Below are 203,602 nucleotides of genomic sequence, written 5' to 3'. Positions count from 1 at the left end.
CAGATGTTAGGTATAGGCGCACTTGGTAGGCATACCCGTATACGGTAGCGTATACGGCAGGTGGTTTGGCTTTGGTTCCAATGCTACAATCTTCGTTTCTTATTTTGTGATGCGCGCGAGGCGGCGTGCTTCATGCACAGAGTTAGCACGTGCGTTCGTAGTACAGACACACAATACCCACTCACTCACACCTTTGAGATGTATAGTTGATGCAGTGAAGAGGATGCGGATTGACGCGCATTGCATTGCAGACAAGTTGGGCATTGACTGAAGATCGTGGTTGACCACTAGTATGCAGGTGTGATGCTGCGCATACGGAGGCTTTGAGGTCCGTTGAAGTAGCAATTTGATGTTGGAAAAGGGACGAGATGGTCGTACTCAACGCGCATGTAACGGCAACTATTCGCAACCCTTGAAGACACTTTTCTTTGCTTCTTTGCCTCTGGTCGTGCATACCGGTCGAACGAACCAGCGATCTCATCTGTATATCGGGAAGATCCAGCTGCATAATCGACGGTAAGGATTTTTTTCAAGATTGAGTTTACGATCTGGCTGAAACCATCCCGTGGTGTTGGAATGCCTCTGATTGGTGTGAGAAGATAATGATGGTGGTCGTTACAAAACAATTACTGCTGTTCAATGGGTAGCTGGTCGCCTCTGCAGGAGAAAAATCGGCAACCAACAGGCGCACAAGCAAAACGGCTGAGGCGCTGCACCCGTGCCGACTAATCTTTTTACTCCAGGACTGTTCAAGACGGGTCGAGGCGCAACGCCACCGTATTAGACCGAAGAGATGCCGGTAGTCATCACACGAAACACGGTCATCTGGCATGTGTATACGCATCCCGCAAAAAAGCATATCTGAGGATGGTTGGACGAGAGCCACGGATAGCAGTGCCACGGACCTTTACATCGAGTATGAACGGTGTGTTCAAGGGTCCCGCAGTGAAAAGCAACACGACGTATGGACATTGGAAATTCCATAGTGACCCAATGCGATGTATATTTCTTTGCGAGCGGCGGCAGGGATATGTATGAGTGGCTTGGACCTAGAACCCCAAGATCTCCTACCGGCGAACGCTAGCGAAAATCGAAGCAAGTCGACGCAGACTCCACACCACCCTCCACAGCGTTGCAGTCACCCAGTCTGATCGGTGAACGATGAAGGGGAAGGGAGTGGAACCAGCGGAAAAAACCCAGGGTATACCCATAACAGCGGTAGGCGAGCGTCATGGAGAAAGAAACAATATAGGTGCAGTTGAGAAAACTCGTCCCCGCTATCCAAGCCTTGGACGCAACCGGGGATATGTTGATTCAGAGATACGCGAGAAGAGATCCGAGACCAGAAGGAAAGAGAGAGGGGAATAATGATTCCGAAATGCTTAGTTTCAGCGCTAGCCGCCCAATGACGATGATAAGTTAAAACTTCCGTTTCGTTGCGTGTGCGTGTGCCGCGTGCATTTGATAATGCAACTCTGTCTTCTACAATAGCTGTCCTGATCGATGGTGGGGGACAAGAGGCAAGAAAGAAACCAAAAAGCAAATATAAATGCCCAGAAAGAAACTGACATGCAGCAGCGCCAGGGTCTACTCATGCAAGTCATCATGCACGTTCAGATCGGTGTCGGGCCGGATCTGCCAGACGGTGGCGCATGTCGAATGGCGATTGGGATTGGATGGTCGCCATCGAGCAAGAGATAAATCGTCGGATGAGAGCGCAGCATGGGCCTCGTCATGCGAATGCGCTTTGCCGATATTAAGTATGTCGTCATGTTAATTGCTTCATTCGAGACCCTGCTGCCTCTGGACGTTTTTGAGGATCTCGAGATCCATACGCAGAATTGGCGAGTTTTGCGCTACGTCGCTGATGACAGCAATAGTACGTTTGAAAAGGGCGGCGAGATTAGCCTTGGTGAGCCAGGTGTCGCTTGGTAGGAGGGGGTATAATTTGGATTTGTACACCGAGGCTAGGACGAGCATGTTGCCGAATTGTCTACACTGAGTGTTAGCAGGCGGTGCCAAGTTTGACCATGGGTAGTATCGACTTACGCGTGAAGTGTACCAAAAATGTTAGTTACAATAAGCCTCTTCTTGCGCGTAGGCTGGAAGTATTGGTATTGGCTACCAGGCTCTTCGCCTACACGATCGAAGGCGATGGTACTCCGGATAGCGGCGTTGATACATTGGCAGGCGATCTTGATAATCTTGTGCTGGTCTTCGCTCAGGTCAACCATTTGGACGTTCCTGTTGGACGCCGCGTTTCCGTAGGGTGATGGCGAGTTGTGCTGCGTTGCGCCAGTTGTTCCAGGAGGCGGGGGTGGAAACTCCAGCGTATGGCTCGCAAGCTTGAGGTAGGGTCGCAACATCATGTATAGACCGCCATAGTATTTGGCGCGTACACGAGCAATGTTGAGATCTGTCGAGGGGTACTCGTCATCCGACCATGCCAGTTCCGGTGTGAGCAGCTTCCTCCAGCCCTCAAGAATCTCCTTGTGAGTGAGCGCGTGGTGAGCAACCTCCTTGAAGCTTGTAGGGTCGAAGCTCATACGACCACTGTGACCGTACAGAGCATTATGCGCAACGTTGAGGACAACTCGCAAGAAAGTCTGTGTGGAGTACAGTTTCATCATCAGGTCTTGTCTTGGCCCTGCACGTACTTCGACATCCTGTTGCACAAAGTTGCTGTCCTGATCCTGAGACCAGTTTTCGTTGACGCCTTCAGGGTACATAATCTCGCTTTGATGCGCAGAGATGCCAGAAGGCGGCAGAGTGCTCATCTCTGCGAGAATATCGGATTCCAGCTGCAGGGCTGTCCAGTAGACACACATGACGAGGTTGAGTCTGTAACGCTCCTTGGAACTCCAGGTGTGTCTTCTGTCGCTGTTCACACGGAGTAGCTTGGTGTAATCAGCTTTGATGAGGACCAGGGCAATTCGGCAGGCGTTGTTAATCCAGCTCCAACTTTCCAGTACTCGTGCATACTGACTGAGGAATAGCGCGGCCAGCAGCATAGCCTGCGCATGCGCAACAGTATTACCTCCCTGTTGGTTTCCAAGGATATCGGTGGCGTAGGCATAGTAAGCCATGCCAGGTAGTAGGTCGATGTTCTTCGGGCGGTGATCGTCCGAAGTCTCGCTGTGGACACTGTTGAAACTGCCGTTAGGATGAGGAGAATTCCGAATGTAGCCCCATTCGCTGTGAACATACGGATGTCGATCATTCTGTGGCGCAGGCAAGGGGTCGGTGTGCATGCAGACTTTACCCAAAGCAAGAACGAGCAGTACAATCGCATTGCGCAATGATCGTTCAATCTCACCCCGACCAGAAGGGAGTCCCTCAAGGTTGCTCTCTGACCGCTTTCGCTTTACTCCGTGAACAGGAGCAGGCGAGTGGGCGTTTAGCGGCTTCGCGTCGGGGCTGTATTGATCACTGAAGTCATTGAACATGCGTCTTAGCCTGTTCTCGTTCATGAAAGGATGAAAAATGTGCATGGTCTCCATGTACGACCGGAGTAACTCGAACATGACATGGCGTCGAAAGTCGGGCCGACCGTCTGCGCCAAGCCCATTCTCCTGCCGCGGCTTGGGCAGGAAGTATTCTCGAGGGGTGCTACCCGGTGTCGTCGTTCCGACGGGCACTTCGGAAAATGGATAACCCCATAGGCCTTCTTTGCCAGGTGCTGGTGAAGGGGCTTCTGAATCGTTGCTGCTCTCTGGGCTTCCAGGGCCTTGCGCTCCGTCGTTCAGGTCTTGGCCCTCACCAACACCCCAGACGCGCAGCAGTCCGCGGTCTTGCTCAAGCTGCATCGGGTAGTCTGAGACTTCACGGCCGTTGTCCTGTAGCCTTTTGAGATAGGGAATACCTGCATAAAAGATGCTCATTTGCTGCCACTCGTCCAGCAATTTGTGCGCTGGTGTTGTGTGATCACCCTGCAGGCCCGTTTGTTCTTTGGGACTAGTCTCAGTGGCATGGCTGCGATCGGTCCTCACACTCTCAGCCGGGGTGGCCGGCTGTTGAGGGGGCGCATACTGCGATTCTTGCTTGATGGAAGCCGATGCTTGCGCACCCAAAGGCGACATCATGTTCGAGTGAGGGGCAATAGGTGACTCCATTTTCAGGTTGCTGTTGACTCGACCCATGTGCCCTCTTCCCTGTATGGGAGTAGGCCATCTGGATGTGCCGTGCTCTCGCGGAGGTGCGGAGAAAGAGGCTTCAGGCGACGCGTGGTTCGACATCATCTCGTGGTTCCGTGATGGTGGAAGCCTGCTCTCAACACTCGACTTCCAGCCGTTGAACTGGTCCACAAACTGCGACAGAACGTCGGAGATGCTGTTGACACTTTCCTGAAGTTGCATCATACTTCTGTCTTGCCTGAAGGGGGGGAGGAGTCAGCGATGAACCAAAATGAGGGAACGGGCAACGCACTTGGGTGGCGGAACATCCTTGTACTGGCAGTCGAAGCTGTTCTCTCTGCAGAACTGGCACGGTCGAGCTTCGTCACACTTCTGCTTTCGCGAGCGGCAGTGGTTGCAGGCCTGGGTGGCGCGCACCTGCTTTCGTCGTATCTGCTGTGCAGTGCCATAGTCGTTCATGTACGGCGTCTGCGCGTAGGGAGTGACAGGAGGGGCGTACTGCTGGGCTGCTGGTGGCGGTGGCGGCTGCTGCTGGGGATGATATGGAGTTCCATTGGGGTGTGCGCCGGGACTGATGGCGTGGTTGTATCCATTCGGTATGCTGCCATTGGGGCGGTGCTCGTGGTTGATTGCCCACGGCTGGTGGTGGCCGCCATGCTCCATGGGAGTCTGAGTTGGAGGCTTCACGTCGACACTGATACTGGTGGGCCGGGAATGCTGTGGCTCTGCTGGTGCAGTGGTCGCCTGAGGTGTGAGTGGGGGACGGTAGCTGGAGATGCGGTCCTGGGAGATCGTCACAGGTGATGCTCCAGTAACGCCATTGGGATGCTGACGAGGTGAAGGTATGTTCCGTGGGTCCGCAAGGGCACGAATATCAGATGGTGGAAGGGACGGTGAAGGAAGCGGTCCGGGATAGCCTGGGACGTGAGGGGGATACTGGTTAGACGGAACCGGTAAGCCGTGGGCAGCGTAGGGCGGAGACGCCTGGACCAAAGAGGGATGAGACGGAGGTCGAGTGGGTTGGGTATGAGGCGGTGGAGGAGGGTGTGGAAATCCGTGGCCGTTATACTGCGGGTGATCAAGATTGCCGGAGCCCAAACGAGCTCTCTTAGCCTGGCCGGGCGCGTCAGGATCAGCCATCCTTAGATATGCCAGACGGAATCCGCTATGGCCATGCGGCTATGTATGACAGACGACTACTGGGCAAAACGGATGGTCCCAGGACCACCAAACGGCAAAAGCCAGGAAGGTCGCGGGGGGTGGGCAGGTTGGTGGAGAGAGGCGGCCTCGGCAGTCGCAGGGTCAGGAAAAGACCAATTCGCCAGAGTCAGCGAATGGCAGGTCAAAGATGATTAGCAGATGACAGCCCAACCCGCGTCATCGCCTGGAAGAGGGGAAGAGTTTGGAAAGCGTCGGAGGGCAAGTGCTCGGAGGCCAGAGTGGGATGCAGGACGGGAGCTTTCCTATGCCGCGTGCGCGAAGAAAGGACCTAGCCTTGGGCAAGACTCTCTTACCATGGAGCCGGAGACAACTATCCGAAGCAGGTAAGGCCCAGATGAATGAGTCGCGGACCGTCTATGCTGTCGACGTTTGCTGGCTTGGTCGGCGAAAAGTGGCGCTATTAAGACCGGGCCGTGCGAACGAAGGGGCCAGGGCGCAATCACAGAGGCGCGAAACTAAATCAGTCGCAAAAAGGAACAGCTCAGAGCGAGATGCGACGGGGGGGGGAACGACGGAAGACGGCACAGCGCTGGCTCAGGCACGCGGGCGGAGGTGGAGGTGGACGAGGAAGGTGGTAGTATGGGATTAGTAGGGGTAGGTAGTGGTGGTGAGGGCTACGGCTAGGCACTATGGTGTGCAATCATGGGCCATGTCGGGGGGGGGGGGGGAGAACATGATACCGATGCTTGGAGAGAGATGGACGAGGATTGCAGAAGCGGCGTATTAGCGCAAAAGTGAAGGATGTGCAGCACACAGGTCGCTTGTGCCATTGACCTAGCACCCAGCCTGCAAGACCAGGGTTTCGGCGGGGCCACCAGCCGCGCTGTGTGGCCATCGACAAGGACGACATGGCACCGTTGTATCAAACAGCGCGAGCTGCCAGTGCCCGCCATGTGCCATAGGATGATGCCGTTGCAGACAGCAAACGTTGCTCCCGCCCGACGCGACCGCGCATCCATTGCCTACGACTACTACTTGGGCGCCGTCTCCAGCCGACGGCATCACGTCTGCGTCTACACAGTACGTCCATCTCCAAGCACACATGGCTGCTGCAATTCCAGCGCCCGTCGTGTGTCAGTCACGGAGCTCGTTGTTTCGTGCCGCCGTGCGCGGTCCTCCGCTATGCAACAGTCATCGTCGACAACCCCCCGTGCATCTTGGAGCAGGCCCGCCCGTCAGCAGCAGCTATAGTCGGATAATTTCTGCCCAATTGCTGGCCCTGAAGATTCAGGAAGCTGATCCGAGCTCAGAGGCCGACTAGTCACGATCCCTAGTCGGCCAGCCTCCACTTTACAGCGGCACCGAGGTATTCGAGAAGGTTGATAGAAGTGATGCGCTGCTTGTGGCGTGCAGGCAATATCTTGCAACGCCGCGGCTGACCTCTGGTACTGTCTGCTTGCCTCGAGCACTCGGTCCCATCCTTTGTGCTGTGACGATTCATGCGCCGAGTCTTTGCGAGTAGGACCTGTCCCTCACAACTCTGCTGCCCAAAGATCAGCGTTGCGTTTCCGGGCTGCAGATCCTGGCGAGACTCCTATAGGCAGCTTGGTGGCACATGGCCAAGTAGTGTGTACTGCTGCACTACCCTTTTGTCCGCCTCGTTTGCTAGGGAAATCGCGGCTGCTGTTCACTGGCAGAGGCCGGAGAGGCGCCGGTCTTTTGCAAGTGACAATAATTGTATTATGTCTAAGGCCTGCCCTACAAACTAGCGCGCTGCACCGCGCGACCGCCGTCATGGCATTAGGAACATTGGTAAGCCCACTTGGAGTAGTAGGACCCCTCCGTCGTGTGCACTCGGAGTGAATTGGTACTGTGCACGCCGCAGTGCCCTGAACACCCTTGCAAACGCCGCCATACGTACGTAATCCGGTCGTGAAGGGCCTTCCGCAAATAAACGGTCAGCTGCCCGGCGACATCAATCCAAAACAGCAGTGCCTTTGATGCTAAGCTCTTCGCAGAGATGGCCATCGAGCCAAATTGTCAGATGACGAGCCGACTCTGCCCGGCCCTGTCCCTCACCGACGCTATGGCAAGTTGCGGTCTGCTTCAGACTAGATGACTGATGCGTGAGAGGACCTGTCCGATAGACGACTCCCCACAACCGAGATTGTCTAAGCAAAGCCGGCCTGCGAGCCTCGTGGGATTACCCTGGCTGTCCACATCCTGGCGGCTGTCGCTTTACCACGTGGATCGCATGAGGCGTCCAGTGGAAAAACGGGGAGTCCCTTGGATTACTCTCCACCCAAAGATGGCGCAGCGACGAGTCAAACTCGTGTCGTCAAGTTGCCGTCGAGTCGGTGTAGTCGCTTCATTTTGCGACACGGCATCTCAACGCTTGCCATCGATCGGAGCAGCAACATGTCTAGAAATTTTAAGCTCCAGACGGCAAGTGATGTAGTAGCCGCTTGCTGCATCTGGCATAAAACCATGCAGAAGGGGCTGGAGACTCGGCAAAGCGGCGCGACACGGTGAAGCGTGAGCCGCACATCCTTGGAACGCATTTGCCTTGTCGTCTGCACATCGAAAGTGTTCGTGCTGACGCACGTAGAAGTTAATAATGACGAAAGGTGTGCTGTGACGTCGCGAGTGACGATGTAGATGAACTTTTGTCTGGTCGCTGTCCACCAGGTGGTGCGCGCGGGTATTGCCTTGAATTTGATCCTCGGAGCCATGTCCTGCCGTGTCGTACCAAATGCAGAATTTTGCAACCGAGGAACACAGCTTTTAGCATGTCGCCGTTGCCAGGTGACACGGCCAGATCAGCTTCTTGTTTGAGTTTTGTAGATGCGTGTAAAGCGCAACTGTCACGCAACTGGTACATGCAAGGAAACATGTACCTAGGTAGACAGGCGCGATTCCGCCAAGCCTATCTCGGACCATGACTGCTTACCCACGTCCATCTTACATTGTACCGCCACACCAGAGAACGAGTTGGTAGGTAGAGCCATCAGCCTGTGACTTCGTTTGTGTAACGCGATCTATCACCAGATCTTGCATACTGCACCCGTACATAATACGCGAGATGCATCTGTTAGCGATCTTTCGTAGCCGAGGGGCTGAGACGCCAGTGAGACAAGTTCAATCACACATGTATACGTCACAACTTCATTCGCGTGCAGGAAGGCGAATGCACACCACCACCTCCAGACACGTCCAACATCCTCTCGACAGTGCCTTTGATAGCGCAAGATCGCGTGGATCACAGTCTCTTGTACCAGTAGACTCCACCCTTAGCCTGGAATCCTGCCAGGAGGAACACCATGATCGCTACCCTCATTTTTAGCGTCATTGCAAGCTTCGCCATCTATCAGATAACCTGGAGATATCGTAGCCTACAGCGAAATGTTGCACTAGCAAAAAGCTCGGGGTTGCCTGTAGTTGTAGTGCCATGGCACATGTTCAGCATCTTCTGGCTGTCAACATTCAAGTTATGGACGCCATTGCTGCAGAGGTTTGTGCCGACGCCGTTGAGAGGCATGTGGATGGAGTAAGTGTATCCGACCTGACCACAACTGAGATGTTAACTCGATCCTGTAGCCTTCTGCACCCGGAATGGGGTTACATGAGCGGTCATGAGCCTTTCCGAAAAATGGGAATGGACGTGTTCATTGTCGCTTCTCCCACCAGAAATACCGTCTACGTGGCCGACGCGGAGGCTGTGGGCCAGATTACCAACCGCCGCAATGATTTTCCCAAGCCTCTTGAGATGTACGGGTCATTGGATATTTACGGCAAGAATCTCGTGTCAACCGAAGGGTCGGATTGGCGTGGACACCGTAAACTTGTCGCACCCAGCTTCGGTGATAAGAACAATGAACTCGTGTTCAACGAAACTCTCCATCACGCAACGTCGATGCTCAGTCTGTGGGCTGGGCCTGATGGAAAAGGAAACTTGACCGTGGCTGACCCTTCTGTCGCGGCAATGAACTTTGCTCTCTATGTTATCAGTGGCGCAGGTTTCGACGTACGAGTAGTATGGCCACATGAAGAGGGTAAGAAACCAAAACCTAAGAAGGGCGGAGAAGATTCGATCTTCGTGGGATCCGAAGCACCTCCAGGTCACACCATGAACTACAGGGAAGCTCTCAGCGAACTACTCCACAATATCATGTGGACCCAGATTATACCTATCAAGTGGCTTCGTAAGTCACCTCCCTATCATCTCCTGACTGTGTTGAATTGAGACCATTTTCTAACGTCATCGGACAGCACGATCACCAGTCAAAGTCCATCGCAAAGTTGGCGAGGCTGTAGGCGAATGGGGAAAGTACATGAACGAGATTTATGAGAAGAAGAAGACCCAGGTCGAATCCGGCGATGACACAAAGGAGGGCATGGACCTTTTCGATGCTCTGATCCGAGGAAGCGGCATTACCAAGAAGGAGGGCTCGACAATCACTAAGAGCGATTTGCTGGGCAATGCTTTTGTAGTGATGCTGGCTGGTCACGAAACAACAGCCAACACACTGCATTTCTCCATGATATTCCTCGCCATGAACTGGGCGTCGCAGAAGCGGCTACAGGACGACATTGACAAGATATTTGGAGGAAAGCCGATGGACGAATGGAAGTTTGAAGAGCACTTCCAACCCCTTTTCGGTGGCATGGCGGCGGCTGTCATGAACGAGACATTACGGCTCCTACAACCCATTGTCAACATCCCCAAATCCACTGCGCCGGGTCGGCCCCAACCATTGAATGTTGGAGGTCAACAGTATACGATACCTGGGGATACACACATCTTCCTTAGTGCGGCTATCCATCGCAATCCTAAATACTGGCCAGCACCATCTGACGAATTGAACACGGGCGGGATACCGGACGTAGACCAGTTTCGACCTGAACGCTGGCTCAAAAACACAAAGTCTGACAATGACTTTGTCGACATTAATTACGATGACGAAGAGTTACGTGGGCCATCAGGAGAAGACACTTCAGCTCAACTCTTCAAGCCTGTCAAGGGTTCATACATCCCCTTCAGCGATGGCTTTCGATCATGCATTGGCCGACGTTTCGCTCAAGTTGAGATTCTTGCCGTGCTGGCTTCAATCTTCTCGCAGTATAGCGTTGAGCTTGCAGTAGATGACTTTGCTAGTGACGAAGAGGTGGAGAAAATGCCAAAAGGAGGTAAGGAGAGGAGGGAGCTATACCGAAAGGCTGAGGATAGAGCCAAGGACTTCATGAAGAACAAGGTGGCAAGCATTGTCACGCTGCAGTTGAGGGGCGTATCGATACCGATCAGGCTGATGAAGAGGGGAGAGGAAAGGTTCGCCTTCGATTAGATGGAAACTGTATATATTGCATTGAACTCTGCATGTACATAGGGGATGAATGTAGGGTTGCAGGTGTCTGTCGTGATAGCTACCCCGCATACGTCACTACGTACCCCAAAGCTACCCCCCCAACTAAGAGCCGCTACATCCGACATAACTCCGCTACGACTACCAACGCACTGCATTTGTAAGGACAATTCATACATTGATCCATGTTTTCGTCCTCACATATGCAAAAGTGAACCTGTATCACCAATTCGGCACACATCACAATGTCACCTCCAGTCTTCCCACCCGAAGAGCTACGACAAATCGTCCAAGAAGTAGCCACTCTACTCAAAGAGCGCAAAGAAACAGTCTCCGTAGCCGAAACAGTAAAGTCACTCTCTGCTCTACGAAACCTAGGTCTTCCTACTGATGCGTACTCACAAAGGCAGCAGGCGGTCTGATTTCCGCGGCACTCCTTTCCTTCCCTGGTGCATCGAGCTATTACCGCGGAGGCCTTACTCTCTACACGCTTGAATCCCGCATCGCCTATTGCGGCTGGACACAGGACACGATCAAGTCCTACAGCGGCCCAACCCCCACCATCGTCTCCGGCCTTGCCGAGCACACTCGTAAGACACTGGGTAGCACATATACTGTTAGCGAGAGCGGAACGGCTGGACCGACGGGCGGCACAACTAAGAACAGGACACCTGGTTATGTGGCGCTTGCTGTGGCACGGGAAGCAGGCGAGACAGTGACAAAGGAGGTGGAAACGGGGAGCAGTGAGCGCGAAGGCAATATGGTGGCTTTTGCTGTAGAAGGATTGAAGTTGCTACGCGATGTTCTCCGTGGGGGTAGTGAGGGCAAATTGTGAATCATGCGATGAGCTGTTGCATCGATGAATCGCTAGAGGGAGTAAGTCGTGCGAAGTTGCAGAGTACCGAGTATCTGGTTTCGAAGTGTTTCGTTGAACTTATATCAGTCTTGATAGGGAAGGAAGGAAGGTATACTTTCTTATTGGCCTCGTTCCGTACTCGATAACCGAACTTCCAGTCCAGATCGTGCACGTGCAGCTTTTTGGCCATGTATCCTTATAAGAAGATTTAGCGATTGACCGCGAATCCCTCCCTGGACACCGTGCACTTCGCTTTCAGCCAACAATGCATATCTTGTTCGGTTAACCGACAATTGTGAGGTATGCCGATACGGCATCTTGATCCTTCAAAGGACCCGGCAACTTGGTATCACATCGACCACGCCACATATCGCCGACGCCGAGTAAGGGATCTCACCCACCACACATCAAGATTCGCTTACCCTTCACTCCCATACTGCCATGTCTGCAGCTTACAATGTCCTATTGGTGAGATAGCCGCCCAGATCCTGCCCAGTCCTCTATGCGCGGGTGGGGCGTGAGTAGGATTCGCGACGTGGTAGACTTGCTAACCCACTTCGTGGACGTTGCCAAGTTTCGTATTCTCCTTACATGGCAAGCGAAGACCTCGTTATACCCGTGCCGTTACGATTCAGGCCGCAGGCAGAAGGAGAGTCACTTACCTGCTTCCATGCATGGCTGTAGAAGCAGGTTATGGAAGGTTGGCGTGGGACCAGGTATGCGACCGGGGATTTTGGCGCCACGTGTAACAGTATGCAGCCCTATCTGCATGCAAGAGCTACAGGTCGTAGGATGGAAGAGATGACTATGAAGAATAAAAATCTCTCGGATGTCAGTCCGGTGCAATGAGCTGGCTGCAGGGGTAGGCGACAGTGCGGCGTAAGGGTTGACGTGGCGCAGTTGTTCGTAAGCGTGACGTATGTATCGAGTGGTGGAGAGACATCAGGTGGTCTTTTGAACTGCAATTTGAGGTCTTTGCTAACGTTCAATCAAAACTTGCCAAAGGGCTTCCCTGACGCTGGCAGGCATGTATGCGGTTTTTCCTCTTGGTGAGAATGTGAAGTCTGAGAACTTGCACACTTCGAATTCACAGTTACCAGCTTCTGGTCCTATCTGTGACATGGAATCACGTACACACATACGTATTGCATCAAATTTTGGCCTAAGTATTGAAGCATATTGACTCTAATCACATTATCAGCATCTGGATATCTTCATATGATGCCTGTGTACGTAGAGGAGCTGCTTACACACAGTGCCATACCACGTTTCTCTTCTAGGAGCATCGTCCTTCATGTTTCCAGGATATCCACAAATGCAGATGTTCCTGCTTCAGCCTGTCGCATACCCACTTCCGCAAGTGCAAGTGCCTATTCAAGCAGGTTTAATCCCCGCACCACTACCACTTCTACTACCACCTCAGCAGAACTCTCCCCAGCAACAACTACTGCTTCCACAGCAACCTCTTCTGCAACCACAAGTTTTATTAGCCCAGAAAACCCTATACATAACCACTTACTCCTCTAAAGTCCTCAAATGCCAACCAGGCGCCGAAGCACAACTACTAGAACACGTACCACACGTACCAGCCCTTCTCACCATATACTGCCAGAACTGGCGTGCACCACCACGCAAAATGTGCGAGATGTACTCTGGAGTGAGCCCGCAAGTACAACAATTTATACTAAAGAGTCGGACAGCCGTAGGGGAAATGTGAGTACCCATATCTACACTCCAATGCCATTTGAAGAACTCAGGTAAAAAACAAGACATTGATTCATGATATATTAGTAACAAAGCAATAATGCTCATTGCCAACCATTTCAATGCTGGTCATCCGGTTGTCTCGATACAGACTACGTGTCATGCGGGTACACATCGAAGTGTCGGTGCAGCGGAGATTGTTGCCAAAGAGATGAGACGGAGGGGTGTGAACGTTGTGGTCAAGCATTTGCATCGGAGAAGGGGACCTGGTGATCTTTGGTAGGTTTGGGATGGGTAAGGGGATAGACAGATGCCTTCATGACAGAACACTTCGATAGTGGTATATGAAGTAAGCCATTGCAGTGTTGATATTATCCAAATACTCTTGGAGGGTTTCTCCATGTTGGGGTTTCGTGCTTGTTTTGGATCGTAAACTTGCCGTCTCTGATTTCATTGCATTTTCGGAGGCATATATTCAGAAGACGCTCAGACCATAGGTCCTGGCTGTGTAATTTTTTTTTTGGAAAAAGGTGAGGGCATTGCTGTAGTGGAACAAGAGTCATCGAGATATGCGAATTATATACCCAATGGTAAAGTACCACAGTTGTAAGTACTACGTTTGCACAGAAAGCCGAGATAGCCGAAAACCATGACATCGTAGTCGAATGTTCTGTGGATTTGTGAATGTATTGAAAGCCTTCGTGATTCCATCTCATGACCATTCCAGTATCGGTTTTGGATCCCAAGACGAACATGAGCTGTGTGGGCATAACTTTTCGCAAACTTCAAGAGCGGAGATGTAACAGTCAATCTCCAATCTCAGAGGAGTGTCTAGAAGAGAAAGACATTGGACACTATTGAACTTTTTGGAAAGTGGGAGGGACTCCATGGTAGAGTATCCCCATTCTTTTTTTTTGACAAAGAAGCAGAACAGACAAGCGGCTACATATCACATCATACTTGTGTTTTTGGATGTGATAGACGAAGAAAAGACAAGAGGCGCACTCAACAGCTATGATTTTCGTCCATTCGAGAAAGAAGAAGAAGAGAGCAACAATCGCAGATTGTCACCATCCATAGTATCAGTTCCGTACTGAAGACAACACAAACGCATCATGTTCAAAGATAGTAGAGGCCGAATCATCAAAACACGAGGCTGCTATTCCACGCACCCCTCGCCTTCGCCATCATGCTCGCACTCATACACACATTCACCGCACCCGCCAATCATCTGAAAGCAGAGTAACCACCCCCCACCGACCAACCAACCAACCAACCATCTCAAGGCCGTGAAAACAACAGAAATCAATCGTTCGACTACCCAGCCGTCCAAAAGCCCAAGCCCCATCCCCCAAACCCAGCATGATAATAATAAAGTGTACAGCTAACAGTTCCAATCCAAACGTAACCAAAAAAAGAGCCCCTAACCCAAGGTTAACCAGCAAAAACAACATAGTACGCATAGTGCGCAAAAGCCCGAATCTGCTCAGGAGCGAGCTCCTCGCCAAAAACGCCATGAAACCAAAAAAAACGAACCCTCCGCCTAATTGCGACCCGCTCAGAAGTTTCCTACATTGTGGGTAGTGATAAGATACGTGATGGTATCGAGGTCATGTGAGGTAAAGGTATAGGTGACATAGAGGTACGTAGTCTCCAGGGCATTTATGCCGCATGTATGCGCATGTGCTGTACAATACAGATCCATGTCCCATCCGCTCCCGAGCCAGTGTGAAATAAAACGCCGAGTCGATAATTTGTGGGGAGAAAAAGATGCGGGTGTTGCCATGCTTCCTCACCGAGGAAGAGACTAATGGATTAGGATCTGATAGGGTGTTGTGTAAAAGGCGAATTGGGAGCGAGACTTTGTGGTCATTGAACGTCGCCGCTTTCTACGGGCGACGCGTGATCGTGTTCGCATGTTGCAAGTTTGCGTAATTGCGGATATGTATGGTCGTTTCGTGTTAGACAGACGCGTTTCATGATGGCGCCATGCCTTCCATAGCTCCACGTTCAAACTCCTCTAGGCGCTTGAGCTTCGCCTCTAGTTCGGAGAAAATGTCGCCCATATGGCAAGCTTGGTCGAGCAGAGACCCAGAGCCGAATGGCCTTACCATGTGGCGCAGGGCAAGAGTGCTGGCACAAGTCTATCGTCTTGATTAGTATTCGCTCTCTTCGTATCTAAAAAGCTCAGGAATCATACCTCGATTCTGGAGATCTGATGCTCGACGAAGTTGATCAAGAATCGGTCCGTTATCTCCCCACCCCTACTCCTCATTCTCTCCAAGAGGGCCGTCTCCGGCGGCTTCAGCTCTGAGCATCCTGGATTCTCAAGTGAACTGCACAGCATCTCTAGACGTAGACTAATGTTCCAGAGATTCCATACGTCTTCGGTGTCGATAGTGAGCTGACTACCCGCCATCTTTTGACCCGCCGTAGGCTCTTTTTGCTGGTCCGCAGGCTTCGGTTCCGTCTGACGTTGAACAGCAAGACGACTAGCGAGCGAGTGGGGGTACATGAGGTATATGTATTCAGGATTCTCAAGACCCTTGAGGCGGCGTTCACCGAGGTCTTTGACCTCAAAACCTTGGGAGCTGAGGGACCGCAATTCACTACGAATCATCTGGCTGTTCATGTCGTCGCTGTAAGCTTCTTCAGATCCGGCAGAGTTCTTACGGTCGCCTTCAATGTGCGTCTCGAGTAGACGTTGAATCTCAGCGATGAAATCAGACGAGACAGTGATTTGACCTCCATCGGCAACGGAAGAGATACGCGAGGCACGATTGACCATGGGTCCAAAGTAGTCCATGCGCTTGGTGACTGGGTCGACTTCGCACACTGGTGTGCCCCAATGGATACCCATACGGACAGAGAGACCTCGGAAGATGACATTACCATCAGGATCGACCACCTCTTGTCCATTGACGCTGTTGAGAATCTCTTGCGGCCACTGCACTTCAAGTAACTGGCTCTGGATTGTGAAACACCACAGCAGAGCTGACGTTACAGTGCGGAAAGCGACCATGAAGGCATCACCTTCCGTCTTGACTTCGTAACCACCAATGATGCGCAGCTGTCGACGCATGAGCTCATTGTGCATCTTGATCGCGGAGCGCATGGCAATCGGGTATGTCTCCCAGAGTATCGTCGAGTTCTTGATATCTGTGAACACCAGACTGACCTCTCCGGTTGGTGCATCCACCTCGTTGTCGAGTCGAGCAAGCTTAGAATCGCCAACCAAGTTGCCCTTCTTTCCGCGTCTTCGTGTTGCCGCAAAATCAGGATCCGCGCCAGGAGCAGGTATGAGAGACATGCTCTGCGTGCGGTACCGAGCACGTTGTTTGCTCTTGAGATCGCTGACACCGAGCAACATGACCATGATCTTGTTAGTCGCGCCAAAAGCGATGGCCAAGTCGCGGAGCTTCTGAGCAGCAACCATCAGGTCGTCGCGCTCCGATCGTGCGACATCGACAGCAAAATCCGGGGTGAGATAGTCCCAAAGCTCTCGAGAAGCTATTAAGATCATCTCATCTCTGTCACCAAGGGTAAGATTGAGGATGTGCGGCGAAGCAATAACCGATGGAGACATTTGGACGTATCCAAATGCTCTCGAAACCTCCAGAACATCGTTGAGTTTACCCTGTCGCGAGACAAACCCTCCGGCTTCTCGTATCCTGGACCTCTCACCAGGCTCAGCGGGGTCGTGTTTCCTGGTAAGAATTTTGTGTCCTCCTTCTGAACGGATCAGAAGGGCTTGTGCGTCGCCAACGTTGGAGATGTAAAGTTCCATCTCTTTCAGAAACAGTACCGTTGCCACGCTTCCAGACGTCATGTCATCATCGCTGAGATCGGGCATGGAACTGCGTGTTTGTGTCGATGGTGCAGTGAGACCGTTCTTGTCCAGACCCTGACTTGCAGCGGTAGCTAGTTCCTTGTTGAGGCCAAGGTAAGTTCGTCGCAAAGCGTCCGATGGGGTTTCACTCGGTTGTAAACGCTCGAGCTCGTTGGCGAACCGGTTCTTGAAGTGATCATACAGGTACTTGGCGATTTTGGCTCCACCACCAGCGAGCGGTTGTGCGTCAAACAGACCGAGCAGCTGCTCATCGTCATGACTACGGAAGCGGGGCACAACCATATCCATGGTTGAGATGTGTTCGTTGCGACCCAGCGAATCAGCCATGCCGTACGCCATTGTCCCAACAGCCGAGCCAGCAGTGCGCACTCGCCGGTCTTCTGACTGCTCGGGTACTGAGGGAACCATCATTGTGACATCCATAAGCCCCAGCACTCGAAGATTAATCAAAGAGCTGAAGTCAGTGAGGTCGCGCCCTTCTCGCATGCTCATGCCACTACCGCTGTACGAGCCGCTGGGTTTGATCTCTAGACGCTTGTTGCCCGACAAATTCAGGTAGCGGAGTTTGTGGTTCCAGTTCCAATTCCAGTCATATGGCCAATTCGACACATTGTATTTCAGCGAGTTGCTAGCGACGTCGAGAACCGCCAACTGCGCAACCTTGCCAAGTTCCGCCGGCAGGACCTGGAACTTGTTGTTGTTGATGTGAAGGACCTTGAGCGAACCAACTTCCTCCAGGTCCTCTGCCGGGAGAGATGTCAAGTCGTTACCCGATAAGTAAAGCTCAGTGAGGTGTTGCCATCTTCGGATCGTGCGAGGTGGTACATCGTAGATAAGATTGTATGACAAATTCACGATTCGCAACTCGGGAAGTAGACACAGTTCGTCAAACACGTCGTCGTTTAGCCGGTTGTCAGCCAGGAATACGTGTCGAAGAGAACCCGCGAAAGTAGTCACCATACGGCTACTAAGGCTGGAGTCTTTGCGGGACACGGGAGTCAGTGTCCCTTCAGTGGGTGCACGCGACGCTACTGATGGCTTGCGTGCTGTGCTCGAAGTGTTGTATGATGCCTGGGATCCCTTCCGTTGCGAAGAAGCAGACGATGTACCAACACTAAGGCCTCCTGATGCCTCGCTAGGACGGCGATTCTGGAAATCTTCCAGCTTTCCCAGCTCTTCGTAACTGGGACTTGAGGCCAAGCCTGGTGTGACGACTGCAGACGCGCCGTCTACCTGAGACTGATCGCCGTTGGTTACCTGCGGAGGTGATGCGCCCGGTTTGGGGAATGCTTCGAGGACGTTGGAAGAAACATTCAGTGTCTCGAGTCGCCGAGCATACCACAGTTCCTGGGGAAGTTTATTCAGGTTGTTCTCGCGCACATCCAGATAGCGAAGCTCCACTAAACGACCGATCTCGGCAGGCAATACGTCCAACGAATTTCGGGCCACACTGAGATGTTCCAGCCTATAGAGCTTTCCGATGTTGTTCGATATGGAGGTGAAGTGGTTCTTGTCGAGGATAAGCTTTGTGAGACCGGTCAATTTCCCAAACAGATCCTCGGGCAATTGCGCCAATTTGGCTGATGCAAGATTGAGGACGGACAGTGATGGTGTTGCCTGAGTGAGACCAAAACGTGTGACTGGATTATGGTTCATGTGGAGCACACGGATCTTGGGAAAATAGCCTTCGAAAGCGGAAATAGAGTTATGTCCGATCATCAGGTACTCCAGTCGCGGTAGCTGGGACATGACATCCATACTATCAAGCGCGTTGAACCGTACATCAATTTCTCGAAGGTTGACCAGATTGCTCAGTGTTGAAGGGAAGCTACCAGTCAACTTATTGTTCGTTGCCCAGAGCCTCTCCAGACATGTCAGTTGGCCAATCTTGGGCAAGCTCGATATCGAGTTGAAGCTGATATCAAGATCTACCAGGGTCCGGACTTCGCACAGAAAGTCGGGAAACTCGCTCAAAGAATTTGAGCTTAGATTCAGACTGCGAAGCGCACGGTACTCCCCAAAGTATCTTGGTAGTCGGGTCAGCCCGTTGTTGGAAAGTCGAAGACCTTGAAGACTTTGCAGCTTGTACAATTCGGCGCGATCAAGAGATTGGAGACGGTTGTTTGAGATGTCCAACATGGTCAAACGGCTGGCAAGGCTTAGACTAGGAGGTAGTCGTCGGGCGTCATTACTGGTGTATTTGATCTCCCGCAAATTGGTGCATGCAAGAATGAAGTCTCTGGGAACGTCAAGTGACAGATTGCGTGACAGGTTGAGCGATATTATCTCGGTCGCTTTCTGGTAGAGTGTGATGGGTATGGTGATGAGGTTTCGACCTTGAAGATCAATGTGACTGAACTTTTGCATCTTGCTGAATCCGGGATCCCGTTCCAGACTGGAGTATCCGCTCATCTTGGCTGGGAGGAAGGTGAACCTGCAGAGGTAGCTGTTATCCTCACGCCCAACATCCTCCAGGCGATCCTGATCGGTGTACCCGGCAAGTTCTAGCAACCGCTTCTGGATTAACAGCGGGCGCTCGTTACTCTCCAGTTGCCGCGAGGTATCGTGTTTCCGCATCACAATGTGATAATTGTCCAGTTCGTCCTGTAGCACGGTTTTTTTACCTAGTATCTGTATGATCTCTTGTACGGTTGTGTTCAGGGTGGCTGATAGTGTTGCAAACGTCGAATCGACTCTGAAAATACGCAGGCAGTATGTCTTGTTGTCGCTCTCTTCCTTGCAAGGAGTCGTAGCCTCCTCAGCGTCGCCCAGCTTGTCCATCTCGTCTTTCATGCGCTTTACGGCCCAGGAGTCTGGCGCGTCCCAGGCTGCGGTACCGTCGTCATCGGGCCCCGGTACAGAGATGTCTTCGCCGAGGTTTGGTGGCTGTTTTGGCACCTCTCCGACAGGCGGCGTCATAGGCGGTTGTTGTGAAGTAGGGTTCACGATGCCTTCCATGTCGTCGAGATTCCTGTCTAGGAAGAAGACGGCATCGTTGCCTGCCATACTAGCGATGGTATCGTTGGGGTCTCGTCCGGTGTGCTCGCTCGCGGGTGGGCGCTTGTCTTTCCGGAAGGTAGGCAGACGGTGGTGAGGAGCTCTCACCCTCTGCTCTTTACCTTGGGCTTCGACACCGTTGTTGACAGCCTGCCGCTTTGCCATGGTGGCCTGCGGAGACGCCTCTGGTCTTGCGAGCCGTGCGCTATTGATGGAGGGACTCAGAGAGGTGGCCGAAGCGGTTCCAGCGGCAGTCAGGTTTTTGAGGTTGTCTGATGGCAGTATGCGATCCGACTTGTCCTTGTCTTTGCCTCGTAGTCGCGCGAAGAAGCCGTGTGACGTCTTGTTGGTGCTGGGCGATCGCTGCGCTATCCTCTCATCTCGTGTCATATCCGAGTATGAGCTTGGCGTCGGGCTCGAAGGTCGTCCCAGAAGGCTAGTCTTGGAGGCGAACGCGGAGCTGAGGGCGGAAGGCTGGTTCGGGCGAACGCTGTATGTGGAATCGTCGCGGCTGGTGGTGGGGCGCAGCGGGTAAGACTGGTTTATGTCTGCGCGTCCGTCCGGAGCCTTGTTTTCCTCCTTGCTGCCCTTGTGCCGATGGCCAGTGCCGGGCAGCCTTACGTGCAGCTTGTGATGCGACCGACCCGATTTGGCTGAATGTTGCTCGGACGAGCGACGTCCTCCATTCTCACCTGGAGTAGGTATGTCCTATGAGGGGTTAGTGATACAGGTCCGAGGTCGCGGTGCGTGGTAGCGGAGAAATAAGGAAGGGGCACGAGGAGTAGGAAGACAAAAGTGCCTTCCTCGGCGGAGGCCCAAAAACCAATTGAAGAGTTACCTTTGAGTCTTGGAATTCCCATGGCGTGACTTCCGAGGATGCTTGCGGTGTACGTGGCCGCGAACTGGTAGGCGAGGTCGGGCGGGACTGTTGCTTGCTGCCTATGGTGTTGCTGAGGGAGTTGCCACGGTTCCGCTGCTGCGTGTTCAAGCTCGTGTCCGAGTTTTGACGGTCGTCGGCAGGGAAGTCTTCTCCGAATACGTTCTGCAGGCGTTTGTGGAAGCCTCTGCCCATGCTCGACTTGGAGCCAGTGCTGCTGACCGTGGTGGCGCTGGCTACAGACGGCCGTCTGTCGTCCTTCAAGGGAAAGCCCATGCTGTCCTCCCTGGCACCAGCGGCGGGGCGAAATCCAGGCGACGATTGCGACACGTCCTCGTTTGAGTCATTGAAGAAGCTGCTCCAGACACCGTTGGCCATGCTGGTCCCGTTGGGCGCGGTCGACCAGGGCGCGATTTGGGAATTGGTGCTGGAAGCGGTGGGGGGGTTTCGCGATATCGACGGCACTCGTCCTCCCGACGTCTCCAAGACAGCCAGCTGTTTTCGGTGATGTCCAAAGGTGTTCGTCGCGGGGTTGTCCCAAGGGGCAGGCTTGCGCGGTTTGTGCGAGGGGTCCTTGGGCGGCGGAGCTGGGGGGACGGTGCCAGGCGAGATCTCGGACTCCCTCTCGACACTACATGACGGTGTTAGCAGCGCTTCGTGTGGTGCAGAGCGGCGATGCACGTCTGCTGGCAGCGAGACACTGCGAGGCGAGGCTGGCCATTGTGCTCGCCAGATGTCTCGCGCGCCATTTGGGGACGACGCGAGGGCCGCGGTCGAGGCGCACAGCGCGCGCAACCTCCCCACCACGGCGCCCAGCGCTCGCAGCACCAAGATGGAACAACATACCGCGAATTGAGATTCTTGTCCGTCTTGACAGTCACAGGGGTGCCCCTCAGCGAGCCCGCGCGTCCATACGGCCGTATCGTGTCGCCGGAGCGCGAACTCCACGAGCTCTCCACCGATCCATGGCGGCCGATGGTCTCATTCCGCGTCATGGTCGCGGGCGGCGGGGGGCGTGCAGTGGGTGAGTCGCGACAGTGGCCCGCGCGTCTGCAGCGTCGATGGCAGCGTCTAGGCGGCGGCGGGGGGTAGGGGTGATGGGAACTGCTTGCGCAGAAAGGGCTGGGACGGCTACTTCATCGAGGCGGGACAGCAGCTCGAGGTGTGCAACATGGGCGGCGGTCGGCACAAGAGCAGCGGCAGCAGCAGCGTGGGGGCGGGCGGAGAGACAGCAGCACGATGCGTCACGGGGCGGGCGATGCGTGGTGGTTGTGGTTGTAGTCGTAGTCGTGGTCGTGAAGAACGGCTGACTACTCTCGACGACGCTGGGCTGTCTTCCTCTCTGATGGTGCATGGGCATGGGGGGCTCCACTTTGGTATGGAGAGCAGCATCAAGCCTGTATGCATCGAGCAACAATGCGCCACCTGCACCCACACCACAGCCCACACAAGACGGCTAACCCTCCCAGCTGCCTACACACTACGGGGTCCTACCGAGCAGCCGTCCTAGCAATCCCCTCCCCGGCCTAGAACATGGGCCTGAGCCTGAGCCTGCACCCGGAGCTACCTGGGACCGCATGCAGTAATGTCAACAACGACAAACGTTGCACTACCGGCTTTTGATAGTTGCATCTCACCCCTTCTGTTTGCAGCATATGCCTATTGCAGTGCCTCTGACTTGTGTCTAGTCGTCGCACCTCCTTCCCCCCCACCCCGCTTTTCATAGCCACGTTTGCTACAACACCACCACCATCGTCATCCATTTCATCCATGCTACTGTGCACAACCGCATCCCGCATCGGTGTCTCCTTGATGGCAGAACTAATTATCGATAGCTTGGGCCGAAAGCGAATCCGACTTTGTGGCGTGGCTGGACACCATTTCTTATCCTTTGGCCCAAACCACACCGTTTCATTGACCTCCGACGTCTAGGGTGTCTGTGGGCTGCGGGCTAGCCAAGCTGTTGCCCATTTGCCGTATTGTCCAAGGCACTCTTTCGTGCTGCCGAGCCTCTACGAGGCATGCATCTTTGTGTGTGTTTACTTTGCTGCGCTCAACGCTGACGTGATGGGAAATATTACTTCGACGGGGGCCAATAGGGCTCGCGTCAAACCTCCATATTGCCACACTGCGGACATGTGTATTGTGAATGATTATCAAGGTGCCGGCCTGGGCATCATCATATTACGTCCTTCAAACTCATCCCAACTGCTTCTTCTCGGCTACCGGCTCGGATCATTTCACAACAGGCCACTCATCGCAACTTATCTAATAAAGCAATCATTAAAGCTTGTACGTCGCCCTGTCTACCTCAGATGCCTCTTTTTGTAGTGACGCACTACATCTGCATTTCCGCATCTAGAGTGAGACCTGTATCCAGTACCAGAGGCATGCTTCGTCAAGTTGCCATGGCGTGCCATCAGAACAGCTTCCACGTACCATGCCTCATACTGAAACAGAATAATCTTACAAAACACACTTCCGATTTGATCAACTGTCCTCGAGCCTACTGAGGTGCGCCACCGCCTTGAAGAGCTCGCAGAATATCTTGCAGAGACTGCGCTCCAGCTTGAGCATTGCCCTGTTGCGGAGGATTTGCAGGAGCTGCTGGCTGCGCATATTGCTGGTTAGGGTAAGAATACTGCGTGTGTGGCTGAAGTGGGGGCGGCGCAGGTGCTTGTGCTGGCATCTGTGGTTGTTGTGCTTGCTGCTGTCCACTCATGGCTCCCACGACCTGGAACCACTGCGCCCACGCTGCCAGGTTGGCCGCCTGGTTCTGCTGTTGGGGTGGCTGTACTGCAGCGACTGATTGAGGTTGAGGGGTATACGACTGCTGGTAGTTGTACGCTGCTGGTGGCGGAGGCACAGGTGCGGCAGCATATGGCACCGCTGGCTGTGATGGCCCGGAGAAGGGCACTGGCCAACCTGCATTACTGTTGTTTGCATAAGCGTTAGCATTTGACGGTCCAGAAGGTGCTGGAGAAGCATGTTGCTGTTTCGGAGGCTGTTGCGGCTGCTGTTGCTGCTGCTGCTGCTGCTGTTGCTGTTGCTGTTGTTGCTGACGTTCCCGTTCCCTCTTTTCACGCTGTCGCTGCTTGCGGTTCTTGTTCTTGCCGCCGCCGCCGCCTCCTGATGGAGACTGTTGAGATTGGGCTTGCTGAGGCTGGTTGCGGTCCTGCTGAGAGTGAGACTGGCTACGATCTTGTTGCTGGCGGGCTGGCGATGCCGAATATTGGTTTCTCTGCTGGTTGTTCTGCTGGCGATCGTTGAACTGGTCCTGTTGCCTGCCACGGTCAGATTGGTTCTTGCCGCCACGCCCGCCCTTGTCACCACCGCCTCTGTTATTTTGGTTGTTGGCGTTGTTGTTGTTGTTGTTGTTGTTGCCGCCTCCCCGATTGCTTTGCTGTCCTCCACCGCGGCCTCCCCCAAAATCGCCTCGTCCGCCGCCATAGCCTCCTCTGTCGCCGCGGCCGCCACCAAAGTCACCGCGACCGCCGCCTCCTCCTCGTCCACGGAAGCCGCGACCTCGATCACCCCAAGGTCCTCTGCCGCGACCCATGCCCCTTCGAACGTGACTACGGTCTTCGAGCGGCGCACCTTGGCCAACGATTTGCTCAAAGTGATCTGGTCGGGCAAGCGGCTTGTACATGCCCAGGTCTTCATCTTCATCGTCGCTGTATTTCAGACCACCACCCTGGTACTCCATGGGCCTGTAGATGGGAGGTGCCGGTGCGTCTACATGTAGTCTTGGCCCCGTAGGGATGTTGACAGCCGGCTGCTCGTCGTTGGTGTCTGCCCTCGCGCGCTTCTTAGCCTTCTGTTCGCGCTTATATTCGGCCTCCTTCTCGTCGTCTGAGAACTCGACATCGTTGGTCTCTTCGTCGTGGAGGTTCGATGCATCGGTATGCTTCTGCTGGCGGATGGGTTCTGTTTCGGTGAAGGTCGAGTGCTCATCCACATAGTAGATGGGCGTATCCTTTTGAATACCTAGATTCTCAAGTTCAGCGGCGTCGTTGAAGCCGAAAGAGTAGCGAGGCTCCTCCACACGGCCAATCTGCTCGGAGACCTTGCCGCAAACGGTACGATTTCCTAGACACAGCGCAGAGCCAGACTCGAGCACTTGTTCGTCGCCAGACATGTTGGCTTTGACGACGACGAGGTTTCCGACAATAGATTCCACCTTGCCGAGTTCTGTGATCTTTGTGCTTTCGGTGACTGTAATGTCTGGCATCTCGTATTTCTCGTCCTGTTCGTTGAGCGTCTTGACCTTGACTGGGCCCGAAGCGCCTGGCTCATCGGCAGCTTCGGCCATGAGGAGGCGGACCTGCTCTTCGGGATCGAGCAGCTCGCCCTCGTCTGATCCCTCATCTGAGCTATCGTCAGAGCTGGAGGAATCCGAGGACGAGTCTGAATCAGACGCGTCCGAGTCTAGCTGCCATTCGGCGTTCTGGTCATGCCTGTTGGCTTCGGCCGCGCGCAGGAATTCGGCCTTGCTATCGAAAGCTGCGCCATCGGGTGCAGAGGCATCTTTGGCGGTGGCTTCAGTCTCGTTCTGGAGGTCTATGGCGGCAGTAAGAGCCGCGTCAAGCTCACCATCCGTGTCAACGGCTGGCGTATCGGCAGCAGCAGTCGCAGCGTCTTGGACAGAAGAGAGATGCGGCTCAGAGTGCTGTGGAGCCTCATCCTGCGCCTGGCCCTGATTGGCTACGGGCGGCGCGACTGGGATGTCGGCCTGCGGGCTGGCATCATGGTAAAAGGCCTCCTCATCTGAGAGCTCGCCGTCTTCAGGGGCGTCGTCTTGGACGACCGCGCCGCTCTGTGGTTGCGACTGCGCGACCGGGGGCTCGCTCACAGAGCCGAGTCCAGGGAGGTGAAAGGCTGGCGCGGGTGCCGCCGTAGCAAACAACGACGTCGTCCCGTCTACCGCCGTAGGCAGCGCAGAGGGCTTGACGGGCGTAGTGTCGTAAAAGTCGTCGTCCATGTCATCGACAGGCGAGCCAGGCGCGTCGAGCGCAGATGCAGATGTAGATGTGCCATAAAAGGGTGCGTCCGCTTCCAACCGCGCCCTTTTGGCCGGTGGTTCCAGAGAGTCGGACATTTTCGTGTCTCTCTCTGCAGTCTTCTCTGAATCACGCGTGATCGCTGCGATATATCAACTGCGGTGTTTGCACCAGTTTGCTTAAGTGCGTGCGATGATAGTTCTGGTTGAGGAGACCACGTCCTGGGAGAATGTCGCCTTTTTGGATGCGCGCTAATGGCCTTGGCGGGCAGGCGCGAGCTCAGCCCTACCACGGCGCGAATGCATTACGCATCCGCGCTGTGCCCGTGAAAGCACTTCCCGTGTGCTTTCCATGGAGACTCGCCAGCGCCTTGCATTCGCCCTTTGCATGTCTTCTTGCTGAAATGTCCACTTCTCGCCCCAAGACGGCGCACCACACGGCTGAGTTGGTCCATTTCCGTCCTCCTCGCAACTAGCTAAGGCTAACGTATGCATCATGTGTGTAGTGCACCGCCTCAGCTTTCTACCTCTGCAATCTTCTGCGTCTTCTCCCTCGCCAATATCGTCGCTGCCGCCTTCTCGCCGATCCAGGACTGCGACGAAGTCTTCAATTACTGGGAACCGAGCCACTACCTCAACCATGGCTATGGTCTCCAGACGTGGGAGTACTCTCCAGACTACGCCATCCGAAGTTGGGCCTACACTGCCATACACTCGCTTGTGATAGGGCTCGCGATGCTGCCTATGCAGACACTAGGCTTGCAAAGATCCAAGGTCTTTGAGTTCTACTTCCTGCGGGCCGTTTTGGCGGTAGTCTGCGCAGCATGCCAGACTCGCATGTACACTGCTATTAGAAAGACATTCGAGGTGCGGGTCGCATCCTTCTTTGCCATGATCATGGTCATGAGTCCGGGCATGTACCATGCTGCCCCTGCATACCTCCCGTCGAGTTTCGCCATGAATTGTGCAATGCTTGGGTTTGCGTCTTTCATGGACTGGTCTGGACGTACCATGAGGACTGCCCAGGGCATCACATGGTTCGCCGTAGGCAGTGCCCTAGGTTGGCCTTTTGCAGGCGCTCTCGCTCTGCCCTTCATTGCGGAAGACGTCATTGCAGGCCTATTCACTGGCACAATTCTAGAGAGCTTGCGACGAGTGCTGCTCCATGGCGCAAGTAGAGCATTTGTCGTTGTACTCTTGCAGACCGTCATCGACTCGCTCTTCTACAGGAAGCTCGTGTGCGTGCCGCTGAACATCGTACTTTACAACGTTTTTAGCGGTGGTAGCAGAGGCCCCGATATCTACGGTGTAGAGCCATGGCACTTCTATGTCCGCAACCTGACCCTGAACTTCAACATTTGGTTCTTTCTCGCGTTGGCTGCTCTACCGTTATTACTCATCCAGTATCTTGTCTTTGACCGGGCTGTTTATCGCAACACGCTCACCAGGTCTATCACTTTTGTCAGTCCATTTTACTTGTGGCTGGCAATGTTCACCATCCAGCCTCACAAAGAAGAGCGATTTATGTATCCTGCATATCCAGCGCTAGCCTGGAACGCAGCCCTCTCCTTACACATTCTGCTGGCCAACTTTGGCTCAATGGACCCACGACGTTTAGTAAGCAAGATACCTCCTATGGTGAAGCTTGTCATTGTCTGTGTACCTGTGCTTCTGTCTTTGAACCTAGGCATCCTCAGGATCAATGGTATGTTATGAGCACCTTTCTCACCAACTACCGCAGCATAAGGATATATCAAACAGTTTGAGACATAGTATTGACCAATCTTTAGGCCACATGTCCGCATACTCGGCGCCACTGAAAGTTTACAAGCCACTGTTCGACCCGGCAGTCGCTCGTCCAGGAGACACGGTGTGCTTAGGCAAGGAGTGGTATCGCTTTCCGTCTTCGTTCAACTTACCTCAGGGAGTTCGTGCCAAATTTATCAAGAGCGAATTCTCCGGCCTTCTACCAGGCGAGTTCAGCGAGGCTGACGCCGCTCTCGGACTATTCCCTGGCACATGGCTGGTGCCGTCTGGTATGAATGACGAAAATCTGGAAGATCCCAGCAAATATGTAGGTCGAACCGGCATGCAAACATCATTTTCACTAACTCTGATAAAACAGACCGACATTGAGCAGTGCGACTTTATCGTTGACTCGCGCTCTGCTGGAGCTCCTCCGACGGCTCTTGAGCCTGATTATGTCTCCAATACAAAAGACTGGAAGGCCCTGAAGTGTCTTCCTTTTCTGGACGCAAGCAAGACACATACTATTAGTCGCATGCTCTGGGTTCCAGATCTAGCCGTGATCCCTGCCAAGTTCCGCCGCCAATGGGGTGATTACTGCCTGTTGCAACGCAGGAGTCAAAAGGGCGCATAACGCAGATGTGGTACTGTGGGTCATCTTCGGCAATGCGTAGTCAAATAGGTACTGTGACACAGAAGAGAAAGAGGGACACCAAGGCAACTGTTCTTCCTGAGCGTCGACGCACCTTGAATTGACCAGACGCATCTGACAGCCGTTGCATTTCATGATCACCTTACCCGCAGAGCACTAGGAAGCTCAGTCTTGTTATCAAGGGTAACGGCCAGCTATGTTCGGTGCTACGCGTCGATAGACACCAGGTCTAACCAAGTGGGGTATTGCTTTCCCCGCCCAGACTAGGAGATAACCATCACTGACGACACATGCACGACAACCCCACATTGTCATGGGTCATTATCGCAGGAATTGATCGGCTTGTATATACTTTGGAACAATAAAAGGAAGCTATTTTACACACCTCGCATGATGTCCGCGGCTACGGGATACGATACTGTGCTGCTTTGGTTTCGCATCAATCCGCATGCTTAACTGTCAACTATATAGTCAACACCCTGTCTTCTCTTTCTACCGGTAGATGAGAATGTTTTGGTAGTATCGTTGCCTAGTATCTGCCATGTTGAACCTGGTCACTCGACTCGAAGAGCACACCGCACGTCTCGCACGTCTCGCACGTGACGCACAACACCACTGCACCTCCATCCAAACCCAACTCAACACTGCACTCAAGGATGCCAACACCCAGCCAAAAGCAGCTCTCTACGCAGTTCTTTTCTTTGTCACATTCACATGGCTTGCCCTAACCCTCACCCGCCTACTTCTTACCCGTCGCCATCCCACCTCCCGACCCACCACCCCGAACCTCGAGAAACGCTCCCCATTCAAAGCCCCAGATAGGCCACCCGGAGGTACGTTTTTAATCCGACCAAGTCCTGTTCCCAGCCCTCCTGCCCCTTGCTTTCTTACCCAAAAACCTAACACCACTCCCCGATCTCTAGTGTGGCACCCATCCCCATTCACCCGCCCCCCAGCATCCCCCTACCCAAACTGGTCCCTCACAACCACAAAACCTCTCCCTTACCGCCCCTTCCGCCACGGCCCCAAATACAACATCACAATGGGTCTACGCAACATGTCCTGGGACGAATGGATCGAACTCGACAACGAATATCTATCGTACCACGCCCTCAAAGCCGCGCGGATCGCTGAGCGAGGCACAAAATGCATAAAGACGGCTCCCGAAGCAATGGACGCAGCGAAGGAATTGTTGGCAGAGTTGGTGAGGTACTTGCCCCAGCGGTATCCGAGTTTGTTCCAGGAGGTGGAGATGGGCAAGGGGAAAGGGATGAAGAATCTAGCGACGGGTGAGGTGTTTGATGGGCAGGGGTGTACGAGGAATGGGGAGAGTGAGGATCCGATGGAGATGTGTGCTCGGATGATTCAGGATGATCTTGCTATTATGATTGAGAAGGGGGATGGGCAGTACTACTTGCTTGCTGGTGCTATCCTGCTAGCAGGATTCTGGAGATTGGAGGATAAGTTTGGGATGCCGCTTTCTGTTATTCATACCAGTGGGGATGTACCGGGGTGAGTCTTTCTCAGTCCCCTTTTTTTTTTACCACTGCTTTTTCTTGGTGGAAGACATTGCTTGCTAACGAATCTCGCAGGTTCAAAGACAAGCTGGAAAAACCAATGACCAATTTCTTTCGCAGAATACAGCCACAGTCCCCTGTTCTGCGGAACAACTACTTCATCCAAGTCGACGATAAACTAGCCTGGAGCGAGAGTATAGGGAGTGAAGACGCGAAAGAAGATGGAGGCATAGGATGGTTCACAGCAGAGAAGAACAAGGCGGTTGAACACCACTGGTTCAGGAGCGAGAGGCAGAGTTTATGGAGGTATGTTACTGACGCCCTACTCCTACCCTACCTGTTGCAGCTCCCATGGATCAAAGCTTCTGACGCTGCTTGCCTAGATTGCCCAAGTCTGGTGGCGTGGTATTTACAATTCGGACTTACTTCCATCCCATCACGGATATTGCGCAGGAACCCTATGTGCCTGGCCGATTAGCCAGCGCAATTCGTTCCTGGGGTGAGGACGTGAGTCGCTACAAGGGCAAGGAGATGTATGGGGACGTATTGTTGGAGTATCTAGACCAGAAGCACGCGGAGCAGGTGAAAGAAGGGCTGGATGTTGAAGGGGAGGAAGCCGTTGCAAGGGGATATCCATTTTGATCAAGGTGTAGATAGGGATGGAGTTATTCAGCAGAGGTATGTTGAAGAACATTCTCGTTCAACCAAGAAATGCCACTGCCTTGGTGCGTGGACTGCATATCGCTCATTTATCGTCCACATCATTTCCAAATCTATATGTATCCTCACAGGTTCACTTAGTGCAGGCCCGTCCCTTTCCAGACGCTAATCGGGCCGGATGTGTGAGGCGAAGTCGGAGTCTGCAAATCGTGCCGAAGATAGAAGCTGTGCTGTGCATCAGGCAGTTCTTCGGTCGGCGGCGCAGTCGGCCATCTCCGTACTTGTCGTTTGAGCACTCTGGCTGGTTTGCCCGGGATGGGTCGGCACGAGCTAGGTGTACCGGCGCGGGTTTTTATGTAGGTGGAATTAGTGTGTAGGCATGTCTGGAATCTTACAGGTGTCAGGCAGAGGTGGCCAGATGCAGGACGATGGGGTGCTACCATGGTTGATGTCGTGCAGTAGCTCGCGGTTTGATGGGCATCCGGGGTGTTGCGCTTGTGGAATTGCTGCCTGACGCAAAGAGCCGTGATGATGTACGCGATTATGCTGGTCGAGTCAGCCTGGAGCGTTGAATGCTCGAAGCAGCGGTCATTAAATTGCAGCAGCCGTTTGTAGAAGGGCAGGCCTGTTTCACAATAGGGCTGTCATGACGTTGCGCAGGGTGGGAAATGAGCCGAGGTGGTGTTTGCGGGATGCCAAAGGGATTGCGATGGAGGGAGACGCTTCTTTAGCGAGATGATGAGGGCGGCCAATGGCTGCTTTGGATCGCGAGGGAGCAAAAGTACCGATGCAGTGGCAGATCACGGCACTGAATGTATGTGTGTTCATCTGGAAACGGCGATATCCTTGTACAGGATGCGAGATGGACGTGTGGTTATTGATTATTGATTGTTGCATGCGTTGTTGTTGTTTAGTTTAGTTTTTTTGCAATCTTGTGCTGTCGCGGCCCTCGGGTATTAGATGGCCGTTGCGCATGCGGCCAGGGTCAAGTGGGAGGAACCATGATCTCGCGCAAGAGTTAGTCGTCGCGGATGAACCTTGGACCTCCCCTCACGTGGGCTGGGGGCTTGTTGCCCGGGTCGCGACGTAATAGTGCAGTAGTGCTGGCTAGATGTTGGGGGTGCAGCGGGTGAATGGCCAACAGAAGCGAGTGGCTGTGAGGCGAAGGCGGACAGTTCGCATGACGGCGAGTGGAAAAAGCAGTTCGCATGTGGGCAGCTGGGCGGGTTCCTGTGCGTGCCAGTGCATGTCAGCATGTGTAGACGACGTGTAAACGGCGATGCAATTCCCTGTTGAGCAGCGCAGGCGGAGCAGCGGAGTGAAGCGAGGACAGATTAGCCCGGCCAGGCCTGGGTCAATGCATAGCGGCGTTCAGCCCGAGCGACACGGGCGCTGACTGGCGAAAGTGCGTCGTCGTCTGGCGCGCCGCTGGGCGATGTGACAGGGCTGCACATGAATCAACTCTAGTCGATTCGCTCTGGTCCTGTCCTGTCTTGTAATTAAGACGTCTGCACAGTCGAGTCGCTGCTGGCCATGCTCCGTCGACGCACTCGCTGACGCCGGCAAACCTCGTCGAATTGCTGCGCGCTGGACTATGGGGGAGGATGATGGCCCTATCGGCAATGCAACAGAATGTCTTGCCTGCGCCGGGCTCCCCTGCCGAAGGGAAACGCGATATTTTGCCCAGTGCGGGTGGTGCAGGTGCAGTTACGGCAAAACGGCGCGCGGACGACACGCGCCGCCTGCGAAGGGTGAAGGACTCGAGGGAGCAACTCAAGAGCAGGACGAGGGCACGCGGCACCAGCAACGCCACCATTGACACGACGACGAGCAACTCGACCTCGGCCGGCCGCAGCTACACCGTGGCGAATGTCCACAACGGCGTCATCTACCTGAGGTACGCACCCGCCTGATATCTCGAGAACGGCCATGGTGTTGCGCCGTGGGACGAGCCTGTCCCAGCAAACACCATGGACGTATGGGGAAGGAGCGATACATGAGCGACACCACACGCAAGGCGCACGCCATGTCTCGCCTCCTCCCTCACCCCTCGTGCCTGATATCCCCCACCACTCGCGTAATTGAAATCCCCCGTGTGCAGAATCTAACACTCGCAGACCTGTGGCCCGTCCTGGCAACCAGCGCGGCCGTCACCCAGATCCCTTCGTCTTTCCGCCCCAGACGCCGCCCGACAGCGCAACCCTCGACAAGCTCCGCCCGACCAGCAATGAATGGGAGCAGAGTCTGTACGGCTCGCGAACACCGCACTCTGAACCTACGCCACCGCTGCCAGAGCTGAACGAGGGCAATGCCTTCCAGCTGCAACCCCAGCCCGATCCCACCACTGGACGACTCGCACACGGGCGCTCGCATTCCTTCTCGACCGTCGACGACCACGCCGCCACGACGCTGAGCCACGAGCCGGGCACCTTCAAAGTCGTGATTGAAAGGCCCTCGCATATGCGCCCCAAGACCGCAGACACGTCGTCATTCCCGCTGTTGCAGGTCCCCATCCCGCATTACCGCTTGGGCACTCCGCGTTTCAGCACACGGGGGACCGTAGACCTGCGCAGTTCAGTCTACACCCGGACCTCAGGCGCCGACGACTTTGCCAATTCGCTCCTGACCCCACAGCGAGGGGCGCGGCAGTCGTTTCTGTCGTCGCGCCCACGTTCAGACGCCTATTCGCCTGTCCCCCACCGCTTTCGCGCCACCATGGACCGCCCGCCTGTGCCCCCCTCTGGTCCCTCTTCAGCTCGTGTCTCGCACATGCCCATCGGCCCCAGACTCTACGATGCCCTTACACTGAACCCCGACGACCGCGCTGTGGTGCGCTTCAACGCCGAGGGTGAGATTCTCGCAGCCACTCCTTCACGACTTGTAGCCCACATCACTTCTCCAAGCTTCCTGGATTACGAACTCCTATCCGACTTCTTTCTGACTTTCCGCGCCTTTCTGTGCACCCGAGACCTCGCCGCATACCTCATCTCTCGACTACGATGGGCCGTTGACCGCCAAGACGACTTCGGCCGTATCGTTCGCGTGCGCACTTTCGTAGCCCTTCGACATTGGATTCTGAACTACTTCGTCGACGATTTCATGCCCTATTACTCTCTACGCACCAACTTCTGCGACCTTGTCAACAGCCTGTACCGCGATCTCCGGGCCCGAGAAGATGGAGGTGGGGGTGACATCAAGATTGTTGGTGAATTGAAAAAGTGCTGGAGGCGGACGTGTGCGCTATACTGGGAGACCGAAGATGTTATCGGCCAAAACTTTGCCGACGACGAGCTGCTTCCAGGCGGATACGATGGCTCACAAGCGGCATATGAGGAGCCCCCTCCGGTTGTCCCAGTACCAAGCACTCCTCCACGAACCAACGTCCGGGACACAAAGGAAACCATTGGTTCCAATCCAAGCGATCATTTCGCCAGTCGGCACATGGACTGGGCGCAAAGAGCACGCCATACGCCTCAAAACTCGATGAGCTCACCCTACATACCATCACAAGAATTCGAAGCCGCGCCCACGCAGGTACCCCTATCGCCCGCTAGCGAGCAGAGCATGCACGTCCTGTCCTGCTCTATACCCATGCGAGGTCTGAACAAACACGACCAGGCGGTCGAGCTTCCCTTATACCCACATCCAGTACCGGTCATCAACCCAGCTCCCACTGGCACTGTTCGCTTGACAGCCAGTCCACAACAGCCAGCATCCATCAAGAACGCTCACCGCCCATCGCATCATCACAAGCGCAGTGGGAGCTTTTCAGATGCTCTGAGGGATAGCAGAGCTCCGCTTTCCATCCCCAAGAATGCACCCGCGGACTATGCCATGTCTGCCGTCATGAATATGCCTGGCACTCTAGTACGCGGTGGACTCTTCCAACCCAGCTCCCCATATTTCGAAGTCAGAGCTATACGTCCTTCGCGCTCTCAGTACCTACAAGAGGTTGAGGATTCCGAAGCCACTGAATTCCAAAGACCAGGACATGCCACTTCGCCAGGGATGAAAAAGATCTTCGGCAGCGTACGTCGCGCGCTAAGTACACGGCAGCAATTGAGCCCAAGCCCCCAAATAGGTAGCGTTAGCCAACAACGCCAGCCGTCGTACATGCGAGCCTCCAACCCAGGCGCATTGTCAACCGTCTCAGTTTCAGGCGGTGTACACAAACGACGTCCTGCTCGACCGACACCGCAGGTGCGCATTGATGTGCTAGCTGCTACGGTAGCGGAGAGTTTTCGAGCTGCAGTCCAGGAGCAGCTCGAAAGCGAAAACCATCAATACCATGGTATCGATCCCCCTGATCTTGGTGGGTTCGAGTTTGAATTCGATAGGCGTGGCACGCCAAACCCGAATGAGCACCACATAGCACCAGATCCTCGCGTACACAGCGCCATTACCAGTGGCAGCAAGTCAATTGTGATTATCGACGATACTGGACCACCGCCGTTACCTGTCATGTCGGATACCCTACCACCCGATCTCGAAAAGGAGGCCACAAAGCTGGACAGCCATCAGCAAGGGGAATCGGTTGACGAACAGTTAGCTGGTGAAGTCGCTCCATCAGTACACAATTCTGATCTCTACGACGACCCGGAGCCTCACTCAGCACCGCCAGAGTATCGCACCTCGCGTATGTCGACTCGACGGCCTCCGACAAGACAAAGAAGATCCATCTCTGCAGGCCCAGAAAGGATGCACTCTTTCCGGCGCCGGGGCTCTGCTAAGACCTCCATGTCTCTCCGTCGACATGCATCCTACAACAGCGTGCTTAGCAGGCGTCAAGGACCTGCCAGTATTGCGACGTTCCAAACCATGTCATCAGAAAACGATCCCTTTTTCCTCGAACGTCAGGCAGCACCTGAAGCTAGCGGGCCTGCCCGCCAGCTGCGTAGACGACCAGGTGGCGACCTCCGCGCTGCTGACAACGTTCATGATCTTGAGACCTTGCAGCGGCCACATTCCACCGGCTCCGTTTCCAACCGCACACACTCAGTGACAAACTCGGTCATCCTGCGGTCTGATCGCTTCATTGAGTCAGAGGCAGACATCAATCGTGCTGTGGAAGGGCCAGCTGAAGCTGAAGTTCCTAAGAAGCCGATTTCATTAGTAGACACACACTCCTCACAGCCAAACCTGAGACCTTCTTTCGAAGCTGAAGTAGCAAAGCTTGCTGCTCTCCCTGACGACACGGATGATGAAGGTGGCGTCGAATCTGCTCTAATGAAACTGGAAGGGCGTTACGAGAAGAAGTCGCCTAGCATCCCCTCCCAACGAACCACTGTTGATTTGGATTATTATCACCCAACTGGAGCTTTTGGGCAAGACACCCGACCTGATACTTACGAGCAGGATATTGAGCAACACGAGCGTCCCGGAACTGACGACGTTTTCCACCGTCCACTGGCTCTTCCAGAAACAGATGGGCAAGGCATATATCGCTTGTCTGCCGAGAACTTCAATCGCCGCGTACCCGCGGTTCAGTCCGTTGGCGAGTCAACCGACTCTTATTCCTCGATACCACTTCTCGATCGGGGCTTGAGCGATATCGTTACCCCCCAGCGAGCGCAAACGCTCGAAACCATGAGATCTTCCGCCAAGCCATCGCCTCTGCACTTTGCCAGCAACTCACCCGAGCCGACTCGCGCCCCAGGGACATCGTCCTCGATGGATTCATCTGTTGATTACGTTGTCGAGACGGACAGCATGAAGCAGATACCGCCTGGTGGAACGTTACCGATGACTTCTTACCCGCGCGAGTCGTTTTTACTTGATGAGGATGAGGATCTGAGCGACACGGGCTCTAAAGATGGTGCAAAGTCGGGTCATACTAGCCATGGGGTAAGAAGCTTCTTCGACGATGAGCCGACAACACCTGAGGCAGACCCTGATAATCTGCCAACGCATCTCTTGCGCCACCCTCCAACACCGCCCCTGACCGGAAACCGCCTGAATGATGCTCTGCCCAGCTCAACAAGCTTTGATAGAGGTCTGCCTACGCCAGGCCTCACCCCGACCGTCTCTCGAGCGAATCCACAGTCGGCCGCACAACCTGGCCATCTTGCTGACTCTCCCGCTGATCTCGAAGGTCCTCAGCAGGACTCATCCTCAACCCAAACCGCGCATTTGCCCTTCATTCTGGCTTACGACTCTGAACTCCTCGCTCAGCAACTTACCATAGTCGAGAAGGACGCACTGGACGAGATCGACTGGAAAGAACTCATCGAGTTACGGTGGAAGCAATCTTCTCCCCAGATCCGCGACTGGGTACAATATCTCAGAACGGAAGAGGCCAGGGGTGTAGACGTTGTCATTGCGCGATTCAATCTTGTCGTTAAATGGGTCGTTTCCGAGGTCCTGCTCACTGAGGACATCCATGAACGTGCGCGATGCATTACCAAGTTTATTCACATTGCAACACATGCGCGACGATACCGCAACTACGCCACTATGTATCAGATCGCGATAGCGCTGATATCGAACGATGTATCAAGTCTCAAGAAGACATGGGCTCTAGTTCCCGCAGCCGAAGTGCTGGTCATGACCGAGCTGGAGGCCCTTGTTCAGCCACTGAAGAACTTCCACAACCTGCGGCTCGAAATGGAGACAGCAACTGTCGACGACGGCTGTATTCCATTTATCGGTGAGCGACATGCTGATATTTATTAATGCAGAAGCTAACAAGTACTAGGCGTTTACACACGCGATCTCATCTACAATGCTCAAAAGCCCGCCTTCGTCGACGCGCCACCAGTCGACGGCGAACGACTGGTAAACTTCGACCGATACCACACGGCCGCCACCATTGTCAAGAACCTACTCCGACTACTCGAAGCCAGCTCCAAATACACCTTCAGCGTCGAGCCACACGTCCTCAGCAAATGTCTCTGGCTAGCTGCGCTTAGTGACGAGGACATCACGCGGCGCAGTCGCCAATGTGAATGATTAGATACCCCGGTACCCCTGCTTTCTCCCTCTACGGCGTTTGAGCGAGCGAGCGAAACCTTCGTTTTGGGCTTTTCTTTGTCTCCTTGCTAATACCCATCATGGCGCACTGGTTCTGTCAGCGCTGCATCAACCCGACACGATATCACGACCCATACCATATCATCCACTTGTTGTTTTGCATATATCAAATCTCTCTGCGACTTCTATATACAACTCTCGTAGCTACTGTCTAAATCCTAGATCTAATCAGCCGGTGTCGATGCGAGGCCATTGCATGGTCTGGATCGTCTGGTACTATAGTAAGATATAAGAATCTGTACGGCAAGGCGTTTAACTTTTACGAAGCTGTTGTATGGATCTCGAGTACACCAAATCGTTAGAAACCATAGCGTAATAGATGTAAATACTGTTCACGTGGTCTTGTTGTACGTTGACCTTGTGATCCCACCTTGAACATGGGCCGTGACAACCGCTAATCTTCTGCCAAATGTGATTACGGCTGTCATTTACTGGTAGGGACTGCCGTCGCGGTAGTGCAAAAGAAGTACCAGCAAAGTGTCTATGCTGAACAAGTCTGCGAGAAGCAGAAGGACATGGGGCGCCTCGCAAATATCTAGCGTCCCGCCTCCCGTGTTGGCAAGGCTGATTCCGCCGTTTAGCCTAGTCCTAGCGACTTGTTCACGCGACGCGAACCCCAGACCCGCATGCGGCTCAGCCTCATGATCGAATGAATCAGCCACAACAACTCCACTCACGCATTACTTTCCTCTCGGCATCCACCATCCCGGTCAGGCCCCATGGCTATTGTATACTACCATGCCCGCCCGCCCTGACCTCGTGTTCGCAATCGCACTCATGTGCTCCTCTTTTTAGTATCACAAGCTGGCTGGACTGTTTGCTGGTCGTACCCCGGTTGTCGTACTCTCAAATTCTCGTTGGTCGTCGTCCTTGACGGATGGTGATCCCTTGAATGCCCTCACTTTTAGCTTACGACATAGCTCCGGAAAGCTTCGAATCCTTGGGCGGATACCTGGTATAGCATGGCTAGTATGAGGATGAGCAACTCGGGTTCCCCGCCGCCGATTACAGTTGAAGATACGGCGACGGGCGCGGGACCGCTGCCGAGTCCTGATATGGACGGTATGGATGGTGAGTAGCCCCCGAGAGGAGGGAAGAAGAAGACAGAGGACATTCGGAAAGAAGAGCAGACTGGCGTGGATCATAAACATTGCCAGGCTGGACGTTGCGCTGGCAAATGCCATGAATGGCTGGTTAGAGGATTCCTAGCTAACGTCTAGAACAGCCCCACGAACATTTTCCACGTCGACACGTCCGTCCCTCGAACGCGAACAAACACAGCCTCGACCGCAGGAACACCACAAGGGTCCCTTTGGCCACCGTCGCAAGCACAGTCCAAGTCTCGAATGGCGCCAACCTTGGACGAAGGACAGCTGGTCGCAAGGGCGCGTGCTGCTCATTGACTATGTCGCGAAGGAACACTCAGCCAAGGGCAGGCGGAAGATCGTGGCACAGGAGTTCTGCGACATTGACAGTTTGCGCCGTTTCTACCGGAAAGAAGAACTCTCGGCGCAAGCAGCATTGCGCGTGATCCACGTGCAGAACGCGAGCTGGGCAACGCGCTACCTCCTCCGCAAGTTCAACATTGACGCCACAGATGACCTGATAGGCACAAGCTTCGGCCGCTGGGCCACCCACGACAAACCTCAACAACGCGGCGGTAAACCTGTTCTCAATGGCCGTACGTTCCGCGCTCAACGCGATCCCTGGCGCGGCATCTCGCGCGCAGCCTTTGGCGTCGACTACCTCAAATCGTACGAAAGAGGCACCTATATCCCGCGCCCAAATAGCAGCAAGTCAATCATGGAGCTCAACCACTACGACGAGTCGGATCAGCCACGGTACGGACACGACGTCTATGTACAACGATTGAACGTATATGTGCAGCTCAGCGACGGCACACCAGGCCAAGCCGTCGACCCCGACATACCAAATCCGTACGATGAGGAAGCTTGGGAAGAGTATATGCGGTTGAAGAAGAGTTACGGCAACGTCGATGCGAATGAACACCAGGAACGCTACATCCCTAAGCTTCGCTCCCTTGACAATGGAAACACGATCATCTTGTTTGAAAACTCGGTGACTGGCTCCGTCAAAGATACCCTTGTAGGTGCCAGACAAGAACTCGAGTCCCGTTGGAGACGTCTCTCCTTTTACCTGCCCAAGGAGGAGAGCGACGAAACGTTGACGGCCGAGTGTATGGATTTCATCCTCCAGGATGTTTTCAAGGCGTTGAGCTATAATTGGCAGAAGTTCCTGGCCGTTTGCGAGACACATGTTGGCATCCTTGAAGACAAGAGTGAGTAGTAGTCTGTCTCCGACCGTCCAAGTAACTTCTTTCCAACTAACTCCCAACTACAGTCTACGAAAATCCCGCCGACGAATCCCGCGCCCCCGAGCTCTGGAAGAACAGTGCACAGTGGCTCAAGATCGAGCGCCTCATTTACATCCACCTCGACGTCATCAAAGAAATGGTCACGCATCTTCATGACCTTGCTGGCGCCGACCCGAAGGAGTCTTCAGACCAACCCTGGTTAGGCTCCGTGCCAGACGAGCTAGAGAAACTCACTGGGCAGTGGGAAAGAGATGTTATTCTGCCTACGACCGCTCTGTCAGACCTCATGTACAAGAGCGTAGGTATCAGGGATGCCCGACACTCTTTGCAACTAGGTCTGAGCATGTGGCGGCTGAGTTGGATCACGTTCATGTACGCAGCCCCTAACCGATCATCCCATCAGCTCCCAAAACTGACAAGATTAGTTTCCTGCCCTTGACCTTCACCGTCGGTTTCTTCGGCATGAACGTATCGACGTTTTCTGAAAACCCACCGCTGAAATGGTGGTTCATTGTTTCCATTCCCGTCCTCGCCGTCGTCCTCATCCTCTGGTATGCCGTCAAACACAATCTCGCTAGCCAACGCCAGAATCCCATGCGCAGAGGTGTCTATGAATCGCTGTACTATGAACTTGCTACTGCGCAACCATCGCTATGGAGCAGAAGCGGTCCGCGCGACGACGTCGTGCCAATCGGGTGGTGGGCCGGCGTCAAATGGCGACTGATCAACCGCTGGTTCGGCGAGGATAAAGTCAAGCTAGGCAAGACTGTAGACGGAGGTGAGGACTTTGGCGTCATTGGCAGAGTCCGAAGGGCGTTGGTCAGGAGGTGGCTGGGTGAGTTGGCGGTTATGCCGCTCCCCCAGCGACCGTTGCCATTGTCGCCGGCTACGAAATCGGAAGATGGGGAACGCTCGAGTAGCAGGACTTCGGTTCGCAGCGAAGTGCAGTCTTGCTCTATTCAGCCGTTTGAGCCAAAGGATGGGGGTGCTGTCGCGGAGCTGGCGAGGATTGCGACGCCGATTGCGCTGGCGGATGCGGATCCGACGGCTGCTAGTCGGCTGCAGAGGGGGAGGATGGGAGAGAGGATGGGTAGCTTGAGTCCGCAGGGGAGGAGGGGGAGTGCGGCGAGTAGTGATGGGGCTGGGGTGATGGTTGAAGAGAAGGGTGACAGTGCGGATGAGCGCGAGCCTAGGATGCGTGAGAGACGAGTTGGGAGAGAGAGGTCATTAGATGTACCGAGATGAGATGGGGACTTGGATAGACAAGCTGTCTTGTTAGTGTTAGAAATTGAGGAGATTGTGGTTCATGAATTACATGGCGAGACTGTCGCATCGTTTTGGTAGATGGCATGCGCCCGAACCTCAAAGATTTGATCATGCAAAGACATACTACGCAACTGACTTATAGTCAAAGCTAGGACAGGCTCGACATATAAATATTCCTCCTCGTTACGCTCTTTCTCTTTCTTCCTTTACTTGCAAAATCCATTACAAAATCAAAATGAACTTGAGGCAAACGCATGGACTTGCGTCTTCTTTCTCAAAAAGAAATCACAAAACTTCATGTGCTGCGTCCTGTATTCCTCCGAAATTGTACACCGCAACACGAAATGGCCGTTTCTCTCTGCTGTCTCTGAGTTTGAAAACAGGGACAACACAGGCGATGAGCCAACCCGAGTTGCTCTTTTCGGTTTCAAAAAACAGAAGGATAATGGGGCATGGGTGGTTCTGGTCTGGAAAAAAGATACCTCTACATTCATGAAAGAGAACGCGAATGTCCCAGTTTGGAAAGATCTACATACCATCTTCACTTCACTTGTATCGACTCTAGCTCAGCGCCTGCCGAGTATATAAAATGTGCTGGCTGCGCCTGGTGTCTTTTCTTCTATACACCCACGTCGTTCGGTATGACTCCAAAAATCTGACTGGCTTGCTCCATGGCTGCGCCGTCTCCTCGTTCCTCTAAAAAAAAACGAAGTCCACAAAGCATGTGCAGCCTTGTCTTCTTTTCAAAAAAATTTCTGCTACGATGGATGTCGTGCGTCCTCTGTCTTTGGAAGCGAATATATCTGGAACATGGCTATTCTTCCGCTGCCTTCGGAACTAGACGTCCATGAATCGAATGTATGAGTCAAATACGATGGTAATCGCCTCCTCAAAAAACCGATAATGACACCTATGATTTGTCTCGGGCTTCCCTTGCTGGTTACGATCAGAGAAAGGAGTGCTGCACTAGGACACGGGCTAAAGAACTAAATGAGTGTGTTGTACTCTCCCTGTCTCCAGGAAAAGAACTGATACAATCAGACCTATGTCCTGTGCTCTGGTTCCTTCCTCTGAAAGGTGCAACGGAGTAGTGGTGGCTAGTTTCAAAAAATGTGTCGAAACAACAATCGTGTTAGCAACCTACGACGTTGTGTTTTGATGGAAACGAGATGATAAAGCTTGGAAGTTTCCACCTTAGGCAAATCCGATCCAAGTGAGAAATGCCCAGGAGTGATGTTACTTCCGACAGGTGGCGACGGTAACAGCAGGGACAAACTAAGCTGCTGCTTGGTCTGGAAATGACGTTCACCTGCATGGTCACCAACTAGAGGAAATACGAGTCCCTTAGCGTCTTGACTGCAGACAACCAGGCAAGTGGGTGGCCAAATGAGTGGCGGTGAAATTTCCTACACAGCAAGTTCATGGACACACTGCTTGTGTGTAAGACAGGCTCAATGCGCTCTGAAAATGGTGAGACTACCCGCTGTTCGCATCGTGGGAGAGGCGTAGACGTTATATCCAAATATAGCGACATGTGGGCCGTGAAGCTTGAATTGCAGTTAGTGTCCGGGACAACCTAGTCTTCACATTAGGTTGCTTACCGCAAAGGGCTATCTCGGTTGGTGATCTCGGCCGGTTGATGACGTGCAAGTGCCCGAACTAGTAAACCTTCACGCACCCTACGGCTATTACCGTATGACGATTTGATTAATCGGCACGACTATACACTGTTTGAGTGAGTAATCTCGTATTGGCACAATTGTTCATTATATATAAGGTTTCTTCGTCTTTGCAATCCATTTCCTGTATCTTCACACGCCCAATCTACACGTTTTGCTACACCTACTCCTACATATCAAAGTTTCAATACTACCATCCACCAAAGCTTCAACCTCAAAATGGTCTCCATCACCGCTCTCGCTCTCCTGGCAACTTCCGCCATTGCCGGTCCTGTCGCTCGCCACACCGCAATCCCCGAGAACTGGAACTGGCAGGTTGAGAACTGGGAGGCTGGCTGCAGTCGGTCCGGCTGTTATTACGGCTTCAACGTCACCATCCCGACCATCGAAGGAAAGATCGCAGGCGTAAAGGCGTCCTGCGTCGGCTACGAGCATGGATACGACAACAGCTTCACCATCCCTTCAACATACGAGGCATGTGAATTGCTCGAGGGCGTCAACAACGGTGTTGCGGCTAGGTTCTCTTTGAGGGTAAAGGACGGCCAAGGACTGGGACCCAGGGAGATCGATATCAGCTTCTTATGGGCTGGATTTGAGGACCGGTAAGCTACTGTGACTCTTGGCGAGGGTGATCCAAGAACGTACGCTAACTTGACTTGACAGCCCTGCCTACAACTTCTCTGGCACTCATGAGGCCAGGTACAACCAGTTTGTAGCACCCCATCTCAACTTCACCGTAACTCCTACAAAGGTGTTTGGTGTCGCATAAGCGGCGGTCAAATTTTCTTCGATACATAATGATGGCGAAGTCATAAAGGCATCATTCTCCTTTCGCCACATCCGGCCGAATAGATACCACAAAGAATAATTTTAATGATCAAAACGATCACTGTTATACAATGCTTCATTTAAAAAGATAGTGCTGTGCTGTGTTGACCATAATCGATTATCCCTAGCTCTTTTCCAGAACGGATCGACCGTGCTCCTCGGAGCTCGATCAGCGACTGGTGAAGGTCTATCAGATGTGGCGGAAGCAGCTCAACGCTACTCAAGTGAAATTATAGGGATAACAGTATGCTGCTACAGAGGTAGTAGGAGAGTAGTGTCGTCATGGAGAGAAAGAAGCTACAAAGAGGGGTGCTCAAGGAAGATTATCATGAGGTAGAATCGTTAGTCGTTCAACTTGCCTTGTGGACATCTGATAGAGTCTGATGTCAGCAGGTCTCACTATACCTGAGCAGAATAACACAGACTTTTTACATTTGCGGACTTACCTTCTATGTGGTTTAATAGCTTTATCTCACTGATCTCTTGCACTTTACAAATAGTGCATCACTCCCCTGCCTCGGCCGAAGCCACGGATTCATCTTGGCACAAAGCCACACGTCTCGGTTATCGTACGATACAACTATACGAGCTGTCAGTCAATGCGACGTTAGATTACCGGGTCTTGCTTGCTAGGTTGATATTGGTATGCGTACTGTTATTCATGGGGGTATATTGTACGCTACGCTCCTACACTACAAGAAATCTGTAGATATGTTACAAAAGGGGGTGACTAGCTCGCTGAGTGTGTTTACAAAGTTGGGGAAAAGAGATGTGATGGATCCCACGGAATACTTCCTGCCATCAAGAGAAAAGATCGTGGGACAACGCCCATGTTTTGTTCATTAAGTCTTTTCGCGTCATGTGTGCTCTAGAGCAGCAACCTACGTGAAAAAAAATCCTTCGTGCTGACATTATCTGTCGTCGTCGTCATCTCCTACCGTTCGGTCCCCATGGTGGCTGTTTTGTACTGTCCCTCGGGAACAAGCCATAGTTGTTCACGTCTGTCGCGGTATTGCCCCAGTTGCCAACGCTGCTCGTTCGTTTACTTCGTGTGGGTTGCCGAGTAATATTTCCGTTTACATCTTTCCTGTTGAAAATGCTTCCAAAGCCAAGAACCTCTGGTCGGTCAAGGTCGAAGGGATCCGACTGCCGGACTGTTCGACCAGTTGGTGCTGGAGTGAAGAAGTTGGTACCAGGTCTGCTCGGTCCTGGTTCCCCAAAAAAGATATCAGAGTCACGCGAAGCAAAGGTTGACGTCGCATCTACGGTCGATAGCGCATTGAAGCCCGGTAATGCCGTCGACGAACGACGGGTGTGGCTCGGCAAGACAGCTTGGGTGGGAACAGGCGGTACATAAGGTGGGTCTCGGAAAGGGTTGTCTGCTGTGTAGAACGACGAAGGAGGGTGTGAGCTTAACGCGGATAGCGAACTCATCGTACGCTGATGATGGTGAGCAGGTGCGTGAGCCCATGCTGGCGCAGCTCCAGGTGGATCCAGAGCAGACGCAAATGGATCTCGTGGCGCGGCGTCTGCAGTCGCTGCAGGAACTTGGGGTGTGATAGGTGCGCTTCGAGGGTCAGGGTTGAGGAGCAACAGCCTGTTTTGCGGCTCGGGATCAGAAAATGGATTTGGCGAACCCGTGTGTTCGATGATGCCTGGGAACCGGTAATTGGACGATATGCTGCTTGGCTTTTTGCGAAGCAGATTCCTCTCACTCTTCTTACTTGATCTGCTGCTGTTGGAGCCTGCACGCTTAACTCCAAAGAAACCTTGCGGCTCGCTGATCGATCGGCCTCTGCCATGAGAGTCTCTCGAGTACACTGAACCAGCACTGGCCTGCGCAGCATGGCGTTGGTAGGGGTTGCTTATCGGACCAGCCTCGCTTCCTTTTATCCTCGCAACGAATGCTCCCACCCCGCTGGGTATCGTCTTCAGCCTAGTTAGGAAGCTTGGACCCGGTTCTTTCTTCTCGTTCCATCGTACTGGTTGCGACTTCCGTTTCCGTAGACAGAAGAAGAGCAGTATGCTGATGATAGCCAGTGCAGCGATGCCACCAAAGACTCCTCCAATAATGCCTCCTATATTTCCACTATTCGCAAAGGTCAGGGGACCATCGTCGCCGCCAGTGGACCCCTCCGGAGCAATTATACCAGCCGACCCTCCAGTCGGGGTGGAGTCTACTAATGAAGTAGTCGGTTGTGGCCGTGCTTGGGCAGGCGAATCTGTCACGATGGATGGTTCTGCTCTTGTATCGGTCTCGATCGGCAGTTGAGGACTCGTGTCCAGAGTAGGACCGTTGGATACAGCCGGGGCTGTGAAGCGGGCCGGCACGCGCGAAGAGACGACGAGTGACGTTGGAACAGCTAATTGTTCTGTGTCAGAGTTTGTTGATACGGAGGTCAGAGGCAGAGCTGAAGGCACCGCGGCAACTGGCGAGGGCAGAGACAGAGTGACCACAGCGACTGGAGAAGACACTTCCAACGGCACTTGAGTCTCTGGTGGCCGCTGGGCAGCTGCCGTTGCGCGTTCTGACGACGAGAGGGCCAGCGGTGTTACCCGCTCGGAAGATGTAGGGGCCGTGCTGCTCGTACCTATCGCGGACGTTGCTGCTACTTCTGTTGTAGATGTTGTGGGCACTACAGACGGCTGCTGTGCTGGCTGGTCGACTGGCGTAGTTGTCGAGGCCGGTGCCGTCGAAGAGGGAGACGGTGGGGGTGGTGGTGGTGGCGGCGGCGGCGGCGGAGGAAGCGGAGGAAGCGGAGAAGATGCTAGGGCGGTGCTGGTCTGTATTTGCGATGTCTCCTCAGCGGCCGTAGACGTAGTGACATTGGGAGGGTTGACGGCAGATGTCTCTGTTGTTTGGGAGGTTGTGAGGGCCGTTCGGGCTCGTGAACGAGTACATCGTCTCCCGCTTACGGTCGTAATCGACTGTTGAGGAGTGGCCATGCGAGCAATAGCTCATGGAAAGAAACGCCGACAAGGGCTCAGGAAGAGAGACGAAGAGAAAGGGTACAAAGCGCCGCGGACGCTTTGTGCATATTAACTTGGGAAATTGGGGTTTACCGCTACGTGATGCTGAATGAGTGATTAACGACGAGAGATGTTAGTAGGCGTTCGAAGAACGGCCGGGTCATAGTCAACCGTTGGCACAGTAGGTTGCGCTTGTATCCGTCTGAAACGCGGGCGGCTTCACATCGCGCTTCGGACAATGCACATGAAGCGCGCTGAGCCTCGCACAGTTGAGCGGCAACGGTATGGCCGTCTCAGCCGACTGCCGTGCCGCCCGACAAAGCACTCTGGTAGCCATTCTTGCGGACGCGATGACATATGTGACGATGCGCGAAGGGATGCAAAAGAAGTGTCATGTTGGAGGCTTCTGGTGTTGCGACAGCTGGCGGACGGGACGTCTATGAGCACGTGACCCAACACCAAAAGCAACTCGAAGATGGAAAATACTTCTATTCGACCTCTTACCTGGATAGTCTCTTTGGAAGCATCTTCCTGGTCATCTTGCGATTCATTCAGTCTGAGTGACAACAATTGACAGCCGTATGCGCCATAACGCATGAACGAGCTCCTGGGGTCTCGGCAGCCACGCTGGGCGTGACTTGTGGCGGGATGCTATCACCATCTTCATTTTGGCTCTTCTAGAGTTGGATGTCATGCATCTACGTTGTGTGCGTGCGGAGGGTTTGGAGGAAGAGCTTGTGTTGGGTGGGTGTGGAGACGTTGTGCCGGGTGCGGTGCGCACGTCCAGTGTTTGAGGATCCGCTGGCCTCGCTCGACATTGACATCCCATCGCCGATGCCAACACGTCCCTAAGAATCACTGCCCTCGTATCACGATCCTGTGATCATGTTCAGCTTCAGTGGTAAGTAACTTGCTCGTTGATTCCTCACTTGGTTCATCAAGGCGATGTGGCCGTCGCATACAGGGGCCGTACCTGCCCGCTCTTAGTGGACCTCACGACAACAACAGTATCATTGACGGGCGCCATTCATCATGGCAATTGGGGTGGTTTCCACTTTCGTATATTTCTTTACCCTGTTGGGCTGCTCGTTGCGGACGCTACTTGGGATGCTTCTGTCTGTCAAGCGGATGTATATCCCACACATGTTTCGTCTGAGGCGTGCGCCGCACGTGCAATATTGTTGCTGATATAGGACATCTTGTTCATAGGCAACCTACTTGCGGGGCAACATGATACACAGAAACAGAGGTCGCCGCCTTCGAAACCGACTCCCGTCAAGTTTCCTTCCCTTGAGCCGCCCGAGCCGTCGATAAACGCGCCGCCAGCTGCCTGGACCCAACCGGGAGCCAAGATCTCACAACACCTCCTGCGACTGAAGAAGCCGTCCGATGTCAGCGAAGACACCTTGGCATTGCTCAACGTCACGTTTCAACCCCAATGTAGCCTAGAAACATTACTATCATCCTCGTCAAACAACGCAGGGACGTTCTTACCCCCAAGCTCTTGGGTGAATTCGCCTGGAGAACAAGAGACCGCACCAGATCCAGGATCCACGGCCAAACTTTTGAGCAATGGTAGAAGGTTGCCTGATCAGAGAGAGTTTCATGTACGCGCGAGAGAACTTCTCTTCAACAACGCCGACGCTTTCTCGACGCTCACGCGTAAGAGTAATGGAAACCAAACGCCACTTCGATTGGCTCATTTTCGAAAGTTCTGGGAAGGTCTCGACAATCTAGCTTATTACTGGGATACGTCTCTGGACGAGTATCTTCCACCAGTACAAGAAGCTAGCGATAGTAGTGGAGAGACACCAGTCTCAGATTCCCTGCAACAATCCACAAATGCCGAGGGCCGGGAAACCAAACGCGAAACAGACTCGGATCGGGCGTCCACAACGAGGCTCGGGCCTTGCACACCTGGAGACGAGGAGCCTCGCAAGAAGGCCAAGGTAGAAAACACTGAAAGCGAAACACGACCAGCCCAGGCCCAGAGCACTAATGGCTCCAGCAAAGCATCAGGGAGTGCACCAGTGTCTTCAGCGTCTCCCAACCGTGTACTCCCAGCTCGGGCTGCACCACCCAAGACCCCGTGGGCGGCGAACATGGAGTCTCAGAGCAAGACGGTTGACCTCTCGAACGGCTCTTACCGAGGATACCGTATTGGGAATGGTGTCGAGATGCCTGATCAGTACCGCATTGACTGCGTGCGTAGTTTCTTGGAACCTATTGCATGGACGTTTGGTGTGACACTCTCACCCCACCGCCGTCCTCCTGTCCTTACAATCGAGCACATTCGTTTTCCGGTTCGTATGAGTTCTGTAGCTTGGCAGGCACCCCAGGATAGGGCCAAGGCCAGGCATGGATATATGGAAGGTCCAGTATTGGGTGTACAGTGCAGGGCAGACACTGGCTTTGGTTTGACAGGCAACCTACAAAAGCAGTCAACTCTTGACGCTGTGCGTGAGTTAGGCGGATTGCTGTTACTGGCACAGGAGAGGGCCAGAGAGGGAAGATCTGAGCGCAGAGGTGGCGATGGCAAATGGTGGACAACAAAAGAACGCTGGGGTGGAGGACCTGGTGGCGAAGTTGGCGAGACAATCGGTGCCACCGAACTGCTGTCCAAAGACGCAGTTTCTAAGCCTGAAGAAAAGCCCACTGAACGGAATCGTGACGGGTCCAAAGCTCGTCGCAAGCCATCACCAGCAGAGATCTGGAAAATGCTGCGACCTGGAAACCCGTTGTGGGATCCGAAAGTGACCTACAAGGCCATTGGTAAAGACAAAAGCGTTGAGTGGGACGATGTAGGGCTCTGTACAACAGCTCTAGGAAGCTGCATCCGCTGATCCGCCGTTTTAGGTTTTTATGGTTTCGTCGTTGAATCACCACATCAGCATCTTGAAACTACGCATACATCCGGCTTATCTCGAGTACATCACCGAAGGTAAACTCCCCGACGAGGCGCCATCAGACTCCGACTGGTGCTCGCCAAAGCTGCAGAGAACGAGATGGTTTGACCTATTCAATGCCGATGATCGCACCGAAGCGATGAGAGGTATCTGGGGCGTCATGTCCTATCTTATGCGTGCAGACACGAACGATCACGATGGTACTGCTACAAACCAGTGATCACTGGCCGTCGTTGGCCTGCCTCTTCTTACACGAATAGAATGGCTAATGAGGGACGGTCTGGATTCGTGAATATGGAACCCAAAAGTGAATACCGAAGATTCGTCATTTTGAAAGACCGGAGACGCTCGGGGCGCCAAAGATGTTGTACAAATTCTCAATCTGTTGGCAGTCTCGGTCGTTTCCAAAAAGCACCCGTATCCGGTTTCCGGTTCTTCAAGTCATCTACATGAGACACTGAGCTAGATCTGCGAAGGCCAAATTCTTCCGTGTCACGATCAATCCACAGATGAATCTTCGTTGCGCTTGCTTCGCGATCGATACTAATCTGGAGAAGGCAGCTTTGCCTGTGATCGTGCAGAAAAGTTCTCATCAGGGTAAGTTGTTGCTTTAATGTACCCAAAGCCGCATAGCAAGACGCACAAAAATACTGCGCGACGATGTAGGCATTGTTTTCTCAAGGTTGCGTTTAGCCAATCAATTCAAGAATCCTAAAGCACAGCCGGCCGAAACGGCAAAGCTAATGCAACAGGGCCACAACGTGACTGGCGCATTGCGCTTCGTCCACAACTACACGCACACCTGTATCGTCGTTGCTCAACGCTTGTTGTTTGGACGACCGATGGCGCAATATTCTACCGGTAGTGCGACTGTGTCACTAAGAATATCGACATTCTTCCGCCAACACCCTTGACTAAGCTCCGCCTCGTTCGGTAGAACTGTGGCGCTTTTAGCCAGTCTGTACCCAAGGGGCGCCTGACGCAACGACGTAAGGCGCCTGTCAGACTATTGATACATTTTGACGCTTCATGGTAGCTGGAACACTGGTCGGCAGCACAAGGTCAACGACCATCAATCGATGTATAGTCACTACCCTGGACCCACTCATTCCTGAAAGCACCTCTATGGTCCCCAATAAGCGCTCACAGGCTTAAGCTGTTCCACCAAATCGGCGTCTCTTTCTAGATAGAGCGCGTACCAGCGACGAGCAGGTGATGAAGCTTCCTCAATCACACGCTTACGACCACTTATCGTTACTAGTAGGTTTGCACAAACACTGAAAGTCACCAGTGATAACTGAACATCTCAACATATCAATCTATCACATCTGCTTCCAGTCAAGTTGGACCGCGCGCTATGTTGACCCCGGTTCCTGGTTCAACGCGGCCGCACACATGGTGCGAATCTCAGGTGTTGATCCGCAAACCGGGTTTGCAGGCAATTCAAAAGTACCTATGTACCTAAGTACCCTACAGGAGCAGCAAACCTCCAGGGTCGGGTCGCTTCTCACATAATCTTCACGATGCATAATATGGCTGAATCACCAGCTCAAGCCGTCGGAAGCAACAGCGCAATCAGCAAACATATGGCGTTGAAGAGGATATTGAGACGAGTGGTCACGATACGAGCTGGGTGGGAATGGCGCTCCGTAGTCAGGAACGCTCCAATGATCGATCAACCCTCCTAGGGACGCCTCCGCCTGGCAAGAGTAACAGTGGCTTGAAAGCCTACGACGATGAGCGAGACAGAGCGGTCAGCAGTTCACCTCGCCTGAGCACGCCCTTGCCCTTCTCCTTCTGCACTGCATCGATGCCCGGCCTTGTATGCGCCCCCAAATCTATATAAGCCCGCTTGCATGACTTGGATAGACGGCATCGAAATCGATAAACTTCACTTGCTTACTACTGTTTACCTATCTCAACTCAGCCCCAAAGTCAGCACGCCTTGTTGCATCTCTCTACCCCTGCAGAAAGGATCGGTCTCCGTCCTGTCCATCTTGCTCCACCTGCCGACATCGCCTCCTGGTGTTCAGTTGATGGTATATAAGAGCATATGCCCATCGTCTAAACATCTCGACATCTCAACATCCCAATCATCCATCTCTCCAACACACTACACTTCCTACCCTCTCCCGTGATCACACACATTTCCACCGTCGCCATCATGTTCACCACCGCCATCCTCCTCCTCACTTCCCTCCTCCCCATCCTCATCACTGCCACCGATATGCCCAAGTCCCGCACCGTCAACCCCGAGCTCAACGCCGCCCTCCGCATGGCAGCCACCAACTTTGACCGACAAGTCCTCCTCCCTGCAGACACAGACTGGTACTACGACTTCGACTCGAACCCAAACTACGACTCACCCAACGGCGCCGTCATCAACGCCGACGCCGCCAGTTTCCCTGCTCTTACTGGCATGGGATCTAGCATTGCCCTGCTCAAGCTAGCTCCCTGTGGCATGCTGCCACCGCATCTGCACCCCAGAGCTACCAACTTGGTCACTGCGATCACGGGCAACACAACGAGTTGGATGATTGGCGAAAACGGTGTCAAGACCAGGAAGGTTGACTTGATCCCCATGCGTGTCACCATCTTCCCCCAAGGAAGTCTGCACACGATGCAGAACAATGGTACGTTTGATCCCTTTTTCTCTTTTTCCCCAACTTATCTATCACCCAATCCGGAATGCGGCCCTCAGCCTCCAAGATATACCCGTCTTTTTACCCGGTTCCTGATCACACACACACAACACACACACACACACACACACACACACACACACACACACACACACACACACACACACACACACACACACACAACACACACACACCCTCGTATACCACACTCTAACTAACCACACTTACAGATTGCGAGCCCGCTCTCCTCATCAGCGCACTCAACAGTGACGATAGCGGTACCCTCAACATCCTCCCTAGCCTCTGGACCGTCCCGCAAGATGTCATCAGCGCCGGTTTCGGCGATGCGTCTCTCAATACCGAAAACCTGGGCCAGACAATTCCCGCTGTGGGTACCGGAGCTATTATTGGGAGTGCAGAGTGCAAGATGAGGTGTGGTATCCAGACCTAGGGCAGTCGGTCGAGTTGGTGGAGTCTAGGGCTGTGCAGCTACTATCGCCTGCTGCAGTAGCGCGCGTGGCGCAGACGTTTACAACGGGTTTCTTGCTTTTTTCTTTTCCTTGTCTTCTGTTCTTGGTTCTGTTGCTGTACTTCTGATAATAGTTTCGCATTGGCTTCGCCCTTTGTGTTTGCATGCTGTGGTTTTTGCAGAATCGGTATCCTGGTTTTTACTGCTTTCTTGATTTGAACATCAAACACGATGTTATGATACATGCATACATAGATATGGCAAAAAAGAATAACAATAAAAGCTGATTGATTTTGCTTCCCAGCGAACTTCGTCTATCTTTTGTTTGCTGAATCTCGCATCGATCGTGCATCCAATGTGTAAAACCAAGGTGCGGGCCGTCGCCCCGCCCTGTACGGTAGTGGGGGCCAAGATGCCTCGGCAGCATGTGGGTTGGTATGGTAAGCAAGGGGGCTTGGATTCGGTGCGTTGGACTCCCTTGGTAGTAAGATATGAATTTTTCCGATGGAAGCTAGTAGATGAAGGTCTTGCAGGATAGCCGCCGTGGCTTGCCTGCACCGCTAGACCGGTGCAATGCGGAGCAAAGGGTCAGCGTCTGGACCACAACGTGATAGCCATGTGGTTCCTTGCCTCCACAGGAGGCGTAGGGCTGATGACGGATGTCTGGTAGCCGCATGCAAGTAAGATGCAAGTGAGACATACCGCTGCTGTGTGCCGAGGTGTGCAATTTCTGACCGGCTGCGGCCGTGCAACGCAACTCGATTTTTTCGAGCTGCACATGGATCGGTGGAAAGACATTGAGAGCCTAGGTGCATGACGGCTTGATAGCACTACCACTCATCGTGCGTTTTCCGAGACCCTGACGTTTGAGAACGCGACATCAGGTCCTTCTCCGGCAAGCTTAGCGGACATGCTGGTAATGACCTCGTCCGACCAACGAAACGAATCGACCTGGTGGTAGTCCAGAAGAGAGTTGAGAGCCTTGAGTATCCACGCCTGGATGTCTGGTGCGCAATATTCGTACGCAACAACAAAGCTCAAGCCTGTGTGGAATGCACCAATCGGTCTGCCAGCCCAAGCATCCTCCCATGTCTTGCAAATTTCAATCGCAACTGACCGACACTCGGCTTCCAATTCATAGCGCGATTGATCAAAGGGTGGTAGAAGTCGCATTAGGACTTTATTCGTTAGAATGACGACAGACCAAAAGCAGTTGTAGGCAGTCATGTCGCGCCAGTTGTTGAAGCGATAGGCTGTTTGCATAGGACTGTTCTTTTCTCTAGCTGGTGTCTCGGAGATAGCGATACCGTTGGTGAGTTTGGCGTTCATGTGGTCGCCTAGACTGCGGACAGCGTCTTTGAGGTTGTATACCTTGTACAAGAGCGTCGTCCGTGCAGGTTCGTGAGGGTATGTGTGAAGGCTCGCGTTGGTCGGGTAGGAGGTTTTGACAGGTCGCAGGTCCTCGAGGAACTCAGTATCTTCGAAAGAGTCGGTAGAAAAATCAAGGGATGGCGGTGTGTCAGAAAGTGGTTTGTATAATTCATCGTTTGAGCTGAAGTCGAAGCTCGTAGCTTGTGATGATTGAGAAGTATAGCGCTCGTCTAGTTCTTTCAGAGCATGAAAGATACCTGGCAACTCGGCCATATATTGCATGAGGTCGGTATTCAGGCAGTCGTCGAAGCTAAGGCCAGTCTTGTCGAAAGCGATTTCTCGCCACCCGGGAGATGCAAGAAAGCATGGTTTGCGCTCGTATATGCATGTGATAATCTGGTGATATATCAGTCTCTAGCCAGAATACTGCAAACCTCCGAGCCAAACGACTCGACTACTTTGATGTGGCTCTGTTCACTTACTATTCCACCTCGGTTGAAGCGTAATATCTCTTTCGTAAATGTGTCTCTGTACCTGGAGGGACCTTGTAGTTCCATTAATCGCCCTGCACCGCCTACGTGCGTTAGATATCGATTGCCTATTCTTGGACCTGCAAAGGCCTAGTCGTATGAGTATGATCACAAAAAAACAACCGGACAGAACTTACCTCAACCAGACCAAGAAGTACCGATGCGCAGAGTGTGTTCGGAGACATGCCTAGTTGTGGGCTTTCGAGGCATGACTGTAGCGTTTTGATTGCTCGGATATACAGTTCTGGGGATACAATCTCGTCTGCAGCTTTTTTGTAAACCAGCGAGGTATGGACGTTCACTAGCACGGCTACAGCCGAATCGAGGGCTGCGTTGTGTCCAATTCTAGCTGGAACTTCTTGGATGAACGGACCAAAGACAGACATCCGATGCCCTGTACTGCCGGTTGTAGTGGCTGCAATCAGGGCGCGGGCGAGTTGCTCATGCTGCGATGGCGACGGATGTCTTAGAAAGGGCGATTTAGATGGACTCAAGCTGATTGAACTCGATCGTGAAGCTTTTCTCCGGGTTGCTGAGCTCTTGTTTGAAATTCTGAATTTGTGAGTAACCGAGCCATTTTCAGCAAACTTCTCGTTCAGTTGTGTCAATTGTCTGTTTCGTTGATCTGTGACCGGATCAGTGGAACGCTCATCTCCATTCCAGCTTAACCTACCTGGCGGGGTGGTTTTCTCCTCTACCGCAAAGCTCGTGGCGCCGCCATTCAGCCTAGGACCAAGGTCTCTGAATGTGTGTCGCGCAGGCGGTCCAGGACATGATTTTCCATTTTTCTGGCAGTTCAAGCAGGCTGGCCACGTCTCGTCTTAGTCGTCACTAGTCAGAACGTTTGAGTCGCGCCGGTTTGTGGATCTAGCCTTACCGCACTCTATCCTTAGTCAGGAGACATCCGCAAGGAAGAGGGGTATGGTATCCTTACTAATCTTCCTCTTGCGGCAGATGAGGCACCCAGTGCTTTTCGGAACACCGACCATGCTTTCACCAAATGCACTTGTTAGGGACTGGAAAGCGGAGTGAATGACGTGAAATTTCAGGCGCAGAAATTGATAGGACTAGGAGGAGCTGAAGCTGGAGCGCTCGCTGTCAATGCACGTCGGTGGCCATATGGCTGTTGAACGATGCTGTGTATGATGTATGCAGGCCGCTTGCCTCTATTAGGCTTCTCGGAGAAGTTCCATACCGTGGCTGCAGGCAAGGCTTGGGCCCACAGGGCTGGCGTTGACACCCTGGACTGGCGGTGGAGGTTTGGCAGGTGAAGAAGCTCGCCAACTCACGTGTTCGCGGCATAGAGCTTGATCGGGCTAGATCGGACGGGGGGGATAGATGATTGGGTGAGCTTTATATGAGCCCAGGATATGCAGATAGGAGCTAGCTGGCAGATATCTTGTAAGTGGTCACAAAACTGCTCGCCGGGTGTGTTGCCCATGTCGTCAGACCGCGTTTGTAGCATGTGTAGGGAAAAGTGCAAGAGGCAGACCGTAGGAACGACAGGGACCGCCAAGCCACTAGAACACAGCTACATCATTCTACGCAGGGAGCGTGGAAGCATCCGCATCCGGCAAGCATTAGCATCCCTTCTTGTCTGTCCAGTGGGCTGATACTGTGGCTTCCAGTCTGCTTACCATCCCTACTTCACGATACTCCACTATGTGCTACACGGAGTACAAGCAACCTTTGAAGTGCTGTCACACCTTGGAAGATTGTCACTTTATTTAATCTGTAATGACATGGCGAGTCTCTCCTGTGATGGACCAGATAAGCGTCTCAGCAATGTTCAAAACAATAGCGCTGCTGTTCATTGAACAGGCACTGCTTCATCTGCCACCGCTTAAACGACGTGAAGTTTGAAGCTTCTATGTGTTGACCACAACTCCTAGGGCTGGTTAGATCGTAAGAGACTACCGCCAACAACGGTGAAGAATTCCTCGTAATTCTGATAGTGTGGCAGACTTCAGCTGAGTGAAAATCGGCTTTCAGTAAGGCAGATCGCTCCTGCATGCACACAACTGACAAGACATCGGCTGCACCTACCCGGCGTCAGTCTCACTCCCAGTCAAGCCGGGCGTAGAACTCGCTCCGAAACCTATAGTTACTGCAACGGGACGCACACTTGCTAGCCCGTTATGAGTATCGGACCAATGATCATATGGCAGTAGATGCGAGGTAAGCTTTCCTAGTCCAATACGACTCACATGGCAGATCGGCACACATTTTCGGCACGCACCATCGGCATGTCCAGAATCTCATGAGACTTGAATGTCAAATCAGGATGAATGGTGTGTGATCCGAAGTCAAGTGATCTCTAGGCAGTCGAACGTGCATAATATAAGTTGTAAATCCCCACTGCACATGTCCAGATATGCGCCTAAGAAAATGCCTTTGGCATAATGAAACAGGGTGTCGCATGAGAAGGCCCAAGCTAAGATCCAGTCAGTTAGCACGTTTTCGAATCACTTTTGTCGGTCTAATCCATCCGCTTCCAACTTCCACCGAACAACCAAAGAGATAGGCCTGAGCCGTCGCCGGAGCCGTCGCCTGGGGCAGAGCAGTCTGGTTTACACCACCCGTCCCGTCGGTAGCGCCAATCCCAAGCTCAAGTACGTGTTTACTATTCCTCCATGTCCTCTTCCTCCTCACTCTCAGCCTTCTTCTTAGCAGCCCGCTTCTTCTTCGGCTTCGCATCCTTGATCGTCTTCCTCTGTACTTGATCGCCAACGCGGACGCGCTCAGATGCACCCTCGTCTTGTAGACGCGCACTAAGGGCTTTGAAGTCGTCTGATTTGTTGTCCATGCCAACAAGACTCTCGAGCAATTTGATCTCACGAGCATCAATGCCCTTGTCGTCAACCTTCTTGCCATTCTCGTCGGTAGTGTCGATGGGGGTCTCAAGAACCATAGGGAGGCCATAGAACCGCTCATCATTCATCAGGTTATGGAACGCCTGAAGACCCAAGTAGCCGGTTCCGATACGGGCGTGCATATCACGGTAGCTTGCCAATGGAGCCTTACTATCGTTGACGTGGAATGCTTTCAGGTACTCTAGCCCAATCTCCTTATCAAACTTCTCAAAGGTCTCGGCGTAAGCTTCGGGTGAGCGTAGGTCATAGCCAGCAGCGAAGACATGACAGGTGTCGAGACAAACACCGACACGGCTCTTGTCATTGACGAGATTGATGATGGCAGCGAGATCGGCGAACGTGCCGCCGATGGTGTTACCAAGAGATGCCATCGTCTCAAGTACGGTGACGACTTTGCCAGTTGCTGGATCCGCATGCGCGCGGTTGAGGTTCTCGGCTATGATTTGAATGCCCTCCTCGCGAGTAGTCGCATTTGCGTTACCAGGGTGGAAGTTGTAGAGCCTGATGCCAAGCGCATGGCAACGAGTCAAGTCATCCAAGAAGGAGTCGTAGGCCTGCTTCTTGCGGACAGGGTCGGGATGAGCAAGGTTGACCAGGTAAGAACCGTGGGGCAGGCAACACTCGGCAGCGTTGATGCTATGGTCTTTGCACCCCTGAATGAACAACTTGGCATGTTCCGGATCCATGGGCGCAGACTCCCATTTACGCTGGTTCTTCATGAACAGGGCGAACGCGTTGGCCCTGTGAATGTTAGCAATAACTCGACATGTTGTAAGTGGAGATGCAAGACTTACCCAATGTATACCATATTGACGATGGAATTGTGCACACCTAAACGACGATTGTCGGGTCCACATTAGCTAAAAAACTTTGCAGAGTGAAAAAAAGAAGACTGGAATAGCGACCAACCTCCGGCGATGCTGACATGGGCGCCAATCCGATGCTTGATATCTTTGGTACGCTCTGCGCGGGGTGGCTCGATCTTTGCGGTCTTGGTCTTAGTTTTGGCTTTGGTCTTTGGCTTGTCTTCGCTGTCTTTGGCTTCATCCCTGGGCTTCACCTTCTTGCCTCTTGCGGTCCCCTTGACAAGGGTCTTGGCCGTGACATTGCCATCGTCGTCCGCGTCAATCTCAACCTTGGCATCGACCTCATCTTTCACCACATCGTCTTTTGCTATGGTCTTCTTTGTGGTCACAGCCTTCTTGTTGCGTCTCACCTCCGCTTTCTTCATCGTACCCTCACCTTCACCATTCCCCTGAGCCACGACTTCGTCTCCCATCTCTTCTGTGATCTTCGTCCTCTTCGTTGCGCGTCGCTTGGGTTGAGATGACTCGCGGGCACCCTCAACAATATCTTCAGCGTCGACATGCTGTGCTGTAGTCGTCCTTGTGCGCGGAGGCGCCTCGGCCTTTCTCTTCTTGCCATTAACTGATGGCTGAGCTACGGCAGCGGTCTCGTTGGGAGACGCGATGTTTTCAGGGAGAGACGAGAGTGAGGAGTCTGAGGGAGCAGTTGATATCTTCTTTGCCATAATTTGCGTTGGCAGAGGCTTGTAAGCGGTCGTGCTCGAGATAGCTGAGTTGATTGAGGCCGGAGAAGTGAGGAGTGGAGTAAAGGAGTGGCGGAGATTGTAGGACGAAAGTCTTCTTATGTAACCGACAGGAGCACCGGGACGTACGTAACAACGGTGAGGGTGAGAGCAGCGAGCACGTGGTAGGTGAGAGAAAGGGCCCAAGGTGCTACTCCTGATGGCATTTCTTGACAAGCGTCGATTGGGCAATTGTAGAGACGGAAGAGGCGATTGAAGGTTTGGGTATCCGTCGATATGTGCTACTGGACAAGAGTAGTTGCAATGCTGGCAAGTGCTGCAAATATTGAAGAAGGTGGCAACAGCGCGCGTTGGCGACGATGGGTATTTCAGGAGGGAGTGGCTGGTGGCAACAGGTTGTAAAGAACGACGGTGCGACAAGTGAAGACAACTAGAGAAAAGATTCAAGAAACGCGATCCCATACAAAGACAGTAGAGAATGCAGAATTGCTGTGGAGATGCAACGAAAGTCGCATTAACGTCATGAGAAGCAGACGCGCAACGCTAAGTCGCGCGCTCACATGGCTTAAGCCCGCGATAAGTCCGTCTGCAACACCAAAAAATATCGTCTCCAGAAGATCCAACCGCCCACGCCCACCGATCGCAAGCTCGGCCGATACCCCGCCGCCACCAAGCCTACACGCCCAACCACGTCGCATCGATTCCTACACCCATCGCCATCTTGCACGTCTCTCCAAAAACATAATCGCCTGCGCCGAACCCTTTACCACCTCGACCGCCCAAGATGCCGAAAGCAAAGCAAAAGCGCACAAAAGCCGCCGACAACAATGCCTCTCCCTATGCCCGCCCAACGTCCGCAAAAGCCTCGGCTGCGCACTCCATCTTCAAGATGGACAAGGATCTTGGTCAACATATCCTCAAGAACCCCGGTGTCGCGACCGCCATTGTCCAAAAAGCACACTTGAAGCAAAGCGACCATGTCCTCGAGGTCGGTCCCGGAACAGGCAACCTAACAGTCCTCATCCTCAAAGCCGCCAAACAAGTCACAGCCGTGGAAATGGACCCCCGAATGGCCGCCGAGCTGACCAAGCGTGTACAAGGCAGCCCCGAAGAAAAGCGTCTCACAATCCGCCTGGGCGATGTAATAAAAGCCGAGCTACCACGCTTCGACGTCTGCATAAGCAACACGCCCTACCAAATCTCCTCGCCCTTGGTCTTCAAGCTACTGGCCCTGCAACACCCACCCCGCTGCTGCGTACTCATGTTCCAGCGCGAATTCGCAATGCGCCTCTTTGCGCGGCCCGGCGAAAAACTCTACTCTAGACTCTCTGTAAACGTCCAAATGTGGAGCAAAGTCAGCCACGTCATGAAAGTCGGACGCAACAACTTCAACCCTCCACCACAGGTAGAAAGCAACGTCGTGCGCATCGAGCCCAAGAACCCACGGCCACAAATTGCATACGAAGAGTGGGATGGTCTGCTGCGCATCTGCTTCGTACGCAAGAACAGGACGCTCAGGGCGAGTTTTCTGGGCACGGCTGCGGTACTGGACTTGCTGAGTAGTAACTACCGTCTCTGGTGTGCGCAGAACGATATTGAAATTGATGATACGCCTGTGGATCCTTCCGAGGTTGTCGAGGACAACGAGGAGACAATGGATGTTGACGATGAGTTCAAGGGCTTCTCTGATCCGGATGAGCCCGACGACGAACTGCCAGACTTTTTCAAACAACTCCAGGCGGAGAGCAAGAAGAAGCAGAATGGTGTGAACAGGAAGAGGAAAGGAAGGTTGAGTGAGTTGGTCAGGGAGAAGGTGAGGAAGGTGCTTGAGGATGAGACGCAGTTGGCGGATAAGCGTGCGAGGTTGTGCGATGAGGGCGACTTTTTGAAGCTGTTGTATGCGTTCAACCAGGAAGGCATACATTTCAGCTAAAAGGTTGAACGATGAGAAGGACAAGAAGGGTTGGGCGGTGCATTTCATGGCGTTTCTTGCTGCATGTTGGGCGTTGGGGTATACCAAAAAGCGTGGCATAAGTGGGTAAAGGCGTTCTCATATACGACAGTTTACACGAAGATGGGCAGAAGGATACGCACTAGCAAGCAAAGGCTAGTTACTCTGGGTATCTAAAACTAAACCATATATCCAATCATCGCCTGTTGTTCTCGTCTTCCGTCTCCTTGACGGAAGGCCTGCTAACCCTCAGCAAAAGGATTAGGAGGAAGGACATCAGGATCAAAACCATTCTTCTCCTCTTCCTGGATCCCATTCACGTCCTCCTCAGGCCCCTCGCCATTTGTTTTTTGCTCCTCATCGTTCATCTTCACACCGTTGACCCCCTTGCCCTCCTTCGGTCGCCAGAGCCTGATTGTCCGATCCAAGCCGGCACTAACAATCAGTTTCTCACTCGGATGCGTATGCACGGAGAGCACAGCATCAGTGTGTCCTTCCAGCCTCTGCAGCACGTTCTTACTACTAACGTCCCACAAAACGACTTGGCCTTCCTCGTCCCCCGACGCAACAAACGCATGTTCCTGCCCTCCATCCTCCTTGTCGCCATATGTCCCAAACGCTCCTGAAAGCGAGTATTGTTTATTGACATGTCCCTGGTACGTCTTGACGCATTTCCCCTTTCCTTCAATATAGTTCCAGAGGCGGATGCATGAGTCTAGCGTCCAGGCCAAGATGTATTTCCCGTTTGGAGAGAAGATGACAGAGGAGACGGGGGCGTTGTCTTCGTGGACGAGGGTGCGCAGGCATTGGCCTGTTGCTGTGTCCCAGACGCGGATGAGGCCGTCGTGGGAACAGGAGACGATCAGAGTGCCGTCACGGACGAAATCTACGCCGCCGACGGGGTCAGAGTGTGCGGGGAGGGAGCGCATTACGCGGGCGGCGCGCACGTCCCAGAGGTAGACTGCCTCGTCGTAGGAGCCGGAGACGAGCATGTTGCCCTTGGGGCTGAAGGCTATGCTGTAGACGTAGTTGTGGTGGCCGATGAAGGGGGTCGGATGCGCCAGTCCCGTGGTTGTATCCCATAGCCGTATGCTCTTGTCGTCTGAGCCGCTGGCTAGGATCTTGGAATCCAGAGACCAGCATATTGTGCTGATACCGGCGAGGTGGCCCTCGAGAGTGTGCTCGAGGGCTCCTGTTCTGGCGTCCCAGATCTTGATGGTACAGTCGGCGGATGCAGAGGCAATGTAGCGGCCGTCTGGGGAGAATTTGACACAGGATATGGCCTTTTTGTGGCCGCGCAGGATGAGCGTGGGCGCATAGTGTAGAGAGGTCGGTTTCGAGGGTGGGGAAGTGCGGTGCCGGCGCGACGAGGACGATGAGCTTGAGCGTCGTGACCGCGATGGCGACGGGGAATACAAAGGCCGGCGGTCTCTGTATTCCCGCTGTTCGTCTTCGCTGTCTCCTCTGCTGTACCGGCGCGCGGGTCTTTCCGCTATGCTGTAGCTTGGCGAGGCATTGGGCGGTTCGTGGGAAGCGGAGCGTTTGCGCGGCCGTTCATCGTCGTATGCGTCTTCGTCTTCGCGCCGTCGTTTTGGCGGGGTTGATCGTGTCGAGTCCATATCCAGTCCAGAAAGTGGTTCGTCTGGTGGTCCGCAGAGGAATGGGAGAACGCGACTGATCGGCAATGGGAAGCTAGCGTGCAAACATCCCTGCATCTCAGGTACATTTCCCCCAGGTTGCATCATAGTCCGTCAACTCAACTCAGCTCAACTCACGCCGACTCTCACAATGGATTCACAGGGCGCCGCGCCACCTTCGAGCATACGCATTTTGTCGCTCAATTGCTGGGGACTCAAATTCATCTCCAAGCTCCGCAACGAGCGCCTTACGGAAATTGGAGTCCAGATCGCCGCCGCCAGCCCGCAACCAGACATTGTAGGTCTCCAGGAGTGCTGGACGCAGCAAGACTACCATGCTATTCGCGACAAGACGCGCCATATCCTGCCCTATGGCAAGTTCTACTACAGCGGAATCTTCGGCGGCGGCTTGGTCATTCTGTCGCGATGGCCCATTGTCGAGAGCAACATGGTGCGCTATCCATTGAATGGACGGCCTGCTGCCTTTTATCGCGGAGATTGGTTCGTTGGCAAGGGCGTTGCATGTGCGAGGATACAGATGGGCCCTTCCAAGAGAGACATTGCAGAGGTGTTTTGTACACATGTATGTCGCTCTCTCTCTCTCACAACGTACATGTACTGATTCCAATAGCTCCACGCCCCCTACGAACGCGAGCCCCATGATTCCTACATCTGCCATCGAACAGCCCAAGCTTGGGAAATCACAAAACTCATGCGCGCGGCCGCCGAGCGCGGCCACCTCGTCATCGGCATGGGCGACTTCAACATGATTCCCTTGTCCCTTGCACACCGCATCATAGAGACACATTCGCCTGTCCAGGACGTGTGGCGCATACTGCATCCTGATTCATCCATTGGCGCAGCCAGAGACAAGGTGGAGCAGCTGCGCGGCGTGCCAATGCCGTCGGCCGAGTACAATATGACTGTCAATGGTGCAACATGCGACAGTGAGTTGAACTCTTGGAGGTGGAACAAAGCGGAGCAAAGGCGTCTCACCAAAGGCGAGAACGTCCAGATAGATCCCGCCGTCCCGGATCCCAACGCGAAACGACTCGACTATGTCTTCTTTAGCAGCGGCCGATACCACAATCCAGAGACACAGGAGGAGACCGCTGAGTGGACGCTCAAGGAAGCAAACGTGGGCATGGCCATGCGTCATCCAACGCTGCACTGCTCCCTCAGCGACCACTTCTCCGTCGAAGCGACATTGACAAGGACTTCCACTGCACCATCAGCCATACCGCTATCCCCTTGGGCGCTGCCTGAACGCTTTCTGCCCATCGAGACCTACGATGAGATCATGGCAACCATACTCAAGTACCAGGTCCGAGAGAGGATACAGCGCAAGCTGCGCATAGGCCACTTCTTCTACCAGCTCTCCTTCTCCATCGGCTGTCTGATAGGTGTCTGGTGGTCACCCGAGAACTACGTTTCCTTCATACTCATGTTGTTGAGCACACTGGGGCTCAGCGTGGGTGTAATCGATGGACTAATGGGGCTGTTGTTTGTTGGTAGCGAGATGAGGGCACTGAAGGAATTCGAGTGGGAGGTCCGTAATACTAGGGAGCGGGCGCTCGCAAAGACGACCGAGACTGCGCAGACAGGTCCTGAGAGTATTGACATACCTTTTGCATCGAAGCGATAGGTCTAGCCATACATTGAACATAATCGGAACATGTTGCAAGAATTGCTCGTGTGCTGTAGAGTTGCAGAGGTTGTGTTGTGACAAGACGCGTGCACGTGCGGTCGTATAAACGCGCGACACGGGAATGGTCGAGTGCTTGGCTTCCAAGGTTCCATTGACCATCACTCCAAACCTCGTCACTCCCAACATCTTACTTCACACACCAAACCTCCATCTCCACCCACACATAATCTAATCACAGCAACTACGCGACACACAAGCCACGCTTTTCCGTGCCAAAGCTCGTATACGACGCAACAGCCCTCCAACGTGCGGCCTGGAAGTCTGCTGCCCTCGGTATGAGCGACTCCCAGCCACAACAGGCCAGCGGCGGCCAGCAAGGCCAACAAGGCCAACAGCTGCTACGCCCCGATGACATCCTCAAGCTGCAATGTCTCCCCGAAGACGAGAAGCAGAAGTACCGCCTGATCATGCAGAACTTCTGGACCATCTTCAACAACAACCCGCAAGGCAGCCAGGAGAATACCAACGCGCGTCAGAAGCTGACAGAATGGTCGCAAAAGTTCATCGGACGCGAACGCCAATACCGCGCCAAGATGAAGCAACAGCAGCAGCAGGGAAATCAAAACCAAGGACAAGCTGGACAGTCTAATGCAGCTGGCCAGCAGAACGCCAACGCTGTCAAGCAAGAAGGAGCGCAATCTCAACCCCAAGGCTCCGGGGCACCAGCCAACCAGCAATCCCAGGGACAACCGCAGCCCGGCCAGGGACAGAACCAAGCACGCGGCCAAGTCGACCCTGCCATCGTCAAGCATGTTCACGACTTCCCCATGCAGGGGCCAACAAATGGACCTACGCCAGGCACACCCGAGTACGAGAACAAACTGAAGGAGTATCGAACCGGTTATCTCAACATGCTTGCCAAGCAAGCGAGTTTGAGTGAGCAACGACGGAGGATTATCCAAGAGTTGACTGACCGGCAGAACAATGGGCAGGATCTACCTCAGGAGCGGCTTATAATCAAGAACAACATCGAGAAGGAGGCTACTAAGATCAAGGCTCAGATTGACAAGTTCAGGGCTATGCAAAAACAGTGGAAGGACGAGCGCGAGCAAAATTCCCAAGGCCAGGCACAAGCGCAAGGCCAGAACCCAGCGCAATCGCCTCCACAGCAGCAGCAGCAGCAACCGCCGCAACAACAGCTACAACAGCCCCAGCGTCAGCCTTCACAGCCCAACATCCCTGCGCAGCCTCAAGTGAAAGAGGAGCCCCAGATCAAGATCGAGGGCGGGCAGGCACCACAACCACAACCGCAAACTCAGTCCCAACCTCAACCACAATTCAACATGCAGGCAAATCAAGGGAACCACCAGCAAGGACCACCACAGCAGCAACAAATGCAACACAACCAGCAGCTTTCGCAACAGCAACAGCAACAAATGCAGCAGCAACAGCAGCAGCAAGCTCGACCTCCGCCAGCGCCTCACTCGCAGACGATGCCACCAAACCAGATGCCGCAGTTTTCGCAACAAGGACAGCAGCAACAGAATTTCCACCAACAGCAGCAGCAACAGCAGCGACCTCAGATTAACCCAATGCAAGCGAACACACACCCGCAGAGTAACTCGCCGCACCCACAGTCCGCCGCGTCGAACGCGCCGGGCCCGCCAGTCCCTCTCTCACACCAAGCCGCAGTCAGCGCCGCGAATCGATCCTACACCGACCCTCAACGCACAAACACTCCGATGCAGCAGGGCGGACAGGGCGGCAACTTTGGAAGTCGCGAGCGCGAGCAGCTCAACAACCCAAAGATGCCTATCCCCCGCCATCTTAATGTGACTTCACCTCAAGCCGTCCACATGGGCCAAGCTCGTCCTACAATGAGCGGTCCCACAAATGGCGCGCCGGGCCCAATGGGTCAGCCTGTTATCCCACGACCACCCCCATTCCAGCTCGAAGGCGAGGGCGACCGCGTGCTCAGCAAGCGAAAGCTGGACGAGCTCGTCCGACAGGTGACAGGCGGATCCGAGGAGGCGTTGACGCCAGAGGTAGAAGAGGTAAGCTATTTTCACACCCTCATCTCTTATGCGCAAACATGACTAACCACCTGCTCTCGTACAGGCTGTTCTCCAACTTGCGGATGACTTCGTCGACAACGTCATCAGCAACGCCTGCAAACTGTCTAAGCTCCGCGATTCACCTCAACTCGACATCCGTGACATCCAGGTTATACTCGAGCGCAATTACAACATTCGCATTCCTGGCTACGCATCTGACGAAGTCAGAACTGTGCGCAAGATCGTGCCTGCACAAGGCTGGGCAAGCAAGATGAACGCTGTCAACGCGGCAAAGGTCATGGGTGGGAAAGCGGACTTCTAGCCTGGGTCCAAGTCTCTGGAACGAACAATCCTGCCCTAGAAGGAGGAGCGTGTTATATTCCAGATCTTCACGCTGGAAATTGACGGATCTTTCGAGGAAGACGAGGAGTTCAATGCGAGACTCAGAGCAGCACTGTTTCAAGAATTACCATCCAGTTCCACTACTATTTCGACTCCTGCTCCTTCGTCGCTAGAACAACAGTATCAGCCGCTGCAGCGGCAAGATAGCCCCTCAAGACAAGAAGCTACCAACAACCTGCTAACCAATCAACTCGCTGGTAACGCTATATTTATGCCTCCGATTACCCAGTACTATGCCTCAAGGCTCAGGTCGCCCATACAAAGAGTCTCTCCGCCCAACACACAACTCGATATACCTCTTCTGAGCCTCCATCCGCCTACCGTGGCACTTGAACCGCCTACACCAACATCCGCGTTGCCTCCAGCGCGACATGACTCGCCTCTGACATTTCCCGACCCCCCATTGCCCGATCCGCCATTGCCCCATCTGCCATTGTCCGAAGCGCCATTATCAGAATTCTTCCCAAACGATCCCATCTCCATTGACACGCCTCTTCTCCCGCCGGGGAGGCGGTGTCTCTGGTGCAAAACCAGGGGCAACACGGCTTGCGATGGCAAGACCAAGGACAGAGATATCTGTACACCCTGTGCCACGATTAGAGACAAGGGCAAATGTGTTGACAATTTTACGTGGAGCAAGGGGCTGTTGGAGCGGTGTGCTTTTTGTTATCGTCGACGGATAAAGTGTGATTTGGGGAGACCGTGTGCGCAGTGTGTGCGCTTTGCTGAAAGCTGGAAAAAGAGGGGTGGATGTTATATTCATTATGAGGATTAGTGAAAGGGGTGGTGAAGTGGGAATATCATAAAGTTTAGTAATTCTATGGATTATTGAACAAAACGTACGTCTATGGGCTTGTGTTGTGCTACAAGTGTTGAGACCCAAGCGTGCTAGACCACGATGCAAGTAAATGCATACAGCGAGTCGAAATCACCCAAGATACACAAGCATAGACAAGTGGCGGATGCAATTGGTGTATTCCATCTACGCGGTATCACTAAAATGCTCATAATCCAACCCGTCTACTTCTTCTCTTCTAGCGTCAGACCCTCAATCGCCTTGTCTCCGCCCTCTGTTCCCACATCAACCTTGGCCTTGTCCTCGCCCTCAACATGTCCATCTGGCTTAGCCTCTACGTTGCGCTTGGGGTGGAAAGTACCCTTGTTCTTGACCTTCTTCTCCTTCTTCACCACCGGCGGTGGTGGGTAAGCCTTTTGCTCAATATCCTTCCATGCCTGGTTAGCCTGGAACTCCTTCTGTACCGGCTCGAGAAGCGCGTTGAGTGCTTCTGTGACAGCGGGCTTGAGATCCTGGGGTGTAAGGATGTCGTTTGAGTAGTCTTCTTGCATCTTTTTAATGTCAGTGTAGGTGAGGGGCTCGGCGTCGCGGCGCTTGACAACGAACTTGGGCTCGCCGTAGATGAGGTGGCCGGCGGGGAGGAGCACGTATTCGACGAAGCTGAGGACGCCGTTGTCTTCGACGACCTTGGGTGCGGCGTGGGCTTTCTTGAGCTTGCGCTTCACGACATCGGCGTCGTCTAGTACGTCGATCTTGGAGTCGGGGTCCGAGGAGCTCATCTTTCCGCCTTGTAGACCGGGAACCATGGGGTTCATCAAGTGCGCGCGCTCCTTGTAGCCGATCTTGGGAAGGACGTCCTTTGCGAGCGCGAAGATCTTGCGCTGGTCTACACCTCCGAATTGCACGTCTACATCGAGGTACTGCTCGTCAAGGGCCTGCATGAGTGGGTAGATGAGTCCACTCAGAGGCGCATTCTCGGTTTGCTTGACAACCTCTGCGCCTGCCTTCTTCGCCGCCGCCTCGCTTGTTATACTTGCTAGTCTCAGAAGATCCATGGTGTAGTCTGAGTTCAACTCGTAGCTCGATCCTAGCACAAACTCGAGCTTGTCGATTGGCACCTTGACGGCCTTGAGCAGCGCGGTGATGGTGTAGCGGTAGTACTCTGCGCGGAACTTGACGAGCTCGATTGGCGCTTTCAGGTTGTCGAGGAAGCCGTGGATATCGGCGAGGAGGATCTTGACGTGGCAGCCTGCCGCCAGGAATTGCGCGAGCTTGAGAATGGGTACGAACTAGGAACGTGTATTGTCAGCTGTGCACGCGACCGTGTCTCGCAATGTGTACATACGTAACCGCAATGAGGTCTTCCTGTTGTCGCAGTACCCCAGTAAACCTTCAAATGCCCCTGCTTCTTCAGCGCCTCGTCCATGATCTCTGGATTCAGCACCTCGGCCAAGTTGACCTTGATGAGCGCCATCTTCTCTTCGTCGGACATGTCCGCGCCAGGGCTGACGAACGAAGCCGCTTGAGCTTGTTGTAATCTTGACTTTGCATCCTTGAGCTGTGCCTGTGCCTCTTCGATTCTCTTCTCAATATCGGCAATCTCCTGCTGGATCGCCGCGGGGTCTGCCATGGTGTTGGCTGTGGTGGGGGTCCGAGGGGCAGCTGTTGTGCCAATTGACTTGAGATGGAGAGGGAAAACAAAGTGCAAATGTCACGGGAAGATGGCAGAGCAGCAGCGGCGATTTAAGGCTGTTGTGCTAAGCCCAGCTGAAGTGTACAAGTTGGTGGTGAGTCCTGCGCCCAGCTGAATGAGTCGTGGCGGGGCTGGAAACAGTCACCAAAATAACATTTCCAGGGTCCAGCACCTCCTTGTCGTGCCACAGCCATGTGGCGGCGGTACCTTCCTCAAAGTAAGCTCGGATGAACTCTCCGTGACACTTCGTCGCAACAATGCTTTCGGCTACAATTCTTGCTTACGCCAAGTCTTTCAAAGCGCTATTTCCTCAGCTCCTTGTTTAATATGCGCCCACCGCGTATCCTGCCGGCATTGGACATGTTGAGCATACCCAGACCTATTGTGCGGGCTAGCTCAAGACTAACTATCCACCATCTCGTGGCTGCACACGTATTGGGTCCGTCCATATCCTACTTACAGCCGACCGCTGTTCACCTTGGCTCTATCTGATGAGCTGGATGCGCGGGGTGACGCGACGTCGAGAACCGAGATGCTCGTTGCTGGACGGCTGCTACAGAAAAGCAGAGAACGCGAGCTGGTCGACTACGCATGGGCAACGGAATGCTGCGTCCAATGTGGTACTGGCCATTGGCGACTAGAAGACAGCAACGACTTTCTGAATGTTTCCACAAGAGTGTAAAGTCGACTTCGAGCTCCTGGTGGAGGCCTACTGTATCGCGATAACCATTGGATCGAGGCACATTCGCGCAATCCCACTTATGGACCTTTTCTCGCTTTTGTGAGACACCTGGAAGAGGGTTGTCACTTGTTCGAGACTCAACTTATCTGGATTTGACAGACCCCACAACACAGTGTGTGAGAAAGTCGTTGCCCTTTTCTTCTCAGCCTTATGTGGCGGAAGGCTGGCCCCATGGTGCACACATCCAAGCTTGACAGGCGGTCGCACTTTGGTTCTGATTGCTCGCATTCACTATCTCGCTGCAGTATGATCTAAGTTAAGGCAAAAGTGTGCGATAGGGGCTTCACGACACCAACAAGAGGCCTGTTCGCCATGCAATCCAACACATCGTGTGTAACCATGAGCAGCCTACTTTACCTTATCAATCATGTCTAACACCAAGTCGATGCCGCTGGTAGAGATAAAAAGGACTCAGCCTGCTCCTCCAGAGTCTACCGTCTCTTTTGCACACAAAGATTCCAAGATCTCTCAATTCATAACTGCAACTGATTCTGGACGCATGATACAATCAGATCGACCACCCACTGGCCCTGAAGATGAGCCAAACAGTCGCGCAAACCGTTGTCGAACACAACGTTTTCCTTGGGGTCTGGACAAACCGATCGTACAGTCCCACTAAAGGGGCAACCCTCACCCTCACTAGAAACAATGGTGCTCTCCTAACGGCCGCTCTTGCTGTCTTCGCCACCTATGTGGGAGCGAGATTCTGGAGAATCTTTTGCTTTGGCTTGCACCGCTGGTGTTCTTCTAAGATACCGCAAGACGCTCTCTACCATCAGCGCCAGGCGATGCTACGCAACTCGGAATCTGCCACGAGCATCACAATCGATACGTTTTGGATGATCTGGACCTGGTGGGGGAGGATGAAGCTCTCCAACACCCTCAAAAGACTCCTGCCACTCTTGCTTCTGGCACTTACGCTAGCACTAGCATTTGGTACAGCTGGGATTCTCTCCTCACGCATCTCGAGTTCCATGGGCGACGAAGTAATGCTATCTAGCGCTGGCTGTGGTTACCTTTGGTGGGATAGTGGTTTCGCCACAGAAGATGTGGATGTCCTCATCAATTACGCCAACCGCCTGACTGTGGAGGCGGCTGAATACTCGAGAAATTGCTATCGCTCAGATGCTTTGGATACAGACTGTCCAACATACACCCGCAAAAGCCTTCCGATGAGTGTCGTCAGCAACGCCACATGCCCCTTCGACCCCAAAATCTGCTTACTGGAAGGAGACAACGTGGTCATTGACACAGGGCGCATTAATAGCCACTCAGATCTAGGACTCAACGCAGAGCCAAAGGACCGCTTTGAATACAGGCGCGTGACCTCGTGCGCGCCGTTGCGCACCGAGGGATACTCGGAAGATGTGAACAAAACTATCGGAGGATACCAAGTACCATTCACCAATTATTTGTACGGGAAGAATCTTCATAATGATGCAAACTACACTTACGATTACTCTACCTTTCGGACTTCGCTTGACGCAAAGTACGCAGCTGACTACACCCTTATGTGCGTATGTTCCTTTGACATTACCATTAGCATATCTACGATTCTTGTCGCTGACTTGAAGCAGGCCCATCAGATTCTACGCGCAGTTGTGGGGCGACTTTGATCCTATTCCAGAGCTTAATCAAACAAACGACGAAGCGGACCTAACGCTGCTAGCACTTTCCACCAATGACGTTATCTTTGAGCAACCTGTCACTGATCCCTGGTACTCAGCTACCACCGAAGTTGAAACGGAGGAAGTCGGGCAAACACCACGATACTTTTCCAGTCAACCAGCGTCCTTTGTCGGCTGCAAAGTTCAACATCAATGGTGCGAACCTAATAGCAATACGTGCACACAGCTAGCAGCTTTCAACAAAGTGGCTTCGGAAGCTCAGACGCTCTCTTACAGCCCAGTTCAAAATGCGTCCGTGTATGCCATGACATGGGCCATGAATATGGCGCCTAGTATCGAAGCGATCGTTGATCGCCTGGGCGTAAGTGCTCTGACTTCTAGATACACTTTGAATCACGGCTTCCAAGGACCATTGTCACCAAGACAGTGGCAGAATGAGATCCAACACCTTCATTCTACGTCTTTGGCAGTGCTGTAGCGCATGACGATTGAGCAAGCATCTGGTCCCAACGACAGGAGTGTGAAGCGCTTCTTTATTCCTCCCGATAACGATATGGAGCGTAAAGCTAGGTGTCAGCAGGTACGTGCTTCCTCAGTTGTAACCAGAACACGCATGAGTCAAAGGTCTACTCAGGCTGCCCACTCTATGAGATTTTCTTCGTAGCAAACCCTGTTTGTGAGAGAAACACGTGAGATTCATGTCCAGCTCTCACCATGATTCTGATTTACGAGCTGACACTAATGACCGGTGATATAGAAAGTGCGTTCCAAAAGTTACACTTCCTTCTCAGTCCTAGGCCTTGGGCTCCTTGTTGGTCTCGGCACCGTGATAGCCATCACCTCTTATACTATCGAGACACTAGCAGAATGTGTTCAGAAGAAGCGCAAACTCGATCCCTACCACCAGCTCGAGTGGACACTGAATGGCACTCTGCAATTACAACGTCTTGCTCACGAGGATCTGGGCTATGGCACGTGGGAAAAGGGAGATGCGGCTGTGCCTGTAACCGGAGGACATGAACGACTTGCAATGGTGGACTGTGGGAATGTCAAACATCCTTGTTTGCAGATTTTGCAGATGGAGGAGTGTCAGAAGTCTTCGACGACTGCCAAAGAGACGGAGAAAAGCAACAATGACGGGCAAAGCAATAATGATGAGCATAGTAACAACGATGAGCAAAGCGACAGCGACGAGGATAGCGACATCTCCGAAGCACAGTGAACGAAGAAAGAATTTGCGTATACTTGGCTAGGGAGCAGGTGTAGTAGGGATAATTTAGGCTGTGGTGTTTTAGTTAGCTGATCCAGCAAACCGTAGATGGCGAAATTAGAAAGCGATGGGAGCGGGTAGGACACCCTGCCGTCAATCATAGAGAGAGCTTCTCACCCAGTGTGATATCTGAATCGGATGACATGTGTTTTGACGCGTTGAATACGACCTGCATTAGAGTTACCCCAGCACCATTCATTAATCCCACTACTCAACCTTAATACGATACTCCTGGAAGGTAACGCTAGCATGTAATCGCAGAGAGGAGGTTGGACAGGCGCAGCAGAAGTGCAATAACGCAGGCACAGACCTTCTATCAAAACAAATTGCAAGCCCAGGCGCAAGAGGCAATCAGATGCTCCAAAATAGCAAGAGGCAACATTTTCAGTAAACAAATGTTTTCTATTCGCAAGTATAAAGGAGTGTATAGACAAGAAGCAGACAAATCTAAGGTAAATCCACAAAGAAGTAAAACCAATAACCAAATGCCACCAATCGCTCAAACAATCTAAATCGCGCCGTCGCTATGTATGCCGAATCAATGATGCCGTGTACTCATATTATCGTGTCCCTAGTTTCGCTCCACTGTGTTGTGTATCCCCTGGCCAGTCTAGTAGCCGCACTTGGCCAAGCAGACCTTGACGTCCTGGACGAGGTTTGCCGGAAGGTTCTTGGCGAACTTTTCGACGTCCTTGCCGTTGATTTGCTGTGGCGCGTGTTAGCTTTAGCAGAAACCTGCAGGACATGTAGAGCTTACTGTGACGTTCAAAGTAGCATCAAGCACCTGGGGGTTAAGAGCAAAGAAGTTCTGCGCAACCTGGCTGGTACCAGGGTCCTCTGAGTTGAGAGTCGCGACGAAAGTTGCGTCTTTGCAGTTGTTGTTGAACTGGTAGTGGATGGAGCCCTGGGGGAAGACAGTGCCTTCGAACTTGTTGAGGTACCCGGCGATTTCAGGGTTCTTCATGGGCCCAACGACCTGGTTCTCTAGAACGTAGCCAAACTCGAGGTTCTCGCCTTCGACCAGGGTGAGGAACTCGGTGGCTCGCGGGTGCACGTGAGGAGAGTTGATGCCGCAGGGCTCGAGGAAGGCTACAGTGGTGCTGATACCAAGGCCAGTAAGGATGGGAAAGGTACCGATGTTCTGGAAGAAGAGTCAATAAAGTTTATATCATTTGTGTGAGCGAGTAGACTCACGGCTGCAATCGCCGTGCCACCTGGTGTGCTACTGTTGGCAGGCTTGACAAAGGGAAAGACGGTCGCCTTGCGGAGAGCATCTCCAGTGAGGAGATCTGCATCGTTCGACGGTCCGGTCGTCAGAAGCCTCTGGAAACGCTTGATAGCCGTAGGAGCTGTCAGAAGGTCGTCGAAGATGTCAGGAGTTGAAGCAGGCGCTGCTGGAGCAGCAGAGCTAGCACGTGCGACCACATCCTGCCTTGCCCCAAGACGCTGAGGGAGAGCCTGGACGGCACCGAGCGCGAGCGAAGCGACGAAAATCTTGGTGATGGCGAACATGATTACTGATTAAGAAGCGAAGGCTTGAGTAGACAGTAAAGAAATAAGGAGATAATGGAAAGAAAAAGAGGAAAAGATGAGACGGTAGTATGGTTTCTTGGTTGTGAGTAAGGAGATGATTCTTTCACTGGTGGTCTACGATGCCTTACTTATACCTACATGATTCTCGTCTGTCTTACTGACAGAATCAGCTTTCCTCAACGGAAGCATCAGATCCGTCGACCGCAGGATGGCTGTACAGCACGGTGGTGTTGCTTGCCGACTAACAGTGTGCTTAATCGGGAGAGGGAGCTGGTATGCTTAGACATTGCGGGGTCAAGAATATCCATTGGCTGAGATCCAAAACTAATCCCACTACGTTTTCTGGCCTGTCAGCCTGACAGCGGGAGCGCTGACGGGGCGTAGGCCTTCTAGAGGCGGTGTATTCGGAGTCTTGGGCGTGCGAAAAGACAGCACAAGACGGGGAAATTACTTCTCAGTTCTTGCATACGCTGATGGAACTGAAACGCTTGGAGGTGAGGCTGAGCGTGCAAAGCAGTGATGATGCTTGTTGAATCTGCGCGTTAATCCCAAATTAATGAGGCTGATGGCCTCGCGCAGTATGAGCGACACTCTACTACTGAAAAAGTGCATACCTGAGCGTAAGAGACGGGATTGTGAGCATCCGCGTCCTCTGAAGGGGCGTGTCGCCTGGCAGTAGGCGGTGCGTAAAGTTGGTCGCGTGCGAGTGGCCGTCAGCTTCCGCTGGATGCCTGGTGGGCCTTCAGTTTACTTGAGGCTGTCTAAAATTAGCCCTGGACTGACTCGCAGTGCCAAACCGCCTCCAAGAACAAACAAACGAGAACAAACGCTAGTCAAGAGAGCCATCAAATTTCGCAATGCATGTAGATTTGTCATAAGTTGTGTTGGATGCTGAGCAATGTTCGAGTAAAAACAGATACATTCAAGAAACCATACGCTACGCTAAATCCAACAGTTGACACCGAGCTTGTCGCTCACAAACGCCCTCAACCAAGGAAACAAACAACGCAAGGTCATCAGAACGGGTTCTAGTTTCGTAGATCGTGATGCTAACACTTATTCAGATTCAAACTCGACATCAATCATGTTCTGCTCCTTCCAGAACGGGAGCTCATCAAGCGTAAAGGCGTCATCACTGGGGATGGACGGCGGTCCTCTCCAGTGTGGCACCGTTATTCCCTCGTCGGGTTCTTCAACTTCCGCGATATTATTGGTATTTGAAACACCCCTGTCCTCGAAGATGAGTGAGCCCCTTCTAGGCCCACGAACACGGCGTCGCAGGCGGCGAGCATTCTGGTCCAAGTCGTCGAGGGGGTCGTTGTCGGAGTAGCTGCTATCTCCTTCGACGCTCTGGCTGTGGCTGCGCTTGAAGATGCCTGCACTCCATCGTTTCTTCTTTTTGAGGTATATACGCTCCCTTTCTTCGTCGTCTGACGTGTCTTCTTCGAGTTGCAACTCGTTCATTCTGGCAAATATTTCTGCTTTTGTGCCGCTCCGATCGCTCTTTGCGTCTTCGCAATGGTCTGGTCGCACAACCTCTACGTCACAGTCGTAGCCTGGATCGTCGTCCAGTTCTTCGAGTACGAACTGTGCACTCTCTGTCCGGCGCATCGGCCTTTCGTCTTCTTGTTCACATTCCTCATCCGCCTCGTTCTCCTCGTCAAATTCGCTATCAGTGTCGGATCCTTCCAGAGTCGTCGCCGGGTAAGCACGGTCGGACTCGGACGATAGACGAGAAGATGGCTCGCACGACTGTGGCCGGGTGAAGCTGAAGTGATAGTCGTGTCCGGTCGGTTCGATGTACTCCAACGGGGGTGTCTGCACGAAGTTGCTGGTGCGCCTGTGGACTGGGGAGGTTTTGTATGTTGGGGGTGGGAAGCGACCATGTGTATCAGGAGTGGGCGTCATGGGCGGTGACTGTAGATGGCCGTTGAGCGCGGCGGCTGGTAGTTCGTGAGGCATTGCCATTGTCAGGAGGGCGTCGTGGTGGTTTGATGGCAAATGTTGCGTCAGGCTTGCTTGCAGCCAATTGCGATCGCGTACGTATCGATGATCTCGTCTAGGTGATTTATGCTGATTTCTTTAAGGAATCAAAGTCCGACAGACGTGTCTAATCTTTGAAATACGGAAGAGGAGTTGCGTCGACTGTCTCATTCTGGAGGTGGTCCGGGAGTGTTTTACTGGGATATCTGAGCGGCGAGCTCGAGCGGAGAGGTGGAGAGTTTTGAGAAGGCGAACCCTGCAACGCCTTGGCTTATCGTGCAGGTGGAATTGGAGTACTATAGGCCGCAATGCAGGAAATGTAGCTCGCAGATCGGTCAAAGCCACAGAGTGCAGGTCAGTTGGAGTGCGACGCGTCAGTGGTAATGGAATGGGAGCACAAAGCAAGAAGAAGGGTACTGGAGGAGGTATGAATTCCCTGCAGAGTGAGAAATGTGTGCGGGCTGTCGCCAATTATCACCTGCGTTTCAGCAATGAGCTGGCCGGCCACGGAGCGGGTCTGCAGCATTGCTGCCCTTTCCATGCGCAGCATCGCTTTCCATCCATGCCTCCGATGCTCGTGGTCGCGAACGATTAGTCGCAACAAAGACTCGGGCAATCTACCTTGCGTCAGGCTGGATGGATGCCCAATGAGGTCAGCGAGCAAAATTGTCCTGCACAGGGCGGGTAGGTAGTGTTGGCACTACGATGCCAGCTGGCACACGGAGTCGCATTGGTGAGTTCTGCGGGGCATCGTTGCAGGGCGCCAGACCAGGGGAGCCGAGCCACGCAGCAGAGGCGAAATTGGGATGAAGCAACGTGAGAGAGTGAGGCTCTGCTTGCGGCAGCTAGTGTGGAAACTCGACGTTCGCTTGAAATTGAAACATGGACCCGACGCCCTCAGACGGAGTTGGAGCGATGTCTGGCAGATCTCACGTGACTGTGGTGGGGAAAGGGCGCTAGCGACAAAGACAGCTAGACTGTTGATCGGAATGTTGCGTGTCATATCGAACATTAGCAACAGCAGCTCAAGGAGACAGCCGTACCGAACATAATAGTCAACACCGTGTTTCTTTCTCCTTGCCGTATACCCGTATCCCCCCGCGTTTGCTGTCTCTTGCATTGAGGTCGCCACAGACGACAGTGAAGCTGCGGCTTCGTCTCCAATTCCGCCATGTCTTCCTCTCCTTCGATGTTGACCAAGGCACGCAGCTCCCGACCCATGCGACTGTATAGCTGGCTAATTGACTGCAGTTTGAGTCAAAGTCCTCGCGTGCCAAGGGCATTGCCTTCCACCCCAAGAGGTACCTTCACCTGCTCCACGTTGCTCCCTTCCCCGCTGACGACTGCTTCCAGGCCATGGATCCTCGTGTCGCTACACTCGTCGACCATCCAGCTATGGGACTACCGCATGGGCACGCTCATAGACCGCTTCGAAGAACACGATGGGCCGGTCCGCGGCGTTGACTTCCACAAGACACAGCCATTGTGAGCATTCCTCGGGCAAATGAGGAGGACCAGCAATATACTAAGACTGGCGCAGATTCGTGTCTGGCGGTGACGACTACAAGATCAAGGTCTGGTCGTACCAGACTCGGCGGTGTCTCTTCACATTGAATGGCCACTTGGACTATGTCCGGACCGTCTTCTTCCACCACGAGCTCCCGTGGATAGTGAGCAGCTCCGACGACCGTAAGCGCATGCAGTGGGTCAGCAGGACAATGGCTGACGCAGAACAGAGACCATTCGTATATGGAATTGGCAGAACCGTAAGTACCACCCTCGGCTACCCACTCGGAACGAAGCTAACATTGACAGGCTCACTGAGTAAGTCACATCGCAAAATCTCGCAGAAACACACCTAACCCTCCGAAGTATGTACCATGACTGGTCACAACCACTACACCATGTGCGCGCAATTCCACCCAAAGGAAGACCTCATCGTTTCCGCCTCGCTCGATCAGTCGGTTCGTGTCTGGGATATCTCTGGGCTCCGGAAGAAGCACTCTGCACCACAGGCCATGTCCTTTGAGGATCAGATGGCACGCGCGAATCAGAACCAGGCGGATATGTTTGGAAACACAGACGCGGTTGTCAAGTTTGTTCTTGAAGGCCACGACCGAGGTGTGAACTGGGTCGCATTCCACCCTACACTACCACTGATCGTTTCCGCGGGTGACGATCGCCTCGTGAAGCTGTGGAGGATGTCAGAGACAAAAGCATGGGAAGTTGATACCTGCCGAGGGCACTTCCAGAACGCGTCTGCGTGTCTGTTCCACCCCCACCAAGATCTGATCTTGTCTGTCGGAGAGGACAAGACGATCCGTGTATGGGATCTCAATCGACGAACCTCGGTCCAGTCTTTCAAGCGGGAAAACGACCGTTTCTGGGTCATCGCGGCGCATCCCGAGATCAATCTCTTCGCTGCCGGTCACGACAATGGTGTAATGGTATTCAAGCTGGAACGGGAGCGACCCGCATCCGCTGTCTACCAGAACAACCTTTTCTACATCACCAAGGAGAAGCATGTCCGGTCTTATGACTTCCAGAAGAACATCGAATCCCCATCGATGCTGTCTCTCAAGAAGCTTGGAAGCGCTTGGGTACCTCCGCGAACGCTGTCCTACAACCCTGCTGAACGCTCGATCTTGGTCACTTCTCCAGCCGATAGCGGAACATACGAGCTGATCAGCCTTCCGCGAGACGCATCAGGAGCAGTAGAACCGACAGACACGAAGCGGGGCTCCGGTAACTCCGCTGTCTTTGTGGCTAGGAACCGATTTGCCGTCTTCAACCAGTCTAACCAACAGATCGACATCAAGGATCTTAGCAACTCAACCACCAAGACCATCAAGCCGCCGCACGGAACCACCGATATCTACTTCGGCGGCACTGGCAATCTGCTTTTGATCACCCCTACTTCGGTTGTTCTCTACGACATCCAGGCCAAGAAGAACCTTGCTGAGCTCTCTGTCAATGGCGTCAAGTACGTCGTGTGGTCGTCAGACGGACTGCACGTCGCATTGTTGAGCAAACATAACGTTACCATTGCGACAAAGAACCTGGAGCAAGTCAGCACTCTCCACGAGACAATCCGGATCAAGAGCGCAATTTTTGACGACACCGGTGTTCTTCTCTACTCTACGCTGAATCACATCAAGTACAGTCTAATGAACGGCGACAATGGAATTGTACGCACGCTTGAGCAAACAGTGTATCTGGTGAGGGTTAAGGGCCGCAACGTGTACTGTCTCGACCGTGCTGCGAAGCCGAAGATTCTCCAAATCGACCCAACCGAGTATCGGTTCAAGCTCGCCCTGGTCAAGCGCAACTATGATGAGATGCTCAACATCATCAAGACCTCCAGTTTGGTTGGACAGAGCATCATCTCTTATCTTCAGAAGAAGGGCTATCCCGAGATCGCACTTCAGTTTGTGCAAGATCCCCAGACGAGGTTCGAGCTCGCTATCGAATGCGGCAATCTGGAGGTGGCAGTTGAGATGGCAAAGCAGCTTGACCGACCAAAGCTCTGGCAACGATTGAGTACCGAAGCTCTCGCGCATGGTAATCACCAAACCGTGGAGATGACTTACCAAAAACTGCGCAATTTTGACAAGCTTTCCTTCCTGTACCTTACCACTGGAGACCAGGACAAGTTGAAGCGTATGGCTAAAATTGCAGAGCACCGTGGTGACATGACGGCACGATTCCAGAATGCTCTCTACCTCGGAGACGTTCAGAATCGGATAGAAATGTTCCAGGAGCTTGACCTGTACCCCCTTGCGTACGCCACCGCCAAGGCACAAGGTCTTGACGAGCAAGCACAGTCGATACTGGAAGCTGCCGGAGTTTCAGAAGAGCAGATCAACCTTCCTTCAATAGGTGCACCTCTTGCGCCTCCCAAGCCTATTGTACCCACGCACAAGACAAACTGGCCGACGCGCGCCGCGTCTTCGACTGTGTTCGAGAAGGCTCTTCAAGGCGAGGTTGAGGGCATTGGATCCGACGAGCCAACGGCGAACGGCTTCGGTGACGAAGATCTTCTGGGCGATGCTGAGCCCACCAGTGCTGCGGCTGACCTTGCAGGTGATGAAGATGACGACGTTGGTGGGTGGGACATGGGCGACGACGGGGACGTCGAGGCAGAGGACGATTTCGTTGAAGTTGAGGGTGCTGAAGCCGGCGCCGGAAGTAGTGAAGCAGACTTCTGGGCACGCAACTCACCTTTGGCGGCCGATCACATTGCTGCAGGTTCGTTCGATACTGCTATGCAGTTGCTGAACCGACAAGTCGGTGCTGTCAACTTCGAGCCTCTCCAGGAGCGCTTCCAGGAGATCTACCAAGCGACACGAACATACCTGCCAGCTACGCCAAACATGCCCTCGCTGGTCAACTACGTACGGAGAACAGTAGACGAGACAGACTCGCGCAAGATCTTGCCCATTATCCCACGCGACCTGGAGTCAATACTGTCAACCGACCTCACCGCTGGCAAGCAGGCTCTGAAAGAGAACAAATTGGAGGCTGGCATTGCCGCTTTCAGGAAGCTGCTACAGCTCATCATGATCAACGTCGTCTCATCGCAGGCGGAGTTATCTGACGTAAGTTCTGCTATTGTGCATTTAGTCGATGCATGCTGACATTATCTAGGCTAAGAAGGCAATCAACACGGCCACGCAATATATACTTGCCATGTCTATCGAGCTGGAGCGGCGCAAGCTCCTCAACGGTGCTACCGATGTCTCCGCCCTATCTGACGCTGACAAGAAACGCGCTCTCGAATTGTCTGCTTACTTTACCATCCCCGAGCTTGAGGGTCCTCACAAGTCAATCCCGCTTTCTGCAGCCATGAACTTCGCGCACAAGAACAAGCAGCTGAACACAGCACTGAACTTCGCCAACGCGTTGCTTGACCGCACTGGAAACGCAAAGATGAAGGAGGCAGCTAAGCGTGTCAAGACGATTGCCGAGAGGAATCCCAGCGACGTAATCGAGATTGACTTTGACCAATTCGCCGACTTTGACATTTGCGCCGCCAGCTTTACGCCCATCTACAGCGGTATGCCGTCAGTTACCAGCCCGTACAGCGGCGCGAAGTACCACGCAAGGTACAAGGGTACTGTGTGCAGGATCGACGGCATCACCCAGATTGGTGCACCAGCTAGTGGACTGAGGTTGGTAGGTTAGAGCTTGGAGGAAGAGACGTTTGGGTGCCCGAGGGCAGCATTGCAGGATTGTTTGAAGGTGTATGCTTAGCGTGTTATGCTCTTTTACGACATCTGGTGTTGCCAGTTGAACGGACTACTGAAAATGGGGGGTGGCCGGTTACGTGAATCAATCGAATACATGCAGCTTTAGAGTTTGACGACAAAGAGATTAAAATGGCATGACGAAGTGTAACGCACAATACCCATCCTCTGCTTGGTGCAAGATATGCATTGAGCAGGATACATTCACAAGTAGAAAGTTTCATATGTATTCATGTTCTGCAAGTTCTGGCATGATCTTGTATTTTTACATTACCATTTGACCAAGGTATGTAGGAGAAAAGCATTAAAACATAAGAGGTATCGAGCGTGTGCCATTCCGTATAACCGACCGAATTCCAAATTCCAAACGCCCATCGAGCCACCTCATTTGACGTCGTCACAGGATGTCATCACATTATCATCGTCCATGTTCTACCATCCCTTGACGCCTCCCATACGATGCCATCAAGCTTTGTGCGGTGGCGGACCAGGCGGCGGCGCGTACCCTCCGCTATATGCGGGCTGAGGACTCTGAAGCTCAACACCGCTTTGCTGGCCGTAATAGGCGTTGTTCGCGCCTCCGCCACCGTAGTACCCGTTGTTATCGCCTGGGGCTGCAGAGTATGGCGGTGCAGGCTGGTGTTGGTTGCTGTAGTAAGGTGCGGCGGTTTGCTGGTTGTTGTTGTAAGCGCTTGGGCGCGCGGCCCAGCCTGTGCCGTAGAAGGGTTGGCGACCAGCTTTGCGGCGGCGACGGGCTGTTATGCAACTAGGAGTGTGTTAGGCCATGTTGGAATGAAGCGGGTTGTGTGTGTGTGGATGCGTGGAGAGGGAAGACTTACGAGCATAGGACGAAGAGGAGTAAGAAGCCCACGACGACGACTACGAGGACAACCCAGCGTACCCAGTTATTCCATGCTGAGTTCCCGCAGCGGTAGTAGCCATAGCCTTGACGATAGCATGTCCTAGCCATTGCGTGTTAGAATCGGAATGTTCGTGTTTTCGTGTCGCAAGTATCGAATGACTATGATGTGCAAGGATGGAGCGCAAGATATAATGTTGAAGCTGTTGGAAATGAAACCACGGCGGGGGAAAGAAGTAGAAGACGTATTGTTGTATGGGCCCTGCGTGTAAAAGATGCCGTGATATGCGGCGACAGGCTGGGCGCAGTGACATTGTGACGTCGTCTGTCGCAAACACACCAGCCAGGACCCAACCGATCCTTTGATCCACCAAGCTTGCTTTCCCCAGCATAATAGTGCTACTGCGCCGCTTATGACACGCCAACTACGCTGTCGGCACCGCCACTAGCAACAAACGAGGGCAGGAAGGATGAAAAATGATGAATTGCGCAACACTTACTCGTCGTCGTCGTCATCGAAGAATTGTCTGCTTTGTAGATGCATGATTGCAGCTATCGTTCTATCACGTGGAAGGATATATGACGTTTGTTGCGAATCAGAGAGGAAAGTGAGAAATGGAATTAAAAGGTGACGATGCAGAGCTGAGACGAGAGTAAACGAAGAGCAAGGTTTCCGGACTGCTCTTATGACGATATAGGCTCGAGAGGGGAATTGATGTGACCAGGGCTCAGCCACAGCCAAGAGGGCCCTAGGACCGTCGGTAATCCGCGCGCCGGCGCGCCCACTCCAAACGGGTGAAGCGGAGCTTGGTGACGATTACTTTGCTTACTACGACATCATTGGGCGATGGAAAGAGCTTTTTGAACTGGTGATTGTTGTTGCGGAGGCGCAGTTACGATGGACGAGGACCTGAGTTAGGTCGGCGCGGTTTCTAGCCTATTCTCGAAGACTGGAAGGCGGACTATGCGGCAAGGGGTGGTGTGCTGCTTGGACAGCCGTGATTAGCATGACTAGAAGGGAATTTGCTCGGTGGCTCTCGGAAACCGCTTGGGTTGCTGCGCCTGTTGCTTTCGTAATGTTGTATCGAGTCCAGGCAGGGCCAAGAGTACGTACCTCCGCCTTCTAATCGCGAGACATGCGTGGCCGATCATGTCAGCAGTGCGCATGAGGTTCCATGTTGCGTGTTCACCTAGCTGCTGATGTCGTGAGATGGTCGCACAACACGTGGTGCATGATACTTTCTCGGATGCTCTCGACGGTGTTCTTCGTAAGACCAGAGCTGGCTGGTTGGAAAGGTCGCAAGTCACAAGGCCAGTGGGGATGTAGCCGTCGTGCGAGTCCTTGAGATGCAACGGAACACCAACGACCCCAGATATCTCCTGAGGTGGTTCAGCTTGTAATTCCTCATATTGCACTACTCGAACGACGGAGTCTCATTACTGCTTCATGTATATGTACATATGAACCCGACCACAGCAACCCTACCTACCCCACACCTTCACAGCGCCACACCCACTCGAACCTACGCCACAAACCCTCTACCCGTCTGTCCCCATTCCCATCGCGAGTCGCTGCCCACTTCCCCGTCCACCCCTTCCAGCTCGTCGGCTGTCCATCCAAGCATGTCATTCCTCCCAAGGGGGATACAGGGGTTCGCATTACTCAAACACCCTCCAACCAATCACATGCCCTCTGCTCAAGATTTCCTGGGAGGCGCTAATGCAGGATGAGTTGTTCAATTGTTCATGGCATGGATTCTGCCTGGTCCCACCCCGATTTTCTGCCAGCGGGTGAGTTGTGCGAAATAATAGTTGTTTGCTTTCCTCTTTATGCATTAATCCTCTCCTCTCTTTCCCCTCCGGCCTGGTGGAGTTGTTCGTTTTTTTGTTGCAATGTTTGGCGCCGGTTGCTGCTTCCGCGCCGCTACAAAATACCGGACGCATTGAGCCATGTCCAGCAAGGGAATTTGGACAGCAGAACGTGAGGAGGCCTGCTTGAGAAAGGAGCCGCGAAGAGCGCCTGCGCGCGCAATTGCACAGTGTTCCTCGACGAACACCCATCCGGACAGCTTGTCGTTACGAGGTCGAATGTCGCGCATCTGCACGCAAGGCATACCAATGTCACGAGGGTCAGGACACGACTAGCACATGGCCGACACACAACAGAGACGAGGATACCATTCATATCGCTGCAAACTCGGGCCGCTCCTCATGGAGCCGAAAAAGAGACGAAGCATGCACAGCCGTACATGTCATTCATACATGGACCAAACTCTTCCCGTATTTTCTTAGCCGCTACAAGTTTGCTGGAATATGGAACAAGGAGGATGATACATGATGAGCAAGGAACAGTCGCCGTCATAATGATATGAAAAGAAGTAAATGTACCGAGCTGGGGAACTGGAATGGCCATCGCTAGCCTGCAGAGCGATCTGCCCGTCTTTTCTTCCATCAAGTCGTAAGAATCATTAAAGATGTCATGTAAAGCTGACGACCGTAATTCGTGAGAACGTAGGCACGTCACCATCGTGAAGTTGCGAAAACACCAAACCCAATCGAATGCGTCGTGAACGGCACCTGACCGACGCGGTCACGTTACCCCGATCGAATACGAACAACACAATACCTCACTTGCTAGCTCGGGCAATCAACCACTGGAGAACGGCATCGAGGTTGGTCTCCTCCTTTGCGCTGATGCCGTAGCAGCTCACCTCTCGGTGCGACACTGACTTGAGGTCGAGCGCTTCGATTAGCTCATCCACCGAGAGCTTGTTGGGCAAGTCGGACTTGTTGCCCAAGACCAGAAGAGGAATGCCTTCGAGGGCTGGTTTCTCCAACAGGAGCTTTAGCTCTTCGCCAGCAACCGGCAAAGCCTCCTTGTCAGCAGAGTCGACAATGAACCTGTTGCAATGAGCGACAGAAGGCCATCACATGCACAAGCGACTTACACAATGGCATTCACACCGCGGCAGTACCGCTCCCACATGGAACGGAACCTAGGCTGGCCTCCGAGATCCCAACTGTTGCCGCTGGTCAGCAGATGCGCCTCCGGACTAGTAGATTGTTCTGCACCCCGCAAGGCTGGGCTTGGCGCTGCAAGAGCCGGACATGCGTGACCAAGGAGAAGATGGGAAGCACTCACCACTTCAAGGTTACATGACCTTTCTGGACCCGCTTCATATTGAAGCCAACAGTCGGGATGGAGCTAGGACCAGTCAGCGCTTGGCCCAGCCACGATGGCGGTCATGGTTGCGCAAAGCAGTAGCTTCGGGAGACGGATGAAACAACGTCGCCGCCGGCTCGCGCAACCCGGGACGGATGTAGACCTACTCGACGGTAAACTCTCCTCCCTATACACGGATGGGTCAGCTTGCACTCATCGGAACTGATGATGTCGATACAGGAGGGTGTTTCCGCATCAGGAAGAGACTCACCGCCAGAACCCTCAACAGCGAGGTCTTGCCAGCGTTTTGCAACCCGATCATGGTGATGTCCATCTCAGTCGCCCTGGATGGTGTCAGTGGTCATCAGGCAGCTCATGTTGTCGCTGCCGGCGATATTGCCTTTTCACGGGCGCAAGCTGAGTAGTTGGCAGAGTATCAAATAGCGCATCAGGCATCAAAGCGATGGCATTTGACATGGTAGAAAAGGACAGGTAGGCATACCAGAACAGGCGGAGCAGCCAGTCATAGATGCGACGGAAGAGATTCGCCATGGCTGTTGTCAGGGCGGGTTGTTCTGACTCGGTGCTGTCGTGATCTGGTCGGAAGGAGTGGTGATGTACGGGCGATGGAGGGAAGTCTGGGAACCTTGATCCTTGCTGCGGGGCATGTAATAGGCGTGATCGCCGTAGTCTTAGCAGCAGCAACGGGCTGATGAATAGAGTTTCCAGCGTCAATAGCGGGTGCGAAGAGGGCAGGCAATGCTGTGAGGAAGTAGAGAAGCAGAGCTGTGCCGCCCTAACGAAAGCCCGGAGTGGTTCACGCTGCAGCACAGTGATGGAGCCGCCGCGGCGTGTGACTTTGGCCAGCGCGCTAAGCAGGGGGTGGCCTATCGGACTAGTCTAGTAAAAAAGTTCGAGATTGGCGTCGCAACTTCTCAATCGCGCCGCAGCTCTGCCAGACCGCGACAGCCCCAACTGCTCTGGGACAATACTGCGCATGCTGCTGCGAGTTGCGCTCCTTTCTTCCCCGTTTACAGTGAATTAAAAAGGCCACGTGCACAAATAATCATGGTGCCTGCCGCAAGGGCCGACAGCCCGCAGGAATGGTCGACCAAGGCAAGCGACTACTTTTTTCTCAACCTTGGACCACGACATCTAATAGGTAATGCAGTTTGACACGCTCAGGCGGCACGACCTGTTTCGCAACCCCCCGAAAGACAAGACGGCATACCCCACGCTCGCCGCCGCCGTAGACCCCCACATCAACTCGTTCAACACCATCTTCACTCCCGGCGGCCAGCTAGCCCAGGGCATACGCGACATTGGCACCAAGATCTTCCTCGACGGCGACCCATACGCCGCCCCCGAAGACGTCGGCCAGAGAAACCGCCTCTCGCTGCGCATCTCAGATGTCTTCCTCGACAAGCCAGTCCTGCCGCCGACCAACAAGGTCGCGCTCAAGAACCGAAACATCTATCCCGCCGAGGCCAGAGAACGGCATGCTTCATACCGCGGCAAGATGCGCGCGCGTCTTGAGTGGCGGGTCAACAACGGAGACTGGCAGGAGGATGTCGTGGATCTCGGCGGCGTGCCCGTCATGCTAAGGTCCAACCGCTGCCAGCTTGAGGGCATGTCGCCAGCGGCACTAGTTAAGGCAAAAGAAGAGTCTGACGAGCTGGGCGGGTACTTCATCGTCAACGGCATTGAGAAAATTATCCGTCTCCTCCAGGTCAACCGCCGCAACTACCCCATGGCCATTAAGCGTGGCGCCTTTACCAACCGTGGTCCCGGCTACACCCAGTTCGGTATCCAGCTCAGATCGATGCGGCCCGACCAGACCTCGCAAACCAACGCCCTGCACTACCTCAGCGACGGCAATGTCAACTTCCGTTTTTCATGGCGCAAGTCCGAATACCTGGTCCCCATCGTCATGGTGATGAAGGCTTTGGTCGAAACCAACGACCGCGAGATTTTCGAGGGTCTGGTTGGCGCTGCTGGCTCAGAGGGTCTGGAAGAGAAGCAATTCGTTACCGATCGCGTAGAACTGCTACTCCGAACATACAAGGTCTACGGGCTGCACACAAAGGCGAAGACCCGCGCGTATCTTGGTGGAAAGTTCAAGGTCGTGCTTGGTCTGCCAGCCGATGTCACCGACGAGGAGGCTGGTGCCGAGTTCCTCCGCAAGATTGTCCTCCCTCATCTAGGCTGCGTAAACGTCACACCGAGCCAGGACGCGGACAAGTTCAGAATGCTACTGTTCATGGCCAGGAAGCTCTACGCATTGGTCGAGGGCGATTGCGCTGTCGACAATCCGGATGCCGTCCAGAACCAGGAGATTTTACTCGGTGGCCAACTCTACGGCATGATTCTGAAGGAGAAGTTGGAGGAGTGGCTCAACAGCTTCCAGCTGGTCCTAAGAGAGTGGGGGAGGAAGACCGAGTACAAGCCCTTTACGTCCCAAGAATTCACCAAGGACTGGAACTCGAGGATTCTCCGAAGGACACAATCGAACCTTGGTCAAGCCATGGAGTACTTCCTCAGTACAGGCAACTTGATCAGTCCGACCGGTCTCGACTTGCAGCAAACATCCGGATATGTTGTGGTTGCTGAGAAGTTGAACTTTCCGCGTTTCATCTCCCATTTCCGAATGGTGCATCGAGGTGCCTTCTTCGCTCAGCTCAAGACGACCACGGTTCGTAAATTGCTACCAGAGTCATGGGGCTTCATGTGTCCTGTCCATACCCCTGACGGTAGTCCTTGTGGACTTCTCAACCACTTTGCACACAAGTGCAAGATTGCAACTTCCAACCTCGATGTCTCAGCCATTCCCAATCTCGTTGCGCAACTGGGTGTATCCAGCAAATCATCTGCCTCCCTGGAAGCGAGTGTGGTGGTTCAATTGGACGGTCGTGTCTTGGGTTTCTGCTCGCCGAAGCAAGCCAAGGTCATCGCAGACACACTTCGTTACTGGAAGGTCGAAGGCTCACACAACGTACCCCTGGAGATGGAAATCGGCTACATTCCCGGATCCAACGGTGGCCAGTATCCAGGTGTTTACATGTTTTCGCAAAGCTCGCGGATGTACCGACCTGTGAAGTACTTGCCTCTCGGCAAGACCGACTACGTAGGACCATTTGAGCAACCATACATGTCGATTGCATGCACGGACGCCGAGATTGTATCCGGTGATTCAACACATGTGGAGATCGAGCCTACGAACATCTTCAGCATCATCGCCAACCAAACGCCCTTTTCAGATTTCAACCAGTCGCCACGTAACATGTACCAGGTAAGTTGTGGTTATTCAAAATGCATGTGAGAGACATACTGACTTCTCACCTCCTCTTTTCAGTGTCAAATGGGTAAACAATCAATGGGTACACCAGGAACCGCTATGGCCTACCGAACTGACAACAAGACCTACCGCTTACAGACTGGTCAAACCCCGATCGCTCGTCCTCCGTTACACAACGAGTATGGCATGGACAACTTCCCGAACGGCATGAACGCTGTTGTTGCTGTCATCTCGTATACCGGATACGACATGGACGACGCTATGATCTTGAACAAGTCATCACACGAGCGCGGTTTCGGCCACGGCACTGTCTACAAGACGAAGATTTGCGACCTCGAAGAAGGCAGCCGAAGGAATCGATCAGGCAGGACAGTTACTAAGCTGTTTGGCTTTGCTCCTGAAAGCTTAGTGAAAGCTGCGGCCAAGGAGACTCTCGATGACGACGGTCTTCCTCGCATTGGAACCATGCTGCGATCTGGCGACGTCATTGCTGCATGGCACACCGTCTCGTACGATCCAGCCACCGGTGATTACATCAACCGCGACGGCCAGACACAGTTTTTCAAATACAAGGACGATGAACTTGCTTTTGTCGAAGAAGTCCGTATTATCGGCGCCGAAGATGGAACGCAACCATGCCAGAAGCTCAGCATCAAGCTCCGTATTCCTCGTTCTCCAGTCGTTGGTGACAAGTTCTCTTCCAGACACGGACAGAAGGGTGTCGTCAGTCAGAAGTTCCCTACTCCAGACATGCCATTCTCCGAGAGCGGTATGCAGCCTGACGTTATCATCAACCCTCACGCTTTCCCCTCGCGAATGACAATCGGTATGTTTGTCGAGTCGCTAGCTGGAAAGTCTGGAGCACTCCACGGCATGGCCCAGGACTCAACGCCCTTCCGCTTTGACGAGCAAAATACAGCTGTCGACTATTTCGGTCACCAGCTAGCCAAGGCGGGTTACAATTACTACGGCAACGAGCCCATGTACTCGGGTATCACTGGACAAGAATTGCACGCAGATATCTACATTGGTGTCGTCTACTACCAGCGTCTACGACACAGTAAGTCATTCCTCTAATAACAATCTAGACCTCTACTTACAATTCCGCAGTGGTCAATGATAAGTTCCAAGCCAGAACTACTGGTCCCGTAGTGTCCACGACAGGGCAGCCCATCAAGGGAAGAAGCAAGGGAGGTGGTATCCGTGTGGGAGAAATGGAACGTGATTCTCTACTCGCGCACGGCACAGCCTTCCTTCTGCAGGACCGTTTGATGAACTGCTCCGATTACACCAAGGCAGCCATCTGCCGTACCTGCGGATCTTTCCTCAGTACAACACCAACTGTCAGCGAGTACGGGCGCAAGAAGGATAGAAGTGGCAAGGACATCACCATTCGTTGCAGAAGGTGCGCTGTGCTGGCCGACAGCACCAGCAGCAAAGCCGATCTGTGGATGGACGCACAAGGTATACGATACTCTGGCGGTGAAGACGTTGCCGTGGTTGCAGTCCCTGGTGTGCTCAAGTTCCTGGATATTGAGCTGGCCAGTATGGGTGTCAGGCTCAAGTTCAACGTCGGGCCGTAAAGAAGAAGGATTGAAAAGTGTAGATGAAGATGATGGAAACGTGTTTGCGCATTTTCATGGCGTATTCTGGTTTGTGGCACATGTCCAAAAGTCGGGTTAGCAGCATTAATGGGCGTCTGGCGCACGGACGAACGAATCAGCATAGACTGTAGTATGAATTGAAGCATACCCTTCAAAAATCTTGGTTTCTTGGTCCCAAAAGTAGCGACTTGTGGGCCACAAAACTACTAGTAGGGGCCTTTATATGTGTCTTTGTCTCTTGTTTCAAGAGTAAAGCTCTGCCTCGTCCACCCTCTTCATATCCGACATGCCACCCATCTCGCCATGCCCAGCATGTTCAGGTCTCTTGAGCGCAGTGCCCTCCTTCAAGTACAGTATCAACCGGAACGCCGCATTGCCATTCAGATAATACCTGTGCAACCGTTTACTCCGTATAAACCCCAGTCTCTCGTATAGTTTCAAGCTCGCCGTATTCGACACCTCGGTCTCTAGCACGATCTCGTCGGCGTCGCGCGCAGTCATGGCATCAATGGCTAGGCGGACGAGCTGCGTGGCTATGCCTCGGCCGCGGTATTCTTCTTGGGTTGCGAGCATGGCAATGTAGCCGCGGTAGGTGCCGCTGCGGTGCGGTTCGAGTTTGCATGTGATTACGCCGATTAGGGTGTTAGTGGGGGAGAGGGCCTGCGAGGTTGGGGAGGAGTCAGTTTGTGTGTAGTTTGAACAAGTTGAAGGGGGTTGAAGACAGGGGGAGTGAGTGGTACCATGTAGCACAGGTCGCCCCATTGGTACAGGAAGTACCGGTATACATAGATGCTATAAGGTTCGGACAAGTCTTTTGAGATTAGTTGGCGGATGGCGGGGAGGTATTGCTCTTCCTTCGAGGGCTCGTATTGGACGTATTGGAGGTCTGAGTCGCTCAGCTCTCGGGCGTCGGTGTCGTGTGCCGGCGCATCGCTTTTGACGTCGCCATCTTCATTGTCGGCCATGGCGCGTGGGAAATGAGAGCGATGCGCGGCAAGTGGAGGGGCTTCAATAGCGGGCGTCTCTCCGGCTTGGCGGCATCAGGAACGTGCTGCGCCTGCATCCTTGTGCCGATCACTCCGTCACATGTCGGAGGTCTCGGTCTGGGAAAGATAGACAAAATCCCTCGTGGCAGGCGCCCACGCTCCCTCGTGAAACTCCGCGTAGACATTACAAACCCGCATACATGTCTTTCCTTAGACGCCGCTTTGGCGGCGGCGGCGGCGGCGACGATAGTGAGCCTTCGACACCCGACCTGTCCCGCGAGCCTTCCCCGGGACCCAACGGTAAACGACCCGCGAATCTACGCCTCATCACTGCCGAGCAGCTCCAGACGCTGAAGAAGCAGGGCCAACATAAGAAGAGAAGAAACATATGGGTGTTTGGGCTTGGAGGCCTGTTTGGCCTGCTGCTGGCCGGCTTCTTTGCCAGCAACAATGACATGATTGATCTAAGTGGTCTCGAGGGTGTCAACCTCGAGAGCATCATGGAAGCGCTACCGGACAACTTCGTGAAGAGTGCGCAGCAGTTGCAGGTACGCGATATTTTCGCTTCTTACAAGAATCGACTGCACTACAGCAGTCCTGAATTGTTAAGAATCGACGCTGACTGCCTCAACCCAGTAGAAAACAGAACGAGACGCCGTAAACTACGATTCCTTCGCCGTCGGTCTTCACGCACAGAAACAAGGCATCAAGGCGAAACATCCCGTCATAATGATTCCTGGCGTCATCTCGACAGGTCTCGAATCATGGGGCACGGAAGAAACCTCAAGGCAATACTTTCGCAAGAGGCTATGGGGTTCGTGGACAATGATGCGCGCACTCGTCTTGGACAAGGCCCAGTGGAAACGGCATATTATGCTCGACAAAGACACGGGCCTCGATCCGCCGGGCGTGAAGCTACGAGCAGCCCAGGGCTTCGACGCAGCTGACTTCTTCATAACGGGGTATTGGATATGGAACAAGATCCTTGAAAACCTGGCTACAATAGGCTATGATCCCGGCAACGCTTTCACGGCGGCTTACGATTGGCGCATGTCGTACATGAACTACGAGATCCGTGATCAATACTTTACCCGTCTAAAGTCCCACATCGAAGTTGCAGTGCGCGTATCCGACAAGAAGGTCGTCCTCCTCTCGCACTCCATGGGCTCTCAAGTCCTCTACTACTTCCTGCACTGGGTGGAGGCAAAAGGATACGGAAATGGTGGAGCAGGCTGGGTGGACGAATACATCGATAGCTGGATCAACATCAGCGGATGTATGCTCGGCGCATTGAAAGACATGCCCGCCGTCCTCTCGGGCGAAATGAAAGACACTGCCCAACTAAACGCATTTGCAGTCTACGGCCTCGAACGCTTCCTCTCGCGCTACGAGCGCGCCGAGATCTTCCGCGCAATGCCCGGCTTATCTTCCATGCTGCCCCTCGGTGGAAACGCCGTCTGGGGCGACGAAACCGGTGCGCCCGACGACGCACCCGGCCAGAACGTCACTTTTGGCCCCTTTATCCGTTTCCGCAACGCCAATTCTACATTCACGCAGAAGAATATCACCGTCGACGACAGTCTGCCCTTTCTCTTTCGCAACACGGAACCCTGGTTCAAGAAGATGATTCAGACTTCCTACTCCCATGGCGTAGCGCACACCACGAAGCAGGTCGAGGACAACCAGTTCCTCCCCGCGAAATGGGTGAACCCTCTTGAGACGCGGTTGCCGCTTGCTCCTAACCTCAAAATCTATTGCTTCTATGGTATTGGCAAGGACACGGAGCGTGCGTACTATTACCGCAGTGATGATGATCCGTTGTCTGGGTTGAATGTTACGCTCGATACTATGTATACACAGGGTAACGTCGACCACGGCGTCGTCATGGGTGAGGGTGATGGAACAGTCAACCTCCTTAGTTCGGGTTACATGTGCACGAAAGGATGGAAGATGAAGAGATATAACCCAGCTGGCGTCAAGGTGACAACGTTTGAAATGAAACATGAACCTGATCGGTTTAGTCCTAGGGGCGGTCCGAATACCGGTATGTTATCTCCCCTCTCTCTCTCCCATGTTTTTTTTGGGGGTTGTGGATTGCTTTGCTGACGAGACTTGTGAAATTAGCGGATCATGTCGACATTCTGGGGAGGATGTCGTTGAACGATTTGATTCTGCAGGTTGCTGGTGGTAGAGGCGAGTTGATCCAAGAGACTATACATTCTAACATTAGGGAGTATGCTGAAAAGGTCAAGATATATGAAGAGGAATCATGAGGTTCTGGAGTAGTCCATGTGCTGGAGATCATGGGGGTTGCATATGGTTATTACGTGTGGTATGTGGGATCATGATGATGATGATGAACAAGATGACTAGCGTGGTTGCGACACTTGTGGGATGGTGGCGGGATTGATTGAATTTGGAATGATACCATAGACTAACACTTATTTTAAAGTCAGTCCTTAGCCTGGGGGTATATTATGAGCTCCAAGGTCTTAGAGTCCCCTGGCATCTCTTGCAGATGCCATTTGCGCCATCAGTTTTGAAGCGTTGCCGCAACTATGCAGGCAGCAGGCAGTAACTTCAAAGAACTTTGTATGCGGTAAACTGAGTGGTTTTCTCATATCCATCTTTACTTTCCAACAAAAGGCAGCACAACATGACTTGCCTGCTCCCCACCAACATGCACCAAATGCACACCTTTGTTCCTCTCCTCCAACTCCACCTTCTTCCTCGGCCCAAACTCTTGAACAAGCGGATACTCGCCACTAATCTGCACACTGATACCCTCTCCAGCCTCGAAATCTACACCCATGGCCCACAGCCCAATCTCCAGCTTGACCACCTCTCCCGGAGCAATCTTTTGCACTTGATCGTGAGTGTGGAAAGGATACTGCGGGTGAAGAGATCTTGAAGGATCAGTCTTGCGGTGGGAGGCACGGAGGACCCCTGTGGGCCCGTAATAGATCATTAGGTTGCTGTAGTCTGAGTCCGGGATGTCGGCGGCGCGGCTGTAAGGAGCGGCGGACCAAGGGATGTTGATGGCGATCATGGGCTTGCCTTGCGTGTCTAGTTTGCGGATCAAGACGTAGATAATCATGTCGTTGAAGTCTGGACACGACATGTATAGTACGGCTTTGGGGAGGCCCATCAGGCGCGTTGGCTTATCGAACTTTAGGGTGAATGCTGCGTGGGAGACGGGTGAGGTGTTGCTTTCCGAGTTATAGAAGAGCGTACTGGGGGTTTCTGGCGCGCTGTCTTGAAGGGTGTTTGTATCGTCGAGGTAGAAGGTACGGTAGTCCGTCCGCGGTATGGGGAAGTCTTCTTCAACAATGGGGTAGACGGCTTCTTTGTCGCCGTAGTTGAGCGATGCCATGCGTACGCGTGGTGTTTTCTCCCAATCGTTCTTCTCGCCTTTCAGATAGCGGTCGAAGAAGGAAGCAAGCTCGTCGATGGATTCCTGGACTGACCAGAGGTCATACCATTCTTGGTAAGGGTCCCAGCGTAGCCACTTGTCCTTGGTGTCTGCTTGCATCCAGCCGCGTATCGAGCCCATTGTGTGGACAAAACTTGAGTACGACGCGACGATGTATGTGGGGATCTTGATGCTTGCAATGTCTGCTCTCTTATCTGCCCAGTACGGGTTCATGGTTGATGACCGCCGGTACATCTCCTTGAAATCTTCGAGACCGTTCTTCCCGCGAATAACGTGGTCTGTGATGAAGTCGAACAGTCCGTTATCCCAAGCTCCTCCACGTACGAACTGTTCTCGGTAGAGATCACCACAAGCTTCCCAGGGCGCGATAGCTTTGAGCGATGGAGGTTGGGTCGCCGCAATGAACCATTGTACGATGCCGAGATGTGAGTTGCCAGCAAGTCCGATCGAGCCGTTACACCTGCCCATGGTTAGCTTTGTGTTGTCTTGGAGACTCATTCGATACTCACCAGTCCATCTTGGCCAGCTCTTCAATCACATCGTGCCCGTCCTCGCCTTCTTGCTTTCCCATGATGACGATGTCTCCGTCTGAGTCACCTGCACCTCTCGCGTCTACATTAACGACTGCATAACCACGAGGGCAGTATTCCGCTGGATCTGGGCCTTCGAATCGTTCAAGACCACTGAGACAGCCCTTTGGGACACCGCAACCCCATTTTACCTGGGTGGCGTTAGCTTGGGCTCTTTTTCAAGGCCACTTCCCATGTGAAGCACAAACCTTTGACATCATATCGATTCCAGTGTGTTTCTTGCCGAATGGGCTCCAGGCCACAATCACAGGCACCTTGCCGTCGCTCTTGTCACTACTGACTGGTCGATATATGTCGCAGTATAGAGTACAGCCATCTCTGACTTTGACAGCCACGTCGTGTTCGGCAATCATATCTTCGGAGAGCGCACGTGCCCCATCACGACTTTGGTGTCCTTTTGGAAGTATCTCCTTGCGCGGGTTGAATCCTTGGTATCCATTCTCACCCACCTTGGGTGGTTTTACTGCGAGATTGGCAACTTGAAAGGCGAGAGGCATGATTGAAGAATGATGAAGATAAGTGAGTAGGCTGTTGCGGGCGACGTGCAGCAATATCATGAAGAGGATTCATCTTGGTCTTGAGAGAGCGTGACTTCGGTCTGGGACCCAGTTGTCACCGCGTGAGTACCGCCCGACCGTTCTCGGCCGCGACATCTCTTGCCGAAATACCGTCTTGTTCTTTCTCGTAGCAGTCCTGGAGTTCATCGTCGGCATGTGGGGAGTTTCGACATGCAGATGCGCGCTAAATCTCGCCCGTTCTCGACCGTGATGGATGGAGCCGCAGGGTCCGCCCCACACCAAAGCTTGTCTTCCCCACAGCAAGCGGCCGTGGACGGGCGAGCCGGGATAATACTTCTGAGAAGGTGTATATTGATGCGAAGTAGTTCAATAAATGACTGATTATGACCACCAAGTCCACATTCACAAATCCACTGCAAACCCACTATCACATTGCGTTTCAACCATGGCACCTTATCTTGACGGGAACGAGAGTATGGACACTCAGCAAAAGTATGGTGACTGGCGAGATGAGTTTTACGAGAAGGGCTATGTAGTCCTCAAGGACGTAGTCCCCAAGGAGCGAGCTCTAAAGTACCGCAATAAGATGATGGACTGGCTCGGTTCCTTCCCCAACGACTTCGACATCAAGAACCCAGAAACATGGACCAAAGAGAACCTTCCCCAAAGCTTCAAGAACGGAATGTACCTGAACTACTGTGCTGCACATGAGAAGTATGTCTGGGAGGCTAGACAGTGAGTACTCTCGACCACCAAAGACACCTCAATGATGATAGCTTACACTTTTGCGGAAAGGGAACCTGGTGTTCTCGAAGCCTTTGAGAAAATCTGGAGTACCAACGAGCTCATTGTGTCATACGACACTATTAACCTGACATTGCCGAATGCATCGAAGATGGCTGGTTCCAAGCCATGGCCGCATGTGGATCAGGCACCCGAACGACAAGGTCTGTCTTGCGTACAGGGCATTATAAATCGTATGCCAAAGTTCTCCTCATGAATTTGCCTCGTTCATACTGCTAATATCATCTTCAGTCTCTGAAGCCGGACCCAATGACGGCGGGCTTGTTGTAATGGAGGGTAGCGCCAAGCTCTTCGACAAGTTCTTTAGGGAGCACCCACCCGACCGAACCAAGGGGCCCTTGGCTGCTCTCCACTACGACTTCTACCCGTTCCAAGATTCGGATGTGAAGTGGTACGAAGATCAAGGCTGCAGAACGGTCAAAGTCTGCGCCGAGCCTGGTGATCTCATCTTGTGGGACTCGCGCCAGATGCACTACGCTGTATATCCAGAGACCGACAACATCCGCACAATCATATATGCCTGTTACATCCCAGCGGCCATGGCATCCAAGGAAGATCTGAAGAAGAAGAAGGAGATCTTCGAGAAGTGGGAGGCGACGACACATTGGCCACACATCAACATCCACTCGCAAGGGAAAGCCAAGGTGGATGGGAAACTCGACCCGTGGGAGCGGACGGAGCCGTTGGAGAAGCCAGAGTTGACCGAAAAGCTACTCAAGTTGGCGGGCGTGAAGCCATATTGAGACTGGCGTATTGTAGTATGTGACTCTCATTGATAGAGACCGAATTAAACAGCCTCGTACAGCAAGCTCTTCACAGCTGTGCGAACACTTCGTCCCAATCGTCGAACGAGTATGTTTCCTGAAGCGTGTTGCCAATTCCATCGAACATGTCGATGTTCTCGTAGTTTCCGTGGTGAGCAAACCCGTCCATCGCAGGAGCCGAGTTTGACAAGTCATTGCTGGTACTGTGATCGGCCATAGATAGTTGCTGAAGTAATTCATGGATGGTGGATGGCACTCCAGGAAGCTCAGTGTCATGCCGCTCCAGGATAGGCAGAAGGCCTTCAAGTACAGCCGAGCCTTTTGCAGCATGAATGGCAACTGCTGAGTGCTTCCTCAGCTCCAGAAATGCCGTTCTTAGAAGGTTGATTATTCGAAGCTTAGCATCGCCTCGGTAATCATGAGAATTTGCAAGCATGTCTAACGAGACATAGATAGCAGACGCGACGGTTGAGGCAGACACAACCCATACTAATCTGTACACTCTCGGTACAGGCGCTGCGTAGTAGTTCAGGATCCGGTTGGCCGACTGAAGAGCAAGGTGCCTGGAGTTTGTTGGGTCGTCCTCTGTATCTTTCGGAATTAACACGCGCGCTATCGTCAACAGCATAAAATCAAAAACGTAGTGAATCAGATAGCGTTGAAAAGGTATCCAGTTGTGCTGCGATTCCCATATTCTGTCATCTTCGTTGGCCGGGAAGCTTGACGACAAGTGCAGAGGCAGATCTCGCCGGAGAGCCTGAACTTCTTCTATGGCTTTTATGAACTTCAGGTTCGTTTGGTGCGTATTCGCTTTGATGTACAGATAAACGATGTAGGAAATACGGCACATGATCGAATGATAATGGGCCGGAGAAGGGGGAGCCAGGGAGTTTGATTTGTAGGAGGTGAAATTATCGGTCACGGAGCTCCTGGGCAATATGTAGTCATCTTGTCTGCTGATGGTCGAGACATGACAGCAAAAGCTGGCGGGTGAGATTGACGGGGGTCGTGACCAACTCGCAAGCCTATAGGTTTTCAGTTACACTGAGACGTATGCGAGCTGCAAGGCAGGTACATACCAGTCCCGAATGACACAAGCCCACCATAGCCGACGCCCTAGCTCTCTTTGAGAAGGGGTCGACCACTCCGGTCTTCGGCAGAGATCCTTGGAGATGTTTGTTTCGTTGCCAAGCTTGTGCATGTCAAGACATCGTGCCATGTTGGTCGCAAACCCAGTAATGAGCCACTCTCGCTGATGTTCCCCGAAATTAGAATGACACAAGGTTAGTACTGAAAGAGCTTGAACCACGGGAAGCGACGGGGAACCTGCAAATCCATATCGTTCCAGCTCCTTTAGTGCAGCCTCATACCAGAGGCGTGAGGTGTGAACTGCGATAGAGACGGGATCGGCCAAGGGCATGCCAAGTTGGGGAAGCTGGGTGAAATCGGGGATTTCCTCGGGGTCGGAATAGAGTATACCCACAGCCAGGACGGCAAGATAGACGACCAACCATGGTCTTCGTTCGCGTTCGATGCCAGTCCCCAGTTGCGTACTCTGCCAAAACTCTTCATGCTCCCCGAAGAACACATCTGCGTCGATAGCGCAGTGCAGCCAGCCAAGTCTGTGTAGAGAGAGGGTGACAAGTTGTACGCTAGCGTCTTTACTAGGAAGTAACAGGTAGATCGGATCTGCAGCAGGCTCGTATAGGCTATCTATGAGATCTTTCTCTCCGCCTTCTCGCGAGGCACTGGTCGTGATACCGATGTCGAACTGCTCAAAAGCTGGGACCAAGTCTTCGAGAGCTGCCGACGGTGCCGAATAATCGGTAGATTCGCTGGTACGGCTGTGGGCACACGGCTTGGACAATGCAAGCGCCGTCTCAAGCTCAGCAATTTGTGCCCGCAAAGCGCCTCGTTCGCGCAGCAAGTCCTCGAGTTGGACGTCTTCTGCGCTTCCCGTATCCGAATCGGCGTAGACGGTAAGCTGGCCCCTGACGCGCACGATCGGCCGACGGCAGGAATTTCCGGCATTGCGGCGCATGCAGGGGTTGCAGGGGCTCTTCTTGTCGCAACGAATTTTCCGACGACTACACTCGACACACGAGCGCGACACGCGCTGCGACGTCTTGATGCCCGGTTCGCTCATGGTATGTGACGTACGTGGTGTTGTTGAATCACCGCGGAGCATGAGGCTCAAAATCCTCGGCATTGTAAGTACGTACCCCGCATATCTTCCCCCACACCCCTCTTCGGCCTAGCCCGCGTCCTCCACAATCCGTTCGCATTCATATTGGACTGGACGGCCCAGTGCGGGCGAGGTCTGGGGGAGCAGTGAGTTTGTGTCGCGACCCAGGTCACGAAGGGTATGCCATGGCCCATTCTGCTGCGCCCGCTTCGGACCTTGAGATGCTACAAATTGTTCGAGATGTCTCGCTTTCTTGCATGGACAGCTGCACACCATGGCGCCCTACGACACCAAGAAACAAGCGAGTGCTCACATCGAGATAGTTGGTGCACACAAAAAAGCTGCGAGGCCAGTGGTTGGCACCATCAGACTGTATGATGAAGATGGCATTGTGCTGATTCCGACTCCAAGCAGGGATCCCAATGGTATGTTACAAAGCCAGCAGAAGCAACCTAGCTAATTGGTGAAGATCCTCTGAACCTCCCGAAATGGCAGAAGTACATCATTCTGATCATTGTCGGCCTCTACGCGGCGACCGGAAATCTGATGGCTAGTGGCATCACTGCCATTCTTCCTATTGTAGAGGCCTCGTACGGTGGAGACCCAAGAACCAGCGACCTCGCAACCTGGCCAGCATTCTACATGGGTGTCGGCAATCTTCTTGCGATACCTGTAGCTCATGCCATTGGGCGTCGACCTGTTTATCTAATGTCAACCATCGTGCTGTCATTTGGATGCCTCTGGTGCGCCTACAGTGGAAGCTTGGAGTCGCACATCGCGGGCAGAGATGTCATGTCGATTGCCGCCGGACAGGCTGAGGCATTGTGCCCAATCATCGTACAGGAAATCTTCTACCTTCACGAAAGAGGACATGTCATTGCTTGGTTCTGCGCGCTACAGACACTTGGTACCGCGGCGTTGATTGTATCAAGTACTTACCTTGCCAATGATCTCGGCTGGAGGTGGTGGTACGGCGTCTTCGGATGCCTGAGCGGGGCCATAGCCGTGCTCAGCATCATTTTTGTCGCGGAGACCAAGTATGAGCGCACTCTGGAGGCCCTCAATGGACAAGGCATCGACGAAGATGGCACATTGATCCCAGTCACTACCAACACTAAGCGCCCACTCGACACCGTCAACTACGTACCCCGTAGCTTTGTCAAAGACATGCTCCCCTGGAAAGGCCATGCGCAATGGTCTGAGGCAATCGACTGTTGGAAGCAGATGTTCCAGATCATCTGGTTCCCCAACATTGTCTGGTTGATCCTGATCAACTCTGCCGCCTTGGGCATCTACGTGCTCATGTCAGCATTGTTCGCCGGCGTTCTAGTCCAACCGCCTTATCTCTGGAATTATGACATGCTTGGATACGTTTTCGCGGGACAGGTCGCCACCGCCGTTGCGGTACCCTTCTTCTGCGGCTACCTGAGCGACTTGGTCGTCAAGACGATGAGTAAGAGGAACAATGGCGTTAGTCAACCCGAGTACCGGCTCCTCGCTCTCATCATCCCGCTGGTATCCATCCTGACCTCGACAATCGTCTACGGCATGACTGCTCAAAACCCTGAAAATTGGAGCTGGGCTGGTATTGCTGTCACACTCAATGTCGAATACTTTGGCTTTGTCGGTATCGTAGTTTCAAGCTTCGTCTACTGCATGGACGCGTATCCCCAGCGCATCGATGCAGCTCTTGTTCTCATCTGCTCGTTAAGAGGTTTTATTGGCTTCGGGATTTCGTTCGGGTCGATTGCTTTTGTGGAGAAGGCTGGGTACGCGGGTGCTTTCAACATTTGTGCAGGCATCATTGCAGCATTGATGGTTTTGGGTATCTTTGTCTACTTCTTCGGCGAGAAGATTCGCAAAATGACTCAGAGTTGTGCTCAGGATGGGTAAATGACGAAGACGAGGCAGGATCACGAATGTGATGAGACACAGCCTGTCTTATGGGTACGGTATATTCTGCAGATGGATACTACTAAAAACGTTTGATATGAGACACAAGAATGAAACAGTAACGCGCATCACCAAACGCCCAGTCCCGCTTGACAGCCAGTGACAAACTTTTCGCGAACATAAGTATTTTTTCCCATACCATTGACAGTGTGGAAGGGTATCGCAATAACTCATTGAGCCGCCGCTCCATAAATGGCCAAGAACTCCTGTAGTATGCCAATACCGTCGTACGCCTCCCATGCTATTACTCGTACATCGTCATCGTATGGTCGTGATTGGTGACCTCAGTCCTCTGCAAAGTCTTCTTTCGTGTCCTCGTCCACTTCGCTTTCGTAAGCTTTCGTAATGAAGGGATGCTTGAGCGCTTCAGCTGCTGTGATACGCTTTACAGGATTGCATTCCAACAATTGGTATAGGAACTGAACGGCCTCCTTCTCATCTTCGTCCAGCTCCTTCTTCGGCTGTGTCTTGTCACCAGTGCGGCCTGTACACCATAAAATGATCTTCTCCAAACTGTGTCCACCCTCGCTGTAGCTGGGTACGTTCGTCTCGAATACCTGCCCGTGCAAAAGGGCCGTCTCCCGCATCTTTTTTCGTCCGAAAATGGTCGTGATCTCCAGTAGCGCATCGATGTCGTCGGCACTGTGGAAGAACGGGAAACGCTTCGAAAGCATGGTCAACAGGATGACACCAACACTCCAGACGTCGATGGAAACAGTCTGCTGGGTACACTTGAGCAGCACTTCAGGCGCACGGAAGCCTCGGGTGCCTGCACGATTGGCACGACGACTGTTTCGCGTGTCGTTCTTCGGGTAGGCAGAAGTGGTGTGGCCTGCCGACTGGGTCTGCGCATACACACTGTGCGTGATCTTATGCCGGCGCTCTTCCTCGGTCAAATGGCAGGGGCAGTGGTGCCAGTCCGTACCTTCGCGCTCGGCGAGACCAAAATCGACAAGAACTCCACGGGATTGAGACGTGTTGTAGAGGAAGTTGGTGGGTTTGACGTCGCGATGAATAATGCCCTTCTGATGTACCGCCGCTAGTGCTGTGAACAGACTCTTGAAGTAGCAGCGCATATGAGAGATGTCCATGTCGCGGTAATAATCGCGGAAGTCACGGTGCTGAAAGTAGGGCAGCACGGCAACGACCTGGTCCTGGTGGCGGAAGGCGGTAATGAGCGGGCATACTGAGTCTGAGTCCCTCAGATCGTACAGCAGTTCGAGTTCGTTGAAGATTCGTATTGGGCTACTCGTGACGTAGATCTTCTTGATGGCGACGTAGTGGGGCTTCCGGGCGGATTGCCTCTTGTGTGCCAGGGACATGGATTTGGTCCTCTCCCGCTCGTCAATGTCCCAGTTGTTGTTGTACTTTGTATACTCCAGGTCCTCGGCCTTGTACACGGTTGAGAACGTTCCTGTGAGAAAGTGTGAGTCCAGCCCAGTACCCTGCATGCCCCAAGCCAATGATATCAGACATACCCTCTCCGATGCGGTTAATCAGTCGGAACCGCTTGTTGATACCAGCGAATGACTCCTCGAAGCGCGCCATGTCTTCCTGGACGGAATCTTCGACTTCCTCGTCGCTGCTGTCAGCGGTGCGCCCGCTTTCTTCGAGCGGGTTCATGCTTTCGTCCTGCGTCACTTCGGCCTCATCTTCCCTCAAGTCGTCCTCGTGGACGTCGATGGTCTCCGCATGACGCAGTGATGTGCGTGCCTTTGCCATTGTGAAGATGGCCTGTGAAGTTGTGTCGGACGATGCGTGAATCTTCTTCGCGGTGAGGACGGCAGACGCGTTGGACCCTGTCTTGCTAAGCCGAAAGGGGCATACTGATGACAGAACGCACGGGCCGATAAACACCCACGCGCTTTCGCGGCAGGTGCGACGGTTGCGGCCGCATCTTCGCTTTCACCGCGCGAACAACCCCACCCCACCCTGGCGCTCTTTCGTCGCTTCTTATTTCTGATTCTTGATTCCCCCAAGCGACTCTGGACATCATGGACGACGTGGTGGATTTTGACATCAATGAGGCGGTCAAACTGTTCGACAGCGACCCATCAGCGATTCCCACCCCCGACGCCCCGCAAGCGCTGCAAGACTGCGAAGATGATCCAGAAACGCTGTCGTCGCCCGGATTGATCAACAGCGAACTGAATCCTGTGGTCGATGCTGTGGCGGAGAGTCCAGATGCGATCACTCGCAGCTCTGTATTCGATACGCTGCAGTTCCTCTTGAAGTGCGTCCCCGCGTATCCAAAAGATGCAAAAGCATATGAGAGGGAGCCCCGTAGTAACCTGTTCCGACTATCTAGGCACTCGTCGCAAATACCACCAGCCATCCTGAGCAAGATCCTCGACCTCATATCCTCGGCCCTGTCCACGCAAGCCGACCTCATCCACGCAGACCTCGAGTCTGAAGACCAAGATGCGATACCACACCACAAGAGCCTACTCGAAATGTACGGCTTCCTTCTCAGATGGACCATCTCCGCTGTCGAGACGAGGGCGCTCGAGAAATCAGCGTCTGCACCAGCAGCGAGGGGGCGGGGTAAGACTGCAAAGCCGAAATCTGGTGGCGGCAAAGACGTCGTTTGGGACGCCTCAGCACAGCTTGAGACGGCTCTTGACCGCATGAGCAAAGTACTAAGACTCAAGCTGGGCCGCATATTTGTCACTACATCAGAGCGGGACACCTTCATTGGCCTCTTTACCAAGCCAGTGTACCACATCCTCGAAAATGAGGCAAGAGTCAAGAACAATGCGATACGGAATCACTGCTTCAGGGTCCTGTGCTTTGCTGTCAAGCATCACGGACATGCTTACACCGCCCAGACATCCATCAACCAGAGCTTGACATACTTCGAGCACCTGTCGGAGCCCATGGCTGAGTTTCTTTTCACACTTGCCGATGCTTTCGACTACCCACAACTCACCGAGGATGTCTTGAAGGATATCAGCAGCAAAGAGTTCAGCTCTACCGATCTGAAGGGACCGAAATCCATCTCGACCTTTCTTACTAAGATCTCTGAGCTTACACCCCATCTCGTTATACGCCAAATGACGCTGCTCGCAAACCTGCTAAATAGCGAGTCGTACACCCTTCGCTGTGCCCTCATCGAAGTCTGCGGAAATCTGATCATCATGCTTAGCAAGATGAGCCAGGACGACCGCAGTGAAAACCATAAAGCACAGATCCGCATTTTCTTTGACGTACTTGAGGACCGATTCCTCGACATTAACCCCTACTGCCGGGCTCGAGTTATGCAGGTCTATATCAGGCTTTGCGATCTAGACCAGAAGTATACCAAGCGTAGACAGAAGGTCGCCGAACTTGCCGCACGGAGTCTGGAAGACAAGAGCAGCAACGTACGTCGGAACGCAGTCAAGCTGCTCGCAAAGCTTATATCAACTCACCCGTTCACGACCTTTGACGGTGGACTACTATCGAGCAAAGAGTGGAGACGGAAGCTGGACGATGTCGACGCTCAGATCAACGCCCTACAACCCCCAGAAGAGCTTCGGGAGCGTGCGCCTGGCGACCAGACCGTAGACGAGACTCTACTACAAGATGCAACACAGGCTGACAACGGAGATGTTGAAGGACCGAAGCATCCTTCAGAGATGTCCGAAGAAGAGAGAGCCGCTGCGATCGAAAAAGCTCAAAAGGACGCTGCAACTGCGCAAGAGCTTGAGAAGTTCCAGACAGTCCGCAAGTACCTAGTGGAAGCGCTAAAGTTCATCGAGGTCATTGATGATGCCGCTGAGGTGGTTACTCAACTGTTGTCGTCCAAGAACAAGAGCGAAGTCATTGAAGCCATGGATTTCTTTGTGACCATCGACGCATACAAAGTTGCGAATGCGAAGCTTGGTATACGGAGAATGCTACGCCTGATCTGGACAAAGGGCAACAGTGACGAAGGAAAGGGGGTTCAAACACACTTACTGGAATGTTACAAGGGCCTTTTCTTCGATGCCCCACCTGGACTCGACGACAATGCAGTCGCCAACTACATCTCGAAAAACATGATCAGTCTCACATTCGGCACAACTCCCGCCGAACTCACTTCCCTCGAGCAGCTTCTCAGTACCATGAAGAAGCAGGGACTAGTGAATGAACTGGTTATCCAGAAGCTTTGGCAGATATATGGGTACCAAAAGAGGGAAACCTCCAGGAACTCGCGTCGTGGAGCGATCATCGTACTTGGTATGTTGGCACTCTCATCTCCAGATATTATCCAACAAGAAATGGAAACATGCCTGCGGATCGGTCTTGGGGAGCTAGGTCGACGAGACTTAGGGCTGGCACGGTACACCTGTATAGCGTTGCGTCGCATGAGTCCTCCGCCTGGAAAGCAGGCCGCAAACGACGCACCGACACAGACTGTTAAGCTTCCAAACGACCACGCAGTTCTTGTCAAACTAGCCGCTATAACTGAGATGGCATCGGATAGTAAGGAATGGTATGGCGTAGCGGAACAAGCCATCAGTGCCATCTACGTTCTCTCCAAACACCCGGACGTTTTGTGCTCCGAGATCATCCGCAAGGTCACAAAGCGAGTGTTCGCTGGGCAGGTCAAACTTCAGTCACGACCCACGTCGAGTTCCAGTGCTGCTGAACCAATGGACATCGATGAGGAGATGCCCGACGCGCCTATTGTCGACGAACCACAGCCAAAGAAACAGAACTCTGCACTTGCATTATCGCAGCTGCTTTTTGTCGTCGGGCACATCGCCATCAAACAAATCGTTCACCTGGAGCTTTGTGAGCTTGAGTTCAAGCGTCGCAAGGCTGAGAAGGACAAGAAGATAGCACCCACACCTCGGAAATCCATGGCTTCGGCCCAACCTACGCCGCTCAAGAAGGGTCGGAAGAGGGGATCAACGAAAGAGCCGACACCGGCACCTGAAGAAGCAGATGAGCTGGACCTCATGGCGGGAACGACCGAAGATGACTTCACAGAGACCATTGCACTCGTGCGTGAACGCGAACTTCTGTATGGCCCACATTCTCTTCTTGCAAATTTTGGTCCGCTTGTGGCAGACATCTGCATCAACAACACATCTTACAACCACCCAACGCTGCAAGCCCAGGCTGCACTGTGCTTAGCCAAGCTCATGTGTGTAAGCTCGGAGTATTGTGAGACCCACTTGGGTTTGCTGCTCACCATCCTCGAACGAAGCCAAGACCCAGTTGTGCGTAGTAACTTGGTTGTGGCACTCGGTGACATGGCCGTTTGCTTCAACCATCTCATCGATGAAAACACCGACTTCCTGTATCGCCGTCTGAACGACGGTGACCCCAGTGTCAAGCGAACATGTCTGATGACTCTCACCTTCTTGATCCTAGCTGGACAGGTCAAGGTCAAGGGTCAGCTAGGCGAGATGGCCAAGTGTCTTGAAGACAGTGACAAGAAGATTGCTGACATGGCACGCATGTTCTTCACTGAGTTATCAACCAAGGATAACGCTGTATACAATCAGTTCATCGACATGTTCAGTGTACTCAGTGCGGACTCGGCGCTAAGTGAGGATGCTCTAAAGAGGATCATCAAATTCTTGGCTGGGTTTATTGAGAAGGTATACTCGCAATCCAACGTTGTGCTTATTACCCGCTTACTGACATCAACCAGGATAAGCACGCTAAGCAACTATCCGCGAAACTCGCGTCCAGGCTACCAAGAGCGGAAAACGAGAGGCAGTGGAACGATATCGCGTACGCATTGGGTCAACTTCAGCACAAGGACGAAGAGATACAGAAGATGGTCTCGGAAGGTTTCAAAGTGGTACAAGCAAACGCTTAAGCTGCGTCTTCATGTTTCATGTTGGATTCGTTACGACTGTATGAACACGATGATACCCTGGGTTCGGTTGGATCGGGGTGGATTAGCATTGGCGTTCAGGACTGCATGAAGCACATTGATGTATATACACATGACAGGGTGTCTCCGTTTCTCTAGCACAAGCGAAGGATATTGTTCAAGCCATGAAGCCTGCACCCACAGCACGGAAAACGAGAACGAAGAGGGTAAATGATGCGCTGCCATTACTCACTGTGTAGGCAGTTTTGGCCACGTCTGATGTGTACACAATATGTTCTACAAAGTCCACGTCAATATGAACCTCATGCGGTCTGCCTCCTTGCATCTTTAACTTTGTTCTCCGCATCAACTTCTGCCTTTGTCTTCTTGCCTTGCTCCACTCTTCTCGTCTTTGCCGTCTTTTGCTGACCAGCCTGCCCACCATGCGCCTCAGCCCGCGCCTTTTCTGCCTCAGTGTGTCTCCTCATACCCTCCATGGCCTCCTCAAGAGTCGGTATCCTTAGGCCCTGCTTCCGTGCCTGCGCCAATCTCTGGATGCTCGCCTGTCTTCCCCGCTCCGCTGACCTTACATCCTTGAGTAATCGGTCCTTGATGCGCTGTTCTTCTAATTGTGCTTGGGTGAGGACCGGTGGTCGGTTTTCTACGGGTTCGCCAAACGGCGCGACGATGGATGTTACGACGTGGTGGATGACTTTCGAGGTGCGGTGTCCAGATGTTATGCGCACAACGTCTCCTTCGACGACAGAGTTGTTAGGGTCGCGCGCTATGTATGTTTTGGGGGCTGGAAAGTGCTGTTTTTGTCGTCAGCAACTGGCATGGTTCTTGTGTGCGATTGATCGCCGAGCCAACGCACCTTTCTGAACTTCTTATTCCATTCTTGTTCTGCGACGCGCACTCGTACTGCCTTGGCCATTTTGCCCGCCGAGACTACGACGCCGACTTTTTGGCTCGTGAAGCATTGTGTGACGATGGGTTTGCCGGCTACCGCTTTGGTCGCTATCGACGCCATGGTGGGTGGGTGGGTGGATATGGAGTTGGGTCGGGGTGGTGTGGTGATTGCGGAGGTCCTGCGGAGGTTTCCCAGCGCGGGATGCGCACGCAAAAGTTTATTTCGAGGGACGTATAGCAAGACAGCAACTCAATGCGTCCTCGTATGATGTCTGATGGCGGGTCGGAGGCGTGAGCGGGGGTTGCAGCCTCAATTGACTGGTTGTCGGGCTGGAATTGCTACGCATGAAAAGTGAAGTCGGTAATGCCAAGGCTTAACTCCGATTGGCCGCATAATCAACGTTACTGCTATCGTGTCCCATTCGCAACTCGCCCATTTCAAGTCACTTTCCCTTCACAACCGTCCGTTTCCTTCTTTTTCGGCGTCGCTTGCTCTCGCCTCGTGTCTGCGAACTCATGTAGACGTTTGCTCTTGCAATTACATCGGATACTCATATTCCGTCCACTCACTATCGCAACTTCGACATCGCCGCTGGCGCGATTCATAGTACAAGATGCTCTTACGGATAGCGCTGTTCTTTGTGGTCGCCTGTTTAGCACTGATTGTTGTTGGCGCAGAAGATTACTACAAGGTATGCAGAGGCCACTTTTGTAATAGCCTTGGTCTCCACCTCACTTTCAAGTTGAAGTGTATTGGCTAACATGGGTGATGTAGCTACTGGGCCTCAAGAAAGATGCCTCAGATCGCGAGATCAAGAAGGCCTATCGAACCCTGAGCAAAAAATACCACCCAGACAAGAACCCGTACGGCCACACCTCCTAGACTCCTGCCCAGATTTCTAACCTTCCACAGTGGTGACGACGAGGCGGGCAAGAAGTTCGTCGAGGTCGCTGAAGCCTACGAAGTCCTTAGCGAGAAGGAGACACGGAAGATCTACGACCAATACGGCCACGATGGCATTCAACAGCACAAGCAAGGTGGCGGTCCACGTCAACACGATCCCTTCGACCTCTTCTCGCGCTTCTTCGGCGGCTCAGGGCACTTTGGACACCAGGGCGGGGAGCGCCGGGGGCCGAACATGGAAGTGCGTGTAGCATTGCCACTCCGCGACTTCTACAACGGCCGAAAGACAGAGTTCACAATCGAGAAACAAGCGATATGCTCGGCCTGCGAGGGCTCAGGCTCGGAAGACGGACACGTAGAGACATGTAGCACATGCGGTGGACGTGGTGTCAGGATACAACGACAGCAACTCGCACCCGGCCTGTTCCAGCAAGTACAGATGCACTGCGACCAATGCCACGGCAAAGGAAAGACGATCAAGCATCCATGCCCTGTCTGCAGCGGTAGTAGAGTTATCCGTGAAGCCGAATCTCACATTCTTGAAATCGAGAAGGGTATGCCCAAGGGTGTACGCATCACGTACGAGAACGAAGCGGACGAAAGCCCCGATTACGTTGCTGGCGACCTCATTGTACATCTCACTGAGGCGGAACCTGCGATGGGAGAACAGGAGCACGAGCGCACAGACGGAACCTTCTTCAGGAGACGAGGTAAAGACCTCTTCTGGCGCGAAGTTCTTTCTCTCCGCGAGGCATGGATGGGTGGCTGGACACGTAACATTACCCATCTGGACGGCCACATTGTCCAGCTTTCGCGCAAACGTGGCGAGGTGGTGCAACCCAATCTCGTTGAGATTGTCAAAGAAGAAGGTATGCCCATCTGGCACCAACAGCTCGAAAACAACGAAGGTCTGCAGTTTGGTGATTTGCACGTTGAATACGTCGTCGTGCTACCGGATCAAATGGAGAAGAGTATGGAGAAGGAATTCTGGAGCGTTTGGGAGAAGTACCGTGCGAAAAAGGGCGTTAGCATCGATGCCGAGTTGAACAGGCCACAGGAACCTATCAAGATGCCTGAACCAGATGCGCACGACGAGTTATAGGACATACTCTAGAAGTGGGTGCCTTCAGCTTACTCACAACGCGTAAGAGACACATGGAAGCGGATGCTGAGATGAGCGATGTGTTCAGTGCTTGTATGAATTCAGTGTGGTATACCCGGTGATGACGCGGAGTTGGGGAGTCGCTTGCGGTATCGATTTGGCATATAGACCGTGTTCTGATATATTAGAGCAATGCACACATATACATGCATGCTGATGCGTTGGGCTTTTGGTGATGACTTAGGAGACGTCGAAAGCTTTGCAACGCCGAGAAGGTCGTAAGTTGATACAAATTTGGGTCTGTGACTATGGAAATGGCTTTCGCGTTGACAAAAAGTAGAACACATAGATTGACAATTGAGTTAATCTTCGAAGCTCACCTATGACGCATCCAAGCATTCTAGTTATGAATCAAACTCCAAGTGGTATTTTTGGAAGTATTAGCGAAAGGCTCAAGGTTAGACCAAGCATTCGGGGTGACCCGCTGTTACTCGTCGCGCGTTCGGTGATTGGCTCAACGAAGATCTTAGCTGCAATGCCCCTCTCAGCATGCAGCTTCCCGTTACACAAACATCCCACACTGGCGCCAAACTTCAGCTGGCCATCCTACATAGGAGCCTACATGATGCAGACTCGATGCCTAGCGATGGCAGTTGATGATCGCTCGCCACCATTATGGCATGATCGTATTCTCTTCAGGTACCTGAATATGGTGATCTCAAGGATCCGAGGACTAGAGCCTGCTTTTAACCATGATCTCTGGCGAAAGCCTATAGGGTGCGGGATTTAAGGAACTGCGACATTTTCCCCAGGGCTTTACGGCACAGAAAAGCAAGCTCTACGAGTTGCATGCCCCGCGCGCCGACGGTCAAAGGAAAATGCCGCAGTGCTGCGCCTTCCTGCCTAAACATGACCCAGCTAACTGCACGTGGGCTCTTTGCCCTCACGATAAGCACAAGGCCAAGAGCCAACCAAAGCTTTGTGCCAGCATTAGGAGCTTGTTACCAGATGAGATTGGCAGACGGCCACAGCCGTAGCAAGATAACGGCATGGTATAAGTCTTGTGGGAGTGCTTTACTGTCTTCGCATACAACTCCCACGGCTGAATATGGATACCTCAGTACATTTTGCAGATGCAGAGGTGCATCCAGTCCGGGCGCAGTCTGTGGGCGGAGTATACCCTATGCGCTCACGCACAAAGTCGCATGCGAATAGGACTTCGGTAGATGCAAAGATCAGCGAACTGGAAGACGCGGAAGACGAGGATGCTGGTCTGCGCGATGAGCGCGATTTTAAACGCAGCCAGGTAAGCGGGGACGCGGCTGGTGCGAAGCCAGTCTACTGACAGGACGCAGGTCTTCAGTCTCACACAGATCCTCGTCCTCGCGTACCAGTCTACCGGTGTCATCTATGGCGACATTGGAACATCTCCCCTCTACGTTTACTCCTCGACCTTCACAGAAGCTCCCACTCGGATCAACCTACTTGGTGCTCTATCACTCATACTATGGTCTGTCACCTTGATGGTCACGGTCAAATACGTCTTGATTATCCTGCGCGCCGACAACGATGGAGAGGGTGGTACATTCAGCACATACTCTCTCCTTTCCAAATATGTATGCTGGTCGAAATCGCGCATCGTCTCTAATCACTAATGCATGCAGGCAAACATTGCCAACAGAGATCCTCGTGAAGCTACCCTGATACGTGAGTGTGCTCCCTGCACTAGTTCCTTGTATATACTGACTTTTTTCGGCAGGCATGCAGAGACACAATACGAACGATCTGGGCCGATCCACGAGGAACATTCGCTCAACGATCGAAAAGTCCATGTTCTTTCGCGGTTTACTACAGGTCATCGGCGTGCTTGCCGTATCCATGGTCATGGCTGATGGCGTGCTGACTCCCGCTCAATCAGTCTTGGGTGCCGTACAAGGCCTCAACGTCGTGAAGCCCGACATCGAAAAGTCTACCATTATCGGTGTTACATGCGCTATTCTTGTTCTTTTGTTCGTCGTACAACCACTTGGTATCACGAAACTTACGTTCATCTTCTCACCCATCGTCATTGTCTGGCTGGCCTTGAACGCTGGATTTGGTATATACAACTTGGCCAAGTAAGTATTCTTGTCGCATCCTAGGTACCACTGACTGATAGTTCCAGGTACGACTATGCCATCTTGAAGGCTTTCAACCCTTTCTATGCGTTCGACTACCTCATAAGAAACAAGTACGAAGGATGGAGGAGCCTTGGAGGTATACTCCTCGCCTTTACAGGTGTTGAAGCTCTGTTCGCCGATATTGGAGCTTTCAGTCGCCGTGCGGTTCAGATCAGTTGGCTTGGATACGCCTACCCTTGTCTTCTCCTCGCCTACAGCGGTCAAGCTGCGTACATCAGTGTACACCCAGAAGCCTACTCCAACCCTTTCTACAACTGTGCTCCGCCCGGATGGCTCATCTTCTCGCTCATTGTAGCTATCGCGGCTGCTATTGTCGCATCACAAGCCATGATCACCGCGACGTTCCAGCTTCTTACCCAGATCATGAAGCTCTCGTACTTTCCCCAGATCAAGGTCGTCCATACTTCGACAACGTACCATGGACAGTTGTACATTCCAAGCATCAACTGGCTCCTCATGATTGGAACTGTCCTCGTCGCTGCCATCTACAACAACACAACGTCCCTGGGTAATGCCTACGGTGTATGCGTCATGTTCGTCACATTCTTCGACACGTGCATGGTTACACTTGTTGCAATCTTAGTGTGGTGCATCAAGCCATACTTTGTGCTTCTTCCGTGGCTCGCTATCACCTGTCTGGACGGCGCGTACCTGTCCTCGGCGCTCATCAAAGTACCAGATGGAGCCTGGTTCACTATTCTCCTGGCCTGCCTTCTCGGGTCCATATTCATTCTCTGGCGCTTTGGCAAAGAGCAACAGTGGGGTGCGGAAGCTAGCGATCGCTTCCCCACGACACACTTTGTCAAGACATCACCAGACGGCCGCCTTGAATTGACTGAAATGTTTGGCGGAAAATCAGTCGGAACTATGGAGGGTTTCGGAATCTTCTTCGACAAAGCTGGCGAGACGACCCCGATTGTCTTTAGTCAGTTCATTCGAAAGCTGGTGACGATCCCTGAAGTCATCGTCTTCTTTCATCTCCGGCCGCTAGAGGTACCGTTCGTCGCCCCGGATAATCGGTATAGCGTTTCACGACTAGCTATTCCCAACTGCTACCGCCTCGTAGTACGCCATGGGTACATGGATGAAGTCATCACACCAGATTTGGCCTCTCTCATATATGAGAAAGTTCGCAACCACATCGTTGCACGGGCTCTGGAACGTGAGGGTGAGCTGCCTACCAAGGCCACAGGCGTCCAGACTGAAAAGAACGGTACCGTTGAGACTGTCGCTGGAAGTGGCATATCTACTCCAACACGCAACTCGACGACTTCTGCGCGCTTGGAAGCCCTCGAACGCGCATACAACCACGAGGTATTGTACATCATCGGCAAAGAAGCAATGAAGGTCAAGGTCGGCACAAACATCATCAGACGGTTCTTCCTGAAGGCTTTCTTGTTCATTCGGGAGAACTCGAGGGCGAAGATTGCGAGTTTGAGTGTGCCGATGGACAAGGTTATTGAGGTTGGTTTCGTCAAGGATGTCTAATTCGGACATTCGTGGCCTGGTGATGATGAGACCAGGTGATTTTGTTTTCTATCGCCGCATTTGCATACACGTCCATATAATAGATGTTGATGTTACCATATCTTGAGATTTTGGTTGTTATCTTCGCAATTGCAGGTACTGACGTGAAACGATGGTGTGCCTTCCTTTCTAAAATGAGAGAATTCGCAAGTAAAAGAATGCTCGCCTTCCTTCCTAACTATCATACGATCTTCTTCAGACTAACAGCGCTTCGCTAGACCACGCGACAGCAGCTGAATTACAAGTGTGTAGAGCTGCCTTTAGGTTTCCTAGCGGAGGTCTTATATGGCAGCGATCATTGGGTCAACAGCTGAATCATAGCTGAATCCCTTTACGCTCTGCCCCATGCTCGTTCAATCTCTCATAGCTCCTTTCGACCCCAATTGGCCTGTCCTCATGCGCCATTCGGCGAAAGCGGTATCGCCTGTGCGCATCAACATTGCCAAGGCGGAAGCGCCCTTCGCTACCCGCCTGTCACGTCACGGTCAAAGCTACCCACTACGCTCACTCCGCTCACTCCCGCCCTCTTCGGCGCCTTCTTCGCGTCCCCAAGAACGCGTACTGCCTGTGCCGTCGGGCTTTTATGACTCAAGATTATCGCTCAGGTTTCCAGAGATGGCGAAATGACAAGATATGTTCGCTTTTACAAGGTCCACATTGGACCAAGCGGTGCGCCGTGCCGTGCCGCGTATCCCCGTTGCGCCAAACAAATCAGCGCGTTCGGACGGGGAGTGATGACGTTTCATTGTTTTTTTCCTCTGCATGAACGCCTTCCTGCGCATCGTATGAGGTGGAAGGCTTGGTGCTCGTACCGGTCGGTTGTACCTGAAATGAGTCTGTCCGCCTCCGCCTTTGCGGGTCAATCGTCTACTCGACTCCTCCAACGCCGACTCCTATGTCTGTTGTCACAGCATGGTGACAGATATCTCGGGATGGGCGTGTGCTGTTGCCTACACTACGTTCTGTATCGGCCTACTGTCATCTTTTGCGCGTTTCTACTCGCGCGGGTTGATCCTAAAGTCATGGGGTTGGGATGATACAGCTTCGTGTGCTGTGCTGGTACATTGTGACCGACCTACAAAGTATCTGCCATTGCTCATTGTACCAGATTGTCAGTATCATTCATCAAGTTGTCTTGCAACTATTCCTAAACCTAGGATGTGGCAAGTAAGTCGGAGTATGTAATTTTGAGGCATGGCAAAGACTGCCTGTTCGACTGCAACAGGCCAGACAATCCCAATTGCGGCTTCCAGTCCCTCGATCTTCTTCGGGTAAGTTCTAAATCTTGCGTCATCTTAAAGGTGCCAGAACTGATTCAGCACAGATAGTGTTCATGGAAGAGGTTGTAATCTATGGCGCGCATTCCGTCATAAAGACTACCTTCCTTTTATTCTACCTACGCCTTCCTGTCGATGTGGTGTTTCGGCGCCTAGTTTATCTTGGGTTCGCGCTCACATTCTCCGTCTTTCTAGCTAGCCAGTAAGTCGGATTATCCCACCGTTCACAGCGTCGCGGACTAATAGTATCTAGGCTTATAACGTTCTTGCAATGCGTGCCTTTTGAGAAAATCCTCAATCCCATGTTACATCCCGAGGTTACTTGCATCGACATGCATGTCATCATGCTCACCCCGCCTATTCTTGTGCGTATTGCCTCTCTATACAGTAGCACCACAATTGGCTATCCTTACATACTACATACATACTGACGCATAGTTCTACAGAACATATTTATGGACTTCTACATCATCATCCTCCCGATACCCTTCGTTCTTGCGCTCCAGATGAATTTGCGTCGCAAAGTCACTGTCATCTCCGTTCTCGCCTTTGGTATAATCTCAGTCACGGTCGCAATCATCCGCCTACCAGTCCTGATCTCAGTATCCTCGATGAAGACGGACGTCTCGATAGACGTAGGGAAGATGATAATCGTTGCATCATTCGAGGTCCAATTTGCGATTGTCGCGTCGAATCTACCCGCGATGAAAGCACTTTGGAACAAGGTCAGAGGCAAATACAGCTCAGCTGGCAGTGAGGAGCCATCCTTGGAAATACAATACCCACTTTCGTTTCTACGCAGATGCAAGCGGAGCGACCGAAACAAGCACTCTTCTATGGGGTCCATAACAAGGCTGGAGAATGGTCTTACCACTACCGAGTCGCAAGAAGAGTTCGTTAATGGGAGAGTCAAACAACAAGGGTCAGCAACAGTCGACGTTCAGGAGTTGCATTCTACCAACCGAGAAAGCCTACAACAGCAGGCGATCGTCGTCACGAATGACGTGGATGTACAACGTTCACCTAACATGTCACTGCAGCAAACAAGTCGTCCCAAAGTTTTACGATAGACCGGGGTTGTGACTGAGAATGCTGTGGAATTACTATATTACTTCAACCTTGAAATCGTAGTCATTATCTGCTAACCCAGTGTTGTGGTCATGGCTCCTTGGGAAAGCTTGTAGCATCCCGTTCCAATCCGCGCTAACCGGGGCGTTATCTGTACCACTGGCAGTCACATATCGCTAAAGCATTGATTGGGTCAGAAGTGCATCCCACTATTCCGGATTGATTCAACTTTCGAGCTGAAGACTCCCATCCCGCTTCAATGTGCCGCAGCACGTCTTCCAGCTTGCGTAAAATCAACAGCGAAAGGTTTCATACAACTCAGAGTGGCTTCCGGCCATTCTTACCGCAGTAAGATGGATTGGCTATTGATCAATTCTCTTACAAGCGTCGGCCTTTTGACTCTACTCACATGGCGTCGTTACTTCTCAGCAATCAGCGATATACCTGGGCCATTCGCTGTTTCGTTTACTCGCCTTTGGCATGTGCACCGCATCCTTAAGGGCGACCAGAACCTCGAGCTCATACGGTTACACCAACAACATGGTAAGCTTACACAATGCGTGAGGCTGTCTATCGCTGGATCTCTGCTCACAGACCTTGAGGTCACTTTGTTCGCATATCATACGACGAAGTTAGCGTCAGTCACCCAGATGCTATCGCGAAAATCTTACTGGCCCCCCTTCACAAGGTACTATGCAGAGAAGATTCCTGGTCGAATGAGTATTTGACAATGATCACAAGGCAAACTGGTACAAAATTCATGCTCTGCCAGACTACCGTTTCCAATCGCCTATGAGTACCACAGACCCCAAGAAGAAGATTGAAAAATCAAAACATATCGCCGCGGCATATACCGTGTCCAACATACTCCGCTCGGAAGAGCACATCGACCGCACCTTTGAATCTTTCCTCGAATGGATGAACAAATACGCAAAAGACAAGGAGCCAATGAATCTCAACACCTTCATCTCATACGCAACCTTCGACGTCATCGGTGAAATCATCTTCTCAAAGCCTCTCGGCTTCCTTGACCAAGGCAAAGACATTGGTAACTCAATCGAGAACTCGCTTGCTCTAAACGCATACATTGCAGTAGCAGGCTACTTCCGCTGGATCAACATTGCGCTGCTAGCCAACCCAATCATGACCTGGCTCGCCATACTACCAATGGGCCATCTATTCGACACTGTGAAAAGCGTCTTGGCAGATCGGGAAAAGAATGACAACGTCCGGTATGATGCTGTTCAATATTGGTTCAAACAACACGAACGACATCCGGATAAGTTTACTATCCGGGAGATTAATACGCAGGCGCTTGCTGCCGTGGGAGCAGGGTCTGACACTGTGGCTTCGGGAATACAGTCATTCATCTATCACATGATTCGTCGTGCTGGGGCGTGGGAGCGCGCTCATGATGAGGCTGTTGAGGCAGTTCAGAAGGGATTATGTAGGGATCGGGTAGTGTCTTATGCTGACGCACAGCAACTTAGGCAAGAAGACAATCCTCAAACCCTGCACATGAAGCTGTTTCAGACTGACAAGAACTAGTTTTGTGCAGGCCTGTGTGAAAGAGACTCTTCGCATATTTGGTCCTGTACCTATGGGACTTCCACGTATAGCGCCCAAGGGAGGTCTGACTATTGGCGATCGTACGATACCCAAGGGGACCATTGTTTCAGTCAACCGTGAGTTAAGAAATCTCGAGGACTCATTTTGATATTTGCGCTAATTTTGTATGCTAAACCGCAGCATGGGTTATGCATTACTCAACTGAAATATGGGGTGCCGATGCGCATGTTTTCAGACCAGAGCGATGGTTGGAGGAAGAAAACAGTATGAGACAAAAGTTCTGGATACCTGTGAGTAGCCGCTTGTTCCTTGTTGATCTCGCGTATCAGACTATGCATATATGCTGACTGGTTTGCGTAGTTTGGAGCAGGGTACGGTGGTTGTCCCGGACAAAACATTGCCAAGATTGAACTGGCCAAGATTGCGGCGACGTTAGTCAGGGATTACAATATCAAACAGGTGGACTCGAAGCAAGACTGGCAGTGGAAAGCTTACTTTACGGTTCTTCCGCATTCATGGCCAGTGTATGTTGAGAAGAGGAGTTGACGGTAGAGGTAGGGATGTGTAAAGATGTTCATTAGTGTTCATGATGGGGCTATAGAAAAAACAAAAGCCAAACTCCGAACCCTCAAACCTAGCAGATGTACTCCAAGTCGCCCTCAAAGAAGAAAGCTACACCCTACATCCAGTGATCCATAGTCCCAAACGGCGGATACTTCAACCCACTCGGTCTTCTCCTCCTCATCCACCTCCCACCGCCACTTGCACTACTGCCCACGGTGCTACTTATGCAATCCCAATCCCACGGAGTTTGTTTACCCAAGACTTCGTAACCAGCCACTCTGCGTAAAGCACCTTGCGTTCGCTCTTGTTGGACACTGCGGAGGGCAGCGCGGGTGCTTTCTCTGACTGTTGTTGTACTCCTCGTCGGCTCAACGATTTGGGTATGATAGGTGGGTTGACGAGGGCGAGGGCGGGAAGCTGGCGGGCAGCGAGACGGCTCGCGGGTTGGTGGCGGAGGACAAGGGGACGAGATGGTGCGTTTTCTGCCTGGGCCTCGAAGGCGAACCTCTGTGATATCGGACACACTAAGATCGTGGTGGTGATGATGATGGCCGTGAATCGGATGCATGTGCAGTGGGTGCAGATGCGGATGTCTGTGGTGGTGATCCAGATGCGCATCAAAGTGCGCGTGATGGTGTCCGCCCTTTTCTTCCACCTCAAGGGTTACATTGGGCACTCTGACGCGAACGTCGCTGAAACGCGGCGATGCCGGGCTACGATGGACGCGAACGATTTCCTCCGCACATGAAGAATCTGTAGAATGGCGATGTTGCTTTCCCCCTTTGGCTGGTGTTAGGGTGAACCAGCACATGTCTGCTGCGTGCCGAGGATATCTCGACACCAGAATCGATGCGCGTGGGCAGGGGATGAAGTCCTGTCGGCGGGGCAAGACGATGATAACCAGTATGAGAGAAGGCTGGTACGTAGCTTGAAGGCGGTCTCGAGGGTTGATAGTACGAATAAGGTGTTGTGTCGTAACGGGGCATTCAGAGGACTTGAAAGAAGGCAAGACAATGGAAACAGGCGGTACTTTAACCTACGACTGACACACAATAGACATATGATCAAATCCTTTCTTACTTTTTCTCATGAGGCGTCCTTGTATGTATATAACACTGCCCTCAAAGATCATTCGCTACCATCAGGCACGCAGCGCCGGACTTGCACGCGGGCCGCACATCTGCAGGTAGTGAAGGGGACAAATGAGACAGAGTGGGTAAGAATGGTGCCTGCATGATTGTTGACGGTGCCTGCATATAGGCAATGCAAACATGTGTTCAAGTCCGCTGGGCGAGTGACGGAGGCTAATGAGGGTGGGAGATGAGCGCGTGGGCCGGCGCGATGTTGTGCCTGACCTCGAGTCTCAACGGGCAGCATGTGACGCTTGAGCCCCAACGCCCGTTCGTGCCCTGGTTGACGGGAGGACTTGCACCACTAGATGACGTATGTAAGAGTGCGACATGATCGCGCGCAAGTCCCTCCTACTGCGTCTCCCTTCTCTTCATATTGAGGAAAGTCAGTGCTATCGCGATGGATGACGACGTTGCGCGCCAAAGGCGTAGTGCTCATCACGGCTGCTCCTGTGTGAGTGGCGGTGTCTGCAAAGTCAATAGCAAGGAAATATGGGCGTGATAGAGGCCAGAGCACCTCATGGGGCTGTTTGGCTCTGCTGAGGTCTATGCACAAAGGTGGATGAAAAGCAGCAATGTGGTGTAGTTGACAGTGCTCGGGATGCGACCGCCTAGGTGGTGAAGGCAACAGCTAGGACGCGGCTACGTCTTGGCATTACCGACAACGCCGGAGCTTCGAGCTCACATCACCACGCCAAACAATCAAACCACCCCACTGCAACCACTCGGTCACGTCTCTGATACCCTCTGAATTCCGCCATCACACATCGCCGCAACCATGGATTCATTAGTGTCGCAGTATAGCCGGCCGGCGTATACAGAGGAAGGCCCGTCAGAGGAAGAGCAGCTGCAGCTCTACAGCGGCACCCCAGAGCTGTCCCTCAAGTTTGCCCTACCACCAGTCGCTCAGGTGCGCTCTATCGCCTCCGTACAATAGAGAGCGCGACATGCTAAAAACAAGACAGTCAGCATCATGGCTCCGCGCAATGACGGACGACTACTCCAACCCCAACTGCCCCATCAAGATTGCCCACGGTACCACAACCCTCGCCTTCCGCTTCAAGGGCGGCATCATCGTCGCCACCGACTCGCGTGCAACGGCTGGAAACTGGATAGCCAGTCAGACGGTCAAGAAGGTCATTGAGATCAACAACTGCTTGCTGGGAACCATGGCTGGTGGCGCTGCTGTACGTGCAATCACCACCACGACAAGGAGACAGAAGGAAGCCTGAATACTGATGCGCGGTAGGACTGCCAATACTGGCTCGCATACCTCGGCATGCAATGTCGCCTTCACGAACTCCGACACAAGCGCCGTATCTCCGTCGCTGCGGCCTCGAAGATCCTCGCCAATCTTGTCTACTCATACAAGGGCATGGGTCTAAGTATGGTACGTTTCTCCCATTTCACGTCAGCCCATCTATTTTACCAGCCTAACACTCGACGTCCAGGGAACCATGTGCGCTGGCGTAACCCCACAAGAAGGCCCCGCCCTCTACTACATCGACAGCGACGGCACCCGCCTAGCCGGCAACCTCTTCTGTGTCGGCTCCGGTCAGACATTCGCATACGGTGTACTTGACGCACAGTACAAGTACGACCTTGAGGACGACGAGGCGCTCGAGCTGGGCCGAAGGAGTATTCTCGCTGCTACCCACAGGGATGCGTACTCTGGTGGTTTCATCAACTTGTACCACGTCAAGGAGGATGGCTGGGTCAAGCATGGCTTCAACGACACGAATCCCATCTTCTGGGAGACGAAGCTCAAGAAGGGCGAGTTTTCAAACGTTACTAGTGCGTTGGAGTAGGCGATTCCAAAGTCACTGCAAGGTCTGAGAGTTACCCCATAGTAGCGCTGGGCGGATCAAGGCAGATGGCAGCTTATGACTGCTGCAGTGTAGCATTGAAATAACATCACGACTAGACATGTCCAATGAAATGACGGAACACAAGGAGACTATACCCGAAACGTGTACACTGTGACTTTTCTAGTAGAGTGGCAGCGCAGATTCACGCATCATCTCCAGGATACATTTTGACACATGAGTGTGCAGCTCACTAAAATTCAACTTCTTCGAGTCATGTTTCGTTCAGACATGTTTCCATTTCCATGATAGGTCGATTAGTTCCAATCATCTATGATACCATACATACATGCAATCCGCCTGCCGCTAACAATGAAAGAGCACAGTCCATGCTGGCTGACAAACGCCTCCTTCCCCCACCCCTCCCTGTGACTGGAAAAAAAAAGAAAAGAAATGGAAAAGATTGCAATATACACTATCCCCAGTGTCAAGTAGTTTGGGTATAAGCAAAGACGCCGCGCAAGTCCACTCCATCCCGTTGCAGAGATATGTTGTAAAACGCCTGTGCCCCGAACCAATGCAGAACAAGGAAATAGTTGACATTGTGAGAAATTCAAAGAACGGCAAGCAAAACCAAAAAAGAAAAGAAAGAAAGAGAGTAATCCCCAGTGATGGTGGCATGCAGGACAAAGAGATAAAAGGGCATCAACGACTCCGTCTTCTCAGCCCCAGATCCTCTTGTTGCAGTTGCTTGATAAGATCGAAACTCGCCTGATCGAGATTCGGGTCAATCATGTTGAGCATGTTGCCCATGTCCATGCCTCCATTCATGCCCACACCGATGCCCATGCCTGTCCCCATGCTTATACCATGTTCGAGCTTGATGCCGCCAGTGCCATTGTCTCGTCGCTTGCTAGGCGTTGATTTTGGCGTCTTGCTGTTGCGGCCAGCGCGCGACGGCGTGTGGCTAGGTTTGCGACTTGACGGGCGTTGTGTACGACCTTTGTACGAGCCATTGAGCGTGGGTGTGATGGGTGGGGGAGGGAAATCAGAGTTCGTGGTAAAGTTGTTGTAGTTGTTTGTAGCGGGGGAGGTTATGTAGGGGCTGTAGGCCTGGTGGTGGTTGCTGTTGTTGGCATTCATTGGAGGAGATGCTGCAGAGACGTGTCTGGGTGAGACGGGTGATGACGGGTGGCGGACGGCGTGATGTTCTGGTCCGGACTTCGAGGCGAAGCCGTTTGTATGCGCCTGCGAGGAGGTATCATCGTGGGGCGGCGGACCAGGTGTGAGCGGCTCTACGCTGGGGCCGTGTACTTCTCCATTTTGTCCTGTGAGCTCCATTCCGTCCATAAGCATTGGATCGATCGGTTGGTACTCGACTGATGACATTACAGTATCGCCGTTCGTGTGATAAGAGTTCGTCATGTCTACATGATTGTAGTCGCCGTTAGTATACGCTTGAAGGGCAGGGTCGACAGGCGCGAGATCATCATTTTCGGGGCTGTGGTCCAGCGCTTGCTGGGCGGAGTAGGCCATCTCCTGAAGAAAAGACGAACCACTGCTAAACTGATTTGGCAGTGAATGTCGCCCGTGTATGTCTCCATGCAGATATTCGTCATCGTACGAGGACTCGTGTCTCATCCGCTTCGTTCTTGATTCCGTGTCTTCGTCGCTGACCCTTCGTTTCTTGGACGCAGAGCCACGTGGAATGGGAATCTCGTTGGCCTTGACTGGATCAACGTTGCCATATTCATCATGTATACAGCGACGCTTGCTCTTCCTACAATCGGCACACGCCTTGACTCTGCCAGATTTGAGGGCATAAGGATCGCCATTCACGTCAGCCATGATTGGACCGCCGTTCACTGGTCCATTGGCGACATTCGATAGACTATCCGCCACGGAGTGATCGCTAAGCCGACGTTTGACAGATATGCCATACGAACCAGACAGGTCAATGGTGTGCATGCCTGGCTTCGATGTGTCGATCAGCTCGTCCTTGTGTTTGCATCGGATTCGGCGTTTTCTGCACGCATCGCAAGCAACTCGTTTCGGACCTAGTTGCGATGTTTTAGGTGTCGTGATGTGCGGGTTACTTGCCGACGGTCGCAGAAAACCAGTCAGTGGACCGGAGGTGACAGACACCATATCGAAGTGGTTGTAACTGTCCACCTCTACTGGAGGTGAAGGCTCGGGGATGACGTCAGAGGCTTTTATACGGGCCGAAGACCTCTCTGCTGTTGCCCGTAAGGCTTCATGAAGCGACTCGCGCTCCATCCTCTTCACCTGAGCAGCACTCAGCTTCTTTTCAGTAGTCTCCATTACTTCGGGCAGAACGGCATCTGAGAAAGCCCAAGATGGTATAGTTTCGTTCCCACGCTTCCATGCAATCCATATCGCAAGGCGTCGCGCTAACACGAGTGGCTCGCCATGGCCCTTTGGGATCGACTTGTTGACAGCACTTCGGGTCTTTTGGGGAACATCAATCTTTCCTTCGGTGATGAGGACTGTTCTCCAAATGTAGTTCAGCAAATCGGTCAGCCCTTCCAGTTCGTGCTTGGAGTAGTATCGTTTGTTGTAGTTCTGTGCGCCGAGGTGTGAGTTGTGACTGAACCTGTCCGGCTCGCAGTAGATTGGCGTCGACCGTTTGAACTGCTCGCCGCTCTGCAGGAGCTCTTGAACTGGACCAGGAACAGGATCCTCTTCCAGATACTTAATGGCAGTCAACCACATAATCTTCTGGAAAAAGGGATACCGGAACTGCGTAGCCACCTTGGTATTCTTCTCGATTTCCAAGATCTTGATCTGCATACCGTAGTGTATACGGGTGAGGAAGTTTCCTCCAATGACGAGGCTGTCCTCAGGAGTCCAGACGGCGTGGATCCAACCGGAAGGAATCAACATGGTATCTCCAGGATAAAGGTCCACTCGGTAACATTCCTTGACTTGTTTGCCAAGCCAGTCGTGCCCTTGGTTCGGGGAGAGACACCATTCTTCGTACTTTTTCAGGTTTTGCTTTGTTGGTGGAATGAAGAAGAAGACCTTCTTGCCCTTCACGATGTGGTAGTACACGGATGAGCCACCAAAGTCAATGTGGAAATCGGTAAAGCAGTCTGCGACAGACATCAGACAGTAGAACTGCACTGGTGGCGGCGCAAGCTTGTCGTCCTCTCGCCATACAGCGTCCTGCAGATCTATATCTCGAACAGCCTTGGGTCGTCTGATCAGCTTGCCGAGCTTACTTCGAGATACCTCCAGGCTGATGACGTTTCGCACAGGCTTTTCACCTTGCTGCTCATAGTAGTCTGCCCACTTTCCCATGGTCCACTTCTTGCCTTCGCCTTCTTGTGCTTTGACGTCGATCACAGGGACAGGCTCGTTTGGACCGTACAGTTCTGCTACACGGCGAACCGTCAGACCCTTGGGTATGACCATGTCCAGACCGTCCTGGCCGTCGTCGGCGACTGTCTCGTATTCAAATTGCAGTTTTGGCCCATCTGCCTGCCCATCTACGTCTTCCATGGCAACGTCCTCCTCTGTTGTCGCTGCCGGAGTGTTCATATCGCCAGGGATGACAATGGGCTCCTTGAATCCATTCATCTTCTCGAGAAAGTCGCCAGTGATGAGCTGCGCCGGCATGCGCGCAAACATCTCCGGGGTGAACTCAATGTCGCCATTCTTGAAAGCTGCGATGTAGTGATGTTCGGGATTGTCGTCGGATGTTTTGAGAACACCCTCGTTTAGACCGGCGTAGTCAACAGTTGTGTGGGCTCTGACGGATTTACGAACCTCTGGACCATGTTAGAACTATAAGCCCAATGTGCGTCGGTAGACCTACTCGTTGTTTCACCAAACTTGGGTCTACACGGTTCGCAGTAGAATTTGTTTACCTCCCGTACCTCCCGTTCGCTGTTGAAACCAGCGCAAGGGTAGTGATACCACTCTTTGCAGCCATCGCAGCCGATCCATTGCTCGCCGTCGCCGATTTTGATGTGTGATTCGGACGATTTGCAGTGGGCGCAGATGAGTTCTGGTTCGACCGGAGCGGGTGCGGGCTGAGCGACTGCACCGACAGGAGTAGGGGCGGCTGTCTGGGTACCGAGAGGTAGCGATTGCGCTCGCGAGTAGTTCGATAGAGGCTGGCCGTCTGGTAGCGGTGGCGCCGACGTCGAGAAGGAATGGCGACGGGCGTGTGAGGGCGAGGTTTGTGCTGGCTCAGCCTGCGATGCAGTAGGAACAGAGCCGTCCGCTGCGACAGTAGCAGACTGATCGGCAGGCAGACTCAGTGGCGACTGGAGTTGATCTGGGGCTCCAGAAGTACTTGTAGACGTCGGGTTCTTGGGCTTGGGTGTCGACTTCTTCCGTTTGCTACTCGCTGATGGTGTGCTACGAGACGCGCGCCCTTTCCCTTTTGGCAAGCCCTGGCCCTTTTTTGACTTTGGCTCTTCTGCAGGCACGGCATCCTGCATCTCAATATCAGGCTGTGTAACCATGATGGGAGCTTCCTCAGGCGGTGTGTGTGTTTGCGCAGCCGAGGTGGTCTGAGCCACATCAGAGGGTGCGTCTAAAGGGTGTTTCATGTCAACGGGTGCCTGCGCAGGCTGGCTGTAGTGGTCGGACGGAGGCGGCAGTGGCACTACGTAAGGATTTGTAGGCTCTGATTTGTGTTTTATTTGGTGTGGAGGTTGCTCAGCCGGCGCTGATTGTGAAACGGCCAACCGCTTTGCTGTCGAGGGCGGGGAATGCGCGGTTTGTGTGGAAACTTTGAAGAAATCCAGCAGCAGCTGAGCTTCAACAAGGCGGTCGTCTGGTACGCTATTGTTCTGGTGCATGCGGCTGCCGCCGTGTGTCATCTGCTCGACGTTGTAGGACCAGCCTGGGTTATGACTGGTAGCGGGTCTCGACTGAGACTGGCCATACTGCGGAGACCCGTAGACCTCGGAGCGCGCTCTCTTCGCAGGCCGCTCGTCAAAGGGATATGAAGCGTCTCGGGGCAGAGCGTGTGCTGGGGCGCGTTCGCCGGTCGGGTAAGGGACGGCCGTGGGCGACGCCGCCGAGTAGGAGGCATGGCGCGAATAGCCAAGGTATTGCGGGTGGGCATGCTGGCGTGTCACAGCGACGTCCGCGAGAGCCTCAATGGGCGATGCCTGCGCCAGAGAATACTGCGACGGAGGAGGTGCGGAGCGCGCCGAGTGCCCACACGTCACCGCCGGCGACGACTGCTCCCCAGACGCGCGCGCGCCTTCGCCGAGGGCAGATGCATTTTTCAGAGCGTCATTGATGTGCCTTGTGCCTGATAGCGACGCGGATGGGTTGTTCGCATTGCCGGCGGGGTGCGCTGTCGAGGGCTCGATGGGCGGCAGGACGGGCGACAGCGGCTCGTAGACGGGCGGCGGAGGAGTAGGGGCACGCGCCGAAGCTCGCCTGTACTGCTCCTTGAAGGATGAGATTCGCCTCATGGTGGTTGTGTGTGTGCGGAGGTGGGTGGGCTAGGGCCTCGGGGGTGCGAGGTACTCGTCGGTTTGGCGTCTCAGACCGATGCGCGGCTATGGAGCAGCGCCACTAGAAGCTGGGAGACGGGCAAAGGAGCAGTCGGGCATGGGCATGGGCATGTCCTGCTGAGAGGCGACAGTGGGCGCGATCGGGGGTGAGCGAGTGTAGGGGGGGAGCGTGTGGTTTGGCAATAGAACGATGGTGGTGGAGAAGTCGGCGGGGATTGTATTGGGAATGTTGCGACCGGACACCCAGACAATCGCTGAGCCAGACTCGGCCACGCCCGCGCCCACAACACTCTCGGGGTGCAATATCTAGAGCAAGATGCGGCGGTTCGACACGCAGCTCCAAGCGCATGTGTCTGCAGCATGCGAGTGGTTGGATGGCTGGGGGGAGCTCTACGAGGTCGACAGGCCGCTTCACTCATTCGCTGCAAGTCCGCGTCTCCGATTCGAGCGCTCAATAATTTGGTACCAGCTGCCACGGATGCGCAGCTGCGTTGCTTCAAGACAGCTGTGCATCGGCTGCATGTCCTCCCCCTACCACCATACGGCCCTTTCATGTGTAGTAGACGGCGTGTCCCCTGCTCTGCATACTCAGCACCATCTCGGCGTTGCATGGGTTGCTCCTTCTTCCCGATCATATGCGTTTGCCACGTGATGCGGCCTTGCCAACGCTCGGACGTGCACGCCATCCATGATCAATCCCGCATGTTCACCCAACTCAACTTCCCACTGCAACCTCCCCACCACCCGCCCTCGACTACCCACCCAGCAGCCCGTCCTTTACCGTCCATCTCAGTCGCCAAAGTATGAGTCGAGGAGGAAAATTGGCACCGGAAGTCAACCGGTATGTCCGCCTTCTCTGCATCGCGTGCCAATCGCAAGCCTGGTGCGACCAACTCACACGACATTCGCGCTAACATGTCATTCCTACAGAGCTCTCTTCGTAAAGAACCTGAGGTTAGTCGGAGCCGGAGCTACTGCTTCTGCCATGCGCTGACCCCCCTGCAGCTTCAACGTCACCCCAGAGGAACTCTTCGACCTCTTTGGCAAGTTCGGCCCTGTACGGTACGTCGTCTTCCCTGTGCGCTGGCGCATCTTGGCCCCTACAGTCGCCCCAGGTCACTAACTCCAGCACAGCCAGATCCGCCAGGGTATCGCCAACAACACCAAGGGCACAGCCTTCGTCGTCTATGAAGACGTAATGGATGCAAAGTCGGCTTGCGACAAGCTGAATGGCTTCAACTTCCAGAACAGATACCTTGTCGGTAAGCAGCAGCAGCATGCGCGTCCTTGAGACAGCAGTCACTGACAGGCGCAGTATTATATCACCAGCCAGATAAAATGCTCAAGGCCGCCAATGATCTCGCCGAGCGCCAAGAGAATTTAGAAAAGCTCAAAAAACAACATGGCATTGATTAGGGGTGCGAGAGGCCTCAGGAACAGGTGACATCGCGCGAGCGAAGTAAAGACAAGACTCCTGTGGGCCTCAAGACCGATAGCGTAATCTCTCGACGCTCTTCGAGCCGCGGCGGCGATACGCGCACCTCGACGACCAATTCGATTTTAGCGGAAAAGACCGGCGCTCCTTCCCCGACGACTGCACCTACCTCATGTCGCAGCTGCGACTGGCGTACTGTCAAGCAATCGCTGAAGGGTTTATTCAAGTCGGCACACGGCGTTAAGAGGTCATGACAAGTTCACGAACCATGACGGATTGCTGCATTTTCTTGGAGTGGGGTCTTTACTTAGGATAGCCGGTAAAGCATAGGGCTATATCAGACTGCAACAGGCCCGGCTCCTTCTACACCGGACAGTCGGTACGAGTCCGACTGGGAATCAAGGAATTCTTGTTCCAGCACATGCATTACATACAGTGATTCTGCTAACATGTTGAATATGTGAAGATGACACTGAAGTTCGTCGCACCTTCCGCTTTCGGCTGGCATTTACACAGCCACTGCTACGGAACTAATACTGCCATCTGGCCGAGCTCATGGTTTGCGCCAACCCAGTCGAATCCCTTTCCGAAATCCTCAAATTCGAACTCAGTCACGGCGTCGTGACCTCTGTCTTTTCCAAGTTTCAGTACTCCTGCTTCAGCCATCTTGATAATTTCCTTCACGTCCTGTCCCCAGTACATGGCATGGCCATGGACTGTAATACTCTTGAACGTCAGTTCCATCATCGGAATCTCAACATGCGTCATGGCGCCGCCACCAAAGCCCATGATGCATGCTCGTCCATACTGCTTGAGTGCACCGAAAGCTGCACGAACATGCGTGCATCCCTCGGCTCCCGTGGGCGTCATCTCGAGGAAAGCATCCACAGGGCCATACTGCTGCAGATTCTTGATATCAGTATCGACGTCGTTCGTCCGTGGAATCCTCGAGACGAACTGAGGATGCGCAGACACCAAGCGTTCAAGCGCACGCTCGTTTCGTCCTGTCGCCAGAACAGTAGCGCCCATCGCAACTGCCACTCCCACAGCCGCCCCCGAGAAGATACCCGTAGCAGGCGTGACAACGATTCTCTCCCCAGCCCTCAGCCCAATCCCCTTGAGTCCACTGTACGCAACAACATCCACGCACAACTGCACCAACTCGGGAATCGTATACCCCAACTCTTTGCAGAGCCGATTCTCATTCAGCGCCCAAGTAACTTCCAACGGCGCTTTTGCATACTCTGAAAACGTGGCATAGCGCCAGTTGTCAGCAAACAGCTTCTTTGACCCCTCACTTGTGCCTTGCATTGCGCCCCAGAAGATCCATGTATCTGGATCGTCGCGGGCGCGGATGAATGGCTCGAGCAAGACGAGTTGGCCGATGGGCAGCGATGTTGTGTCTGGTCCTGTAGTGACGACTCGGCCCACGGCTCGGCCACCGGGTGTCATGGGCACGGGGTAGGTGAAGCCGGCTTCTCCGGCCAGGATACCTGGAGTCTGGTGTTGGAGGAGGTTGGCGAGGATCTTGACGATGACGGAACCGGGTTCAGGGCGAGGGGTTGGGACCTCTTTGAGGACGAGGGGGCCGTTCTTTGTCTCTTGGAGGAGGGCCTTCATGGTCCGGGGAATGGGAGTCGAAGACATGCTGGGATATGGGTAATAGTGGAGCTTCTGATGTTTTGAGAGCTTTGGAGAACGTGGTTTGAGTGTGAGATCTTTTCTGCAGTTCCTCCATTCTTTCTGGTCGCGCGCAACTATACTTATACTCCTTCGTCACTACTCGTAGTCATTCTACGATGGCCATCCACCCCGTCCCGTTCCAGCCTACCGATCTCTTTCCTGCTGAGTGACACGCCAACTTCTCTCGGAGTTTACAAATCTCAGGTACTTCAGAGGCTTTAATGCAGGATATGGAGTTTACGATGCAACATGCAAATAGATACATAGGTATATCATCGTCGTTCTGACTCCCAGTACAGCCAATCAGAACGACGAGGACTACTGTTATACGAACGCAGGTTAGACCAAACCCTTAGCGCAGAATCTTGTGGGCCCTCCCCAAGTCGCTATACGCGCCACGCCCTCATCGCTTACGCCCTGCTGCCACCGGTGATGAAGAAAGCTAAACTCCGAGGCCCGTTGTATATAACATGCGAAGCGACACGGGCGCCATGACATCGCCTCTGCGAAACACGAATACGGGTTAGATTCGTTCACCTTACCCCTGCCCTGCAAGTGTTGCCAGTCCATTCCTAGCCGTTGACCATGCCAGCTATCGCATTCAGACGTGGGACCCTAGTAGAACGGAAGAGACGGACTCATGTAAAGTCAAGGAAAGGGTGTGAGAATTGCAAATTGAGACGAGTCAAGGTTAGTTTTGAGCTATGATGATTCTTTCGCGGTTGCCTTGACTGGATCAGATTGGGCTAATGAAATGTGGCATGGGAATAGTGCGATGAAACGAGACCACGGTGCGAAAAATGCAAGAGTTATGGTGTAGTTTGTGACTTTAGTGGCGAAAAGGGCGATTTGGATGTACGCATGATGGGAGTAGGAAAGGTTGATTTTGAAGAGATAGTTGTGGAGCCAAGGGCGATCAACAACATGCCGTCAAATGCGCTATCATATAGCCGGACGAGCAGCAATCTCGGTACGCCATGGTGTTCTGTATCGATCAACCATACCTTGGCTTCTATGATTGAGAACTCTCTACTATCCGGGTATTCGGCTTCAGACGTGTGTTCGGGTCCTAGTGCCACCCCACGGACTACCAGTTCGTTTTGGGGGTTCTCAGAGGCTCATCTTGAGATTCTTACAAGGTTTCAAAGCAGGACATCTCTGACTGTTGGAGGTACAAATCATACTCTGGTATCAAGTACTCTTCGGCTAACTGACCCTGCCCAGATGAGAGAATGGCTCCAGCATATAGGGACATAGTATGCCAACTCGCATTCAAAGTACCTCCCGCCTCCTTCAACACAGCCACCAAGCAATGCTAACCATCTCCAGCACCCGTTCCTGATGCACATGATTCTTGGCCTGACATTAATGCACGACTCCTCGCTTTCTCTTCCTCACTCCCCTTCCCAAGCCGCAACGCTCCAACACACATCTCTCTACCACTGGGACCAAGCAACCACCCTCTACCATCGCCTACTGGCCGGCCCCATACCTCCTTCCCACCGCGACGCTATCTGGGCCACTGGCGTGCACCTCGGCGCCGCATCCTTCTGGTACCTCGAGTCCGACGACCCCTACGCCGTCTGGCCCCTGAAGCCGTCCGAGCCTGGCGATCTTTCCTGGATGAAGATTGGAGAAGGGAAGCGACATCTCTGGCGCATCGCTGATCCTACGAGGGACGATAGTGTATTCAGACGCGTTCTAGCGCGGAAACAGGGACCGTGTGCTACGCCGCCGGACTGGATGCAGAGCAACGACGTCAGTCTTGTTCCGGAGAGGGTGAGGATTGTCTTTGAGATTACACCGGTGTCTAGCAAGGAGTGGAATGTGTATCGCCTTCCTGTTTTGATTCTCTCGCGGATCCGGCATTTGCGACTGACGCATGGTAATGTGCTGGATTTTTTGTATTTCACGGCGTTTAGCACGCCGGAGTTTTTGGAGTTGCTGGAGCAGAAGGATTCAAAGGCAGTGTTTTTGTTGGGTTGGTGGTATCAAATGTGTCAGGATGGCACGCTTTGGTGGATGACTAGGCGGGCAAGAGTGGAAGGCGAGGCTGTGAGAATTTGGTTGGGAATGGTTGATAGCAGGCTTGGTAAGTTGTTGGAAGAGTTGGGTAGAGAGAGAGAAGGGGGGATTGAGGTGAAAGAGGGAATGTGGACACAAATGAAGACGCGGAGCATTGACGAGTCTGGCTTGGAGGTCAACTGGGCGTTGGACTCGAGGGGGAGGATATTGACGGTGGCATAAAGACTACAAATAGGTTGGGCGGAGATGGCGATCGATAAGACAGACTTCCATTTGTTGCTGGGCAGAATCTATTGGTTTCCTACGTCTGGTGTAGTATGTAGCAGTCATCCTTGCTTACATCAAGACTGCCAGGGTATGCCAAGTGTATGACTTTGGTCAATTCTTCATCTCGAACCAGTTTCATTCCCTATCGAATATGTTGCTACAACGTGTAAATGAATTCTGGATTCTCCCGATCCGTAAGATCAAGCCACCTATGTGCATGATTAGCTTTACTGATCCGATCCGCAACATCTCACGTTTGAACTTACTCTTGGTTGTCGAGCTTCACGTATTCAGGTGCCGCGCGAATCTGTGCCTTCTTCTTATTCTGCCACACGCAGTAGAAGTGAATGAAAGTCAAGATGCCCAAACAAACACCCCAGCAGACGATGATGGTGATCTCGGCGGAGACGAAACGAGGCGCATCTTGGGGACGGAATGTCTGTGGACCTATACACGATGATCATATCAGTCTGTGCTCCCTCGGTCTCAAGGAAGTATATTTGTGGTACATACCAATGATATTTCCAACGCAGTAACCAATCAGGTACATAGCCGCCACGGTCGTCTTCTTTGTGTATCCTGCTACGTTACTCGAGATGAGACTGAGCAAAGCAACAAAAGCGGTAGGGCTAGCTTGCGTCAAGTAGTAGCCAGCGAGACGACCGGAGTTGTTGGACAGCGGAAGTGCAACGATGAGGATCATGCCAAGCATAGCGGTACACAGACCGATCATGGATATGAGGATACGGTAGCCGTATTTATCGCCGGCCCAGCCGCAGGCGATAAGAAAGACGACTTCGACTGCCCCACCCGGTGTTCCGTAGAGAAGAGACTCTTCGGCCGTGTATCCGAAGCCGACAATAAGCTGGGAAAAGAAGTTTGATAACCCACCTTGAAAATCTATTAGCGTTGATGCTCGCAAGGACGTGAGCACAGTATCTTACCGTTAGGTATATCAGCAATCAAAGCATAGAAGAAGAATGCCCAGCTCAACGGGTCAAGCAGCGCCTCTTTCAACTGGTACCACTTGAAGTGCTTGTTACCCACACCTTGCGCATTAATCCTAATCCGCTCGATCGCCAAAATTCGATCTTCCTTGCTCAACCACCTACAGTTCAGTTGGTTATCGGGTACGATCCACAGGAACGCGATGCCCAGACACATTGTGAGTAGTCCGGTGACTAGGAAGACAATCTTCCACGGCTCCAAGGTAGTACCCGACTTCCGACAGCCGACAGCAATGCCGTACGCAAGACACCCGCCGAATATCTGCGCAAAGCCATTGAAACTGAACCAGATACCCGTACGTGAACCCTGTTCCTTCTTGGTGTACCATTGCGACGTGAAGAGGGCGAAACCAGGCGTTACTGCTGATTCGAAGACGCCGAGGAAAAACCTAATGGCGATCGCCCCGGCGTAGTTTTCGACTGCGGCGAAGCAGGCTAGGACAAGGCCCCACATGATGATGTTGAATGCAGCTTTGATACCATGTTAGTCAAGTCCGACTTTCGACCTCACGAATATCAAGACAGAAGAGATGAAAGTGACATACAGTATTTTCCCAGCGGCAGAACTTGGAGTAAACGTGTAGTAGGATATTCCCAAGCGATATATCCAAAGTAGAACATGCTACCTAGCCACGAGTACTGGTCCCCAACTAGACCGATACCAGAAGCTAGCTTGTTGTCCGAAGGAGGGAGTTTCAGGCCCATGATACTTGCATAACTTAATGTCGTCTTGTCAAGGTAGTTCAAGCCATACACAATACACATAATCTGCAGAGTTCGGTAGTCAGCGTTGATGATTTACAAAGATACCACAGAAGAACAGGAAACTTACAGGCATCATGTGCATATCAATTTTGCTCAATAGCGCCTTGCTCTTCTCCTCTGTCAACTCCACAACCTGGCCCTCCATTCCCTCGTACGCCTTCATCGCCGCGTCGGCATCATGCGAATGTTTCAACAGTTTCTCATCGAGAACCTGTTTGATGACTGTGCTTTTGTTTTCAACAATTGCTTCTTTCTCAACATCTGTCGGCGCGGGATGCGGTGGCGACATTGTGTGTGAAGGTGGATGGTCTGCGGCAGACGCCATGGCGTATTGTCTCCGCGTCGTTGTTCGAATAGCAAAACAGGCTGGAAGTAAATCCAACCAAAGGGAACAGAGGCGCGAAGTTACACTCGGGAAATGTCTTCTTTCATAAGCTCATATACCGGCCGTCGCATAAAAGATGTCAACAGAGGCAAGCAGGCCGACAGAACGATAACTGATGGCTCAATGCGCCGTTGACGTCCATCCTTGTTGATAAGCTACCCCTGCCCAAGCGCGATACGCTCGCATCTGTGTATGCTATGGCCGTACCACTGCGGGGTATCAAGAGCGTTGATCCGCGGGCTATTTAAGATAGGCCAGCCATCAGCGAAAGCGCTACATGATAGACAAGTGACCTTCCACAACAGGAAGCTGCGTCGGGAGGCTACTCCGAAAGATCGGAGATATTGGGTAATTGGCGCGATGAAGCTCAGCAGAGGCGCAAGACAAGGTACTGCAAGAGTTGGGCTTGGTATGATAGTGAGCTTGGCTGCGTGCTGGTCGTGTGAAGGAGCGGGCGAGTAATGGTGGTGGTGTCAGTGCTGAAAGCTTATCGCTAGCCGCGATTAGACATGTTAAGCATAAAGCAACGTTGAACTACCAGAGCAGACGTCTGAGCACGAGGAAAGCACTAATTTGCGAAGAACATATAATGGTTGCTTAAAGCTTGAAGTTTGAATTTGCAGAGCAAGCACCTTGTAGCTACCGTTAAACCATAAACTTCGTGACAAACAAAGTTGTGACAGCAACACAGAACACCATATAACTCCAGGTCCGAATATCGGCCGATACTAAATATCGCGCATCCCATTTGTCCCCAGCCCCAGGCTTATCATGATTGTGCATGTAGCCGTGATACCCGAACGCCGCCCATATGCAATTCGTAAATGCTTTGGACAACCTCCCGTACTCGGAAAGAATAAAGAGTACAGGAAAGAAATGTCAGAAAGAAGAAGAAGAAGAAGAAGAAGTGAATGCCACTTTGCAGCAGGAGATGAAGAATAAGACATAGACCGCGACACGTTGCTATGATCGCACGAACACGCTGTTGAGTTTGTTCAGCGCGCTGCTATCTGCGGCAGTGCTGTTCTTGGCAAGTCTTTCTGGCGCCAAGTCTCGGGGAAACCTCGTTGCGGTGTTAGGGCTGCGACTGCCTGAACGGCTGTTGTTTTGGTTGTCCTTATCCTGGTTCTCGCCGTTGAGGAGCGATCCCAGAGTAGGAAGTGGTCTGGATGCTGCTGGGGCTGCGCTAGTTGACTCGGGTGCTCGTGATTCTGACTTGTCCGAAGGCTCTGGAGTTGGTGGCTTGTTCGCATTTGCGGCGGCGGCAGCGGCAGCGGCACCGTTGATGGCAGGAAGCTGGGGGCCTTGCTCGGGAATCACTGGTGCGGGCGCTGGAGGAGGCGCGGGTGCACTGGAGCGCTGAAGGTGTAGGTGTTGAGCCTGCTCAGATGTGGAGGGATGGCGGATCGGTGGTGTCGCCATGTATTGCTGAGCAGCGTGTGCGGCATGCGCGGCGTAGGCGGGGTGCTGCATGAGCATAGGATGGTGGCCTTGAGGAGCGTGAGGATGTGGCATTGGCGGGGGTGGACGATCGAAGACGTGTTGCGGGTGGTATTGGGGCTGGGCATAGATAACACCGGGGTAGAAGTAGGGATGCTGGGAATAGTATAGCGGAGGCGTGCCATTTGGCGGCGTGGGAGGATAGACCGGGACTGCGTACATGGGTGCGACAGGACCGCCGCGAGTGTACGGCGAGGAAGGTGCCATGCTATGCCCAGGTGCGCTGTATGGTGAGCCAGGCATGGGGCCGCGAGTGACAGCCGGCACAGTCTGGGTTTCGTTCACGGCCGATTCCGGGTACATGTTCTTTGGGGGGCGGATGTGTCGCAGTTGCGCGTCGTTGGTGGGCTGTGGGAGGTTGTTGGAGTTTGATCGCGAGTAGTAGCTGATGAGGTGGAGGTGCTGTCCGCTCTGGGTGGTTATGCTGAAGGACTGCTTCATCAGGCCATCGGGCTTGTACCGGTAGCCGTCGGGTCCCTCGCCCTCTGAGTCGCCAGAGCCGGAACCGTCTGGCGACTTTCCACTTGCTCTCTTAGCCACGGGGGCTGTGGGCACTGCGCTGCCTCCTCGCTTGCCCTCCATCTCGCGGTAGGTCAGGAAGCTGCCAGACACGCGACTCGCACTCCACGACTTTCCGTCGGTCCACCGTCTCATGCCAGCCTCGCGCTCGTCCCATACAAATACTGAGCCAGACTTGATCTGCTGGCGTTCCTTCTCGGATAGGCGGCGCTGCACTCGCGGTAGTATGCCGATGCGGCAGGCCTCAAACAATATGATGGCATCGTTTGGCGTGCGCACATGTCCGTGGTAGGTCTCCATTGTGGTGTGTTTGTAGAGGGAATGTGATGGTGATAGTGTCGAGGCGTCAAGACCTCATCGATGCTAATCGACTTGCGTTAGTCCAGAGTGCGCAGTGGGTTGCTTGAATTCAAGGCAATGCGACGGCTTTAGTGGCCTTGGGGTGCAGGGTGTCCGGCAAAGTCGGAAAATGTGGCAGTGGGCACGCATAAAAGTCGGAATGTAGCAAACCAAGAAACAGCGAAGCGAAGACGGGCGCAGACAGAGGCCCGCAGGCGGATACAAGAGAGACATAAATAGAGACTTACAGTAGGGCGTGTGTGACTGTGACGAGCAGTGTCTACAAAGCCGCGGCGCGCAGCGTCTATATGGGGCAGTGGGATGAGATGAAGCGTGTCGAGGCCCAGTGACGTGAAACGGGCCGGCAATGAAACAGAGTCAGCGTATGGACAGGCGTTGCGCGGCAGTGGTCCACTTGGTAGGGGAGGCGGCGTTGGGTGACGGAAGCTGGGGAAGATGGGTCGGAGGGCGAAACTTTTGGAAAGGCAGCAGCAGTCGTGGGCCCTCATGTACTCGCAGCAGCAGCGCGGCCTTGGGACCCAGCAATGCTCCTTTGGCGTCTCTGGCCCTTTCTGGGCGCTGAGGTCGTCTTCCTGATCGCCCGCCGAGACGTGGAGTGGCGTCTGATAGCGAAATAAGGCGCGCGACAAGCTTTATTTGGACCCTCGTTAGCTGCTCACTGGCCCTCCGTTCCAGCAGCGAGCGGAGCCAGCCCAGGAGCGTCGACCCAAGAGAAGAGCCCACCCGCGCACACAGCCCCCCAATATCGACCATGCTGCCCTGTGCCACCAAACAAGTCCGTCTCCGTCCACAGACACGCTCCGGCGTCTGCTGCGCGCTGCCATATGCTAGCGGCTCGCACATGCCCAAGCCACGGCGCGCCCAGTCCGACCCAGCGCCTGGCGGCGTTGGCCTCGATCAGCCAAGCTTTAGCACCTGGATAACTCTAAACGAATCTTTATTTTCGACAAGCCTTCGATCCCTTGGCGGATCCACAACCATCCCGGTGCTGACACCTCCCAAGACTTCGCGGTGTGGCCCATCAGTCCGTCAATCCGACTTGTCGTCCTTGGCCCCGCTAGCTGCAATACACCAAGCACAGCCAAGGCGTTCCAAACGTCCGTGTCGTCCCAAAACCAACTCACTTTTGCGTCGGCTTCAGATTGTGGCAGGCCATGGCATGCTTGGCTTCGGTCCTCTAAGAAATCCCCACCTGTCGTGCGCTCGGCGGCGCCCTTGGAAGCGGACACACTTCTGCGCCCCCAGGAGAAAGGAGCTTCCTTGGTGTAGCGAAGGATCACGTTCACGGCCCGGCTAACGTATAGCCATCTTGTGCCGCCTGCCCCTCCAAAGTGCACTATGTTTGTCTTTGGCACATGCAAGCAAACAACTGGCCGCAAAAACTTGCTGCGTCGCGTGGAGACTGCACCCGCCAACCAGGCCTCAGCTTCACAGGCTTCACTCCGCTCTTGGACCAGACATCCGCTCCGATCCACCATAACGTAATCCAGCGCTTGCTGCTTCTCAGCTCATTCGCTTAAGTGCTCGGCCACCACTTTGATTAAGCTTGGTGCCTGCGGTTTGAGCTTACAGTACTGCCGTCCCATGAGCATCCGACTTACCCACGCTGGCGGTATCACCGGCCCATCGCATATACGTATCCACAAGGAATACTTGTATAACCAAGCTGTCGAGATTCGTCACTTGGGTACAGTCACTGTGTGGCAGTGCTTTGTCAATGACGATATCTAACTTCCCGCGAGACTCCGCAACATGGTCTACCACGTTGGCAGCGGACCTTCTCCTCATCGTCAAGACTTGCCCAAGACGATAGAGTGTGAACCGAGTACTCGTGCGAGACGCCATGGAACCTAGCGTCTCAGCTGCCTGAGAAAGCTAAAGGCCCGAATCCGATCCATTGGCGCAGTCACGCTCAAGCCTGCCAAGTAGTGGTCAGGATTGTTGTTTCTATGAGTGGCCAAGGCCGCACTTCACCACGTTCACGACAACGCCCGCTGCTTGTCTTATCAGCACACTCATCCAAAAGCCGCGTCATCCGACTTGTCAAGCCCGCCCAGCGTTGGCTTCTCCACATGCCGGATGAAGTCATCTTGGAGTCGGAGTTGCTCATCCATCCTTCTCTTCAAGCCAACCGCAAGTTCGAAGAGAACCCGTCTGTTTCCTCGCGAGCAAGCTTTACTGCTCCAAATTGCCATGTGCGTGAATAGACGGTGATCTGCGCGCTCAGTAATCGCATGTTTCGCTTACATCTGCAAGGTAGCAGATAAGGTTGGCGCAGACTTAAGCATAATTTCCTTTCCGCTGCTATCCCTGGGGCTCGGCCCTCGCCAAAGGCACACCCCCTCCCAAGCATGAGTCGCACTGCCCCGTCAGCGATGATTTGCTCATATTATGAATCCGCTCAGATCAGCTTCACATGCGCAACGTGTCCACTCGCAATCTTTGCCCTTCGCTGCAACCATCTGGTCGCTTTCAGCCCGCCACCTGCCGAATGCGAAGCGATGAAGCGATAGCAGGCCCACGTGCTCTGAGCCGCAAGTCCAGAACTGCGCCATCGGAGCGTCGCACCATAAACTGGCAGCTGCCTAGCACGCGATTTGAGGGGTCGTCCGGAACCGGTCGAAAATTAAGGTAGGCCAAGCGTCCGATAGCGCCCGATCTTTCCCCAAAGTTCCCAAACCTTTCCTCGACGACCGGCGCTCTGACGGCTCGAATTCATCCGTCTAGGGCCGGCAAGCCTCTGAGCGCTTCATCAGCCCGCGTCCACTTCCCCTTGATAGATGGGAATCGGTGCGCGACCGCCAACCTGGTTTTGCGGCCAATACGAGAATCACTCAATCTATTGTTGGCTGTCGATTCGCTACATCTGTACCACTGTGCCATACCAAGCTTCCAGCGCGCCAAGGTGTATAGAGTGTATCGATATTCGCCCGCGGCGCAGGCTGGTGGTACTGCTTTTCTAGAAGCAATCTCTGGCTATTTCCGCACCCAAGGGACGCACGAGCGCTTTGCGCATCACTCCAGCCTTGTTGATCGTCGTGCAAAGGTTGTAAGCAATAGCGTCGCTTCCACACGGTACATTTTTGCACTATGACATCCTGCATACCTCATCTCACGCACATAAGGTTTGCGGTTCGATCAACAACAACCCTGCCTACCATAAGCCGCTACTTTGAAAAGTCATATTATATGACGCCGGTCATCACAGTACCACGCCATCTTTCCTTGGAGCTTACGCGCAGTATCGACACAGGCAGCTGTCTCTGGTGCCTAGGTAAAATTATCCTTAGGCGCAATTCGGAGGCCTTCGGTGTAAACATGTCCCGGATAATGGCTCTCCGCCATTGAATCTCCGCTCCAACAAGCACCCTGAAACCAAACGTGTTTGACTGGACGCAGCGTATTGAAGGAGATCATCCACGAACCACGTCTGATAGTCCCGAATTCTCTGCATTGGCATGAAGGATCGCAGCCTAAGGATCCGTGGCGTTGCACCCTGCGGGCTTGGCCAGGGGTTTAGTGGCGTGGAGTGAGACCCGGATGCTGATCAACATACGAGTACACGCCGGCGCGTCGGAGAAAGCAAGAGTCGAACAATCTATGCAGCCAGCCAAGGGAGGAATCGTTCGATTTTTCCCTTCCCTGATGCGCCGGCATCCACTGTCGAGTTATTAGATGAAGTTTGCGCGTCTTCGTAGCCCTCTCCATATCATATTGACTGTCATCTCCTATTCATCATTTTCGTCAGACATCGATGCTTCTCGATTCCTAGTAGCCGAGGCCCTAGGAAGTACCGGTCGAAATTTTCGCCGGCGCGGACTTACATGTCTATTGATGTGCGAGCGAGGAAAGCTGTTTTCAAATGTAGTAAAACAGCTGTGCTTTCATGTCAATGATCCCGGACAGCTCAAACGAATCCCTATTCTACGGAGGATTACGAAGAGTCTAGAATCAGGGGTTCGCTGTCAAAAGACAACGATTCTTATGTCACATATAATCTTAGTCAGACTTCCAATAGCCGCAAAACTGCTCACACGAATCGAACCGGAACAAAGCTGGATGCTGCAGATCCCAAGTCTGTGGAGCGCACTCGCAAACACACGCAGAATTGACATTTAGCTTTGATATACCTGAGAAAGTGGTGGTTGAAACGCTACTTCATAAAAAGTAGTACAGTTTTGGTATCAAAAGCACCGTTGGTTTCAGTAGTAGCGGCCAGACCGCGAACGTAGTACTTATAGCGAAACAAAAATCTTCAACGTCGGAGGGACTGTTGGGAACGTAACCATAGTGGAACTGTAGGCTGGACACGCTGCATTGTGTCCCCATACCAGTATAAGGTGAGACGGAAACAGTGTGCTTCTTTTTCAACTCTCTTGCACAGATGTCAACGGTTGGGGGTCGAAGAAGGGTTTCGCGCCCAGCCTTCTGACACGGCGAGCACGAAGAGAGCATTGAATCTGTTGAAAATACCTTGTCACTACGCTACTAAGGCGCCATTCGCTTTGCAATGTCGTGTAAAGCCCTTGGGAGTTGTGAATGGATCACCGCACATGCACTGACCACTGGGCTATCCGATGTGCTATTGAGCCAGAAGAAGAAAATATGCATATCGATTCAGTTGACATGGTGGAGTCACGAACGCGGTATCTGTATATCTGAATATGATGGCGTTACAACCCCAGAACCATGATTTCGATACTCGCAAATAATCGATAGTAATCCGGCATTTCTCAGGTCTTGTCGTAGCACAGTTCGTGGCAGGAAATCTTGTCTCGTACAATTTCTGTTCAGCCGCCAGAATGATGCAGCCCTGGAGGTGCGTGATGCTACTTCAAATGAGCATTCCTCTTTCTTGGTCATGTCGATGCAGTATGCTGGGTGTTTGTTCGACATTGGTGAACCTCAGTCCTTCTCTAGAATGTACCCCAATCTTAAAATGCGATTTATGGCCATCAAACGCGATGCGTGATTGTCAGCGAAGCTCTTTCAAGGCACATAAAAAACAACTCGGCACACTCAAAAACAGATGAATTAAGACGATTGGGTCCTAAGCTGCACAAATATCCCAAGCAATCGGCACTTCGATATATCATCACCTAGTTAAGTAGTTTTCAGGCGATATATTTCTTGCATCTAATGTTTTAAGGAGGAAGATATCTTGAAGGCTCTAGGCAGTATATGACTTCTATGAAATTCTTTTAGGATGTGCTGAACAAGGTTTGGGTGCTCTGAAAAAGTTTCACTTTATTGTTCTCAGTTGCCGAGAAGAGGTAGCATGAGGAGATGATAGTAAATTGTACACGTAGTCATGTCTCGTGTACATGCATATGTACCTGTATCAACAAAAACATTCACTGTGGAAGACAACTCCACTACAGACGTTATGTCACGAACCCACCACTACCCCCTCTACTTCTTTCGTCTCATATATGTGCCCCCGAATATACTTGTATCTCTCTTAAGTCTTACCACAGACAAGGCCCAACATGCAGCAAGCTATGCTTGGGGGCATTACTCCCTCTCGTTGAAATTTGAGCAACAGGCGTCCTTTCTTGGTCTGTAGATGTCACAATGGGACTCTGTGCAGCGACTTTTTCTGCTCCTTTGGAATCAATATACTCGCTCTCTATCACCCTGAATCCAGACATCGTTCAAATGGACGAGAGAACCTGAATTCGGTGTGGACATGTTGGCAAGACCAGCCACTATAAACGAGTATCTTGTGGCGTTGGTGGGAAATGAGAGTGGGTGACTTTGATGTATTCAGGGATGATGAAGGATCGTTCAAAGATCTACCAGATTAATGCCAAATTGCTGTACTACTGCAGTGTCATCGATGGTCCTTGTTGTAGTGTTTGGCTGTACGGCTCGAGAAAACATCTTCAATATTCCCGAGACTAGAGCCCACGGCGCCACGACAAAAGACTGATAGTGCAATGCGGTAGCTACTGGCATTGAAGACGAGCAGCTTCAATAGCGGCAGCGATAACTGTAACACTGAAAGAAGCTGCTTGGCTGGTTACGATGCCGATGAAGTGCAGTATAGTTGAACCTTTGGATCGTGCGTCTCGTCCTAACGATTGGAACGGTGAAATATATGTATTTGATACGGTTTTCGCAGTGGCAAAGATGTGCTTTCCTGCTCAAGGTACAGTCTCGCCCACAGGTACCTAGGCGATAGCGGTCGCAAGTACTTTGAATATCTGGCTGCATGTAATTGATCCGAGCGTTATTGGTTGTGTTGATTGCAACCAAGACAACTGCAGGAACAATATCAAATCCCTCTGGCATAAGTAACCGAAAAGAGTTGAAGGTTGAATGTTGAGTGTCTAGTGTCAGCTTTTCAAACTTCCAAATTTGGCTAGCTGCCCAGATGCTGAGATGTGTGAGACGAGTACTCAGGTCCATCTTGTTTGCGCCGCATCCGTATGTGCAGAAGCTTACTTCATCATCATGGTACTAACACGATGCCGCCTGTGGTATATTTCTCGCGCAATTGAGTTCGGCCTGGCTTTTGTCGTGCTGCGAGAGTCGCTATGATGTAATCGAAATCTGATTGCACACGGGGTCGTCGAATCTTTCACGTCGGATATTAGACGCCACCAACAACCCGTCGCGCTCTCCCGTCCGACATCATGCAGAGCGCCTGGAGCAGTTCGAGGTACGAGCGCAAACTCTGGTTGGTTTCAGCGTCTGCACGATGTGTTGAAACTATGACAGTCAGCTGACATGGTGATGTGCCGTACATGACGAGATTCTACAGCTAGCTAGTGAATCTCCAAGACACCAGCAGAGAAACAAAGGTCAGATTGCTTTTTCGTGCTACCAAGTGTGGTGGGTTTTGCAAGTGGCGTTGAGTGTGGTTTTGTTTTTCGAATCAAAATCGATTCATGATTCACGCTTGTGACAAGGGCGCTGAATCAGTCAGAATTAGGTCACGCGTTAAAAGTCGCCTGGGAATGCAGTCACCAAGTACGCTCGACTCCATCTAGGTAAGTACGACCCAGAATCCTGGATATCGCCCACAAACTCACTCATGTACCTTTCTGGTGTCCCCCAAAGCTCTCCTTCGTGCGCTCTGCGTGTTCCCGTGCTCAGCGGTACCAGGCGACGCGCCTATAGCGAGCGGCACATATAATCGATCACATGGCGAATGTGATGTACCGCTGGCAAACAGTACGCGATACCGAGGTGAAGATGAGAAACCTGTCGTAGAACGTGCTCCTTCCAGGCTCCCAGTGCGAAAACAATCTCGGTTACCGCATCGCAATGTGGGGACAACGCAGAATACCCAAAGAACAATACCGCTGCTTCGGAGCCATCTACCGCGCCTGCCAAATCCCAAATTCCTGGCTGCAGGTCTCGTACCATACCATCACAAATCAAACGGCAGCCCCGAACATGGTCCCCGCATTTGCGAACCCCCTCCGCACATTGCTGGTGGTGCATTTGGAATGTGCAAGGCTCCCCCAGGATCAATCATCTGATAAATCATGGTACGTTACTGCAGTTTGACTAGATCGCACGTGTCAAACATGGACGGCATCTCGCAGTGTGGTGCGAGGCGGCGGCGGCTCCGCGTCGGCGGACGTTTCCAAGACTTATAGTGACAAGCCACGGCTAGCTTGTAAAGGAAGAAACCAAGCTCAACTTTGCATTCCGCCCGCCTGCACCGGTACATTTCCGTTTTCGAGGCAAAATGAAGGCGTGCTGCTCGGGGTATCACTACCGCGAATGTTTCAATACCGGGGACCATACCTAGCTCCCCATGGGGCGGAAGGAAGGAAGTATCGGGATAGCAACGTCGGGATGCAAGAAGGAGCTGACGCCATAGACATGTTTATATTGAGTTTCTTGGTAGATGTGCGTAGCCGGTGGCAAGACGGCCGCCAATTCACGACAACGGAACGTGGAGAAGAGCCGTGTTATCAGACCCGCCTCCAGCGTGGAGAAGTCGGGTGGAGTGAGAAATCCGGAGTAGGGCACTCTGGGGCGCGTTAGTGATGACTCGGATAAATTACGGGTCTTCTCCAGTTAACATGCCTGAAGCGGTGCGGGGATATAGCGCGCGTATTTTAGCACCGGAACAAAGCTTTGCACACCGCAACCTGATAGGCCACAGCCTCTGCGATACGAAGTCTAGAGCGAACAAGAAACAGCCACCTGCAAGCCGGCCCAAAACGCCCCTTCACGCTACGGTCACTTCTGGTGAGCGTTCCGCTGCTAGGATGAGCCCTCGCCGTGTAGCAGCGCTCTGAAGACGAGGACGTGACAACCGAATCGCACGGCTTGGGCCCTTGCAAGGCCGCGCAAGGAACATGTTGATAGCTAGTTGCTGTGATTGATGGAATTTGCGTCACGACTTCGTTCCATGTGCACATAGCGCTGACAAGGGCCCACTGCCTGGGTGCGTGCTCGTTCTATCTTGGGGAAAACAGATGGCGGATGGGGTGCTTGAAGCGCGACTACACAGATCCCAACCTGCCTAAATGCCGTTCTACCTGGTCACATTTGAGCCCCGCGTCTATTTCACTCTGCTGTTTATAAGGTGGGGACCTTTCCTCGAGCTATAACTCTTGCTCTTCTTTTCTTTGCCCTGCCATCGTTCTCTCTCCTAATACCCCACACTTTTGCTACCCCGGTCCACATCTGCAAATATGGGTGACGCTGTCGGCCCCAACAAGGACTATGGCGGCGACGTCCACGTCGAGAAGGCCATCTCGCACGTCGATGACTCCGCTGCCCTCGACGAAAAGGCGCAGGCCGCTCTCTACAAGACACAGGCTATGGATGCCGAGACCGCGGAGCATGATATGGGTGTGCTGCAAGCTGTCAAGGCTTACCCCATGGCTGCTCTCTGGGCATTCATCATGTCTTGCACTATCGTAAGTCTCCGCGCTTTGGAAGCTCGCAACCAAAGAATTCTTGCTAACAACATCTACAGATTATGGAAGCCTACTGTGTTTTCCTGATGGGCAACTTCATCGCCCTTCCCGCCTTCGAAATGGAGTACGGTGTCGCACTCACTCACGAGGACCCGGCTCGTCCATGGGGCAAGGTCATCGCAGCTAGCTGGCAGTCAGCGCTTCAGATGGGAGGTCCTCTTGGTGCCATCATCGGTGTTTGCCTGGCTGGTCCCCTTACCAGCCGCATCGGATACCGCTGGGCGACCATCACCGGTCTCATGCTCCTGAACGCTTTCATCTTCGTCTTCTACTTCGCCAACTCGCTCCCCATCATGTTCGTCTCCCAATTGCTCGAGGGAATTCCATGGGGTATCTTCATTGCCAACGCACCCGCGTACTGCAGTGAAATTACGCCAATCCAGCTGCGAGCCCCTGCTACCCAGATGTTGCAAATGTTCTGGGCCATTGGCGCTATCATCGTCAACGGTGTTGCTTACTACTACAACCCCAAGATGGACTCGAGCGCGTACAGGTACGTAATCTCTTCCTGTGTCAACCGTGAATTTGCTAACAAAAAAACTAGGGTCCCTATTGCGCTCCAATGGATGTTCCCAACCCCTCTCGCGATCCTTATCTTTTTGGCTCCAGAGTCTCCCTGGTGGCTAGTACGCAAGGGACGTCTTGCAGAGGCTGAAAAGGCTGTCGGACGTCTTGGACGCAAGGGCCAGCTGAACCTTAGCGAGGCTGTTGCTATGATGCGCCGTACCATCGACCTTGAGAAGTCCGTCAAGGAGCCTAACCTTTTGGAACTCTGGAAGGGAACTGACCGATACCGAACTCTGATTGTTTGCGGTGTCTACGCGGCCCAGAACTTGACTGGTAACCTCATTGCCAACCAAGCCGTCTACTTCTTCCGTCAGGCCGGTATTTCAGTAAACACCGCCTTTGCCCTGGGTCTGATCACATCCGCTCTCCAGATGGTCTTCGTCATGCTGTCCTGGATTCTTACCACGTACCTCGGCCGACGAACCATCTACGTTTGGGGATCGCTCATCAACGTCGGATTCCTTGTCGCTCTCGGTATCGCAGCATCCGTAGGTGTTTCCACAGCGGCATCACTGGCTCAGGCTTCCCTGGGTCTGATTGTGTCTGTTCTGTTCACCTTGGGACCGGCGCCCGCTTCCTGGGTCATTATTGGAGAGACATCTTCGATTCGTCTCAGGCCTTTGACCACCGGTATTGGACGTGGTGCCTACTACGTTGTCAACATCCCTTGCATTTTCCTCTCCAGTTACATGCTCAACCCTGATGTAAGAAACCACCCCACTCCAAATATTACGATAAACTTTTTACTAACAACATGTAGGAGGCAAACCTCGGTGGCAAGTGCGGTTACGTCTGGGCTGGAACTGGTTTCTTCTGCTTCGTCGTTGCATTCTTCTACCTTCCTGAGATGAAGAACCGATCCTACCGTGAGATTGACATTCTGTTCAAGCGCAAGGTCCCAGCCCGCAAATGGACACAGACTGTCGTCGACATCGAGGACGACTCGTAGATGGAGGTGCGCCTATCACGGCGAGATTGGAACACACACGAGTGCAACGCATCAGCAAGCGCTCATTGTTTATTGTTCGGGATCGATGTAGTCGGTCGAGTAATACATTACTTGTATACCTATTGGTGAAAAGATGAGAAGACGAATAAATCATCTCAACACGATTGGTCAGACTTCCGTGAATGATTTGCAAAAAATACATGTGAGCGCTCTGTGTAAGACAAGAAAGCTCGGCACATATGACATCAAACACAACATTGGTGTTGGAATGTGAACGGGTACTCGGTGTTGTATCTACATCTATCGAGTAGTTTATCATGCTTCGGATGATCAATCTTCTCTAGTAGAGTTATCGATTTGGTGACCTATATGTTTGACTAATTCATCCGGCGGTTAAGTGTTTTTCTAACTTTGCAGTAGGACAAACACGTGCTATCTTTAGGCAACACGATGAATTCAGTTGCTTCTCAAATTAGATTTCTGGTAGCGTAGTCGTAACGCGTTCAAGTTAGGACGGTTTAGAATGTTCAGCTGGCTCGTATTGCGTCTTTATGCCGAAACTGCCCGAAAATCGGACCTACCTAGCACTAAATACATATCAATCCCTCTGTCAGGTCTCTACAGACCCCTTCTCATCAACTTACTTGGAATTCTCAACCACCCATCACCATGGAGTACTCATGCTTTCGCGTCGATCCCCAGCCTGAGTCTGTTGCAGCTCTAGCAGAAAACTACAAGGCCCTTCGTCTCTCAGCCCTAGTCCAATCGCCCAGCTCATTTTCTTCAACCTACGAGATCGAATCCGGTTTCACAGATGAATGGTGGCAGTCTCGTCTGCAGCTGCCTGGTCGCGAGACATTCATCTGCGCTGCCAAGGCGCCTTCCAGCCCGGCAGGCGACGAGGTAGGCGAGTGGGTTGGACAAGTTACTCTGCTCGGCCCTGTGGCTGCGCAAACATACCTTCTGCCCGAAGACGCACAACAGCCTCCTGTGCTTCCAGACGACGAGGAGGAAAAGTGGCAAATGCTAAGCTTGTTCACGCTACCAACGCATCGGGGCAAGGGCATTGCGAAATTGCTGTGTTCCGAGGTCTTTCGATGGTTAAGGGAGAACAAAGGAGCTGATGGTAAGCCGAGACCTAAACAAATACGAGTGCGGATCATGATTAAACCTGAGAATACTGTAACGGTCAAGCTTTACGAGGGATTGGGGTTCAAGCATGCTGGGAAATGTACGTTGGCCGAGGCGCTTGTGGCAAACGGAGATGAGGAGTTGGTGCCTGTAGACGGAGGAGGGCCAATATACCACACGAGGGTAGGCTTGATCATGGCAACCACATTTGAGAGGCAATGAATTCACCGGCTTCAGTACACGTGTGCTTTCTCACAAGACTATCTAAGCTACATGTTCGACATAACAGCTCCAAGAGGCAGGCAGTCACAACAAGCTGTCGATTGCAGGCCAAGATGAATAGGCCTCTGCCTTGCCTGGGCCCCTTAGTTCAATTTCAAAAACAAAAAACAAACGAAAGAATGTAACATTCTTGTAACATCATCACATCATAACCTTTGCTTCTGGGATCGGTACCACGTAGTACGTAACCTGAGGCTTTAGTATCCGTGATAGATTGGTCTCAGAATCTCATATCGGAATGGATGTTTGAGAATATAGTTATCGTCAACCAGAAGACATTGTAGCCATTGTATAAGCAGCAGCTTGACAGTGTGTGGTACAGGAGCAACGCGGGCTGATTTAGTCATCTGTAGTCCAATGAAAAGCAAGTTATTCTGACTTCAGACAATAGATCACAGGAAAGGATGTTGCGAAATTTGATAAAGACGTGAATATGTATATTGAATATGAGTAAGTCATTCAAACCTCCTCATCTTCACGATGAGCAGGTAGCCAACATGCTGGTCAGAGCACTCTTCTCAGCACTTGTAATGGTAAGCCTATATACGCTCTTGACCTTGATCCACATCTTGCTGTAAGTGCAGTAGTAGCTGGTTAGCGGTGGCTTCCACGCCTCAGGTCCCTGGTCACTCTTTGCTTGATTGACGTTGTCAGTCACTGCGATAAGCTGGGGGTTGGTGAGGTCATTGGCAAAGGCCTGACGTTGGGCAGTGGTCCAAGAAGCAGCGCCGGACTGTAGAATGATTAGTATAGAGACCTCGGAGAGTAAGAGTAGGGAAAACGGACCTTCCAGGCGTTGCTCAAGGGCACCATGTGGTCGATGTCGACATCGCTGGCTGCCGTCCAGGTAGCGCCGTCGAAAGGGCTGAACCAGGATCCAGAGGTTGATGCACAAGAAGAATCGGTAACGACATTGGTGCCGTCACGCTTGAGGACTTGCTCGCGTGTGTTGCAGGATCCGGTCTGGGTGATCCAGTGAGGGAACAGATCACGGGAGTAACCAGTCTGAGGACCTTGAGCGGCTACAGTAAGACCAGCGAGTTGTGTGGTCGCGGCCGCTTTGCTGGGAATGTTGGGAGGAGCACGAGCGTCAAGGACAGCTGGTGCTGGGGCTGCTGATACGAGAGCGGCTGAAGCCACAGCGACGAAGATGGAAGCCTTCATGGTGAAATATTGGAAGAGAAGCGACTGAGGTCGTAAGTGGGAGGAGGCTGCGTTATGAAGTAGAAAGGCTTTGTGTTGTCTGTGACCTGTCTTCTTGTTACAACACGACCTTGTAGGTGCTTATATACTCCCTCTCTTCAAAGCCGTGTTCGGCGGTTCCCACTACATCGTCAAATCCAATGATAAGCACCACGCGCTTCGTATACCCCTTTGCCCTTGCTTCTGTACCGCAAATCCGGTCTTCGCACCACCAAGGCTACTGGAAACATGCGCTACCACTCTTGCGACCCGGAAGAGGCAGGTGAACTTGAGAGCCAAGTCACCGGCACTATGTCTATCATCTACCCATTGGGGATGTGTACCTGATCGGCCGTGTTTACATGTCCGCTACACACCATGAGTGGTTTGCCTTCCTTTCGTGGGGCCCGGAGCCGACCTACTTGCATGCTTACATAGTAGCGCAGACATGAGTGGCAGGAGGAAGATTGCTATTGTAACAAACAAAGTTGCGGATGATCGCAGGTGCTCTTATCGCGACGTGTGATAGGGCGCGGGGTGCATGAGCTTGTGTGTAGATCGTCATCTTGATTGGCGCTCTAAATGAAAACTCCGAGACCGTACCGGCGCCTCCTGCGGTTCGGGACGCTATCCATTTGCGATATCAAGTAGAGCGAATGAAAGATAAGGGATAATGAATGTGAGAAAGAGGGACAGGAGTACTTAAAACGATCTAGGAGGTAAGCAGGTAGCTGGGATGCATTGATTGGTGGTTGTCCCCGCTTCATGCTACACGTGAGGCCAAGCGTCGGTCTTGGCTGGAAGAAGAAAGCTGTTAGCCCCAACAGGAAATGCCAAGCCATAATTGGTGAAGCGTTGTCCGGATGGCGCAGCGCCCTAATATACACAAGTTTTGAGTCTTGAGCTGATGCTGCAACGTAAAGACTTTTATTGCTTTGAAAACCGCGCGACAAGCGTCAATGAAGGTGAGATATCTCGGCAGCTCGGAAACAAGTCGGGCGAGACCGGGGCTTGGTATGCCAACCCTCTAGTGCTGTGTCGCACACTTTCTTGCGAGAACTGCCGTTTTCAGTATGTTGGCAGCGACCTCGGAGCTTAAAGACTTGGCTAATGAGTCGATCTCGAGTTGGAGGCAAGATTAGGACCATACTGCTGCCACACAACGCTCGTGAGACGCACAATGCAGAATACCCCCGAGTCTACGCCGACCATCATTGTGTGGCGTAGACTTGTGGGTGCAAATTGGCGATGACGGGTATCATGCAGCAAAGTCGAAGTTCTTGAACGCTTCTTTGAACTTTGCGACATCTTGCTCTTCCTGGGCCTGGGTTTGTCCGCAATTCTTCCAATCGACGCGGTTGTCGAGTCTCAAGAGCTTCGCCAATACTTCACGTCCGAATTGGTTGTGAAAACGAATCTTCTCGTCAAAACGCATAACGTAGCTTGTCTGCTTCTCAGGGTCGTCTTTCGGGTTCCACACCAAGATCCTGAAGAAGTCGCTCGTTTCCTCGAATCCATCTCCAACATCTTCTTTTTCAAACTTCGGCCAGTGCAGATTTTCAGCTAACGCCTTGAAAGCGGCTTCGACGAGTCCCTTGTTGATAAGATCCGCACTTACTGGGAGATACTGCCAATGCGTGTGCGGCAAGCTGGACTTGCTGGCTTCCCAAGTGACGGAGCCATATTCGGTGTCGGCAACGGATTTGAGCATGCTGTTCATCGCGCGTCTATACCGCTGCATCTCTGCGTAGGTCGCGTGACGTTCCTCCTCTTCCATGGACCCGAGCGTTGATTGGTGTGAGAAGGGGATGATGAGCATGTGGCTTGGGAAGCCAAGTTTGGGGTATGTCTGTGATGTCGGCAAGGGACCTTTTGCCGTGGTCAGGTAGGAGTTTTCGCCAATCGAAGCCACCAGATGTGTCGCAATGTTTTCGTTTGCTAGGCAGAAGAAACACTCTGATGCTGTAATCGGTCCGCGAGACTCGCCCTTGCGTCTTTTGTTGCCTCTCCGGCCACGGTTCCCGTCGTCGTAGACAAGGTGCTGTTCACGGTGCTCCGTTGCTCCTCGCTTCTTTTCCGAGAGGGTCACAGGGCAAGCAGTCGAGCCAGCTGGTGGTGAGACAGGATGGCTTGCTGAAGGCTCAAGAGAAAAGGCATATATCCATTTCTGCTTGTTGGGATTGCCAAAGGAAGCGAGACTGATGAATCGGGTGACTGGGTAGAGGTTATCAGTTTCGTCACTGGGTTGATGGAAGAATGGCTCCCGTTCGTAAAACGTGTTTCCTGACGTTGAGAAGTGATATCTGGGCTTCAGTACCACGTCCAGGTCTGCGATGCACTGTCGCATGGGTGGCTGTGCCTCGGGGTTGAAGTCGACCTTGGAGCGCTTTCGGATGCCTTCTGGCCACTCGTTGGTAATGAGAATGTCCGCTGTGGTTGCTCCTCGTAAGATCTTCGCATCCGTCTCGCTGTAGAATGGCGGGTACTTGTCTTTGGATTGACCGGCAACGATGTTCTGATCAAGTTGCCCGCCGAGGGCAACGATGCGGATTCCTTCAGACGTCTTCATAGTCGTCCGCTTGCCCAGGAAGAAGAGATTGTGGCATAGTTCGTCGCTTGATGATTCTAGTTTTTGGACTACAGTTGGCGGGAGCGGATGGCTGCCAAGAGCGAAATATGTGGGTAGTGGTATGTCGATGTTGCCATCGACGAGCGCCTGCACATCGGCTGCATCCGCGCCTTCAGCCTCGAGTGAGCCTGCAAACAGATCACCTGCAACAATGGCGAAAGCGAAGTTGTTCTTGGCGTGCAACGCGCCCAGCTTCTGGAAGACGGTCTTGAATTGGCCGTTGACGCCGCCAACGACGACACTGCACGCGTCAGAAAGATACAGTGTGGTGACAGTGCACTGCACTTACATTTTGGAGGCCATTCCGAATGACGTAGGCGGTCAATCAGCTGGCGTTTGATGTGGTGGCACACGCGATCAGAGGGATCGTGTCGCGACTCTTGAAGCCTGCTACGAAGGTATTGTCTTGGAGTGCTCCTGCAATCTGCTGGTATTGTTCCAACACACAGTGTGGCGGAGGCCGGACTGCAGACGCGTGGTGTTGAGAATGGGTGATTGGCGCGTCGGAGGCGTCGGTGGTGCCAGGGTCCAGCTTTTTTGTTAGCGCGAGGAAATTCTAGTGGAGCATCATCGAGTGAAGATACAGCCATGGCCGCGGCCTTCAACACCACACCACCACATTATGGCCGCCATGTCACGGGGCGCTACCACCACCAAGCCGGCTGCAAAGCCCAAATCCAAGATAACAAAGCCGACGCGCCCGCAGAAAAGAGTCAAGGGCGGCACCGAATCGACGCGCAACCATGTCTTCAAGGGCTTCAGCCAGCGCATTGCCCAGCTCAAGATCGAACCCATTCGCCGCGGTCGCAGCACCATTCTCGACGATGCCGAACTCGAATCCACCTTCTCCTACTTTCGCGACTCTTTCATGGAGTGGAGAGAGCTCAACATGTCCGAGGGCTTCACAGCCTTCGCCCGCAAAGTCGCGCCACTATGCGACAGCCTTCCGCAGGTCCTCCACCACAGCGACCGCATATTCGAGCTCCTCGTAGAATACATTGAAAAGGGCGAGAAATTCAGCCAGGAACCGCTGCTCAGTCTCACGGCGCATCTGGCACACGATCTGGGCGAAAGATTTGAGAAGCACTTTGAAAAGGCAGTCAAGACGGTGTCGCATCTGGCAGCTACACACGCCGACGTTGAGGTCATAGAGTGGGCTTTTGGCTGTCTCGCATGGCTGTTCAAATACCTCTCGCGACTCTTGGTGCCCAACCTACGCCCCGTGTTCGACCTCATGTCGCCTCTGCTAGGCAAGGAGCGCCAGAAGGCCTTCGTGTCTCGTTTCGCCGCCGAGTCGCTCAGCTTCCTTGTCCGCAAAGCCGGTGCTGGCTACCACAGAGACAAGATGCCGCTCAGAAACATCATAAAGCACATATCAGACCAGCTCAAGGATCAGCAGGAGTCGGGCAAGGACTACGCTTTTCAACAGGGTCTCATGTACCTCTTGACCGATGCGCTAAAAGGCGTACAGCGAGGATTCCACTCGAGCGCGACGGCAATATTGCAGGAGCTCCTGGCGGAGACATACAACCAAGAGCACGCCCATCTCCGAACACCGCCTCTCGAGCCTGTCCTAGTCGGCGTCGTTACCGCCGCGATCCACCACACGGATGCTGAAAACTTCGGGCCTCTGCTTGAGGTGATTCTCGCCCAAATCGATAAGAAATCTTCCGATACACGATTTCTGGGTCTTTCGTCTCGTCTGCTACTTGTCGCCTGTGGTGTACGACAAGGCGACCGCATTGACAATTGGCAGCCTGTCTTGGTCCTAGTCAGTCATTTGCTCGACTCAACAAAGCCATCCACGGCTCTGGATCCTGTTGATGCATGGGAGCTTTTGCCTGTTGTCTCCGTCGTGTTTCAATACTGTGCTTTGGATGCAGCGATTCCCCATGAAAAATTACTCGAAGAGCTCAGTCGTGGCCCGTGGGAGCCCTACTTCTTACCTTTCTGCAACCTATTTGCGGACCTAGGAGTGGAGAGATTTCGGACGTTGTTACTTCCATACTTCAAGAGATTCGTTGCGCAAAAAGCACATGAGCATGGGTCACAATTTTGCGCTATCCTTCCTCGACTCTATGACAATGGTGCGCTTGCAAATGGCAGTCTACAGCCGTCTGAGCGCTGGCAAACGAGCTTACATGAGCCGTTCGACAAGCTCGTGGCGTCTGCACGCGGTGGTTCTGACTCAGACTACGAGACTTACTACTGTAATGCTTTGTTGGGCGCCATAGAAACACTGCGCATAGGCGACGACAAGACACGTGGAATATGGACCGATCTTGCAGAACTGCTCAAGAACGCCATAAACATCGACAGTGCATCACCCCAACGAACTACGAACATCTTTGCTACTGGGAATGGTTTCCAGTTTCTTATCGGAAAAGGTGACAGTGACGGCCTGACAGCAAGTTTGTGGCCCGCGTTGTGCCAGGCATCCACTGTATATGGCCATTCTGTAGCCTTTTGGCGTGCGCTCCTAGGCTTGTTACAGCGAGAGAAGACTACACTTGACATTACTGGATCGCATATGGAGCCTCTCAAGCAAACGCTTATGCGTTGCTTGGGCTCTCCATCACATGATCTGAGACTCACAGCCATATACGTTCTGCAGATTATCGCAGGACAGAGCGAGGAGCACCAGAACATCCTGCACATCGCAATGCTAGTCGAGCAGACACCACTGAATCTTGAGACTCAGAGGTCCATTTCGATGCGGATAGGACAAATCGCAAAGTTGTACCCGAGTGTATGCTCCGACCATTGGGTAGGGGAGGCGATACCCGCGTTCTGTCTAGGACTGCTACATGTTCGATTAGCTTCGGTCTGGGACGACAGTTGCACGGCTCTAAAGGCAATGTGCGAGACAAAAGAGGGGGAGGGCTTCGTCACTCAAATGGTCTTCGACTGGTTGACTGCTGCCGACGCCAGCGACAGTGCTACTCAAGAACCCCAAACCGCCTCTTCACAACGACCCTATGCCACCGACTTCGAGTGTACCAACCTCATGCAACTACAGGACCATGTCTCCAACATACAGGCTCAGACCGACAGCACTGAAGAGCAGCTGGAGATTCTATTCAAGGATAACCATGTCGAAGTGCCTTTCCACAACCCATTCAGTAGGACACAGGCCCTTAGAGTCTTGACTTCTTTGCCACACATTGCGGAGAAGCGGTCGCGCCTTCTCGTACCTGTACTCTTGAACTGGGCGCTGAATCAAGCCACGCCGGAACTCGATGATGTCCCCGCTACGGAAGAAGACGTTGGTGCTGCCGCTCAGCATCGCTGGGCAAGAAAAGACCAAAAGGCAATGCTCTCAATCTTTGCAAAGTTCAAAAACCCCAGGGTTCTGTATCGGACTGATGAAGTCCGGGAAGCCCTGCTTACTTTGCTAGGCAACGGAGACATTGAGATTCAAAAGGCTGCACTGAAGGCGCTTCTCACCTGGAAAGACCCTGCTATCGTGGCATACCAAGAACAGCTACTCAACTTACTCGACGATGAGCGTTTTCGTGACGAGCTGCCAATATTCCTCAGCGAAGGAAAGCTTCAGGATAGCGACGTGGGTCAAGTGCTCCCAATCGTGTTACGACTATTGTATGGCAAGGTCATAGCTGGAAAACGAGGACTTGAGTCGAAAAGGAAAGCAGTTTTTGTCGGTCTCAAGAGTAGATTCGGAGATGACGCCATACATCAGTTCTTACAGATCGCTTTCGGGCCTCTTGGCCATATATCGATCTTGAAAGACTCCGCGGTTGATGAAGAGCTGCTGCAAAAAGATCTAGTCGATGCACGAAAGCAGGTCGGTATGCTGAACCTACTGGATGATTTGCTGAGTACTTTTGCAACCACATTCGCGCCATTCGCTGGAACCGTTGTGGATCCTATTCTGTACTCCGCCATCAAGGCATCACGAGAGCTATCGAAACCGAACGATAGTGAAGACGATGAAGGTCGTGCAACGAACACGTCCTTGCTGAAGACTATAAGGCAGCGCGCGTTGCAGATTCTGGGGAGGCTGTTCGAGAATTGCCCAGACTTTAAATGGAAGCCGTACACCGGTGCTCTCGTCAAAGAGATGGTCGAACCCAGGCTCGAACATTTGCCGATTGAAACGGCTCAATCCGTCTCTGGACTTCTGCGGTTGTTTGCAGCATGGTCAAAATCGAGCGCTACGGCTCCATTCCTAGTAGAGTTCAATCCTGCCATCTTGCACAAGGTTATCGACTGCCTCGAGGTACCCTCAGCCAAGGATGATGTCAAGTGCTTTGTTCTGAACGACATCATCCGAAACATCGTTTCCCTTGTCGCTGTTGAGGACGAAGTGCCGACGACAGACTCAAAGCTCCTACGGAACCGTATCCACACGGACATCATTCAGCCCTACTCAACTCCGATACTTTCCCGAGTTGGTCAACTACTTCGCCAAAGTCCTAGTAAAGAACTGCTCGAAGCGGGCGTACAAACAATTGCAGACATAGCCCCTCATGTGGTCGGTGCCACGGAGTCGCGTAGCATGATCGAGATCGCAACTTTCCTGCTTCGCCAGCCTTCAAAGCGCGTCAACCCGCGAACCAAGCTGGGATTACTCAAGATTCTTCATGAATTCATTCAGCGTTGTGACAGTCAGAGTCTGGCTGAGCTCTTCGACACGATCTACGATGCAGTCTGTCCTATGTTTAGTTTCGTTCAGGATCGCACAGCACGAACCTTGCTTTGCGATGTCCTCCAAGACCTTTCAGACACCAACAGCGATCTCGTGGTAATTGCAAAATTGTGCCATGATCTCAATTCTTTTGCCGCTGGACGCCTCGACGAGCCGGATTTCGAACGCCGTTCCCAAGCTTTTAGTGCCATCAACGAACAAAGCTATCGGTCTTACACGCTCGTACAGTGGAAGCCTCTGGTCTACAACATGCTGTACCTGATCAAGGACAACGACGAGCTCAGTATTCGGGTGAACGCGTCTTTGTCTCTGCGTCGCTTCAGCGAGGTATCGTCAAGCGAACCGTTCAGAGCTTTCGTGTCGGCAGCCGTCCTACCTGGCATCCATGCTGGTATGCGGGAAACCTCGGAGCTTGTGCGGGTTGAATTTCTTGCTGTCCTCGAGCATCTGGTCAAGACACATCCTGACTGGGCTCCTGTAGCGGATCTGCATGTGCTCCTTTCGGAGGATGATGATGCATCGTTCTTCGGCAACATTCTTCACATCCAGGGCCATCGACGGCTAAGAGCCTTGCGCCGCTTAGCCACAAGTGCGTCTCATTTGCGTGGTACGAACATCTATCACGTCCTCATCCCACTTCTTGAGCATTTCGTCTTCAATAAAGGAGATGATGAGGCTGCGGATGGTCTTCTAGGAGAGACAATCAAAACACTCACGGCGTTGACCGAAGGTCTAGAGTGGCCGCAATTCCGCTCTTTGCTCAAGCGTTATATCGGCTACCTGACGACCAAGGAAGACCTGCAAAAGTCTATCATCCGACTAATCGCTGGTTTGATGGATGGATTGAATCACGCAGCACGCGCCAAGGGATACATTGCGAAGGCCTCATCTGGGCAAGATGATCAGGTTGCTTCAGAGAACGAGGAAGCTCCGGACATGATGGATGTCGACAAGCCTCTATCAACCTTAGCCAAGACCCTCTCACAGCAGGACAAGCTGAGCATCGATCTCATCAACAACTTCTTGCCGGATCTCACAAACTTCCTGCATAAGAAGGACGAAGCCACTGTCAGTCTACGAGTGCCGATTGCAGTCGCAATTGCAAAGGTTCTTTTGGTGCTCCCGCCATATGAAATTGAGACACGCTTACCGGGAGTTCTTTTGGACATCTGCTATATTCTCAAGAGCCGGGCGCAAGAAGCTCGTGATATGTCGCGAAACACACTAAGCGATATCGCTACGCTAATGGGTCCGAGCTACCTAGGGTTCATCTTGAAAGCTTTGCGAACCGCGCTCCAGCGAGGATACCAGCTACATGTTCTATCGTTCACTTTGCACTCTATTCTGGTCAAGCTTGCCGATCAGACGAAGCCTGGTGATCTCGATTACTGTTTAGCGGAGCTGGTTGACGTAGTAAGTACCTCGACGGATCAAGTCGCACCTCAGGAAATAAACTGACACCGATTCTAGGTTATGGACGACACGTTTGGCGCTGCAGGTCAAGAGAAGGATGCGGAAGAGTACATCTCCAAGATGAAGGAGGTCAAGAGCAGCAAATCTTTCGATTCCATGGACATCATAGCACGATCAGCTACACCCGCGCACATCATCAAGCTTGTACTCCCAATTAGATCGCTACTGATCGAGAAGCTCAACGCCAGAATGGTACAAAAGATTGATGAACTTCTGCGACGCATCGGACTCGGTGTTCTACAGAACCCAACCGTCAACAACAGGGACATACTGGTCTTTTGCTATGAACTCATCCAGGAGGTTTATGCAGCGAACACGTCCACCGAGAAGAAGGCTAAGATCGATCCCAAGAACAAGCGGTATCTAGTCAACAACCGTGGAGCAGCCAAGTCCGGCGCGAGACTCAGCACATCCTCGTACCTGTACAAAATGATACGCTTCGGTATGGATATTCTCCGAACTGTCCTCCGCAAGCACGAAGACCTCCAAACACCCCAGAATCTGGCTGGCTTTCTTCCGATAATCGGCGACGCCATGGTACAAGGACAAGAAGAAGTGCAAGTTTCGGCTGTTCGTCTTCTCACGACCATAATCAAGGTACCCATGACAGAGCTGGATACGAATTGCCCCGTGTACATTGACGAAGCGATGCGCGCCATTAAGGGCGCACTGTCGTCCAACACGGAACTTGCGCAGGCTTCTCTCAAGCTAGTCTCAGCTGTCCTACGTGAGCGACCAAATGTGCAAATCAAAGAACGAGATATCGGACACCTACTCAAGCGTATGATTCCCGATTTGGATGAGCCAGATCGCTCGGGTGTCAGCTTTGGTTTCCTCAAGGCTGTCATGAACCGGCACATCGATGTTCCTGAGATGTATGAGGCTATGGACAAGGTGGCCGAGATGATGGTCACCAACCAGACGAAATCCGCACGCGATGTTGCCCGTTCACACTTCTTCCAATTCCTCACATCATACACGCAGAGTGAGAAGCGCTTCAAGAAGCAGATCGAATTTCTCCTCAAGAATCTCCGGTACGAGCATGTAGAAGGCAGGCAGTCAGTCATGGAGGCACTCGACCTTATGATTGGGAAGGCACTGCCTCGCTTCCCGGAAAAGGCACAGGACGAGTATCATGGTATCATGTTCCTGCCGCTGATCAACACTGTGGCCAATGATGACTCCAGCAAATGCCGTGAAATGGCCAGCTTGCTCATTAAGAGACTATTCCAACACGCCAGCGACAAGCGACTACAAAGTTTCACGGCTGACCTCAAGAGCTGGTTGGAACAGGATGACAATGTTGGCCTGAAACGTCTTGGTATACAATGTTTCGGGTTCTACTTCGAGGCGATGGAGGAGGATCAAGAGCCGAAAGAACTTACATACGTTCTTGACCGGCTCGACTCAACAATCGACGAGTGTTTGACACGACGCGACGAAGACGACTGGGAGTTACTATACTACTCTCTCACTCTGCTTTCCAAAATTTGCAAGAAGTACCCAGACACCATGTTTTCATCGAACAAAGACAGCCTCTGGACGGCGGTGCAGGCCAGCGCAACTTATCCGCACCTGTGGGTTAAGCTCAAGGCTGCAGAGCTCTTGGGTACATACTTCGCGCATCTGGGAGTGTCGAACAAGGATGTCGGTCTCGGAGCCCTGCCCCTTGAAGGATCAGGCGGTTTGCAGCTCGCAGAACAGAGCATGACGCAGCTCTGCAATGCCTTCCTAAGAAATCTGCTCAACCCGGAAGTCTCGGAACAGCTCTGTATGCAGAGCGTGAAAAACATTGCTTTCCTAGCTCGATGCCTCGCTGTCAACGGCGCCAAGTGGCATTGGCAGAAGACAGATGACGACGAAGAAGAAGGAAGAGAGACTGTGGCTCCAACGAACGGTGATACAGCGGACACAGACGATGAGGAAGATTTTGGTGGCTTCTCACCTCCACCCGAGACCGCAAAACTGAAGAAGACGGAAGACGCCACACCAGCAGCCATCCACCGTCTGATGATCCGACTCTCGGGTATTGTCCGCAAAGACAAGAGCACCATGAAGGTGAAGACGGCTATCATGAGCCTTTTCGACACTATCGCTGCCAAGTTCCCGCTCGAGCCTCTATCCACATCTCTCCCACACCTCCTTACTACTCTGTCCACGCTCACCGCCGCCACTGCAACTTTCCCCAAGTCCTCCGCTACCCTCGTCTCCAACAACGCGCCCAACGACCCGTACAAATCTCTCGCCGACAAAGCAAACGAGGTCATGAACTCATTACAGAAACGCCTTGGTACGCAGGAATATCTGAACGTCATGGCTGAAGTGCAAAGAGGCATCCGCGAGAGGCGCGAGGAGAGGAGGAGAAAGAGGAAGGTCGACGCTGTGCTGGATCCAGAGAAGGTTGGCAAGGAGAAGAGGCGGAGACATGATGTTAAGCGAGTGAAGCGGAAGGAGAGGAGTGCTGAGGAGAGGGGAAAGCGTAGGGGTTGGTAGGCTGGTTCTAATTGTCTGGAGATGACGGGTTATAGTGGGTGTTGTGTATGCATTTTCATAGCGTTTAGAACAGAGATGAGCAAAAGTTTAACATTCGAGTGAGAGATAGGAGCATAGTTAGTAAGGAAGTTAGATTGCGAATGATATGTGATACCCTTCATCACTGCTCTTGCGGTCGCAGAGTTAACACTGTGCTTTGTAGTAGAATGTAGCCTCTGATGTTATTTCAACATGGATGAAAAGGTAATATTCGTTGTATCCTACTCTCACGCCATTACACAATCCATAATTCCTGCTATTCGTATAAGCTAGTCGGTGGCACTAGAACCCCACACTTCACGGTCGCTGTACGGGCTTCACTTTGACCATCAACGCGCCCTTATCCCAGAGCGTGAAAACCTTCTGCTCACCCATCCAATCCCTCTCTTTCTCTACGAGCTCGAGGTCGAAAGCGAAGATCACTTTAGCGAGGATGAGGCGCATTTCCGCGTATGCCAGACTATTAGAACCATAATGTTAGTCTTGATTCTGTTACCAGACAGGAAGGAGAGGGGGAATAACACAAAGAAAGAATATACGTACTTCTTGCCCAAACAGTTCCTTGGTCCAAAGCTGAACGGATTCCACGTCGACCTATTATCATCCTTGTACCGTTCCTCGCCCAACCATCGTTCCGGAACAAAGAGCTCTGGGTCCTTGTAATTACGCTCAGAATGATACATTGCGTGCTGGGAACAGTATACCGAGGTGCCGCCAGGAATAAAGTGACCTGAGATAGTATCGCCACCCGTTGGCACAACGCGAGGAAAGCCTGTGGGAGCGGGTGGATAGTATCGTAGAGTCTCTTGGAATACGGCGATGAGGTATTCGAGTTTGTTGACTTCGGCCATGGTGATCTGATCAGCGGAAGAGAAGTGAGAGCGGATCTCGGCAGCGAGTTTAGAATAAGCAGACGGGTTGCGGAGGAGTAAATGGGTAGCGCCTGATAATGTTGTAGCAGTAGTTTCACTGCCTGCAAAGAGGAAGGTGACTGCATTGCTGTTCATCTCATCTCTGGTCAATTTTGCTGCCTCTTTCTCTTGGTTGTTCACAATGTGGGTGAAGAAGTCTGCTCTTTCCCCTTCTTTCTCGCTATCAATCTTCGCGAGTCGCTTGCTGACCTGGTCGTGGGCGCGCTGGGTGAATTCGAGCCGTGCACGCATAGCGCTTGAGTTGTCTTGGAAAAGTCCGCGCAGGGTGTTGGCGTATCTGAAGATAAAATGTTTGTTTCGAGCAGCGTGAAACCCGGTGGCTGTTATGGCTTTGAAGGTGATGGAAACCCAGCTGTGTTTGATGGAGTCGCGCAGGCAGTAGAGCGGTTCGCCAAAGGTGAGATCCGCTATGATATCGAAGGTTGCAAAGTCTATCACACATATGATCAGTCCAAGTGGAAAATGCATGTTGGCATATAGATTACTGACTGTACCACGACATAATGTCCATGTCTTTGCCTCCAGCGGCGTGTTCACTCATACGCTGGACGAGAAGATCGACGTAATACTGAATCAGGCTTTCCTGTTCTCGCAGGGCTTTTTCGCTAAAGGCATGTGAGAGGTTACGTCGCATTCGCGAATGTCCCGCTTCATCTGCTAAGACGATCGAAGCAGCGCGGTTGGCAGGTTGTAAGCTGTTCTCTGATCAGCATGTTTTACTTACGTCTTCAAGGAGACTTGACTCACTACCAAGTTTTGTCCTTGGCGTAATGTCCAGCGCTCTTGTTCTTGCCTACACGGAAGCCGTAGATGCCTTGCCAAGCAGTTTCTCCTGAGATGAAGCTGACTTCATTTGGCGTCAAACGAACTGCATCGCCGAATTTCTCGTGTGACTCTTTGACCCATCTGGCCATGCTGCCATCATACATATGCAGGGCATAAGGGATACCGCAAGCGCGTGCGAAGAAGGGTCCGGGGATATGCTTGAGAGGGTGGAAGAAGACATTGTATATGACCGAACACACAGCACAGATGGCGGCCTGACCAATGTCAGCTGATACCCATCATTTGGCACAACTAATGTTTTGCTTTGAGCACCAGTTGATCCGTCAACGCCGAAGCATCGAGGAGACTCAAAGGACAGACCGGAAGTGACAGCAGCATAAGAAACGTGGAGCATGTACTTACCAATGCCGAAAACGCTGCAAACCAAAAGACGGCACCTTTGAAACTGAAAATCCCCGAGTCTGTGGGAGATATAATCGTCAAGAACGTCATGGCTAGGTAGAAGAACGACCACAACTTGCGATGGATTGTGTCAGACTGGTGTGTTCATCATGAGTAGGGACGACATGAAGGCCTAATATAACAACAGAATCAGTCGACCCGCCAAACTGGAAATCGCCAAAACATCACCGCATCCGTTGAATATGGTTATGGTCGATGTAACGCAGACGTTGAATCAGTACGCGGTATGACGGAGCATCGGATGGTGCGCGCTAATGATCTCCATACGTTCCTTGTCCCAGGGACAGGCTAGCACGAATCGATGTTGGATCAGCAACTTTAGACTCCATCGGCCCCTCATACGTTGCGCAAGCATCGGCCGAGGAGGAGTCGACTCTCCACGTAGTTCCATCTCTTCGCTCTGTCGCTTTGTTCTCTCGATTGCCTCCAAAGCTCGTCCCTGTATCAATCGCATTTCTCTGCTCCATTCCTTCTATTGCTTTCAAACTTCGCTCACAGGCTCAACTCGAGCTCGGGTACTGAGTGAGTGTCCTTCACACAACACAGATGGTAACACCCACGGAGTACGTAAGTGGGGTTCAACGGACACGTCGTGATACACTACCGCCCTGCGAAGTTATATCATTCTGTTCGCTCGCAAGGTTTAAACCTTGTTCCTTTTGATTGTGTGTGACATCTCATGCAGAAGTGGAGTAGGAGGTGCGTTGGCGTCTAGCCATAGCAAAGGCTGTCATGCGATCAATTAGCAATACAACACATGCATACCGAATCATGGAATCCAATCAAGAATCGTCTCTTCATTCTCTTGCCTAGAGAGACGGCAGATGAGAACTGAGTGCAGTAAGCGTTGCCACGCGCACCAACTCTTGTAAATCAAATTGTGATATAAGTCGTCCCAACGCCTGCCAAAATGACCTGCTAATCACCCTCACGCCTACCGACACTTGATGCGAAACAAGCTGTAATTCGGGCTGGCGCATGTTCAAAGGAAAAAGGTATCGTCGAAAAGCAATGTCGGATTAAACTCGAGTCAAACATAGAGTTGTGACTATTTCGTAGGTTTGCGTGTAACTGGGGATCCCCTTTGACATTGTCAGCGGTGCACTTTGCGCATTTTATTCCATCAAGGACACCCCACCCGTCGTGCGCAGCGTTCCACGTCTTAACAAAAGCGCGTTGTGTCTTGTCTGCATACGTCTCGTTGCTGACTTCCTTGACTCCGACCTTTGCGCCGTCTTTAGTGAAGACGACGTTCTTCTTTTCCATCTTCTTGACGCCGCGTTCAGCGAGCTCGTTGGAGTACAGAAAGATCTGGGAGACACATCAGTTAGCGACACAATGCGCAAATTGTGGAGGGCATGGGTTACCTGGTAGCCGATCCATCCCAAGCCTCCAACGACTGCAAAGAGGATCACAAGCGGAATGAGGTTCAATGCGCCCATGGCTGTGATGGTGGTGACGTAATGAGGCTGGTGTTGTGCTGACGTTCGTAGTGGCGGGGTAAACCTTGCGGAGGCTGAGTGTATCTGTGAGTGAGGCAGAGGATGGCGCGATACAAGTAGACGTAGAAAAAAGAAATCTTTTACAAGCGTCGCAAATTGTTGAAGGGCTGAGGGCCCACAGTTGGCCGCCGTTCGAGATGCCGTGGCTGGACAGCTGAAACCCCGAACACGAATTGAAGGATCAGTCTTGGCACGGAAACGGGCCGCAGCTGATCGTCGCGGGCGATTTCTCGATCCATGATCGCGACACGTGAGAAACGATGCTGAATATCGCCATGTGAAAGGTGCTGATGATGCCTTGTAAGCAAGTTGTTACCACGAGGATCTTGCTTGGGATGCCTGACGCGTGACAAGACGGGGTTCTCCGCATTGATCATCCGCTTCGAACCGGTGGGTCGCAAGAGCACCCACTCCATGTGCATGATCCCCCCGAACGCCACATTTGCTTCGTACTGGATCTCATTGACATCACACTTCCTGCTACCGCCAAAGTTATATCTACATAATACACGTGCGGTTTTGCCTACCGCGAACTCGGAACATATTCTTCCTCCAATGTTATTATACATCAAGTCCCGCGGCTCGGTGCGCGTCAAGGAAACATGGGCCCGCATGTCAGAACATGTCTCCGTGCTAATACCAGCACCTGAGCACTACTGAGCCCAAACTTGGTACCAATGACTGACAGTCGACCTAACAGCCAGTCGCGCTGTTGTTGCGGTACAGTCTCGGCGTTTGCTGCAACATACAGCGGCCACACTAATGAGTACCCACCAAAAGCCTCCGCAGCTATACAACAGTTAGCACACATCCCAGCCTTCTGTTCAGATAACCATGGCTCACCGTTCTGCTCTTGGCCCATCTCCTTGGCCACTGGTTGTAGTTCGTAGCTCATGTGAAACGGCACACATGCACTAATCTCATCCACCATCAACTGGATGACAAACACGCTCTTCTTCCATGTCTCGTCACCGTCTGCAAAATTGCCACTAAAACTCAGCCACGTCACACATGCCATGATTACTCTCCGACAGAATATCCGGCATACACGGTAGTCGTTCATTATACTTGCCAATGGCACGTCATGATATACATGCTGTTCTCCTGGCCATCTTTCCGCCAGCGCGATATCCTCGGGTGCAAGTCTTTCGCTAACTACACCAATGATGCGATGTTTCCATTCGGGAGGTAGTGTGCGGTACCACTCTTCGAGGTTGCCGTCAACTAGTTGCGCGAATTCGAGAATTTGCTTCGCTTCAGATTCGTAGGCGGGATCGTATGGTGTCGTGGTGAGAGTGTTTGCGCGGGCACGGAGGTTTGGAAGGTCGATACAGATGAGCGTCAGGCGGTTGGCAGCATTTTCCTCGGATATATCACCATTACCAATCCAGCCTCCTGTGCCAGGGAACGAGTCGATGGGCTTCGAGCGTTGAACGCAGCTTGTGATCTGCACTTTATTAGCGTTTAAGATGCAGTAGGTAGCATAGTCATCATTACCATCATCGTCCGTACAGCGCGGAACATGGCATGAGAAATGGGGTCGTTGAACTGATCCACACCTCTTAGCTTCGTCAACGCGACAGCACCGTCAACATGATTTCCCCACGCGGTAATAGTATCGTCTGTACTCATTATTGTCTGGCGTTTGTTAGCTTCAAAAATATGTCGCACAACTGGTCGAAGACCTGCGAGAGGTGACTACTCCACTGACCTCATACAGTGAGAACATGAGAATGGCAAGCACAGTCTCGTCGCTCTTCGCCATCACAGGATCTTTCAGATCGTCGTTCAGTTTCTTGATCGCTTTGCCGTAGGTAGATACTGCTTTGCGGAGAAGTTCTTGCCGGCCAGGATACTGACCGCATGTTGCCATTGCAACAGCGGTAGTGGCTAGGTGAAGAACCGAAGATGGGCGAGCACGGTTATAGAGAGGTACTAGATACTCCAGGTAGCCTCTAGTGCTTTCGGCTTGTTGTGGTAGGGTGATGAAGTTCTTGAAGAAGAAGGGTACAGCTTCGGCTTCTGGCGCAAGCGAGATAGTTGGAGGTACTGCATTTTCGAGGTTCCACACGAAAGCTTCGAAGTCAAACGACTGATTGAGAGGTAGTGGTGGTGTTGTGTAGTTGGGCAAGGCCAGTAGTTGTTGTGATTGGCTCAGGTCTGATGGTGAATGTGATCGTGAGGTTATTATCTGAAAGGCCTTTTCTCCTGGTACTGCATCTTCTCCCGGCGATACATCAAACGTCGAGGAAGGTGACCTAGAACGTTAGTAGAGGTTTACAGGGCAAAGTGGATCTGCGGCGTGGGTCTATCACATGCAAATACCCACAGACCATATACCGCGAGGACTAGTGTACCCAACAGCTCGGCAAAGCTTGTTGGTATACATGGAAGGTGTGCAGCGTGGCAAGACAAGTAAAATAGCGTAGTACATACAGATGTGGAGAAGGGTTCGAGCTTGACGCCCCGGTACTGTTACTTGATGCTGTCGTTCCAGAAGATTTCCGTGCCTTCTTGGCCATAGCTTTGTTTTCATCTCGAAAGACCAAATCGAAGTCGTCGGGATAACCGGGACATACTCGAGCCGACTTCTTGCAATTGCCACATGTTGGTCGCTTCTCGTCGCACTATACATGGTCAGTAAGCGTATCCGTATATGCATGGAGGCGACATCGCCAGTCAAGAGAAAAGGGTAATTGTCGCGAGATCCGAATACATACCTTGATTCTGCGGCTTTTACACATGCCGCATCCCCTGCTCGGCTTTCCGGTATAAACCATTGTGATATAAATGCAATGCAAGGAACGAAGAAAGACGATAAGGTGATGTTTTGAAGCTCCAACTCCAAAGACAACACCTATCTTCAAACTCCAGCCCTTTAGCTTATAATGATAAAATCCTGCCAGTCAACAACGATGTTCCTAATCGGATCTCAGGCAACTCCGCCTCGGAAGCCTACGACTACCATCAAGCCTACGTTACCGCTTAATTCCAGCAACAAGCTTCAGCTCGCCAATGTCTGACAAGCCCTGTATATCGACGGAAACGTGAGCTGCCGCAAACCGAGGTACGCGATGGCAAGCACAAGAAAATTGACGTTGACGTAGGGCGGACAGCGCGTGCGGCCGATAGTGCAAACAACACTCGCTAAGGAAGGAATTCGCGATCGGACCACCCAACGTATACGTAGCGTATAGGAATCGACCTATAGGAAGAGCAGGAAGAGAATGACGGGGTTGTGAACTGCATTCTGAAACCGGACGGAGGATGGCATGGCAGTCCGAGTCGGTTGTCATAGCTCACCGAAATGCGCATTGCAGAAAAGGGTCACCGTAGTGGCTGACTTTTCTCGCAAGCAACACCAGATTGGGTTTAGGGCTGCGCCCACAGAAGTGGCGCAGCATGTTTTCGACCGTTCCTGATATTACCAGCTAAGCGACGAAACACGAGAAACACGTTCTGCGGCGTATTCAAACGTTGTTGCCTGGCGTCTTCTATGCAGGCACCTCAGGCACTGACGCAACTGCTTACGCATGTCGCATTTCGATCTCTTTCGGGATTGTGCAATTCTGATGGGAATCGCCGACTTCTCCGCGCTTGCGGTATCAGCGGCACGCCAGCGATTGCGCCCTCTTCACAACGTGTCTTCTTCTCTTAATCACGGTGGGTGATGTCATTTAATGATGCGATGATGTAAAGAGACTGGTGAGGGATGGAGGGCGTGGATGGCGCAGCGTACTTGGGCATGCACTGTGAGAAGAGCAGGGCCCGCCATTACAGCTGGCTACCGGAAAATAAACACTGAGAATCTACGCCATCTAATAATTACGAGGATCGAGAGCGCAAAATAACCTTGGAAGGCTCAGACGGAGACGCACGCGTTAGAATCGGTCGGACGCTGGAACACCTAGGTATCGAGACGCAACACCAACCGCAGTCACCCAGTCACCCAGCCACTCAAATCACGGTCTAACAATGATGTTCATGCAAGATTTATTTCCAACGCCATTGAGGGATCTACTTGCGGCGCAGCGAGGGTTCTCCGTCTTCAGAGGAAGATTCGTAAAGCGCCGTCCCTTTTTAGCCAGCCGAGCAGCACGTTGACTTCTCAAGTGAATACCATTGTCGCATATACCCGGCCAGGGACCAAGTTGGTGCATCAGCTCCTTATGCACCGCGGAAGATTCAGGTCCTTGAATCTTCATGGTGCTCGTAACGCATTCTGCTGAGGATTTACATCATCGTTCGAAGCCCCTGAGCAAGACTCGCGTTGCAAACTCGCGTTGCGAGCCCATCGATCTCCCTCACAAAAGCATGAACCGGAATCAAGAATGTTGGATGAGATTTGAGATGAGACCTTAGACGGAATCACGTAAGATCTGTGCTTCCTCTTCGGAGAGACAAGTTCATTGTACTGGCTCAAAATTGCCGGTAGGCGCCTTCCTGGTACCTAATAATAGGCCAGAGTGAAGGTACATTGGGGATGCTTCTATGATCAGCACTGTATTCAACGCAACTATACGGCGAACCTGTTTACACGTCTTCGACTGGTACCAACGCGAAAATGTACATGTTTCAGAATGTACTTCGACTTGACTTCTGCGCCATCTGCCGTGGCAGGCTTGCGATCATTTACTTGCAACCTTGGAAGACAAGCACGATCAACTCGACGTTTCCGCTGACAGTATCTTATCTTCTCAATAGACAGCTACATGTTGCCGCTGCTATTGCTTTTCTCATCCTCATTGTTCTCTGGATTTACCCCCAAATGAACATGTCAAGCATAATACGCAGCCTGTATCCTACATGGCCCACCGGATCGGGGAGTCAACGTCAGAAGATCGAGGATGCATTCGTCAGTAGTTGGGTATGTACTCGAAACACGCCTGTCTTTGACAAATCTCAGTCGAGACCCAGAAGAACGTGTGTCCACGTTGTAGATCATAATAAGTTTCCATCCATCTCTAAAAAAAGGCTTAATCATTTCGCTACGCTTAGGTCAGTTCACGACGAGAGAAAATCGTCTCGGCAGTCAAGGCAACTGAACCTACAAACCTCCGAGCCAATCTACCTCGAGATGAAGGAAGAGCCTCTAACAGGAATGCAGAAGTACCTGATGATCCCTACGAAGCACGCAAGGCTTCGCATAGCCGCCGAGCTATCTGGTGGAATCGGCAACCCTCTTTCACCGAAAATGTAATATCTTGTCTGTTTTCTATCAGGCTGCATTGCATTTGGAGCGATAAATGGGCTCATCGAAACTAAAGCCTATTGCTTACCCAAGCAGAACACATAGAAGCCGCGACAAATGCGACTACCAAGGAAGATCACAGTAAAATGCTGGAGCATGTACAGAGGAACAGGCACTGGAGTTGCACTGGAGGCTGTATGACTTCGTGCGAGCGACGAGGTGCTGTAGTCGTGAAGGAACATACCTTTGGCGCGTAGCTCAAACTCCAAGAAGGTATGGAAGAAAGTCTTCAAGATCAAACCCCTTGAATCACACAGTCTGGAACGGGTGGAGACGGTCGAGAGCCCATTCTTGGTATGGTTCTTTACAAAGAATCACATCTATGAACAATGTGAACGCCATCTCACCTCCCCGAAGGGATGGGCCCGAGAGCTTCTGGCAGGTACGTGAGGTTCGACATTTAGTGGTAGTGTGTATACCGATGGGCATCTCTGGGATTAAACACTCGCTTACCTATGCCCGTTGTTCTCGCCAGACGATGTACCTCTATTCACGGATGTTGTTCTCAATACTGGGGCACATGTGTTTCCTAGGATGGGCATGGACAAGTCCAAGACAAGCTGGGTACGTAAGCTTACGAAGACAGGCTGAGGGATTCAGGACTTGAAGTGTTTTGTGGTGTGCTTGATGGCCAAGCAACGTGAGCTCGAAGCACTGGTGCAATACGTTATACATGCGTTCTGGCCAGATAAAAGCAACCATAACAGTCTTTTACTTTCTGAACATTTGAAAATATGCCCACGGTGTTGATGAACTTCGAAAAGCGGAACAGCGTATCGACACACTGGACACTTTCGTTTGACAGAGTCGTTTGTTGGTCGTAGTAATCAAAGGATTTCCGGCGCATCGGTGCGTATGTGTCCCGCTGGTGGTAGATTACTGAACCTCGAAGAGAGAATCATCTGCTTTCGAACTCGAAGTACACTGACTCAATGCCTCTCAGCAACTACACTGACCTTTCGTAGCACATACTAGTGCACCTATACCTCCGAGGAAAGACTCTTGAGTATGCACGTCAACTAGTGAGAAGAAGACAAGAAGGGGAATAGCAGACTTGGAAATTTGATATTAACATATCGTTTTTAGACTTTCGAGAATGATTCTTCGTTGCGCTTCGTTCGCCATGCCCTGTCCACAGGTTCAACTCCCTATTTTGTCCTTGGTTTCCTTAGATATGCCGGCCATATGCCGAAAGCGTCCTCCTATTCGGAGCGTCTCATAAATGTTGAGCCTAATATACACTTTCAGGGCATTTCTTGGTAGTCAGCTTATCTCACCCATCGCCTTTATCTAGTTTAGAACATAGTAAAGGATAATTTGTCCTAAAAAGGCCTGTCATCTGGGCGGATTCTTATGCATTCCAAAAGAAAAAAGACGAATAAGTCCGATCGATCTCTTGCAGTAACAACGTCGTCTTCCATCTTGCCGTGATCCTCGCATACGCCAGCTGTTTCTGACGCAATCTCACAAGCATCACATCATCGCCTCGATGTACGCGAAGTAAAAGAAGAAATTTAAGTTTGAGCACACGACAGGAAGGAAGTCGTCGACCCAGTAATGTAGAAAATGGCCTTCAAGCTCTAGATGTCATTCAAGATGTGGTTCGGCTACTGCACGTACACCGCACCGCATGCAGGTTGCGCCTCCGGTCGCGCCGCACAAGAGCGGATCCTACGCTATCGGTCCTACCTCGTATCGAATTTCATTAGAAAATTCCTCTGGAGTTATGTCGGCGCGCGCCTATCCGCAGCATCCACAGCAGAACTCCCGATGCCCAGAATCTGCCGAGTTGGTTGCACTGCGGACCCCAGACACAAGAGAGTGAGAAAAAAACATGATTGTGGCGGCACGTTTTATGCAACCACAACGTTGTGTCTTGCGTGCAGATGCAGGCCTTGTTCCTGCGTCGATCATTGGAAAACTCTATTATTAGCTAGCCTTGCTCACAACTTGGCAGTGTGGTGGGGTAAAGCTGTTGGAAGGAACAACGCACGCGAGATTTTGTCTAGTTAGGAGCGGCCCGGGAATGAATCGATGATAAAGGTATTCTTTTTTGCTTAGTCCGGGATAGTATCACGCTGCGCTCATGATAGCCATCGCGGTTGGTGTGACTGGCGACTGGCGGCTCACAAGGCTCGGCCAGAAACCCAATCCAGTGCCGAATAACCGCGAACTATTGCACTGCTATTGCGCGAATTGTTAACTGACGATGTTTGTGCATTGGGCTTCATTGACTTGGGTGTCAGCAATAATGCACAACCTTGATGGTAAAGAAAAACGGCTATTCTTATCCTGTTTCTCGTTAGCCGGACAGTTATCTTGGGATGACGATATAAAGGCTTGGTGGTTTACCTGGGCGAGATGAAATAAGGTAAGGCTCGAGCGAATGCCCAGCTGTCCGCGAAGTCTTGTCGTCCGGGCTATCGCTACTCACAGGAATGATCATCGTAGCACAACACCAGTTGCGTGTTAGCGCTGCAGGGAAATTTGGGACGGCAGCGTGCGCGTGGCCGCAAGTTCTGTGGGTGTGCCTGTCAGGGACCAACCAGGGCCTGTCTGCTAGTGTCTGTCGAGGTGGACTCGGGGCGGCCGGTATGACGTTGGGCCTACATTCTTTTATTTGTTGATGGGTAGGCGTGGTAGACTTGGCCAAACTTGGAGAAACGGAAAGGTGTCCGCGATGAAAAATTCTCGTGATGCTCGAATCAAAGGCCGGTTCGTGTCTTGCCTGAAGGTTGAAAAAGCGTCCGGTCACAGCGCTTCGGTTGGAGCCTGCCGATTCGTCCCCCGGTGAATCACGCGACTTTGACCTCGTTTACTGGCTAGCGGTGAATATAGGCCCAAGGAATTTGGCTGGTCGCATGAGCAGAGATTCCGGCTTCGCGTCGGACCTGCCCAGAACTGCTAAACGCAGTGGTGTGGTTGTTGGCGGAGGCCAAATGTTTGAGTTGCGTGTGCCTGACAGCCAATAACCAATCCTTTGCGAGTTTCCATACGAGGGCCGTCCCCGGGCAAGATGTTGGGGATGAACACATGATCGCCCAACGGATAACGGATCCCAGTCAGTTGGTAAAGGCCCTATCGTATCGTGGCGCGCCGTCAGTAAAGCGCATGGTACCGGTTGACTAGTTCGGCATGGTAAGAACGAGCCTGATTAAACCCTGTCAGCATCAGCGATATGGGCTATCTGTACAGTCAGTATATAGACTCGGGGCTACTCCTCTGCCCCTCGGCAAGTAGTCCGTCGTATCCGCCCGTCACTCACTTTAACATTCGCTCGCTTGCGTTTGCCGTTCGTTACCAGTCTTGATAATCGTCGGTCGTTCAGTACTACACCGTGTAATACCTCTAATCACCGTTTGGTATCCATAATCTACTACCGCCATCGACACCCACACCATACCACACAATACTCTACTTCGAAATGTCTTTGAAGTTCTTGTCCCTCGCTCTTGCGGCTGTCGCAACTGCGTCGCCTTTTGAGTCCATGGCACAGGCCACGAACGACGACCCTTACGAGGCATGCCAACCACAAGGAGCGACCGGCGCATCCCCACCAGCAGTCGGCACAGAGCTCAGTTCGCTCTATACCGATATTCTCTCTTCTATCCAGGGTATCACTTTCGAAAAGCGATCTGTTCATGGCCGTGCGGATGGTTTCGGTTGCCGCCAAAGCCTGGACTGTGTCAATGTTCAGAACATCAACATCCCCATGTGCTACGACAAGTTCACGACAAACTTCCAGTTCCCAGACGGCTCTTACGGAAACGTTGCCGCTGGAACCTACAACTCCGGAGGTACTGAAGTCAACCTTGTCAGTGGAGACTACACCAGAGATGGCCAGAGTGCCAACATTTACGCCAACAACGAGGCCGAGAGGCCAAATACGTCGACCCTTTCAATACCCCCCGTATTCACCGGTACTGGTGTTGGAGGAGCGGTCCCAGTCACAGAACTCGGATCCATAATCGTCTTTACCACCACTATCCCAGCCGTAACGTATTCTGCACCCACCACCGTCGCGGAGACCGTCGAGGTAGCCACTGTGAGCGGAATAAGGATCTCTACCACCGTCCCCGCTACCACCATCACCCAAGCCACAACGATCGCCGCAGAGACCAATGTTGTGACTCAAACAAACACTGCCTCGGCTGCAGGCGCACCTCAAAGCACTGGAGCGGCTGGACAGATGTCTGTTGATACAACAAGGTCCTTCGGGATGTCGGTTGTCGGTGTCTTGCTATATGCGCTCTTGTAAGCAGCTGATATCTCGGAAGCTATGCTCGGCGCAATGCACTAGGTGGATGGATTGGCCTCGGGAATTGTCCCCGAGGCATTCTTGAATGGATGATACCCGCTGGAGCTTAGCATGTGCATGTTTACACGTACTGTGGCAGTTCAATACTGCAGTGCCACGATTAATGAATAATATCCTACCCTTCATATTGAACTCTTTGCTCTGTCTTGTGCCACTTTCGATAACGCTTTCTGCATCTTGCTTACCTCCTGGCCGTCCACATCTTCTCCAGGTGCTGTGATGGCTGCTGAGTGGAGCCATGTTATGCGGGTCCTCCTTTCGAGCTCCTCGATGTTTGTGCTTCTGACCCCACCGCCGGCGATAAGCGACAAGTCTGCTCCAAACCTCGACTGTAACTGACAGAGCTTATCGGCACCTTGGAGGGCGCTCGTTGCGCCACCGCTAGTTAACATGCTCTTGAACCCGCAGAGTACCACTGTTTCAACAGCTTCTTCCAACTCTTCCGCTTCGTCGATTGCACGATGGAATGTACATGGAAGTGGGGCTGCGACCTCAACTAATTCGCGATTGCGAGTGCCGTCTACACGACGACTGCCGTCTAGAATGCCAAAGACGAATCCGCTGGCTAGAGGCTTGAGTATCGCAATGTCTTTTTTCATGAGAGTAAACTCTTCATCAGAATAGTTGAAATTGCCAGGCCGCGGTCTTATCATAACATTAATCGGGATCGTGGTTTCTTTGTGTACGTGCTGTAGTGTGGAGAGAGAAGGTGTGACCCCGCCAGCGGAGTAGTTGGCACATAGTTCGATTCGATCAGCGCCTGCTTGAGCGGCGGCGGCAGCGGAACGGGCGTTGAAACAGGCTATCTCGAGCATAGTGTTTTTTGTTACCTGTGTGAGGTGGAAGCTGAAATGGCTCGGAAGATTGAGAGAAGAGCAGTAGGTGGACTGCGGGACTAAGCTTGAGGCTGGCTAGTGCTAAAAGTGGATTGGCTGACGACATGACTACGCTCCACGTCGGACACTGTCTTCCCATGTCCCTGGAGCGGGAAACTCATTGTGGGTAGTAGATATTGCAAGATTGGGTGACTATTGAGGCGGTCTACTTGTATCAGGGAAGATGATAGTGGGACTGCCGGCTGCTATTCTCCCAATGAGCCCAATCAAGACTGACAGGGGTGTAGGCCTATATGAAAATGACAATCGATGCTTCCATTTCTTACTGTGTGATGCACACTCTTCGAGATGATAATACGACACGATCTCGCCATAGAACAGACTATGTTTCTCCCTGATCCCTTCCAGGTAGTGCATGCAAGGTGAGGCTCACTATGGTGAGTATAGTGCTCAAGAGTAAATGCCGTCGCTTCACCACTCACCTTCCTGAGGAAACAGGGCCAGCTCACAAGCGACAACCCGACGTGAAGCTGAGTTCAAAGTCACCAGCCTGATCAGCAGCTCTGCCTGCCCTACTTCGCTCGACCATCTCTGTCGTTACACAATCTCAGGACTGTACTCCTGATATCAGCATCGTCGTCACCGTCATCAGCATACCCAGTCAGAATGTCAGACGAAGAACAGAAGAATCCTAGCAAGGCAGCATCAAGCGGCGGCGCCTGGTCTGAACAAGAAAAGGTGAGGTGTATGAAAGTGGGCTCACTTCCCGCCACTGACTGTAGTACAGATCGCGTACCTCATGGTTCTTTGCGAGCATGCAGCTGGCACGGACAAGTTTGAAGCCAAGACCAATGCAGGTGCTTTCTGCCCGACGATGGTTCACCACGCTTACATATATTGTCAGACCTGTCCTGTTCCCGCTGGCCGCACCCCGCTCTCTTGCCGCAAATTCATACTCCGTATGAAGGAGAAGCACAAAGAAGATATGGAAAGGATCAAGAACGGTGTACCTCTAGGCCCTGCTGCTGGTGAGGGAGTTGGCGCCACTCGGGAGAAACCCAAGACGACGCCCAAGAAGCGCAAGAGCAAGATTGTCGAGGGTGCGGATGCTGACGGCGAGGCCGAGGGTGCGGAGGGTTCGCCGAAGAAGAAAGCCACGCCTCGTTCACGGAAGAAGAAGAACGAGGCTGTCGAGGTCAAGAACGAGTGGATTGAGGATGAAGAGATGGTCTAAGGATCAGTCTCTTTGCCCTGCATTGGCTGCTTGTGCTGTCGCGTCGTGGTACATGTGGCGGATACTGGAATGGCTCGGAACTCCAACGTGACCATCGGCTGCTCAACTCCGTCTCTCCCGAGGTTTCTTTGCTTTGTTCGTGTGGTCGGGCATGGATACTGCCGTTGAGCAGCGGCCTGAGAACCACATGTACACAGACATGAAAATGACCCCATGTCCTCTTGCTCAGCTTCCCGTATTTGACGCGACATGAAAGTTGATCCTGTGAGGTTAGGAACAGCGCGCGCAGTGTGGCATGCTCGAGGTCCAACCGAAGCATGCATTCACTGCTGCCATGGAGTGGATGCGAGTGGAGACGAATGACGATGGTTCGCGAGATGCGGCGAAGCTTGACCGGGGGACCGTAGCGCATGCGGCTGCAGGGCTCTTCAGGCACTTTCCTCCTTGGCCGCGAAGCCATCGCCATCGCGTACTCATCGACGGGCGTCTTTGTCTTTCTTCTTTGTGCCTACTACTTTTAATCCACGGCAGCTGCATTTGCGCTGCTTCCTTCCTTTCCACACCACCACCCAGGGTTGGCATGCTGCTTGGCCGAGTGTCGCTCGCCGCCGCCTGCAAACGAAGTTTCCTTGCAACACCTTCACGCTCCCTGTCGTTGACCGTCTCTCGACCGCTCTCCCCCATTCACACGCGATACTCTACAAGACTTCATAGTAGTCTTAGCGCACTTGCCCTCGGCAAGCGCTCCCTACACACGTCCCCATCTATAAATAATCCGCCGCCAATGGAACAAAATGGCACAACGAAGCGCAAGCAACCACCAACTTCACCAGCCACAGACCGTCCGGTGAAGCAGATCAAGCCCGAAACAGACGCACGCAGCTCCAACGGAGTCATGTCGCACCTGCCCGACCATGACGACGCCATGGACGATGCGCGCAGCGATTACAGCTCCCACGAAGACGTCCCGTCGTCGGCCCACATCACCGCCGTCACGGGACAGGACACGGCAGAGTGGCAGCGGACCATCGAGAACGTGGTCAAGAGCGTCGTGTCGATACACTTCTGCCAGACGTGTTCGTTTGACACAGATGCGGCCGTTAGCTCCGAGGCGACTGGCTTTGTCGTGGATGCTGAGAAGGGCTACATCCTCACCAACAGGCATGTTGTCGGCGCGGGTCCTTTCATCGGCTACTGCATCTTCGACAACCACGAGGAATGCGACGTCCATCCCGTCTACCGCGACCCCGTCCACGACTTTGGTATCCTTCGCTTCGACCCCAGCAAGATCAAGTACATGCCCGTCACCGCCCTCAAGCTCCGCCCGGACAACGCCAAGGTCGGCGTCGAGATTCGCGTCGTAGGCAACGATGCTGGAGAGAAGCTCAGTATTTTGTCGGGTGTCATCAGCCGATTGGATCGCAATGCGCCCGAATACGGCGAGGGCTACTCCGACTTCAACACCAACTACATTCAGGCCGCAGCTGCAGCGAGTGGAGGATCCTCGGGCAGTCCCGTAGTAGACCGCGACGGCTATGCTGTTGCATTGCAGGCCGGTGGACGTGCTGATGGTGCCGCGACCGACTACTTCCTGCCTCTGGACCGACCGCTACGTGCTCTCGAGCTTGTCCGCCAAGGCCAGCATGTCTCCAGAGGCACCATCCAAACCCAGTGGATACTGAAGCCCTTCGACGAGTGCCGCAGATTGGGTCTCTCTCCTGCCTTGGAGAAGGAGATCCGCACGCAATTCCCCAAGGAGACAGGCATGCTGGTCGCCGAGGTGGTTTTACCCCAAGGGCCCGCGTCTGCCAAGGTCGAAGAAGGTGATCTTCTTTTGCGCGTCAACGGAGAGTTGCTTACACAGTTCGTCCGACTTGACGCCATCCTTGACGACAACGTTGGCAAGACCATCTCTATGACCATACAGCGTGCTGGGGAGAACATGGATTTTGAGCTAGACGTTGGCGATCTCCATGCCATCACCCCTGACAAGTTTGTTTCTGTCGCAGGCGCATCTTTCCACGACCTCTCGTACCAACAAGCTCGCCTCTATGCCATCTCGCTGAAAGGCGCAGGCGTGTACGTTTGCGAGGCAGCTGGTTCTTTCAGGTTCGCCGACGGCTACACATCAGGGTGGTTGGTTCAAGAAGTTGACAACCAACCGACACCTGACCTTGACACCTTTATCGAAGTCATGAAGAAGATCCCGGATCGTAAGCGAGTGGTTATATCGTACAAGCATCTGCGTGATTTGCATAGTACGAATACTAGTATCACTGCCGTGGACAGACATTGGCATGCAAAGATTCGGATAGCAACACGCAATGACACGACAGGCCTGTGGGACTTCAAACCACTCGCCGATGCCATTCCATCTGTGCCTCCTGTTCCTCGCCGTGCGAACTTTGTCAAGATGAGCTCAAGCTATCCTGAGGCTGTAGACATTGTTCGTAGCTTCGTACGAGTGCATGTCTCTATGCCTATCAAGCTAGATGGCTTCCCCAAGATGAACAAACAGGGCTATGGACTCGTCGTCGATGCCGAGCAGGGTCTTGTCCTCGTCTCGAGAGCGATTCTGCCATATGACCTTTGCGACATCTCGTTGATCATCGCTGATAGCATCTTTGTTGATGCCAGGGTTGTTTTCATGCACCCATTGCAGAACTACGCCATCGTCAAGTACGATGCCTCTCTCGTCAACGCTCCTGTAAAGACACCCAAGTTCGCCACCGACTTCATTAAGAAGGGAGCAGAGACCATCTTCTTCGGCATCAACCAAAACTTCCGACCTGTCGTAGCAAAGACTGTCGTCACTGATATCACCACAGTCGCGATTCCAGCTAGCGCGATCACACCTAGATACCGCGCGACCAACTTCGACGCCATCACCGTAGACACAAACCAAGCCTCGCACAGTGGTTCCGGCGTGCTGATTGCTGAGGATGGCACCGTTCAGGCTCTCTGGCTCTCGTACCTGGGCGAGCGGACATCACACAGTGGAAAGGACGTTGAATACCATCTTGGTCTTGCAACACCCAATCTTCTGCCAGTGCTCAACGAGATCCGAGGCGGAAAGACACCCAAGCTACGTATCCTGAACGTCGAGTTCCAAACCGTGCAGATGAGCCAAGCCCGCGTCATGGGTGTCTCGGAAGAATGGATCGAGAAGACTGAGACGGCTGATCCAGAACGCCACCAACTCTTCATGGTCCGTAAGGTCGATTCAGGTCACGGCGATGGTCTCAACGAAGGCGATATCCTCCTCACGCTCAACGGCAAGCTGGTCACACGTTCACCTGACCTCGACGTCATGTATAACAACGAGTTCCTGGATGCTGTTGTTGTGCGCAAGCGCGAGGAGAAGACTATCAAAGTATCGACTGTCGCAACAGAGGATCTTGAGACAGACCGCCTAGTCAGCTTCTGTGGCGCCACTTTCCATCGCCCTCACCAGGCTGTACGCCAGCAGATCAGCAAAATCCACTCGGATGTTTACATCTCGTCGCGGGCCCGTGGTTCACCGGCATACATGTACGGGGTAAGTGCTAAGTCTTTTGTCCTTCTTTTCCTTCTATGATGGGACCGTGGAATTTCAACAGTGAATGTCTTCAGGCCTTGCTTTTGGCAATCCGCTACCCATCAGTGATAGTAAGAATGTTTTACTAACCATGTCAACAGCTCGCACCCACCAACTTCGTCACGCACGTGAACAACGTCCCTACATCCGACTTATCGGCCTTCCTCACCGAGATTAAAAAGATCAAGGACAATGAATATTTCCGCATGAAGGTCATGACCTTCGACAACGTACCATGGGTGGCGACCATGAAGAAGAACGAGCACTACTTCCCAACCATCGAACATATCAAGGATGCCTCTGTGCCACTGGGTTGGAAAAAAATCATACATGAGTGTGATGCTAGTGGTGCGAGAGAAGAGATGGGGCCGGATGAGCTGGAGGCGGATGGTGCGGATGAGTAGAGTTCAGATAGTGCATACATGACTCAATACATGGCCAACCTTGGGGATCAAACATGCAAAAACAGTCTATTTTCATCCAAATATATTTGGAGGTACTCATGGAAATAGCAGGTACCAGAATACCTTGGAAACTGCTCGTCGCATGACAAATACCGTGGAACAAACACGCTGATGAGATATTTTAAACATAATGCATAGGTGTATTCGAAGTATTTTTCAGGCAGAGACACGTTTGTAACATTGTGTGAAGCCCTTTAGCCTCCGGTTTGTAGAGGTGAATCTACCTAGATAGTCCGGTAGAATTCAATGGATCGGTGGCTCGCAGGTTCCGACTTGATGGGGCCCGTGCACACGGGCCATAACTCATCGGCCAACGCCCTTCCTCCTCTGTCAGCTCTACACTCTCACCACACCACCACATTTGGAGCCACGCCACAAACCGCAACCATGACTTCGTCAATCTTCTACAAATTCAAGAACTCGAAAGATAGCGAGCGTATAGTATTCAACGGCACCGATTTGAGTGTTTTCGAGCTCAAGAAGGAGATAATCAGCGCAAGCGGCCTCGGCGACGGAACCGATTTCAACCTACATATATACCCCCAAGATGACCCCGCTTCCGAATACAAAGACGACACTACGTTGATACCGCGATCCTCCACTGTCATAGCGATTCGCCGTCCAGCGCCTCGCGGGCAAGGCCGGGCGGCCAGATATGTCACCGGCAAGCCCCCTGTTCGTGCCTTTACAACACAAAGCAAGCCTGTCGCGCCTGCACCCCCCACAAGCAATGCGACACCAGAAGATGCTGAAGCCGCGTTTTTGGCCGAATCCGCAATGGCCTGGGATGCGCAGAAGGAGGCACTTTCACATGCAAAGCCCGTCTATCGCAAGAACAACACCAAGAACGTCGTCGTCCCTTCACATCCTCCTCCGCCAGGCTACGTATGCCGCCGCTGCAACATCAAAGGCCACTGGATTCAAGCCTGCCCTACGAACGACGATCCCGACTTCAAACCCGTTTTCCAAGCGAAGCGCACGACCGGCATACCGCAGTCCTTCCTCAAGAAGGTCGAGAAGCCTGTCGACGAAGAGGCTGCAAAGGGCGTCATGCTCAACGCCGACGGCGAATACGTGCAAGTCATGACGGATCAGAAGACATGGGACAAATTTCAAGAGAAGACAAATGCATCACGAGCGCGCGCAGCAAGCGCTGACGCAGCAAGCAAAGAACTTCGCGAGCGCGGATTCGAATGCCCCATCGACAATCAAAGATTTGTCGACCCAGTCAAGACACCCTGTTGTGGTAAGACATACTGCCGCGAGTGCATCGACAATGCGCTGGCAGACGGTGATCTGATTTGTCCAAACTGCGCAAAGGAGGATGTTCTAATGGATGATCTCGTTACTGATGACGATATGGTCAAGTCACTCAAGGCATACGACGCAGAGAAGGCAGCAGAGAGGGAAAAGGCAGCAAAGGCAGCAGTTGCTTCAACAAATGAATCTGTTAATCAATCACTTGCTACTGACAACGCATCTTCTTCTGTCGCAAATGACGATACAAATGCCACCACTACTGCTACTCCGGCGGCGGCGGCGACTGCTGCGGCTGATGAAGTCTCCGATACTGACTCAACCTCTTCAAAGAAGCGGAAGCAGCCTCCTACAGACATCAAACCTCCCACCGCACCGAAAGCGATGCGTCAAGCGGCGGATCCCGCCTCAAAGATGGAGCAGGACTTTATACAACAGATGGAGATGCTCAAGAATACACCGATGGGGCCTATGGGAATGCCGATGGGTATGCCTATGCCAATACAGATGCCTCAGCAAATGGGCTTCCAGAACGGCTTTCAGATGAACTTCCAGCCGCAGCAACAGCAACAGATGCCACAACAACAGTGGTTTCCTCAGCAAAACTTTGGCTACGGGCAACAACAACAGTTTGGTCAGCAGTACAATCAGCAGCAGTACGGATGGGGTGGACAGGCACAAGGACAATGGGGCAACGGGCAAGGGCAGGCACAAGGACAGCAGGACCCTAACGATGCGTACGACAGGCAGCCAGTTAACCCTCGAGGTCGCAACCGCAGATCTCGCGCACCAGACTTCCGCTACCTTTGAACATCAAAGACATTTACACGATTCTCTCATCACATTTCCATGTCACCACATCTAAAATCACACCACGTATCGCAATCACGACTTCATCGGCCTTTTACAATGAGCATTGGAACTGGGCGCGTGATCAGGCGGCGTTTCTTTTACAATAATCATGTGGCATCTTGGGGTATACATCAAGGGCGGTCCGGAAATCACCAGCCCATCTTGGCAGTGGGGGAGTGAGGCAGCAATTGGCCTTTTTCACTTTTTGGGTGGCGTTTTGGTACAATCTCGAATTTTAACTTGCTCATTTCGCAGACTCCAGACGAGTTTATGTTTAATATGAAATGCAAATCAAATATTAAACCACTTCATTTGACATTCCTGTGCTTTATGATCATTTAGCGTGAGTGTTTGCCCAAACTGCGTTGTATCTGCGTAGGTGGTCACGGGAAACGTGGCATTATCCGCCATGGTGTCTAGACTTAATCTTGTTGACTGGAATACGAGACTAGGTATCTTATCCGTTCTAATGGAGGAGGAAACCTCGTCATGCAGATCAAAGACTCATAACATCCCTGGTATTGTGATATGCCCACAAGAGATTTCGGCTTAGAGACGTGGAACGCGTAACGAATGCGCCGTGGTAGCGAATGCGTGAATCTAACACTATACCTGATACAAACCCTTGGAACTATGCGCCTTCGCGTGCTGTTTAGGTTCACTCCACTCGACCTATGGCTCTTTCTTTTCATACTCTGCCCACGCGATTCTTCAAGAAAGAGCTCCCCCGCTAATCATCTCATTCCCAGTAGCGTACCATGAGGCAGGCGTTCCACGGTAACAATTCTTCCAATCCACTTGTTCAACTTTTTTTTTTACCATGGAACCGGCGACTTGAGCCATGTTTGTATGAGGAGGCTTCATCACTGGCACTCGCACCTCCAAAGAAAGTTCGTATAAAAACCATATCATGACCATTCAAAACTCAAACATCACATCATCGTCTTGAATATATTTCGTGCTCGGTCTACTTGAAAATCAGAATTCTTCCCTCGAGGCTTATCGAACACGCTCTTCTACAACACACATTTGACACCGATATTGTACAGCACACACTACATGCTATAGAATGTCTTCTTACAGCTTCGGGCGTATCCACAGCCTGCTTGAGAATGGAAAGCTACCTCATACGCAAATTATTTCCAACAGCATCTACAACGACTTATCTTCCGCTTCCGAAAACGACTTGGCTACTACAATAGCCAACACAACCGCGAACCAGTCCTTATATACACGAGATCCTTATAAGCGCACTTCTAGCGACGCATACGACAATATACGTAACGCCCCATTTCCTATTACCGCAAGCCGTCAATCTTCTACCCATCACAGATACGGCCTGGACAATAGTGCTTCTACGAACGTCTCCAAGAACATCATCATACCACGCTACGACGACCGGAGCCCCAGCAACCAAAGCTTCAGCAACCAAAGTCCCATCCACCCAAGCCACAACACCCTAACCCATCCCACCCAACTCATCTCAACCCCCTACCGCCCACCACCCCAAACTCTCTCCACACAACGAGGTATCCCCCCACCCCCAGGTCTCTCCATCCCACGCGCCCAGAACCCACCACCGACTCCTTGCGCTCCTCCATGTCACGCCTCGCCTCAAATCATCTACTTCTCTGCACGAGGTCGATACCCGCCTCCGGGCATCAACACTCAACGCGGTCAATATCCAGTACAGGTCCACGAAGCTTGGTACTACCGCGATAGCCAGCACGGGTGTCCTGGATGTGTGCATGAGATACTGTGGCCTCGGCAGCTCAGCAGATACCATTGGCCGGCGTGTCCTGTGTCTGCGACAAGGGAGATGGCTGCGTGGATGTGAGGAGGTGGCGGGGAAGAAAAAATGTAAGGGGGTCTGTTTGCTAGGGTGTTGTGGGGTGCTAGATGTATGGCTTTTAGAACAGGGGGGTATTTTTGGTTCAGTGCAGAGTTTGGCGAAAAGCGTAGTTGTGAATTGGGTCGAGAAGTCTAATGGCGTGGCGTATGGACTTGATTTGATGGATGTCCTGGTGACAAGACGCAGGCACAGCGCTGTTGAGTTATACTGTATTGTATCGCGGAAGAAGTGTATTTGTGGTATATGAGATATCAAGGACAAACCCAAGAAACATTTGTTTCTTAGTGAAAAGAACATGAGAGAGTATGAGTGGTGCCAAACGTACCAGAATACAAACCGTGACCCCACAACACCAAAGCTCCGCTCCTCAGTGCTCCTTGTTTGATGCCAACACCTTGTAAGACCCAATGTACGCTCATATAGACTCGCCCGTCTCAGCCCTCGGCCTCATTCCATCAGGCGTAAACGTCCAGCCCCTCCCTTCAGTGGGCGTCATAGCCCTCCTCCCTATAGGACTCCACTCCATCATACCGGGCGCCGGAAGTCCTGCAATAGCCGCATCATCCCTCGCCCTCTGTCTATTACTTTCAACAGAAGCCCTCCCCTCTGGCACGCCTGCATTCGCGCCTCCCAAACCCTCGGCATCAGTAACCAGCCTGACACCAGCAGTACGCTGCCGTTCCCTCTCCTTGACCGCGCGTTTCCCCTCGGCCTTCTTCTTCTCAAACTCGATGATGAGCGTCTTGAAATACGCCTCTGCCGCAGTCGTGGCCGAGTAGTGGACAGGCGTCCAGCTGTAGCTATTACTCGCCAGCGGATTCGCACCATACTGCAACAACATCCTCAGCGCCTTTAGTTCTCCCGCCGCAGAAGCATGATGCAGCGCCGTGTTGCCCTGCGCGTCGCTCGCAGAAAGTATGCTGGGTCCGTGGAGAATCAACGTGGGGATGAGATGCAGCGTCCCCGAACCAGATTTACACGCCAGCATCAACGCGTCGAGACCGGCTTTGTTCTTCCAGTCGATGGATTCGGGAAAGCGCTTGGCGAGGTAGACGCCGCACTCTTCTTTTCCAGCGCTCGCGGCCAGCATCAGAGGCGTTTCCCAGTCGTTGTTGCGGCTGATCATTCCGTCTTCGTGGCCCGCGTCGACGAGGTACTCGGCAATGGTGGTGAAGCCATGTTTCGCGGCGAGGTGCAGCGACGTGTTGGAGCGGTCTTCAAAGTCGGGGTTGCGCAGGTATGTGTGGTTGTTGCGGATGATGCGTTGGACGAGTGTGAGGTCGTTGAGGAGGATGGCGCGCCGCAGTCGCCGGGGTACGTCAATCCTGTTGATGGACATTAGGAAATGGATTCAGACGGGCAGTGTGCGGCGGGCCGAGTTACTCTGTGGGACACGACTTACATGGCTGCGGCAGTGAATCATGATTGAATGGTCAAACGGCACGGAGATGATGGCAATCGCAAAGTGACGTTCGGGAGAGGGAGAGAGCTGGTGTGGGGCAGGAGCGTCGGGCCTGGGACAAGCTGCGGGGACCCTTCACGGAATCTTGCTGCAACTGGCTAGTTCCTAGTTCTCGCGCCGATGCGCTGCATGGATGCATCTGTCAGATTAGCGACTCTTATACCGTCTATCACATGTCACACGTGTGCTCGAACATATGTGCTGACGTCTCGGATGTCTTCTATTCATGCATCATTAACATGACTGTCCCACGCTGTCTGGAACCTCTATCAATGCCAGCCCTTTTGCGGCTATATTACACGCTCACGGAATGAATCGTCCAAGCTGTACGACGCCTCTACAAGCCCTCAAAGTCTCCACCAGCGTCGTCCTCGTCAATATCACCATCTTGAATCTCCTTGGCCAGTTCGCGCTCGCGCTCCCGCGCCTCTTGAGCGTTCTTGAGCTCCAGACGATGTTGGTTCATGGGGTATCGCATTGCCTTGACACACTCGTCGTGAAGAGTCAAGCACGCCCGGATACGCTCGTGGAATGCCTCGCCAGGCTCACGGGTGGCGTAGATGTCGCCAGCAACCTTGGTCTGCATGAAGCCCTTCTCGTGATCAATCGACGCCTCTATGACGCCATCGCGAATAGCCTTGGCAACAATGTACTCGGCCGACTCCTCGCTCTCAAGGCCAAGACGAATGCAGATGTCGCGGAGCGAGATGCGCGAGTACGAAAGCGATAGCATACGGATGCCAGTCTTGATGACATTTTGTCGCAGACGGAGGATGAGCGTGTAGGTGCCATCGCGCTGGAAGACGGACGACGATGTCTGCACCACCTTGAGGAAACCCTGTAGATCGCCAACGCGGACTGCCTGGACGAGGCGGAAGTAGGGCTCCATGGCACGCTCCAGACGGGGCTGGCTGAAGACCTCGCGCTCGGGAATGTCACCCATCAGCAGCTCAACGACTACCAGGAGCTTCATCGAAGCCTGGTAGAAGCCCGTTGCACAGTGAGCCGAGGGCGACTTGCGCGTAGCGCTGACCAGGTGCTCGTGTGCCTCGGTGTAGGACAGCTGAATAGCCCGTATGCGGCCAAGGTAGTACAGGTATCTCGCAACCTGGTTGTTCGGGGCTTGTGGTGGGAATTGCGTCTGCGCAACAAGGAGATCGGCTTGTGTGATGTCGGCGGTCGAGAGGTAGTTTCGGAGCAGCAGTGTGGTGACAGCTGCCTGCGTATCGGGATCTTTCCTGAGCACTGCGCTTCGTAGCGCAGCGAGCAGCTTTCCGCGGATCTGGATGACGGGCGACTGCTTCGACGGGGGCTTGGGATCCATCTCTTCGTGGAACAGGGAGAAGTAGAAGTAGGCCTTGGCGGCTAACGAGTCCAATGTCCGCCTGTTCAGCTCCCGGATCTTGTCTACCAGCGTCTCGGCGAACTCGGCGCCCTCTTCAAACTCCTTCTGGTCGTAGAGATAGACCTGCGGGTGTTAGCGAATCCACCAGTCATGCCGTCTACAAACATACCTGTATCAGGATGGCTATGTAGATATCCACCTCGGGCAGGGGCTCCTTGGTGTTGTTCTTGTTAAGTTGAACCTCCTCCTTGTACTGGGACACGACGCTCTGTATCGCCTCGCCATCCATGCCAATGTATTCGATGAAGTTGCGCGCCGTGGCGTTGTTGGGCGAGTATGTCAGGATGATGACAGAGCAAAGCACGCGGTCGGTGAGCCTCTTGCGGAGCGAGGATATGGAGCGGAGGGCGCGCAGGGTGAAGCGGGCATCAAACTGGGCGACGGCTCGCTCGAGGAGGACAAAGTTGGCCCGGATGTCTGTCGTCGTCGGGTCAGCACGGTGGTAGAGATACTTGCAGGCCGCAATCTCGGTGGCGATGATATGGTTCGGACACATCTTGCGGACCGGCCACGACGTGGTGCAGTTGGTACAGGGGCACTTTGAGGTAAAAGGCATGCTGCGCGGCGCGAGTCGTCTACTTACCAGCAATGGCCTTTTGCTCCACGTTCTCGGTTTTGGGCTGCTCGCCCTCGACGACGACGCCTTCCATGCTGTCCGCCATGATGGTCGCTCTTGAGGTGTGTATGCGGAGGAGACGGAAGGTGCGGGCGATGTGGAGGGAGTGGTGGTGGTGGGTGTGGGTTGGTGTTGATGCTTTGGTGATGTTGAGCTCCCAGCTTCACTGACGCCAGCGCGGCGGAACATCGGGGAATAGTTGTCGAGCACCGACCGGCCATTGTTTACACCCCACGTTCCCGCCTGGCGTGCCCTTTTTGTATACAGCTTACGCCTATCATGACGCTGTTAGATGCGCATCTAGAGCAGATTTCGCTTTGCGCCGCGTCAATCGCAGAGTTGCCGTTGGTCCCACCGTCCATTCACCCGCTATAGCACTCGACTGAACAGACCCCCAGGTTCGCCCCGCCCAAGATCTTCACCAACGCCTTGCTCCAAAACCACGATATCACGAGCTTGATCCGAGACACTGAGGTCCACGAACGCGCTCTGTTCTCCGTCCCCCCACCACCCGCAGCACCTAAGCATGCCGAACCAGCTCCGTCTACCAACAGGCGCAACACCATCTTCAATCCCAACGGAGGCGGCGGCACTAGCACATCTGGAGGCGGTGCAAATGCCGTAAGAGCACCCAGGCGGAACACGGCCGTAGCTGCGGTCCTCGGAAATGAGCTGGTAGAGAGGATACGACGAGGCGGCGGCGGCGGAGCAGGCTCTGGCCTAGGCTATAGAATGTACAATGGCAGCAACAAGAACGAAGTCGACGTTGAGTCTCTGCTGGAAGGCGCCGAGAAGTTGCTCCGAGTCTAGTGCGTCTCGAAATACCACAAGACATTACTCGTAGCTAACCAAGCACAGCCCCATACCAGGAATCCACGACAGAATCGCAGCCATGCGCCAACGACACGCACAACTCGCAGCCTCGGTAGAATACTACGAAGCGCGTCTCGCCGAACAACAAGCTCAGCTTGGCAAGCTGAGCCGGTCACGAGGAGACTACATGGACGAGGATGTCGACGAGGTCGAAGAGGAGCTGGGGCCTGTTGCGGCGCCGTTGACGGAAGAAGACCTAAGACGGGAGGAAGAGGAGACGCGTCAACTTGAGAAAAAGAAGAAGGAACTTGAAGACCGTGTTACCTCCATGTCGAGAGACATATCTGGTCTGCGATGATGGTCCAGAAGGGTTGTGACTGTGGTTTGCACTTGGGCTAGGAGTTACAATAAGATACCCCATGTTTTTGCCTCAAAGCTTGATACTGTTCGCTGCATGGCTTTGGAGTTATAGCGTGAAGAGGGTGCCTGTGTTGGAATATCGACACGTATTTGGTGAACATGGCCTTTTCTGAGATGTATAGTGTTGAGAGAATGTCATGGTGTAAGTTCACACAACAGCAGGCACGTAAAGGCAGAGTTCATGGTGTAATCATGTTTAGTTCGTAAGTCATTACTAAGGATATCTCAGGCACTGACAAGGACATTAGAAGAAGTCTTTCCATCTATGGCCTAAGCTCGTCGTCATATCGATGGCCACGTGCTCGACCAATGACACCTGGCACAGGGTATCGTTGCTACCAGTCCCTTAAAATAGTGCACCACCAAGCATGGCGCCACCTAGGAAACCAGCTGCGATGGGTAGCCCAGCTCCACCTCCATAGCCGTATCCGTACGGCCTACCGTACGGTCCAGCCGGACGCATATACCGTACGCCTGGATTTCCGAACTGGCGGCTGCCGTACGGGTTGTACCCGTAAGCTCCCCTCGGAGCAAAAGGACCATGAGGTGGCTCAATGTACACGTCCCTGCCCTGACGGTCCTTGCCTAGTAACTGCGGCTGGCCTGTTTCCATGGCGCGTATAATTGCTTGCCGTGTGCGGAGATGCTGGAGGTAGGCTTGACGTTCTTGCTCTGCGCGGCGGACCCGAGCTTGTTCGCGTTCTTGGTGGGTTTGACCAGTGATTTTGTCCTTGAGCTTGCGGGAGAACTTGTGTATGCCTGTAAGTTCACCAGGAGCTGCAGCGTCCTTGCCCTTGGAAGTAGGTCGCGGAGGGAGTTGGTCTTCGGCGTCGGAATCCTCAGCTGTGAGGTCCTCCAGTGTCATGGTCCTGTGCATCCGAGTGTGCTTCTTACGCTCTTCGGGGCTCAGCGTGTTAAGGAACTCTTCGTCGTCGTAGGGATGTGTCCAGATGCTACGGGGAGGATTTGCCTTTGTGTCGACGAAGAACTGGTGGGAAGTCTCTGGGTCAAAGCTACGTACCCAGCCAGGAGGTAGCTCGCGCATCTCGTCCTCCATAGAGCGCCGTCGGTCGGGTGGAATGCCATTACGCTCGGTACGTGCTGCAGGACCATCGGTGGAAACACGATGTAAGCCAGGTGAAGGGTCGGCGTCGAAAATGGCAGCTTCGTAGCTGGGCGGCGGCTCGTTGGGTGGATGTGATGTTGCCATTGTGGAATTGGTAGGTAGTAGAAAGCGGTGAGGTGTGTTGGAAGACGCTCTTGGTAGTACACCTGAGACGGTAGGTTCCAATGGGAAAAGGGGATTATTGTGGGAGGACAGATTGTAGGTTATTGCGTTATATGTGAATGCGGTAGCATTGTTTGGTAAAGAGAGTGGCGTCGATTCATGATGACGTCAAGGGATCTGTGGCTGTGCGCCTTGACGGAGCTATGAGCGAAGCTTCTCCGATGTAATTCATGCATGTGATGCTCGCCACACTCCTTTGCTACCATGATCCACACCGCCAACTATTATGACTCAAGCATAAATCGCGTCAAAAGCCAAGAAACAGTGCGCAGCTACGAGAGCCATCTGGACCCGTTTGGGGTGCATACCAGCCTGGTCTCTCCACCATGTGCGCTTGTCACACTGCAGATATCCCCACAGGAACAGAAGGCGCGTGTCTCACCGCAGTCTCGAGACCGATATCCGAGACCCCGGCCTTGGCTTCGGTAGTCTGAGATCTTGTGTCCAACGCTTCTTGCGCTTGGGTATTTGCTGGTTGCATTTCCGGTATCATTACTTCTTGGATTCGTCAAGCCCGACAGGGGGTAGTATCACGGGGTCCTTGTAGGGTTACTGAACATTATTTCTAGGTTTTGAACCACAATAACCATACGTGAGTATCCTTGTATTAACATACCGAAAAGACAACAGCAGCATTGTTGTGTCATTTGACCAGCGTGAATTTCGAATCACGGGCTTGGGTTCGCAAATTTCAACTCGGACTTTCCATGCTCCTCGAGGACCACGAAAACGCCGAGAAAACCAACCTGGTTTAGGACTGCATCAAAAACGTTGGTCACCTGTCGAATTTCATCATCCTCGTCTCTTTCGGAAACATTTGGTCTTACCTCTCCTTGCGAACCGATGCGCCTTGAGCACAATCGAAATCATTGGCGACTACTCACGAACGCTTTGTGAGCACTGCGCGAACCTTCACCGCTCCCAATATCCCCTTGGGTAAGCCTTTGAGGACTCGAACCAGTTTTTCGATCATGCGAGCCAGCCATGATCCCACATATATGGAGACCATACTCCGTGTATCTACTAACCAATTAAGTTCTGTATGTGCCTACGGCCACTATTTTTGCGCCACATACCTCGCTGTATGAACATCTAATCCGTACCCAGAATTTTATGACACCATTGTCTGGGTCAAAGGACTTATCTCAACGAGTGTTAATCGTTACTAGTGAAGATTTTACGGGACGACCAGACGCCACAGTAATTTTGTTAGCTAAAGCATCCGAGGGGTTGGCTCTGGGAGACTGCGTATGATGAGGCTTCAGGTACCCAAGAGTCTTGTGTAATGCGGGGCGAGGTATGTCTCTTGTGGGGAACTTACTGAAGCAATCTAGCCACGCTTAGACTGTCCACTCTTCACACCTGGGCTTGATGTCTTAGTGTACATACCGACCTTCCTATAGTGATCACGAACGATGACTACTCTGTAAAACACCCCATGGGCTAAGGATCTTATGGCTCACCTTCCCAGCTTATATATTTCGTCTCCCTCTGCAACCGGGCATTCTTCACTGAGTCGCCATCCATCATTCAACACACTCCTTCATCAAACTCCTATTCAAAACATATACGCGTACTATACTTGAGTTTCAGGACAGCACCCGTTTCTCCATTTGTCGTTCGTTTGAACACATCCGGCTGCCAGCATAATGCACCTGGCATCCTTGCTGCTGGCGCTAGCCCATCTCTCCTTCGTTCGCAGTCTGCCCGCACGTGGAGGAGCGAAAAGAGACGCAGATGGAATCATAGCCCGTGAAATAACCCTGACGGATGTCTCAATTACTACAAGCTATAGCACGGCGATTACAACGTTGCAGTCGGCCTCTCCCACTGGCGAATCATTAAATTCTGGGGTACGTGACAATCTGCATAGATCCTTGCAAGACCTTCCTGAAGATGCAGAAACTAACTGCCAACAGAGCTTTCTGACAGGCCTTCCCTCGGGTGGTTTCACACAAGATCCAGCCGACGGTCCGGGCACTACAACCGCCACCAAGCCACTGTGCCCTAACTCAACGCCTCTGAGCCCCGGCCCCAAAGCACCATTCAACCCAGCTTCGTCCAACATCTTCCAACCCATTGCGACCGGGGCGCCTCCGCCAGCCATACCTTCGAGAGCAAATCATCCTGTCCAGAAGCAACACATTGACGACAAGGACGTACCAATTCAGACGAATAAATTTTACGCAAACTTCTTCCTGGGTAGCCAGTCTTTCTCGACCTGGACACACCCTTACTCCTTGTCATGGGACAATCGCCGCGATGGTGGTTCTTATGGTACGTACTTCACGCGCTGAGGATGAGCTTATGCTGATGTGGACCCCTTGCTGTTGCAGGTGTTGCCATTAGTCACACGACGCGAGACAAGTTTGCTTTCGTTCCTGATGCGAACAACACGCAGTTCTTCATCTCGCCAATTGGTATTCATCATATCATACTGACCGCTGCGGAGTTGACATCCGATACCTCCCTTTCTCTTGAGCGCTTGGGGATGTTCTCGACATGGGTGAACTTGCGACCAAACAACCTCCAAGGTACTCGCATCTTGATGTCTCTTCCCGTTGTTCAGGGTATGGGCATGGTCACCGCTATTTACGATAGGGCGAAGCCGGTGATCAAAACTACCGTCTTCTTTCTCTCTCTGGACTGGGTCGAGTTGGTCAACGGAGACACTGACAAGTACCGAATTGTACTCAACGATGGCTCACACTGGCTCTTGTACGTTACTTCAGACGGATCCGTAGGTACGCCCCCCTTTGTATTGGATGACGGCCTTACAATCACTGGTCCCGACAACTTCGTGGGCAAAATCCAAGTCACCAAGAACCCATCTGGCGAGGCAATAGAGAGGACATTTGATTATAGTGCCGGAGTTTACGCTATCAATGCGACTATCTCTGCAACAGTCAATGGGGCTTTTGGAAGTTACACGATAGGTTGGGCCAAAGGTGGCCTAGTGGACCGACCGCTGCTTATGTATGCGTTACCTCACCACGTCGAGTCTTTCGACCAACAGACAGCTGCCAGTTTGAAGGATATCACACTTGTTACGACCACTAAAGGCTTTGCACGAGTCATCGTCGCCGATCGGATGACCATGGTGGAGAACGACCTTCCTAACAACATTGGCTTCGCCCCATGGGCTAAGAATCCGACCGCAGCAGGGGGCTCGGAGAATATCAATGTGAACTCACAGGCTCTTGCACTCATTAACCAAGCTGGCATAGCTGAGCTCAGCCAGAACATGATATCGCAGACATCGCTAAATAGCATGTACTACTCCGGTAAAGCTCTGGCCAAGTTTGCTACCATCATCTACACGATGAACAGCATGACAGGCAACAGCCAATATGCTGCGGCCGGTTTAAATCGCCTCAAGGACGCCTTCAACGTCTTTGTCAACAACACTCAGCCTGAGCCACTCGTCTACGATCAGGTTTGGAAGGGCATCGTGTCAGGCGCCAGCTACTCAGGAGACCTCGGGCTCGACTTCGGAAACACGCTATACAATGATCACCACTTCCATTACGGGTACTTTGTGTATACTGCCGCCGTCATCGGACATCTTGACTCTACATGGCTGGGTCAAGGTAGCAACAAAGCTTGGGTCAACTCCCTTGTACGCGATTTTGCTAACCCAGTAGCCGACGAGCATTTCCCGTTCCAGCGCTCATTTGATTGGTTTCATGGTCACTCGTGGGCCAAGGGCCTTTTTGAGTCCGGTGATGGAAAGGACCAGGAGTCAACATCCGAGGATACCTTCGCGTCTTACGCGGTCAAGATGTGGGGCAGGGTCATCCAGGATCCAAACATGGAGGCTCGCGGAAACTTGCAACTCGCCGTGCAAGCGCGTAGTATCAAGAACTACTTCCTTATGGAGGCCGACAACGTGAACCAGCCTCCAGGCTTCGTCAAGAACAAAGCTACGGGCATTCTCTTTGAGAACAAGATCGATCATACCACGTACTTTGGAGGAAACATTGAATACATCGAGGGCATACACATGATTCCTCTAAATCCCTCGTCCGCCTATACTCGTCGCCGGCAATTCGCCCAAGAAGAGTGGGACACATATTTTGACAACGGACGCGCTGAACAAGTCCAAGGCGGCTGGAAAAGCATCCTGAAAGCCAACCAAGCATTATTCGATCCACAAGCCTCGTACGATTTCTTCGCCAACCAAAACTTTAACGAACAACTCGATGGAGGCGCAAGTCGCACATGGTATCTGGCTTACTCAGCGGCCCTATTGGCTGCGAATGAAGTTGGTACACAACGGGATCTGCAGATGGATTATGCTGGTCCAGTGTTGCCGTTGGGCTCTGCACAGAAGATTGAGGCACGTGGGTCGCAAGCTGTTGCTGAATATAGTACTTGGTCTTCTGGGCTCAATTGGCCTACTCCTTCTAGTACTAGACCGGCTTGGTCTTCGGGATTCAACTGGCCTACACGATCTGGTGTTGAACCAACGCCTACTTCGACGCCTACGGAACCTGCTATGGTTGCCATAGTCGCTGATACTGACGCAACAGACAGAAGAGCGGACGGAAAAAGCCTGTGGGAATTGGCTCTCTAGATGGGTGATGTTGAGTATGAGGTGGTTCCAGCTTGGACCTGGGAGTTTGATCTTGTCTTTTGAAATTTGTATATACCTACGCTTACAGACGCTACACCTATAAATTCAAATAACCAATATCTCTTAAACTCGGTTGAGTTTTATACCAGCAGCTTCTTTCGCTGTAATGTAAGGTCAGTAAGGTGTGGATGGTTAGGGAAGAGTAATGGGTTCACTTTGGTGCCTCAGTACATGTGCCTCCTCCATCATCCCTAGTTCTTGTGTCTATTCTTACCTTATCCACCACGTCCTGCGCGTTGCGCTGTACTGGTATGCTAGGGGAGTACTCTTCGTACGAATCTGGCAGCCAATGAGATGCCACAGACTGCGGGCCGAGGTTATGCCGCCTGTCTTCTTGTTCATAAACCCATGTTCTCAACGCACCCCCAAATTTCCGGAACACCCAACTTATCCATGTTCCAGCAACGAACCTTGTCAGGGCTCGGGTGCGAAGAGCAGAGGATGCTTTCACCGCTGCACCTCACCGCCCCTCGAATAGTAGTAAAAAAAAATTGGCGAGAAACGGGCAGAGCAGAACAACGTCTTCGGTCCTCTACCACCTGAGTAGTCCGCTACAGCGGAGCTGTTCATATCATTGTCATATGGCGTGTGGAGGGTAGCATGTCGTCGCGGGCTGGATTTCGGCAGTTCCAACTGGCCAGGGAACAGCAGACTATTTGTTTCCGCCTCTACTTCGGCTTAGGTCAGAATCGCCTACGTCCCATCTTTGGGCGCAAAATCACGTTCGTTATACACGAGACACATGTCTAGCTGTGGGCCAGCACGTTCGCAAGGAGAAGCTTCCAAAGTTTCTCGCCTTCCATCGGACAAGCTTTTACGGCCGTAACTACGGTAGCACCTTTCCGACTTCCCCGGGTGTACACGAGGAAACCGGAGCTCCCTGCACATCCTTGTGGGCCCCTTTTTTCTCTCAATGGTTAGCACAAATGAACTAATAATAACGTAACATACCTGTTATTTTTATGTCTCCCATGACATAGTTTATCAGAAAGCATGTTGGTGAGTAGCTGGACGTATATGCCACGCATCTACTCCGAAAATTGTGCGACAACTTCAGAGACGTCCAGTACAATGTCCGTGCAGTTGGATCAACGAGACGATCCCTTAATGGCAAGCAAGAACACGAACCCTCACCGTCTCTTGACTATGGTATCCATGCAAGTGCCTCACGACTCCTTCGTATCAACTGTGCGTTGGTCAATGCAACACACTAACCACCGAGCTTGATAACGACGTAACGTGGATACTTCTGACGTCTGAATACGAGACGTTGGAATATATAACTACTCCGCCTTAGTCTCTACCCAGCTTCTCATCTCAACAAGCTCAACAACAACCCAACGATAACCACACAAACCACCTACTACAATCGCCGCCATGCACTTCACACTTCCTCTTCTCGCCCTTGCTGCTTCTGTCAGCGCCAGCAACCCCATCCAGGCCGCTTGGAACGTCACCCGCTCCTACCACGACAGCACCCAGCAGGTCGTAGACTACAAGCTCACCGCAGTCTTCGTTTCTGAGGAATACCCAATGGGCCTCGAGTCCAAGTGCAGCTGGTCGCAGAAGGGCATGCTCTTCGACGTCATGTGCGACCCAGACACATTCTCAGTTGAGCCCCAAACAGACGGCTGTAAGTATCCTTTAAACTACCGCGCGTTTGCACACGAGAAACAAGACTAATATCCTCCCTTAGCCCTGAAGATCCAACAAACCATCGAGAAGCCCACCAAGCAGGTCGTGTACGGACAGGGCAAGGTTCCCGCCCAGGGCCACGTCGTCGTCCCTGTCACTGCCCGTGTCGCCTGAACATCTTGAAAGTATGGGAGATACAAGAAAGGGAACTGGATGCAAGCGTGTTGTAGAAAGCCAGAATAGCAACAGCACACAAAAGCAAGACTGAGTGTTTCCTGGAACGATTGGACAAAGTTTCGTGATGCCTGGTGATGACGTGAGAGACCGGGCTGATGTCTAGCACCCTTGCCCCATCCCCTTCGTTGTTCTTTGCTATACCCCACACGTCCCATGAATGCTTCACTTGATCTTACATACGACACCGTAAGACGGGAAAGCGTGAGCTGTTCTGCAGGATCACTGACAAGCACAATCGAGCACTAACATACGCGACAGTCCTTATATCAAATGCATAATGCTTGACTGGTCATATCGGACGCATGGGTACTGGACTTCACCGCGTGAATTACCCGGTCATCACAAGTGGTCTCTGCAGTATGTAGGCCCCATAGCACACTGCCCCTTATCTTTACTCGACATGAACGAATTGGGAAACAAGAGTCATACTTGCATGACTTTATAGCATATGACCAGGACAGACCTAGTCTATTCATAATGTCTAAACGATAACAACGCCTGAACACCTCGGCAACTCCATAGCCTAAGAATAGCTTTCTCCAACCAGCTGCACCATAGCATTTTGTCAGATGTTCCTGGCGAAGCAGCTACACTGTTACCGCACTCTGACCAAAGGCAGGAGGATGTCCTCGTAAGTGCAGTTGCCCACACACCCTCTCAGCACTAAACCAAGGAAACCCATATGGCGGCCATCAAGCTTAGCGCAACAGCGTCCGGTGCATATCCCATCATGGAAGCACCGGAAGCCTCAGGGACGTTGTTCGTGGCCGCACCACCCATATACCAAGATCCAATATCGGTCAATTCGCCATCCTGGGTGAGCATAGCAGCGTTGCTGCCCACGTTGCTGACATCAGAGCGGAAGGCGCCAAAGTAGGAGTAGTGTGTAATGTTGCTGACCATACCGTTAGCCCGTATCCTCTTCTCATACAAAGTTAACTAGAAGCAGTACTCACGGCCAGCTATCAAAGCTCTGAGCACTCTGATTATAGAACGTCTGCGTCGCCTCGAGCGGCTGATTCGGGTATCCATACTCGGTAACCCAAACCGTCAGATTGGGCCATTTGGTCGTAACCTGTCCAACATGGCTCATCATGCCCTCAAAGTTTCCGTACCAATGTACAGGTATGAAATCAGGGTTACACCCGCCATCACACTCGTTGAAGAAGTTTTCCAACCACTGCCAGCCAGACTCTGCGCCGGTAACAGCTGGCGCACCTAGCTTGACGCCGAGTTCCTTTAGAGGCTCGATTTCGGCTTTCCAGCGAGCGGCTGCGGTCGTGACGGCGAGGTTGGAACCACCGGTGCTGTGGCCGCCGTCGGGCTCGTTGAAGCCGAGGACGTAGGTTATGTTTGCTCCGTCGGCGATTTGCTGCTTGACGGAGTCGAGGAAGGGGGTTCCAGTGTCGCTGTCACTGGCGCCCCAGAGCATGGGGACGAATTGCATGTCTGGGTTGTTGGCGTAGGCTGCTGAGGGCTCCTTTTGGTAGTTGTAGTACCATGTTGGTGGCGATAAGCCGGTTGTCCATATCCTGTCGTCGTCGGGATGGTCTGCAGAGGGTACGTAGCAGAGGCCGCGTTTTGACGATGTTGATGCTGTGACTTGTGCGGTTGTGGTACTAGTGAGAAGTGCCGTTGTAGCGGAAAAGAGTGTGGTGCGTCGCATGGTTGCGGTGAGGTCGGTGGGTTGAAGTGTTTTGGAGCGTAACGATATCGAAATTCGATTGTTCGTCGGATGTATGTATCAGGGCACTCGCTACCAACGATATTATAACGGGTCGCGAACAATATTGACGTCGAATATCCTGTCGTAACACGGTTGGCCGTCGCCACTCAGGGTCGCTCTTCTCTCGTTGCAAATGCGTGTGGGCGACGTAGAAGGCAGGACGTGATCGAGAAGACGGCGCAACAGTGGTACCTCGCACAAGACCTCCTTCTCTTCTAGATAGCTCGGTCACCAAGAAAAAATCCCAAAGCTACTAGGAGAGAGACGAAAGCGACTCGTAACGCAAGCCACAAAACGCCTTTGCGACTCGAGGACGAATACTGGAATTAACAAACGGTCTATCGCACACCCAACCCAAGGACTCGGAAAAGAAAGATGATGAAGATGAAGAAGACGAAGAAGAAAGTGTATACCTAGGTACCCAGGAGCGTCTCCCTTCTCTCCAAATAGTATCTGCGCAAGCTTAGCTTCCAACGCCGTCAAACGTCAAAACCACAAGCCCTCTCTAGGTATATAGAGCAAAACTCGCAGTTTACCGAGATAACGATAAATAATCTATAATCCACATCATCCCACGCTACACCTGCACCATGCACGTTAGCATTATCGAAAAGAGCAGTCCTAGAGATAAACCGGCTCTTGGTAGCCGGCTAGATTGCTACCGCGGCGCCCAGAATAGTGTAGTCTGCAGTCGTGACGCAGGTACAAGCGGCCCCAAGCCCTGGCGGGCGCGCGCCACAAAAAGGGCACAACCCCCCAAAGCAAAGTCCTCGGGAGATCGACTTAACCGGAGGCGTTCGGCGGAAAAAAAAGCGCGTCTCTTGTGTGGGACATGGTTGTTGGAAATGGAACAGCGTCGGGCGATTTGAAGGTACAAGACTGTCCTAGGCTCGTTGATGGCTTCGTTGTGGGAAACGTCCGTCTTTGTTCAAAAGGTTACTGTTCATGCAACATGTTGCTAGAGTGTATTGGCTCAGGGGTGACACATGCGCAGTCGTCCCAACATTTTGGGGCGGCGGTGCGGCAGAACTGTTCAGCTCGCAGCTTTCTGCGGCAAGGAGCTTATCGGCGAAAGCTAAAACAGCACGTACCGTGCTCCCTGCTCTGGGCAATGGCATCACCATTGCCGAGCCCAGCGCTACCTCGACTCAAGATATGGCATTCTCTGGGCAGCTGTCACAAACAGATAGATGGAGCCGCGCATGTAACAGTTTGGTTTTGGTATTCACTTCTTCTCTACATCTTATTTCACATTCCATTTCCAACTCCACACTCCATTCCTTGCAGTTCCTTTCCAGCCTTCTCCTTCACCCCACTTGACGATAGCAGAAAAGATAGTTGTGTGTATGTGTCCGCGAGCCCCAGGCTTACCGCTTGCATGAGATTACAAGAGCTTGTATCAGATCTTTCTATACACCGAATACTAAAAATAAACACAAAGAAAGATTCGTAAAAATCACGGGCGTTGTGAGCAGATATGGCCCAGCCCGTATGCAAGAGAGACGACTTTAGATGTGGCTTGACCGCTATATGGATTGTCAAATACAACCACCGCGATACAGATAGGAAAACAAAACAAAAGGAGATGATGCCTAGATGGTGGGATATTTCACCACTCCCAGTCTTCACTCTCGGAAAACTTTAGGAGTCTATTGGCTTTAGTATGCATAGCCGCCATTGTTGCCTCGTGGTTGTTGAGGTTGCCATGGGGCATTGGAGACGTAGCCGGGCGGTTGGTGGTAGCCAACTTCAGGGTCGGGCCCTGGACTGCTGTCGCGGCTTATGTTCCGCTCGTGCGTTGCTGTGCGGCCGAAAGTAGATGCATCGGCAAGGAGGTGTCCTTGGTCGTCTCCGAAAGAGCGACCGCCAGGACCGTTGTAAGCAGTGTTTTGGTCGGCGAGAGGAACGCGGTCGTAGCCGGCAGTGCGGGGACCAAATGGTGAAGGAAGCGAGGTGCGCTTGTACTCTTGAGGGTCCATGAGCAGCGAGTTGCGTGCATCGAGAGGGGTGAGGTTGTCGAGGTCGCGAGCTTTCTCTAGAAGGGATGTTAGACGATGTTGGGGTGTGAGTGGAGGATTAGACTTACCAGCTTCCTTTCTCTTCTTGCGGTGGGGGTTCTCCTTGCAGCAGATAATGATGGCGTTGACGGCGATGAGAATAGCAAGGACACCGGTGAGGGAAGCCTGCACAACAACAAGCACGAGGCCGGTGACAGTCTTGGTTGTCTGGCTCATACCCAGCTCTTCGACAAAGACCAAGATGCAGACGACAGACAAGACACGGACGATGGAGATGGTGATGTTGATCCAGGTGCTAGACTTGAGCGTGTATGGCCGGGCCCAGAGAAGCATGATAAGGAGAAGTGATTCGACGATAAGTTGACCGGCAGCCTGTGCGAGACCGTGGCCGTCTGCTCCGGCAATGACGCAACCACGAGCAAACATGAAGACAATGGCGGGCACGAAGATCCACCAGTAGCTCTTCTTGTAGTTCTCGTAGAAAATGCTGTACTTGCGCCAGATCTCCTTGTCCTCGTAGAGAGCATCGGGCTTGCCCTCCATCTTCTTGAACTTGTCAGCGGTGCTCCAGATCTTCCAGGTGAAGAAAGCCAGGACTCCAGTAAATGCCGCGAGGGTTACACCAGCAAGTGTCTTGACGGCCCAGGAGTCTCCGTTCTTGAACTGGTAGACACAGTAGAGGACCCAGATACCGTATAGTAGAAGAATCAAGTTGGTGATGGTCTTGGCCAGAGTCCACCAGTACCGCTTACGGAAGCTGGTCAGGCGCTTCGGGAAGCTGCCGAACAGGGCCCAGGTTTCCAGGATGACCTTGAAGAGAAGAATGCCAACGGTAATGGCGGCGATGATGATGGCGAAGATGAGCAAAACCGTCATGAAGGCGTTGCGGTCGGGAATTGTGTACTCTTGGATGAAGCCCTGCATGTTCTTTGCATAGACGATAATCTTGTTGTCGCCATCCTCCTCGGCAGTACCGTTGATGTCTGTGTTTAGTTCGTCGCGAGCAAACAAAAGGTCGAAGCTGCGCTTGGTCAAGGTCATGTTCTGGTCCACGTGTACAAGGGTCGCGTTCTTGAGGAAATCGACACTGTTCTGGGTAAGATTGCCGCCAGTGCTCGCACGGAAGTTGTCGATGGAGTGCTGCATGCCCTCCCAGTAGATGAGACCGGTACTGAAGGCAAAGTTCTGGGACCAGCTGCGGTACACTCCGGGAACGTCGGCGCTCATCATGCCGTTCAAAGCCATGGCCTGGAACCATCCGATAACGTCGCCAAAGGTAGGACTGGACTGTGCCGCACCAGCGTGTCCAGCACCAGCGAGCGAAGCCAGTCCAGTAACCGCCAAGGCCGCACCAGCAATTCCGGCGGCAATGTATTGCACTCCGACGGTTGACAGCGACTGTCCGTTGCTGACTTGTGAGGTGATACAAGCTAGATCCTTGCCGCCGTCTATGGCTCTGAGTCGCAACCTGGCTTGGCTGTCGATGTCGGGTATGTTGAAGGCGATGCTGGGGATTTGCGACATGATGCTGTCGGGAATGCTCTGCTCACCCTGTGCACCAAAGGTACCTTGGGGAACTGCGGCATGTTAGCATGCACAAGAAGCAGGCGCAAGGTAGACATGTACATACCTGGACATAGCTGGTCGACCTTGTACTCGCCGTCGCAAGGATCGAACTCTTTGTTGTACAGCTCGCGACCGTATGCGTTTACGGTGAGTGTGGCCATGACCTTTTGCTGGACCTCGTTGGTGCCGGATACGTCAAACTTGACCTTTTTGGTGGAGCGGTCGAATTCGATGTTGAGCTTGTTGACCTTGATGTCTCCCTGGCCGTCCAGACACGAGCTGAAGCCGTTGGTCTTGAGCACGTCGGCGGCCAGCACGCCCAGTGGCGCCGATGCCAGTAATATGAAGGGTGCGAGCATTGCCGAGTAGGTCGCGTGAGGTCGCATGGTGGATGTTTGCGCCCGCGGGCGTTCCTTGGGAGGGGGGGGGGGCGACTTTCGATAGCGAGCGACGGGTGCGGTAGTAGCGATGTGTTGGGGGAGGTTTCGTATACGTAGGTGGTTGCTGGCAGAAGAATGGTGCCGCAGACGAAGAAGCAAGCAAGCAGCAGATTAAACGGGAGGCGGCCGCAGGGTCAACCTTTGTCGTGCCTGGTGAAGACGGTAAACAAAAACGCGGCAAACGTCGCAGTGAGCGGGCTGGTCGAGGAAGCGGCGAGCCTAGGAGGGGAGTCGAGTGCGAGTCGAGTGCGAGTCGAGTCGGGACGGCAGTGACGAGGGACGCAAAGGTGAAACGACTGACGAACGAGCGAGCGATGGTTGTTGAAATGAGCACACGGCGCTGCACCCGGTATTCTGCCTCTGCTCTGAAACCGTGCGGCGACAGCCAAGGGGGCTCACTCCAATCAGGAAGGGACGCGCGGCGCTAGCCTCGATTAATCCCGCGATATGGCTCAGTCGTTGGATCCCACGCTATCCGAGCGAGCTGCTTGTTGGGCCGTGTTCGAGAACACGACGGGATGAATGGGGGAAGGGGGGTCGTCGACGTTGGGAACTTGTCAGGGCCCTTTTGCGCGAGCTGGGGACCGAGTTGCTTCTTATCGCTTGGCTGTCTTGTTGCACTGCATTGCACTGCACTCCTTCCCTACGAGACAGACAGCCGCCCTCGAGATGCTAACACACCA

At 52.8% G+C, this 203,602-nt stretch overlaps 64 protein-coding genes across 64 annotated transcripts; 32 read left to right on the top strand and 32 right to left on the bottom strand.

Moving 5' to 3' along the window:
• Positions 1-1,782: 1,782 nt before the first annotated feature.
• ACET3X_007475 (uncharacterized protein) lies at positions 1,783-5,273 on the bottom strand (the record flags this gene model as incomplete). Its single annotated transcript, XM_069453625.1, has 4 exons — positions 1,783-1,993; positions 2,050-2,801; positions 2,832-4,371; positions 4,426-5,273. 4 exons carry the CDS (start codon positions 5,271-5,273, stop codon positions 1,783-1,785), a joined length of 3,351 nt encoding a protein of 1,116 aa, XP_069304638.1.
• A 3,557-nt stretch (positions 5,274-8,830) lies between these two features.
• Positions 8,831-10,636, top strand: ACET3X_007474 (uncharacterized protein; the record flags this gene model as incomplete). The annotated part of the gene is made up of 3 exons (XM_069453624.1): positions 8,831-8,841; positions 8,892-9,496; positions 9,564-10,636. 3 exons carry the CDS (start codon positions 8,831-8,833, stop codon positions 10,634-10,636), a joined length of 1,689 nt encoding a protein of 562 aa, XP_069304637.1.
• Positions 10,637-10,899: 263 nt separating this feature from the next.
• Positions 10,900-11,489, top strand: ACET3X_007473 (uncharacterized protein; the record flags this gene model as incomplete). The annotated part of the gene is made up of 2 exons (XM_069453623.1): positions 10,900-11,001; positions 11,061-11,489. The coding sequence occupies 2 exons, from the start codon at positions 10,900-10,902 to the stop codon at positions 11,487-11,489; spliced, it is 531 nt and encodes a 176-aa protein (XP_069304636.1).
• A 3,701-nt stretch (positions 11,490-15,190) lies between these two features.
• ACET3X_007472 (uncharacterized protein) lies at positions 15,191-21,933 on the bottom strand (the record flags this gene model as incomplete). Its single annotated transcript, XM_069453622.1, has 4 exons — positions 15,191-15,358; positions 15,415-20,769; positions 20,900-21,569; positions 21,785-21,933. The coding sequence occupies 4 exons, from the start codon at positions 21,931-21,933 to the stop codon at positions 15,191-15,193; spliced, it is 6,342 nt and encodes a 2,113-aa protein (XP_069304635.1).
• Positions 21,934-23,444: 1,511 nt separating this feature from the next.
• On the bottom strand, positions 23,445-26,036 carry ACET3X_007471 (uncharacterized protein; the record flags this gene model as incomplete). Its single annotated transcript, XM_069453621.1, has 1 exon — positions 23,445-26,036. One exon carries the CDS (start codon positions 26,034-26,036, stop codon positions 23,445-23,447), a length of 2,592 nt encoding a protein of 863 aa, XP_069304634.1.
• Positions 26,037-26,341: 305 nt separating this feature from the next.
• ACET3X_007470 (uncharacterized protein) lies at positions 26,342-28,317 on the top strand (the record flags this gene model as incomplete). The annotated part of the gene is made up of 4 exons (XM_069453619.1): positions 26,342-26,382; positions 26,444-27,642; positions 27,728-28,011; positions 28,063-28,317. 4 exons carry the CDS (start codon positions 26,342-26,344, stop codon positions 28,315-28,317), a joined length of 1,779 nt encoding a protein of 592 aa, XP_069304633.1.
• A 1,060-nt stretch (positions 28,318-29,377) lies between these two features.
• Positions 29,378-30,494, top strand: ACET3X_007469 (uncharacterized protein; the record flags this gene model as incomplete). Its single annotated transcript, XM_069453618.1, has 3 exons — positions 29,378-29,847; positions 29,928-30,158; positions 30,236-30,494. The coding sequence occupies 3 exons, from the start codon at positions 29,378-29,380 to the stop codon at positions 30,492-30,494; spliced, it is 960 nt and encodes a 319-aa protein (XP_069304632.1).
• A 1,622-nt stretch (positions 30,495-32,116) lies between these two features.
• On the top strand, positions 32,117-37,460 carry ACET3X_007468 (uncharacterized protein; the record flags this gene model as incomplete). Its single annotated transcript, XM_069453617.1, has 3 exons — positions 32,117-32,409; positions 32,630-37,158; positions 37,207-37,460. 3 exons carry the CDS (start codon positions 32,117-32,119, stop codon positions 37,458-37,460), a joined length of 5,076 nt encoding a protein of 1,691 aa, XP_069304631.1.
• A 748-nt stretch (positions 37,461-38,208) lies between these two features.
• Positions 38,209-41,206, top strand: ACET3X_007467 (uncharacterized protein). The gene is made up of 4 exons (XM_069453616.1): positions 38,209-38,612; positions 38,767-39,840; positions 39,903-40,248; positions 40,302-41,206. Exons 1-4 carry the CDS (start codon positions 38,504-38,506, stop codon positions 41,119-41,121), a joined length of 2,349 nt encoding a protein of 782 aa, XP_069304630.1. The 5' UTR covers positions 38,209-38,503; the 3' UTR covers positions 41,122-41,206.
• A 1,834-nt stretch (positions 41,207-43,040) lies between these two features.
• On the top strand, positions 43,041-43,590 carry ACET3X_007466 (uncharacterized protein; the record flags this gene model as incomplete). The annotated part of the gene is made up of 2 exons (XM_069453615.1): positions 43,041-43,423; positions 43,485-43,590. 2 exons carry the CDS (start codon positions 43,041-43,043, stop codon positions 43,588-43,590), a joined length of 489 nt encoding a protein of 162 aa, XP_069304629.1.
• Positions 43,591-44,576: 986 nt separating this feature from the next.
• ACET3X_007465 (uncharacterized protein) lies at positions 44,577-46,595 on the bottom strand (the record flags this gene model as incomplete). Its single annotated transcript, XM_069453614.1, has 2 exons — positions 44,577-46,012; positions 46,241-46,595. The coding sequence occupies 2 exons, from the start codon at positions 46,593-46,595 to the stop codon at positions 44,577-44,579; spliced, it is 1,791 nt and encodes a 596-aa protein (XP_069304628.1).
• A 909-nt stretch (positions 46,596-47,504) lies between these two features.
• On the top strand, positions 47,505-49,745 carry ACET3X_007464 (uncharacterized protein; the record flags this gene model as incomplete). Its single annotated transcript, XM_069453613.1, has 4 exons — positions 47,505-47,520; positions 47,562-47,734; positions 47,813-49,420; positions 49,476-49,745. 4 exons carry the CDS (start codon positions 47,505-47,507, stop codon positions 49,743-49,745), a joined length of 2,067 nt encoding a protein of 688 aa, XP_069304627.1.
• Positions 49,746-51,689: 1,944 nt separating this feature from the next.
• Positions 51,690-52,618, top strand: ACET3X_007463 (uncharacterized protein; the record flags this gene model as incomplete). The annotated part of the gene is made up of 2 exons (XM_069453612.1): positions 51,690-52,158; positions 52,398-52,618. 2 exons carry the CDS (start codon positions 51,690-51,692, stop codon positions 52,616-52,618), a joined length of 690 nt encoding a protein of 229 aa, XP_069304626.1.
• Positions 52,619-53,473: 855 nt separating this feature from the next.
• On the bottom strand, positions 53,474-56,139 carry ACET3X_007462 (uncharacterized protein; the record flags this gene model as incomplete). Its single annotated transcript, XM_069453611.1, has 3 exons — positions 54,675-56,139; positions 54,490-54,627; positions 53,474-54,403 (listed from the first exon to the last, which is right to left on the bottom strand). Exons 1-3 carry the CDS (start codon positions 54,921-54,923, stop codon positions 53,474-53,476), a joined length of 1,317 nt encoding a protein of 438 aa, XP_069304625.1. The 5' UTR covers positions 54,924-56,139.
• A 1,021-nt stretch (positions 56,140-57,160) lies between these two features.
• On the bottom strand, positions 57,161-58,941 carry ACET3X_007461 (uncharacterized protein; the record flags this gene model as incomplete). Its single annotated transcript, XM_069453610.1, has 3 exons — positions 57,161-58,151; positions 58,205-58,241; positions 58,320-58,941. The coding sequence occupies 3 exons, from the start codon at positions 58,939-58,941 to the stop codon at positions 57,161-57,163; spliced, it is 1,650 nt and encodes a 549-aa protein (XP_069304624.1).
• Positions 58,942-59,743: 802 nt separating this feature from the next.
• ACET3X_007460 (uncharacterized protein) lies at positions 59,744-60,892 on the top strand (the record flags this gene model as incomplete). The annotated part of the gene is made up of 1 exon (XM_069453608.1): positions 59,744-60,892. The coding sequence occupies one exon, from the start codon at positions 59,744-59,746 to the stop codon at positions 60,890-60,892; it is 1,149 nt and encodes a 382-aa protein (XP_069304623.1).
• A 260-nt stretch (positions 60,893-61,152) lies between these two features.
• On the bottom strand, positions 61,153-62,529 carry ACET3X_007459 (uncharacterized protein; the record flags this gene model as incomplete). Its single annotated transcript, XM_069453607.1, has 1 exon — positions 61,153-62,529. The coding sequence occupies one exon, from the start codon at positions 62,527-62,529 to the stop codon at positions 61,153-61,155; it is 1,377 nt and encodes a 458-aa protein (XP_069304622.1).
• Positions 62,530-62,698: 169 nt separating this feature from the next.
• Positions 62,699-66,571, top strand: ACET3X_007458 (uncharacterized protein; the record flags this gene model as incomplete). The annotated part of the gene is made up of 4 exons (XM_069453606.1): positions 62,699-63,130; positions 63,179-64,096; positions 64,474-66,249; positions 66,314-66,571. The coding sequence occupies 4 exons, from the start codon at positions 62,699-62,701 to the stop codon at positions 66,569-66,571; spliced, it is 3,384 nt and encodes a 1,127-aa protein (XP_069304621.1).
• A 1,100-nt stretch (positions 66,572-67,671) lies between these two features.
• On the bottom strand, positions 67,672-69,077 carry ACET3X_007457 (uncharacterized protein; the record flags this gene model as incomplete). Its single annotated transcript, XM_069453605.1, has 2 exons — positions 67,672-68,736; positions 68,793-69,077. The coding sequence occupies 2 exons, from the start codon at positions 69,075-69,077 to the stop codon at positions 67,672-67,674; spliced, it is 1,350 nt and encodes a 449-aa protein (XP_069304620.1).
• A 4,313-nt stretch (positions 69,078-73,390) lies between these two features.
• Positions 73,391-74,292, bottom strand: ACET3X_007456 (uncharacterized protein; the record flags this gene model as incomplete). The annotated part of the gene is made up of 3 exons (XM_069453604.1): positions 73,391-73,486; positions 73,538-73,921; positions 73,975-74,292. The coding sequence occupies 3 exons, from the start codon at positions 74,290-74,292 to the stop codon at positions 73,391-73,393; spliced, it is 798 nt and encodes a 265-aa protein (XP_069304619.1).
• Positions 74,293-75,369: 1,077 nt separating this feature from the next.
• Positions 75,370-76,281, bottom strand: ACET3X_007455 (uncharacterized protein; the record flags this gene model as incomplete). The annotated part of the gene is made up of 1 exon (XM_069453603.1): positions 75,370-76,281. One exon carries the CDS (start codon positions 76,279-76,281, stop codon positions 75,370-75,372), a length of 912 nt encoding a protein of 303 aa, XP_069304618.1.
• A 1,186-nt stretch (positions 76,282-77,467) lies between these two features.
• ACET3X_007454 (uncharacterized protein) lies at positions 77,468-81,480 on the top strand (the record flags this gene model as incomplete). The annotated part of the gene is made up of 7 exons (XM_069453602.1): positions 77,468-77,497; positions 77,548-77,597; positions 77,650-77,781; positions 77,837-77,985; positions 78,033-78,062; positions 78,169-80,894; positions 80,944-81,480. The coding sequence occupies 7 exons, from the start codon at positions 77,468-77,470 to the stop codon at positions 81,478-81,480; spliced, it is 3,654 nt and encodes a 1,217-aa protein (XP_069304617.1).
• Positions 81,481-82,007: 527 nt separating this feature from the next.
• Positions 82,008-82,945, bottom strand: ACET3X_007453 (uncharacterized protein; the record flags this gene model as incomplete). The annotated part of the gene is made up of 3 exons (XM_069453601.1): positions 82,008-82,308; positions 82,382-82,504; positions 82,902-82,945. 3 exons carry the CDS (start codon positions 82,943-82,945, stop codon positions 82,008-82,010), a joined length of 468 nt encoding a protein of 155 aa, XP_069304616.1.
• A 2,083-nt stretch (positions 82,946-85,028) lies between these two features.
• On the bottom strand, positions 85,029-86,116 carry ACET3X_007452 (uncharacterized protein; the record flags this gene model as incomplete). The annotated part of the gene is made up of 6 exons (XM_069453600.1): positions 85,029-85,302; positions 85,350-85,421; positions 85,544-85,606; positions 85,732-85,751; positions 85,836-85,908; positions 86,067-86,116. The coding sequence occupies 6 exons, from the start codon at positions 86,114-86,116 to the stop codon at positions 85,029-85,031; spliced, it is 552 nt and encodes a 183-aa protein (XP_069304615.1).
• A 516-nt stretch (positions 86,117-86,632) lies between these two features.
• ACET3X_007451 (uncharacterized protein) lies at positions 86,633-90,442 on the top strand (the record flags this gene model as incomplete). The annotated part of the gene is made up of 4 exons (XM_069453599.1): positions 86,633-86,680; positions 86,736-88,853; positions 88,917-89,919; positions 89,970-90,442. 4 exons carry the CDS (start codon positions 86,633-86,635, stop codon positions 90,440-90,442), a joined length of 3,642 nt encoding a protein of 1,213 aa, XP_069304614.1.
• A 264-nt stretch (positions 90,443-90,706) lies between these two features.
• On the bottom strand, positions 90,707-91,428 carry ACET3X_007450 (uncharacterized protein; the record flags this gene model as incomplete). The annotated part of the gene is made up of 2 exons (XM_069453597.1): positions 90,707-91,123; positions 91,204-91,428. 2 exons carry the CDS (start codon positions 91,426-91,428, stop codon positions 90,707-90,709), a joined length of 642 nt encoding a protein of 213 aa, XP_069304613.1.
• A 221-nt stretch (positions 91,429-91,649) lies between these two features.
• On the top strand, positions 91,650-93,722 carry ACET3X_007449 (uncharacterized protein; the record flags this gene model as incomplete). The annotated part of the gene is made up of 3 exons (XM_069453596.1): positions 91,650-91,997; positions 92,089-93,493; positions 93,574-93,722. 3 exons carry the CDS (start codon positions 91,650-91,652, stop codon positions 93,720-93,722), a joined length of 1,902 nt encoding a protein of 633 aa, XP_069304612.1.
• A 356-nt stretch (positions 93,723-94,078) lies between these two features.
• ACET3X_007448 (uncharacterized protein) lies at positions 94,079-95,969 on the bottom strand (the record flags this gene model as incomplete). The annotated part of the gene is made up of 3 exons (XM_069453595.1): positions 94,079-95,342; positions 95,392-95,603; positions 95,661-95,969. 3 exons carry the CDS (start codon positions 95,967-95,969, stop codon positions 94,079-94,081), a joined length of 1,785 nt encoding a protein of 594 aa, XP_069304611.1.
• Positions 95,970-96,435: 466 nt separating this feature from the next.
• ACET3X_007447 (uncharacterized protein) lies at positions 96,436-97,537 on the top strand (the record flags this gene model as incomplete). The annotated part of the gene is made up of 3 exons (XM_069453594.1): positions 96,436-96,725; positions 96,786-96,967; positions 97,026-97,537. 3 exons carry the CDS (start codon positions 96,436-96,438, stop codon positions 97,535-97,537), a joined length of 984 nt encoding a protein of 327 aa, XP_069304610.1.
• Positions 97,538-97,607: 70 nt separating this feature from the next.
• ACET3X_007446 (uncharacterized protein) lies at positions 97,608-99,704 on the bottom strand (the record flags this gene model as incomplete). The annotated part of the gene is made up of 2 exons (XM_069453593.1): positions 97,608-98,583; positions 98,638-99,704. 2 exons carry the CDS (start codon positions 99,702-99,704, stop codon positions 97,608-97,610), a joined length of 2,043 nt encoding a protein of 680 aa, XP_069304609.1.
• Positions 99,705-100,017: 313 nt separating this feature from the next.
• Positions 100,018-101,636, top strand: ACET3X_007445 (uncharacterized protein; the record flags this gene model as incomplete). The annotated part of the gene is made up of 2 exons (XM_069453592.1): positions 100,018-100,168; positions 100,213-101,636. The coding sequence occupies 2 exons, from the start codon at positions 100,018-100,020 to the stop codon at positions 101,634-101,636; spliced, it is 1,575 nt and encodes a 524-aa protein (XP_069304608.1).
• Positions 101,637-101,980: 344 nt separating this feature from the next.
• Positions 101,981-103,418, bottom strand: ACET3X_007444 (uncharacterized protein; the record flags this gene model as incomplete). Its single annotated transcript, XM_069453591.1, has 2 exons — positions 101,981-103,110; positions 103,175-103,418. 2 exons carry the CDS (start codon positions 103,416-103,418, stop codon positions 101,981-101,983), a joined length of 1,374 nt encoding a protein of 457 aa, XP_069304607.1.
• Positions 103,419-103,690: 272 nt separating this feature from the next.
• On the top strand, positions 103,691-107,493 carry ACET3X_007443 (uncharacterized protein; the record flags this gene model as incomplete). The annotated part of the gene is made up of 4 exons (XM_069453590.1): positions 103,691-103,929; positions 104,005-104,491; positions 104,525-107,269; positions 107,323-107,493. 4 exons carry the CDS (start codon positions 103,691-103,693, stop codon positions 107,491-107,493), a joined length of 3,642 nt encoding a protein of 1,213 aa, XP_069304606.1.
• Positions 107,494-107,813: 320 nt separating this feature from the next.
• ACET3X_007442 (mitochondrial 37S ribosomal protein uS17m) lies at positions 107,814-108,520 on the bottom strand (the record flags this gene model as incomplete). Its single annotated transcript, XM_069453589.1, has 2 exons — positions 107,814-108,302; positions 108,365-108,520. The coding sequence occupies 2 exons, from the start codon at positions 108,518-108,520 to the stop codon at positions 107,814-107,816; spliced, it is 645 nt and encodes a 214-aa protein (XP_069304605.1).
• Positions 108,521-108,856: 336 nt separating this feature from the next.
• Positions 108,857-110,616, top strand: ACET3X_007441 (uncharacterized protein). The gene is made up of 3 exons (XM_069453588.1): positions 108,857-109,091; positions 109,175-109,263; positions 109,313-110,616. The coding sequence occupies exons 1-3, from the start codon at positions 109,014-109,016 to the stop codon at positions 110,403-110,405; spliced, it is 1,260 nt and encodes a 419-aa protein (XP_069304604.1). The 5' UTR covers positions 108,857-109,013; the 3' UTR covers positions 110,406-110,616.
• An 890-nt stretch (positions 110,617-111,506) lies between these two features.
• Positions 111,507-114,136, top strand: ACET3X_007440 (uncharacterized protein). Its single transcript, XM_069453586.1, has 5 exons — positions 111,507-111,711; positions 111,761-112,021; positions 112,070-112,112; positions 112,165-112,522; positions 112,570-114,136. Exons 1-5 carry the CDS (start codon positions 111,514-111,516, stop codon positions 114,071-114,073), a joined length of 2,364 nt encoding a protein of 787 aa, XP_069304603.1. The 5' UTR covers positions 111,507-111,513; the 3' UTR covers positions 114,074-114,136.
• Positions 114,137-115,024: 888 nt separating this feature from the next.
• On the top strand, positions 115,025-118,572 carry ACET3X_007439 (uncharacterized protein; the record flags this gene model as incomplete). The annotated part of the gene is made up of 12 exons (XM_069453585.1): positions 115,025-115,171; positions 115,221-115,279; positions 115,338-115,383; positions 115,437-115,591; positions 115,643-115,754; positions 115,836-116,114; positions 116,967-117,000; positions 117,060-117,145; positions 117,199-117,947; positions 118,006-118,142; positions 118,207-118,316; positions 118,387-118,572. 12 exons carry the CDS (start codon positions 115,025-115,027, stop codon positions 118,570-118,572), a joined length of 2,100 nt encoding a protein of 699 aa, XP_069304602.1.
• A 1,848-nt stretch (positions 118,573-120,420) lies between these two features.
• Positions 120,421-121,674, top strand: ACET3X_007438 (uncharacterized protein). Its single transcript, XM_069453584.1, has 4 exons — positions 120,421-120,630; positions 120,686-120,907; positions 120,970-121,110; positions 121,172-121,674. Exons 1-4 carry the CDS (start codon positions 120,499-120,501, stop codon positions 121,526-121,528), a joined length of 852 nt encoding a protein of 283 aa, XP_069304601.1. The 5' UTR covers positions 120,421-120,498; the 3' UTR covers positions 121,529-121,674.
• A 556-nt stretch (positions 121,675-122,230) lies between these two features.
• On the bottom strand, positions 122,231-126,984 carry ACET3X_007437 (uncharacterized protein; the record flags this gene model as incomplete). The annotated part of the gene is made up of 2 exons (XM_069453583.1): positions 122,231-125,316; positions 125,364-126,984. The coding sequence occupies 2 exons, from the start codon at positions 126,982-126,984 to the stop codon at positions 122,231-122,233; spliced, it is 4,707 nt and encodes a 1,568-aa protein (XP_069304600.1).
• Positions 126,985-127,541: 557 nt separating this feature from the next.
• On the top strand, positions 127,542-128,840 carry ACET3X_007436 (uncharacterized protein). Its single transcript, XM_069453582.1, has 5 exons — positions 127,542-127,867; positions 127,957-127,980; positions 128,032-128,088; positions 128,161-128,288; positions 128,342-128,840. Exons 1-5 carry the CDS (start codon positions 127,830-127,832, stop codon positions 128,440-128,442), a joined length of 348 nt encoding a protein of 115 aa, XP_069304599.1. The 5' UTR covers positions 127,542-127,829; the 3' UTR covers positions 128,443-128,840.
• A 143-nt stretch (positions 128,841-128,983) lies between these two features.
• ACET3X_007435 (uncharacterized protein) lies at positions 128,984-130,108 on the bottom strand (the record flags this gene model as incomplete). Its single annotated transcript, XM_069453581.1, has 1 exon — positions 128,984-130,108. The coding sequence occupies one exon, from the start codon at positions 130,106-130,108 to the stop codon at positions 128,984-128,986; it is 1,125 nt and encodes a 374-aa protein (XP_069304598.1).
• A 2,485-nt stretch (positions 130,109-132,593) lies between these two features.
• On the bottom strand, positions 132,594-134,497 carry ACET3X_007434 (uncharacterized protein; the record flags this gene model as incomplete). The annotated part of the gene is made up of 6 exons (XM_069453580.1): positions 132,594-132,645; positions 132,703-132,883; positions 132,950-133,327; positions 133,381-133,914; positions 133,989-134,211; positions 134,276-134,497. 6 exons carry the CDS (start codon positions 134,495-134,497, stop codon positions 132,594-132,596), a joined length of 1,590 nt encoding a protein of 529 aa, XP_069304597.1.
• A 1,059-nt stretch (positions 134,498-135,556) lies between these two features.
• On the bottom strand, positions 135,557-136,912 carry ACET3X_007433 (uncharacterized protein; the record flags this gene model as incomplete). The annotated part of the gene is made up of 1 exon (XM_069453579.1): positions 135,557-136,912. One exon carries the CDS (start codon positions 136,910-136,912, stop codon positions 135,557-135,559), a length of 1,356 nt encoding a protein of 451 aa, XP_069304596.1.
• Positions 136,913-136,966: 54 nt separating this feature from the next.
• On the bottom strand, positions 136,967-137,460 carry ACET3X_007432 (uncharacterized protein; the record flags this gene model as incomplete). Its single annotated transcript, XM_069453578.1, has 2 exons — positions 136,967-136,975; positions 137,200-137,460. The coding sequence occupies 2 exons, from the start codon at positions 137,458-137,460 to the stop codon at positions 136,967-136,969; spliced, it is 270 nt and encodes an 89-aa protein (XP_069304595.1).
• A 6,502-nt stretch (positions 137,461-143,962) lies between these two features.
• On the top strand, positions 143,963-147,582 carry ACET3X_007431 (uncharacterized protein). The gene is made up of 4 exons (XM_069453577.1): positions 143,963-145,860; positions 145,920-146,413; positions 146,465-147,191; positions 147,248-147,582. The coding sequence occupies exons 1-4, from the start codon at positions 145,633-145,635 to the stop codon at positions 147,434-147,436; spliced, it is 1,638 nt and encodes a 545-aa protein (XP_069304594.1). The 5' UTR covers positions 143,963-145,632; the 3' UTR covers positions 147,437-147,582.
• Positions 147,583-148,064: 482 nt separating this feature from the next.
• On the top strand, positions 148,065-149,015 carry ACET3X_007430 (uncharacterized protein). The gene has a single exon (XM_069453575.1). It carries the CDS (start codon positions 148,106-148,108, stop codon positions 148,787-148,789), a length of 684 nt encoding a protein of 227 aa, XP_069304593.1. The 5' UTR covers positions 148,065-148,105; the 3' UTR covers positions 148,790-149,015.
• Positions 149,016-149,324: 309 nt separating this feature from the next.
• ACET3X_007429 (uncharacterized protein) lies at positions 149,325-150,013 on the bottom strand (the record flags this gene model as incomplete). Its single annotated transcript, XM_069453574.1, has 2 exons — positions 149,325-149,582; positions 149,636-150,013. The coding sequence occupies 2 exons, from the start codon at positions 150,011-150,013 to the stop codon at positions 149,325-149,327; spliced, it is 636 nt and encodes a 211-aa protein (XP_069304592.1).
• Positions 150,014-151,289: 1,276 nt separating this feature from the next.
• ACET3X_007428 (uncharacterized protein) lies at positions 151,290-152,963 on the bottom strand (the record flags this gene model as incomplete). The annotated part of the gene is made up of 2 exons (XM_069453573.1): positions 151,290-152,901; positions 152,950-152,963. The coding sequence occupies 2 exons, from the start codon at positions 152,961-152,963 to the stop codon at positions 151,290-151,292; spliced, it is 1,626 nt and encodes a 541-aa protein (XP_069304591.1).
• Positions 152,964-153,242: 279 nt separating this feature from the next.
• Positions 153,243-161,455, top strand: ACET3X_007427 (uncharacterized protein). Its single transcript, XM_069453572.1, has 2 exons — positions 153,243-158,742; positions 158,800-161,455. The coding sequence occupies exons 1-2, from the start codon at positions 153,283-153,285 to the stop codon at positions 161,293-161,295; spliced, it is 7,956 nt and encodes a 2,651-aa protein (XP_069304590.1). The 5' UTR covers positions 153,243-153,282; the 3' UTR covers positions 161,296-161,455.
• Positions 161,456-161,631: 176 nt separating this feature from the next.
• Positions 161,632-163,544, bottom strand: ACET3X_007426 (uncharacterized protein; the record flags this gene model as incomplete). Its single annotated transcript, XM_069453571.1, has 5 exons — positions 161,632-161,794; positions 161,878-162,697; positions 162,756-162,961; positions 163,014-163,306; positions 163,455-163,544. 5 exons carry the CDS (start codon positions 163,542-163,544, stop codon positions 161,632-161,634), a joined length of 1,572 nt encoding a protein of 523 aa, XP_069304589.1.
• Positions 163,545-164,562: 1,018 nt separating this feature from the next.
• Positions 164,563-164,956, bottom strand: ACET3X_007425 (uncharacterized protein; the record flags this gene model as incomplete). Its single annotated transcript, XM_069453570.1, has 3 exons — positions 164,563-164,596; positions 164,653-164,825; positions 164,882-164,956. 3 exons carry the CDS (start codon positions 164,954-164,956, stop codon positions 164,563-164,565), a joined length of 282 nt encoding a protein of 93 aa, XP_069304588.1.
• A 652-nt stretch (positions 164,957-165,608) lies between these two features.
• Positions 165,609-167,796, bottom strand: ACET3X_007424 (uncharacterized protein; the record flags this gene model as incomplete). Its single annotated transcript, XM_069453569.1, has 6 exons — positions 165,609-165,805; positions 165,860-166,463; positions 166,514-166,654; positions 166,728-167,274; positions 167,453-167,643; positions 167,737-167,796. 6 exons carry the CDS (start codon positions 167,794-167,796, stop codon positions 165,609-165,611), a joined length of 1,740 nt encoding a protein of 579 aa, XP_069304587.1.
• Positions 167,797-173,474: 5,678 nt separating this feature from the next.
• Positions 173,475-174,704, top strand: ACET3X_007423 (uncharacterized protein). Its single transcript, XM_069453568.1, has one exon. It carries the CDS (start codon positions 173,692-173,694, stop codon positions 174,523-174,525), a length of 834 nt encoding a protein of 277 aa, XP_069304586.1. The 5' UTR covers positions 173,475-173,691; the 3' UTR covers positions 174,526-174,704.
• A 1,383-nt stretch (positions 174,705-176,087) lies between these two features.
• ACET3X_007422 (uncharacterized protein) lies at positions 176,088-176,655 on the top strand (the record flags this gene model as incomplete). The annotated part of the gene is made up of 2 exons (XM_069453567.1): positions 176,088-176,159; positions 176,209-176,655. 2 exons carry the CDS (start codon positions 176,088-176,090, stop codon positions 176,653-176,655), a joined length of 519 nt encoding a protein of 172 aa, XP_069304585.1.
• A 784-nt stretch (positions 176,656-177,439) lies between these two features.
• ACET3X_007421 (uncharacterized protein) lies at positions 177,440-180,636 on the top strand (the record flags this gene model as incomplete). The annotated part of the gene is made up of 2 exons (XM_069453566.1): positions 177,440-180,193; positions 180,334-180,636. The coding sequence occupies 2 exons, from the start codon at positions 177,440-177,442 to the stop codon at positions 180,634-180,636; spliced, it is 3,057 nt and encodes a 1,018-aa protein (XP_069304584.1).
• A 403-nt stretch (positions 180,637-181,039) lies between these two features.
• On the top strand, positions 181,040-183,064 carry ACET3X_007420 (uncharacterized protein). Its single transcript, XM_069453563.1, has one exon. It carries the CDS (start codon positions 181,084-181,086, stop codon positions 182,761-182,763), a length of 1,680 nt encoding a protein of 559 aa, XP_069304583.1. The 5' UTR covers positions 181,040-181,083; the 3' UTR covers positions 182,764-183,064.
• Positions 183,065-185,072: 2,008 nt separating this feature from the next.
• Positions 185,073-185,996, bottom strand: ACET3X_007419 (uncharacterized protein; the record flags this gene model as incomplete). The annotated part of the gene is made up of 1 exon (XM_069453562.1): positions 185,073-185,996. One exon carries the CDS (start codon positions 185,994-185,996, stop codon positions 185,073-185,075), a length of 924 nt encoding a protein of 307 aa, XP_069304582.1.
• Positions 185,997-186,456: 460 nt separating this feature from the next.
• ACET3X_007418 (uncharacterized protein) lies at positions 186,457-188,186 on the bottom strand (the record flags this gene model as incomplete). The annotated part of the gene is made up of 3 exons (XM_069453561.1): positions 186,457-187,587; positions 187,634-187,941; positions 188,108-188,186. The coding sequence occupies 3 exons, from the start codon at positions 188,184-188,186 to the stop codon at positions 186,457-186,459; spliced, it is 1,518 nt and encodes a 505-aa protein (XP_069304581.1).
• A 233-nt stretch (positions 188,187-188,419) lies between these two features.
• Positions 188,420-189,311, top strand: ACET3X_007417 (uncharacterized protein; the record flags this gene model as incomplete). The annotated part of the gene is made up of 3 exons (XM_069453560.1): positions 188,420-188,484; positions 188,539-188,949; positions 188,999-189,311. The coding sequence occupies 3 exons, from the start codon at positions 188,420-188,422 to the stop codon at positions 189,309-189,311; spliced, it is 789 nt and encodes a 262-aa protein (XP_069304580.1).
• Positions 189,312-189,565: 254 nt separating this feature from the next.
• Positions 189,566-190,731, bottom strand: ACET3X_007416 (uncharacterized protein). The gene has a single exon (XM_069453559.1). The coding sequence runs from the start codon at positions 190,581-190,583 to the stop codon at positions 189,720-189,722; it is 864 nt and encodes a 287-aa protein (XP_069304579.1). The 5' UTR covers positions 190,584-190,731; the 3' UTR covers positions 189,566-189,719.
• Positions 190,732-192,310: 1,579 nt separating this feature from the next.
• ACET3X_007415 (uncharacterized protein) lies at positions 192,311-195,237 on the top strand (the record flags this gene model as incomplete). Its single annotated transcript, XM_069453558.1, has 3 exons — positions 192,311-192,514; positions 192,581-192,938; positions 192,998-195,237. 3 exons carry the CDS (start codon positions 192,311-192,313, stop codon positions 195,235-195,237), a joined length of 2,802 nt encoding a protein of 933 aa, XP_069304578.1.
• A 1,389-nt stretch (positions 195,238-196,626) lies between these two features.
• ACET3X_007414 (uncharacterized protein) lies at positions 196,627-197,179 on the top strand. The gene is made up of 2 exons (XM_069453557.1): positions 196,627-196,930; positions 196,994-197,179. Exons 1-2 carry the CDS (start codon positions 196,675-196,677, stop codon positions 197,104-197,106), a joined length of 369 nt encoding a protein of 122 aa, XP_069304577.1. The 5' UTR covers positions 196,627-196,674; the 3' UTR covers positions 197,107-197,179.
• A 653-nt stretch (positions 197,180-197,832) lies between these two features.
• On the bottom strand, positions 197,833-198,835 carry ACET3X_007413 (uncharacterized protein; the record flags this gene model as incomplete). The annotated part of the gene is made up of 2 exons (XM_069453556.1): positions 197,833-198,064; positions 198,126-198,835. 2 exons carry the CDS (start codon positions 198,833-198,835, stop codon positions 197,833-197,835), a joined length of 942 nt encoding a protein of 313 aa, XP_069304576.1.
• A 1,718-nt stretch (positions 198,836-200,553) lies between these two features.
• ACET3X_007412 (uncharacterized protein) lies at positions 200,554-202,865 on the bottom strand (the record flags this gene model as incomplete). The annotated part of the gene is made up of 3 exons (XM_069453555.1): positions 200,554-200,930; positions 200,982-202,490; positions 202,544-202,865. 3 exons carry the CDS (start codon positions 202,863-202,865, stop codon positions 200,554-200,556), a joined length of 2,208 nt encoding a protein of 735 aa, XP_069304575.1.
• Positions 202,866-203,602: the final 737 nt, after the last annotated feature.

Source organism: Alternaria dauci, chromosome 7, assembly GCF_042100115.1.
Source record: "Alternaria dauci strain A2016 chromosome 7, whole genome shotgun sequence".
Lineage (NCBI taxonomy): Eukaryota > Fungi > Ascomycota > Dothideomycetes > Pleosporales > Pleosporaceae > Alternaria > Alternaria dauci.
Note: the sequence above shows the minus strand (reverse complement) of the source record. Positions and strands in the feature narration are given on the sequence as shown.

Coding starts and splice junctions, on each gene's coding strand:
- ACET3X_007430 (XM_069453575.1), top strand. CDS start 148,106: ATGGAGTACTCATGCTTTCGCGTCGATCCCCAGCCTGAGTCTGTTGCA.
- ACET3X_007438 (XM_069453584.1), top strand. CDS start 120,499: ATGGATTCATTAGTGTCGCAGTATAGCCGGCCGGCGTATACAGAGGAA. Junction 120,908..120,969: donor CCATGGCTGGTGGCGCTGCT/GTACGTGCAATC, acceptor GATGCGCGGTAG/GACTGCCAATACTGGCTCGC. Junction 121,111..121,171: donor AGGGCATGGGTCTAAGTATG/GTACGTTTCTCC, acceptor CTCGACGTCCAG/GGAACCATGTGCGCTGGCGT.
- ACET3X_007431 (XM_069453577.1), top strand. CDS start 145,633: ATGGGTGACGCTGTCGGCCCCAACAAGGACTATGGCGGCGACGTCCAC. Junction 146,414..146,464: donor ATGGACTCGAGCGCGTACAG/GTACGTAATCTC, acceptor CAAAAAAACTAG/GGTCCCTATTGCGCTCCAAT. Junction 147,192..147,247: donor GTTACATGCTCAACCCTGAT/GTAAGAAACCAC, acceptor AACAACATGTAG/GAGGCAAACCTCGGTGGCAA.
- ACET3X_007436 (XM_069453582.1), top strand. CDS start 127,830: ATGAGTCGAGGAGGAAAATTGGCACCGGAAGTCAACCG. Junction 127,868..127,956: donor TTGGCACCGGAAGTCAACCG/GTATGTCCGCCT, acceptor TCATTCCTACAG/AGCTCTCTTCGTAAAGAACC. Junction 128,089..128,160: donor GGCAAGTTCGGCCCTGTACG/GTACGTCGTCTT, acceptor ACTCCAGCACAG/CCAGATCCGCCAGGGTATCG.
- ACET3X_007427 (XM_069453572.1), top strand. CDS start 153,283: ATGGCCGCCATGTCACGGGGCGCTACCACCACCAAGCCGGCTGCAAAG. Junction 158,743..158,799: donor TAGCGGAGCTGGTTGACGTA/GTAAGTACCTCG, acceptor CACCGATTCTAG/GTTATGGACGACACGTTTGG.
- ACET3X_007423 (XM_069453568.1), top strand. CDS start 173,692: ATGTCTTTGAAGTTCTTGTCCCTCGCTCTTGCGGCTGTCGCAACTGCG.
- ACET3X_007414 (XM_069453557.1), top strand. CDS start 196,675: ATGCACTTCACACTTCCTCTTCTCGCCCTTGCTGCTTCTGTCAGCGCC. Junction 196,931..196,993: donor TGAGCCCCAAACAGACGGCT/GTAAGTATCCTT, acceptor ATCCTCCCTTAG/CCCTGAAGATCCAACAAACC.
- ACET3X_007420 (XM_069453563.1), top strand. CDS start 181,084: ATGACTTCGTCAATCTTCTACAAATTCAAGAACTCGAAAGATAGCGAG.
- ACET3X_007440 (XM_069453586.1), top strand. CDS start 111,514: ATGGATACCTCAGTACATTTTGCAGATGCAGAGGTGCATCCAGTCCGG. Junction 111,712..111,760: donor GCGATTTTAAACGCAGCCAG/GTAAGCGGGGAC, acceptor GACAGGACGCAG/GTCTTCAGTCTCACACAGAT. Junction 112,113..112,164: donor TCGTGAAGCTACCCTGATAC/GTGAGTGTGCTC, acceptor TTTTTTCGGCAG/GCATGCAGAGACACAATACG.
- ACET3X_007467 (XM_069453616.1), top strand. CDS start 38,504: ATGGCTAGTATGAGGATGAGCAACTCGGGTTCCCCGCCGCCGATTACA. Junction 39,841..39,902: donor TGGCATCCTTGAAGACAAGA/GTGAGTAGTAGT, acceptor TCCCAACTACAG/TCTACGAAAATCCCGCCGAC. Junction 40,249..40,301: donor CTGAGTTGGATCACGTTCAT/GTACGCAGCCCC, acceptor TGACAAGATTAG/TTTCCTGCCCTTGACCTTCA.
- ACET3X_007416 (XM_069453559.1), bottom strand. CDS start 190,583: ATGGCAACATCACATCCACCCAACGAGCCGCCGCCCAGCTACGAAGCT.
- ACET3X_007441 (XM_069453588.1), top strand. CDS start 109,014: ATGCTCTTACGGATAGCGCTGTTCTTTGTGGTCGCCTGTTTAGCACTG. Junction 109,092..109,174: donor GCGCAGAAGATTACTACAAG/GTATGCAGAGGC, acceptor TGGGTGATGTAG/CTACTGGGCCTCAAGAAAGA. Junction 109,264..109,312: donor TACCACCCAGACAAGAACCC/GTACGGCCACAC, acceptor AACCTTCCACAG/TGGTGACGACGAGGCGGGCA.